This window comes from Phalacrocorax aristotelis, chromosome 16 (assembly GCF_949628215.1).
Source record: "Phalacrocorax aristotelis chromosome 16, bGulAri2.1, whole genome shotgun sequence".
In the NCBI taxonomy this organism is placed as follows: Eukaryota; Metazoa; Chordata; class Aves; order Suliformes; family Phalacrocoracidae; genus Phalacrocorax; species Phalacrocorax aristotelis.
The window spans coordinates 1,672,682-1,960,287 of record NC_134291.1 but is presented as its reverse complement, the minus strand read 5'-3'; the positions used below and the strand labels follow the sequence as shown (position 1 = coordinate 1,960,287).

Sequence of the window (287,606 nt, the reverse complement as noted above, 5' to 3'; positions counted from 1 at the left end):
AACCTCTGGGGCCATGCAATGGCTTTGCCCGGGAGCCTCCATGTTCGGACCATTAATCAGAAATCTGGCACAATGAGTGAGCAATTTCATTATCAGCCCCAGTTAAAATAACCCCATAGACTCATTCCCATGGCTCTGAGGGTGGAGGAAGCACAGCTTGCTGGGGTATAACTAGGGGATGCTGCCTGAACTCGCGCGTGCTGCAGGGGGGCCAGTCCACAGCCCCGTGACACAGCCCTGCACGGTAAGTGAGGTAACTCACAGTCCACCACACCCTCTGTTCTGCTGCGAGGAGGGCTCGCTGGTCTGCGCGCTTTTTGAGACAGCGGTTTGCTTCTCTCTATAATCACTGTGGACAAGGGAACAAAGCCACAGGATCCATTTTTCATCGATCTGCCAGTGCCGGTTTGAATTATGTCCAACAGCCTGTCACCGAGGCTGGCTCAGATACAGCTCTTCTCCCTGCTGGAGTTTGTGGGGATGTCTTGCCTCTCGCAACATGTTTTGGTGCACACTGTGGACATGACGTTCTCTGTTGGTTTTTTTTGTTTGTTTTTCAGACAAGCCGCGAATGAACAACATCCTTACTTCTGCCACTGAACCCTATGACCTGTCCTTCTCCCGGTCCTTCCAGAACCTCTCTCACCTCCCACCATCCTATGAGTCTGCCGTCAAGACAAACCCAAGTAAATATTCTTCTCTGAAGAGACTAAGTAGGTGTCAGCTCATTTCATTTTCTTTGTATCTCATTGGCTTGTAAGCTACAGTGGGCACAATGTGAAGGCAGTAATCTTCTCTCTGTCGTTGTACTGCCCAAGTTGGCACCTCCGGTAATGATTCTTTTGGCTGTTGCTTCCCGTCAAGGAAAAATACAGAGAAAGAGTCATTTCATTCCTGTGAGAGCACGTGTGGTTATTTGCTCACTGACTTCCTTGCTGTGCTCCCTCCCACTACTCCACCTCGTATCTGCTCCTGATAGAGTCATTTGAGACTCCTTCTTCTTTCTGCTGGAGTCAAGATGAGCCAAGCTGGCTGCCTCAGCTCAGCCAAGCTCACCTTGGCATACCCAGGGCAGATATCTCACCATCTGTGTGGGTAGTTGGAACCAGATGACAAACTCAGGCCAACAGAAAGCTGCTGAAATGGGTGGGAGCATCTATTTCAGCAGAGGCACATCTGCCTGCCTTGAGCAGTGCTGCGACCTGCCATGTTTCATGGTGTATGTGGCTGGATCTGGTCCTGATCCATGGTGCACCTCTGGTATTTCAGCATGTTGCTCACTGCCCTGTTCACACTAGTTAGTACCTATTCTTTCTTGCTGTTTTATGTATTGCATTGTTCTGCCAACTTTCCTGTCATGCTCCAGCCCATCACTTCTACTGACGGCAAACTCTTCAGCTTTGGTGGGAATATGAAATAAGTGATATTTGTGTGGGCAAATGCTCTCTCCAGAGTCAGACACTAGGTTGGTTGTATCTTTCCATGAACATATTCTGGATGCGGCCACGTATTCACACTGCCTAAATTAGAGAAATAACTTAGGTGTTTATACTTGCAATAGCTTCACTGAAGGTAGGTGAGGATGAGGAGCAGATACTACTTTCTTAGTCTATATAATATCTGCATTCCCAATTTAGCCAGCTAAGTGAGACATGCAAAATTAAGTGGCAGGGAAGCCTTTGAACTGTCCATAACAAATCTCTGTGTGGAATATTTTCCAGAAGAGAAAATTGAATGGAAATGTAGCACATAAAAATCTCAGCCCACTCCTTGGTGCTTCAGTGTAGGACTTACAGACATGTTTAATATTAAAGCAAATACATTTGATGTGCTTAAAAGCAAGCATGTGCTTAATCATGTTGGAGAACAAAGACGAGGTATTTTGTGATTGAGGCCTGCCATGTTCCCTGTTCGGTGTGCCATGTGCACAATTCTGCTTATGAAATGTGCTTTGTTCCCCAGTAACATTTGGATTTCACTCCCCCAACCACAAGCATTTTTCCCTCGCTGAACCCCAGTGATGAATTGTCCATATTCTTGAGCAGCTTTGATGATACTATCTGATACTGGAAAGCCCTTGAAGTCACAGCATTGTAATATTACTGCTTTAAAATGTCCCCATTTTGAGGTGATGATTTGTTTTAATTTCTCAGCTGAAATGAAAATTTCTCAGCACAAAAAATATATGCCCCTGGATAGCCCCAAAAACTGCTGTGTCATTTGTAATTGATTCTCAGTGCCTGGGATTACCTGAGATACATATTGCCTATTCAGGGTCTGGGAGATCTCTGTCCTGGCATTGAGAACAGGTCAGAGAAGTGCTCACCAGGAACAGCAGCAGTGGCTGCTCCTGTCACGGTGCAGGGGATGGACAGGATCTCTTCCAGCCTGTGGTTCATTTATTGCTTTACATATTGTGCACAGAAGCGCAGTGAAATCCCCTTAAGCTCTATGTTAAAGTTATTGATGTAGCTCACTGAAACATTAAAAAACCACAAATTAATGCTAACGAAACTCCCACCCCTTCCACAGCCAACATTTGGAAATATATGTAAGATTTGAACACCACCCTCTACCTACTCCTACAATACTTACCTGATTCACACTGAGCATAAATTCACTCACACCAAGCAATGCCATCTGTGCGTGAGGCAATATTTATTAAGGGGCGTCTTAGCAGTCTGACCCATCGGGTGGAGAAAATTTTGCTCAGCCGTTAAAGAAAGGACGGCCTCCTCCCTGTCCACCCTGCCCCTCAGTAGACCACAGCAGAAGGGAATAGGTATTGAACTCTAGCACTGCATCTCCTAGATATTTGCCTAAAATGACAAAGATCGGCTCATGTTAAGGTGCCAAGCTTAAAGCTCCTCAAGAATGTCTTAAGCATAGTCAGTCTCCCTCTCTTGAGCTTTTCCTGACTCTCTGCACAGTTAGCGTCCCTGCCCCCATTCAGAGGGTACCTGGCAGTCAACCCGAATGTCAGAACATGACAGTCTTTGGCCTTTGGGAAGAGTGAGGTTCATTCACTCCCTTAACTTTTCAGCAGCATCAACCCTAGAAGGGAATCCCTGCACACTGCAATGGGAATACCAGCTATTTACCCGTTAGTAACAGGTCTAGATACACTTCAGTCATCTTTGCAAGGCACCAACCCACCCTCTTGCAAAGCACCTGACAAATGCCAAACCAGCTGCCTCACACTGTAAGTCTGAGTAACTAAATAAGCAGTTTCAGCTCTAAAAGTGCAAAGTGCTCCATGCTTCCACGGGACTTGCATATATTCAGCACCTCTAGAATCACTGGATCACTTCTTATAGCTGTTCTTCTCTGGAGCCAAAGGAAAATAGGCACCCAGCTCCTAGCCATTCCCTTGTAAAATGCTGGAAATATAATATTCTTATGATATGTGAAGGAGCTAAAGACAACACAGAATCTGGAAAAAGTAATAACTAAATGCTGGACTTTGCAAATGAATTATTGGGTGTTTATTTTTCATATTTAGAATTACTTGTTTCTAATGAATGCCCTGCCATGGTTAAAACAAAAGAAAGTTGTGAAGAGCTCATTAACAAACGTAATATTTCTATTTGAGTAAAACACAAGGTATTAGATACTTTTTAAATCTGTGTTTCAGCTATTTGTCTGGGTTTCTTCAGGCTTGCCAGACAGCTAAAGGTCACTTAGTTTCATGCAGTTAGCAGAGACAAATAGTGAAAGACAGTTCTGCCTAAGAAGATCTTAACTGAATAATCAAGGCACATCCAGGAAGAAAGACTATTTAGTATCTCCTTGCCAGAGATGAGGCATTGCTCAGCAAAGGTATTGTCAGATCCACCTCACCCTACTTTAGCTATCCAGAAATCAGGCATCTTCTCTCTTTGCTTGATTCAGACATCTCTATAATCAGTGAAGAACAGTCATCTCCTTATTATGAGGAACCCTCTGAAGGTCCCAGTCTCTCATTGACACTTGAGTTGCTCTGGCAAGCTACCTAGCTCTTTGCTGGATAACAAGCCCGATCTTTTGATGCCTGGAGCGTAATGGAGTACATCCCACTTTAGGAGACTCATCTAAGTGATTTGTGCAACGAGGAAGAGATGAGCCTGCACCTGTGTGTCCCTGGGGGATGCACCCAGCCTGGGGAGGGGAGATCCTCACCACTGGATTTGCGGGGCAGGCACTCACCTCTGCTGGCATTTGGCTGAGAAAGCAGCACCATGGCTTCTTCTTCCAGAGCAAGAGATTGAAGGCATCCAGGCCTTTTACAGAGGAGCAGGAAACAGGTTGCTGGGTGCATAGAAGCCAGCCAGAACTAGGTCCCAAGCAAGCAGTGAGCTATGTGCTTTCATGGCTATTTACCTCCCCAGCTCTTACTTCATGGCACAGACAACAGGAAACCCACCTGGGGCTGCTGCCCGTGCAGCCAGGTAGGAGGATCCCTGAGGGGCAGGGTACCACCTCTGTGGGAAGCATGTGGAAAGAGGAGTGGTGGGTGTGTGGGAACATGCGGCTGAGCAAGAGCAGCCGTATTAATTCTGACCTGCCCAGCTCTCCAGGGAATTGCTGTTTCCAGCTAAGTGAGAAAGGTCAGTCAGGAAGGAAGCTAATATTTTCAGGCATATTAAACCACTTGGATTTGGCTAAAGAATCATCACAAATGACTAAGAAGCTTGAAAATGTTAAAGCCAATTAAAACAGGAGAGACAAGACCAAAGAGGAAATACACTGGAGCAGCAGAGAAAGAAAAGCAAAGGAATTACATTTAAGAAAAGCAAAGAAATTACTATGATGGCCTTATATACATACACATAGGTACATATTTAACCATGTTAACATACAACCATGGGAAGAAAAAATATCCTTGGCATTTCCACACTATCTTCCCAGAATGCCACAAATGTACCTTGTTTCTCTAATTACAGTGTCAGAGGAGCTGTGCTCTGTCTTTCTGCGATGGCATCTTAGACATGTTGAGGTGAGATGTGTGAGTAAGAGCACTCATTGTGGCTCTCCCTCCAAATGAGAAGGGGAAAAAAAGCTGCCCAAGGGCAAATCAGCTTATCTTAAAGCCAAATGAGATGAAGCACTCAAACATGCCTGAAGTTTGGTGAGACAAGCCCTAGTCAATGTTCCAGAAACTGGCAAAGGAGGAAAGACATGGGGGGAAAAAATCCACCTAGGACACATTTTTAAATTTTCAAGCACATCCTTGAGGGAGGAACCCATTTGATTGTAGTTTTATTTTGGCTAAAATTACAAATGTCAGTTTTCATTTGAACGTCAATGGAAAAATAAGGGGTAGCAGTATCAGAGCCTCACTATCCCAGTGAACTTGCTGGTGTAATGAGGATGAGATTAATCACACTGGAATGCTTCAGGTCCTGGAGACATTTTGATTTTAGCAAACTACGCAACCCGATGTCCACAGTTCCCACCCCACCCACTGGGTGAAGCACCTGGTGCTTCCAATCACAAAAGCCTGGAGATGTATTCGTTTCACTGCTTTCCTCGGGTGCAGAAATGTTGCGGTTACAGAGCTGTGCTGAGCTTCCCCCTCAGCGCAATGGCACGCGTGCAATAAGACATGCTCAGCCTCTCTTCGAACTAAGTTCTCCATGACTGGTTCAGCAAAGCTTGTGAACTGACACCGCCTTTCAGAGGCAACAGCCTGTTAAATGTCTGCCTGGTGTCTGCTTAAACCAGCACGGTGTTCACAGGAAACTGCCGTTTCGGCTTCGATTCCTCTGAGATGGAGATGTGAAGTTTGTCTGCACCTGAAAATACTCCCAGAATAGCTGTGCCAACATCTAAATGTGTCTCTCAGCATCACAGGAGGAGGCAGCCTGTACAAGCTCAGAAACACCTTTGAAATGAAATCAGTTCCCTGAATGGTTTAGTCACTGCCAGCAAAAGACCATGCAGACTCCTACACTGTTTACAGGGATGGGAAGGAAAGGATATTTTTAATGCTCCTAATTGGTGAAACTTTTAAAGTGTAGACCATGTTGTGGTTTTTTATCCAAATTATTAAGGAACAACTTCAAACCACTTTTAGTCAGCTGATTCTGCCACCTCACCAGCAGACTTAGACTGCTGTAAACCTGGCGTAAGCTGGTTTAGCTCCTGCTGGCAATTACCACAACCAGCTGTGAGCATCCAAGCACATCTCTGTTTGGAATGTTCTCTGCTTTAATTACACCTATTTAGCGTATGTCGGGCAAATCCAGTGGAATTTCTTTCATCCGGAGCAGAGGCCAAGTGCCAGAGTGCTAATGGCTTAGCTCCTATTCTGTACCCAGCTTCAAGCAGCGGTATCAAGCCTGTGCACGCTAAGTGTGTGCAAGTCAGTCTATGGCCACATCATAGAACAAAAATCTCTAAAATTACTCAGGCCATGTGGAATTTCCCTAGTCCTTCGCAGGCTTTGTAGAAGGTGATTTTTAGAGACACAAGGGTTCGAGGCCAGGGGAGCTACTGTCTGACATTTGCAACAGGATACTTTTCCAAGAAGATTTTGATTGCAAAAAAAAGACTCAATCCTAAAGTGTACAATCTGGAGAGCAAAGTCCATCAGCAGCAATCATGCCAGTTGAGGAGAGCTCTGGGAAATCTTCACGCTTTGTGGTGTGTAGGCTATAAAGAAGAGGTTGGCAGCAACAGCGGTGCCAACAGGACATGCATTTCAGCACACATGTTCTCAGCTTGTGTTTTTGGACGCTGAGACAGGGGGATCAACCACCCTCCTCACAGATCCACTGGGTTATGTGGACTGTTTGCAGGACCATGAGGAGAAGGGTCCAGGGGGCACGGAAGAGAACGCTGAATGTGTGGGAGAGGAGATGAGGAGATTATTCAGTGAGATCATCCAGTTTACAGCACTCCAGGGTTTGGCTGGGGACCTTAAGGCACCAATGTGTAACTGTTTTCTTGTAAGCAAACTTCTGGGATGTTGTCAGCACCAATCACACATCGTAAGACATTGACATTTCCTCCAAAACCACTCTGCCACATGGGACAGCCAGTCAATTGTCTTAATTTCTCAGCCAATGTGATGCATAAAACCTACAGATTTATGGCTATGCCAGAAGAAATAGGAAATTTCCACACCGTATTTAATTACTAGGTCTGTTGAATGCCTACAGAGACTCTAAGCATCAGAAGTGGGACCAGCTACCTCACCCACCTCATGATTGCCCAGACTGTCCTGCAGCAGAGCTTTGCTCTTTTTATCACTCAAACATCCTCAGAAACTCCATGCATGTGAAATTTTCCTCTTCCACCATCTGATACTTTCCCATCTTACATCACCTACTACCGAATGAAATAGTGGAGCTGAGAAAATCAATTGGGTTCTTCTTTATTATCATTATCATATATCTTCATCGTGCTTGTCTTGTAAGCAAAAGACTTTCTAAAGAAATTTTATGATAGGTTCCAGAAGCTGGCCAGGACATATAGGAGATGATGTCTTTGTCCATCAATGCTTGGTGCAAGACTGGTAGGGAAAATACTTTTTGGGTTGTGTGTGTGACTTCCCAGCTCTGTAGTCTCTATGCCAGGCTGCTCCCATAAAGTTACTTTGCAAGAGACCTTGTTTCCTCTGTAAGGTGGAGAAATTTGCTTTACCTTTGCATGAGGAATGCCCTTCCTGCACACCAGTGGGTGTTGTGCTGTCTTCTCCAAGGATAGGATGGCTGCCTGCCAGGGGTCCCGGATGAGTCTCTCTCTGGGTTCTTCTGAAGTCACTGATGAGCCAGAAAGGATGGGAGATGCTTTTGGATGCATCAAAAAAACCAGGCTCATACAGATGATGAGTGTTGAGCATTAAACATGCTTGCATCTCCTGACACAGGGAGGTGAGCCTTGTGCTCTTCCACTTATGACAGTGTACTCCTGGTAAAGGACTGATGTGCCGTGCTTTTCACCTCTGCAGCCACAGATACACTATGGCAGTTCACAAGCTACACTGGGTTGTAGGCCAAGGACTACTAAACCTCCTTCCAGGTAGGTAATCCCAGTTCCCCAATTTAAGGCATATGAACATCAAAAGGGTTTACCAGAAAGTTTTTGTGTTTCTGTAGGGTCTGTAGGGTTTGTTTGTTTTTTCTTAATCTGAAATAATTGTGGAGTTGCTTCTTCAAAATACAGGTTGGTTGAATCAGTTCATTCCAGATGCTGTAGGATTAAAGTGATATATCAGGGTACATCTGCAGCAGCCAACATCCTCTCTGAGTCTGAAGACTTTGTTGGAAAGGCAAAAAGAGGAGAGTGGATGTGTGTGTGTGCTGAGTTTCTGTGCAACAAAAATATCATTTAAGACATAGAAGAAGCAAACTGAGAAAGAAGCATTCCATGGGATAAATTCTATTATAGCAATCAAGGTGACCGAAAAAATGGAAAATGAAACCTCAGGCAGATGATTCAGTGTCTCAGAGAGAGCATCCCATGCCCACCAAACCTGTCTTGTGATCACGTTTACAAATATTCAAAAACAATGATTAAAAACTGATGAGGGTACTCATGGATTCCAGAACACATCCACATCTGAGGCCAGAAATGAAGTATGAGTTTTCTCAAATGGGGAACTTGCCTGCCTCAGCTCACCGTCCCTGTGCTTTCTTTATAAGTGTATTGTGAAGGCCACATTTGGTAATTTCTCCATAACGTGCTGTTTGTATAAATCATACACTGCCATGGTCTGGGCTCAACAGCATATGGAGTCTGTTGTGTCACGGTGCGAGGAGGTGTGATGCACTGCACAGGGATTTATACCTGTCTGCATGCAATTATAACTCTCTCTCTCTGTCATAAGCCCACGGTGACACAACCCACACAGGGCTGGCGTCTCTCTGACAGGCAGCACCCTGACATGGATGTCCATGCCCAGGTCCAGCTGCTGGTAATGGTCCCTTGGGTCTCACCAGGAGGCTGCTCCAAGGTTGTGTGCTGTAAACATCCTTTTTTCACCCCGTGGGACAACGCTCTGTCATTTCTAACTGTTCCCTTTCCTTTCCCGCAGCTGACAAAGAGGCTGATGAATACTACATGAGGAGGAGACACCTGCCTGACTTGGCAGCCCGCGGCACGCTCCCTATCAACGTCATCAAAATGTCTCAGCAGACCAACCACAGGGACAGGCCTCGCCGTCCCATCAGGGCCATGTCCCAGGACAGAGTGCTCTCTCCTGAGAGGATCATGCCCGAGGAGTTTAGCATGTCCTATGAACGGATCCTCTCAGATGAGCAGCTTCTGTCTGCAGAGCGCCTCCACTCCCAAGACCCCCTGCTCTCCCCAGAGCGGTCGGGGTACCCCGAGCAGTCTATGTCGCGGGCATTGTCACACACAGATGTCTTTGTATCAACACCTGTCTTGGATCGCTACAGGATGACAAAAATGCACTCCCATCCTAGTGCCTCAAATAACTTGTACAATACCTTAGGTATGAACCCAACCTCCGCCAAGCGCCAAGCATTTGCCTCCCGACGGCACAACACGGTAGAACAACTGCATTATATTCCAGGACACCACCATCACTACCGCACAGCGAGCAAAACAGAAGTGACTGTTTGATATGACCTCGTGCATTGTAGATACTCATTAAGAACTGGGGTGGCCACAGCACCCCGTACTGCAGTGGCCTTATAGGCCAAGATAACCTCTAATAACTCAGTGTCTGAAAAGACTTCTCTGACAGTCCCCTCCACCTTGTTGTTTTTAAAGCCACCCTTTCATCAGTGACATAAGAAGAACTCAAGCAAGCGAACAGGCGATAGAGAGGGATAACAGAGGAAATTTCCTGATGTGCATCAGTTTCTGTCAAAGAAAGCCATAGTAGTAGATGGCTCCTTCCAAGGGCTCACCTGCATTATCTCATTGTTTTTATGAATTTAGGACTTCTCAGTTGCTACGAGTAGAAGCAGTCTTATGCAGCCCAAGACAGGGAGGAGGAAATGCAGCACCCCATCCTGGCGGGAAGGGGTCCTGTTCTCAGTCCTCATGTCTGGCCTTTCTGTAGCAAGTAGGTAAGCTTCTGGCTGCTGGGAATCACCTCCAGACTGCACAATGTCAGCCAGCACCCATACATCTGTTCTTCCTCACCCTTGGAGTGAATTCAAGGGCAGACTTTCCTAGGGGACTGGCAGATCTAGGGACAAGAATAGACTGGCTGAGAAATAAAGTTTTAGTTTATATTAAATATACTCATAAGATAAAAATATACTAGTGCCTACAAATCGCCTGCTCTCTCAGTGTAGGAAGTAGTGGGGTTGATGTGTTCAATAAGCACAAATATGCTGAAATGCTTGTTAGACCCTTTTCTCCACTCATTCTAGTATCTTGGTGTCTCCAGCATGTAAATAGGAAGGAGGAATAGGATTTCTCTTCCTCCAGCTTCTTGCCACTGCTGAACCTAAAGCACCATAATTTGTTCAGCTTCGCACTGCTGACCTGTGCTGGGGGAAGTCCTGACTCCACCAAGACTCCTGCAAGGCAAGGCTACCACATATTTCTCTGAGCCTGGATTTCTCCCGTGAAGTTTCTTTTCCTGATAGCATTTTCCACTGGCCCAGTTCCCCTGTTTCTGAACATATTTTCTCCTATCAGTTACAGCCTAGAGCTCCATATGTAGCAGATCTTTTTCTAGCCCTTAGCAGAACCACAAAGCTGAGGGTGTCTGTCTACCGAAAAACAGGTCGGTAATTTTCCATGATTTTCGCTCCATGTAATGGCCCCCAGGAAAACCTCCCAAATTCCAGTTCCACTGAGTACAATCCTAACCATGAAGACAGTTACATTTCACGCATATAAATTATATATCCAACATAATTATAATAAATGGGCATGTTGTATATCTCATATAATGCTAATTAGATACTGTATATTTGTAAAACCTTTAAAATGTAGACTCGTGGGTCCAGAATTTGTGAGAGTTTTATCTTTGGCTTTCTAGCCAGATTGGGCTTTGCCTTGTTTTCTCTTGGTTTTGGTTTGGGTTTTTTTCCCCTTGTATTTCTGTTCCTACCGAATTCTGTAGAACTAACTCACACTAGAACATACTTCTGCAGCCAGGAAAGGGTCTCAGAGGTTTTGAAGGCCAGCTAGACCCAGTGCTGTAACCGTTAGTGCTGGACACTCTCCAGCACTCACTGTCTGTGGTGTGCAGTCAAAGTCCCACCACATGCACACACCCATGCCGTGAATCCGAACAGCAGGCGTGTTCCCTCCTCCAGGTGGAGTGACGACTGACTTCAGGCTGTAAACACGTTCCCATACAGTACTTCTCTCTTCATGGCCTACATTCACGCACTGAGTCTTTTCCTACATGTTTTTTCACTAAACATTTAAATTAGCTCTGCCCTTCTCCCTTTCCTCAAATACCTCCCACCTCCTGGCCTTAATTACGGTTCCAGCTCAACCCGTTGGTCCTGTAGCATGCAATGATTGCAGGTTATTGTGAGCTTGAGTCTTGTATGGAGGCTTACGGTGCAACATCAGTTTTTTCTGGTGCAGGGCAGGCAGGAGGAGCATGCTGTCTTTAAAAGTAGGCCTCAGTGGGGTGGCCGTGTGGCCTTTCTCTTTCCCAGATTGTCCTGGGGCTGCTTGTTCTAGTTCATGAGCTTTCTTCTGCCCCACCTGATGGAGTCTGTGTTCGGAAAGGACTCCATCTGTGAGAAGTGCAGGGGCTTTGTTTGACAGAAACTGAGCTGGCAAGGATGAGACTCTGATTTAGTCTCCATGGTTCAGATGGTCATTACCATGCAGCCTTGGGCAAAATATATCTGGGCAACAACCAGAACTGTCTGTGGATCAGGGTGGCAGTTCATGGCATGGGAGGGATGAGAGAGAAAAGGCTCACACCTCATTTCCTGACCCCTTCCCTTGATGGACACTTGTCTCCCCTGACTACCTCCAAGCACCTCAGCTCAGTCACTGGATCTTTCTTCACAGAAGGCAATCCCTGTGAAACTGTTGCTCTTGCTGGCCTTCCCACAGACTGAAGTTTGCGACCCTTGCAAAGAGAAGAGAAACGCACATGGCTGATGGGGAGGCGGTCCCTGCTGAGGTTCTGGGGCTCTTCCATTCTCTCTTGGCCCAAGCAAAGCCAGGGTCTCCCCTCTACAAGGAGGGAGATGTGAACACTGTGGGAGAGGAGAGTCTACCCTGGAGTCTCCAGGAGTTGAGGTGGCAGAGCTGGAGGAGCAGAGATGACCATGTGAGGCCATGGCTGGGTGAACACTCCTCTCCTTCCACTTCTATAGCTGTATGTCTCAAGCTCTAGTCTTCATCTAAATGTTCCATCATGAATGAAGAAGCTGCTGGACCAGACACAAATATGGAAAATTTTCACTCAAGTAGCCCGTGCAGATGCTGTGCTGTGTTCCAGGCCATTTGACCTCCGAGCCTTCTCTTATTCTGACTGACAAATATCATAGGCCCTCTGCTAAATTGTCATACCTGGGCAATAATCCTCCAAAGAAATCTTAGCCCCATTTCCTCATCTCTTCCATCCATTCAACTGTTTCAAGCAGATGTGTCCCAAAAGAACAATCAAAAAGACTTTCTAGGCCAAATCCCTTCAGGGACTCTGCCACCTCCACAGAAAATTTTCAGCAAATTTCATTGGGAAGGCACCATGCCCTGGATGACCAAAATTTGTCCCTACGCACCGTGTGTTCCCATGACTTGCTTTGTGTGCTGGCATCGGTTGGTAGCTACAGCAATGGCACTTCAGCACACGCAGGTGTTCTTAGGTCATTTTTCCTTATTCCTCAAAGAGTTTGTCCCTGAAAGGTCACTTGGTCCAGGACCGGGTGTCATGATCCACAGCCTGGTCCCCAGCACTTCAGTTCCCTGTGGTCAACATGCGATGATAATAGTAACCCTTTCCTGTTCCACAGAGGCATTATGAGGGTTCATACCATGATGTCTATGAAGTGCTTTGAGACCTTCTCACAAAGACACTGTATAACAGCAAAGCATTTTTATCAATAACATTGTTTTCCATCATTGTCCTGCCACATCACGCCTGATGTGTTGCAATCCAGTGTCTGTCCAGAATGAGAGTGCTGGGGTGGGGGGGATGCAGCTCTCCAGATACCCCATTGCTCTCCATCTGGTCAGGGTCCCCAGCAGGCAGCAGCTCTAAGGGGTGCTGTTACCTGCACTTTGACCTTTCTGCTTTCTTCTCCTCATGTGTAAGTCACAACATTCTGCACTCAGGAGAAAACCAGGAAGCAGTCCCATTCCTCTGTACAGTAAAATATAATCTGCCTTGATTAATCTAATATACTCTGAAGAATTGATCTGTCTTTTTGTCCAACCCACAGGTGGAAACACATCTGTGGAGCATCCAGTTCCCAGAGTGCATGTGCAGGGACTGGGGGAGGGTGATGTAGAAAAGTTTAAATTATGTCCTACAAACTGATAATTATTTGCATTCCCCAAGCAGTGACACATAATAGTGAGCTGCACTGGATTTTATACAACTCTCTCATTAATACAGATACATGTATGTATATGTATATATACATATATATACACACATATATATACACAAACACATATATATACACATACATACTGTAAAATGCAGTCATTAAGTGCTGACTGACCCTGCACTAATCTAAGCTTCCAAACTATATCGAGTCACTCTTTGAAATGTGGAAAACTATTTTTAATGAACCACACAGATCACCACATGGAATGGAGATTTTGTCATAAAAGTCTTCTAATGCCAGTGAATCATGTTTTAAGGAAAAATGAAATATTTTTCAATGTTTTGATGTTCCTTTTATAAATGATGATCTGTTACTTGGGGATGGGTGTGGGTGGGTGGGAAGAAACAGGGGCAGTTACCTGGGAGTAAGCCCTCCTTTCCTGGTCTAGATTTAATTTCTGTCTATGGTTCTGCTAGCCGGGTTGGCTGCAAAGCTGGTCCCATGAACCTGGGCTTCCCGCAAGCATATTTCTGTTCTTGTGTCTACCAGAAGCGTTCCCCCCAGGAATCTGCAAGAGCTTGGCTTCAAGTTTTCGTACGAGATGGGTAGTTCCTTGTAGCTGGGAAAACGTCTTCATCTTCTTCCACCAAAACAAACATAATCATCATCAAACAGGGTATCTTTAATTGTATTTGAAGTGTTCTAATTTGTGATCAATTTGCCCTCTTCGGTTCATGTGATGGAGAAATAGCTTGTCTTAGTTTTGTTTTAGATTTAGTGTATAATCTGGAAGGAGGGACTTGGCTGAAATATGATTAACATATACAGATTTCATGTTCAAGTATATTTCAGACGAGTGGAAAGCTGGGAGGAGAAACATGCGAGAAAGGGGCTTAAATATTTTCATAAAAAGTGTTGTTAGCAATAAGCCTGTGTGGGGGCTGTTTCTTAGAGAACAGCCACATCTGTGTTGTATGTCCATAAGTGGATGGTAGAAGGTATCATTCCCAGCCTCTCTTAGCTGGTTCCTGGCTGTCAAGGGGGTGCCCCCGCCAAGCCCAAAACCCAGGTGGGAAACCCCAACGTACACTTCACCCGCTGGCAGCCTGGGGGCAAGGGGAGAGCTGGATGATCCCGTTCGAGCACGTTAGTGTAAATCTGAAAGAGATCTCTGCTCTCAGCAGCGAGCAAAGCAGCGTCCTACGTCTCCACCATGACCGCACGATGTCCGGGAGGTCTCCATCCCCACCGCCTCCGCTGCAGGGAGACGTGCATCGTGCCGCCTCGACCCTCTGCCCATGTGCTTCGTAACGGCTCCTGACCTTCTGTCTGCAAACCCGTTAGACATTTTTGTAGCAAGAATTTCTTGGCTCTAAGAAAGACACTTCTTACTGTAATATTTTTAGTTTGGGGGACAATATTTCCTAAGAGGGGTTAAGTGGATATTTTTGTGCTTTAGCCCAGTTTATGGATTCCATGTTTATTATACAGTAGTACTGAAAAGAAAGTACATTTGTATCCGTAACTTTGCACAGACTCTTGGTTAACCATTAAACAAGCTTCAAGATGAGCAGTATTTGACTGTTTTTCTCTGTATTATTCTTGTTGTTATACTTAACTGTAAAAGCACATTCTGTATGTACTGTAAACAAAAATATTATCAGTTTAGTAAAATTTAGAGTCTTAAGGATTTTTCCACTTTTGTCAGTAACAAATATTTATGGATTAAAAAATAAAGGCAATTTCAACATATAAATTGTTTCTTTTTTGATATCTATCGGGGAAAAAAGAAGAGCATTTTCTTGGCAGCTTTCCCAATCTTTGTAACCAGCGTTTGAAAGGTAGATGTCTATATTTCTGTGTGTAGTTAAATAGCATCTATTAAAATGAATGCTACAAGGACTGGAAGAGTCATTATTTTTACATATTTATTTACTGCATTTCATCATGATGCCAGAAAATAGCAGGGGGAGAAGTAAGACATTGCTGTTTGCGGTAAAATTTTGTCATGCAAGCCTATAAGATTTTATTTTGAAGTTGCCCTTCTTTAATTTTGCATTCATAACCCATGATTCATTCTCCATCTAGAAAGCTTTGTATTGCAAAGTTGTGACTTCTGAAATGTCCCATAGTGCTGGAGGCTTCAACAGGGGCTTTGCTTTTGCTACTGGCCATACTGTTACACACACAGCAGTTTCCCCATCATTCTTCCAAGATGTGAGAAGTGCCAAGGAGGCCAGAGCGTGTTCCTCACTAAACAGCTCCCACTGCTACCACGGAGGGTGAAACGGCATTTTCATTTCTACCAGCTCTGAGTCTGAGGTTTCTTACTACCAAGTCTAGCTGGGAAACATGGCAGGGTTTTTCTCTTGCGTTTTTGTAGAGGAAATGTCAAATTTTATATCTCCATTTTCATATTGATTTGCCTTGAGCGTTATGCAAATTTGCTTACATTAAAATGTGATGGGCGGTAGTTGGGAAGGATTGCTGGAAATAAAGTTTCTGAGGCGTCAGCAGCATTTCAGAGCACAGTACTGGGAACGGACGAAGGAGGGCAGGTGCCACGGGTGGTGCTTCCCTCCCAGTGTGGAGCTGCCGGCAGCCCGCCCCTGTACTGCAGGGCTTTGGGAGAAGCTCTCCTCATCCACTTGTGCCACGACTCTGCCCCTGCCCCTTCTCTGCCACCTTGCAGCTCTGGCACGGGGTGTCACAGGAGTCCTGCGGAGATAACATCACAGGGCTAACACCCCAGGGATCCTTCCCCACGGCCGGCTTCAGGTGGTGCAGAGGTTGTCACATCACCATCACTCGCCCCGCAAGCCCCTGGCTCTCCTCTAGTCTTTCCTCAAGCATGGCTTTCTGTTGCTTTGCTGCTCAACTTAGGTAGATTAAACAAGCCTGGAGGAGTAACACCCCAGTACCACCAAGAGAAGATAATCATCTTTCAGGGTAGGTCCAGTGAGAAGACAGGCCCTTTTGTAGCCCTTTGGCCAGGTTAGTCCCTCGGGCCTCCTGTCTCCGTAAGAGCAGAGCTCAGAGTCAGCAAGGCATAATCAACACTTCCTAAGAAACACATGAACCCAACAGAGTTAATTAAAATGCATTTTTAAGGGAGAAGTTTCCCTTTGCCTGGCAGTTCTATTCATAATTACCCAATCTTTTCTAGCACTAATAAGTGGGGAGGGATCAATGGGGAATTAGTGAATTTCTCCACTTCCCGTAAAAGCTATTGAAGAGAACAGCAGGATTTATGGTGCTGAGAGCCAATGATGACTGAGATGAAGCTGGAGCCAATTCTTACCTCAAAGGACAATAAATGCCACTGTTTCCAATTCCTGTGATAATTGATTTTAGTACTTTAGTGAAGAGCTTACACTGTTAGCCCGCCTTCATTCAAGCCATCTTCACTGGCCCTACTAAGTGATCTCTGCAGGATCTCTGGTGGTGGCCCAGTGAGGTGTCATGTCCCCAGTGGCCTGGGCAGCCTGGCACCATCCCAGGTGAGGTCCCTGCCAGCCCGCCCCTGCAGTGCGGGGTGCACCTTCACATGTGTGACTGGAGGGACACTTTGGTGGATGTCATGGAAGTGAGTGGGCACCTGGCCCACCCCAGCACAGGCTATCACAGCCAGGATCTCGCCAGCAGGCATCTCCCCAGGAGGTCCCTGCCCTCTGCTGGCACCCACCTAGCCAGGGCATGGCAATAATTCATTATCGCGCTGTCTAGGGGAAGGTGTGGTGATACAGGCCCCACCTCACCACTCTGGGGGATGGTGCCCAGTGCGGAGCTGTTCTGGAGGACCCGTCTGGTGGGACGGGGCAGGCTGAGCAGGTGCCCATCACCCAGCAGATATCCTCACTGAGGATCCAGGGGCAACAAAGCACAGAAAGAGCAAGACCAGCTGTGGGCAGGGGCTCTGTCAAATGAAAGTCTTTATCTGTAAGGACTTGGGGATGGGCATGTGGTATGGGTATGGGGTTACCTGAGGAACAATAGGGCTGGATTTTGCCAGCTGGTTCTTCTGCTTGATGGAGATAGCTTGGTCACAGGTCACTCCTACAGCAGGGTCCTGGCATCACATCCCCGCACCAGTGTTGGCACAGAGCAGAGCCAGAGCTGCAGGGAGGCAAAACATTCAATTAGCAAAGCAGCAGTCCTCCATCTGGGAAGGCTAAGATCCTCACACCTGAAAAAAAAAGCAGGACTGTGCCCACTCCTTGAAAAGCAAACACTAGAAACACTGCTGGGAGACCCCAAAGCTGCTGTTGAAGTCTGAACAAGGAGAGAAGTCCAAGTCGGAGGGGTGGCCACTCCCTCAGTCACATCTTCCCAGCAACTCTCCTGCTGCCCCGGAGCTCCAGCAGAACATATGGGAATTTTCCCAGACCTAAGGATTAGCACTGCTCCCAGTTGCCTTGGAAAGATGTTGAAAAATTATGAAGAATTAAAGGACTGCAGGGTAATTAACACCTGTCAGCATGGGTTTAAGAAAAGCAGATGTTGTCAAACAAACTTGAATTAATTCTCTAATGTTCTTACAATTTGGGCTGGCAAGGATGATGTGTAGATGAAATACATTTAACCTTTTCTACAGTACTGGATCATGTGCTGCTTGACAATCTGATTAAGATTTTTATCACTGCACATCCTTAAGAAAGCTGATGTTAAAGGGATGCAGCAGAGGTGAACTGTCAGATGTCAAAGAGTGGGTTTCAGTGGGTTGTACCCTCTGAAGAGCTGTTGCAAGTTGTATTTGGCAGAACTTAGCACAAGACCACACACTTTTCAACACTGAGCTCAGCAATCCAGGTATAAAGATGAAATTGTTGCTGCTAAAGTTCTAGGAAAGAGAGAGGGTTTGGGATGCAAAGAGCAACAAACGAGGGAAGTTCTGAGTCAGGGGTGGGCTGGGTCCTTTGAACAGAAAGTGCCATAATGCTGCAAACGAAATCAGGCCTGCAGGAACTGGAGCAGGGCTTCGGGGGTGGATATAGATGTCAGTGGAGAAGCAGTCCAACCCAAAGCTGAGCTGGGGAAATGCTTTTCTATGAAGTTTTTACAAAGCTCAGCATTTTAGTTCATAGTGAGATGCTGAGAGGTGACTTGGTCACTAAGTAGAAGCATTTTTAGGGGGTGAAAATTGTAGGGTATTAAAGAGCTCTTTAATCCAGCATCAGAAGAACCAACTGATGAAAGCTGAGGCCAGATAGACTATCACTGGAACAAACTATCAAGGAGACGCTATATGGGTGGTGTTTCTTGCTGTAATAAATGCTGTGTAGCTGCTAATGCCAAGTCTTATTGCCACAGTAATTCTTTGAACAGCTTTTCTCTCAGCTATTTTCATAGACAAAACCTACAATTTGGTGAGCTCTTCTGTAAGTTAAAGCTCCCTTCAAACCTGGAAGAGTTTTCTGCCAATGAAGGAGGGATCTGTTTCCACAAGGCATTTCCTCCCAGGCAGTAACACATTTAAAGGCATTTAATAATTAATGGAGCTTTGCAAGAGCCTTCAGGAGCATTACCATTCCCTGCAGAGCGGGGAGGACATTAGAAGGAGAGACCTTCGGAAGTGACTCACCCCAGTCACAGAGTGAGTCAGGAGCAGACTGGGAATACAACGCAGTCCCCCATCTCTCTTCTTGTCAAAAAGCCAGGTAGAAGCTCTTCTTTTCTGCCTCTGGGTTTGGGAAGCAGTTTGTTTATTTTAATTTGAACTTTGAGCTGCCGACAAAGCTCAGCATCTGCCAAAAGAGCAGTGTGCTTCAGCTCTGCAATAACCACACAGGATTGCTGTGGGACAAGAAGATCTAGTGGAGGGCAGAGGACAAATCTCAAGGGTGGTTTGCAGCATGTGTCCATTTCAGTGTCCAAACATGGCAGGGAAGGTTTTTTGCTCATCTTGCTGTCTATTCTTGCTTCACACGAGACTACATCAGGTCAGAGATCAACTCAGGGCTGACTTAATGGTCTTTCAGAAGATGTAGTGCCAAACTGCTGCCTCAGAACTCCTTAGGAGCTGGATCTGCTCAGGGATTTTGTAGGGTTAAATGTTGAACTAAGGTGTCTGCAGTGATCAAAACTCTGCTTGGCTGCAACAAAGCTCAGGATCCACCTCAGTCCTTTCAGGCCGGGATTCATCTGTCCCTGCTTCGGTAGCTGAAAGTTAGATGTCTCAGTGCAAGCTGAGATAAATGCCTACTACCAGTTGTCCTCTGGGGAGGCCTACAGAGGGACTTTTTTTTCATTGGGTCATCTAATTCTGACATATTTAATAGGTGAATGACAACTGCACTGTTCGAGCTCCCACCAGCAAAGTCACCCAGGCACCATACTTTATAGCTGGATGTGATTACCCAGGCCCTCCAGATACTGAAGGTGTCCCCAGCAAGGGGTGGTTCTCCTACTTCAGTTGTCGGGTCTGCCCCATCCAGCTGCCCTCTTGGCACTGGCCCTTGGGTTACCCAACCCTTACCCATGTTTTCACCTACCTTCTGTGTTAGTGACAGCAGTAGGACACTGAAGGAGCCTGGGAGAAGGGTTGTTGTAAGAATAGCATGGACTTCTATGGCCACCTTTGGTCATTACCGCACCTGCCAGCACAAGCAGTGGTCAAGCACAGGGGAGCATGTGGTTCAGGCAGACCATCGGGATTTGTAGATCTAGCACTGTGCTGGGAAGTCAGGAGGGTCTATGCTGTTGCAGGGTCTGTGCTTCAGGCTCGTCTGCCAGGAGCTGACCTATCTAGCACTGTTTCCTTTGGAGAGTCCTCCAAGGACCGTGAAATATTACAGAGGTTTCTATTCCAAGCTGTAATGGGAAATGGAAGAAGAAAATCTAGGCCATGTCTTTAGGACAGCGAGGGTTGGATCTGCTCACACTAGCATCTAAAAACACGTGAAAGCCTCTTTGACCCTGCCAACCAACCTGCTGGTCCTGTGCTAACCCCTGGGTCACATGCACTGAGCACACCCGTATCACAGACTTAGCCAGGTGGTCTTCTTCTTTGACCGGTTAAGTCCAGTATTTAGGTTTTTCCACCTTGTTATTGGCCGTTAACAAGAAGACGACTACTCTGGTCCACGCAGCTTTCTAGGTCAGCAGGAGGTGTGTCGCTTGCCAAGCTGTGTGACTCAGACACTTTCACAAAGCCCACAAGTCTGGCAGTTGGTTGTTGGCAAATCTTCCACCAGGAAAGTCAAGTGGCAACTCCAATACAAGAGGCAGTCACAACACTGAACTGTGAAAGGGAAAGATGTTCTAGACTTTGCGTCTTGGAACAATCAAGGGGTGATGGCTGCTGTGCAGATGAATAGACTATAAAACCACCAGTCTCCTTCTGTAGTTGTTTGCTTCGAAGCAGCAGAAAGACCCTGGTTAGGAGCAGGGACTTCACAGGATGGCTGCTGGAGGGTAAAGACACTCCATGTATGAATGAGGGGCTGGCAGCAACCCTTCACCTTCAAGCATGTAGCTTGGTTAACTACAGTTGAAAATTCAGGAATAGGTCCAGGAAAAAGTGTTATTGATGTGATAGACTGAGACAGAGACATCCATTCCTTCTCTCTTATTACAGTAAGTCTGTTCTGGGTAGCTTTGTGTACACCTTATGTGTTCATTGCTCCTGCCACAGACTGGCATGGTCGGATGGGCCACAGCCATACCTCAGCTCCATAGCGCCAGTGACTTACCTTGTAGCTGGCTCAGCAGGATGCATCTGTTTTGTAATACTGTCATTGCTGCACAGGTGACACAGCGAGCATTGTCTTGGACGGAAGAGCTCAGATCTGAATTGGCCCCATCCACAATGCTGGAGATGAACATCCAGCCAGGGATGCTGACAGCCATGTGCCTCCTGCTGATGGTATGACCATGTTCCCCGGTGGCTATGGACTTTGATAAATCAAACCATTTGAGGAAAGGGTGCAAAGAACTAAGAGGAGCTGCTTGCAGCACTCCTTTAAATCATCTTTTATGTCTACATTTCGCTGCTCATGTGTAACTTGAGACTGACTTACCCCAACAGGGAGATCATGGCAGAGCATGCAAGCAGGGAACATGCACTACGATGTATGCCGAAGTTGCTTTAGTGGCTGAGAGGCGGGGAGGAACCTGTCTATGCAGGGCAGGGCGGTTGCTGGTCAGATACACAGAGCAGGCATGGGGAGGAGATGCACTGCCAGCAGCCCAGCATCCCTGCAGAAGCACAACAAAGAGCTGCGATGCAGTGATAATAAGCAAGCATTACGACAAGAAGCTACCTGAGAGAAAGCAATAATCCTTTTACTTTTCTGCAGCAAAAAGTATATGAAGCTAGTTGGGAAGAGGCAAAACTGGTCTTTTCTCTGCCATTAAACCCCTGTCAGCATGAAAGAAAGCTTCATTCAAAGACTTTGAAGCTTCTGCTATTGGCTAGAACCCCTTGTGGTCCTGACTGTCCCTCTCGCCCCAATGAGTGCACCGCCGTGTCCATTGGTCAGAGGCACATCTCATAACCTAAATCTGCTGACGGTGACCCTCTTTAACTAAAATAGTGGGTGCTTGTGCCTTCTGAGTAGGGGTCTCTGAGTTCATGCTCGTGCTGTCTCTGAAGTCCTGGGAAAGAAAACCTTTGTTCTGTCCTACCTTATGCCTCAGTTTGTAACGCTCAGGTCCTGTGCCACTTCCTTTCATGGCCAGCCTGAAAGCTCCTCCTCTGGTGAAGCAAATGCCATCTGTTATTGTCCCTAGGCTGCTCGCTGATCAGCCTGGTATTCACAGCAGATGAGAGACAAATTCCTAGTCCTTGTCCCAAGAGAGGGCCTTTTTCACTGTCCACATTTCATACCCCTGCTGGAAAAGGAAAGACTCGTTTCTAAAAGTCTTTTCTGTGGCATTCATCACCAGCATAGATGAGGCTGTATAGAGGAAAGTTTATCTCCAGACACCCAGATGAAGGGCCAGTGTATCCTCTTTGTACAGAAAGAATTGAGTCTTGGGAAGGCAAGAGTAATTGTGTTGGTGCATTATGAGGGCTAGGTTTATAAAAGGAACTAATTATTGTAAGATATGCCATCATACAGCACCTTTGGGGCTTAAAGGAAAAGCTGAGCTGCAGCTCAGCCGCAGCTATGAATTTGGGATATTCCTGCAAATCAGGGGCCACCATAAGCAGAAAATGAGGCACACCATCAGCACTGGTTTTGGCAATGATTATCCAGGCAGCACATGGAGACACACACACTGAACTTCCAGGTGGAATTCTGCCCATGACCCCATCCAACACCAGTCAGCAGCTCTTCCCTGCTCCATGCCTGAAACTGCTTCCAAACCTGAGGTAGGGATCTACAGACAACAGTGTCCCTTCAGAACTCAGCCCTGGATCATCCCTAGAGAAGGTCTGGTTTGAGCAGTAAATGAGATAGGACCACAAGAAAAGTTATTTCTAATCATTAATGGATCCTTGGGCTGCACAGCTGATTCTGTGTTGGTATTTCCTAACTGTTTTAGAGCTGTGTGTAATCCTGTACAATCACTTCAGTTTCGTTCTTTTTAATAAACAGTAAAATACAATCCCAGCTTCATCTTCCAATCCTCCTCTATTTTCCTCATGCCAGCTCCCAGCTTAGATACTGATCAGTTCCCAGTAGCTTTGCCCAGTTCACCCCAGTTCCTCTCCGTCCCACTCTGATCACACCTTTCACGGATTCCCCGCAAGCCATGTTTTAGATGCTGCGCATGCAAAGCAGACCTCTCCCTCCCCCTGCGCTGTGTAAGCTCAGCAGTGGCCCCATGAAACACAGGACAGATAGGAAATCTCTGCTCATTTCTGGCTCCCTTGAGCCATCCAGCCTCGTGGGAGGAAGAGAGGGAAAGCAGATGGTGGTGGGTTGGCCCATGTGTCAGGAGGCTGCAAGGGCAGGCTGGGCAATGGTAAGCCATAATTATTATATTAAGGCTTATAAAGTCAGCTGAATGTGGGTGAATATTCATAAGGATAGAAAATCTGTGGCGCTGGGGCTGTTACTTGGCCACACCTCATGTCCTGTCCCCACTAGCTCCCACCCCCAAAGTTTACACTTCTGAAATTTCTCTAATAGCTTTTGGCCAAATTTAGTCCAATTTTTTTTTTCAGCTTGATACAGAATCTTTCCTGGAAAATGTCATCCTGAGTAAAGTTTGGGAAAATTATAACCAGCCGGTAAGAGGGTCTCTCCATGCAGGACAGACTGAGCAGCCAGAATCACGTCTCCCACCAGCTGCAACAGCCATGACAACACACACACATTTACACGAGTACTGCGCAGACAAAGCAAGCACCAAAAGGAACTGAGGTAGCTTTAAATTCTGGGATATCTCTGCTATGAAACATAATCTAATTAGTAACAAAAAAACCCCACATTACTTACCCAGAAGCCATCCTTCTATCAAGAAGCCGTCACTCCGTTCCAATTACTGTGCTGTCAATTATGGCATCTTCTGCAAGGAGCCTTCCTGTTTTACTTGCCACCTTTGATATGTGGCTGCCCTGCTCCATGTCCTTTGAAGCCCATTATAAATATTAAGATTAATTTAGGATTGTTTGGATCCCTGACTGTAATTCTCTAATACGAAAAATCTCAGGCAGGAGGGCTGGTGTTGCTCTGTTGGGTTGTGCTCAGGTCTGACTTTGGGCCAGGGCTGAAGGCAAATTCAATCCTGGCTTCGCGCTCCAGGGCAGCTAAGCGCTTCAGGAAAAGAGAAATACAGTAGTCACAAAGTTTTAACTGTGTCCTTTTTTGTGTATAGCTGGAGGAAGGAAATGTAGTCCAAGCAGCAGGCTAACTAGAACAGCCAGTTTGGCAGTGCGTCCCCTTGTCTGGTCTGTGAACAAGCATGAATATCCCATATTGTGGTGTGGGATAGGATAGCAGTTTGGGAGAGAACTCCAACTGCTTCCTTCTTGACAAGCTTCTATTTTAGTTTCTTTACCAATGAGTAGTCTTTTTACTTTGGTGGAGCTGTCCTTTAGACCAGCTGAAGATCAAAATGGGAATATCTCTGAAATACACCCAGCGTATGGCTAAAAACCCTGCTCAGCTTATCCCCATACTCACTGCGGGGCTGGAAGTGTTGCAACGCCCCGCCGCCTGTGGGGTTAATGAGAGGATGCCATTCTGGACGTGCAGAGTGACCAGTGAAAGCTCCTCAAATACTCATTAGCAATTCTCCAGGAACCTCTAGGGAACGGGCATGCAAGGGCTTGTCCAAAAGCCTGTGCTTTTGGACAGACAGGACTGCAGAGACTACGAACCTGTTTAAGTCCTGCTGCAGACCTACCCTAGTGATTTGCTGTCAGCGATGCCTGTTTGACCTGAAGCAGCTACAGCTGTCACATCTGCAGGCCACCTGCAGTCAGCGCTATCAGCAGTGCTGTATCTTGATCCCCTTGCCCGCATGATGGGCCACAACTTGTGTGCTTCACTTGCAGTGTCCCTGGGCATGGGCTGGAGGGAAGGAAACACACCTGACTGTGGGCAGCAGTCATCTCGCTTTCCATCTCCAGGTCCTACCTATCCTCAGCCAAGAGGGAAATTCACGGGCAGAAGTTTTGCCTTTGTGAGCAGAAAGAGGTCTCAATATTCCTTGCTGGAGATGTGCCCTGGCCTTTGATCTAAGTGAGAACTGTTTGCCCGTACGGCTTCTCTGCACACCAGGGTGATCCACAGAAACTTTTTAGAATCATAGAATCATTAAGGCTGGAAAAGACCTCTAGGATCATCAAGTCCAACCATCAACCCAACACCCCCAGGCCTCCTAAACCATGTCTCAAAGTGCCACGTCTACATGTCTTTTAAATACCTCCAGGGACAGTGACTTCCCCACCTCTCTGGGCAGCCTGTGCCAGGGCCTGACCACTCTTTCAGTAAAGGAATTGCTCCTCATATCCAATGTACCTTGGATCTTTCATTACACAGTGCTAAGAGACACATGAAGGAGGAGAAAAATCTCAGGGGAGGAAGTCTTGAAATGAAGGGGGACAAATTGCCTGCTCACATGCATGCAAGACCATTGATTTCTCTTGCCACAGAAAAATATCTGCATGAAAGCCTGGGGTTGGCAGCCACTCCCCAAAACCTACTGTCCATCTGTGGAAGCCACCATGAAGGTAACAGCTGCCGATACAGGGTTCCAACTTGTCTCTCTGCCGTATGGCAGCCTGCGCTCACCCACTGCTGCAGCTGCAGCAGCCAACTCGCGTCACTGGTGCTGCAAGCGAAAGCGGCGCCTGTTCACCAGAGGCAAGAAACCCAGCGTCCCCACGCCATGTCCCAGGTTGCTGTGTCAGATCAAACCTTCACTGACCTCTTCCTATATGCTTGTGGCTTTGTCACAGTGTTTGTCAGGAATTGCCTCTGAGCACATCACACGGCTCAGGCTGTTAGCCGGTTACACAAGCTTTCTGTATGCAACTAGTGAGTCCGGAGTAATTGCTATGAGTGATAGCAGGAGAGCGTGTTAATGTTCATTAGAGACAAATTGAGCTGCCTGCTGTGAGCAAAATAAAGAGGCATTTACCCAGGCTTTCTCAGTGGCTGTGTTTACACAGAAACATCCCCCTGTCTATGGGATTGAAGAGCTGCTTTTACCTGCATTTCCAAGGTCTGGGTAGGTAAATGAGGACTGCCTGGGAACGTTGAACAGGGATGGTGTGGTCTATCTGTTCTGCCCATATTTGAGGGAGCTCGGCCTGGGGACATGCATAGCTGGCTTTAAATATGAAAAGACTCAGCCAGCCCTGATGGAAAAGCTTTACCACCAGGGGAATCTGGCAGCTGGCTTGGACTTTGGCTTAATCTCCTCCACTAACTCGCCCCCCTCACACTGTTTACATGCTGGAACCAGTTTACTGCAGCTACGTCACCCATCAGCTGTCTCTGACCCTCCAGACTGGGCTGTTTTCTACAAAATAAAGCCAACTTTGTGCCACCTTTATCTGCAAGTGAGTTAGTAGGAAACCAGCACATCTTTGCTTCAGGTGGAGAGGAAGAGGAACAAAATCATCTTATGTCTGGCTGAGTTCAGCTGCTCGTCAGACTGACTGGTTTCCTCTCTCTGCTCCCAGGGCAGGCTGTCCCTGCAGCCTTGCAAGGTAGAGGCTGGACGCTGTTGCGGGGGGGGGTGTCTTCATTTGCTCTTTTCTGCGCTGCATGCTAGCAGCGGTCCTGCCCCTGCAGCAGCTGGTGCAGTCAGTCCCATCCCAGCACCACCGCCAGAGACCCCAGGATTATTCTTGACACTCAAGTGACTTTGCTGTTGGGGATTCAAACCTGACCCATCAGAGCATCGTCCTCCTGCATCTTCTCTTCTGTCACAGCATCAGAGAACAGCTTTTAACCTGGACAAGACAGTAGAAGACGCTTGCCTGTCAATCATGGGGCAATGCCTGCTGAAACAGAAGAAGGGGGCCAAGTGTTCCAAGCCTCTGCTGGCAGAGGGGTGCTGGCTGTAGATTTGGCTATAGAGTCAGAGAGCTGACTGGCTGGACTGCTGGTTCAGGAGCCCTGCAGGGTGCTGGTCACATATGGCCTGGCTCTCTCCCCAAAGAGTTCTCACTGCAGGGCCTCAGCTCATTCACTACAACCATTTGTCACTGGAAAAGTGTGCGCACTCAGGAATGCCCCTGTTTCCATGAGGCACAGCTTTGTGCTGGCTCCAGCACCAGTAAAGGGTTCATTTTGCCTTCCCACTGGGACAACCCAAGCTGTGAATAACCTTCATCCATGTCCCTGCTCTTGGGCTCCTCCATGACTTTGCTAAGCACAAATTCACTCAGAATATCATAGCCCACCCATATTTACTCATGGCATGTGTGCATGGGAAATCATCACACTTAAAGACCATTTCAGGACTGTGGAAATTTGGGTGTCACCCAGAGCCTGCAGCATGCTCACTGGGACATGGCACCACTGGAGCAACCTTCAGGAGTAACAATCGCTCATCCTTCAGGTATGCCAGGCTGTGTTGCACCTGCTGCCCCTCCTTGTTGGCCCAGCTGTGAGCACTGGAGGTGCTAATTCATGATTTTCACCCATCCTTGTTATGGTTTGAAGATATTTCTCCAAGGCAGCCTGATAGCAGGTAATTGGACAGATCAAAGAGCTCAAGAAACAGATTTAATCAAATGTTGGATTATGTGATCGATCTGCCTTCCACATCACATGTTTTTCACAAGGTAAATTCAAATTAACACCTGTTGGAGAGTCTATTAGTCCATGTCTGGGCTCTGGTGCATTGGAATGTAAAGGTTTTACATGTAACACAAGACAATTTCTCATTGTCTCAAAAGCCAGCAGTCACCTTCTTGGTTTCTAATTAACAAAACCACTCTGAGCCACAACACGTAGCCACCACTTCCGGATGTGTCCCCCCAACCTGAACAGCCTGCCATGCTCTCCAGCACACGATGGCTGCATCTCCCCATCAGCCACATGTACAGTCCAAATAATTGGATCTCAGTCTGGGCATCGCCTCACAGAAGGGCTGTGTTGAAGAGATTAGCCCTAAACCAAAAAATAAAGGATTTCAGCATGGAGATGTAGGGGATACACAGGCGATTGTGATGGTTGTGGGTATGGTCATATTGCCCTCTGGAAGCTCAGGCTGTTAATGAACCTGTGCCAACACAGGCAGGACATATTCCTAACCCCAGGGACATCTGGGCACGGGGCACAGCTGGATCAGGTACAGCTGAGGTCCTCTACAACTGAAGGGGATGGAGCTGTTTTTTTTTGCCCTGGGTGATTAACCCCAAGCTGTGAATCAAATTTCCAGGAGCAATCCAAAGCCTGACTGCCATGAAGGTTTTTAGAGAAGGAAGTTCAGCATCCCCTTGGACAGGGCTCCCTCCAGGGGATGTCCTAGGAGGGACATCACTAGCAGGTTGCAGAACATGGCCTCCTCTGTGTTGGGGGGTGGAGGGGGAGGCACGACCCAGTGCCATGAATGCCCAGGAGATGTGATACCTCCTCAAGGGCACGCAGAGTGCAGAGGCCATGTCCTGCCAGGCTCTTCAACACAGGACAGGGCACTGGGAACTGGGCTGTTCTCCCAAAGTAAAGGAAAGGTCTCCAAGTCTGTGATCATGGGGGCTCCAGCATCCCTGTGGGTACATACGGAGAAGGAGTTCTTTGAAGGAGGTGACTTCACAGCATGTACCCAGTCCTGGCTGCACAAAAAGCTGAAAAACTTCTAGATAAAATTCCTTCACTTTAAACATGTCTATAGAGCACTTGATCTTCCTTGATTCCTGCCAAAAATACTTACTAAAAGACTTGCTGATCGGTTTTGGAAAAAGAGTCTGTGGCACATTCATCTCTGTGGGCACAAAGCCTGCAAGAAAGCAGCAGGGCAGATGTACTGCAGGGTCAATGGTGTTGCAGTTCAGTGATAACCAAGGTAGGACAAAACTATGGGAAAGCCACCTCCTTCCCTCCTTCCAGCCTGCATGCCTCCCTCTCTGCTCGCCTTGCAGAGTCAGGTGCAAAGCCCAGCTCAGGGAATGTCCAGTCAATGGAGCTGGGAAAAACAGGCCAGGGAGGTATCACACGCCGTGTCCCCTGTCCTCTCCTCCTTCCTCCTGCCACTGCAGCACACCAGCCACGTTTGGTTTGAGCTGAGAAGACCTTTTTATCTTCACGTACTGCAAAGAGGAGGCAACTGGGCACTGCGGGGTGGGGTGGTTACTGTGACGAAGGCTGTTGGGGGCTGCATGTCCTCCTGCAGGGTAGTCTGGCAATGGTGACTGCTCTGCCCCTCGCTCAGCTCTGCCGGGAATGGCAGCCACGGCCGCAGGTGAGCGGGCAAACACCTTGCTCTGCAAAACAGAGGGGTGGCAGCAGACTAGAGCAAACCCAAACCAACTGATTTTAAAGCTGATGAGCACAGGCAAGATCCAATTTAGATCTCATACAATTTTTTTCTTTTTTTCTTTGTTTAGTTTTGGGTTTGTTTTTTTTTTTACATATAATTTTATTTTGCTCCCCAGTGTTATTGCAGAGAGGTCTGGCATGGCTTTGCAGCTGACACAGCAGTGACCAAAGCTGATCCCAAAAGCACCAACACTGACCTGGACCTGGATTTAGGGGACAGAGTAGCCCAGCAAACTCAATGTGACTCAGCAGCCAGAAAGCTAACACCATCCTTAGATGAACCAACAGAGAGGGACCAAGGAGGGGAGGTGACTTTGACCTCTAGGGATGACTGTGCTGAGGCCAGCTGCGCACATTAGATGGATGATAAAAATTGAGCTAGTGCAAAAGACATAAAAATGATTTGAGTGTAGGAGAGGACTCTTTGAAGTGAAGGATTTAAAAGCTTGATCTGTTTAGCTAATTAAGGAGATACTTGAAAGGCAATGTGTTCACAACATATAAGTAACTTGGTGTGGAAAAATACCAAGTTCTGAAAGGCTCTTCAATAAACTGGGAAAGACAATAACAGGACGAGTGTTTGGGAGCTGAAGTCAGGCATACTCAGAATGGAAAAAAGGTGTGCCTTTACCAGAAAGGCTGATACAGGAACAAACACCTACAAAATTAATGAACTCTCCCTCTCAATTACTTCAAGGTATCCATTTTGGATAAGATGTGTCCTTGGTCCATTGTGGTTTCACCCATCAAATTGCTCTCTGAAGTAGCCCTAGCTACTTCTTCTGTAGAATCTAAAAGAACTGAGTAACCAGGTGTTTGTGCAGCAATGACCTGGGGAAGCATCAAAATCCTCTTTAGGGCTGTGCACATGGTCTTCACCCACTTTCTCGCAACTCTGCATCCCCCAGAGTCTCTTTTGGTGAACAGGACCCTTCTCCTGGATCTGCCAGCCAACAGAGATCTTGATTCTTTCCAGTACAAATGGGTGTTTGGAAGATATCTTTGTAACCTGCCCTTTTCTTAGAGTCTTGCTGATCCATCTCCCTGAAATCCATGTTGTTCTGCTACAGGTTTAACCAATAAAACAATTTTCTGGGAAGACTGAAAGCATTTGTTTGCTGGATTATTTGAAGATGGATGTGGGCAATGGACTGCCTTGGGCTGTTCTCTTCTGCCAAGGAAGAACTGTATACATCTTGATTCCCAATACAACGTTTTTGGCTGCCATTATGTCTTAGAAATCATACATTATTAAAAATAATTATAAATAATTATTATGTATATGTCATGTGTATAACACAATGGAGGGCTGGAAGGGTTTAGCATAGATTTGAGGATGGGGCCACAAGGAATGTTTGGAGGAATGCTCACTACTTGTCACATTGTGACCAGCTCATCATAAGCCCATGGATAGATGAATAAGCATAGATGGGTGATACATGACGGCCAGGGTGGGGAGGGAGTTCTCTTGATATATCTCACTTAGCAGTCACAGACTATTCTTTAGACACAGATTTAACCTTAAACCAGACAATCTACTATGTGCACGTGGAGACTGAGGGGAAAGAGATGGCTCCTGACAAAGCACTTCACTCATCCCTTGTCAGTGTTAATAGAGCTTTTTTTATTGTTATCTGCATCAGCTTGTACCAATTATTCTATTCTTCTGCCTACTGGCACTGCTCCCAGATGCAGAGGTCATCTGGAGTCAAGTATATCCCAGCCAGCAATCAAATGTCTCATTAATTTGCAGAGATGCCCCTCGTTCCTGTTCCCACACACCATCATCTGCACAGTGAGCCTGACACTTTGCTCCAGAAGTTCTAAGTCACGTACCCCAGGTCCCTGTTTACCCTCTCCCACCAACCTGGCCTGGGCTCATACCAGATGCTGTCATTGACTCATCCCAGATGTTCCTAAACCCAACAAGCCAGGGACAAATAACTCCTAAGAGCCAACAGATAAGGAAGCCAGCCTGGCTGGGACAAAGAAAGGGCAGGATCAAAGGCTTGTGGGCTGGCAAAGCAAACAACTAGGCTTGCTGAACATGAGGTGGTGCTGGCTCCACTGTGAAGTCCAAGTGCTGCCGGGGTTGGTTCTTCTAATTGGCCCTGGAAGCACCTTCCCTGAGGAGCCGATTCACACTTTGGGCTAAAGCCCAGGAGGCAGAGGACTGATTAAAGCACACACAGTCCAGATGGGGATGGTTTCATCTCTGGAAACAGGCCTGTGATGACTTATCTCCAAATATGGGGAGCAGAAGCAAAGACAATTGTTCTACTCTCCTCATGCCTGCAGGGACAAGGAGCTCCCAGCTCTGCGCCCAGGATTACAGCTGGGCTACTAACTAAACACAATGTACTGTAAAGTAGCCCTGGAATCAGGGGTCAGCGCTATCAAAAAAATGAGCTGTTCCCAGGTAACTGCTGGGCTCTGAACACCTTTTTCCAACTCTTCCAGGTAGATGTGTTACCAGCACTGGTCAGATCCCCTTCCACTGTGCGCACATACCAGGACCATGGTCCCTGATGGAGTTCTTCCTCCTAATGTCTGTCAAAGTACCCATCTGCAATCCCTTGCTCTGCATTTTCTGAACTAAAATTTTAGTAGCATATTATGCATTATTAAATGAAATGCCTCCCATGGACTAAATCTATTATGTCTATGCAGTAACCTTTATCAGCCCAACCTGTAATTCCATCATTTGTTTGTTTGACAAGACCCACGTGCTATAAAGCCTCGAAGTCTAGCAATAATTATATTGCTGGCATTTAATTAAGCTTTATGGATTCCATATATCCTTTCATTCATGCTCTCTTCCTAAGCACCTCATCTAGGTTGGTCATGCCAGGTGGCCTTTTCATGATGTTGATATACTCTGGAGCCTTTGGAAATTCCCCAGTACTCGAGGGCAGCTCAAGTGTGAGCAACACTGGGTGAGCAACGTCCTCAGTTCTGCCCTGGGAAAGCCATGAGTGCATTGAGCCCAGAAGATATTAACACCCTTATCTAGCTACACATGATGGGATTCATTCCCCTACTTTAGAAAACCCAAGCAAATGTCTCCCAACATGCAAAATTCGCATCGAAACCACAAGCCTTTGGTGCCCATCTGTCCAAAGCAGGGACTTGACCAGAGCACATGTCATGGCTCCCTGTAGGCTTCCTCCAAAAGAAACGTGAACAGGCAGAAGGAGGTACTTTGTGTCTGTCTTAATCATCCCTGGACACAGGGCCAGGCTGCACTTCCATACCTGAGCCTAGAAATTATACCCAGTGTCATAGTTTGGATAAAGCCTGGGGACAAATCACCCCCGAAGGTGTTTGTGTCTGCACAGTCCAGAGACCAAGTCCATGTCACAAACGGTGAGCAGACGGATGAAGCCTCAGAAGTCAATCTAAGCACAACAGCCTTCATCTTCCTAACTTACTGCTACCCATCTGCATTTCTATTAGAAGTTTTCCCCACTCTTAGACGTGGGACCTGAACCACTGGAAGGAATCCTGTGACTGTTTGTAATTTTGCCTGCTGCAGCTTTCTCCCAGGGTCTTCAGCTTCCCTTAGTAATTTCCCACACCTTACAGTTCCGGTTGGTGAAGCATTTTTTTTTCTCTTTTTCAGTTGTTCTGTATTCAGCATATTTGCAGTTGCTAACACCATCCATTCTCCAGGCTTTTAGTCAGAACTGCCTCTCTGCTTGTGGCTTTTTGCTTTCAAATGTCTGTCTTTAAAGAATTTTTAGGTTTTGACCATTTTCTTTTTCCCATCTACAATTTTCTATTCATAATTATTGTTAATTTAGAGAACTCGGTCCTTTTGACGAACAGATAATTAATTTTCAGGGATGACATCTTTCTCCTCTGAAATCAGCTCCACATCTGTGTTCCCTTGTGCCCCTGTGGTGACTTTTGTGCTAGAAAGTGAGGGCTGGATCTCATGAGGCTTTCAGCTTTCTGCTTGTGGCCTCCAGCCTTCTCCTGGGCTATGGCAGCACCTCTCCTCTCCCCATGCTTTATGCAATCAGCACTGAGAAGTGCTCCCTGGATGGCAGAACCTCACAGGGCAGAGCGTGATGCACAGATTAGTGGCATGAGTGGCAGGAGGGGTGCTGGAGTCTCCCCATTTTGGTAACAAATGGAAGAAATCTGCTAACAATAAGCTCATTTTGTGGTGAATAGCTGGCAGATCTCAAGCTCTCAGCCTGGTCCAATCATGAGCTAAACCTTTTAATGGGTTCAAAGAGGCCACACATTGCTTATCACGAATCCATGTAATGTCACAGAATTGTTAAAGGGAGGTGCAGAGGGAATGCCCAGGCAAAACCAGGCTCCTGAGCCTTGGGGGTCCCCAGCTCCTCCAAAAGCTGAGCTCAGCTGTGCATGGGACAGCCTCTTCCTCTGTAGCACCTCGCCCTGCCATAGCAGAGCTGGCTCCGCATCGTGCGTACACACACATAGGCCCGAGGACAGCTGTGCTGCACGGTCGTCTCAGCCACCTGGTGCCGGGTGTTGCTTTTCATGGGATGATGGTGGTACACGGAGGACTGGAAGAGCAAGATGCTGTAATGCACAGACGTTGGTCAGCGCGGGCCCCAAGCAGCACCGCCCAGGCCAGGGTGTGAGCTTTTTAGCATGCAAGTGTTGCCGCTGCAGCCTGTGCTCAGCAGTCGTCGTGCCTGTGCCCAGCAGCTTTCCATTAAAACTGCAGCCCAGAGCCCAACAGGAGCAGCTCAGGGGCACCCTGCCACATCGGACACCAAAGATAAAACGGGATCATGGGCATCTGGTGTGACCCCCCTACTTAGAGCATCTCTGTTGCTGCCTGTCTCTCATGGATTGGGGGGGGGGGGGCATCCCACAGGGCTCCCCCTCTCCTCTAGTGCTCAGGACATGGTGGTGGGAGATCTGTAGCACTGTAAAGCAGACATGGCCTGTGTGATCTGCCACTGATTTCCCAGCAGAGTGGTGGTAATAGAACCGTATGAGCTGGCTGCAGAGAGCAAAGCCTGCTTCTGGGCCTCAAAAGAAAATTAATGAGCACTCAGTCAGCAGCTTCAGTCATTACTTTAAGGTACCTGAGCCCATCCTTGTCTGAAAGCACCCTCCTGCCATCCTACTGCCAGGCAGCTCCTGAGCCACTGTCCCCGGTCTCTCTGGGTACCCAGGACCTGCAGGGAGAGGGACACGGCTGGGGCAGGTCTCCCTTGCACCCTGAGCCCATGAGACCTTCCTCAATAAGGTTAATCCCCAGCTGAGAAAGGATTTTGGAGGAAGACCCCCTCTGCTTCCAGCTGCACTTCTGCCAGTACAAACCTCAGCTACTTCAGGGGGATTAACGTGAGCAGCGAACTGCTGGCAGCCAGTCCGCTCCCGTCCCTGGGGCCACTGGAGACCTGCAGCGCAGCAGGCAGCATCCTCATTGGTGACACCTGCCCAGGCAGCGCCAGGTCCCTGGGCCTGCGTCCCCACTGATGCTTTGGCAGCTTACACCTCTGCTGCCTCACGTCCCTGCTGACAGCGAGGCATCGCTGCATCTGCTGCCGTGCGAATAGCTGCACACGGGCTGACCCACGCCAAAGCATACACTCCTGCAGGCTCGCCTGCCTTCATGCTGGCCTGCCAAAGGGGGCCCATAACGCATTCACCTCCTAGGTACAACGGGGCACGCTGGGGAGACTGAGGCACGCACAGTGGCTGTAGCATTACACCTTCCCTCCTCCCGGGTTGTAACACAGGTGTGACTGAGGGGCACGCCGTCCTCCAAGGCAGCGTGATCTCCTCTGCCTGGAGCAACGATGTGCCATCCCCATCCCAGCAGGGCGGGGTGTGGGAGGTGGTCCGTCCTCCCACTGCCCTAGGAGAGGAGAAGCCCACCATTCCCCCACAGCTCATCATTAGTGAAAGCCCTCCTCATTCCCCCATGGTCCTTCATTTCCCCATAGACCATGGAGCATTGCCTTCTGCTGCTCTTGCCAGTGCACGTGGGATCTCAAGGCTCAGAGGAGACAGCTCTGAGATCTTCCATCATACTGTCTTTAATGTTTGGGCCTGGGAAGAGGTTTTCCACCCACCCAGCTCCTTGAATGCCAGCCTAGACCAGGTGCTGCCCACAAACTGGGTCTGCCCTTGGAGATGGAGGCAGAGCGGGCAGGCAAGAATGGGCCCGCCAGGATGCATCAAGTCCAACTCCGCCTTCTCATATGCTGCACTGCCCATGCTGCCTCCTTGGAGGGGCTGGTGGTGCAGCCAGTGAGGCGCTGTGGGCTGTGACTCCCAGATGGGACAGAGATGGGAGCTCCTGCCCAGGAGGCTGGTGCGAGAGCACATTCGGGTCTGCGCTAGGAGGACCAGTTCCTGCTTACATGCTGCTCAAGTCATCCCAGCTTCCAGGTAAGTATTCTGATTAAGAAACTAATTACCTCAGCTTGTACCAGCTTCCCTGGGCGGCAGTGTCTCTACATGTTTACCACCAGCATCTTCTCCCAGCCTCAGTCTGAGCAGACCTCCCATCACTCATGGGCAACCACCGCCTCCACCGGTTATTGAATAACTTTCTGAAGAGAGGTAAACCTCTCTGCGTTCAGCAAGACGTCTCAGATAGCAATTTATTTCTCATTATCTCATAATTTTCCTCCTATCTTCTGCTTCTTCCCAATAATATTACAGTAATTAATTGAAGCACTTGTTAGGTAGACAGTGCACAGTCGAAGTGTAGGCAATGCCATAGCAATACAGTTCCATAAAAAGCACCCAGTGATGGCAGATGGGAAGCGGGGCAGGATTTCCAAAGATCATTTTGTTCAGATTTATCCTGTCTCTATTCTGACAAACTGAACAGACACATCTAGCCAACTAATCTTCAAGCCTGCAGCTAACAAAACTCTTATTTAATTTCAACAATTACGCATTCGCTGTGTAATTTTCTAAGGCCCTTTGAACCCTGCCTCTTATAATCATTTCCCCATTTAGGCAGTCCCACATGTACCAGGTGTTTTGATGACTCTCAAGAATGATTCTGCAGTAAAATCCCTGTTGAACAGAGCAGATGATGCATCACATGGCTTGGGTTTGTCTTCAGCAGAAATCCTGGGTGCCCCACAGTGGTCCATAATATCCCTTTGCTTGTCCAGCTCTCTGGGGTAAGTTGGAGCACCCTGTCTGGCAGAGCGTCATCCACTGCTTTCTGATACCAGCAAGGCTGAGTAATGCAGGCGGCTGGAGGTAGGCACTCTGATATTCAGCTCTGTGAGTGCAGAGGAGAACCGCAACCCACGAAAAGGAATATGCAGCTCTTGTCCACAGTAGATTGACGGGCCAGTGCTTTAATGGTCCAGGTTTGACCGTGGGGGTGTGCTCCAGATGCCAAGAGGGATAGGTGCAACGCCCACATAGGACCATTGACTTAGGAAACTGTAACTCATGGTGGGCATAAAGAGTGTGGAATCAGCAACAATAATGGATTTGGTTCTTCCAAGGGCAGCTGGTGTTTTTAACTCTAAGGTTTTGGCCCATCGCCCTTGCTTGTGCCCTGTGCTGGAAGGGAAGGAGGATGCTTCACTGTTTGCCGCTCTGAGACCCTGCAGGCCCCAGCCCTCCCCAGCACTTGTCCAAGACCAGATCAGGTCTCTGGGCTAAAAATAAATTCCTGCATCTTCTGCAGCCCTGAGCAGTGAGTCAGAAAGATGCTGGAGTTTATTCCCATTTTGTTTTTGGATTATGCCAAGACCTTTCCAACATTTTTATGAGAAATGGGAGCAAGAGCTTTGCTGATGCAGTTCCACTGGATGGAGCAGTGCCATGTTGAAGAGTATGCACCTGGCAACAGTGAATCGCTTGGGTTGTTCTCACCAGAGAGATGTCGCCACATGCATTTTCCTCTCCTGACTGTCTACCAGCCTGGTGGTGAGCCCCATGCACCTGGAGATAGTACTCAAATCTTTATTCCAATGCAATGCAAAGTCTGAAGACAGATCCTTATGTGAATACCCTAAATGCAAGGGTCTCCAGGGCTGTGGAGCATATTTGCTGACCTGGACAGAATTTCCATAGTGGACATGAGTCACTTTTCCTTGTGTAGCTTTCATCAAACCTCACACAATACTATAAATATTCTGATTTTTCCAAGGCAGCATTTTCAATAGTGGGACTAGGGTACCTGAAACAGCCTCTCCCAGAAACTGGAGGTGTTGCAGACCCTGGAGCTTTGTCAGCCCACAGCTCCCCCATCCCAGCTCTCTCTGTACTCTTGGAAACATTGAGCCAAGATAATGAATGCAGGCTTGGGGTTCTGCCTCTTGTCTTTTGGCACTAATCAAAATGAATGCTGTGAGGGTGTCCTAAGAGTGAACCTTGAAGTTCACACACAGGTAAGTGGGCTTCAAAACCTCTAGGCAATGTGTTTGTAGCCTCAAACAATCCTTCTGCACTAACAGGCACACTAGTACTCATATTAGAAGGGCTGCTTATAACTCCATGAACGTCTTTTACTATCTAAAAGCTTTTTAAATGAGGTTCACACTATTAACAAAGTAAATATATGTGTAGACTTGTTTGGGCAATTACAGTCATTTAAAAAGCAATGCATAATAACGGACATGAATCTAATAAGCCATTGCTAATTAAATGTACTAATGCCACTTTATAAAATGAATGCATCTAGCTGATAGGTTACAGCTAGTTTTGTTCTGTAAATAATTGAGCAGTGATACATGCAGAATTTGCATCACTGGGCATTGCCAGTGCCCCATAATAGCCACAATAAATTTGCCCCTGTGGAACCAATCTACTGACTACCAACCGGCTTCTCCTTTTATGTGTCTAGTCTACATTTTCCTTTGCTCTGTGAGAAGCAGTTGCAGCAGAATGGAGCTGGTTAACCCCAAAATATGGAACACCATTACAAAGCATTTGTGAAGACTTTACTTTGAAATGTGCTCTTCTGCTGACTATAATCTGCAGCAGGTACAACACTCCCAGGCTATGGAAAACCCATTTCTCTGTCCCAGGAGAGTTCATTCAATTTTAGCTGATATTAACTGTTCAGTAGCACAATTTTCCTTCTTTTACTTTCATCCCTTTGGAAAATGTCACCAGTCTGGAGTTAACTAACTGACCACAGCCCTTTCGAGGAGCCAGGCCCAAAGCAGCCCCACAGGGTGCTGTGAAGTGCCAGCAGCTACAGAGATACACAGAAAGGGTGAGAGCTAGTCTGGGCTCCCCTGGGCATCCAGTACCTGGCCTTGGTGTGAAATCATAGGATGCAGGATCTGGCTGAACTCCTGGGACAGGTCAAACAAGAAGGACACAGGCTTGACCTTAAGTGTAAGCAAGCTCCCCATCTCAGCCCAACCAGGTGACTCCTAGGCCCCGTGTGCAGTTGGCAAAGAGACCCAGGACACTTCAGCAGGTCCTGATCTCACCATGAGGTGACTAAGATGGGTCAAGTGAATCACTCACTATTTAAGCCCATTTCTTCCTGCTGGCTATAAAGTCTGCCCAGAGACTAGTTCAAATGATGACACTTACCTTTCCAGTGCCTAAAGTCAGGGCACACGAATGCAGTGCTGAGCTTCCAGCTGGTGAGCAAGCCCAGTACTCACGGGGTGACCGTCTGCGCTGACTTTCCATTTAGAGTTTCCTGCTGATGTAAAAGAGGCAAAACTGGGACAATGCAAACAAAAAGGACTAGGTTTTAATCTTATTTTTCCTTGGCAAAGACTGAGATGTAATTTCCCCAAACATACTTGGTTTCTAGCAGTAACTCCTTTGCACCTGGAAAATCCCCATTCTGCGCAGCTTTGCACACTGTCTCAGACTTCAGCTGTGCAGGAGACATGGAGGGCTTACACTTGGCTTTGCCCTGCAGGATGCCATGCCCAAGCCCAAGCAAAACACTATTCCTCCAGGCTCTGACCTGCTGCAAGTCCTACCAAGACACACAGCTTCCTTCAACAGGGAGAGTGGCATCACCCCACTCTCTGAAAACACCAGGTCCTGCCGTGCAGGGCTAAATGCTTACCTCCCCGGAGAAAGGGCCAGCCCCCAAGCATAACCACTGGCAGACGACTTAGAGGATGAACTACCTGGGTCCTCAGCCCCACCTTGGCTGGCTCACTGCATGGTTTCTGCTGGCACTCAGCACTTTGCCAAAGGCCAGAAGGCCTTTTTCCTAGATGTTTACGAGGGGCTCATCCTCATTTTTCATGTGGGTGCTCAGGGAGGACACGAGCAACAGCAAACACAGTCTAACTGCTCTGAAAGACAAGTCATTCTGAAAACATATGGCCACTTTTTGTGTAAGGAGCCCTGACTTCTCACTTTCCCCAGCCTCCAGCTAAGTCCCAGGTCCTGCAAGGAGCAATTCCCTAATTGGAGGATGTTGTGTGAACACCAGAGAACTGATTGCCACAGGGGTTCTCCACCTTCAGGAGCAAAACATTGCTTGCAAGAGGCATTTTTTTTGGTTCAGAAACGCTTACCTGCTTTTTCAAATCTTTGTATTTACTTAGTTTGTGGTCACTGTTAAGTTTTTGTGGAGAAGAAAGGGTTGGGGTTGCAGCAGTCTTGTGGAAGCTGGTGTTGAAGCTGGAATGAAGGAGAGGGATTAGGACTGAAGGTGCTGCAGGGCAGGAAAGTAGCCTCAGGGCTGAGCCTGGAGACTGGGCTCATGAGACTTGTTCCTGTGATGGAAAAGTCACTTCACAGGGTGTCCAGCTTTCCCTAAAAATGAGCATCCACATGGGGCCCTGCTGCCAAACTGCTCCTATTGCCCTGCTGCTGCAGCTGCACAGCACTGCTTGACTACCCCAGCTGCAGCCCTGCCAGCCCTGGAGTCTCAGTATCGGGCTGTGCCGGCTTTGGGGACAGGGTTCCTCGCTGCTCGGCCTCTTCCACTCAAATGAGGGCAAAGAGTGGGAAGGAAGGTGAGCCCTGGAGATACCAGGTAGGCAGCCATCTCCAAGAGCTTACGAACAGAAAATGTTCACCTTTAACTAATGCATCGCTCCTAATGAATAGCTGGGCCAGCTGTATTTAATTGCCTGGTTTAGGCAGATATGGCTGGAAAATCTCATGCCTGTCAGACTTTTTCTTCCCCTAAAGCACCAAATTATTCACTATCCTCTTGTAGCATTTTGCAGCCAACTCTTCCCTGTGATGATTTTCAAAGGATGAAGAATGAGCACCCTAGTGACATTTCTAGTATCTATAAATATCTCCCCACTACCCTGCCGGCCCAACTGGTGAATTATGCAGGAAGATATATATAATAAAACAATCGGATCCATTTTGTTGTCAACAGCCCATTCTTCTTCAGCTGGCAAGAGAACAGCCCAGGCTGTTGCTCTGGAAAGAGCAAGCAGTGCCTGGGGAATTACTGAACTTATCCTTTCCTGTAGGTATGGAGGCACGATGGAGGACAACACCAACCAGAGAGAGGCCCTAGTATGCTGGAAAAAGGAAGATGGTTTTGAAAGAGAAGTATGAAGTTTAGGGTAGTAACAGCCTCCAGAATGGCAGGAAATCCCACATACGAAGCACTGAGAAGCTTGTGGTAAAAGAAACATTGAAGGACTAATCCAGCAATGTTATAGAATCATAGAAGCATTAAGGGAGAAATGACCTCTGGGATCATCAAGTCCAACCATCAACCCAACACCCCCAGGCCTCCTAAACCATGCCCTGAAGTGACACGTCTACACGTCTTTTAAATACCTCCAGGGACGGTGACTCCCCCACCTCTCTGGGCAGCCTGTGCCAGGGCCTGATCACTCTTGCAGGGAAGCCATTTCCCCTCATCTCCAACCTAAACCTCCCCTGACGCAGCTTGAGGCTGTTCCCTCTCACCCTGTCACTGGTGACTTGGGAGAAGGCACCAACCCCCCCCTCACTCCAGCCCCTCTCAGGCAGCTGCAGAGAGCGAGAAGGGCTCCCCTCAGCCCCCGCTTCTCCAGACTAAACAACTCCAGTTCCCTTAACCTCAACCTCTCCTCATAAGACCTGCTCTCCAAACCCTTCACCAGTTTTGTTGCCCACCAGCCTTCATTGCGTTGTTAGCTGGAGCACGATGCAGTTACTATAGATTCTGCTCGTGCTTTTATGTTTAATTCAGCAGTGCTCTGTTTATGCAAAATACTTGGAAAGTGAAATACTTGTGAAATACTTGGAAAGTTTAATGCACCTAACTTTGCAAAGCTGTGGGAAGCAACCAGTTTACATTATGTATCTAATTGGCAGATTTTCATTTAAATTGGCAGGGATTTAATTTAATAGCATAGCTTTCTCTAGCTAACAGACCTCTTCTAGCCAGATACTCATTATGTGGGGTACTCTACAGAACCTGTTACCTCATTTATAGGTTAAGAGGCTTTTTAAAATAGGAAGCTTAAGACAGCTCTCTCCCTTGCGTTAGATATTTGCAGATGTCTTTTGCTAAGCCATAACTAGCTTCTTCATTAATTTCTGGGGGCTGTGCCCTGGAGGCACTGCCTGGCAATTAAAGTTCTTACCAGAAAGTTTATCCACCTTACCTTAGTCCAGAAGGTCGTCGTTCCCCAGGACTGCAAAGACAAGGATTTTGCATCTCCTCATTCCTGCAGGAAAACAGCTGCTGTGTTGCTCAGACCAAGAGCGTTACTGTGGATCTGCAAAGCCTGAGGACTTTTACACTCCTACATTAATCTGGGTAAGAGAAAAATGCACTACGGAAAGCTGATATGCTGGACTGGCAGAGAGTTGACCATGTCCCCATCAATGTGTGCTGAGGACACCCATAAAGCTCTTTGGTTTGACATGAGGCTGAAAATCCAAACGCTACCAACAGAAATGCTGCCATGGTTTAACCCTGGTAGGCAGCCAAGCACCGCACCACTTGCTCCCTCCCTCCCAGTGGGATGGGGGGAGAGTCAGAAGGGTAAAAGTGCTAGAACTCATGGGTTGAGATAATGCAGTTCAATAGTTAAAGCAAAAGCCACATGCACAAGCAAAGCAAAACATGGAATTCGTTCACTCCTTCCCACGGGCAGGCGGGTGTTCAGCCACCTCCAGGAAAGCAGGGTTCCATCATGTGTAATGGTGACTTGGGAAGTTAAATGCCAAAACTGCCATGTCCCCGCTTCCTCCAGCCATTATTGCTGAGCACGACATCATATGGTATGGAATAACCCTTGGCTCAGTTTGGGTCACCTGTCCCAGCTGTCCCCTCCTAACTTCCTGTGCCCCCACTCTACTCACCGGCTGGGCAATGTGAGAAGCAGAAAAACCCTTGAAATGGTACAGGCACTATTCAGCAATAATGAAAACATCCCTGTATTATCAAACTGTTTCTATCACAAATCCAAAACATAGCACCATACAAGATACTACAAAGAAAATTAACTGTTCCAGCCAAAACCAGTACAGCTCCACACATCCACCTTTTCTAGGCTCTAATTACATCCTTAACTATAGCAAGACCTTCAAGAGTGGCAGAATGAAAGTGGGAGGGGTTAAAGGAGATCAAAATGTAGAACAGATCCTTGGCAACAAGTTGAATCATCTCTTTCTCCATCTCCCAGCATCAGACTGTCCCCAGGTCTCAGTTTAATAAAAAGCTGGATGAGGGCTTGCAAGCATGCCCCCTTGCCCATGAGTGAATGGCACACCAGGCTGTGCAGCGCTGCCCTGAACACAGGAGACTTTCCCAGCAGGCCAGGGAAGAGTGGTAGCATATGGTATATGGTGACAGAAAATGAGTGACTCTGGGGCTTGCTGGAAGTGTCTTGGGGCATGGGATGCAACACACCCATGCTTCCAGGCACTGCAACATGTGGAGTACAGTACAGCTCAGAGGAAGACATCAGCGCTGTTGCTTCCTGGATTTTGCCTTTCTGTTTGTTAGGGGATTTCATACTTACCTGCCTCTTTAGGATGCCCTGGCTGAGGGAAAAATAGTCTGTTGAAACCTCTGATTTGTAGGCCTCTCTGGAAAGCTTTCTCTGTAGAGCTCTCAAGTGATACTGGTGGGCTCCTGATCACTGAGACACAGCAGTGGGCTTGGCCCAGGTTTTGGAGGGACCTTTCACAGGATTCCCGAAATGCTCTTCAGGGTGGGCTTGGTGACATATGGTGGGTCAGAGTAGGCTCAGTACGATACAGCAGGTAATCCCCGGATACCCTTTGTGGTTTGTACATGAGCCTCTTTCTTACGTTTATTCCTTCCAAGAGCCACTCCACCAGCCCACACACTGCACAAGCACCACAGCTGTGTTTCAGGCCAATAGAGCATCTTGTACTGCTGCTGCTTGTTCCAGGTGCAAACACATTGCTGGGTGACCCCGAAGACATGGTACATGGATGCACTGCCCTTGCCAACCCACTACTCTTTCCTGTGTGGAAGGACTCTCCTAACTCTAAGCCCCAAACTCAGCTGGGAAGCGTAATTTCTAACCTGGAGGTAGATCGTTCTCCCATGGTTGCAGTGGCCATACCACAGGCTGACCAAGCCCAGTCCACCTCATTTAAGAAGTCTAGAAGTTAAATGTCTTGGTCTGAGCTACTCACTCCATTTCTTCACAGTGAGCGCAAGGAGATGAGGGCCATATCTGACCCCTCTTTGATAACCGGTGCAGGATGAGCTGGGAGGACCGAGTCCCTCATGGGGTATCAGGGCAGCTCAAGGTGACTCACTCAGACCTGCTGGTCTCTCCAGACTGTGAAATCCCACCCTATGAACCCCACAGCTGCCTGGAAACAGGATGCTGGAAGTTTCAATGCCACCATGTAGGCAGCAGGAACAGCGTTGGCTGGTGATAAATGATAGAATCATGGAATCATAGAATAATTAAAGTTGGAAAAGACCTCTAGGGTCATCAAGTGCAACCGTCACCATTGTCCAACCCAACACCCCAGGCCTCCTAAACCATGCCCTGAAGTGACACGTCTACACGGTTTCTGATCACCCCCAGTGCTGGTGACTCCCCCACCTCTCTGGGCAGCCTGTGCCAGGGCCTGATCACTCTTGCAGGGAAGCCATTTCCCCTCATATCCAACCTAAACCTCCCCTGACGCAGCCTGAGGCCGTTCCCTCTCGCCCTGTCACTGGTGACTTGGGAGCAGAGACCAGCCCCCCCCTCACTCCAGCCCCTCTCAGGCAGCTGCAGAGAGCGAGAAGGGCTCCCCTCAGCCCCCTCTTCTCCAGGCTAAACCCCCCCAGCTCCCCCAGCCGCCCCCCAGCACACTTGTGCTCCAGACCCTGCCCCAGCCCCGCTGCCCTTCTCTGGACACGCTCCAGCCCCTCAAGGCCCTGCTTGTCCCGAGGGGCCCAAACCTGAGCCCAACATTCAAGGTGGGGCCTCCCCAGGGCCGAGCACAGGGGCCCCATCCCTGCCCAGCTCCTGCTGGCCACACCAGTGTTGTCACAAGCATATTGCTGATCCTGTCCTTTCCCCAGTTGGTGCTAACACCTGAGCCCATTCAGGGCCAATTCTGGCAATGGGGGACCTCTCAGGATGAGGTAGTGTTTGTCAAGGTGCTCATTGACTTTGGGATTCCTCTGAGTAACAGGGTTTGTAGAGTTCCCAAAGGAGGGACACAGTCCATGCTGGGGACCTGAATCTGGCCGTGGGATTGTAACCTGGCATTGGGTTAGGGTTGAAGAGTTTGAGGGTGCTCATCAGTGCTAGTTCCTCTGACACCAAATCCTCTGCACATCTGCCATCTTCCCCTTCTCCTACACAGCCTCCCTGCTGACATATAGGCTGCTACCCGCAGAGAGCTCAAAGATGGCACTGACCATGTGGATGAAAAACCCACGGCTGCTTGGATGATGGGGCGCAGGATACTGTGCACCATATGAGGAAGAGAAATAGCAAATATTAGACAGAGGCAAGGTTCTGTGCTGTGCAACGAAGCACTGCAGATGGCACGGAGAGCACGGCACCACTCCATTTCCCCAGGCAACCCTACTTCTCCCAGCTCCCAAGTGCTCAGCTTCTGTAGTCCAGAGCAGTGCTCTGTGTGTCTGGCTCATTAAGATAATGCACACCCCAGTCATCCCTCTCCGTGCTTTCTGCTCTAGAAACACAGAAGGTCTCACCCACTGCATTCGTAACTATAAGTGCCACTATCCAAAAGGCTGTGTTTGTCCCACCTGGCCCTGCATGCGCTCCCCAAACAGTGACTAAACGTGTGATACAGGCCTCCAGGCAATTTTTAAAGACTAGTGCAGGAATAATGATTTTTATTAGTAGATTTCTATCATTACAAAATATTCTTCTTAAATAATTCCTGTGCTGCATTTTTACTGTTGATTACATTAAACACATTGGATATTAACACTATTTTTAGTGCTTCTAAAATTTACAGGTATATTAGCAAGAAATAGTTCATATCCACAGCAGCTGATGTTCCCTCAACTTTTGACATTACACATATGACAAAGAAACACTCATGTATAGAAAAGAAACAGGCCTAAAGAATTTCACAGGTCGCTGAACTGTCTAAGGATATCGGAGAAAGCCACTGACTTTAAAACTACTTTGAATCACAAAAGAGAAAGAAAATAAACGTTAAATTCAGATTTGAGATTAGCCCTCTCTGGGTAAGGAAGATCTGGATGTGGGTTGGGATCTTCCAGGGCTCCAGTGCAGCAGTGGAGGAATTACAGGACATTGATTTACAGCAGCAAAGGCTCTGGTCCATGCATCTCTCTGCACCTCTGTCTCCTCCTTGCAGCCTCTATTTAGGCCAAGTGACCAGTACTCAGAGAGATGGAGCTTGGCTTCAGTCTCAGGATATTATTTTTTCAGTCGTCTGAGAAACACCTCGTTAGGGATTTGCAGATGAGGTGCTCTGTTGGTGAGCCTAGATCTGTAGCAGCAATGCCACACCAGCAAGCACCCACTTGGAAGGGTTTTCTTTAGTTTTAAGGTTAAAAGTCCACACATAAGTTGGTCCCCTTTGACGTGTTTTGTAGAGAGGGCATGGGTACATACTACGGGTATCTTGTTTGTCAGCAGGAATGGCTCTGATGAAAATGACTGGTATGGCTGGGGTTAGTTCCTTGAGCCTGGCATCTGTGATTATCCCAGTCTACAAAGGAAAGAAGACAAAGTCTGAATTAGATTTCCAAGATATCCTTCAGCTGTACCCCAATACACACGGTCCTCTGGAATATTTAGACCAGCCAGACTTATTGGGTAAGTACAAATGTCTTTCCTGAGGCCAAGGGGGTGGATGAGTCTGAGGTAAGGAGGCTCTGGATCAAACACCTACCCTGTTTCATCAGAAGCCTCCCTCAAGCAGAGCTTATTCCAAGGGGCGCGTAGTGATGCCTGCTCTCACCAGATGCCCACACCCACAGAAACCCAAGCTGGACTTTGCAGGAGAACAATGTTCCTGGCTTTGTGCAGCCACATCATCCTTGTGCTGCTCTTAGTCAAGGTTTTGCAAGGCCAGAACCACCCCATGGGAAGCCCTGCTTGTGCTAGGACCAGTTGTGGACACCTGACCAGGGCTCAGGATGGAGAGCAACGCTCACTTGAGAAGAGTCTAAGAAGTACCAAGTAAGTCTCCCACCACACCACCAAGATTTGAGCATGACTTGGGATACATTTCTCTGTGCAGTGAATGCACTCCATGCTTTGTGTGGCCCCAGAAGGCTTGTTTCCACTCTCAGAGGTGCTCACACCAACAAGGGGATTCAGAAGGACTATTCCTGAGGGAATATTATCATTAAATAACAAGTCCGCATTATCCTCTTCAAAGCGATGCTTTCGCTTAGCAGGCTGCCTGACCCAGAAGGATGGTACGCTGTCAGGACATGAAATCAATGGCTTGTTTCTCTAACCTGGATCTCTCTGGCAACTTCTGTTTCTCTTTCTGACAATAAAATGCCCTACACATCAATCAGTTTCCAGGGAAGCCGGCAAAATTGCTTAATGGAAGCTAGAGAGACCAAATGAAAACAAATATAGAAATGGAAATAAGACTTCTCGGTGCTAAAGAAACTGCCTCTCACTGCAGCTCAGCTTCACATATCATTGTTATTTCAAATGCTCTTAGATCCAACTTGTGGGATGAGATTCAGCCTCTCTAGTAGTTTATTTAGTTCTGCAAACAAGTGAAGAAAAATAATCCCCCTTGCGACACACCTCGATTTAATTGCACTAATGCCATCTGTTATACTAAGCTGTGATAAATCCAACTCTGATTTAGGATTTTATATTTCCAACGTGCTGAACAAACATTAAATAATTCTTATAATATCTTGCAAAGAAGCTATTTATCAAGCATTATTATGCCCTCTTCTTAAATCCACATCTTTCATTTCTGAGGCTGGATTTTGATCAGATCTTTCTGGTTTTTTTAGTGCTGATGATTCTTCAAATCAAATTTCCAAGATGTATGCCACCTATTTCTGGGTTAACAAGTGTTGAAATCTTCCTGAGGTATCTCTGTGGAACATATCATTGTGTTATGTCTGGGCTGATTTGCATTTGCATTTTTTATCGCTCTCATCATCAGAAATTAATTCTACTCTGAAAGCAATTTTCTCTAACTACTGGCACAGCACACCTGGTAAAAAGCCACTGTGTTCTGTGCTCAGACTGCTCAGGCCTTGGATCCCACAGAAGTCTTCACTTCTGCTTGCCCTGGCTTCTCAGCTGGCGATCTGAAGAGCGGACATACTACGCTGGCACGTATCAACGGGTCCAAAGACACAAAACAGCTTCCACAAGCCAGGGGTGCGAATAGATGGGCCCAAATATTTTAGCAATAAGCCAACATCTCCTCCCACTCAACTGCATTTTGAGGTGTTACTGGCACAGATGCACCTGCCCACAGCTAATTTAGGGCCAGTTGGCTTAAGGACCTTCAGCACGGCTTGGCTGTGTTTCAGGGTTGCCTCTGTCTGCAGGAAAGGGGGACTGGTGATCTGACCAGCCGTGTAGCCAGCAGGGAACATCACTCCAAGGTGGTCCAGAGATTGCTGGGGTTAGTGGCTTCAGCTGGACATAGGGGAAAAAGAAAAAGAGCCAGGCATGGAGCACGCAGTGAAGAAGACCTAATGATGTGCTGTCCAGTAAAGCCAAACGAGAGAGGAATTTTTATCACTGAGGAGTTTAAGAGCTGACACGTACAGATGGAAAGGGGTTTGCCAAGATATTAATTTTTCAAAACAACCATAAATAAGAGACTGACTCTTCACAACACACTTTGCAAGTGTCCCCTCCATGGCTGCATTGTAAGTTTATCACTGGAGACCTCAACTTCAGCCACATCCTACTCTTGCTCTTATGACTCACAAATAGGTGGGCATTACTGACAGTTGACATGTGCTGGAACAGGCTCCATCTGACATCCCAGCTCACCCCTCTGGGAAAAATTTCAATCTCTGATGCATGAGATTTGATGCACCTGATGCCTCTGCAGAAGAACAAGGCAAGCTGTGGTGTTTGGGACTGTAGCACCAGAACCAGGCTGTGCCAGCAGTCGTTTTCATCTGCAACCACTGCTGGGAGCATCTCAGATACAAATGAGTGGTGTGCAACTATTCCCAAAGATATTGTGCTACTCAAACCATCAAATAAATGTGACTGTCCCTTGCCACACAGATCTGCCCTTCTAAGCCTCTCTACTGGTTTAAGACTGGTGCTTTACATAGGACTAGCTCTAAAAAGTACACAGAAACTGTAGCTGGCGTGGCTTGAAGGAGCCACAATGCCCTCGGTGTTAAGCCACTGCTCAGCACGCTCTGCACTGACTGCATCTCTTCCAAGGATGAGGTGGTGTGCTGTCTACACCTGGCAAAGCTTCGTGTGGCACATGTGGTGCAAAACCCACCTCTCCCCTTGTCCTGTCATGCTCCAGGACCCGTGGTGAGTAGCAGGGCACATACCTGGCATCAAACTCTCCATTGCCGGGAGCAAGAAAGCCAGGAACTGGTCATCAGTCTCCCATGGCTTGAGATGAAATGCCCCAGTGTCACCAGTCAGTCCGTCTCTCCCTGGGTCCCACTGACATTAACGGTGCTACAGCAACAGATCATTTGGACCCAAAATAACCTGCTTGGTTTCATTTCATCTAATAGCTGCCTGCTGTTTTGTAATGAATGTTTTATAAATTTAAGACACCCAAGGGCAAACATAAATATTTAAATAAATAGAAAAATGTGAGTAGTAGAGCATAGAGGGACTTTTTCCTCTTTTGGAGGCACAATCTAAAAGTGAAATATTCTTTAAAAGTGGAGGTGCTCCCCAGAGGAGTTCTTTTAAACATGACCTGCCATTCTTATCAGAGGATTAATTTGGAAGGCGTATACGACCCAAAAGAACTGTGCACCTTTTTTAAAAATGCTGCATTCATTAATATAGACTGGTGCTCACTGGATTACAGGTAAAATGAATAGTTCCACTAGGTGGAAATGATATTTCAGTGTGAGCAGCAACATACGAAAATATTCTTTTCCTTTCTGAAATAAATTGAGGCATGATACCCAGAGATTATGAATGGTTCTATAAAAGTAATTGCTCAGTATCTTTCAATCACAAGGAAAATGTAACCAGAAAAACACATTCACTAAAGTCTGGATCTGCAGACAAACCTCGTTGCTGAATGCAAGCACCCATACAAGTTATTGGAGGGAAGCAGAGGGGAGAAGCCATGTGTTTCCCAAAAGATTTCTGGCTTTGCATCACCAAAACTTCTCACTCTTCACTTCCATTAACACTTGGGGATGGGTAAAACCTAGGCAGAACTCAGACGTTTTGACCTTTATATTTCTAGTGAGGGTGGTAATGAAGGTAAAGGAAAACATAACAGCAGTCACCGGAATTTGTTCTTAATGGAATATTTGATATGTGAGACCAGGAATTTTTTAAAATGTTCTCTGTACTGCTGTGTCCAACTGATCTGTAACAGCTTAAAATGTCAGCTTTTGAGGGTAACTGAAATCCAGTGCTCCCTGTAGTAAAGGGTTGCCGTCTCCAAGAGCTGCAAGGGGTTTTGCATGGCAGCCACACCAAAGCCTTAGACAACGGAATAGGCAGGGAACTGTAGGACCCAGCCTTGAGAAAGGGACTTGGCTGGTCTCTGTTCTGCTACTGTGTCTTCTGCTATTAGCAGAGCCAAAACCAGCAAGGCAGGAGATCTGAACCAATACCCATGTGAGACCTTTACTGCAACCTTCTGACTGAGCCTTTGCCAATATTCCCGACTGACTGTGGCTTTCCAGACCCAATGCACACATCAACCCATTTCCAGAGAGAAAATGGAGCCTTGATCTTCCCAAGGATTTGTGATAAAATGCACTGGATGCCATCAGTCGGTGAGTTCAAAGCTTTGCCTAATTTCCTGTCCTTCAGGGAGGGGGAGTAGAAAAGTGTGTGCAGAGCATTAGATCTAAATTGCAAGGCCAGGCTGGGATATGGTATATAGCAGGCATGGGCTCTGTCCTCAGCATCCTACCACCAAGCCCCACACAGATACGGGAGGATCTTCAAGGTTAAGACTCTAGAGAGCTGCCTCTGAAATAAAAGTCTCTTTCTGCGAGGGGGTAAACGCGACACAGATAAGCAAGTTCTGGGTGACTCACTTTGATCAGCCTTTGCCCTCTCACAGACCACCGGCAGCAGGGGCACCGCACTGCCTGCCCAGCGTAAAGGCTGCATGAATCACTGTCGTTTAGTCCTCACAGGCAGCACAAATTGGGGGTCATGGTACCACAGACCAGGCAACTCGGAGGACCAAGCCCAGTGGAGAATTGTCAGCCTAATGGCTCTCACTCTGCAGAGTGCAATCCTAACAGCTGACAACTGTCATAAGGAATGACAGGGACAACTGTGTTCCTCTGGGACGCTGCTCTGAGAGGCGCGCTGCAGGAGGGGTGCTGCCAGCGGTGGGCAGGAAATTGCAAGCGTACACATTTCCCTTCGGCTGCCCAGCTGGAGGGTACAGTTCTCACCTTGGCTGTCCTGAGGCTGGCTGTGCTACAGCTGAAAGGTACTGCACTACATCCAGAAGGGGAAAGAATAAGAGCAAGGGCCACCCACTCTGTTTGTCCAGGATCAGCCCACCCCCACCGTGCTGAGTCTTCTCCCCAAGTCTGTGTTGACCACAAGGGTTAGACTTTCGTGCAGGCTTTATTTGCCACCCTAAAGGGATGGCTAAAGGTAGTGATTAATTTTTGCCCGCAAGCTCTGTCTATGCAGATGACATCCTGCAGCACCCAACAGTGGGAGGACAGTGGTCTGGATTTGGCACATCCCACCCATTCAGCTCTGGGGGCATGTAGGAAATCAGAGCCCTCTCCTTTCTCCTCACTGCTGCTAAACAGGTGACAGAGTTATGACAATGCAAAAGTCTGCCGTGTCACTTTTGGAGGCAGCAGCCATGCGAAGGAGCAGGTACAACACGTGCCTGAGGGGACCCCATGTTTTCTATTTGTAGTAACGCCATGAGTACCCACCACAGTTTAGTCCATATACTCCAAGGCTCAGATTCACCTTGTAAAAACTAGATGTATAATTCCAAGTTGGCCACCCTGAACTCCCTTCACAGCCATGAAACAGACAACTGCAAGGGGTGCTTTATCCGAACACCCTGGATATCCACTCTACATTGCAGAGGAGAGGCCCATCTTTCACCGCTTTCCCATTCCTGAAGAGGCAGCTCAAAGGACTATTTTAGATGGGCGCCAGTCTGGGCTGCAAAGTTCCCCAGAGTACAGTACCAAGCCATCAGGGCAGCACATCCATGGCTTCTCTGTCAACACACGAGCCTTGGTGAACTCACCTGTGCATCCCAGCGTGCACCCTCCATGAAAAAACCGTGGACATATGCCCCTTCCCGAGGAGGACTGGCAAAATCTTCTCTGTTCTTTTTTGTCACATCACACTGCAAGGTCATCTTGTCCAAAGGCCATGCATTCTTTCGGGCTGTGGACTGCATGACGGCTGTCAGGAAAGACTGGGGATTGAAGAACCCAGCAAGCCACACCGCAGACGGTAAAGAAAAGTCTCCTGTCCAGGCCTCCAGCTCCTTGATGCGAGTGAGGAGGTCAGCAAACCACGTGCCCAGGCTGGCTGTGGAAGGGTAAGCCCTCTTTATCCAAGACTCAGGCACCGTGTCCAAGAAAAGGGCATTCTGCAAGTTCTCCATGTCACTTGTCATGGTCAGCTCCCCCTGAGTGAGAAAGGATATAATTAGCACTGACAACAGTTTAACCTGAACAAAGCCTGCCTGAAAGCAGAGGCAGAGCTCGGAAGTGTGGAAGAGACCCCCTACACAGTCACAGATGTTCACATACTGCAAATTCTTTCATGAGTTTGGCGTTTTCATGAACACCTTCTAGTGCATATTCCTGCACCCTCAACCTCCCTACTGTAAAAAGACTGCTTGGAGGAAAAGATGTGTAACAGCATGACAGCGAGCATGGGCGTCCCCCAGTTGTCCCAGTGTTATTTCTGTTTTCTCTTGTTGACTGAAGATCTTTATAGGGCAGATTTTCAGAGGTGCAAAGCTCTTCTCACTCATGATGCCAGGGCAGGATACTGGGTCTCTGATGATCTACACCAAAGCTGTCCAAATGTTTGTTACATCAAGCCCTATCCCCCTCCTCTCCACCACCTCCCCTCACTCCTCTCCTCCTTTATTACTTTGCAGTGCAAGTCTTTCTTTTTGACTTCCCATGTTGTCTGCAAATGTAATCACAGTTTCTTTCACAGCAGGGAAACACACAACAAATTAAGATATGATTCAGCCAAGTGAGGCTTAGGGAGAGGGTTGGCTTTACCTTTACTCAGCAATTAATTATTTTTAGAGCTTTTAGAAACCTGTATCAGGTTTGCCCTGGCAGAAGAAGAGCTGGAACATCAGTGTATGGCCAAAAAGGGCTTCTGTATAACCATAACAGCATCCCTCTTGAACTTCTGGTACTCTGCAGAGGGTCCCCAGTGCCTGTTAGACTAAAATGAAGAAAAATCCTGCTGTATCCAGCTGAAATTACATTAACTCTAAGCAAGAGATGCCTGGATGGTACCAATGCTGAAAGGACAGCTAAGAAAAGCCATTAAGAGATGCAGCGGGTTGCACAGAGGGCACACAGGCGGGGCTCACAAGCTCTGCCGAGGGCAGCAGACACTTGCTTAGCAATGGTGGCGACATGCCATGGGGCATTCTCGCCAGCACCAGCTGGAGTAACTGCCCCTGGCACAGCAGAGGCCTCGGCTCAGACCACGCTCCTGCTTGAGGCCGCAGCTCATCACATCTGGGACTGCAGGCAGCACCCGGAGCCCTCAGTGAGCCTGGACTGGGGGGCTGTCTGCCTGTAGGAGGTGTGTGCTGGCGGAGGACCTGTGCCACCCAGGAAAGGGTCTGCAGGAGGAGGCCAGCAAACTGTTTAGCATCAGACATGGTGAGAAAGAAACCAATCGGATGTTCTCTGAGATGCTGCAGATACAAGAGGAGTCTCAGCTCTGAACAATATTGAAGGAAGGGAGGCAGAGTCTGTGTCTATCTGCTTGGGAACGGGAGACTCCCATGATGGAAAAGGCTGGAAGCTTGTGAGTAGCAGCACCAGGAGCAAGGCTTCTGTCCTCCCTGCACACCTGCAGCTGCAGAATGGGTTCAGTGCCCAGGCAGGAGGTGAGGGGTTGGGAACTCTGTCCATCAAAGCATCCATGGATGGAGCCTGAGCCATGCAGCAGCACAGGAGAGATCAGTGAGTGACAGTGGTAGGTGACTCCCTGCTGCAGAGGCCAGAGGCCCCCATCTGCCAACCCACCTTGCTGTCTGGGACTTTTACCGCATGCCGGATCTTGGACCCAGGGCACTGTGGAAAGACCTCTGAAGTTTGTCCTGCCTTCACACTATTACCCCTTACACTCTTCCACAGGGCCACCAATGGTACCCACAGATGGGCATGTTGCCATTCAGAGGGACCTGGACAGGCTGGAGAATTGAGCTGACAGGAACCTCATGAAGTTCAACCAAGTGAAATGCTGAGTCTTGCACCTGAGGAGGAATAACCCCATGCACCAGTACACGCTGGGGACCAACTGCCTGGAAAGCAGTTTCAGGAAAGGACGTGGGAGTCCTGGCGGACAGCAAGCTGGCCATGCGTCAGCAATGTGCCGCTGCAGCAAAGGCGGCCACCGGCGTCCTGGGTTGCGTAAGGAAGAACGCTGCCAGCAGGCTGACGGCAGCACTCTGCTCAGCACTGGTGAGGCCGCATCCAGCGTGCTGGGTCCAGTGCTGGGATTGTTCTGCCTCAGGAAGAGACAGCTCAGGGAGGATCTGTTCAATATAAATAGCTGATGGTAGGAAGTAACGAAGCTGGAGCCAGACTCTTCTCAGTGGTGCCCAGTGACAGGACAAAAGGCAATGGGAACAACTTAAAATACAGGACATTCCATTGAGACACAATTACAAACCCTTTCACTGTGAGGGTGGCTGAACACTGGAACAGGTCACTCGGAGAGGCGGCGGGGTCTCCATCCCTGGAAATTTTCAAAACCCAGGGGGGTGTGCTCCTGAGCAACCTGCTCTACCTGACCCTGCTTTGAGCATGGGGTTGGACTAGATGATCTCTAGAACAACTAATCTGTGATCCTGTGATGCTCAAGCCAAGCAGACTGCAAAGGCAAAAGCTTGCAAATGCAGGCTCAGCTTCTACAGATACATAATGCTCTTCACAGTTTAAATCTTTGCACGCCCTATGCTGCACTAGAGGGGTACAACGCACCACAGCATTTTGGAGACTTGTAGTTAGCGTTGATCACTGGTTTCCATTATAAATACTTATATTTGTCCCCTTACCATTTTGCCAAAATTTATCTGACTTACAATTTCTTTTTGCTTCAGGCTGAGTGTTTTTGGAAAGATTAACTGAAATCTGTTGAGCTGAGAACAAGGGCGAGGGAATTGGGTCAGCCTATCCACATTAAAAAATTCCAACTGTTCTTTCACAGGACTTCAGTACCTCCAGCCACGAGGTCAGCAGAAGTGCCCTATACCAGGGCCACAAAAATCTATGAAGCTTTAGCAAAAGTTGAAAACTCCTTAAAGCAACCCCAACACATGTTCAACAATGCTTGTCAGAGTCCAGCAGTTAAAAATCTTTGCGGTTTATTCCTACGCTGACCTTGCCCTGCTGAGCTCTGGCCTGCAGATCACACAGACAGGCTACAGCGGGCCAGGCTCACAGCTGGACACCCGACCAGGCGCTGGGAGGGCAGAACGAGTGCCCTTGTCCATGGCTCATGCCGCACCTGGCACTAACAAGGGAAGTGGGCTCAGGGCCCGTGATCGCAACGTCGGGCCAACGAGCGTGCCAGTGCTCCTGGGGCAGCAAGCATTTTCTGAAAGGAAGTACCCTGCAAAGAGACCAGAGACTCCCGAGCCTGCAAGGCAACTTGTCATTGGAACGGGGACCCTCTGAGCTAACCCGGCGTTGCAAATGTAACTCCCAGAGCTGCTGGATGACAGCTAAAAGGGCTTGAATGCTCATCTACCCCACACGCTATCTCTTACCAAAGGGAGGAGGGGTATCAGCTGAATTCAGGCGTTATTAAACCTCTACTCCAAAGACGGCTTGTTGAAAGTAGTCTCTGGTAAGGAAATCTAAGTAACTGGTAAGTAAATAAGTAACGGTAAGTCTCTGCCGGTAAATCGTCTCATTATTTCTATTCAATGATTTTACATTTGTAGGTTATCTCAAAAATTATGAGTTACCTGGTAAAAGGTCTTTAAAGTTCTGGGCAATTCCAAGCACAAGGGTAAAACACAAATTAAATATTTCTTATTTTGGTATTTGATATTTGCCATGAAGTGACAAAGAGATGCAAAGGCAGTTCATGCCCCCTGCATTTCCTCTTAGGCACCTGCGCTGTTTCACTGTATCTATAGCACGCTTCTCAGACACCTTACCGACCCACAGTTAAAGCTCACACAACAGAAGAGCATGGCCCTGTCTAACCAGAGGGTCTGGTAGTGAGCTTCACAAGGCTGTCGAAAAGATTTGACCTCGTCACTGGGTCGTTGTCGCGGCTTTGTTATTTAATAACTTCTCTTGGCACCCAAACTCTGAGGTATCACTGTGGTTCCTTCTTCACTGGTATAACATGGGCCGTCATCTCCCATCCCGGGAGAACCCAGGCCCTGAGAGGACCTGATCAACGGGCTGGTCTCTGGTGAAAGCCGTGGCGAGACCATGTGGGAAGAAAAAAAGTGTGCGGGGCAAAGTGCTGCACTGGTCGCAGCAGGACACTGAGAACCACAGGGCCTTCCAATAGCGACACGCAGAAGTATTCTGCACTCCTGGAAAGGTTTTAAAGCAGGTAAAAATATTGCAAAATGTGTGCAAGCAGTCAAACTGATTTAAAGACATAACCCTCATGATCATATATCCTGTCTAGTTTTATTTTCAGGAAACAAATCAATTAGCAAATGTAATTCTCAGGAAGGCTTAAGAAAAGCAATTTTTAAAGCCTGTGCACTCAGGCATACTTGTTGGAATCTCCTGTGGGGGTTCAAAGCATCTATAGCAGCTATCTCGTATAGTTGTCCAAACACAATTATGCATAAATTTGCATTTCAGATGCTGAATACTAAAGTGCATCCAGAATGATTTAAGTTACTTTTTTTTTTTTCTAAAATGCTGGGAGTAATTTTCATTAAAGACACCCTTGAAGGAAATCCTAATCAGCCTCAGACATTCCCTCAGATGAGCAGACTATTGTCACAAATTATTTTCTCAGTTAAGATTATTTTCACTTGATACGGTGAAATACCCAGCTAGCCTTCCAAAACCTGGTCTTACTTTATCCTTTTATAATACTTATTATCCTCATTTTGGAGGTGTATCCTTCACTGAAGCTGCGAAACAGAAAATCTTCTTGCAAAAATTTACACTGGGTACAACATTAACATGCAAGTGTTTCAGCCCAGGCACTGGTCTCACTGAAGTCATCCAGAACAAAGGGCTTTGAAATGCAGCACGCCAGTTATTTTTGATGGCTACCAGTCTATTGCAATTTCTCTTCATTTTAATGGGATGTCTCCTATTTTTGGACCAAACAATCACTTTCCGCTACACAGACACAATGAATTATTCAAAAATTCAAATTAAGCATGACATTTCTAAATCGCTTTCTTTTAGCAGATAGTTAAAAACAATAAGATTTGCTTCCTCTGTGTTTTATTTATTCTCTTCTGAGATCTGTAGTTCCTGTTATGTAAACTCTCCTCCTCTGAATGCTGTCAGTAAAGATACCCAATCCCAGAGATTAACGTGCATTAACAGCTCTCAGAGGAGCTGCTCTCAGAAGGAACAATTAAAGAACGGTTTCTCTCCCAAACCGAGCGTGGGACCTAGCTGTCAAGTCAGGACAGCAGCACTGCCTAGAGAAAGAGCCAACAGCAGGGCCATCCGTCCCCTGGCCCTCACGTGGTAGCCAAGGCATGGGAAGGGCGCGTTGGGGGATGCTGGGAAGCGGTGTGGGTCCTGCGCGATGTCTAACTCAGCTCTGCAGGGACCCACCTGCAACCTCTGCTTACGGGCACAGAAGAATTGCCCACTGGTGCTATCTCAGACCCTACAAATTCCTCTCTTCAGCATACACAAGATGAAGGAATGCCAACACGAACAGATACTGCTGCTCATCGGCCCTTCAGCAGTCCTTAAGCCCTGGCCCAGTGGTGTCTCACAGCGTAGGTACTGGGGGACTGTTGGGACGAACCCATGTAGTCATTAGAGGTGCCTTTTCTGCAGATGCCATCTCACCTCCCTGCCATGATTTGTGGCAGGGTTTTGGGGAGACATTTGCACCCTCTAATATTCCCCCATTTTTGTGGTTTATTCTGCCTGTGGTTTATTTATGCCTGTGCATCCACTCAGTCCCCCTACTAACATTAAATAGCTTATTCTTCTCCACATTAAATCTAATTGCTACACATTGTCCCAGTTACAATTATATCTTGTCTGGTGCTCCAGGATTGAAACATTAAATCACTTCTGTTTACCTGTCTCAGGAAACAGAATTTTCAATTCCACTGCCTTATGCTAGAAAATAAAGGAAATCTGTTTATAATAATTGACTACATAAATACCAGCCTATTTTAAGATGGATTGTGCGTACTGGGCCACCACGAAGTCTCTCTCTTTAATCAAGACAATAAGCATCAGCAGCAAATGCGATGCAGAAACGTCTGAGCCAGCACGGACCGAAGCTGCTGGGTTCGCAGTGTACAGCACAACGCAGCTGGGATTTACAAGCAGCCTGGTCCTATCCCCGCAGAGCTGCAGCTCCCTAAAACCCCAGAGCCGACCCCAGCACCCCTGCGTGCGCGCTGCAGACCTGCCCTTTGATGGTGTCTCTTCAAAGGTGCCCTCAGGAGCGGGCTGGGATTGCTGTTCCGTCTCGAGACAGGTCCTCCTCGCTCGCCTGTCAGCTCTTTCTGCTAACGGGGTCCTACAAAGCAGTTGCAGTTCCTTCGAGCGCGATGGTTCCCCTGCTGTGCAAAGTATTTTTGCGAGCTGAGCGTTTTGGCGAAATGGGATGACAACCTGGCATTCAGGAAACGGTGCACCAGGGAATGCCCAGCAAGTGATGTCCTTAATCGTTACCTCGCACCAGGAAATCATCCAGGGAGCAATTCTGTGTCGATGATGTAGGGAAGGCACTGGGGTAGGGTTGAAGCCACCAGCTTTGTGCTGGAAGATCCAGGCAGCCTTCCTCCGCTACACTTAGGCCTTGCCAGGGGATGTACGGACTTGGCTATGGTGAAGAGCCTTCTGGGATGACAAGGTGAAGGGCAAATCTTGCTACAGGGCACCAGGGCTGGCTAGGCAGGTCATCAGTCACTTGTGTAGTCTGATCTATGCTGGTTTATCCCCTAATGGGCAGTTAATAGCTTTTATATTTCGTCCCACCAGCTACCTGGGAGAGGATTCAGCAGGTGACTTTCCCTACGAGTGGATGCAGCGTTAAAACACAGCCCTCCTGCACATCCTGCTGAACCCAGAAATTTGCGTCCTACCCGGTGTGTCCTGCCAGCCCTGGAGCTCGTCACTGCTCTCCATAAGCTGTGGCCAAAGCCACCACCCGGAGGGACACAGACATTGCCTTCCTAGAGCAGGGTCTAGTTTCTTACCAGGGAGGAGAAGCAACTGTTGGTGGAGCAATCATGGACAGTATCTCCATAGGGAAGGTCTGCTCCTGACCCTCCTTCAGCAGCAAATGATTTGTACTCAGCAAGGGGGATGTATCTCTTCCAAAACTCTTGACTTTTTAGGCTTTTTCTTTTATAGATCTGGACATTTTTTGTCCTTACACATGACCCATCTTTCCTTTGATTTCAGCTCAGCTTGTGCATTTAATGACATTTTGTTAGAAGTTCCCCTCAGTAACTGGGCATTTTGTGAAAAGGTGTGATTTTTTATCTTTAAATAGGCCACGTCTCAATTTCTGAGCGACCTATTGTTGCTGTGCTACACTATTGGATAGACAGAAGTGCTTGGTCTCTGCTCCCAAAACCAGTCATTGCTATGCGTATCTTTAACCCCTCCCAGTGCCTGTGCTCGTGGCCCGCGGACAATGTGCCATTTGAAATCCATCTGTGAACCCTTCCCCACGGACTCAAGTTGGTTTTGCAGTGCTGAATGCAGAGCATGACCCCTTTTATTCCCTGAGCTTGTTTTCCATTCAAGATCTTACAATGCTGTAGTCACAAGCATCCAGAGCTCCTACCTTCAGCCCCAGATCCAGTTCCTTAAGAGAGCGCTTTATTTCACTGGTGAGGATGTTCATGCGCTCACATTCCTGGAAGGCCACCACAATGTACGGCGTCCTCTCCTCCACCTTTGCCATCAGTTCTGCTATGTTAAACTCATCCATCAGTTTCTCTAACATCTCTTCCAGAAGAGCTTTCACCTGTGCGCCGAAGGAAAAGGGGAGAGGGATGTTAGTGCGTGACCGACGGGGCTTCCCCAGCTGACAGCTGCCTGACTGCAGGATGAACGCTCCATCTGCCAGCGGGTGTCTCTGAAAATGGTGCCGGCTGCACCGGGCACGGCACCTTTCAAAGAGCTTGCCCCATCCTATTAAAATTCAAATGCTCACAAAAGTTAATGTCAAATGAGAAGCTTTCAAAATGATGGTTTAAAAATGTCACGGCGACACGTAGCAGTCTCCTTTCTTCCTGGGTCTTAAGCCTGTATTCTTACTCCTCCTAAGGTCAGATTCAACGCAAGAAGATGGATGGGGCTATAGCCTCAGCTGAGCCTCAGGACAACAGAGCTTATGAGCTGGTTTTCTGTGTTATATTGATAGAGAGAGGTAGTTATATGAAATTGAATTTTAAGCTGAAGTTGGCATTCTGAACTAATAGAGCTGTGGAAGAAAAGCATAATGAAACAAAATTATTTTCTGGTCAACATTACAGCTTGATCTGGAAACAGTGCTTTATATCTTTAAATATTAAACAGGGAAAGCTTGAATGCAACAGGATGTTTCTATTGTCTAAAAAATAAATAGACAAAAACTTTTTTGATTGACAATGAGGCACGGAGACCCTCATCTTCATGGCATCAGCTGTATCTCCCAGGTTTACATGGACCATTAGGCAACTTGGTATGGAAGGCTCTCACACAGTGCTTTGCTTTACTTCTGTGCTGGAACCTGAGCAAGACTTCTGCTTCTTGGGGATTTTTCAGGAACACGTAACACACAGTTTCAATTCTGTGATCCGATGTGCAAAACCTGGTGTGCTGGTGCCAGCGGCAGCGGCAGCCCAGGGTAATTTTATTGCCATGACCACTGATGTTCATATTTTGGATGGACTCTGTACTCCAATTTCCGCCCATTGCTGCTCTTCCAAACCCTCCACATTTACGTCAGACATCATGAAGAGGTGATGATCTGTAGGCTGTTATGGCAACCAGCTGGGTGGCTAAAGGTAAAGCTCGGCTGGAAAAGCCTGTCAGCTGCATCTCAGGTGCAGTATAGAAATGTCCTCTATTTTGAAATTCCCCTGCAGATCCCTTTGGCTCTGATTTTTTTCACAACAATTATAGCTCACTTTGTGTAGTGTGGCCTCAGAAATCTGTGGGAGTAACTGGACTTGTCAGAGCCTCAGGAAAATGAGGCTCAAATTTCCCTGCAAACTCTGTAAAACCACCTCAGCTAAACCAGGGGCTGGAAATCCTCAAGTGGAGGAGCTAAGTGACAGCTCACTCTCATTCAAGGACCAAGGGAAAGGGATACAGACAGTGCCAGTTATAGCTCAGATAATGAAAGCAATAATCTCCAGAAGAAAATGAGCTGTGGGAGCATCCCCCCAGCCACAATGCAGTGCAGTGGGGCCACACTCAGCGTGCTCTCACACAGCTTTTCTTAGAGAGATCAGGAAAGCCACAAGGGCTTCTTGACTGTCACCAGGAGTTTGCAGGACAGCCATGCCCTGTGATACCACTGCTGGATCATAATTTTGCTTCTCTGGCCAAGGAGCTTAATTGTATTTCAATAGTGAAAGGACTGGGAGGGGAGAAGAGGCTCACATTTGTTATCTTTGAGCGTCTCTTTTGGCTTTCCTACATCTAGATCATTCCCTTCACCTCAGTTTCCAGTATGAACTGAAAACTGAACATGCCCAGCACTTCTAAGAGCCCCTTAGGCAGAGGCAGTAAGTTCCCCAGCTCCACACCAAGCCAAAGGAAGAATGTATGAAACTACAGACTTCCTATAAGCTATTAGCCATTCATTAATCTGCAGCCTGAAACACAGAGCTGGGACCTTAAGACTGCAGAAATAAAAATCCCAGTGAGTGTCGGCTGGTTTCAGATCCTGTTATGAATTCTCGGGCTAGATTTTAATGAGCTGTGAGATTTGAGAGGAAGGGCTGAGATCAGCCCTGTACACAGGCATAATGAAGCAGTTCAGCTGGAAATAAGAAATTACAAGGCCCCTGGGAGCTTGGGAGCTGGGTGGGACATGGTGGCAGCAGTAAGAGGTGGGCTGAGCTCTGGGTGGCACACTGTAGCTGGCAGAGGGTGCACTTGGGGAGCCCATCGGTATGCCGGTCACAGCATGGCGCACAGGGACCGGTGGCTCAGAGACAGTGGAGGCCACAGAAGGTTTATTTGCAACGTCTTCACAGGATGATAATGAAGGCACTGCAGTTCAGGGGGTAATTAAAAGCCACTGTCCTATTATTGACAATGCTCCAATTACATCTCACCATGGTGATGTTCTGCATAATATGAGGCTAGTGGTTTTAGACACTCGGTTTGTATCCAGCAATGGCAGATCACATTGTAATAAGCAGTTTTGAGACAAACCCGAGCTAGACAGGAATACTTATGAACGACTTACTCGTGTCATGAGACATGAATGATACTTATGAGGTACCAAAATTCAACAGCTCCTTCCTCTACCACTCTCACCGTTTCTTCCCTGGTCGCCACTCCTCCTTCGCCCACGCTGGTGTCCCGGGGCTGCATCTCCAACACGATGCGGAAGAGCTTCTCTGAGCTCTGGGTAAGGAAGCCAATCTCAGCGTTGGGATGGAGGCCATACAGGTAAGGAGACTCCGGAGGCAAGGCATCGTCTATGTACTGTACAGAGAAATTCAGGACCAGGTTAGATACAGAGTCCAGGCCAGTTTGCCTGCGGAGTTCATGGCGCTGGAATTATCACCCACCCTAGCAAGCAAGCCCAGGCTGATATAACTCTGTTTGTGGCTGAAACACCAGTGAACTGATGGGAGGAAGGAGTGTGCGGCTGCTTATAGAACTGCTCTACTCCTGCTGTGAAAATTTAGTAGTTGCTAAAGTTTGGCTTGGCTACATATCTCAGGCCTGGACCTTCTCTGGCAATTTTCCGCTGTGCATTTCAGCATCAATATCCTGAAATCTCTTGTGGGAATTTAGCTTCCAGCAGTTAAGTTTTATGAACAAAACCAGCCTAGTATGCCTATCTCTGCTACCGCATTTGTGTACAAAGAACAGATGAGATCAGTAAGTAGATCAACAAGACCCTTCAGTGTTTCTCATTGAAACTGATGATAAAAGGAGCTTGAAAGGACCATTTTAGCAAACGGTATGTGGATGTAATTTTCCAGGAGCCCCGCTCAAGCCTCAAGAACCAATACAGTTGTTCTATTCATGCATGAACAGAATGAGCCCATGATGAAGTAGCAAATTACCATTAGACTTGGTTCATCCAAGGGAATGCTGAAACATCTACAGAAACAGAACATAATGGGAAATAACAGGAGGTGTGTTGAAATGCTGCAGTCCTATTCACTGCCTCCAAAGACAGATTATAGGGTAGTTACGGAAGACATTACATTTATGTGTATAAATAATGCCAGAAAACAAAGAGCATACCTGATGATATCCATTATAGTCCATGTTCCCGGGGAGGGGGAATCCTGGAGCAAGGAGGAGTTCTCCCTCCAGCATTTCTGGCTTAATAAATTCTTCCAAATAGGTTTTGCAAAGCCGCCTGTCCCAGTCATCTGTAATGTGACCTCCGTACATAATCTCACCAAAGAGGTAACGTAAATCATCATATGGGACCTGAAGAATGAACCAGGAGGGCATGAAGGAGCTCAGAGAGCCAGAGCTCTGCCAGCCACATTGCTGAGCTGCAGGCTACAGAACAAGCACTGATGTGCACAGCGAGTGCTTCCATTTCACTATGTCAGTTTTCTAAGTAAACAAACGTTAGGTAGTAGTTAAATCCTGCCCAAGGAAAACTGGATCACAGCATAGATTTCATGCAATTTCCCACTGAAATGCAAATTTATTCTAAGCTCTGTTAAACCAAAGACCGCTATTTTCAATGAATAAAGACCACAGGCACTATTTGCTATGATTTGTAAGCTGCTACAGATGTGAGTGGCACTGAAGCTTCCTGTCTCACCACAAAGCAGTGGGTATAAGACCAAAGTAACTAAGGAAATGGCGTTTAAGGAGACTCCCCAGGAGTTTCAGCACAAGCCAATCCATCAGTGGTGGTTAAAAGCCACCAAACAGCCCACCTTCGATTCACGCACCTTTGAGCTGGCCTCCAGGTAATTATATAGCACGTTCACGGAGATGGTGAGGTCTCCAGCGTTAAAGGGGTAGGAACGGTTCCAGCCTTGGGGGCCAAACTTGCGCCTTTCTGCCACCAAGGCATGGAAATAGCAGAGGGCAAACAGGATGCTCTTGAACTCATTCTCCCGGGTGCACATCTCCAGGGTATCCTGCAATACAGGCAGAGAGGCAGGGCTGTGTAAGTCCACACTGCCCTTTGCATCAGCGACTCTCAGGGCCTCCCAAATACACCGGACTTTGGACAGGGGTGAACTGATTTGCCCAACAAGTTCATTTCTGTGTAATATACACACTCACTAATTTTCTAAGTTAGTGGCTTTGCATTGTAAATTTATCAGCAAATTATGATGCATATTTCCCCAAATTAATATTTTCTATCCCAACTCAAAGTGGCTTTGCACAGGAACACGTGCTGACAGCCAGGAAAGGAAGGAAGCCTGCACCCACCCAATGCCCCGTCACCTGCACGTGCCTCACATCCCACAGCAGGGAGATGGAGAGAGGCAGCACAGAGCGCAAGCGTGCCAGCACTGCGACTGCGACGGGGCCTTAAGCAAGGCTCCTGCAGAAGGGGGCTGTACCTGGAAGAACTAAAGCCTGTCCTGCTCCTTGAGTACAGAAGTTTTCCCCATGGCAGCCTTTCTCTGCGCTGCAGGGCTGAAGCAGCAGGGGGTTCTCCCAGAAAGGCTGCGCTCCCGCTGCTGTGACCCTCTGCACAAAGCCAGCCCGGCCCCGTGCTGCAGCAGTGCGTTTGCTGACGGCAACGACCTTGCGCAGCACACCAAAGCAGGGATGTGAGAAACAGCTAAAAATCCAAGCTGGGGAGATCAAACACTTGTAAAAAAAAAATCTATGCAGCCCTTTGAAGTCAGTACAGTACGGGTGCTTCCTTTGCCAACTTTCAGGTGATGCTTAAAGTTTTAATATCTACTAACGAGTAGGCAGAATCGTGATGTCGGAGGTGGAGGGGTGGGAGTCTGAGTCATTTAATCAATGAAAATGAACAAAGGGAACTGGTCTCCAAAGAACCCTGAGCAGTGTCGGGAGTTACGTCTCAGCAGGCGGGCACCAAGGGGAAGCCTGGGCAGCCATGCCCGTTCCCAGCAGGGTGAGCATCAATGTTACAGGAGGGCAGAGCAGCAGAAGGGATGAAGGACCGGAGCTGTGCGCACGGCTTGAGGCTGAAGCTCAGCAATCACAGGGGAAGCTGAACCCGCTTTCTGTGGCTGAAGCCAAGCTGAGGCTTGGAGAGCTCTGGCCCTTGCTCTGCGTTGGCAAGAGCGGTGTGGCTGAGCCGCAGAGGCCCTGCCCCATGGCAGGCTCCTGATGGGATCTCCCACGGCCAACAGTACAGAACTCCCCAGATCTGGGAGATGAGCGTGTTGGGTCAGGCTTGCCTGCACCTCCACCCACGCCTCTGCAAACCCTCCCCAGGAAGAGCATCTCCAGGGGACGGGGGCTCTGACCTGCACAGCTGATGAAGTGGCTGAGCAAGGAGGGAGTAGCTACACCAGCCCCTCCATCCTTCCTCCCCAGGTACAGCCCCTTTAAGTACACTCTGTGATGTGACAAAGACTACAAAGGGTAACTGTGTGACCTCCCTTCATTGGCTTTATCTTAAAAAAATACATTATCAGACCTTTAATCAGCTGGGGAGCACAACAGAGCTCAGGGTCTGTGCTGAAAAGGGGGAATCCATTACTCTCAAGTATGCAAAGGTTAACTAACTGCATAAGATGATCAAGAACATCCCAAAATCTGTCTTGCCCGTAACGAGACAGCACTCTAAGCTCCCTTCATTATCAGCAACCTGATGAAGAACTGGTTCAAATATGTGCTGACCACCTTTCTCATTTCAGAAAATGCCCCCGGACTCCAAGGGGAGTTTGCCTGAATGAGCACTGAGTAAGACTCCAGCTCAGTCTCATTCAGCCTCTCTATTTAGTTGTGCATTTTTCTTCAGCTAAAAAGCAGAACAATATTCCTCGCACAGAATAATGGGTCTTCTTTGTGGCTTTCAGCTGAAAGCTAAATTTGAACATCCATTCTGTACAAAGCAGGGAAATGAGGTGTAAAGGGGCCCCACCCACTCGCTCCAGTATTTCTGATAAGAGACGTTTTATAATACTCCGGCAATTTAGAAAATGCTAATTACTCTCTGATTGAAATGGGCAGAGGCAGGATGGAAATGTTACTTGGGGTGAAGGTTCTCCCCTCCCTTGCTCTCCAGGACATTTTGTGGAGTTCGAGATGATGAATGACGGTAGATAAAATTGGAATAATCTTCCCTGACTACTCGCATTAATCCTTGCATGGCGCCTCCCCGCCTCACCTGCTCAGCCACCTTAGCTCCCGCGCTCGAGATTCCCTCCACACCTACGTCTAAGTGCAAAAAGTAGTTGTGAGCTGCCCCCATTTCTCTGCCCCGCGGAGCAGTGCCCGGGGTCCACAATAGGCTGGGGTTGCTCCTGCGTGGTCCCAAACGACAAGAGGCTGTACGGAGAGCGGAGAAAGCAATCCTGCAAGGTTTGCGCTGTGTGTTCCCGGCAGCGTCACCGGCAGAATGGATAGGCCGTAGTAACTTCAGTGCTGGTGACCCAAAAAGGCAGGCAGAGGGGTGAGTGTGCCTTCAGGCCCTTCTGCCTGCTCTAGGTTTAACAGCCAGGGTCTCGCTGTGAGGGCTCGGCATGCCAAGGTGGCGGCGATGTGCGGGTGCAGGTTATGGGCGCTCAGGGCAGCGCAGCGCAATGGTCTGTGTCTCCAGGAAAGGTACCATCATAAACGCAAGTGGTTAGCCCTTAGCCTTTTCTGTCATGCGGAAAATGGGTCAGAGAAGTGTGGGCGCCACCAGCACTGAGACACACCAGGCTCCAGCACGCCTTGACACAGAGGCTGTTCCCTGGGGAGCCGCCGGTGCCGTCGGCCACCTCCTGCCCTGCGGTGCCCAGAGCTGCCGAGGGAGGCCACAAAGCAGGCTTGTTTAATCACCGTGCTATGACAACTCTACCATTGATCCATACCCTCTGCGGCACCAAGGAAAGAGTATTCCCCATCATTTCCGCACGTTTCACTTTTGTGTCCCCTGCACAAGAGACCTGGCTGCAGTCCCAGCAGCAGAGCAGGGCCGGTGGCTGCCATCACAGGAGTGTGTCTATGTGGTCACCGTGCAAGAAAAGCAATAAGCAACCTGCCATTGGCTATTCTTCTTGTGGGCCAGCAATTCTTAAGACGGCCTACTTTACCCTCAGCTGGCAAAGCAAGTCTTCCCTGTGGAGAGATTTCAGCTCTAATTTGCAACACTTCTGATTTCAGCAAGGTTTTGAGCTGAATGGCCTTCGGGCACACGACACCAAGTCCCCCTACGCTGCTCTGAAGAGTGATGTGGGATGTGACTGTATCACAGTTCTGAACCTGGTTAAAGAGAAGGGCAAAAAAGCACGGTTTAACCTGCACGCGTCTCCATGTCTTTGGGTGTTAGATGTAATATGTCACTCACCAGCCCAAAAAGGAGTGCCAAAGATACAGAAATCAAGTTGAAACATGACAGGTGTCCCAAATGCTGCATTCAGAAGCTTGAGACTATAACAAAATAGCTTTTCTAAGGATTATACATCGGTGAGAAAATTATTAAATTGGGCAGAAGTCTGGTATCCTGCGACCTTCTGCAAGCAAGAGGCTGTTCAGGATTACCTGAGTCCCCTCTTGGGAAAATCGGTGCTTGGAAAGAGATCTGTGCCCAGGTCCTGGAGAAGAGAGGAGGGGGTGGTTGGATCCAGAGACTACACGATGCCAAGGGACTCGCGCGTCTGCTGCCTGGGAGCGGCGATGCCCACGCATATCAAGCTCTATGGGGAGCTCCAGCAGCTCCAAGCCGACCCGTCTCCCAGTGACCAGCATGAGCCCTGCTGTGCTCCTACCTGGTTGAAGTTGTCGAGGGCTTTGTGCAGGTTTGCATGCATCCCGGTCGGGGCCTCGTTGGTGATTTTGATGGAGTTCTCCAGGATGCCCTGGGGAATGATGTGGCTGTCAGGGGAGGGTGCTGGCTCTGCACTAATGAAGACACGGAAGTTCTGGTGGCTGCCTTCGCTGTGCTGCTCCAGCTTCTTCTCCAGAGAGCTCAGCCACTTGGCCACCAGGTGGATGTTCTGGCAAGGACAAAGGGGACAAGGCTTCATTAATCCCCCGCCATCCATACCCGCGCTGAGCAGGCACCAGAGCCATCACCCCAGTGAATGGCACCCACCAAGGCTGTGCTCTAGAAGTTGGTACTTGCCCCAGTAGCCCCAAATATTCTGTCACATCAAGCACACCTTTAAACTCAAGATAATCAATATAAATCACCAGCAATAAAGCAAGCCGCTGTTGGGCTGTTTGGGTTCTCGGTGATGATACTCTCCTTGTAACAGTAACACATGGCTGATAAAGTAGAGTTATTTCCCCAAGCTCGAATGAAAATGTTTGTTCATTTTGAAAGGAAAAACAGTGAGGACCCTCAATATCAGTTACTGAGAAAAAAAAATCAAGCAGGTGGTTTTACAAAGACATTTAACATAAAATATTTATTCATGCCACTAATTCAAGATATCTGTCAGAAAATTAAGCAGTACTATGCAGACAAGGTGAAATGGATGAAGACATGCCTCAGCTGTTCAGCTAGAGTCCTATGCAGCGTTGTAGTTTCCAAGCAAGAAAACAACTTTTTTTTACATTAGGAACGGGGCAGGTCACACACAGCAGGGATTTGTGGGCTAAAACTACCCTCGTTTTAAAGTTAGGTGTGTAATCCAAGCTGATGGTGTTAACAGGCACTCTGGAAGGTGATTTATCCCATCCAAAGATAGGACAAGGAACTTGCTAAACTTAAATTAAAAGCAGCTGCCAAAAAGATAAACTGCTTGGAGGCGGCAAGGAAATTACATAAAGGAACCATATTAGAATCTTAGAATAAATATATATCGCCTATAAAAAGGACCAGAAAGGAGCTTGCGTGGTTAAATAGCAGAGTAATGGAGACTATTAGGAGTAAAATTACATTCTTCAGAAAGTGGAAATTGTGTCCAAATGAGAAAACCAGAAAACAGCACAAAATCCAGTCATGGTAAGGCCAGAAAAGGTTTTAAGAAGCAATATTCTGCAAACCATAAAAACTAATAATAAGGCCTTTTCCAGAAGCCAGAAACCTACCAGAGAGCCTATAAAACAAGATGATCAAGGTGTTGTACGGGGAGTGCCCCAGAAAGGCAAGGCCAGCACAAACCAGCCCTTATTTGCAGGAATATTCACTGCAGAGCTTGGGGAGGGTCTCTCTGCTCCAGCCTGGGTTATGTGGTGGTAGCGCTCAAACGCTGCGGCTGGAGACACATCCGGAGACCACCCATGCCACCCTCCTGCTCGAAGCAGGGGCAGCTGGAGCACGTGGCTACCTGTGTCCAGCTGGGCTTTTTGGTATCGCCAAGGCTGAAGCCTCCACGACATGTCTGGGCAACCTGTGTTAGTGTTCAACCACTCTCACAGTAAAAAAATAGAATAGAATAGAATAGAATAGAATAGAATAGAATAGAATAGAATAGAATAATAGAAAATAAAAGATAAGATAAAGTAAAATAAAATAAAATAAAATACAAAAATAAAATAAAATACAATAAAATAAAATAAAATAAAATAAAATAAAATAAAATAAAATAAAATAAAATAAAATAAATGTTTAAGAGAAACTTGCATTTCAGTTCGTGCCCATTGCCTCTTGCTCTTTCACTGGGCTCCACCAAGAAGAGCCTGCCTCCACCTTGTGCTCTCCCCCTGCCAGGAGGCAAACCCCTCTGAGATAAACCCCTCTGAGCCATTGCTTTTGCAGGTTAAATAATCCCAACTCTCTCAGCCTCTCATATGGCAGATGCTCCATTCCCTTAATCATTGGAAAGACTCTTAAAGTGAAGCAGCACATGAAGAGTATTTCTGAAAACCTGATAAACTCCTAATAACGATTTACTAGGAGCAGATGGTACGGCCCTGAAGAACCTCAGCTACGAAGCGCGGCGTTACTCCTCGGCACGCGCTGGGCAAACCGGCGGGGGCTCTAATAACCCACCAATTAACGCACAAGCAGTATGAGTATGAGAAAAGCAGGAATCTAAAATTTCCAACCCATTTTAGATAGCTCGTAGGGGGATACCCAAAGCTGAGCTTGTCACCATAAACTCCTTTTACAGTTGCTAGAAAGGTGAGCTCCGGCGGGCAGCTCACCACGCCAGCTTCAGGCATCGCCCTGCATGATGGAGGAGCTGCCTCCACGGGGCCGGCGTACCTCCCTGCTTGGATTTTCATCAGTATCAGCTGTTTATCTTTCAGTTACCAGTATTAGTGCAGGTAAGACAGAAGGTCACATAGGCTACCAACCAGTTAAGACACATGAATAGGGGTGAGAAGACACTGATGGAAAATTAACCATAATAGAAAGAAATTTCAAGTATTGAAAATAAAACCTGCTGGTAAAGAACTGCAGAAGTACGCCATCGTTCTAAGTGATGGGCAATGATATGGCAGGAGAAATTTGGTGTTGATAGATGCAAAGTAATGCACACAGGAAACAACCCTAGCTACAGATATAAACAATGGTGGGTTCAGAACTAGCTATTTCCATTCGGGGAAGAGACCTCAGAGTCCTTACGGTTATTTCCTGCAAATAACAGTTCCATGCTTAACAACGTGAAAACAATCAAATATCAGCAAAGGGTCAGAGAATAAAACTGCAAACATTATTACCATAGAATCACAGAAAGTCCTGAGCTGGAAGGGACCCACAAGGACCATCGAGCCCAGCTCCTGTCCCTGCACAGGACACCCCAACTTCACACCATGTCTCTGAGGGCCTTGTCCAACTGCTTCTGGAATATGGCCAGGCTGGTGCCGTGATGCCTCCCTGGGGAGCCTGTTCCAGGGCTCCACCACCCTCTGGGGGAAGGACCTTCTCCTAATGCCCAGCCTAACCCTCCCCGGCACATCTCCCTGCCATTCCCTCGGGTCCTAAAATTATGCCACTCCAAAAATCCATGGTAAGCCTTCATCTTGAAATCTATACCCAGTTCTCACTTCTCTATCCCCCAAAAGATAAAGCTGCCACACAAGGTGACACTAAATCAATATGGACTCTGCAGTTTGGAGAGAAGGAGATTGGGGTGGAGTGGGTGAATGAAGAACAAGAATGGAGGGATGAATAGAGCAGGCTGTGAGGTTAAAAAGAATAAGTGGAAGAACATTTTCATACGACACATAACTAACCTGTGAATTCATTGTCTCAGGGTTTTGTGGAAGTTGAGAGAATCACAGAAAGAAACTGAGCTTAGATTCACAGAGAGAAACATCCCTGCACTGTTTATACACCCTTTCCCTCGGATTCTGGATGTGCCTTGTCACAGGCAGGGAACTGGGCTGGCAGCGCTTTGGTCTGCCCCTCTGAGGTGCTTTTATAGACTGATGCCATACAGGAACATCAAGGGAGCTCCCTCGCGAGAACACAGAAACTCTTCTGGCCTTTCTGTTGGAGGTTTCAAGTGCCTCTCGCAAGCTACTTATGGAGAGATCCCAGCCAGGACTGGAGGAGAGGATGAACTGTTGTACAAAAGGAAAAGCTGAGGCCCTTTAGGCATGGGCTGGGACAAAGCAGTGGCTGCTGTCACAGACTATTAGCTGTACGTGCAAATGCGGGAGGGATGGGTCAGGACTCAGAGCTGGACCAAGAAGTGGGAAGGACCAGATGGTGACACATTTCTCCAGAGGAGCTGGGGTGCCTCTGGAGAGAAGAGATGGAAAACTCAGTCAGATCCAGAGACACCCCCCTATGACTGGCCTTGCAGGCTGCCATCTCCTTGCCAAGTCCTGGGTGCGAAAGTCAGTGTCATGTCTTGCTTTTGTAGAGTGATCCTGCTAAGGATTGCTATGCTTACATTCGGTGTCTCAACCATACTTATGTATCTGTAGCTATCACAGCAAAGGCTGACTTCTAGATCCTAATAGTGAGAGAACATATGAAGATCTGAGTCTTGGCTCTGCAAGCAATGCCACCTATCCTCTACAAGCAGCTGGACTAGCAAGGATGCTTACTTCCTTCAGAGAGTAACCCCCCTCCCAAGTGTCACAAAGCCAGAGCTCTAGTCTGCTAGAGCTGGGGAGGAACAACCCCCCGCACCAGCACAGGCTGGGGGGACCTGCTGGAGCGCGGCTCTGCTGAGAAGGCCCTGGGGGTGCTGGGGGGCAGCGAGGTGACCCTGAGCCAGCACCGGGCCCTTGGGGCCGAGGGGGCCAGCGGTGTCCTGGGGTGCATGGAAAGGCATGTGGCCAGCAGGGCGAGGGAGGTTCTCCTGCTCCTCTGCTCTGCCCCAGTGAGGCCACATCTGGGGTGCTGCGTCCAGTTCTGGGCCCCCCAGTTCAGGAAGGGCAGGGAGCTGCTGGAGCAAGGCCAGCGCAGAGCTGCCAAGGGGATCAGGGGCTGGAGCATCTCCCTCGTGAGGAAAGGCTGAGAGACCTGGGCTTGTTCAGCCTGGAGAAGAGAAGGCTGCGGGGGGATTTCATCAGTGCTTATAAATACCTGAAGGGCGGGTGTCAGGGGGATGGGGCCGGGCTCTTTTCAGTGGTGCCCAACGCCAGGCCAAGGGGCCACGGGCACAAGCTGGAACATGGGAAGTTCCAGCTGAACATGGGGGCAAACCCCTTTGCTGTGCGGGTGCCAGAGCAGGGGCACAGGCTGCCCAGAGAGGCTGTGGGGTCCCTTCCCTGGAGACATTCACCCCCCGCCTGGACGCGGCCCTGTGCCCCTGCTCTGGGGGTGCCTGCTCAAGCAGGGGTGGGACGGGGTGAGCTCCAGAGGGCCCTGCCAACCCCCACCAGTCTGGGATTCTGTGATATGGGTATGTCTGAACTCAGATGTCTGCAGCTGAACTAGTCATCCCACCGGAGAGTCATGGAGAAGGTAGGGCATGTTATCGTAAAGCAGATGTGTGCAGTACATCCAATGGATCACTCTGGCAAAGGCGCTCAGCTCTGACCTGGAAAAGGGGCTGTGGTGACTGAGCCAGATGGAGTTGTTTCTATTGCAGGCACCTGAAAGTAAAGGGGATGAGTGGTGCTTTCAGAAGCCTCCTAGTAATACGAGAGATACCTTATTCTCACTGGCCTCAGGAGTATCAGAAAATAACACAGCAAGTGTGCAACTGTGTTTTCAAGAATGCAATGTTTCCTAAAAAGGCACACTTAACTATTTCCATTTTCTTACCCTCTATGGGGCTGGGAACAAAGTGTATCAAGAATTCAGGAAAGGTTCCTGTGCTTCTGCCTCCTTGGTCAAGACCTCTGTGTTTTTGATGTAAATACCACCTTCTCTGCTCCCTGATACCTTCAATATTGCCCCCTTCTGCACAAGATTTTATGGGGCTGTCTTGATACCCTAAGTCAAATAAATTGCTAGACGACTCTTGCCAGGGGTCAACCTCTGTCTCTGAGGCAGCAGCTGCTTCAGAAACATAAATCAAGAGAATTATTGTTAGGGGAAGCCAGGGATGCCTTGCACCCTCAGTCCTGTTGCCCCAAATCTGATCCACGTGACTGGGAACAACATTTTTTATCCAGAACTACATAACTGCAGTCTCCTTTCCTGAAAGGCTTTAGGGTTGTGCTCACATTACATGGATGAAAGGAAGTTTGGGGTGGGGGGAGAGACAAGGAGGAGACGCCTGAGCAGAGGAATGATGTTCCGGGGAAGAGTTGCTCTCTTGTAAACAATGACTGTGTGAAGAGCAGCAGACAAAAGGCAATTATATCTGACTGCTAACAAAATGCAATTATATCTAACTGCTAATGCACCAGTGCTTGCCTGATGTATTCAGGATTTCAAGAGATGAGGTAATCCCCCGGGTGCAGGCAACCAACTCACTCTAAAAACACAAGTCCGATAATAAAGTAGGAGTGGACTGAAACCTGTAACCAAAGTGTTTGAAGCAGCCAGGGATTTAGTAATACAGGGAAACAGCTCAGCGGAATAGCAAAAGAAATATTGTGCTTTAAGTATCAGTTAATCACTGACTAAGTACCTGACCTTAAGTATTTTCATCTTTAATTGGTAGTTTCTTCCTACATCTGCTTTTGTGGTGTTAGACGGCTGAAAAATAATTGCTTTCACTCGTGTTGACACGACACCAGTGATCATTATTTGACAGAATCACTGCCTTCTAACAGCCGACTTAGGGAATATTTCTAATCAAACGATGATGCAGTGCATTTATATACTATCCTTTTGAGAGAGAAGGGACAGAAAAGAGGAATATATGCAGCAAAACGTGGGTTGGTACTAAGAATTTATGACTTGATCAAATGAATATGTCTGCAAAAAATGGATGGAGATGCTGTAGAGGGGATTCACAGGTTTGAAGGAAACTGCAAATTAATTCTCAGCAGTCAGATAACACAACTTGACAGAACATGACGACAACATATGTGGTCACAATAATTGAATGTTATGTCAGTTATCAACAACAACATAACACTGACAGCGCTGCATTAATGCCAGGCGCAGCTGAGCTACGTGTCCATCAAAGACCCACCTTCCGTTGCTTGTTTTGAAGCCTGCCTCCCACCAACTTCACCTGCCACCCTTGGATCTGATTCAGTAGAAAGAGGGGATAATCCAGCCTGTCCGCCTTCCTCTGGCTCAGGGCTTCATGCACTCCCAATACTATCTCCCTAAACCACACTGTGCGGTCTATGCTGCACCAGTTTTATCTCCTCCTCTTTCCATAAGACCCCCTGAAGACACATTTACCCAGGACACAGCAAGGTAATTCCTTGCTTTATTACATTTTTTCTTAGACAGATTTTGAAGTCTGTGAAAGAGCTGCTGTGCAAGGGTGAAAGACAACTCCCTAGCATCTCTGCTTTTCACAGCTCATGTCTAGGTCTGTGCTGCAAGCAGAAATAGGCAATGGTCTCAAATTCATTACTTTGCTTTATGAATAGAGGCTGGGACCAAATCCTGCTAAAAAGCAAGCTGCTGAAAAGAAGGCAAAAAAACCCAGAAACCTGAAACATCTTCCATGCACACCGACCACTACCACAGTAACCTGCCCTGTGTTATTTCCCCACTTTACGTTACGGAGTACGAGTGACTGAGAGCAGGTACCGGAGGACGAAGGTTGGTGGCAAGAGCTGGGCTAGTGCACGTGCAGGAATGTGGGAGCACCGGGGGCTTTTCTTTGGGAATTCAAGCACCTCTGTGTGCTTGTACTTCACAAAGCAGAACATATATCACAGGATGCAAGTGTTGCTATGGTAACCATCAGAAATAGCACCACATATATATAAACCAGCACACACTCCACAATGCCCTCCCTTTGCTGAGAGCGACTGGAGACCCTTCATGTTTCTGAAAGTAGCTCTCTCCTTCACGCCTTATCGCAAATCACCTCCTGGAGCAATCAGAATTAGTCGTTTTTACAAAGTCTCATTTTCTTGCGAGACACTCTCAAAAATAATCATTGCTTTTACAGTAACTCTGAAAGCTAGGCTTTACAGTCTGGAGGCAGCCCAACACTTTCACACTCGCTGCATCGTGGTGGGGTATAAAAAAGGACAGGGAGGGGGCACTGCAGAGAGTCTCTCCCCTTGGGATGCTTACTGTCAATAGCAGTGTGAGGTTTCATCACATGAGAAGATGCCACACACGCTCAGGAACGGCTCCACCCTCCCGCAGCCAGCCCTATTATCATGTGAAAACTTCTGCAGGACTCAGAGACCAAAACGGATAAGCACAGACCCTACCACCAACACCCACTCCGACGTCTAACAGGCCAAGCTATTTCTGAGCAACAGCCTTGCTGCTGCTGGATGTGGAGGCAGTAGCAGAGCTCTGGAAGCACCAGAGGAGTTTCACCCTGTCTCTGGCATGTGTTTTTCCCTAGCTGAGAAATTACGGCGGCCAGCTTACCAAAGGTGCCCCCCTCGGCAGGCAGTGAGGGCTGCGTCACATTCTTACCTATGTGAAGTTCTTGGATTTCAGCAGCAGAACCCTGAGGCTTTTTCAGACCTCACTCCATGGTCACACATGACAAGGAAGAACATATCTGCTCTTTGCAGAGTCAGCACTATCTGGTCCCTCTGTGAAGCCCTTAGCCACACAGGGTCAGAGGAGAGGATTACAGCGCATAACAGCGAGTGCAGTTCATTTGCTGTCCTTCAGTGTCACCTCTGAACATACTGTCTGTTCTTGTGTTGCTGGGACATACGAACTTCCCTATCATCTTACCTGGGCTGGGCCAAACTAAGTAGCTCTGTCACCTACAGAGTCACTCCTCTGCTCACCGCCTTGGCCACGAAGCAATTAAGAACATGATGGCACGACTCTGCCTTTTGCTGCACTAAGAACTACACATCTGTTCCTATTCTCTGTTGGTGGCTGTGTCTCCTCTACAACTGGCAATGCGATTTCACCAACGCAGACACAGAAGCAGCACTGGTCTAGCTTTATAGGTACAGGCAACGCTGAGTCAAGTCAGCACAAGCATCAGAGGGGGATTTACACCTGTTAGCACTCAGGTTTTTGGCTGGGCCACCACTGGCCCCATACTAAAGCTGTGCTGTAGCAACCTTGCTTATCTCAGGATTTGTATATACCCACGGCTGCTGCCATCCCTCCTCCAAAGAAGAACCTGGCCCTCTTCTGCTAGAAGGTTCTACAACCCTTTCACTGGTCAAGGTGCACAGAAGGCAGATGCAAGTGGGGAAAACGAACAGAAGACAAACCCCAAAGAGGGCCAGTCTGAAATCTTCACAGCACTTCCAGGGTATCAGCAAGCATCTGACCTTTTTTTAAAGACAGTTTTTGGAATGAAGTACAATATATTTTGCATGTTCTTTTAGCACAGATGTGCCTTAATGTTGATGACAGTAAATGAAATGTGCCTGGGACTATTGCCCCTTTCTACACTATTGACCTGTTTTACACTCCAAAATGTGACAGGTGATATACGAGATGCCTGTTGGAAATGGTCCTTGGCCTATCCTCACTCCTGAACTGTCAAGGAGAGAGCCAGACCTCTTCATCCAACAGCAGGAGCAGAACCTGTGCTGACAATGAGAAAGGACAGACAGCTGAGGAGCAGCCTCAGAAATGTGTCTTGGCACTGTTTAACTGACAAGTACGGACATCGCCTCAGGATGATGGCAGAGAGGAAGGAAAAAGTCAGGTACAAAGACAAACACAAGAAGAGAGTAAGTGGGGATGGGATGAGCGAATAGAGCACGGTGAGGGTCTAATGAGAGGCTGGTAGGACGTGGGAGAAATAGGTCTGCTGGACTCAGCAGCCCATGGTCAGACAGGAGAGGGCACTCAGGGGAGAGATGATGGCAGGAGGTTGCCTCTTCTGAAGAGGTGCACTGAAACCATTTCTGCAATGGCAACTGCGAGCCTGGGTCTCTCTCTGGCCTCTTCTTTCTTTTGATCAAATACGACAACAGAAAAACAGGCATCACATGGATCCACTTGTATTTATACAAAATCTGACACAGTTTAACCTTAGGAAGGCATTTGAGTTTGTCCTCATTCCTTCTCCAACTTATCCAGTTGAGATCTGGGCCTCAGCCCAAAGGCAGCCATTAGTGGTATGGGAAACTGCTGGGATTTGCCAGGCTGGAGAGCAAATGAACGTGAACTACAGGAAATCTGGACTAACCTGAACTCCTCGGAGTTTTAAAGACAATGCTGAAGCTTGTCTTATCAAATTTCACTTCATAAGATATAAAGATGTAGAGGTAGGTAGAGATGAGCAGGTGAAATGCACAGCAAAAGGGAACTGCTAGAGTAATCTCAAGAAATGGAGGAAAGTAAACTTTATTTTCAGGAGGAGTCCATTACATTTGTGTTTTAACCCAAAATACATCCTGAGACAGAGGTTTCCAGAGCAGTTTTATAACAAAATTGGGACTGCGTAGTTACAAAAGCATTGGAAACCCCCAAAACACTTAATTCCATCCCAGATCAATATTTGAATTAATTGCTGGTCTGTAAGTGGATTTGCAATTGGAAAAACCTGGGAATGGCTGTTGTGACATGAGTCAGGAAGGAAAACAGCTGTCTGAAATCCTATACCTTTCTCCATCAGAGTATTTGTCCAAAAACCATGAAGGAGAACTAGAGGTAGAGTGGGTATTTCTCCTTTTACATATATATCTAGGAATGAAAAGATACTGTGGCTCGAAGGAAACCTAGTTTCTTCTTTACTGAAGCACAGGTTTAGTGCCAAATGCTTATGTGTGCCTTGAATGGACAATATATCTCATACAGGACAATATATCTCTTGCATGTAGCTAGGACTAGTTGTGAAGTGCACAGAAAAAGGCTCCATTGTACTTACAATGCAGTAAGAAGGGCTCTGCCAATGTCTGAATCTCATAGAGTTTTGCTTTAGGAGCTCACTGTTATTCAATTTAGTACATGAACCTGAATCAGTGAAGCAACAACCTATGAAAATGGAAAGATGCTCAAGAATTAAATTAACCTGATCGCAAAGAGAGGGAAGTGACATTTTGGCTAATGGATGAAGACTACAATTAAATTGGCAATATCTAATGTCTGAACTTTTCCCTGCATCAATTCATTCAGACGTGCCTCTGTAAACACGTAAACAAATTTCACTCTTTGCTATTAGGCTGATAAACATCATTTGGTGATTGTAATGGTCACTGCCTTAGCAAAAAGCTTTCAATTAGGCCCAGAGAGGGAAACCAAGCAGACAGAGTTTATGCTAGCTCACAACTTGAGGCTTCCTGATGTGCAAAGCTCTTTCCTCCCTTCACAAGGGAGACCACACGCATCAGAGAAACCATATTCATGGTTAACTTGGCAGTGGGAAAGCAGAGGTCACAGGATCACTGAGATCCCCTTTGGGGATCATCTAGTCCTAACCCTCTGCTCAAAGCACGGTCAGGTAGAGCAGGCTGCCCAGGACCGTGCTCAGCTGAGCAAGGATGGAGACTCCACAGGCTCTCTGAGCAACTTCTTCCAGCATTTGACCACCTGCACAGTAAAAAAGATTGTACTTACATTTAAATTGAATTTCCTGTATTTCAAGTTGTCCCCATCACCCCTTGTCCTATGTGTCACTAGACAGCACTGAGAAGAGTCTAGTCTTTAGTCCCTACTGTCAAGTGCTGATGATTGATAAAATCCCCAAGCTGGCTCTTCTTGAGGCTGAACTGTCCCCAGCACTGGGCCCAGCATGCCAGATATGTCTCACCAGAGCTGAGCAGGGCAAAGGACCACCTCCCTGGCCTGCCAGCAATGCTCCTTCTAATGCAGCCCAGGACTCTGGTGACCTCCTTTGCTGCAAGGGCACAGGAATGTGAGAGAAGACAGGTTCTCCACACAGATACTGTAGACAGGAGATTTTCCCCCCACCAGGTCCATCTGTCAAAACATTTATTGACTCGGTTACCTCTGCTTCCTATCACGTACCTGGAGAGAAGAACAGAAGATCCTTCAGCAGAGACACTTCCTACCTAGGACTAGAGTTGAGATTAATCATTCTTTCTGTACCCACCACTATTCACAGGAACCTAGTTTATAACAGGCACAGCAAATAAATCAGGTTTATTCTGTTCTCACCTTGCCTAAAGTTTGCATGATCTCCCATGAATTCCCACACTGGTATTACCTATTTTCATTCGGTTAAAGCAGCAGACACTATGATACAAAGTGCCTACAAAATCAGGTCAGCAGGAAAGACAGGAAATAAGACATAACATCCATGCCAAGACTTCACCCATAAATCTATTAAACAACCTCTTAAGAACATGGTGGCTTTGCCACCACACCTCTGGGGAGGCTGTGCTGGACCTTCATTGCTCAGCCAGCCAAAGAACTTTCCACTTGACTTCATACTTGCTGCTTTCATTGGAGGAATGTCTCCCATCTGAAGCAGCTTTTTCTCTTTGCTATTAGTCCCGAGCACATGTCCTTACACTGTTCTATTAAATTTCATCCCCTTTCAACAACTCCAGACCTACAGGCTGCTCCAGTCTTCCAGTATCACATTTAGATCTCTAACAACAACACCCCTCTTAATAATGTGTCAGTGCAAAGCCATTAACACATACTAATTTTTTTAAGCCAAGGTCATGTCTAAAGTAAGACTGGCTCCATGACTGTTCCTCAGGTCTGCTAGCAACATTCAGCTTCTGCAGCTTCCCTTATACATTCCTGTGTGGCACCATCTCTGCAGCTCTACCACTGCCCACATCAATTAGAGCTGCTGTATTTCCTCTGAAACATCAGTTCCCTTCACAGTGCAAAGTATCAAATAGATCTGATCCATCTTTAGCAAATTCTTACATTTGATATGTTTACCTGCAATTCTTCACTTATTTTGTCCTTCAAAGTTTGTTCTGAAACACTGGATACTGTTGAGCTAGGACTAATTCATTTGCTCCAATATTTTCCCACTGCTTTAAATACAGATGCTAAAGGATCTGTTAATTGCTAGTCAGATGGCACCCTCTGATTTGACAGATTCATTACAAAGACTCGCAATGCACTTGCAGTTTCTTGCACCAGAGTTTTAATATTCTGGGACACAGGTTATCTGGCCCTCTGAGTTAAGAACATCATGCTCTTTGATCTGATTTTCCTCCTATTTTTTAATAAATCTTGGTTTCAAGAAAAGTTCGTTTGTGTGGGTGTTTCAAACAGCCAGCCCTCAAGGACAGCACATCTTTCAGCCTTGGAAGAGAGCCAGCACCGAGACTCTCACAGCCAAAACATTCCAGGAAGGGACCAGGCAATCACAATGAGCAGCCTGGGGAGCCGCTGTTGCTGGAATGGCACAGCTCTGTGTGCTGGGCCTGCTGGCAGCAGGATTCATCTTCCAGCACAGCTGCACAACAGGAGGTGAGAGATGATTCAACTCTGTGTGGAGGTTTTTACACAAGGTGAAAAGATCATCCTAGGAAGCTTCTATCCAATGTCAGCTGCAGAGGGCAGAGTCCTGCTGCACCCTCAGACCATCTCCTAGCTCTGGTACCTAGCTGCTTCCTACCTCCGAGGCTACAGAGCTTCCCACAGGTAACAAACTGGCAATTAGATCTATCTCCACTTCAAAATTGAATGCCACCCCTTCAAGGGAATGGAAGGCTACGGAGAGGAAGGTGGTGCCCAGTGCCTGCATGAAGCTTTGTGTGAGTGCAATACCAAGATCCTACAGCCCTGTCTTGCCCCACCATCCTGCCCTAGGATAATCCTGGAATCCCAGGTTGGAAGGGACCTCAGGGATCATCTACTCCAGCCTTTCTAGGAAGAGCACAGTCTAAACAAGATGGCCCAGCACCCTGTCCAGACGACTCTTGAAGGTGCCCAACGTGGCCGAGGCAACCCCTTCCCTGGGGAGATTATTCCCACGGTGACTGTCCTCACTGTGAAAAATTTCCCTCTCGTGTCCAGTCGGAATCTCCCCAAGAGCAACCTCTGTCCATCCCCCTTGTCCTCTCCATGGGACTCTGTGTAAAAAGGGAGTCTCCATCTTCTTTGTAGCTGCCCCTTAAGTGCTGGTACATGGGGATGAGATCCCTGCTGAACCTCCTTTGCTCAAGGCTGAACAAACCCAGTTCTCCCAGCCTATCCTCGTATGGCAGCTTTCCAGTCCTGACCAGTGCTGAGTAGAGCGGGATGATGACTTCTTTCTCTCTGCTGGCAATGCCCTTTTGGATGCAACCCAGCATCCTGTTGGCCTTCTTGGCCGCAGCAGCCACTGTTCGCTCATGTTGAGCTTTCTGTCCACCAGGACCCCCAGGTCCCTTCCCACTGAGCTGCTCTCCTGGTTTGTACAACTTCTCCATGAGTCCAGCCCCAAAGAGACAGCTGGGGATGTGGGCAACACAGCGGAACCAGCAGAAGGCCCAAGAGGTGATGGCTGTCCACCCTGGAGAGCCCCAGGAGGTGCTGCTGCAGTGCTGTGATGCTGGCATCACACAACAGAATGATTTAGTTGGGATCTGCACAGATCATGCTTCTATTGTGGGGTCACGCTGCTGCAGCTGCTGGGCACCCCTCACGTATATCTGAGAAACCCAAGAGATAGAACAGGCTTTAAAGACATGTTCAGCCCAACGGCCAAATCTCCTCCCGCTTGAATATCCCTTTTGTTTAATGGCCAGGATCTCCAGGTTTCTGCACTTAAGCTACTAGAGGTGCTCCTTGTAAGAAGGCCAGTGCTGTGCTCGGCCCACCCACCTCTCAGGAAAGTGCCTGTGTGAACCTACAGAACGTGAAGTGCCTTCCATTCCCTGCCAGAGCTGGTTATTCCCTTCCAAATGAGATACCACAAGCCTTTAGCCTCTGTCTAATCAACCAAATACTCAAATGTAATTCCATCTCACATCTTGAAAAAAAAAGGAAGTTTGTTTGGTCGGTGGAAAAGGAATATATAGCATTTGAAAACTCTTGAAAAGGATATCTGTTTTCTGATTTAATGACCCAAAGAGCATCCCACAGCTTGTGACTAGACAGAACCTGCATTTCTGCCAACATTGTCCATGAGAATAAAGAATGTATTAAATGTTTTCTTCTAACCTGAGGTAAATATTACGGGGGGAGGGGGGGCTACTAACATGTGCATTTGGTATTTGTCCCATTTGCATTTTTTCTGATTTTTTTTGTGGCTTTTCAGAGTGCCAAAGCAGTGGGATTGCATATTTGACAAAATCTGCTATAAAAGAAACTTCTGGTTCTCCTCTTTGTCTCAATTTCTTTCTCATGGAAATGAAAACCATTTGAACTGTTGTTAACAGCCAGAGACCAAACCTTTGCAGGCTACTGCCTGCTGGGGACCAGCTCTGAGCTATGGCCCATGTAGAGCACAATAAAGCTGGCCAGGAGGTTTCTAGCACATCTTTTCTTAGACAGAAGGTATCAATTTGTCAAAGCTGAAACCTCCATGCCAAGGGCTGGCTTCTGTAATTTCTTTTTTTTTTTTTTCCAGTTTCCATTTTCTTTTCTTTAAGGCATTCTGGAACAGTCAAACACCCTGCAATGATATTTGCAGCATAAAAAAAAATTGCTGTTTTCCCCTCAAACAACCTTTTTTCTAAGTGGAAACTAATGAGGGCAAAAATATAGGCTCAAAGAACAAATATGAAAAAGCAGCAAAAGACAAGAAACACCGACGGGTGCAGAAGAGGGCAACTGTTCATGTAGGAGCTGTGATTTCTGGAGATGTTTCATGCACCAGACCCGCAGGCATTGGACTTAAACACTTTCAGGGCTGGGGTCTGTCATCAGCCATGCACCTTCCTCAGACTCCCTCGCGCCTCAGCCCTCCCAGACGCTCGTACAGCCATGACTGCTGTCACCCAGTCTGAATGCAGAAGTAAAACCCGCTCTCGTAGCTTCAGCATCCTCTTCTTCTGCTGCTTTGCTCTTGTAATGAGCAACCAACCAGTTAACCAGGTTTGGTGTAGCAGCTTCACAGCCCCTCCGATCAGTCCTACAGGGAAACGTGGTGCTGAGGGTCACCGGAGGAACGAGCCTTTGATTTGGCTGGCTCTGTAATCCACACTACAGCTACCGCCACGCGTTTGTGCAGCCTTTTCGTTACATCTCCTACAGGCTGTGGCCAACATCGTTACAAAATGGGCTTACCTCAAAGGCAGCTCCAAACCCACCTGGCAACAAAAAGGGTCTTGAGAAAAATGTGATCTTGTGACAGTATAAAAATCTAAACCTATGTAAAACTTCCTTCAGTCTTCCGAGACATTGTTTCATTGTTGTCCTACCTCCACAGCAGGCCCTTTTCCACCAGTTGTTACTAACGCTTCAAACTACATTTGACAGATGACTTTGGAAGCTTGATGCCAAGTGGTTAGATGGTGAACCCACCTAAAGTAAAAGCATCAGATCCAAACTCTGTGCCCTTATTATGGCCAGAAAAAAAAAATCTGTTTTAAAACCCTCCAAACCTATGAACTGTTTCTAAGGAGGCCCAGAGGCTGAACCCGATATCAAACACATTTTTGTGGAGCTCAGAGATCAGCCTCAGTTCTTCAATGCCCACAATTTAGAAAAGATCAGCTGCTGGGCTTGTGCTGGGGTCTGTCTGTGCATCCCTCAAGTAACAAGTTCTCCTTCAGACAACCACTTTTGCCATAGGGGGCTCCTACTTTGCAGTTAGACCATTTGTATTTGTAGAGGATAATTTTATCCATGGGCTTCATTCTCTCATCATCTGTGTCATCCCATAGGACCAGTGTGGGCACTGTGATGGCAAGGGGTAGGAGCTCAGCAAAGCTGAAGCTGCAAGACAGGTACACTGCTGATGCTAGAGCAGCAGGCAGCGGCACTGCTCAGGCTCCGCTCTTTCCATGGGAATGAAGGACTGGGGGGCTTTCTGCTGTTCTCCCCTATAAAAATAGTCATTCAAGAAAACTTCCGCTGTTAGAGTGAGTTGAAAAACTTTCAGGTTTCCAGGGGAGGCAGTTTTTTTTGTTTTGCCTCCTACGATGTCAGAAGGCAACACCTGCTGGTCAAAACAACCAAGAAAGGGTTGGTCCCGGGACAGCAGCCCTTCCCAACACAACAGTGATCCTGCTCCTCTAATCCAATAAGGACTTCCCAGCTGTTTCAATATCCCTTAACAACCAATTCCCACAAACCTAATTCCCCGACTCGTTATTGCTCAAAGTACTTGACTATCATTACTTCTGGTTCCAATCAAGGACCAGTAATGAACTACATGTGTAAAAGCCACCTAGGTGATCATATCAAGCGTTTGTCTTGGAGAACGTGTGTATAGGTTGATATCAGACAGCAAATCCAGCGGCTGGAAGGGGAGCTCTACTCCACATGAGCTGAGGAGCCGTTCGGTGGATAGCAAAACACTGAAGTCAACCTAACAGTTACTTTTTGTCTGCTCAAAAACAAATGGGAACCCTGAGTATAACTGTCCTGTGGGTGGGATACAGCCTCCACCTAATGAGTTTGATTAACCTGGGTAAAATTACCCTGACTGCCTTTTGAGATCTGCTCTGTCCTCTCTTATTACTAATGCAACGATCCACAAATCCCAGGACGCTTCTGTAAATTGAGTTGTCTGTGCCATTCCAAACCCTGTGCAACTGATCTACAAAACCTCCTGAAAAAGTTTGCAAGGTATTTGTCATCAGAAGGCTTGCAGGAAAGATCCTGCCAGATGAACTACCATATGGCAAATATTTGCTATGATCCCCCCATGACTGAAATGGCAGGAGGACCCTCCGTGGGACTCTTACCCACTGACTCCTGCTGTGAGGAGTTTGGATACTGATTCTACCAGTATCTGGAGTGGTCAGAGTTTCAGCCTTGTGAAAAGGGTTTGTCCAACCTTGCAAAAAATGGTTTGCCCAGAGGGTGATTTCATTTCAGCTGGGTGTCTGCTGACCATAAAAGAGTATTGTTTGACTAAGGGAGTCTTGCCTGTCAATGTAGGGGACACGTGTCTGGCCCCTCGGGCTGCTCGCCCTCTTTCTCATTTTACATGAAGCTCCAGCCCTTGGAAGGAGACGGGAGCATGTAGTGGGTTACAGAAACAGCTTCTGGAGCTGAGCAGCTTGGCCGATCTGGGTGACAATTAAGTCCCATTGCTCTGTTGTCACTCCCTGAGCCTAACCAGATGCAGAAACTGGAGAGAAGCGGTACAGCCTGCCTCAGACTCCTGCTGGACGGCTCCAAGTCTGTCCCGAGAGTGAAGTGCCACCAAGGCACGGCTCCCGCTCCTCCAGTGGGGGCCTGGATTGCTCAGAAGGTCTATGACTATAAAAGCAAAGAAAGAAAAAGCTCTGATCTCTGTGTTGAATCAGTCTTGCCTATGTTGCTTTATTCCAAACCAAGCAAAACACGGAACTAGAATATTTACATGTACAAAGCTTTATCTGTTTTGTGACCACACCAGAGAAAAACCCTAAGGAGACCCAACACTGGCACCAGGCAGGCTGTCCTAATGGCCACCGCCGGGACCGCTGAGTTCGCCCATGCAGTTTGCATCAAAACCTGCTGGCGACCAGCTGGTTTAAGCCTCTCTCTAAGCTCACAGGGGAACCTGTCTGCTTTGTGCCACCAGAGACGGTCACACTTGGCAGGTGTCGCTGGAAAATCTGTTATCCTGACCATCAAAATTGTTCTTTCATATAAATCTGATTTCTGCAGCTCTTCTGATTTAACCTTCAGTGTCTGCTAAGACTTCTTACTGATTGCTCTGACTACCAGAGAAGATGTGAATGGATGAAATAAAAATACTTCAGGCCTACAGGGCTCACCTGCTAGCACTGAAGCGACAGACGTGGAAGCTGACATTGCTAACAGATCCTTTACAGGTTCCTTACAGAATCTTTACAGGTTACAACCATCATCATAAAAAAGAACCCTTCACTTCGCATTACTGAGTGCAATATGTCTCAGAAAGCTGAATATTTTCATCTTCACCATCTCAAAGGCAGATGCCAGTATTGCAGCCATCTGTATTAAAAGCCCTTGAAAAGCTCAGCATCGTCTACCTTAGAGGGAGCTTGCAAAAATAGCAAAAATTAAGATAAAAATATCAATGGCATTCAATTTAAATCCAAAATCAGGCATGTAGGCTGAGATCAGGACTCAAAGGTTTGTCTTAATCTAATTTTATCCAAACAATTCAGTGATAATAAACATTTATAAAATTCCCATCAAGGAAATCAGGGGAGTTCCCAAGACCTGTAGTGAGAGCTGGCATCACTGACTGCATATCAGCAAACCCAAGCACTCACTGAATAAGTGGCTCCAGAGAGCACTTGACAGAGACAGAGCTTATTCGCACCCTAAAAGGCTCGGAAACATTGTGCCGAGTTGCGATAAGAGCTTCAAACATTTACCTGTTTGGGGACGCATAAAGGAATCGGCACCACTGCAGACAGCCTCTGCTTCTCCTGCGGCGGTGTGCGTGTTCTCATTGCTCATTTAAATACACTGCAGGTTTTGAGCAGTAGTAAGAGAACTAGTCTAACAGCTCTTAAGAACAAAGCTCTTTATTTATTCATGAAGCAAATAAAAGCATGGGAAAGAGTAGCACAATCTTCCCTCAGAGGCCTCCTTACAACTACACACCCTACAGAAGGCTCAAAGAGCAAGAAAACCGAAATGACGATGCCCAATAAAAGCAACAGATAGCAACAAGAAACAGTTAGAAGGCGGCTGCTTTGGACACACAGAGACACTTTGTCCTGTCTCCCCCCAGATCAGAACGGCAGACTGCCCTTGATACGGTGATCAGCGTCAGGTAACGGGGAGACCGGCAGGACCGTCCCAAAGACACTCTACCTGAAGGATGACCCAGTGACCCTCCTTCGCAGCCAGATCTAGAGCTTGTTCAGCAACTACCTCTTGGCCTTGTCCAAGGGAAACATTGTGGAAATTCTTGTTGTTAAATGTATAACCAAGTTTCTTCCCTAAAAGAAAAGAAAAAAAGCAATGTTCAGCACTTTTACCTGGAAGAGCTCGCGGCACAGGCGAGCTCACACAGCAGCGGCAAGGCAGAGTTCAGTCTTATCAAAAACCACCCTCACAGAAGAGCTATCGCACCTCTTATAATAGTTATCTTGTCTCTCACACACTCTTTGTCAAAGCACTGAAAACAGCAGTGGCTTCTTCCAAACCACTTTTTATTACATAGCAGCATCAACACAAAGGTACATTATTACAAAGTGCCTCTTGTTTAAAGAACATTATTCCCCTGCAACCTTGTGTAAAAACATATTTTTACAGTGATAGGAAATTAAAATAATTTCCTGCTGATTAAACAGGCTTTGAACAAGACATCGTGCAGTGGGGAAATGCATCCTGCAACGCATGCTAGAACCAGCAGCAAGTTTAGGAACCCAAAGCTGCTGAAACAAAATCCGTGTGAGCTTCCTGTGGCCTCAGCCAAGGCCTCCCAAGCTTCTTGGATCAAGAGATCAGTCAGTGCTCCAGATTTCTCATGGATCATCATGGCCTTTGGCAGGTGTGGAGTTGCCCCTGCGCGCACCACGATGTGTGTGGGGAGGCCCACGGTCAGTGGACTGCAGCAGCGCCCATGGAAGGGGTGCTCCAGGAACCACTGCAGACCACCTCCTACAGCCCCTTCTACATCCCTCTCTGCACGCTGCAGCATGGGAACCCCAAAACCCATGTCATTTACCACCCTGCTCTGAAGGAAGGATTTAGAGTTTCTTCATTTAGTCTGTGATATCCCTTCGGACTCCCCTGATTTCTCTGCAGCACCCCAGTGCCTCAGATCCTTTAAGTGATCATGGCTAAAGACCTCCTGATTAGTTTTCTGAATCTGTCTGTCATCTGAAGATGGGGGACCCCGGTTGCTCCTTGCCTCACAGGAGGAGCAACTGCCTGGAGGGAGCTTGCTCTGCTGCATGCTCCTCAGGAGACGAGCAGCAGCCCGTGCTGCCAGAGGGAAGCCGTCCGACAGACGCCCACACTGGCTCCACGCATCGTAGCAGGACGCATTCGGCTCAGCCAGGGAGTCAGTACACACGTCCCCACGTGCTGATCCCTTGGGATTGCCTACACTTATCTCTGCATGCAGATCTGCCTTCATGCAGATGGTGCGCACTTAATTCATGATTTCTGCTAGAAGCGGGCAAGTTTTATAGTAAAACAAGGAAAAGATTTGTCTTGCAAGACTTAGGATTCAGCACTTGGTACAAGACTGGAAACAGATGGCCATAAGTAAAACAAACATCCAAACTCTTCCAGGAGCTCGAGCGCTGTTAGCCTTACTACAGCGACCCCCTGGGATATAGCTCTCCCCATATTTGACAGTTTCCAGTTTTCTTTCTCACCATCTCTGGTGGCTGCCAACACTGAGAACTGCTAATCTCCTCCTCTGCCTTCAAGACCGACCCTCCCAAGAAGGGATGGGGCAAATTTACAGAAGGCTGGGTGCTACCCCAAACCACGTGATCAACAATAAAATGAATATAAGCTGTTATTTCCACTTCATAGATAGGAACAGAGGGATACACAGTGAGCCTGCGCTGGCTGCCTCACCAAAGACGATGCCAGCCTTCCTTCTTCCTTGCTGGTTTGGGGAGGGAAGGGGACGGTGCAGGCGGGCTGCCCCAGGGAGGTGGGGGAGCTTTCTGAGCCCAGAAGTGCGTGCTGCAGGGTCCTCCCCGTGTTGCCAAGGCAAGGCCCCATGAATGGGCAGCATCTGGAAGAAGCTGTCTTCCATTCACAGGAATTATCTAGCTACACTTGCACTTTAATAAAACCTAATGAAGGGCAGAAAAAATATCAAATAACGAATCCAAACCAAACCGCAGCAAGGCTGGCTTTAAGGCCAGTGCAGCTGCACTGAAGCAATGGTTTTATTTCATTAGATCTTTTTTCACTTTTACTTACTGTAACTTTTCTGGCTGACTAACTCCAGGTGCTCAGCTACACTTATCTTTACAATTTCAATTAAACCATTCATGGTTGGGTTTTAGTGCTTCATTTCCCATGTAAGAAAATAACACAGCGAGAGACAGGATCACCGGCGTGCCTCCAAAGGGAAGCCAGGCACAGGATAGGACCTCCCTCAGGAGGGTCCCCTTCAATTCATAGTAATGAGACCCGGTATCAGGCCAGAAAGAGCATGAAACACAACACAAAGCCCAGGAACTCCCCACGCCCGAGAACTGCGATCTGGCCTATGGCTCCGGCTGCACTGGCCTTTAACACCTCTGAAAGCTGCTTGTGGGAATGTAGGTAAAGACTGACTCGGACATGATTTTGGGATGATCCAGAAGATGCATCATAGAGAGGAAAAGAAACCCACAGGTCAACGTTCTTCCACCACTTGCCAGGACGATGGCTTAGTTCAGTGTTACTGGTTTCTTTGCTGGGGCTGCCAGCTTTGCTGATGTTTACTGGAGACCTGCTTGCTCAAAACCAGCCAGCAGTTTTCTACTATGGTAGTCTGATATGTAATTCAGACAGTTTAAATACACTATACTCCACACTGCTGTGAGGACTGGGGCTTGACCACAAGTCATGGTCTTGGAGATATGTGAGGCACATTGCTGGAGAAGGAGAAAAGACATCTGATGAGCAAAATGGCAATCTGGAGCAGCCTAAAGCAGTACCTGGAGGCATCTGACCCCCCTGCTCTGGAGAGATGGAGCCCCTCTGCTCTAACAGTCTCTAAAGAAGTGCCCGCGGTTGCCTCTGTTCAAGAGTCAGCAGTGACCCCATTTCCAGACCTGCTGTAATTGCCATGTTCAGGCTGAAAATGGTAATTCTTCCATAGCGGAGCTGAGACCCAGAGAAAACTCTGCACGCTGGCTGCGTTAGAGCACAGGCAGTGACTACAGCGGTCGCCGCACAACGGAAATCACTGCCTTCTCAAATAAGGCACCTTAGAGAAACCCCTTTGGCTTTGAAGCCAGCCGACAGCACAACATGTGACCATTCGCACCAAAATCAACTCAGGAAGGATGGGATTAAAAACTGGAACCTCTGCCACTAATCAGCAGACCATTGCAGGGAGCTGTTGCTTATTTTTATTTATCTGACAGCGTATTAGATACCTCTGATGTAAATTATAGGTTGTGTACAAGACTAACTCAGAAATCGTTACAGTGTGAACCACACTGGGAATCCAGGCAATGCAGAAAAGAGACAAGTTTAATTTAAACTTTAAATAAAAATCCAAAAACCTTTAAGAAAAAAAAAAGAAAAAAAAAAAAACAAAACAACAATCACATCCTCTCACAATTATCTATTTTTAACAGATTACTCCATTATCTACAAAGAGATGAGGAAAAAAAAGAACAAAACAAGAACGTCATGCCAAGATAATTTGCAGAAGATAAAAAGCAATGCTGTGGTATGCTTAGAGCCATGATTTATTTACCTTGTTTCTCCACATCCTTCAGTGGGTCGACCCCTGGCGACAGGATAAAAAACATTGGGGTTGCAGGTCCTGATTCCTCAAAGGTTGTTGCAAAATCCAGGGATCTCCCTACCACATACTTACTGCCAAGCTTTTCTTCTACAAAATCTCTGCCAGAAAGAAAAAAGTTTTGCCAGTCTACCATCATTCAGAAAAGACAGATTCCCCTGCAAACAATCAATTAATTAGTTTTGGTTTTGCCAATTTAAAGAAATTAGAAACTAAATGAAAAAAAAAAATGGACATGAAATAATTTTAGAGAGCATCGGCAGGCTGGGCCTCTGGAGTTATCACTCAGCAGCGACGTTTGGCACTTTTTACAGGGGTAAGATGACACACGGCACACCAACATCCGACAAACCACAGGAAGTGAGAAGGGAAAACAGTGGGACCTGCCAGTCCAGCGCTGTTCCGAAGTTCAATACAAGTACTGGCTTGATTCTGACAAAGGTATCTCAGGAGATAAGAAACAGTTAATGTATAGAAAACGGCTGTGTACTTTGTAATCCATACAGCCTTTGAGAGGAAACAGCATTCCTTTAGATTTATCACCAAAAGTCACAAAAAGTCCAGATGATTTACAAAATTACTTTGTTCTGAAAAGATGAAAGGGAAGAGCTCTAAGAATATCTAGCGTGTGTAGCTTAGCCTCTGCAGGAGAGTCGCAAGGAAAAATACAACTGAGCGAACAGGAGAAAATTCAGCTCCACAGCAGCTGCCTGCACAGAATACAGCACGTGGAGACCGACCATCCAGGCTGAATTTCCCCAGGGTGAGCTTCCAAACTCACTGCTTTAGAAAAAGAAGAAACAGTGAATGCTGATTCAGAGGTAGGAATGTTCTATTCAAACCCCGGGAATGAGCAGTTACTCCTCTAGCGTAGCTGCACGACTCAGGCCTTTTGAAAACCTCAGTACCACGGGGAAGAAAAACATCAGCCCTTTTTCACCTGGTAGATGATACCAGAATGAGGCAGCCAAATTTTTCTAAGAGCGCTGAGAGTATCCTTTAAGGACTAGTGAGAGACAGTTGGAATAGAAATGCCTAAAGGACTGCAAAAAGAAAAAGCTTCCACATTGTTTGGTACCTCGTTCAAGTAGATTTTTCTGTTCTGGGTCAGATTGGCCAAATTGCTGCTGGAAAGCTTCAGTCCACAAAATTTTAAGAAGTCCATCAGTTACGAGGTCACTACATTCTTGTTTTACATCAAGTCTCAGCTCTATGGAATGATGCCTTGGTGATTCAGAAACACAACTGATGTGACTTGGAGACTTTGAAATGGACCACACGTGCAGGAAAGGAAGGCCTGTCCTCAGAGACAGGACTGGAAGAGTGCCGACGCTTGGTGTCTTTCAGACAAGGAATTCCTAGGGGTGGTTCATGGTATAAACAGTAGGATTTGAGAAATGGTGCCAAAACAAAAAACAAAAACACCCTGCAAGACAAATGACTGGCTTACAGCTTTTCAAGGTTATATGAAGCTACAGCTGCTTAAGATCCTTTATCTGAAGAGTCCATACAAGTGTCATAAGCACAGCTGGAGGTGCCAGCTACCAGATTCTTTAGTCCTTCTGCATCATCTCAGAGGTCTATCCCTCAAGGCAGAAGTACCAGTGCTTTTGGAAAGACTTCACCATGACTGAGGAATACCTTGCTAGTAGCTGCTGGACTGATCTGACCTCATCGTGGATGTGGAAGCACGGGAGCACAAGGTGTTGCAAGAAGCTCCTTGCTAGTGTTTTTCAATAAGATTGAAGGATGAAATAGGTATTTATTTACATTGGGAAATCTCTCTTGAGGAAATGATGGCTCTTGGTGATGGACACTAGAGCACTGTTCCCACGGAGGCTTTATGGAGTGAGTCAGGGTAAGAGTGGTTTCACCTGATGGCTCCTTAGGCCTAGGCAGTAAAACAACCTGTGCAAATATCCCCAGGGATCTGCTATGAAGGGTGGCTCAAAAACCTAACTTCCAAGACAGGGAAATGCAAGAAGCCTGTACAGGGGTGGATCATTTCAGATACCAAAGAGCTTCCTAGACCATCTTCATGGAGCTGGCACATATGACATGGAACATAAAGCATCTTGCATCTTTCTGAACAACAGCTGGAAATGAAGTAGGGATATTCCAGGGCATCTAAAACACCCCTAGTCACCCGTGTTTAGGCTACCAAGTTACTCCTTGACTCTCAAAATGCACTCAAGTACTTGTCAAGACTGTCAGAGAGACGGGAAGGTTAGGACTAGCAGCGATGTCCAGTGATCATCAGTACGGTACTTAATGTTAGCAGATTTAACTGATATGCAGAAGGAAAAGATCTGCAAGTTGAGCACTGCAAAACAACTTGTGGATCCAATGACACTGCAGGTATCTAAAGCTCAATGAGTTTGTTCATATGTACATGATCTTGAAACACTGCTGGCTAAAGTAGGGATGTTGAGGCTGAAGTCCGCATGATCAGAGTATGCAGCTCCCCAGGGCTCTACAAGATCCCCTACTTTTTGAAGGGTCACAGACACAAACAGCTTTGACACTGCTTAGGAAATCGAGACATCGGATGACCACGGCAGAGCCTTCTGTGTGGTGGCTGTCAGGAATGTTGACTGTATTAAGCTCAATCCAAAGACCACTTTTCCTTCCTACATCAGCATATTGGACTTCACTGACTGACATGAGAAGGACAGATGAACAGACCCATATTTTCCAGAGAGGTGGATCTCTTAGGAACAGCAACTTTCTTCACTAAGGGAACAGTATCTGTCTTAGCCAGACTGCAGGCTGAAGAAAGGTTTAAGGAGTGACCATGGTATTATCATGAACCAGGAACCAGGAGGTCAAACACATTTTGGCTGTCATTGTTACGACTAATAATTTTACGTTTGCTTTTGGGGCATGAGATCTCCCTAAACTAAAGCTCTTCTTAAGCCTTTTGGGCCTAGTGTCTGACTGTCCTGTATTTCAAGAAGAATTTTAGTCACAAACCTGCACAAAGTCTTGGAGAAGGCACTGTGAACTATTACTCTTTGCATATGTTTATGTTCTAACCTACTTCTAGTTAAGAAATAAAACAACAAAACATTTAAAGGCTCTTGTGGAAATGGAAAAGCTTTACATGCCCAGATCCTAAAAATATCCAGCCAAACTTTTGAACTTGGATTCCCTTACCTTTTCGTAAAAGGGGAATATGAAAGGTGTTGAAACTTTATGTTCTAGTTATTTCTGAGCTATGTGAGTACACCATTTTGACTGAAGTAAATTAATTAAACTTGCTTAAATTAAATATACACTTAAAGGGTCAGAAAGACAAGAGCTTAGTTTACTCAAACTAACAACAACAGGAAAAACTATCTTTTCAGCTGACAGAACACATGGAGAATCCAGCCCTAGAAGAATAAGAAATTAAAAAGATGGTTTAGAATAGTATGATTATGATAAATTATAGTATTTAATTTAATCAAACATAATAACATTGACCATAGGGAGGCTTCACTCACTCTTGCCTGCATTTTTCGGAAGAATTTTAAAGCACAGCAGAAATCTAGTTCATACGCTGAGCAATACAATCTGCTACATTCACCCATATACACATGCATGCCAGATGGTGGAGCAATATAAACTATTTGAGAGGCAGTATTATCATAGGCACTGCAGAAATGTCAAATCATAGAGTACTAGGACAGAGAAGGAAAAAACAAGCCCTAATGGAGTGAAAGACCTTTAGCTTCTCCTGGAACAAGCATTTTGCTTTTGCGTAGCTTCATAAGGTTTAGACTTGCCTCATTACCTTCACTACATAATTTACAACTACAGCTTTCAGAAGTAGCATGACATAGATTTTGCATTTTAGGGGTGGGGGGGGAAAGATAAAACCTCTGTAAGACTCCTTTACTTCTACACTTTATCCCTGCGCCTAAGGAACAGCCATAACTGATCTATTAACTACAATCGGCCGTAAAGGACTCTAGAAGTTGTACTGATCATTAAAAGACTCAAGCAGATATATAACACCTGCACGATGATGCTCATTTCTGACTTGGCATGTCCGCTCCTCCCCCAGTGTTAGTTATAGTGCTCCATCACTGTTGGTGGTATTGGGGTTAGATCTCCCAAAGCAAGAAATTCCAGTTAAATGACATGTGTTGACTATCTTGCAGAGTCCAGAGATGACTCATTCAGCAGCCTCTTTATAGGAAACGATTCTGCAGAGCTCACATTCTGTAATAAAAAAATCTAAACATATTCCTGAATTACTCCTGTTCCCTAGAAAACACAGACCCAAAGCTGCCTGCATGTAAAAGCATCACAGAGTCAGTAAAGAAGTGCTGCTACCTGACAGCGTAGGTCATGCGGTCGGGTCGGATGGCTCTCATTATGCACAGGCGCTGCAGAGCTGACTTGTTCTTCCATTCCTGAGGGAACTTCTCCTTTTCAGGACACTCAGATTCAACAAATTTTTTCCACCGTTTTGCAGACCCCTCAATATCCCGATCCAGGTTTCTGAATTCCTCCATAGATGAGAGAGCCTGGAAAAATTCAAGGAGGGTCTTCAGAAGAACCACCCTACATGCCTCTGAACCATTTTTCTAACATTACTGACTGCTCATGCTTTGCTCCACCAAAAAGGTCACAGCGGGAGCCTGGGAACCACAGCCAGAAACCCACCAGGATCAGACTCTGTGCATTCTCCTTTCCCCAGCTCTGTCGTCACCACATTGCCACGGGAACAGGAATCAACAGGGCCCATTTGCAAGGCCGCAGGAAAGCGAGGCTGAGGAGCGCATCACACTTGTGGAAGGTCTTCTCAACTGAAATGTGTCGCAAGGCTGCCCACAGAACGTCAGCTCTAACACCTGCACCTAACAGAGCCTTCCCTGAGGCTCTCGCCCACGTCACCGCAGCGCCCTTCCCCAGGCAGTGAAGCCACACGCGGTGTCCAGGCCCTCCCCCCAGCAACACAGCTGCTGAGACATGGGAGTTTGGAAGTGATGGTGTGGGAAAGGATGAAAGAGTTTGGCAATATCCACAATGAAGTTCTCCATAACCCAAAGCGAGAAGAAATCTGCACTCCTGTTTTGAAACCAGAACTGAGAAATCTCAGGTGACAAAGCACTTGCTACTGTCAGTTATCCCAGAAATGCCAGATTTGGATGGGAGCTGGAAATTTTGAGCCCATGTCTGACAGAAGAGCACGCTGCTGTCATTCCCATGAGCTGCAAGTCTGCAAACAATCTCCTTACGGCTTCAACAGACGCAAAGAGAATTGTGCAGCAAAAATCACAACTGATGGAAAAATGTGCTTTTGTGTCCAGTGTCCAAAGCTAAACAGAGACTCAGGCACGCCAAGCTCACCAAAACTGGCTTTTTAAGGAATTTCATAGTTGGAATATTAATTGTCTTCATCTTATTCACATTATTTTTCTCTCCTTGTTCCCCCATGCATACACCTCTCTATCTGCATAGTCTGGTGCACACACTGTGAAACCATGACACTGAGACTTCACCATGCAGTTGTGGTGACCAGGGAGCCACAAATCTCAATAAACAGAGTTGCAAACTCTATATGGGTGGGTGCTTTCTTTGTACAGGCGTGCAGACCACACTGCGCCCTTGTAAAAATCCAGTCACTCAGGTTTATACTCGCCAAACGCACACGAAGATTACCTTCTCAGTGCTACAAGTCTGTAGCAGAAACAGGTAGCTGAAGAATGCCCCAAAGAACAGCTGAGCAAGGCAGTAAATAAATGATAATTACAATGAAAATGTAGCTGGATTTTGTAGCTAGAAAGTGGCAACTATAAATGTTATGCAGAGACATAAAGAATCCAAATTACCGTTCATACAAGTGGTGGCAAAACATATTGCACAGCTTGTAAGGTTCTCCTGGATTTCAAGCAAAATTCTCGCTGAAACAAACATCTTCAGAGTGTTTTGCATAATCTGAAGCTGTAAGCAGTTGAACATGAAGTGGAAAAGACAAGTGAAGTATAAAAGACAGTGAATGAGCTATTTTCTATAGAAACAGAAGGGCACACTCAGAGCGAGGCAGAAGCTTCTTGATGGGCAGAGGTGTTCTGCCCCATTAATGCTCCAGCTCACATCCCGTACAGCTCCACTACGGAGAGCAACTGAGAAAGCTTCTTGAAAAATGCTGGTGTCACACCTTGTTCAGATCAACTGAAAAAATAGGCGCTTGTCAAAGGGCTCTGAAAGTCATGCAAATGCCCTGACAGGAGCGCTGAGCGATTGCCTGGGATACCGCGCTGGTGCAAATGAGGCAGAAGGCACCGAAGGCCACTCTGCTCTAAAAACTGCAGGAAAGCCAAACTTTCCCTCTGGAAAGGCTTCCCAATGAGGAGACAAGAGAGTGTAAAACTTTTGTCTTTCTCATGGACTGAATTTAGTTAGAAGCCGTACTTCAACACAGAGAGCAAACAAAGAGGAGGAAGGCATCAGAAAAAGGGGCTTCTTATAACAAATGAGGTCACATTTTTAGCAGCGGTAATGCCTGTAGATGACAGAAAGAAAGAGGCTGTGAAGCTGTTCGCTGTGGGTGCCACTGACCCAGGACATTTGTTGAAGATACACCACAGAAGCAATGGTTGGAAGAAACCTCTGGAAGTGTCTAGTCCAACCTCGTGCTCAGGCTAGGACTACAGCCAGCACTGGATCAGGTCAGCCATGGCTTGTCTACCAAAATGCTGATCTCTAAAACAAAGCCCTCCCAGCCTCTCTGGGTGCCCTGTTGTAGGGGTGCGCTATCCTTCTGGTAAAGAAGACTTTTTTTTCGCTATGTTCAGGCTGAACCTCCCAACCCACAATTTGTAATGGTTGATCCTTATTACATTCACTGCCAAGAACAAGGCGACTTTGGCTCTGTCATCCCGTAGCTGGACAAATCCCTCCACCTTTCGTCACAGGTCATGTGCGCTAGGGCCAGAATTAGAGCTACAAGCAGACAAGTGCTTGTAGATATTACTATGAATGCTTCTGCAACAAATCACACCTTGCCCGAAGCCCCAATTCCATCAATACCTCCACAAAAGGCACGGGTAACATCATACAGCTTGTAATACCACTTGAGAGCTACAGCACGGACTGACTCAATCCGGCGCTGACCGTCTCCGTGCCAAACAGCCAGGGACCCTGAGAATGCCGTGAAGGAGAGAGTGAGCAAAGTAGTGACTCAACAGATGTTGTCTCCATGTGTGGATTAGCACTAACAAAGGGAAATGTCAGCGACAGAAGTACTTGCTCCAAATTCAATGCCATATCTCGCTTTCTGTGGAAAACTAGAAACCAGGGCACAGAACACGAGAAACTGAAAATCACAGCAACAACGCCATATATTCGGCTCTGTCAAAACCTTGTCCTTGCAGCAATACATGGATTTGATGCACCTCTCGTAGCTGAACACAGCACAATGGCAAATGTTAAATTCAGTGGATTCATCAGTGCAAGTGCTTACATAAAACATCTTAACAATGTTGACTTTTGAAGTGACTTACTTAAAGTACCACTTCAGAACTTTGGCTGCTGCTGCTTCAAGAAGTTTCTTGGTTGATGTTAACAAGGGAGGCTCTGAAAAATTGCTTTCTTCTTACTGAATGACAGACATGTAATCAGAGATGATAGTCTCTCTCTCCCTGAACAACATGTTGCAGAATCAAGAAAGCTCTAATTGCAACTATAGAGTCTGTATTATCTAAATTAACACTAAAATTTTCATTAGTCAACAATTTTAATTGCATTTATTAGGAGTGATGGTATTAATAAGAGATGCTGCTATTTAAAAGCTGGTGCAGTGAAAGCTATCTCAGTCAGTAATCTTTCTGTGAATATTAATTGCCTTTCAATACCTCTGCTGTGAAATTTTCCAAGAAACTTAGACCAACAATAAAATATCAGTGTTTCCAAGCAGGACGAGTAAAAGCAGGAATGGTGCATTGGGATAGCAGATGGGTACCACACATCAACCTGTGTAACGTGGCTATTTTTGTCAACATAATGAAGAATACATTTGCCAGTTAGAGTTGTCATGGAAATTGAGAGAGACAACAAACACTGATCAAAATAAAATATGAACAAAAGGGCTGGAGGACTCGATTTCCCATCTTTGCAACCCACACTATAATCATCTCCGATGGCTGCAAAAAGGAGGGCCTTGAGTTTATATCTCAAAATGAGACTTTGCCAGCAAAACAGGTCTGTTCACACCATGTCAAGGCAAAGATCATTGTTTATTCAGAGAAAATGATTTTTCACTCACTGAATCACAGACAACTTGCTTTATCACTTTGGTTTTCTCTGACAGTTTCTCGTCTAAGTCAGAACCAGCTTTTAACTGGAGCTGATATGTCAGCAGATCTGTGAATTTCACACATTCACAAATGCAAAGTACTCTCCCCCCACAGCTGTAGGAAATACAACGTGTATCAGCCATTGCCTTTGAGACAGAAATCCTCGTTGCCGTTGCAGAGCAGCCGCCGGTGCGCTTACACAGTGTCCTTAACACCTTCAGCGAGCCAACGAAGGGTAGAGGGACAGGGGATCTCTGCAAGGAGGCAATGTCTCGGGGACAGGGAGAAGTCCCAGGCAGGCGGTGATACGCTTGCTTCCTCCTCACTGCTTGCCACCTGCAGAGGTTGGGCTGAGTCTTTAGTGAAAAGAACAACCTCAAAGGTCTGGCGTCATTGATACTCTTGTAATTTATCTCCTAGTCCCAGATACACTACAACAAGCTTTTGTAAATATGTTAGCGAAAACACTTGCTCTTAACACTGAAGGCAGTTATTCTAAGGATGCCATCTGGGCAAAACTGCCCCCAAGTTTAGGCATTGCTTCATAGGTTTTTATAACATCTGAAAAAAAAAAATCTCCATGTTTTCTTCCCCTTAGCACTAATGGAAATTATTCTTAAAAAAACCAGATTGTTTTGTATTTTAAACTATTTCCATAATGTAAAATGCCCTGCCCCAGAGCCATCTGACCTGAGAACAGCTCTGGGGCAAGGGAAGTCAAAAAAGGTCCTCATCACCATGCTCCGCACTGGCATAAATAGTGTGGAAAATAATACAGTGCAAGTAAAACCAGTGCTGCCAGAGCGAGCTTCCAACACCTATTTACCAAGCCCCCCAGAAGCCGTGAGACTGGCTTCTAAAAAGATACAATAAAGTTATAAACAACAAGTGAGGTTTTTTTTTCTAAAGCTGGCCTTACTTTTTGAGTCTTCAGGTTACATCTGAGTCACAGGGTTAGTCTTAGCTCCTTACATATCTTAGTTTTTTTAAAAAGAACCCTCTATTTAAAATAAATTAGGTCTATAAGGAACACACTGAACAGCAAATGTCTTTTTATAAAAATCACACAAGTTGACAACACTGGAAAGAAATTATATTTAATATTCTCACAGTTTTAATAATCTGTGAGATTATTAAATCCTAACAATTAGTCACAATTTCACTTGCAAAATTAAAGAGCTGTGTTTTTTATGAACTACGTTACACAATTTTTAAGCAAAGCAGGTTCCACAAATAAAAGGTTCACAGTGCTCAGCAGTTGTGCAGCTCATCCTGACACCCTCTGCTTTTGGAAAGGCAGCAGTCTGACAACGTTACTTGCTGAAGCTGCAAGGGCTTTGGTGAGCAGGAGCCGTGCCCAAAGGTGGTGTGCAGGTCCTTGGGAAAGACTGGCTTTTAGCCAGCCAAGCCCGTAGGCTCATGACAGCTGAAGGGGAATCACTTTCAGATGTCAAGTGACACGTGCAGCAAAGCTATCCCAGTTCAACTCAATGGTTTCAATACCAGCACCAGGATTAGATTCAAAGTTTAAAAACACCTGGCAGCTCGTGGCTTGGATGGGTGGACTCTTCACTGGGTAAAAACTGGCTGGCCGAGCCCAGAGAGTTGTGGTGATCGGAGCTAAATCCAGTTGGCAGCCGGTCACGAGCCGGGTTCCCCAGGGCTCACTGTTGGGGACAGTCTTGTTTGATTTCTTTATCAATGATCTGGAGGAGGGGATCAGGTGCACCCTCAGTGAGTTTGCAGGTGACACCAAGCTGGGCGGGAGTGTCAATGTGCTCGAGGGCAGGAAGGCTCTGCAGAGGGACCTGGACAGGCTGGATCGATGGGCCAAGGCCAGTTGTGTGAGGTTTAATAAGGCCCAGTGCCGGGTCCTGCCCTTGGGTCACACCAACCCCAGGCAACGCCCCAGGCCTGGGGCAGAGGGGCTGGGAAGTGCCCGGCGGAGAAGGCCCTGGGGGTGCTGGCTGACAGCCGGCTGGGCATGAGCCAGCAGTGCCCGGGTGGCCAAGCAGGCCACCAGCCCCCGGGCTTGTGTCAGCACTGGTGTGGCCAGCAGGAGCCGGGCAGGGATGGGGCCCCTGTGCTCAGCACTGGGGAGGCCCCACCTCGAATACTGGGCTCAGGTTTGGGCCCCTCAGGACAAGGAGGCCCTTGAGGGGCTGGAGCGTGTCCAGAGAAGGGCAGCGGGGCTGGGGCAGGGTCTGGAGCACAAGTGTGCTGGGGGGAGGCTGGGGGAGCTGGGGGGGTTTAGCCTGGAGAAGAGGGGGCTGAGGGGAGCCCTTCTCGCTCTCTGCAGCTGCCTGAGAGGGGCTGGAGTGAGGGGGGGGCTGGTCTCTGCTCCCAAGTCACCAGTGACAGGACGAGAGGGAACGGCCTCAAGCTGCGTCAGGGGAGGTTTAGGTTGGATATGAGGGAAAATGCCTTCACTGCAAGAGCGGTCAGGCCCTGGCACAGGCTGCCCAGAGAGGTGGGGGAGTCACCGTCCCTGGAGGTATTTAAAAGACATGTAGACGTGTCACTTTAGGGCATGGCTTTAGGAGGCCTGGGGGTGTTGGGTTGACGGTTAGACTTGATGATCTGAGTGGTCTTTACCAACCTTAATGCTTCTATGATTCTATTATTTCAGCTGCATAGCTGTCACCATCTCTTGGCTGCATGTTTTGGAGCTGTGCTTCACCAACCCAAGGGACGCAGGTTCCCAGGGAGGTATGGGAAAATCCCACCACAACTCAGCTTCCCAGCTGTCTATCTGCATGGGGGCTTGTAGGGTTTGAAGCAGCTTGTGGGTGAACTTTTGCAACAGGGTTAAAGCAGAGCAGCCGTACAAACACCTCATGCTTGGGAACCACCTCACACATCTTCAAAACACCTTCTGAAAGTCTTACACTGATGGTGTGCACTGAGAGTTCTGCTTATGTAGCTTTCTGCAAATATTCATGATTTCTTCCCTTCATTTTCTGCAGGCGGCCCAAATCTCATTAGGAAAACCAGCATCCCCACAGTGGGAGAAAGACAGCTCCTGGAAAATGGTGGTCAAACCTGCACTTGGCTTGAATTGATAGATTGGATCATTCAAGAAGCAGACATATAAGCAGATGAATTACTCCATTTGAATACTACTGTTAACTAGAAGGATTAATGTAGAAAATGATGGATTATTTGCCATCTTTCCCACACTAGGTGTTGGCCTGTATTATTCATTCACTGAAGGTGTCATTTTGTGTTTAGCTGCGCTACCTGAATTATTCAACTCAAAAGAAAAATCTCTACCAAAGGTAAAAATAAAGACATGGTGGGTTTGCTAAATTTCAATCACCTCTCAACATAAAAATTTTATTTTAATCCTCCTTATTTATTTCATAAAAGCTGTCTGACAAGCTCACTGCACTGTGTGCCCCGTCTTCGTTCAAACTCCTCCTTGCCTTTTCCCCACATCTAAATTATACTGGGGTTAAAAAGTGTGTAGTGCCATGACATGACACTGTATAAAAAATCCTTCTGTTCATCTGCAGCATCCTTCCTAGAGCATCACTAAAATGCAGATGCCTTGCAGTTGGATGACAGAAGTGGTCTGAGGAGTGATGGGTTGGATCTCACTCCCTTTTCTTGGAAAATTCCCAGTGAAACCTGTCACATGACTCAGAAATGAACGGCTGCAGCACTCAGGTCTTTCCTAGTAGCACATTCTTACAGACAGCTCCACTGGGTAGGAAACATCAGCAGCAGAAATGAAATTTAGTCACAGTCTTTTTATTCTAGCTGCTTATAACCACTCACCAAATTTTATGAATTTCCCCTGAGACATTTCACAGCTCGGTTCCTATCAGCATTTTCCCTGCATTTCCTGCAAAGGTTGTTCAGGTTGTTTTGAGAATGGGCCTTGCAAAGTCAGGCTATCCTGCCAAGCCACAGACTCTGTCTTTCCTCTTCTCTCTTTGGTGCAAACTGTGGGGACACAGCCAGCACCAGAAGCTGGCCATGGATCCCTGATGACAGCTGAAAGGTGGTATTTGTGTATTTCTGAAAAGTTCCCTGGATTCGGCTGTTACAAATGACAGATGGGCCATGACCATGCACCAAAGCACAGCAAAACTTAAAGAGAAAATATGTCTCATGGACTGGAAGGGCTCAGCTGAAGCATCCATTCCAGGTTGCACCTGCTGGAAGGCTCTCAAGGTCCATGGTTCTATGTCCTGATATACATAGCTATACACATCCATACGGACCCATCCCCTGAGGAGGCTTCTCACAGCTCTTTTCACAGTGATGTTCTGATCCAAGGTTTCATGGTGGCACCTTAGCAGAGCTGGCCTTGAGAACAGGTAACCAGAGTAAAGAAGCTGACATAATCCTCATACCCATGTGCCGTGACCTGCTTGAACAACCTTAGTAATGGAAACTGCAGGCCACCTATGCCAGTCCTTCAGTAGCCTCTATCACAAAGATTTTCCAGATGTCTGGTGTGAATGCTTCTTGCACTTCTTTGAGATGCACTTTGCTTTACCGTTTACTGATACAGAAAAATGATTGCTCTTTCCCCTTCACAGGACACTTTTTGAAGGTCATACCTTCCTGTGTCCTCAGTCTTGATGACCTCAGACATAATCCTTCCCCTTCCCCCCCTCCTCAATCTCTTCTCACAGTCATGTTTTCAGGTATCTGACACTTCGCACTGCTCTTCTCTACCCTGCCTCCAGAAAGTCCACATTTTTCCTAAAATGCAATGCTGAAAGATCAAACCAGACTCCAGCAGAGGCTTGGCCAAATCTGGGTGAAGTGAAAAGCTTGTCCCCATGGCTCTGTCAGACTATATTCATTGCACAAGGATGCTTCGGTTCAGGCATTGGCGATACCGTGCTCACACTGTGGGGATGATACACAGATCGTGAGTACCTCCACAAAAGGCCATCTCACGTGCCTCAACACAGGTAAACTCTTGGCATTACCGTCAGGGTTCCAGAGGTCGTTCCCAGTCAAAATTTAGCTGAGCACTTAATCTGTGGTCTTCACAGCTGTTCAGCTGAACCAACACTGCCATGCAAAGGAAACGTTTATGGGCTCTCCCATGTTGCAGAAATAAGGAGCTCCCACAGGTCCTTTATGGCAGATCTGGCTTATAAAGAAGAACTAATAAAGAGGAGCCAGATCCAAGCCATTTGCCTTCATTGCCTTTCCAAAAGCGTCTTACACACCGAGGTACAACGTATCATGTCCAAAATGGGATGACTGCTCGCATGCCCTTAGCTGCTAGCAGAGCTCAGCCATCAGACCTCTCCGCAGTCGCTTCTTTTCAGGTGTGCATTGCAACTGATTTTTTTTTTCTGTTTTTTTAAGCAAAGCAATAGGACATCAAAAGATATACATTGTCTAAAAAAGATACATTTGATATCTAAAAGATATATCTGATGAAGCAATTACTTCCCCTTTTTTCCATTTAGAGGAGGAAAGAACTTTTACATTCAAAATGACCAGCTGACAGCAGGCTTTGTGTCATGGGTAGATTGAGAGTGAAGGATGGAGGCTGACAGTGCTGTAGAGGCATCCAGAAAAATTCAATTTCCACTCTGCAATCAAACCAATAAAGTACATCTTTAAATATTTGATGTGATCAAAATCTCTGCTGTATTTCAGATAAACATCAGACCGTTAGCCAGCAGGTTAAAAAAGAAAAAGAAAAAAAAAGGTAAAAAGTTCTCAAGTAGTATTTCTGTGAGACATTGGCAACATTCCTCTGAGACTTGAGTGCTGGTGAGGACAGATGAATGTCCTTAGGAAACTTCCAGATGAGAGCAGATAAATGCACATCTAAGTGTCATAATCAATGTTTTCTATCAAAGATGCACTAAAAGGCTGTACATCTGAAGAACTGAGTTAATGGAAGAGATTTAATTAAGACTATTATTTTCTGGCATAATAATAATTCTGAATGTACATGGAAAGCCGTGAGCTGCAAGCCTTCCATATCTGACCAGCCTGATCAAAGGACCTTGCTTATGAACAAAGAACACAGTCTAGGCAGCAGATTGCACCACAATGAATCTTTGACAAAGAATGAAAAATTTCAGTGTCTAAAAAGTACAGAAAGTGGAAGTTGGAAGGGAAATTTCTGTTCTTCTGTCAAACCCCCCCCCCCCCCCAGCTTTCTTAAATGTAAAATATATGATTTGGTATTTTATCTCATAAGGCACCCACACAATCTTATCATCTGCGTTCTGCAAAATTATAAATATGGAGTTAATATACTACTTTGTCTATGGCTGTTCTCCTCCTCGAAAGCTGAATTCAGTATTTAGAGCTCATTATTCAACAGCACATTTATTAAACAATGCCCTTTCAGTAGCGTTTTCATATCTACATAATGAAAATTCTTCCTCTTCAGAAAAAGATGAGGGAAATGACTGGGATGAAGAAGTAATCCAAGTTTTCCAGGTGTATTCTTGCTGTATATTAACTAGCTTCACTTATCCCATGGGACACATCTGCATTCAGCAATAAAGGGGCACTGCAGAAAATATCACAAAGAAAATCAGACCTGGGAAATGCGTATCTGTGCACAGGAGCTGCGGAGCTGCCTGTGTCCAGCCGGTGGGAACAAGCTGCTTTGGGGAGAGCCTGATGCACGCACGGTTGATGAGGGACCGCAGTTCCGCAGGAGGCACAAGGCCCCGAGGCAACGTGGACACAGCTCCCCAGGAAGGGCATGGCCTGGAGGGAGTCGGAGCATGGGAGAATTTCACAGCAGAGCTGGCCAGGGCCACAGGGAAATCCATTCACCCAACCTTCAGCTCATCTCAGTGGCCTCAGAACCACCCCCATTTTCTGAAAAGGGTTGGTTTGACAAAGACAACCATGAAAATGCATACCATGAGAGCATGAGCACTGGCTTCAGTGGTGCAGCTCGGGAAGCGCCCAGCTTGACTCTGGGGACATTCATATGATCTTTTCTAGGCAAGTACAGACTGCTCTGCTGAACCCTTAAGAAACACATGCATGGTCTTTTGGCACCAGGTGCTGAACAGAAGATGCATAACTATGCCTTGTGTGAGGCTTTGCCTGAGCTAATAAGCTCTACTGATGGGCAGATTGTACTAACTCAGGACTAAAACCACAGTCATGCATTACTAAAGGTGTTCCAGAGTAAGACTGTCTCAGACTACAGGGAGAGGGGTTTATCGGCCCATCTCAGACCCGGGCGTACCTATACAATGAGGAGAAGACACATGCTTTTTCCTTGCCTGCTGATCTGCTCCTGAGTCCGTGGCTGCAGAATAGGTCCAGGCACAAGTCTATCATGAGCCACACAGTTTGCTAGTGTGTTGCTGGCTCATGTTTGACTTTGGCAGACTCGTTTGCTCTCAGAAAATGCCTGGACATATCCCAGGGGGTAAGACACTCCAGGGACCATCCACAATATATGAGGTGTCTCTGGTTTGGGAGCCAAGGGGAATTTCACAGTAGGGGTTCACACCGTGCCATCTCACATGCTGCCAGGACCAGAAAATAGCTGCTGGCCATTTTACTTGTTAATCTAGACATAGTCTGGAAGACCCAACAACCATAAAACCCAATTCAATTCAGAAAATATTCACCTCCCATCCAGGGATCAACACCTTCATCTTACGACACTGGAGACCTTCCAATGAAAGAAAGAAGAAAAAAATTGGGGAAAAACCCTAGCGAGGATAACCTTTACACTGATTCTATGTTAAGCTGAATCTTGAAACAAGAACATCAAAACGGTCATTTGCACATGGCTGTGGCCTGATATCCTGTGCAGTTCAAGCAGTAGCGTCATTGTACCTTTGTTGTCTAAGGGGTGTCACACACATTTATTGGTAAGGCAACCAACAGCCAGGTTGGGAGAAATGGACAACCTTGCATGCACACAACAACCTTTTCAGAAGTACCAACCAAAATGAAAGCTTTCAAGCTAAGTACTGGGAACATAGAGGGTGAGGAAAGTATAACATACGGTAATGAAGGAAACGGAAAAAAGACAGAAAACCTCATTAAGAGTAAAAGAATACTTTTGATTTCTCAAGAGATCACTATATGTACCTGCAAAAGACAGGCCTTAGAACCCAGACGACCAACTCTATTGAACACCAGAGCCAGGGACTCAGCAAAGGCACTACTTTCATTAAATGGTACAATTTTCTCCCCTTCCTGCTTTTAACTAACCCTTCAATGACCCAGAGGCTGTATTTGCACTGAGGCTAATGACTATGTGCTTTGCTAGCATCTCTCCTTGCTCCAGAGCTCACTAACATGCCTCTCCACAGGGCTGCACAGGTACTACTTTTTCTCCCACACAGGTTGATGAACAGAATTAAGTCAAGCTCAGAGCAGTATTTCTTGACCTGTACTTAGTTTGAATTCAACTCCTGTTTCAGGCCTAAAGAAGCATGCGTTAAAAAGCCAGAAACTTACTTATTTTTTCCAAGTCTATCAGCAGGTATAATAAAAGATATTACCCTTCCCTACACACCATGCCCTTCTGGACAGGTGCAGGGGTTTCTTCATTCGATGGTAAATATTGAGCTTCTCCAGCACACACATTACAGCAAAAAGCTCTGTGAAAATTTTACTGAACTTTTTTACTGAAAGAAGCTGGAAAACGGAATCATAACTGTGTGTCAGATGCTCTAGCATCACAAGCTGCACAACTGCAAAGGACTATTAGCCTATATATTATATTAATGAAACCACAACAATAAATAATAAGCCAAGTCACACTGGGATATTTGCATGCCCAGGGTCCTCAACATTTAATGAGCTTTCCTTTGAAGATAATGTGCCCAAAATGGGAGGCACAGAATGGGCCACAAATATCAATATTGATTTCTTTTGGCATTTCTATCTTGGTCTGATACCCCTGGAAAGAGGACCACTTTGCACAGGAGCATTTTCAATGTTTCTGTGAAAAATTAGCAGATTGCTAAATTCCACTTCGAATTTGAAATATGAATCTGAAATGTACTTTGCTCAAGCTTTGTTGAAGAAACAATTTATTACAGCACTTAATCTTCCTGATGAAAGAAAAGGAGATTTCAGCCTGCTAATAAGCTGTATAGAAGCCATGACTAATTAACCTAATTATAGCAGCCTGTGACAAAATGCGATTGTACTAAAACCATGCCTCAAGTAACCGGAGTTGCCAAAAACCCAAAGGCTAATAAACCAACACAGATTAATAGAACATAAACACTAATAAAGTTGACACCAGCCATACTATTTATAGTAAAATCAATACTACAATCATCACAAAAAATAACCTAAAGAGTATTCGTTACCTGATAATACAGAATTCACTATCTGAAAATCCTGAAATGCTTAAAATTAACGCAGATTATTGACCAGTGACTGCAGCTCTTTGAGATGTGCAGTTCATGGGGACAGCAGACGCACGCTGAGGCTGAAGACACCTGACACGTGCAGCACACTTGGACACGTTTCCATCCTGCCATCTCACAGCTCAGCAAAAGGGAGTGCAGAGCAGCATCTTCTTGCACTCACATAGTTTCCATCTCAAGCGAAAACCCCGAGAGAGCAAGCTGAGTGGGAAGGGCTCACCTCAAAGAGAACCAGTTATTGCAAGGCAACTTCAGGTGACGGTACACTCTCAATTCCTGCCTACCTTCAGATAAGTCTCCAGCTACTCCACCCACACAAGAACTACATGATAAATACCCAACACTGCATCAGTTTTGGATGGCTGAGTGCAGGCTGCTGGTGGGGATGAAGCTGGGGCACGTAGTTGAGGAAGGGGCAAAGACCTTGTTCAGTGATGCCGCTGACACTGTTTGAGCTATGATGAGTAGAAGTTCCTTACTGCTGGTCTCAAAGCAGGTTCTGACATGTATGCTGTGTATTTTGACACTCTATGCACATAAAAGCCTGTTCTCCTGGGTATGTCAAATAGTGATGCAAGTCTGAAGAATGAATGACTGGGAGTTGATGTTCCTTCTGGTGTTTATGACCCTGAGCTGGCAACTGTACCAACTTCATCATAGTAGTAATGGAGTTGCAACAATCATGATGAAGCACATGGAAAACATGAAAGGCCATTTCACACACATTGAATTGTAACTGGCCAGGACAGAAGGGATCAAAGAATCCCAGACTGGCGGGGTTGGAAGGGCCCTCAGGAGCTCATCCCATCCCACCCCCCTGCGTGAGCAGGCACACCCAGAGCAGGGGCACAGGGCCGTGTCCAGGCGGGGGGTGAATGTCTCCAGGGAAGGGACCCCACAGCCTCGCTGGGCAGCCTGTGCCCCTGCTCTGGCACCCGCACAGGGAAGGGTTTTCTCCTCATGTTCAGGGGGAACTTCCCGTGTTCCAGCTTGTGCCCGTTGCCCCTGGGCCTGGCGTTGGGCACCGCTGAAAAGAGTCCGGCCCCATCCTCTTGACCCTTCAGATATTTATAAGCATTGATGAGATCCCCCCTCAGCCTTCTCTTCTCCAGGCTGAAGAAGCCCAGGTCTCTCAGCCTTTCCTCACGAGGGAGATGCTCCAGGCCCTGATCACCTTGGCAGCTCTGCCCTGGCCTTGCTCCAGCAGTTCCCTGCCCTTCTTGAACTGGGGGGCCCAGAACTGGACGCAGCACCCCAGGTGTGGCCTCACTGGGGCATCATTTCACAGAGAAGAAAACTCACTGCAAACTTAGAAGGTGTCTGGAGAATGTACCACCTGCAGGCAGGACTAGCAAAGGCATCCTTGGGTACTCCAAGAGGAATACATTTCCTAAGAATCAGAGCCCGAAACCTCTGAAACCTGTGGTGGAAGGAAGTTCACCTTCCAGAGAAAATTTAGAGGACTGAAGTAGAATCCTAGAATCACAGAATCATTAGGGTTGGGAAAGACCTCTAGGATCATCAAGTCCAGCCACCAACGAAACACCCCCAGGCCTCCTAAACCATGCCCTGAAGTGCCACGTCTACACATCCTTTAAATACCCCCAGGGACGGTGACTCCCCCACCTCTCTGGGCAGCCTGTGCCAAGGCCTGACCACACTTTCAGTGAAGACATTTTTCCTAATATTCAACCTAAGTAGAAAGAAGCTTTCAGTGCAGCACACTCCCCAGTAGTGAAGAATCCAACCCAGAAGGACTCCAGAGGAACTGAAATGCACCATTCACCCTGCATACCCCCATGCCGAACATGGGCAGGGACAGAGCAGAGCTGGAAAACCCTGAGATTTCAAGCAAGAATATGTATGTACATCTACAATCCATACAGACTGCACGGCCCGAAGACAGAATATGCTGTTACAAAGCACGTATTTCATAGGCTTGGTGGCTGAGTTCCCCTGATTATGTGTGTTGACCCTAAGTGTCCACTTAATTTGTCTTCAACTGAGAAACAAAAATAAAGCTGCGGCTGTCTGAACAGCGAAACACCAGCGCTGAGCAGAAGATGATTAAAGAAAAGCTGTAGAATTTTTTTTTAATTCCTCCATTATTATGGAAATATGCCTTTTAGAGGAAGAACAGGGCTGATTTAGTGAGAAGTTCTAAGCTTATTTTATAGCTGAAAATGGGATTGTGACATTTTCAACATAAGCTTGGCCGCGTGCATGCGCAGAATGAGGCAGAGGCCCCATCCTCACTGCCAGTGAAGAGGCGGAGGTGGCAACTCCTGGTCAGGGCAGACGCATCTGGCATGAACTGTTCCGTGCTGCCACTTGAAATCACTACAGGTGACCTGGGTTAGAAACATCAGCTTCATTTGACTGCGGAACTGCAGCTCCAGCTCTGTGCTACCTTGAAAGACAGTGTTTGCCGAGTGGAGCACGGCCTAGCACGTGCTTGCCTGGAAAGGTATGTGGCACCATGAGCCAGGGCTCCTGCAAAACCCTGGAAATCTCCACAAAACAATACAAACAGGAAAAGAATATAAAGAATATCAGAGATGTCTTGGGCCTGCATGAAGATATTCTGTCTGGTCCCCCTCCAGGAATGAAGCACATTGTCTGTGCAGCACGGTGGAAGGGAGAGAAGGGGACAACCCAGTGTCCCGATGAAAATATAAGAAGTATCCCAATGAAACCAGGATGTCTCCCCTCCCTACTTCACAGCACCAGAGAAATGTCCCATGAAAGCAGCATGTTATAAATAAAACTGATCCTTAAACGCAGCAGGTGCCAGGGCCTGATCAGAAGCCACAATAAAGCAAAAGTTACAATCTCGGGTCCAGCAAGGGGTGAATGAGCCTGCTTCATTTGAAGAACATTTTGGCCCCTTCCAGAAAACAAATCATACCCTGCTGAACCAGGTTCAAATCCAGCACAATTCGCATTTGTTGACAAATGGGAGCAAAGACGGGATAACTCACATCTCTTTGGGACGCTCTTCCTCCCCTCTCGCTCCAAACACATGGCGGCTGCTAGACCTCCTTGCGGCCATTACCGTACTATTTTGTGGGAGGTCTGTCAGCTGTCACTACTCTGTCCCCAGCACACCTCGGCACGTGGTGATATCTACCTTAAATTCCCACCTCCTCCCAAACACAGTGAAGATCTCCATGTCCTTTACAATCTATAATCACAAAGAACAGAGGAAATACTTATTTGTCTCTTACAGAGAGAGAAGCCTAAATCTCAGAGAGAAAAATCACCTTCTTGGGGACACACAGATCATGAAGTCATGAAAAGCCCACAAAGTCGGCCTTGTACCTACAGAACTCTCCATTTCTGTGGCATTTTTATGCTACTTCTCATGTATGGTCAGAACTTTGTCCACCAAATGCTGGAAGGACCAACCTGAGGGCTGCTGAAAGGCTTTTAGAGGAGACAAGGGATGCTGATATCACACAGTTCAAGTGAAACAGGTACCTTGATTCCTCCCCAGGATTGATTAGACAGGAAGTCCACAGGGCTTGTGACCCTGGTCTGTGCTGGGTATCTTAGTAGGAAATCCAGTTCTACTGCGTTGATTTCTTTATTCATCAGAAGTATCTGTAATTCCAAACAAACAAAATATCCTTGAGCAGCCGGGATACAGAGCAGCAATATACTCTAGTAGATTAATTATTCAGCTCATGTAGCTGCCAAAGTGCGGCTAAAAATTACAGAGTGCCCCGTGTTGGAGGGGTGTGATGAAATGTACCATGTGGGTGCTTTGGGTCTCCCCGAAAGAGAACCAGGAAGGAGTATGGAGACTGGCAATGCGAGAGGACCAAAGTTTGGGAAAGCTTTGGGAAAAGTTTGGGCTGTGATCCAGGTTCATAGGTAGCACGCTGAGGAGAAGCCCCTGCCAGCAGACACAGGCTGCAGGGTGTGCTGCAGGTCCCTGTGCTTGATATCGGCAGCTAGAGAACAGATAACTTTCTTGAAAGGGACAAGAGCGTGCACCCCTAGGGCATGCTGCCAAGGCCTCAGCCATTGCTCACTCCCTTGTTTGATTTTGAAAGTAAGTGGAGACACACTTAGAGTGTTTTGAAAAACAAACAACAGCAACAATAAAACCCAAACCAACCAACCAACAAGCCCCTTATGGCACATGCACCAAGAGAATAAGCAGGTCCCTGAGGTCTCAAACACTGCAGAGCACCCGGGATGTTCAGCTACTACCAGCGTTTTACCACTACTGGTGGCTTTTTGGGAATACACGGAGGAAGACCGCCAGAGCAAGGTTTGAGGTAGTTCTGGAAAGCCATACATGTTCATGAGCCGAGCTGGGGCCCTGCTCCAAGCGCGCTGCCTGACTTCTGCAATCTCAGGGACAAACTTCACAACCCTGAACACCAATTCTGGGTGGAAAAAGAGCAGTGCTGGAGCAGTGAGTTTGTTGTTTCCCTGTCACAGATCCTCAATCTCATTATTGCCTAGGGGCAATGGCATCTGCAGTGTGCCGGGCACCCCTTCCACCACTGATGGTAACGAGGTGCTCCGTCCAAGAGCCAACTGCTTCTTTGTATGGGAGAATCCTGTGCCTCATCACCCAGCTGCCTCCACACACTGAAATTGTGCACGCTGGTTTTCTCGACAGCTTAAAATGACCCATTAACTATTTTTAATGCTTAGTGTAGTTACAAGCACAGTGTGTGCTACTAAAATACTTTATTTAGAGGGATATATTAGAAAATGTAGGTGTCCTTTGGGTCAGGATTTAGGCTGACATTGCAAAATACAAGCCGACTTTTTATACACAGGCAATTTATTAACTAAAGATATATCGTTACAGTCCATTTTTAATATATGTATGTGTGTGTGTGTCTATGTACTTACTTTCACTTTTTACACATAGTATTTTGTTATGTAGAATTTAAAAAAAAAAATGGCAATCACTGGATCAAGGTTAACTAGACCTGCACAGTGTTCCAGCAGTTCAGACTTGGTTCCTATTTGCATTCTACACATCAGGCCATTTACACAGTCATTCACTGCACAAACTTAACAACAACTTCACACTTCATGCCAAGTGCTACTTATTGATTGAATCTAATTTCAGAATAGGGATATACAACAGTCTCCTTGCTCAAATCATAGGCTAAAAATTATACTAACATACTAGACAAAAGACAGCAGCTATGTAGCAAGTGTTTCTTTTGGATAAGACCAATAAGCCTTCAAGACCAGCTTACTTTGCCCTTTTTTTCCGGTCCTGCAAGCAGGTATTACTCTCTCAGGCAATCATTTGTCAGCATAATGCAAATCTAACACAGTGTCTGTGACTGTTATCAGCAAGAGAGGCAGAGAAGAAAATCGGTTCCCCAACCCTTGTATTTGCTGCTGTGATGCTGAAGGCCACAGCTGTGACAGTTTGCGCTTTCTCGGCATGCCAATATCTTTGCCTGTAAAATAAATCATTGCATACAAATTGCATGAAATGGTGATGTTTACCTGGAAGGTAACTTGAGCGGTGTAGGTCAATTTATCGCACTCAAACAGCCCCCGGGTTGTGTACTGGAACACAGAGAAGGTAATGCTGTCAATGAGGTTCAGCACGCGCACAGCGAGGCTCTCATCGGGAGGTGCCCTCTCAATGGCTTTCTGAAACACGATGCTGAACGCCTACATGGGGAGGCACAGAAGGACACCAGTGGGTTCTAGATGGTTTTTGCATGTCTGGGTATCGCCTGAAGTGCTGTAATAAGTGAAGCCAACCCAGATACTGCATCCCTGGGGCCACAAACGAAGCATCCCCATCTGCCCAGCAATGTGGCCCACCAGCTCCAGGAGGCAGGGGAGCACTTCTAGACACCAGACCCTCTGCCTGCCGTTAGCTGCTTTCTCAGGAACGTACAGCCAGGCAGGGATGACATCCCCTGTGACACTGCTCTCTCTTGAGCTTGAGAAAGTAGTGCAGAGACAGGCTGACTGAACTGAGACACAATGGATATAGGAAACATTTCTCTGACCACATGCGTGCTCTCACAGGCATTACACAGTCCACTTTCTCTGCAAATGTTGAGTCAAAATATAGCAGCATTCCCAGAGGGAAGCACACCTCCCATTCCACAGATGTTTCAACCTAGAAAAAAGCAATTCCCCTAAATAATAATAATAATAATTTAAAAAAAGGCCCACGGGTATTTTACTGTCTGGATTCAGCAAAGGACTAGATGAGAAGGGCAGGTAGGGCTTCATCTTGTGGAAGTGGGATTAACCGGTCAGTAGAGTCCCTTCGGGGACGGGCGCGTGCATCGAGAGCGATGCTGTTATATAAGATACCGAGGATTCTTGTAACCCCATTTTTGATCTAAATGAGAGAAGACAAAAAACGTTCAGAGCTGTCCAAAGAAAACCCATTAGCAAATTATCAAACACAACTGGAAAAGATAAAAAAAGCCTAAGTCCTGATTAGCAATGCAAAGGCTCCAGACACCAGGTCCCAGCTCATAGGAAATAACCAGGCCGATGCAAATTAATAACACCAACTGGGCAAGTCATGACTGTGTTGGCAGCATTGTTTTTAGGGTTCTACAAAGGAAAAATGATGCCTCAACAAATTAAAGTAACTTTGATACCTAATGCATTATTGAATAATAACAGAATGCATTTTCCTGCTTAACATTTCTTTAAATTGTGTTGAAACATGCTGCAGAGTAGGATATAAACTTTGTGTGCTCTAAATTATAATGGGCTTCTAGCTGTGGGGTAAGTATTTTAAAATCATCTCTGTGCATCTTTACACTATGTTTTATGATCTGTCATCAAAATTTATTAGATAAAAACATTTCACCCAATAATTTTCTATGTATTTATACACATTGCTAATATTAACTGGAAAATATAAAACAAACAAAATACAGAAGACATAGATTAAAGGTGAAACCTCAGAAACTCCTGTATCTATTATGTATGTGTAAGGAATGAATCAAAGGGCACCCTTGCGCAAAAGATACTCTGTACATTTTCCTGGTAAAATTATTTCAACATAGGAGTCGTAGATATCAAAAAGAAAACTTCTTTGTGGATGAGGCTCAACATACTGAATTTTCTTCTCAGTTACTTTTTCCAGGTCACTTGTCAAGGTAAGAAATAATTCGGAAGAACTTCTAGACTAGGATGCCATGTCATTTAATCCTCCAACCCCCAAAATACCTTCCTCCTATGATAAAAAAAATGGTCTTCCACTTATTAAAACATTAAAACTGGAACTCTTCGATAAATACCCTGAAAGGCCCTTGGTCTCCACTGGCCAGACCTATTGAGACTACTCTGCCAAGGCAATGATTGTCTGCACTTTCACTGTTACTGCAGCAGGTCCTTAGAAGCTCCTCAGGGACCGAAACTTCTCCAGTGCGTTGGGCAGCACATACAGGGCACAAAAAGAGGGGACGCCTGCCTAAACAGTTTCAAAGATAGAGGGGTTGGCTTGAAAGAAACCTCTCTTCCCACCAATCAAGGAACAGAAAACAACTGATTAAGTGATGCCCAAACATGAAGCCAAGACATGAAATACAAATTTACCACTGGTCATATATTTCATTCTAAAGATCTAGCTCCTCCTGGCAAGTGGAATCTCAGCCTATTCACGGCTGCCACAAAGAGAAGCGCTGGTGTCCTGAAGATAGTCGAGAAACTCGGAAAACATTACCATGCTCTCATTCCCACAAAAGCTCCTGGCTTCCCACTGGGCTCTGCTGCCACATGCCAAGTGGGACAGTTCAGCCCCATCACTATGAGTAGTGACAATTACATTGAGCTCAACCTGTCATTTTGGAAACGTTCTCCAAGTGTCCTGGTGAGAACAGCTCCAGGTGGGAATGTTCTGTAAAGGAGGGACTTCATTCGAAGTTCTCCATGTAACACGGCCATGTACTACAGCACTACACTTGCTGTGCAGGAAAGGGCGGTCTATTTAGATAAGAGAAGTAGCGAGGCCTTTGGAGCGCAGCCCCTTCGGCTATGTCTCTTCTACATTTAAGAGCACAGGGCAAGAAGTAGCCGCTCTCCCAGCATGCTCCCATTGGGGTGATCACACCAGCACCATGAGCGTGCCTGTAGCCGAGACTGCCAGCGGCCACACTGCAACACACCCATGAATCCCTTCTGGACTTCTAGTCTAAGGACATTTCAGGCTGTAGGCTTGCCTGGCTGTCTGATGGCCACACACCACTGCGAGAAGAGCAGAAGCGCAGCCCTCCAGAGGACTCTTCCAGACCGCAGGTAAGTTTGTGTGCGGGCCCATACCAAAAGGCGCTGAATGTTCAAGTCGTGCACATACTGCCTGTTCCTTCACACCAACCATACACCGACACTAACCCGAAGTTACATTTCACACCATGCTGCTGACCACCTGAAAGGCTTTTGGAACTGCGATGTAGGAAGCATCCAAGCTCCTGACAGCCCAGCTGCTTGGGACCCTTCTTGCATTGTAGAGCTGGACGTAGGAATGACTTGCCTTTTGTACAGAAGGTGGCAAGCAACCCCTGGTGATGTGGTCTCGGTGGGACAGGGCTGTGTTTAGGGAGTGATGCAGTGTTTTAATATTGCGTCATTTGGAGTTCAGGACTGTTTAAACTTCAAGGCCTTGGGTAATTGTTAAGGGCTGCGGCAATTCCTGTTAACTGATGAAATATCTGCACAGGCATTATGACCCTGGTGACATCACAGATACAGAACCAACGTAAATATAAAGAAAAGATTAACTGATGGAGCAAGTGACTCCAAATGAGGTGCAAAATCTCTGTGCATAAATATATAAAATGCATAGAAAAAAGTACTTTTTGGCTCTTTCCCCATATGATATCCTTTAAATCCATTGCTCATCTTGTTCTGCCAGGCCAAGGCTGCGAATATGGAAGACAGAACAAATGGCTTGTAAGGTTCTTCTTTGCAAAGCAACTTCCCGGATTTTTAGTATTAAAGGGTGCTAATGCATCGCTAAGTCAGACTGTCTTTCCACAAGACTTCAACTGCTTAGAAAGAAACAAAGCAAAGGAAAGAAAAACTAATTAAGGCCCCAATCCGACCACCTGCGGTATGCCGACTGGCAAATTCAGAGCCGAGTAGTGACCCTGGCCCATGCTCAGTACTCAACACGGAGGGACCTTTTCTTTTGGCATTCAGACCATTCCTCACCAGGTCTCTGCAGGTGCTGCTGAAACTGCTTCCTCCACCGAGGGCAGCAATGAACACGCTCTGCTCAGCGTTTGCAGCGAGTTTCGGACAAATCTTTCCCAACAAGCACTAAACACTACTGCAACAGAAGGTAAGAGTATGGTACGTAGACATATAAAGAAATAAATTACAGGAAACTTCCATAAAACCATGTCAGCGGAATGGTTTAGGTTAGATCTCCTTTTTGTCTGGGAGTGCAAATATCCCCGAGAGGCCCAATATGATGACTTCAAACCTGAGTAAGAGAGAAGCAGCGGCACTACCTCCCGCAGCCCTGCCATGGCCCACGGCTCATGGGGACAGTACCTTCAGGGAGAACTGGTACATGGGATGGATGGCATGGAGGTCGTTCATGGTGAAGTACAGCAGAGAGCCCCGCGCAGCAGCAGGCCTGTAGTGTTCTCTGGCCTCATTAATCTTGGCTTCTGTCACCTTAGACTGCTGGACCTGGGAGGAAAACGCAGAACAAAATTACTGTGAGAACATCTCTGTGAACTGAGTACACAGCCCAGGGGAGGGTCGACATCTGCCACAGAGATGTCAGGCAAAGCAGTGGGCAACCCACATGTGACCACCGCAGGGACCAGCCCCTGCTCACCGAACCAGGGTGCAGCCAGGCTTGAGCCACCCACTCCCAGCATCCTCCTTCCTCTGGCATATTCCCCATTTAACTGCATTTACCACCCCATTGCCCAATCCTTTTGTTTTCCCAAGCCCCCTCCAGGCATCTCACTAGGATCCCTGCTCTTTACTAACTGGAATTGTTTTTCTCATCAATGAGTTTCTCCTGTTAATTGCCCCCCTTCTGTGCAGGTCATTAATAACACAGGGCTGAACAGACTTAGTGCTGCGCTCAAGATGGCTTCCCCCAAGGCTGAGAACTCCTAATTTATAAAGGTTATTTGCTGCCTTTCCTCACCAGCATTTAACGCACCCCTCTTTTGCCAGCCAGGTGTCTGCATAGCTGCTGCGATGGACATGGTGAAAATCCGTTTGGCAGGTACATCACCCCATTATCGTCTCAGTCCTGTTCATTCTTTCATTCCACTTAAGCAGCATAAAGTGACATTCTCAAGCCTCTCGGGATTATTTTAGGCTTTGGCTATGTACAGTCGTAAGTGTCTCGCAACACAGCCACATGCTGCCGAGCCAGTGCGGATCCAGCTGCTCAGCAAACCATGCAATGGGGATGTGGCGGAAAAGGGCTCAGCACACATTGTACAAGCCAGCAGGGCATGACGGCTCCCACCGACACGCCCACCACTGGGTCTCCCTCTGCCGTGACTGAGCTGGTGTGAGCACTGCTGGCTGGGACACATCTAACCTTCCCAACGAACCATGGTCTGAGCCTTAACCTGTTGTGTGCGACCAACATGTGTTGGGATCTGTGGGATTAGCCTGTCTGCATGTCCCCATGAGCAGTGATGGACTGTAATATCTGAGTCCCCCAAAGAGCAGCTTCAACATCTACTGCAGAAACAATCGTCTCCACTGGCCATGAATCACCTGTCTCCATCAGATGAGTCCCCCTTCTGGCAGTACCCATGTCTCTCCACTGATTATAAAGGGAGCCCAGAGTCTAGCTTAGACTTAGGCAACTAACTTTTAGATGTCCCATCCCCAAAATGATTAATAAATCTAGTAAAATAAAAGCCAGAAGTGGGGAAGGCAGTTGCTTTCCATAAATAGAACAGGGAGGACTTCCATAGGAAGGGAAGATGTTGGCTGAACACTTTTCTGTGGGTAGACAGCTCAAGACCAGAGTAAGGGTAAGAGACACAGACCTCTAAGGGGGCCCTGAGACAGCTTTCTGGGTATGAAGCTCACAAAAACCATGTGCAAACACCAAAACTCATCCCTGTTGCCACAGAGCTGGCAGTGACCAGCTTTAGAATCACAACTTGTTTAGAAAATGAAGCACTTCAAGAACACCTACTTCAAGAAGGAGATGCCAAGCTTGCCAGGTCAAAACATCCCTTCAACATCCCCTTTGGGGGTTCAAGTAAACCCTTCTTAGGGAGCTGAATGTGCCTGATGTACCATGAATAGCTAGCAGAAATAATTCCTATTTTTAATGTGGAGGATCACGTAGCTCCTTGGTCATTGGGGCTACAGCGCTGGGAAGTGAGAGGCAGCTCCAGCCTGACCCCAGCACGTGGGTAATTTATCCAGGTTTCATGGGCCAGTGGGCTGGAGGAGGACAAGTGTGGGCTGTGAAGATGGGACAACTGCAGAGGGAAGCAGTTGAGAACGGCCATAAAGGAGTCCTATCGCAATCCTGGCATGGCAACCACACTTCCCAAGTTTCCTCAGTGGGAGGGGAAAACCACTGTGGATTTAACCAACCCCATCTAGCCAGCAAGGTGAACTGGGTAGGTGGCAATGCTGACACTGCACGGCTAATACAAACATTGATTTATACTCTAAGGAATGGAAGGATATGAAATACCCACGTTCTTGCAGATTTACTCGAGATCGCAAACTCGACAGATTCCAGTCCCTGGTCAGTACTAAAATCCAGTTTAATTGAGGAAGTCTGATGTATTTAGGATTATGCTGGAACAGTTTAAAGCTGCCTTGATACAGTGTGTAAATTTTATTGTCTTTACATCAGGCACTCACGTTTTCTCTTGGTCTTAAATAGGCCATTTAACATACAAAAGCTCCAAAGAACTCAATAGCCTGAAGCTGTCCAGAATGGAGAGCACTTCTATTTATACCACTTTCTATTCTCTTCTCAGCAGAAGAGGCAGAGAGAGGCAGAATAAAGAAGTTATGTTCCACCCTGAATTCCTTAAAGGTAACATCACACACACGCTTTTCTCTAGGCTATCGCTGGTTTTGTACCTTCTCTTCAATTTCTGCAGCTGTCTGTTTGGTGATCTCCAAGTTCTCCACCAACGTTGTGTCTCCCAGGAAGTTTCCAGATGCTGATGACAACCGAGAGAGCAAGTTGTCCTCTAATGTTTTCAAGGTGATTTTGAATCCATTCTGTTGCTTTGTGAGATCTGACTGCAAATAATAAATCCAAAAAGTTATAGCTACAAACCACGTGGTAAAGTAAGGATTAAGCACCTTCACATGGGCACAGGCTTTGAACTGATAACTGCCAAAGTCCAACATTGCTTACTCCTGCTCTCTGCGACTCTGGGGCATGGGCAGAGCTCTGGGGATCACTCCATGTCCAACAAGCCATCAACTCAGAGAAACCTTGAACAGCACAGAAAGTACCACGAGAACTGAGCCCTTTCACTAGGAATGTATTAAAAGGGTTGAAACAAATCAGGAGGAAAAGTCCTTCATCTCCCACCTCAAACATACAAACTGCATCTCTGCCTTAGAATCACAGAATCATTAAGGTTGGAAACGACCTCTCGGATCATCGAGTCCAACCACCAACCCATCACTACCATGTCTCCTAAACCATGTCCTGAAGTGCCATGTCTAAAGGGTTTTTGATCACCCCCAGGGATGGTGACTCCCCCACCTCTCAGGGCAGCCTGTGTCGGTGCCTGACCGCTCTTGCAGTGAAGAAATTTTTCCTAATATCCAATCTAAACCTCTCCTGATGCATACTGATGTCTTAGAAATACGTGTCTGTTTACTGGGCTCAAGTCAGCCTGGATAGTCCCTGCTGCTTCTCACCACTCCTGGGGAACTCTGCACTTGCCACTACACACCAACCCCAGTCACACCAGCAATGAGGGCCACGGGGTTAAAAACTGATGGTAAAAACAACAGGAAGGTCACTTAGGTCCAGAGATGAGCACAACACATCTCAGGCAACGTCTCAGCCTCACCTGATTGCTGCTCCTGTTTGTATTCTGGCCTCGAGATCTCGCTGGACAAGTGTCTTACTGCGCTGGAAGCTGTACATGCAAAGACATAGCCCGCCTGCCAAAGGATTTGCAAGCTCAGCAAAAAGGTGGCTAAGCAGATACAGACCAGTAACAACCACCTCTTGCCTCAGGGGCAGATATTCTGAACTACGGTGCAAATTCTTCCAAATTCTGCAAAATTCCCCCTCTGTTCTCCCCAGACACTTGTTCCATTTCTCTCTCTTCTGCAGAAATACCCGGTCATTAATGCTGTTCAGTGTAGAAACAAAGACTCTCATCCAGCTCCTTTTTGAACTGATCCTCCAGAATAGGCTTTCTCTCATGAAAAGTGATTGCCCTATTCTATGTGTTTGCTCAAGGAAATGTCATCTTTCCTGGATTTCAGGCATATCACGTTCTTCCACTATGTGGTCCTATCGCAAACGTGTATTTTTAGTGTTATCGCAGAAAACACCCTGTAGGAAAACTGTGCATCTGATTTGGATGCTGCTATTTATCAGACATATATAAAATTATACATGTTCTTTTCCTGGATTAAGTATAGGTGGCCTGTCCACCTCAGTGAAAACCAGCGATTACTCTTTTGCAGGATAGGGGAGACATGATAGACGTAAGCCTGGTGACTAGTCTCTACATAGATTAAGCCAATCACTGACACCCTGGTACGTAAAATACTACTGTGTGACACAGAGCTTTAAGTCCTCAGACTGTAGTCAAGTGACAAACCCATGAAATTTGACTAACTTACAAAAGAGCGTTTCGCAGCCCTGCAAAAAATAACCAGCTCCGTGGAGTAGCTGGTTCACCTGGAATTGAGACAAGTTCTGGGGCACGGTGATGGGCACATGACAAGTTCAGTGTCATAACCCAAGTGGTTTAATGATCCAAAGGCAGTTTTTGGAAAACATACCCACACCTTCCAACCGCCTACAGGGTCTGAAAGAGCCCCAGAAATGAGAGATGTGACCCTATGTCTCTTCCTGTCCCACAACACATAAGGGAGCCAGCAGTATTTGCTCCGTTGTCAGAGATTTTCGAACAGATTAACTAACTCTTTCATTAATAAGTCTTTCAACATTTGGGCTGAAATTTCATACACTTGCTGCACACACATTCATACCATGTTAATGTCAACCCAAGTGTTCAGCAGAGTGTGCACCGAAGCATGCCTTTCATTGGTATTTCAGCTATACGTGGCTGTTTTTAAAGGCCTGTTCTGTAGGCATTACGCACAGCAATTTGCCCATGGTGGTAAATATTTTACAAGTCTTGAAACAGAAAACTAACATGGCTCATTTTGTGCGTTCCTGTCATTCAAGCATAGCATGCCCTGAAAAATGACATTTTGCAAGCGATTATTCCAGACCATGGACTGTAAGCCCTGGAGTAATTAATGAGGATGTATGGGATTTTTGCTCCAATAGCCTGTAATCACCACGCAATTTCTGAAACGCACCCTTAGAAGTGCGTACAATGCCGTACTCTCTGCAACAGCCTGCATCTGTTGCAGCTTTATCATGCTATTGTTTTCCGCAGTAGCAAGGTCATCATTTCTTATTTCTGCAGTGGAGCTCATTATCTGTTATTTCACAGTTGATATATAACAGCACTACTTCTGGGAAACAGGTTGCTCTGAGAGCCTTCGAAATTTCATTCCTTAAAAAAAAAAGAAAGTTCACCAGATCTACAGGGCAGTTTTGCAGGATTCACTACCAACCCCTTCATAGCTCAGCCACAGCAGCCACCTGTCTCTCCTTGTCCTTTCTCCTGGTTTTATTGTACTATTTTGACATCACAAACCAGAGGAAAAAAAAAATCCCTGCATTTTCAGTCCACTTCTGCAGAAGACCTTCCTTCCTGAAGTACCACGTCAACACATCACGGCCTAAAAGTGCAGGGACTTTCACTTCACCTACTGAATCAGCAAGGCAGAACCCTAATTCATGGCTTATCCACCTACAACTTGCAATGCAGCTGCCAAAGTATTCTTCTTAAGGCTGTTCTCAGCACTAAACGGATGATGAATTTGAAGCAAATGCCATTTGAGACAAGTCAGTGCAGACAGTGAAGTCTGGTGAAGGAGGGAGATACTTGAAACCAGCCTTGGTAAGACTACGTGGACCAGAGGCAGCGCCACCAACACATGGACCAGTCACCTTGCAAAAGGAAACTGTGAAGACTAGTTAAAGGCCAGAGGGTTTGTACTGACTTGGGAGGGAAGGTCTCAGGACTTGGCTTTGCTTGTCTTGTCCTGAACTGGTTTCAGCTTCTCTGAGCTGTGACTGTCTCACAGGTAGGTCACTACTGCCTTAACCCATTTTAGCCTGGCCTTAATTTAGAGCTGGAGCACGTAGTTGTTCTGAACAGACCTATCTCTCTCTAGAACCAAAATATAGTAGAGCGCAACTGTGGGGTCAGGTTCTGAACACCCGTTGAAAGAGGGGTGCCACCCTGTGAGTCATATAAGGATAGCTTCAAAGATGGGAAGGAACAGAAAGACCAAATAACTGGGAAACAATGAAGAAAAAGATTATGGAAACGGCCTGTGTTGAGAAAACATTTTAAAAATGTTAGTGTTATCGTAATTGGATTTATAATAGCTGCTTGATGAATTTTGATTAGGCTATTAATGATAAATTCTGGGTTACACTTATAAGGTGTGCTCCATCTTTGCCCATAACAGGATTTTGAGCTCTGTAAGTGCTGTGCGGTGCTGTAGGCGTCACCTCCACATGCCCGCAGGCAGAGCCCTAAACCTCCCCCAGACGCCAAATGCCTGTGCCTTTTGTCCCAGGGTAGAGAAGGTAGATTAAAGCACACCTAGAGAAGGGACCTCTTCTTTGGGGAACCCAAAGATTCAAACCTGTGTTTTCCAAGAGCTCCCCCCAGCTATCAGACAACACCCTAGTGGGTTTTTTCACCGCAGTGAATAGACTCAGGGCAGAAGAAGGTAGTGAGCCCCGGGCCAGCACTCACCCGCAGCGGTCAGTGCACCTGCAGCCATTGCCCGCGCCCTTCACCGCATCGAAGGAGACAAAAGTCTCTGCTTTTATCCCAGCAGGGGTGAGATTTTTTTGATTGACTGACCATTCCCCATCCAGCAGAACACCTTGAATACCAGGCTGGTTTTCTCCTCCCTGGTATATGCTGGGGCATCAGGACTTCAGCAGCGGGGAAGCAGATGAGAAGGAAAGGAAGGATAGTGGGCTCTGGTATTATCTTGCTGTGACAATATAGAGAAAAAGGTCTTAAATATTCTTAAAGAAAAAGAAAATTACATCCCACACCAACCTGAATCTGCTTAGTGCTTTCTGAAGTGAGATTACAGCCCCACATCCCCACAGCTGGGGGCATAGCTGGCACCTGGGGATGCATTTCACAGAATCCCAGACTGGTGGGGCTGGCAGGGCCCTCGGGAGCTCATCCCATCCCACCCCTGTGTGAGCAGGCACACCCAGAGCAGAGGCACAGGGCCGCGTCCAGGCGGGGGGTGAATGTCTCCAGGGAAGGGACCCCACAGCCTCTCTGGGCAGCCTGTGCCCCTGCTCTGGCACCCGCACAGGGAAGGGGTTTGTCCTCATGTTCAGGTGGAACTTCCCGTGTTCCAGCTTGTGCCCGTGGCCCCTTGGCCTGGCGTTGGGCACCGCTGAAAAGAGCCCGGCCCCATCCCCCTGACACCCGCCCTTCAGATATTTATAGGTATTGATGAGATCCCCCCTCAGGCTTCTCTTCCCCAGGCTGAACAAACCCAGGTTTCCCAGCCTTTCCTCATCAGGGAGATGCTCCAGCCCCTGATCCCCTTGGCAGCTCTGCGCTGGCCTTGCTCCAGCAGTTCCCTGCCCTTCTTGAACTGGGGGGCCTGTGCCCAACCTCCTTCTTCCGCAACACGCACGCCCTGAAAAAGTGGGCACTTCAAAAGATGCAATCCCTAATTCACATCATTCTCACTGTTTTCTGATACACAGTTCTTTTACAGCATGTGAGGGAAGCGTTGCTGATGTCGAGTTACTAATATTCAGAGCCTAAGGGCGGATGTGTTGACTGGACATGATACTGAATTTGTTGTTCTTATTGAGACAGCAACCATCAACAGCGATGCTGCAGAGGCTAAGAGGAGCAGTCCTTGACATAAGGGCAGTTAACAACACCCCCGTGCCAGCCACGGTCACCCCCAGCCCCCTCCAGTTCAGGTCAGCAAAGGAAAGCGGCTGTTTGTAGCATTTGCAGCCCGGCGCTGAGCGTGCGCGTCGGGTGCCTGAGGAAGAGGCTCTGGGTCTCTCGCTGGGACCATGAGACAGCCACGGCTTACACATTAAATTGGTTTGTTATGTATTTTTGATGCCATCTTTTGGCTCATTAGCACACGAGCCTGGTTAAAGCTAAATGCATCACTAAGGCTGCACAGCCAACATCCTTTAGAACCTCATTAAATGAAAAGTTTATCACAAAACTGTCCTGGCCTGACAGAACATGTGCAGTAAATTTATTCCCACTCTTAGTAAATATTTAGTATTATACATATTGGTTGCCTTCTTAAATGTGCCATTAGAACAAAGGATTTTCTTAAAAAAGTTATTTTGAAAATGAAGCCATACTTATTAAGAGCCAGAGAACATTTTGACCTGTTATAAACGAGTGGGAGGAAAAGCCAGAACAGAAGAATTTCATTACCAGCCTCACAATATTTTCAGTGAAAATCCTATACCATAAATGCCTGAAATTAAGTGAGATTAATCCTACCTCCAAAATTATACCTAAGTCCAGAAAAATCTGATGTAATGAGAATCTCAGTTTCCATTTCCAAGAGGAGTAGGAAGAGTTTCTTACCCATTTTTTTTGAGAAAAAATTTGATGTAGCAGTTTCAGTATTCCCAAAATACCAAGAAAACAACAGCCTGAAGAAAAATATTCCCCAATGTTTGTCATTCAAGGGAAATCTCATTATTTTACGATGAACTCGGCAATCTCTGCCACCTTGCACACAAAATGCTATTTTTTAAAATTACAATAATAAATTATATTATCAATAATGTTGTTGTTATTATTATTTATACTTGCTCCCAGTGTAAATTCCCAGATACTGACCTTAAGCTCTTCCAAGTCAGGCCTCTCCATGTTGACCACGGCCGCGAGAAGTTGGTCCTCCAAGCCGTCTCGTGTGACGGTGAAGTTGATGAGGGTGCACTGCGCCTGCAGCTCAGGTTGGAAATGGGGGTTTGCCAGCTTTGTGTGGAGGATGAGACGGAAAGCAGGGTTGAAGACACACTCCTTGTCCCCAATCTTAATGTACCTGAAATTAGAGCAAAAGGAGCATGAGCGCCCATCTCTTCCAGTACGTTTCACCCAAAGACAAATGGTGGTATGAGTCAATGGTATCTACCAGCATGGGACTTTGTGCCCTCCACGCAGAAATCACTATTAAAGCAAAACGTATTTAAAGTTGGACACACCTGAATCACTTCTGATTTAGGATACAAACCCCAGACCGTTGCCCCTGAATTTTGGATCCTATTTGAGAAGGCTCTCATTTACCAGCAGTGGGATGGGCAGTTCAGCCATGAACCCTCCTTGCTTTTTACAGAGGCAGTGTTCTACCTGAAGGTGGAGTTACATGGAGGAAAAGCCTCTCAGCACTGAGATTTTAATTAGCCACAGCTAAAATTGCCTAATCTGTTGGTTGAGACCTGGCCGACTTTGGTCGCACTGAGCTTGAGCAGTGGTGCCAGGTTAGGAGAGCAGACGGTTGCCGTTCCTGGGAGGTAACATCACTCAGGAATCCCCAGCCTTCTCCTGTTCTGCATTTCTGACATCAAGTCTAAAACTTACAGAGACCCCAGGAATCGACATACTCTGAACCCAAGTTTAACAAAGCCCATGGGAACTAGAGGAAAAAAAGAAACTGGAAATGCCTGCAGGGATGCAGCTGGACTGTTATGGGAACAGCGGTGTTATCACAGGAATTTGAATACACTTCCCAGTCAAATATCAGCTCACTAGGTGCCCTCTTGGCCACCTCGATTGCTTTTACAGCTGTGACCGTGAGGCTGAGAGAAATCACACAGTACGCACAACTCACAGCGCACCCAGAAACAGTGCTGAGAACCCTGACTCCAAAAACCCTTCTTGCTCTGGGACCACTGGCATCTATATGTGGGGTCTGGGCTCATGTCCTGGAAAACACGAAACCCACAGACCTTTTATTTGATTTATGACTTATTTTCTCTTTCTTAGGAAACACATGATCTCACAGGGAGTTTGGAGAGCAGAGACATACAGTCCCAAAAGCGGGTGACTGTGTTTTTCACTCTAGGGGACTCAGGAGTCCCACCATCTCTGCTGCACGCCCGTCTCCGTGTTCTAACGTTTCAATCCCCTTCACTGGGACCATCATTCCCTCTGAAACGATCCTTCCCCTCCAGCCTGCACCTGACCCCACAACCAACCACCCTGCTCATTATGTTTTCCCCTGCAAACTTTCCAGACAGTTTGCCTTTCCCAGCAGTTTACATCATCCTAGGATATTTTAGGCAAGTAAGTAAATGATCCTCAAAGAACTTAAGGAACGTGAAAGGCAAAGCTTAAAAGACTTTTTGTTATTTACTGCCCAAAGGCAAGCGCAGGGCCGCGCTGCGAGGCACTGCAGCAGGCACAGAGGTCAGCCCGTGCCGGGCTCCCGCGAGCAGCAAAGCTGCCGCCAGCAGAGACTTTGAAAAGCCCAAACGACACGCATCCTTCTAAAGGCAGACAACTCCACTCGGCGAAAGTCAGCGAAACGACATCAAAAGAGTCCCTGAATCAAGTTCAGCTCTGAGCACGAGGTTTTATTTGATGCCATTATTTGAGCACACGATAAATATGTGCTTATTTTACTTTACGTATAGAAAGAAGGGAGAAGTGAACTCCCTCACCACCCTTCCCACTGACCTCCTCTCAGCTGGAGGGTGACCAGCAGCTGCCATGAAGAACTTGACCTCATTAAGAAATACTTATATATTCTTAATGCTTAAACCTGTAGCTGTATTCCCAAGTGGTGCGCAGTGTTTGCTAAAATTCAAGGTTACTTTTTCTTCACAACAGCAATAGCTATTTTGGTAATGATTCAGTGTCAGAATAGCCAATTACAGACACCAAGGTCACTGTACAAAGGGAGAATTACAGGTCTGTCTTTTACATGAGGTTTGAATGACACTGTCCAACAAAATGAAAAACCTAGGTTTATTTCAAAGCTCTCCTATGACTTAATTACCTGTAATTGCCTGATTTAAAATGCTGTCACTTCTGAAGGCAGGGTGGTAGTGCTGCTGTATACGAACACCCACAATCTGAGGTCAGGAACAGAAAGCACAAGAGCACAAAGAACCCAGTCCCACATGTCATTAAGCCTCCCCGAAGCTCACCTTCCTTTCTTGATTGTTTCTCGCCCCAGTAACGGCCCCAACACTGGATCCACAGATTCCTCCAGGTTTTCAATCAAAACCAGTTCTCCCGCAGCCAGGGCTTGTTCCATTGTGTCCAAATACCTGTGGAAAACAGCATTGGTACGTGCCGCTGCGAGGCTGGGTGTGATGCTCTGCAGCAAGGAGGAGGCGAGGGGGACAGAGGGGTGCTCCACACCGCGATGGCAGCCACGTGCACGTGCCAGCAGTCGGGAGACAGATAGAGGGGTAAGATGGTGCACAAAGTGGCACTGGCAGAGTCTCGGCTGACCAACAAGGAGAATCAGGTCTCAGACATCCCAAGGGCAAGTGATAATAACGGTGCCTTCTTTCCCAGGAAAAGAGCATGGGCATCAGTAAACAAAGATGGGACAGCTTGGAGGTATTTCTAGCAAATACTTTGTTTCCCCAAAACTCCCCTGGTACAGTTAATCTTTCGTAAAAGCAAGGACCAAGAGCAGGTTTCAGCTCAGTTTTGCCCAGCATTTGGGATCACGTTTAGGACGGCTCCTTTCCTCACGAGGGTATTGGGCCCTTTTGCCCAGTGCCTACATGTGAAATGGGGATGTTCTGCACTGGGATGTTTTGTGTCAGAAGGGCAGGGTCAAGCGCTTGTGCCCTCTCCTTCGGGGCTGCTCTGCACTCCCCACAACTCTCTGCAAAGAGGAGAGAAGGGCCTTGGGCGGGCGGTGAGGATGCTCCAGGTGCAGTTACACCGTCCCTGTTGAGCTGAATCACTCCAACTAACCCCACTGGTTAAAATCCAGGCTCTTGGTCTAAGCTAGAGAGTTTGGGATGTCAAGGTGTGATAGAAAGATCTAAGACAAGAAGCTCAGAGTGACCTTTAGGCCCAACCTTTCCTAAAGGAAATTGTTGACAAAACGCAAACCCCATCCTCGATCAGCAGCCCCCATTTTTCTGAGTCCAGAAATATTTTATATGAAGAAACAGAGAGAATGACAGCAGCTGACCCAAAGCTGCTCAAATGGCCCTTTCCTGAAGGAGAGAGGGGTGTGGGTTTAAACCTCTTAAAGCAGTTGAAAGCAAAGAAGCACCATTTCCCAGGTGATGGCACACTGACTTATTTACTGTAACGGGGAAGTGAATGATGCTTTTAGCCAATGGCCTGAGACATCACAGCACTAAACTCCCCTCTTAGGTACGCGCCAGACTGGTGTGTGGCCAGGGAGGGAGGTGGAGATGCCGTCTTTGCACAGCAAGCTGTAATGGCAGCATATGAATGTTACAGGGTCTATTCTTCTTGTTCCGTCCTGGAGGTCTGTATTTAGGTGCCTCCTTTGGGATCCTTACTTTTCCACGGACTGCCTTGAATAACTACAAGGCACGATGACCAAGCTGGCCAGGAAACAGAAATTTGCTGTAATGCAAAATGATCTGTATTTTCATCCCACACAAGATCAAATCTAATAACTTCTTGTCATTTTCTATGAGGAAAGCAGAGGAGGCACTAGCAAAACAACCTGGGCAAGACCAAGTCACCTCTCCAAATCTACAGGAATTTGCAAGCACCAAGCTTGGGTCACTCTCGCCTGTTGCCAATGCTTTGCTCTGTATTAAAAAATTTAAAATAACCTCAGCATTCATACTTAAGCAGGGATTTGACTTTGGGTCTGCTCCATCCCAGATGGCACTCCTATCCAGTGGGCAGAAATAGGTGCAAACCGAGATTGGAGAAGATCAGCCTGTGTGCTGACTGGAGATAAAATCCAGGAGCACAAAAGCCTTCCCAGAAAAGACTTAGCCAGATCAACGCAGGGGTGCCACAATGAGAACATCCTAGGTGGTGCCAGCATGGGAGCGGAGTTAGCCCAGCTGGTCTTCAGGGCATGGTGACCCTCATGGCAGCTTCTGCCCTCCACGACCAGGCCCTCTCTCCTCTCCCAAGCTGTAGGAAGCCCTGCTCACCCTCCTGGGTGAAACTGAGTCAGGACACGCCACGTAAGACAAGCCCAGCAGAGGATGCCATAGTCCTACGCGTAGCTCAGCCTCCAGCACGGAGCTCTCTCCATTCTCAGCTTCGGAGGACTTTTTATGGTAACTGAGCCAAGCACTAAACAGACCCTCTATTTAATGGAAAATCTCTATCATTTTGGTAATGAATAAGCAGCTAATGCACAAATACATTTAAGGGGTTTTCTCCATGTAATTGGCTCAGATAGTTGCAGTTAAATATACGCTGTTCATCACATACGATAGGCAGATAACCAATAAAAGGTATTATTATGTGATAAGGCTGATGTTTACCCCTTCTGCCCAACTCGGATCACTCGCAGGTCTTCGCCATACTTTGTTTTGATCCATTTGATAACCTGCAGCTGGGGATCCACCACGAGGGGCCAGCGCTCACAGTTGGTGAGGATGGTGGCATTTTCAGTGGACATCCGATCAGCTGGCAGGCCCTCATTCTGCCAAGCCGCTACATCAGCGTCATCTGTCAGCAGGGTCAGAGGATCGAGGGATGGAGTTACAGGGATTGGCACCTGGGAGGAAAGGAGAAGTGCTTCCCAGCGTGTGCAGTGAGTGCAACTTGCAACACATTCCAGAGATGAGCAAGGAAAATATTCCAAGAAAAGTTAGCTTAATTAAAGACTGACAAGTCACATTTATCAGTCGCTTCCCATTCTACAGGATAGTTTTGATTATTATTAAGTGTTTCCCAATCCTGTTGTGAGTGAACATGAATTATGCAAGCAACCCAAAGAATTTTTGCCTGCAGAGCACTAAGCATCCCGAAGGGCCACAGCCCAGCCGAGCAGGCTCGGGTCACACTGGAAGAATATAACTAATGCCCTTGTAGGCCTGCTGTTGTGTTGCAAAACAGTATTAGCAGTTCCAGAAATGCTTCTCTGACGTGGGAGGCCATTTCTGGCTATGACAACCAGAAAGTTATCTGTGCCAGTCACCTGAGCAGGATGGGCCTTCGTTTTTCCATTAGATATACATGAGCTTCCTTGAAATTTCTAAGCACAGAGTCAGGTAATTTTTGGAATAATATTGCCTTTCTTAACTAAATGTTTGGCTTAGTATTAAGAAATGCAGAATGAAGTCCTTCCTCTCTTGACCTAAGGAACTTGCCGATTTTCTCAGCTTTTTAATTTGGGCATCACTGGCCCATTGCAACCTTGTTTAAAAGCTTCTTGGAATTTCCCCAAGATTTATAACATCCAGTTACTGTTCTGACATGCAAAAGCTCATCCTGCAGGAGACCGTGCACTCGCATTTACTGATGTATGAGAAGACCTTTTAAAAATTAGTGAAATATTAAACAAGTTTGAAGCACAACAGTCTCCATCTGGTCCAAACAGCAAGACATGGGTAAAACCAGCTGAGAGACCTGGCCAGCATGAGCAGAGCTTGGGCCCAGCATGAAGAACCATCTGGAGTTTTGCAAAGCCTGCTAGAGACCTGGCAGTGAGCTCTGCCCGCTCCAAGCAATTCTGTCTCTGTACCACCTCCCTCCTTCTAGGCCATCCCTGACACCGGGTTAAACCTGCACAGCATTGGTGCTGGGCTCCATGTTTGGGTTCCTGCATCGGGGATTTTCCTCAGTACATGGAGGAATTGGGTCACTTGCATGGAGCAAGGACACCACAGCGCCTTCCCCAGAGAGGAGTAAATCAAGTGTTGCCATGTCCTGCTCCTCCGTCCGTCTCGGCGGGGACACAGGGATGCCTCTCATTTGCAGGATCCCCTCACTTGGGGGATCCCCTGTGGACAACAGGATTCATGGCCCTGTTAATTCCAGTAACAACAGCTTTTCGGAGAAATCTGAGCTTACTTTGAGCTGGTGCAAATACGGCTTCCAGATTCCATCCAGGAGGTCTTGTCGGTATTTCTTGGTGAAGTAGCCCAGATAGGAGACGAAGGCCGTAATCAGCAAGACATCTCCACACAAGGTACTCTGTCGCTGTTTGAACTCCTTCACAGCTTCAGCCCATCTCACGTTCTCAGAAGCAAGTCCCCCAACCTACAATTTCCCAAGTCAAATTGATCATCACAGTGGTTCTTTAAGCAATACCTCAGGATCTGGCCACGTCCATACCTTGTTCCTGATATCAGGTGTCATTTGCTAAAGTTTAAAACCTGAGGATGGGAAATATTCGACAGTTACTTTGCTAACCTCCCCGTCCCATTCCATGAAAGACTAGTCCTGCTGCAAATCTCAGATGTCTGCTCCACAACTCCTCTAAAATCATCAAGGAAGGAGCCGTCACGTCCCCAGCAGGAATTCACATAAAGATATCTGCATAAGGGTTTCTGAGGCACCCATTGGCTGTTAATTGCCTTAATGCTACAGATTCACACCTGGTTACACCCTCTCTCACACAGAGCACTCCTCTCCAACAGCCACAACCCATGCACACAATTTAGTATTACCCCAGGTAGATGGAATTTTGATCACAGACCCCTTCAGTCCACATTTTCCTTTCCCTTAAGGCTCTGTCCTTAAGGAAAGCACTTCCTCATGGACATTTTTCATGAGCATCCAATGTACAAACAGGCCAACGGGGGGCTTACCAGCTTTGAAAAGGGTACAGCATCTCCTTATAAAATAAGATATCTCTACATCTCAACTTCTTTGGCCATTGGTACTGGTCCCTCACCCCTGAAGTCTTGTGGTTAAAAGAGATATCCTAAACAGTTTTAAGCTGGCCTCATGGATTTGAGATCGAGAATGCCAAACCTCATGGTTAAACTCACCATCACTCTGCTGTTGTTACGGTGCCCTAGAAAAATCCACGTAAGGCACAGATCCCCTCTCCTCACTCCTCTGTTACCGGGGCCAACCAGCACTTTCTATTTTAATTCTTCAGCATACAGTCCACATAAACTTAAAGTTATTTCTCATACTTCCCATTCTCATTAGAAGTTCCTCTCTATCCTTCTCTTTTGCGAACCTCCCCAAATAAGGGGTGCTGCAAGTGTGACTAATATGACACTGTCTCCTTGCAGGTCACTGTTAAATGTTGAATAGCAGGAGCCCTGACACAAGTCCCTGTGGTAAGTCTTATGAACACCTTGAATATCTCGTGCCCCTAACCTGGGTTATTTTGCCATCTTAAGCTGATACGTGGAACGCAGGTCCCAGGATGGGAAGGTGGCACCTTCACATCCTCACTGAACTCCACCATCACACATTCCAATTTGACCAAGTCCTGGTTTTGGCAGGATCCTGCTGCCATCTGAGGGTGAGGAGCCACCTTCTGATGTCCAGCACAGACTTACTGCTGGCCTGTTTATGCCATCGCTTCTCACGCAGAAGCTGTCCTCCAGCTCAAAGAGCTCTCCTTTCACCCTCTCGTACACCTCCAGATCCTTTCACCCTCACATGCACCTCCAGAGCCTTTCGCCCTCACGTACACCTCCAGAGCCTTTCGCCCTCACGTGCACCTCCAGAGCCTTTCGCCCTCACGTGCACCTCCAGAGCCTTTCGCCCTCACATGCACCTCCAGAGCCTTTCACCCTCACATGCACCTCCAGAGCCTTTCGCCCTCACGTGCACCTCCAGAGCCTTTCGCCCTCACGTGCACCTCCAGAGCCTTTCACCCTCACATGCACCTCCAGAGCCTTTCGCCCTCACGTGCACCTCCAGATGCTTTTTATAAACAGCCAGTATTTTCAAGGGAATGTTCTCTGCTTGGCCAAGCAAAAGCAGCTGCTCTAGCTCCCCTCGGAAACACACAACCACAGAACAGCTCTACCGGCCAGACCCGAGGTCCCCCTCCTTCAGCACCCTGTCCGCTGGCAGCAGCCCTTAGTGGATGACTTGGGAAGACTACACAAATGAGCACCTGATAATAGTTGCTGACATAATGTCAGCTTCCCACGACTGGAGGTTTAAGGACCTTCAGAAACAGAGCGTATTTCTTTGTCCTTAATAGCCATTGATGACTTTTTCCTTCGTGATTGAGTCTAAGCTGCCGCGGATACCAACCAACCTTTCGGCATCTACAGCATCCTGCGGCCAGGAGATACACAGCTTAGCTATGCTTTCTGTCAAAAAAGTACATCCTTTGATGTGCTGCCTGACCTTTTCAATTGCTAAAACCTGTTTGCACAGTGGAAAAATAGCGAACAATCCTGCTCATGTCACCTTCTCCATACCGCTCATGATTTCAAGCCCTTGATACCCCCTCTGCTGTCTCCTTTTGAGGTTGAAGAGCTTTAGTCTATTCAATAATTCCTCAAGCAGAAGCCTTTTGATTGTCCTTGCAATCTTTATTTTTACCGAGTGATGTAATCGTTATTATCCGGTTTCTTTTTATTGTTACCTTCTCCGCACCATTTCTCATTCTACATCCTTTGAGGTACAGCAGAGGGGGTGGAGGTACAGCTGCACACTCAAGATTTATTTAGAATGTATATAGTGAGATTGGGATTTTTCTCTGGTTTGTTCTCTCTCCTTTTCCTAACAAACCCTAGCATTCATTTTCAGCTGGGGTTTTCAGTTTGTTGAGGGTTTTTCTTTTTGCCTCTGGGAGCACAGAGCTCACATACTCACAGAACTCTTCACTCCATCATTTCATTCCTGAGTGATAATAACTACCTCAGCATCACTTACAGGGCATGTAAAGTAAAAACTAATTTTTCCAATATATATTATTTTACATTTATCTACCTGCCATTTCCTACCCCCATCACTTGGAATCATTTTTACAATTCCTTACAGGCGGTGTCCATCATCACTGTACTCGTATGACTGAGAAGCTGTACGACCTGCTTGCACACCATCTCATCCGGATAGCTTCTGGTTATTCTGATGAACAAAAGAACTAACAGACACCTGAAATAAAACCCCTGATGGCCTTTCTGCCTTGTCAAATCTGCCCCTTTAAATCACTGAAATCTGGCTCTGGACAGCCCGATTCCTCCCGGGAGCAGAAGGAGAGGCCACAGATTGTTCTTTGCCCCATTCAGCCTCAGAGCTGTCCCTAAACCTGTTTCAGCCCAGTTACTTTTTCATGAACATGAACCACCATCCTTCTCACCAAGCTGCAGAGATTCCCACAGTGCCTTTTGCTGATATTCCCTTAGCCTTGCTAGAAAGCCTGCTCTTGATTTGGGTAGGACCACTTCTGCCTTTCTCGGGGCTACACAACATGCAGGGCAAAGCCTGAACAAATAGATTCAAGAGGTCTTCACTGGTTGCTGGCAATACGTGCCTGGTTTAGAGACAAACAATCTGATATAAATCCACAGTTGCAGGTCTGCATCTTGTATTACAGAATTTTACCCCATTCCTGTGGTTCCCATATCCAGACCATCCAGTTATTTCAACCACAGTCATGTTTCCTCTTTTCCCTGTAGGAATTCCTATTTCTATGTTCTCAGACTGATGAGGTCTGTCTCATCACGTATACCTACATTCATTAAAGTGGAGCCTACGGAGGCTGGAAAATATGAGAGATCTGGCAGTGTGGGATATAGCTGCCCTGTTTCTCCTCTGTTCTGGAAATTTGCTGGAGTCCAGCTGCAACTGGACAGACCCTGGTCTCAGCCCACGTATTTGTTCTTACATAATCCTACTTGTTGAAAAACAAGCAAAGCGCTACTTTTAAATTATCAGTTATTTTTAAGGCCCATACATAAATTATCCTTAATCTCAACTCCAGTAACAGTGCAGAGAAGTCCACTTCTGCCATCCTTCTTTGTAGCTTTTACACATTCAGTACCTACAGGTCTTTCCTCCAGCCTCCTTCAGGTCAATTCTCATACTACTCCCATAGCCTCTAAGAGCACGAGTCTTTATTGATCTGACTTTCCTAATACTTGTAGACTCTCTAAATATTCCTAATTAATTTATTGAGGTGAGTTTTTTTATCCACTTAGGTCCTGAGGGTCTTTTCTTCAACTTTGCCTGGGTCACACGCTACTGCCAGTTTTAGTATCTTAGAGAAATCCCAGGTGTCTTCCAGCTCAGACCCTAGAAGGCATTGGAATTCTTTTTGTTTAGCAAGTAGCAAGTTGAAAGCCATCTCATTTGATTACCTGTAGCTCTTTGATAATGAGGGTTAGTGAGCAATCATTCCCTATTCACCTTCTCCATACTAGTCATGATTTTATAGGCTCTGTCACATCTATCTCTACACTATCCCTTTTCCGAAATGAAGAGTCCTAATGTATTTCCTCTTTTCACCTATGGAAGATGTTGCATGCATCTTTGTACCTTTTCTAGGTCACCTACAGCCTTCTGGGATGGGGTGACCCGACTGTTCAGCATGCGAGATGTAGGCACACCACAGCTCTGGGATGGCACGACAACTGTTTAACTTCTGCTTCCTGATTTTTTCTTACCCATTCATAATATTCAATTTGCCTTTCTTCCTCTAGTTGAGTACCACCCTGCTGTTCCTGAGAACTCTCTGCAACAACTCCAAGAGCTCTTCTGTGAGTGATAATAGTGCAATTAGGACCTATCAATGTAAATGCATGATTACAGTTCGTTTTTCCTGCATGCATTATTTTGCATTTGTCATCACTAAATCTCATCTGCCACATTAGCGCACATCCACTCACAAATACCAACATCAGCCAGCCTCCCTTTTCTGGTGCACAGGTCCCTAGACACTCCCTGCTCCCTGTCCCTTGCATCCTGGAGCACCTTCCCTAGATCACCTAAGATTCACAAGATGCCAAACTAAAATTAAGGCACTGCAAAATTTCTGCTTGCCTTCGTCCCCTTGTTTCATTTTTCAATCCAGACACCACCACCTGTGTTTAGTTAGGTGTATTCTTCATACGACCCCAAATATGCTTACTTCAAAGTCTGGGAACTTATTTCTGCCCACAGTCATATAGTGACGCATCTTGGATGTCACATAAATGGCACATCAGAAGGACTGTCAGGATTTATTCCTAGATGACACAGGAGACGGTTTGCATTGCACAGCAGTAAGTTGGGATGCAAGTAGTTCCTTGCATACACTACAGAAGCGATCCATTTTTGACAGCAGTAATAGCAAGCTGTTCTTTCTAACCAGGCCTTTAAAAACAGCTAGTGGAACTGGCACTGACATAACTTGTTCTTGTCTGCATTTACGGCTGGCTGTGTCCAGTGCTCCCTCAGCTATGCCGCCTGCCAGCCGCTCCTCACAGCAGCAGCTCTGTCCTGCAACCAGCCAAGGCACACAGTGCTTGAAGGAACCCAACGGAGTCTCAATTCAAGCTGCTCCTAGGCCATGGGGTGGGGAGGAGGTGTAACCAACATGGCCTGGGACGCAGCGTCCCCGCTCCTCTGGCATTCCTCTCCATCTTATGGCAAACATGATAAGATTTCACCTCTAAATAAAAACTCTAAGTGAACAGATTCCCTGTTAAACCATAAAATAAAAGCTGCCGCTTGTATCCCAGCTGCAGGCAGAGGCCGCTGATCTCCCAGGGACTGAGTGCCTCTCTCCTCATCTCCCAACAAGTTGCACTGAACTGTAATAATTTCCACCCGCAGGAATAACCCTGGCCTTGCCCAGGCTTTTAAATCATCCCTGACCCTAATCATATTATTCTTCCACTGTCTTCTGTATGATCCACAGTAAGCAGAGACCCCTAATAATCATGCATCCCCCTGGTGCTGCAACATCTTGGCAGCATGAGAAGCCAGAGCTACCTTTCTCTCTTTGCAACTGGGCTGGCAAGAGCCGTACTCTCCCCCACTGAAGCTCCAAACAGGAGCCCAAGGGGCATTCATCCAGGGATTTCGGTTCCAGACACGAGTTTGAGCAGACAGCCTGTGCTCGTCTCCACTTGAAATGAGAGACAGAGCTTCTGGATTTAGTCTGGATGACTTTGCCCATCAGTGGCTAATGCTGCCTGCAGGTCCTGGGGCTTTATTGGCTCCAGGAGCAGGACGGCACACACCTGCAGTCATCTGTGCAATGCATTTCTGGCTCCATCGCAGAAAGTTCCACGCAAGTGGGAAGTTGGAGCCGTCAGTGTGGCAGCAAGAGTTGAAACCCTTCCAGCCAACTAATCACCGCTCGACCCTCAGGCTGGAAAGCTGAAGGTGATAATCCCGTCATCTGCACGCCAGTCCCAAGACGTCACCCATGGAGGGTCTCTGTGGGAAGTGCTGTCTGGGTGACTCAGGCACTACTAAGGGGGCTGCTCTGCCCTTCCATCTTTTCCAGGGTTTTCCTGTCACAGTTAGGTAGGATAAAGAGGGATGGGAGGGAGGAAGCAGCAGAAAGATAATTTATGAGCCTATTTGCAGCATTAGGAGAGCTCCAAGCATCACTCTTTCAAAATCTTTGATTTGGAGACGTGGCAGCAGGCACTGAATGGGACGGATATCTGTTTTTCTTGCCTTGTTTGCTGCTGGACACTTTTTTAGGCGGTACACTGTTTGGAGCAACAGGAGACTCTCAGCAGTGTTTTGGGTGTTTGTGTATACATGTGTATTCATCTCTCAGCAAGCCACAGACAAAACCAGGATGCAAACAATCCCACTCCATCCTTCCTTGCTTTATAAAAGCCCAGGGCTGACACTGGCTTCCCCAAGCTGTCAGCCTCTTATCTGTTACCAACGCTTGTGACTATCAGGCTGAAAAATTCACCCAGCGCAAGTGAGGCAGATGGTGTTTGCCAGCTAGAGATCAATAAAAAACAAGCTGCTTTTTTCTAGCAGAATCCAGGGCCCTGCCCAGTACTAATCTTCTTCACCACTGCAAAGACTGTAGCAGTCATGTGATGCTTCAGTTTTGTGCGATCCTAGACGCAGGAGTAGAGATTTACTTCCACCTGGCTCTGCTTTTTCTCTAATGATGAAAGGAAAGGGTGCTTCAACCTAGGGCAGAGCGCGTCCTGGCAGCAGCCAGGGGGTAGATGACAACAACATTGGCAGATTACGGAGAAAACTATGTTTAGCCTGTTGCACATATGCACATAGACAGGCACAGCTTGGGGAAGCTCTCCATGCTTTCGAATGCAGAGCAAAACCGCTTTCCAGCCTCCCCAGGCATCACCTCTGCGAGCACAGGGAGACGTGACTGATCGTGGTCCCCACTATGGCAACGCGCCGTACCTCAGCAGACGTCCAAATTCAATCTAAATGAAAATGGCTTATAAACCTCAGCAAGGACTGGCAGGGCTGAAAAATAACAACTGCACACAAAGTAGAAAGCCTAAAGCTGAGCGATGTCCTTTATCTGCCCCAAATCTAAGCCTCTTCCAGCCGGTCCTCCGGATGCACAGACCAGGCTGCACCCTAACACGTCCCCCTTTTGCCTGTTACCATTTTCAGTTTGTTTCAGCGAGAGACTTGAAACCTGGTTGCCTCAACATTCTCATTTGAAGTATATATAAGTATATACAAGAGAAATAACTACAGGACTGGCCAACATGACCCACTGGTGACCAGGCAGAGCCACAGTGGTTTCCCCTGTTGGCACAACATCAGTAAGAGCTGGGTGGGAGAAGCAGTTTGTGCATAACCGCTTCCTAATTGCTTTAATGGTTTCAGGATTTCTGAGTTTGCTGCTGTGGTTCTCCTGAAGCCTGGACAGGGACAAAACTGGTCTCCAGTGTGTGCTGGTTTTGGCTGAGAAGGGGTTAATTCTCCTCACCGTGGGGGTCGGCTGCCTTTCCGGCTTCCCGTGCTCTGCCGCGTGGCATGGCAGGGGGGGCTGGGAGGGGCAGGGCCATGGTGGGGGCGGCTGACCCCGACTGGCCAATGGCAGGTTCATTCCATACCATGTGACACCATGACCAGTATATTGGGGGGGGGCAGTGGCAGCGCGGAGGCGGCGCGGCGTCGGGTCGGCGAGCGGCGAGCGGCTGCGGCGCGTGCGGTTTGTTCCGGCGGTTCGTTCCCCCTCTCCCCTCCCTTCCCCCTCCCCCGGGGCTTTGCGCCTCTCGTTGTTCTCCTTTACATTGCATTTCTACTGTTGTTTCTTTTAATTTTAATTATTAAACTGTTCTTATCCCAACCCACGAGCGTTACCCTTCTGATTCTCTCCCCCATCTACCGGTGGGGAGTGAGCGAGTGGCTGTGTGGGGCTGAGCTGCCGCTAAACCACAACAGTCTTTTAGGCGCCCAACGTGGGGCTCAAGGGTTGGAGATAACAACAGCTGCTGGTCCCAGCACCATGTTGTCCTTTTTGCAGTTGGTGTTAAAAATCGGTGTTGGTTGTTTGAGTCTGCTGTGTTCTGCTGTGATTAGTAATGTTTTGCCTACAAGATTTGTTATACAAACACTCGTTTTCAGCTTTATCTGGTATTTGGGGTTTTTGCTGAAACCGTTACTGTACTTACTTCGGATACCACCTTGTTGAGGCAATTAGCAATTATACCTCCTCCTCTGAGAGATTTTATATGGAGGAAATACAGAATAGTACCTTTGCAACTTTGTTCTATGATGTCTGTGCCTTTGTTACAACAACGTTTTTGTATCTTGAACATCCTTGGGTAGTTAAGGTGCACTTATTGTTAGTTTTTGGGCATGTTGTTTTGGTTTTGACTAAGCAACTTCAGAATATCACCCAGAAATCTGCCCCGAGGCTTGATAGTTACGAGTGGCAGGGCATGTGGGATAGCATGGGCAAATACCTAGGGCAGTGGGCACCCCCAGTGTTTTGGAGTTTCACCCCTGAACAAGTGCAGAATCCTAAAAAACTAGTAGAATATTTGGAGAAAGTATGTTGTTACGCTGGGAACTCCAGAGAGACACAGATAACTGCAACACGCTGGGGTCTGGCCCATGCATACCGAGCCCTGCTCAACAGTATTCAGTGCTCCCAAGGGGAAGAGAAGGTCTCTGGATTGAAATGCAAAGTGACTGGCACTGTAGACAATCCAGCCCTGACAACAGGCACTGCAGCCGCTCAAACCCCCACAACAAGTACCGGAGCTAGCTCAGAAAATAAACCCGTACCAGTATCAGTTGCCCCCATACACAAGACGAAATATTGGAAGCGGACATCAACTCGTTTAGAACAGGATGATGAAGAACCAGGGCCATCGCGGGGAGAGGAGGGAGAAGTAATAAATGAAATAGAGACCACCCGATCCCTGTCCTTAAGCGAGTGCGAGATATGCGAAAAGATTATAGCCGTCGTTCAGGTGAGCACATTGTCACCTGGCTGCTCCGATGCTGGGATAATGGGGCCAGTAGCCTGGAACTAGAGGGAAAAGAAGCCAAACAATTGGGATCCCTTTCTGGGGAAGGGGGCGTTGACAAAGCAATTGGAAAAAAACCACAAGCCCTCAGCCTCTGGAGGCGACTCCTGTCTGGAGTGAAGGAAAGGTATCCCTTTAAAGAAGATGTTACATATCACCCAGGAAAATGGACAACTATGGAGAAAGGCATCCAGTATCTAAGGGAATTAGCTGTGTTTGAGGTGATTTATGGTGACCTGGACGATCAACGGTCATCCAAAGATCCAGATGAAGCCGAGTGCACACGACCCATGTGGTGGAAGTTTGTACGGAGCGCACCATCTTCGCATGCAAACTCATTGGCAGTGATGTCCTGGAAAGATGACGAGACACTAACGGTGGCAGAGGTGATAGATAGACTCCGGGATTAAGACACAAATCTCTCTTCCTCGCTCGTCTCTGCTGTGGAGAAACTATCCCAAGAGGTCCAGCAACTCAAAGAAGATCTGTCCTACTCCCCACCTCGACAGAGCAGTGTCTCAGCTGTTAGGAATAAGCGTCCTTTGGCTCAAAGAAGGGGATACACACCACGGGCCACCCTATGGTTCTACCTGCGTGACCACGGAGGGGACATGATGAGGTGGGATGGCAAGCCTACTTCGACCCTACAGGCACGAGTACATGAACTGCAAGGAAGAACAGTCACTCAGGGAGGCTCTTCCAGGAGAGCTGCTGCTCCAGTTTCCAGCGAGCAAGTCCCCAGACAGAGGAGTAGAAGCGCAGATTTTATTTCTAAGTGTAATAGAGGGACTCCTGATTCACGTTTACAGGAAGTGAGTTGTGACTGCCATGATCAGGACTAGAGGGGCCCTGCCTCCAGCTGGGTGGAGGAAAGGGATAACCAGGCTTACTGGACTGTGTGGATCCGATGGCCTGGCATGTCCGACCCACAGGAGTATAAAGCTTTAGTGGACACTGGCGCACAGTGCACCTTAATGCCATCAAACTATATAGGGGCAGAACCCATCAGCATTGCTGGAGTGACAGGGGGATCCCAAGAGCTAACTGTACTGGAGGCCGAAGTGAGCCTCACTGGGAATGAGTGGCAGAAGCACCCCATTGTGACTGGCCCAGAGGCTCCGTGCATCCTTGGCATAGACTACCTCAGGAGAGGGTATTTCAAGGACCCAAAAGGTTACAAGTGGGCTTTTGGTGTAGCTGCCTTGGAGACGGAAGAAACTGAACAGCTGTCTACCTTGCCCGGTCTCTCAAAAGACCCTTCTGTGGTGGGGTTGCTGAAGGTCAAAGAACAACAGGTGCCAATCGCCACCACAGCAGTGCACCGGCGGCAATATCGCACCAACAGAGACTCTCTGATCCCCATCCATAAATTCATTCACCAACTGAGGAGCCAAGGAGTCATCAGTAAGACCCACTCACCCTTTAACAGTCCCATATGGCCAGTCCGGAAGTCTAACGGAGAGTGGAGGCTAACAGCAGACTACCGTGGCCTGAATGAAGTCACTCCACCGTTGAGTGCTGCTGTGCCAGACATGCTAGAACTTCAATACGAGCTGGAGTCCAAGGCAGCCAAGTGGTATGCCACAATTGATATTGCTAATGCATTCTTCTCAATCCCTCTGGCAGCAGAGTGCAGGCCACAGTTTGCTTTCACATGGAGGGGCGTCCAGTACACCTGGAATCGACTGCCCCAGGGGTGGAAACACAGTCCTACCATTTGCCATGGACTGATTCAGACTGTACTGGAACAGGGAGAAGCTCCAGAACACCTACAATACATTGATGACATCATTGTGTGGGGCAACACAGCGGAAGAAGTTTTTGAGAAAGGAAAGGAAATAGTCCAAATCCTCCTGAAAGCTGGTTTTGCCATAAAACAAAGTAAGGTGAAGGGACCTGCACGAGAAATCCAGTTCTTAGGAATCAAATGGCAAGATGGTCGTCGTCAGATTCCAATGGATGTGATCAACAAAATAGCAGCCATGTCTCCACCAACTAGCAAAAGGAAACACAAGCTTTCTTGGGCGTTGTGGGTTTTTGGAGAATGCATATTCCAAATTACAGTCTGATCGTGAGCCCTCTCTGTCAAGTGACCTGGAAGAAGAACAGTTTCAAATGGGGCCCTGAGCAATGACAAGCCTTTGAACAGATTAAACGAGAAATAGTCCATGCAGTAGCTCTTCGGCCAGTCCAGGCAGGACAAGATGTAGAAAATGTGCTCTACACCGCAGCCGGGGAGAATGGCCCTACCTGGAGCCTCTGGCAGACAGCGCCAGGGGAAGACCCGGGGTCGACCCCTGGGGTTTTGGAGTCGGGGATACAGAGGGTCTGAAGCCCGCTATACTCCAACTGAAAAAGAGATATTGGCAGCATATGAAGGGGTTCGAGCTGCTTCAGAAGTGGTTGGTACTGAGGCACAGCTGCTCCTGGCACCCCGACTGCCAGTGCTGGGCTGAATGTTCAGAGGGAACGTCCCCTCTACACACCATGCAACTGATGCTACGTGGAGTAAATGGGTTGCACTGATCACCCAGCGGGCTCGAGTAGGAAACCCCAGTCGCCCAGGAATCTTGGAAGTGATCATGGACTGGCCAGAAGGCAAAGATTTTGGATTATCACCAGAGGAGGAGGTGACACGTGCTGAAGAGGCCCCACTGTATAACAAACTGCCAGAAGATGAGAAGCAATACACCCTGCTCACTGATGGGTCCTGTCGCCTTGTGGGAAAGCACCGGAGATGGAAGGCTGCTATATGGAGTCCTACACGACATGTAGCAGAACCTGCTGAAGGAGAAGGTGAATCGAGCCAGTTTGCAGAGGTAAAGGCCATCCAGCTGGCCTTAGACATCGCTGAACGGGAAAAGTGGCCAGTGCTCTATCTCTATACTGACTCCTGGATGGTGGCAAATGCCCTGTGGGGCTGGCTGCAGCAATGGAAGCAAAGCAACTGGCAGCGCAGAGGCAAACCCATCTGGGCTGCCACATTGTGGCAAGATATTGCTGCCCGGGTAGAGAAACTGGTTGTAAAGGTACGGCATGTGGATGCTCACGTCCCCAAGAGTCGGGCCACTGAAGAACATCGAAACAACCAGCAGGTAGATCGGGCTGCCAAGATTGAAGTGGCTGAGGTGGATCTGGACTGGCAGCATAAGGGTGAACTATTTCTAGCTCGGTGGGCCCATGACACCTCAGGCCATCAAGGGAGAGATGCAACATACAGGTGGGCTCGTGATCGAGGGGTGGACTGGACCATGGATGTTATTGCACAGGTTATCCACGAATGTGACACATGCGCTGCAATCAAGCAAGCGAAGCGGGTAAAGTCTCTGTGGTGTGGGGGACGATGGCTGAAATACAAATATGGGGAGGCCTGGCACATTGACTATATCACACTCCCACAGACCCGCCAAGGCAAGCGCCATGTGCTTACAATGGTAGAAACATTGACTGACTGGCTGGAAACATCTCCTGTCCCCCACGCCACTGCCCGGAACACTATCCTGGGTCTTGAGAAACAAGTCCTGTGGCAACATGGCACCCCAGAGAGAACTGAGTCAGACAACGGGACTCATTTCCGAAATAGCCTCATAGACACCTGGGCCAAAGAGCACGGCATTGAGTGGGTGTATCACACCCCCTGTCACGCACCAGCCTCTGGGAAAATGGAGCGGTACAATGGACTGTTAAAAACTACGCTGAGAGCAAGGGGGGGTGGGACATTCAAGCACTGGGATACACATTTAGCAAAAGCCACGTGGTTAGTCAACACGAGGGGATCTGCCAGGCGAGCTGGCCCTGCCCAGTCAGAAATCCTACATACTGTGGAAGGGGATGGAGTCCCTGTAGTGCACGCAAAAAGTACGCTGGGCAAAACAGTCTGGGTTCTTCCTGCCTCCGGCAAAGGCAAAGCCATTCGTGGGATTGCTTTTGCTCGAGGACCTGGGTGCACTTGGTGGGTGATGCGGGAGGATGGAGAAATCCGATGTGTGCCTCAAGGGGGTTTGATTTTGGGTGAAAACAGTCAATGAACTGAATGGCACAATGTGAACTGCTATATAATACTGTGTGTCACCTCTGTGTCGTATCAACGATATCAGAGTACGAGCCTCCCAACCCATGGAAGATCAACTATGAAACAAGCCGTGCAGCAGTGATGGAACGATGACTGACTCGGTATGCAGCCGCCCAACGCCACACACCATCTCTCCCACCCGGAAAGACTGATACAACAGATGGAGCCCAGAGTCATGGACTGGGTGAACTCAATGGACATTTTAATGGACATTTTACAGGGAAGATCCATGAACTAAGGGAATGATGTCTGTGTATTATGTTAAAGGATGGGAAGGGGAGGGGTGGTGGTTGGTACGGTTGTATTGCATCGTATGGGACCTGGGCATGGTGTAAATGGTATGGAATAAGGGGTGGAGAATGTGCTGGTTTTGGCTGAGAAGGGGTTAATTCTCCTCACTGTGGGGGTCGGCTACCTTTCCAGCTTCCCGCGCTCTGCCGCGTGGCATGGCAGGGGGGGCTGGGAGGGGCAGGGCCATGGTGGGGGCGGCTGACCCCGACTGGCCAATGGCAGGTTCATTCCATACCACGTGACACCATGGCCAATATATTGAGGGGGGGCAGTGGCAGCGCGGGGGCGGCGCGGCGTCGGGTCGGCGGGCGGTGAGCGGCTGTGGCGCGGGCGGTTTGTTTCGGCGGTTCGTTCCCCCTCTCCCCTCCCTTCCTTCTCCTCCGGGGCTTTGCGCCTCTTGTTGTTCTCCTTTACATTGCATTTCTACTGTTGTTTCTTTTAATTTTAATTATTAAACTGTTCTTATCCCAACCCACGAGCGTTACCCTTCTGATTCTCTCCCCCATCTACCGGTGGGGAGTGAGCGAGTGGCTGTGTGGGGCTGAGCTGCTGCTAAACCACAACACAGTGCATCCAAAGCATTTCAAGAGCAAAGAAACGGGAAGGCTTTGAAGGCAAGGTAGCTAAACTGGTGTCCAAAGTAAATCATCAATACTGTGCCTAAACAATGAAGAACACGCTAAGGAATTTAGCAGTTAAGTACATAGTCCAGCACCAGCAAATAACATGAACAAGTACTGCTTTCAAGCAGGTGCTGACCTGGAGCCTGCGGGCAGTCCCAGTTAATGAGGAAGGTAAAGAACACACTTAAAAGCAAACATATTCCTGCTGCTTCACTGAGATTCTACTGCCCATGGCACAAACTCGGTGCTATCGGACCACGGACAGATGGGTACATCATCGCAAAAACCTCAGCTGCAACCAAAGAAAGTTTTTCTATAACTTGATTCCAATGTCTTATCTGGATTTCAGAATGAAAATACTTTCTTTTAAAGGAAATTATTAAACTTTAAAAATCACGTAGGAACATACGTCACAGGTGGTAATCTATATTGGGGGTTTTTGTTGTTTTACAAGGACGTTCTTGTTAATATAGCTAAGCCAAAAAAAAAAAAACCAAACCCCAAAATCCCACAGTTTTTCCTTATCACAGTATCAGAGTTGTACCTGAATGAAGAGCTAGGCTTTAAGCCAAGAATTCACATGCTAAACGTGCATCTTTAAGAAATCACGTTCTGTTTGTTACAGTGGTACTAACTGAGGCGAAACTAAGCTATAATCAGTAAAACATACACTCACACACACACACACACACGTTTATATTGAAAGAACTGAAATCATCATTTCTATGTTTCTTTTTCATGAAACATTTTCGCCTTGTATTTTGTGTTTACTGACTCCGAGGTGACTCAGAGCCACGATCTACTTCCACATCACGTGTTAAACAGGACTTTGTTAGGCTGTGGAAAGATGCAGGGAAATACTCATCCTGCAAAATCTCCCCAGAAATATAAACGGCTCTTTCAAATGAAAAAGCTACTTTCCTGGTTTAATTAAAGGTTTTGGAAACATTCGGTGTTTAACTTGAAGACATGAAAGCATAAAACTCCTACGGTGGTGGCATAAAACAGATTGAAATCAGTATAGAAAGGGACGTATCTGCTGTTTGTCTTTGACCTCTTACATCTGAGTATATCACAGCCCTGCCTGCGTTTGGCTGCAAAGCAGCTGCCTGTGCTACAGCAGTGCCGCACTCCTGTTTTCCAAAGCAGGCACACAGAGATTAAAGATGTTCATTTTTTAGAAGTTTCCCAGTACCTGAACAGGCAGCAAGTGAACCGTGCAGTTTTGGGGAGCACTTTGATGCCCCGCTAAATGCAACCTTTTTCATGCGCCCACAAAGACCCACTTGAAATCTAAACAGCTCTGAAAATCCAGGCTAAAGCAATTTACTGAAGGTCACCAAAGAAGGTTTGAGAGTATGACATGGAGAATTGAACACAACTCTCCACGTCCAAAGGAAAAAGCTTAACCATTTGGCTATCTTTTTATCTTTATCGCTGCACGCTATATTGGAATACATATAGACACTTTACATACAAATTACAGCCCAACACAGCCATGAGGTCGTAAAACGAGCAGAGAAACCTGCATCCAGCATCACTTCTAGAAATAACCTTTGGATTCTGACTTAGCTGCCACCAGCCCCACCAGCAGAGGCAGCTTCAACAAGACAGACTGAGACCACCTTCCGTCCGTGGGGACCGAGCAGGGCGCTCTCCTGGGGCTACAGGTACAGCCTCTTGGAAGGGAGCGTGGCTTGAACTCAACATCGCCACTGCTCCTGGGAGGAAGGGCAGCACAGCAGCCTTCCTTTCAGTGCTGCTACAAAATCAGGCGGCACGGCCGCAAGGTAGGGGCCATGCGTTTCAGTGAGCTTTGCCAGGTCTCAGGCAGGAGCCGTGTGCCGAGCTGCGCACACATCCCCCACCCAAAACAGGGCAAGGCAGGCACTTCACACGCCAACAGCTGCAGCAGAAGCAGTGCTGGAGTGCGCTGCCTAAATCTGCACCCGTGGAAGTCTGGACCCCTACTTGCACCTTCCCTGCAGGTCAAAAGAGTCAGATGTTCTAAAAGCATAAAAAAATTGGGGTTCTCCACCGAGGTGATGTCAATGCTGCCTTCATATGCTAGAGGGTGAGCTTGAGTCAGCAGAGCCAGCTGCTAGAACCAGCTCCAGCCCCACCGCCTGCCAGGACAGAGCTCAAGCACAGGATGGTCTCCTGCAGCCGTGGTTCCTTGCTTGCAGGGAGAACTGGCTCGCTCCAAGCTAAGAGCCAACGCAGGAGCCAAAACACAAAGCCTTAAGGGCAATTGCAGCACTGGATGTGAGCTGGGGCTCCAGCTGACAGGGCAGTGTGACAGAAGCCATTAACTCTCAGTTTCTTATCTGTGAAGCCGTGACAAGAGCATTGCCCCCACAGAGGACCAAGAGGCTGCATATTTTGAAGGTAGGACAGCCTGCAACGCATACCAATGAGCTGATAACAGGGACATGCCCCAGTTTTTTAAAGCTTTTCACTATTATGTTTTTGTCATTTCAAAACCTGCAAAGCTACTGGCATGTTCCGTATTTCTTTTTACAACACGATTTTTGAGGCACATGGTTTTGGCCCAGCGGTACTTGATCATGCATTTAAGTAACAAAAAGGAGACAAAAGCTGTGAAGAGCCAGTCTCTTTAAATACAAGCAGTGCCTACCCTGATGTGTGAAATCAGCCAATGCAAATTCATTTTCATTACTGAATCTTGCTGCAGTGCAGGAAATGTGTTTCAAAAAAATTAGGGGATGTGCACATGGTTTGCATCTCAGCAGCACCTGACACCTCCCATTCATGCCATTAGAGTTGCATCTGCTGACACTCACCAGCCGATTTGCAAGAGCGATGGTACACGCTGTAGCTTCAGCTTCTTGCTGACATTTGAGTTTGTCTGAAGTGGCCTTCTCAAACTTGGCAGTGAGCTTTCCCAGGTTCTCATTGAGGCGCTGCACATGAACAAAACAAAATAAAAAAGAAGAAAATAACAGCACAGTTTTAAGGAAAACCCTCCCCCAGAGGTGATTCTTGCTGTGGGTAGGGCTGGCCAAGCTCCACCACAACTCACGCTGCCCAGGCTGGCACCCAGGGTGCAGCCCCTAAGAGTGCCGTGGCATCAGGAGCCAGCGCAGGGCAACGATGGGCTGTGCTATTTTACATGCTTGAACTCACATCCTCAGCACAGGGCAGAGGCAAAGAACCCACAGAACCAATTTATTTGGGGCTCTGCCCTGGTGTGAATTGAAACTAGGAAAGGGAGTCCTTACGGCCAAATACCGATGACTGGTGCTATGGCTGAGCAATGAGCAAGGCAGCTAAGAAAACCAAATTTTATACTTCCTGATGCTGCAGCCCCCTTGGTCTCAGTCCAGTCCTTGAGACTGCTGTTTCACCAAGTTGTGCTCAAGTCCCCAAGGGGCTCCTTGAGCAGCTGGAGGTATGCCTGAACTGTCTCCAAGCCATACCCCCTGCACCCTGTTTCTGGGAGGGGATATGACAAATACGTCAGTAAAGTTGTTCTGCTCCTAAAGCTGCCTGAGCATGTGCCGGGGGGAACTCCTGCAGCGGAGCCCGACCGGCACTAGGTGAGAGCATCTCACGAGAAGGTCAGCTGCAAAGTGCTTTGGGGCTGGAAGGGGCAGAAAGGGCCCAAACCACCTGGTCTAAAACAAATCAATGGCTCCCACAAATACTTGGAGCATTATACTTCTGATAAGAGAAATAGAAGTAATAATTGATTTTTATCTGCACCTGATGCAAACTGCTAAGGCTAAATTGCTTGTAAATCACTTTAACACCATTTGACCTACGTACTACAAACAAACCCGAAAATGAAAAAGGATTATATTAGGGATATCTGCAGCTCTCCAGGATACTGGAAAACACAAAGCAGACTCTCCTCACCTGCCTTGGAATTAATAAGACAAAAAGCTTCTGTTTCTGCGTGCGTGTGACTGTACGTGCACTCATAGATACAAAATGCCATTACACAAGCACGGTCTGATAAGTGAGGATCTATGAGCTACAAAGAGCAGCCCACCCCTGCAGCACCCCACCAGACACTCTGCAGGAGCACGCAAACATATCTGTGTGCAGCGGTGAGTACTGTGCTTCTATGCCTACCCTCCCCAGAGCAGCAGCAACCTTATTTCCCAGGCAGGCAAAGGAAAGGGGAAGGTACTTACGTATTCTGACAATCAGAATAATCTCATTTATTACTAAATATGGGTATGTGACAGCTCGGGGCCTGGCTGTGAACAGGTATGGATCAGCCTCACATCAGTGAAGCTATCTGAGATATACCAGCTTGATTAGCAAGGATATACCTCCACATCCACCCCCACGCTGAGTGTTGTATCGTTACCCACCTGCAGAGGGAAAAACTTGCCTAAAAAAGATTTGCAAGCACATGCCAGTGGAGTACCACTAATCCCCCTAAAGATTGCCATTTTCTTTAACAAAATCCCACTTCTTAAAAAGAAAAGAAAAGAAAAAAGAAAAGAAAAGCTCAGGCATTAAAAGCTTTGGAAACGAGCAACATAAAGGGATAAAAAAAGGTCCCCAGCACTGTATTTCACATCTGAGATGGGAGAATTAGAGGCTAAAGATCTCTAAATCCATCCCTGCCTCAGGTGCCGTGCCCACCCTCCTTTCATCAGCAGTGGGAAGGGGCTACTGGAGAGCTCTGGAGACCTTTTTTATATTTTTAGTCAAGAAGTATAGTCAGCATTTGAAGACCAATAAGCCCAATAGGAGTGAAAAGAGTTAGGTATTTTCTAACAAGAAGATATGCTGGTGGAAGAGAGGAGTACTTGGACAAGCTTGGCTGGGAGGACTGCAACGCTCCAGGCCTGGGGCAGAGGGGCTGGGAAGTGCCCGGCGGAGAAGGCCCTGGGGGTGCTGGCTGACAGCCGGCTGGGCATGAGCCAGCAGTGCCCAGGTGGCCAAGGAGGCCACCAGCCCCCGGGCTTGTGTCAGCACTGGTGTGGCCAGCAGGAGCCGGGCAGGGATGGGGCCCCTGTGCTCGGCCCTGGGGAGGCCCCACCTCGAATGCTGGGCTCAGGTTCGGGCCCCTCGGGACAAGGAGGCCCTTGAGGGGCTGGAGCGTGTCCAGAGAAGGGCAGCGGGGCTGGGGCAGGGTCTGGAGCACAAGTGTGCTGGGGGGCGGCTGAGGGGGCTGGGGGGGTTTAGCCTGGAGAAGGGGAGGCTGAGGGGAGCCCTTCTCGCTCTCTGCAGCTGCCTGAGAGGGGCTGGAGTGAGGGGGGGGCTGGTCTCTGCTCCCAAGTCACCAGTGACAGGACGAGAGGGAACGGCCTCAAGCTGCGTCAGGGGAGGTTTAGGTTGGATATGAGGGAAAATTTCTTTCCTGAAGGAGTGGTCAGGGATTGGCACAGGCTGCCCAGAGAGGTGGGGGAGTCACGATCCCTGCAGGGGTTCAAATACCGTGTAGACATGGCACAGTTTAGGAGACATGGTAGTGTTGAGTTGATGGTTGGACTTAATGATCCGAGAGGTCTTTTCCAACCTAAATGATTCTATGACTGTGCTGCCCCTCTCCAGGTGTGTATCTCAAAGTCACTTACTTAAAGACAAACCTGTCAGCCCAGCTGACAGCACACCTTTGGTTGTTAACGGGGATTTTACATGAACTGTGGTGTCAGTACACGAGCACAGCCCTCCTGAAGAGGGACCCCAGATCCACAGCACCTTAAAAAAGGGCAGGTTTTGGAGCATGAGCGGTGGCTGCCTGCAGCGGGAGGGACCTGGAGAACAGTGAGCGATGGGGTGCTGCGTTGCCGTCTGAGGGACGGGCTGCTGAGGTCCCCACGGGGCTGGTTTCCACACTTTGGCCAGGGAGGGAGGCAGGGAGAAAAGCAGTATTTCCTTTAGCATAGAGGTAATTTTTCAAAGGAAAAGGAGAAAGGCTAGAAGATACTCGCTGTAAAAATGCGCTTTTAATCACACGGTAATTTCTTCTATTAACTGATTTTTAACTTTTTTTTTTTAAGTAGCAAAAATCTAACTAAGGATGGTGAACAAGATATGCTGACAGGGAGCCGTGCCGTGACAAATTATCAGACCCCTACTAGAGCAGTCTTCATCCTGCAAAACATGCCCATCACCAGGGAGTGAGCGGAGGGAACCAGCCTGGCACAGCACTGCGCTACCAGAGCTCTGAATCAGCCTCCGGTTCCTCTTCCCTGCCCCTGCGCAGCACACCGGGAACATACTGGTTTGAGATAATGAGTTTTCTGAGGACCCATGAGTAGAGGTAAATTTTGTTTTAAAAATTAGATAGGAATAATAAGAATTAATAATCAGCCTTCCTCTTTAGGTGTAAAGAAGACTGGAGAAGAACAGATGAAATGTAGAAAGCAGCAATAAAAGGGATAGAAAAGACTACTGTCTATTGAATCTTTGGATTCCCACCCTGCCCTTAAAAATACATGAGTGTAGAGAAGCAGCTTTCTCCAAAGCGGAGGGTTTTCCCCCAAGCAGTGACTGGTGTGGTGGGTCCCACCGAAAGGCGAGCACTTACGGCAATTTTGGCCTTGATGCTGGCCAGTTTGTCCTGGGCAGCCGCCAGCTCAGCGTTGGCTTTGCTCAGAGCCTGCCGCTTCGGCTCCACGTCGCAGTACACCTCGTGGAAGCGCACGATGTTTACCACCCAGGAGCAGAGGCCAGCCGCAGCGTAGGACTTGGTGGTCACAAATTCAGGTTTAAACTTGGGATCTTGTAAATAAGGCTGAAGGGCTTTGAGGCAGTTCTCGTGGATGTTCTCCTTATCGAACTTGATCAAGGAGTCCAGGAAGCCATCCACCCTGGACATGGCGGCTTTTGCTGCTTTCCAGCTCCTGTCCTTGGGAATTCTTCCTCCCGGGGCCGTCAGCACCATCACGGCCGCGGTGACGTTGCTGACGGCTGAAGGCGGTGACCCAAAGGACCTCAGCTCTGTCAGGTTCTTCTGAAAAGGGGAAAACAAGGTTGTTAGACAAAAATGAATGGGCTTGCTTTTTACTTTGCCGCTAATAGAGTCAGGCTCCCAAGCTATCAATCTGATAAATTGGGTTTCTCTTGGCCTGAACATCACTGTCTTTAAATCACCTCTGTTCATGTTTACAGCACCTGTGCCCAATTCCCTGCATCCAGCTCCTTATATCCCACCTGGGACCAGCACAGCAGCACAGGTTCCTCCCCAGACTCCCACCTCTCCCTGTTGCCAGCACTCCTGCCTGCGGGAGCAGGAGGTTTTCTGCCCTCTCAGAAGACCAGAATAAAGGAAACCTTTCCAAATAATAACCTCTATATTTATAGAGCCCCCATCCCCTCTAAAACTGCCTTGCAGAGCTTCCCTTCATGCTGAACTACTCCCTGTGCCAGAGGCATCCATGTATTAAGGTCTTGTTGAATTATTTGTGTGCACCCGTGTTTCCACAGGGCCATCATCCAGCCCAAACATAGGCACCTTAACCAAGCACCTTCATCAGGAGAGTGATCATTGGGTACCGGCAGTCCCCCCACGAGAATCAGCTATCTCTGGGGACGTCCTTGTCCAAGGGGGAGTTCCCGTCTCCTCCACTACCAATGAGGTGGTTTTAGTGATTCCCTAATATTAAGTAGGATGAATCTTAACCTAAGCAAAAAAAGCTGAATTGTGGAGACACTTGCAGTAACACACTTGCAGCTGCAACAACACGATGCTGAAGGTTTCATCTGCTGACACCTAAAATCCTCTCTCTATGCTCACAGGCGTTAGCTTTTACACAGGAAAAGCAGCGCAGGTTAATCAGCTGTTCTCAGGTGACACGCTGTTGTGAAAACAGGGGTAAGGGCTGTTCAACATCAGTTTAAGAAAAATCTATGAGCTTCTCAGTTCCTTTTTCTAGCAGTTTTGAATAGTTTTTAAGCTATATTGTCTGATATTCTGTGTGATATTTCTGTTTCTGTCCATGGAAGCAAGGTGGGGTAGTCTGGCACTTTTGAGCATCCATTGTTTGGATAAAGGTATCTGCTATGAATCTCTTCCTAAATGTGCCTTTGCTTGCTTTTAGCTTTTGTTAATAATTGAGCTGATAGAGACAGACCCTTGGGAGCTGTGTGCATTTCCAGTGTAAAATGCCTTTAATTATCATGCTTAATGACACGGAGATATCTACAAGCACAGATGAGGGCTCCAACATGCCCTCCTCCGTCCCGAGGGCCCTGCTCAGCTCAGCCAGGAGCAGCGTGTATGGCATGGCTTCTCCCCAGCCCCACACGTGCCAGGGTCTGGTGCTCAGGGGGGCCGTGTTTAAGTCTGCATCGCAGCAGGAATGGGATGCTGAGCTGGTGCTTTTTTCCTAGGAGGTGAGCACTTCTATGACATGACAGAAACAGTGACACTGCTACCCTGAATGGGAGGGATGATGGTGCTGTCCCAGCCAGAAGATCGAGGAAGACCGGGGCAGCACGGGGTAGCCGGTTTCCTTCCTTACTGTGAGAGTCTCTGGCCCCATGGGAAGAGGACAAGCCAGGTCCGCAGTGAGTGCCGTGCTGCTGAACTTGGGTACCAGGTAAAAGTAGCTCTGCCCTTTTCCTTGATGGCATCAATCAGTTCATTTTAACAAATCAGTCTGAATTATTCCTCTGCACACCAGAGTATCCCTGGGATGGAAACCGGACAGGACGCTGACACTGAGTGCCACCTGCCTCAGGAACACTGGCTGCTGTGGCATCCTTGAATGCCTCTGGACCATATCCAGGGGACAGTCCTTTGCACAGGATTTTGTTGCTTTTGATATTGTCACTCTCTTCTGCTCCCTGTAACCTGTGCAGAGACTAAGCAGCAGAGGCCAAGCACCATCCTCCTTACCAAGGGGGCACAGACCACCCAGCTCCTGTCTCCACAGCATGGCTGCTACCTCCTCTTGGGAAGTGCTTTGTGCCAAGCAGAGACCCACTGGCAGGGGAGGGCAGTGCCAGAGCCCGTGTGCCATGATCTCCCTGTTCTCACTCCCCCAAAAAGTACATGAGGATGCTGAAACATCACAGAATCATTAAGGTTGGAAACGACCTCTGGGATCATCAAGTCCAACCACCAATCCAACACCCCCAGGCCTCGTAAACCATGCCCTGAAGTGACACGTCTACACGGTATTTGAACCCCTGCAGGGATCGTGACTCCCCCACCTCTCCGGGCAGCCTGTGCCAATCCCTGACCACTCCTTCAGGAAAGAAATTTTTCCTAATCTCCAACCTAAACCTCCCCTGAGACAGCTTGAGGCCGTTCCCTCTCGCCCTGTCACTGGTGACTTGGGAGCAGAGACCAGCCCCCCCCTCACTCCAGCCCCTCTCAGGCAGCTGCAGAGAGCGAGAAGGGCTCCCCTCAGCCTCCTCTTCCACAGACTAAATACCCCAGGCTCCCTCAGCTGCTCCTTGTAAGACTTGTTTCTATGAGCTCAGATCCTCTGAGCCCCACGTCCCACAGTCCTTCGGGCCCAGGGGATGGGGGTGCTGAGAAGGTGCCCAGACACAGCCAGGGGTGAGCAGACAAACTGTGCTGTAGAAGGTAAAATGGCATTTTGTCTCTAAAATCTGATTTTCTGGGTTTGCATTTTTATTTTGCAAGTATTCTGTGCTGGCTCTACCATAACCCATGTGCCGTTCATCATGGTCCAGATAATAATTACCTCATATATGCATATAATTATTGCTTTTTAACATCTTAAATAGCCTCTCAATTTGCTACAGGCATTCGCACTGGCGCCAAACCCTGCAAAAGGCATTAACGCTACAGCAGGGGACACAAGTCGCTGCAGCAGCTTCCTCTGGTGGAGCCACTGCCCAGCCGGAGCCGGGCTGAGCCAGCCTGCCATCACGCTTGGCTCAAATGGCCTAAAGGAAAAGGAAAGTTTAAATTGTGAGGAACGCACAGAGAGCTAAATCCTGCTGAAGGCCAGCTGAGCTGGGCCACCCCCTCCAGAGAGCAGCATGGCTGCGGAGGGTTTTGAAGGCACCAAAGAGGATTTTTTTAAAGCACCAGAAAGAGAATCCCCCTCCACAAAAAAAGGAGCAAAAATCAAGTTGGCTTTAAGTTGTGCCCGATGAGAAGATGACTCATGTGGTGTGGCCCCCTTCAGTTGTTTTCAGTATTTTCAGTTTTGCTGGAATAATTCACATCAAAAAGAAACCCCACATACCTGTTACTTATAACTACCACTGCTTGGGAAGTGTCCTGGGAAGTGTGCCAGCCCCACACCCATCAGCCCCGGTCTGCAGGGCTCACATGAGACCTGCTGTGCAACGGTCTCAGCACCAGCTCTAGCGCAGGGGAGTCAGGCTCACGGAGTAGCTGGGTGTAAAATCTGCCTTGTTGGTATTTTGGAGTGTTCTCAGCTCCCGCTGTGCTCATTGTGTGCTTGCACAGAAATACCCCAAGCAAACAGCATTGATGCTGTCTCTCACTGAAATGAAGGGGTGCTTGGGCTTCCCCCCGCCTGTCCTTCAACACCTCCTGCACCTCTGCTGTGACCAGCACAGTGCTGTTTGCCACAGGGCCCTCAGTACAGCTGACAACCGGTCATCCTGTGAGCACTGGCAGCCTCTCCTGCCTCCCCTCCTGCAGCTTTATTCCCTGCAGCTCAGGGGTAGCAGCCTCAGAAGAGACTGGAGCAAGATCTGGCTGGTGCCCCTGCCCCGGAGCCCAGCCAACAATGGAGAAGAGGTACAAACAAAGCGCCCACCTCCAGTTCCTCCTGCTTTCCATGGCCATGAGTAAAGGGTAACCTGGTGCAGCCTCATGGCTGCTCTCACTTACACCAGGGACTAAGCACCAGCTGGGAAGAAGGTGGAGGAGGGTCAATGCAATGCCCCAAAACTTGGGCCATCAGATGACGCTGTCCACCCCCAGTGCAGAGGGGTGATACTGGATTCTCACAGGAATCTTCACCCTACCTTGTTGAGGGTGTTCAGAGCAGCCTGGGCAGCTGCCAGGGCAGGCTCAGCTTTGGCCAGGTCCTCCTCGCAGTCCTTCTGTTTCTGCTCAACCTCCTGGGTGATAAGTGCCACTTTCTGCTCCTCCTCATCAGCGACTGCCTTTTCCCTGCTCACTTTCTCTGTCTCCACCCCTACCACCTGGATCAGCTTGTCAGCATCATCATTCTTCTGCTTCAGCTCCACTTCTTGGGCTGCCAGCTTGGCCTTCAGCTCATCCACCTAGAGGGGAGAAACACATGCAGGAGTACGGACACTCACCAACCTGCTCCCCGCCCTGCCCAGCAGCACGGACTCCTGCTCAAGTGGTGTTGAGAGGTATCGCAAAGCATGGAGGGCCTGTGTGTGAAGCAAGCAGTGCCCTGGCAGCACAGAAAATCAGCATTCCTAGCTGTTAGCAGGACACTGCTGCGCTCCTGTGCTCATGGTTGCTTGGGTCACGGTTGGAGACCCATGTGTGCGGTCCACACACCGGAGGAGCGTGCTAGCTGCGAGGAGCACAGCAGGGGAGATGCCAGCACCAGCAGGATGAGCTGCTAAGGAGGTTGTCCCACCCCTGCTCACTGCCTTTGCTCGGAAACTGGGCAGAGGTGCCAGGGCAACGCGAGCACTGCTTTGAGCAGGATCCAATGGGAAGCAGGTGGAAACCTTAATTTCAGTACTCCTGGGATTACTTTTGAACAGCCCAGGAACCTCACCATGGACCAGGCATTTGCAGGAAGCGTCTCTCATTACAAAGCCAAACACATCCAGCTTCAAACACGAGACCTGATGCTACATCACATCTCTGGTAAAGGTATGCGCGCGCTGTGCACGTGTTTTGCGCTGGAGATGACACGCTACAATGCAGCTACACTTCCTTTCGCTTCTCAACCTCGACACCAGCAGAACAGAGCACATGGTATTTTGCTGCGTGCAGGTTTTGAGGAGGACCTGTGCGCCAGGAACGAGCACTCCCGGAGCTGCCTGCCCACCCAGGTCCACCCCCCCACCCGCCCACCCCTCTGTCCTGCCCCACACACACCAGGCAGAGGCAGCACCCCACCAGTTCCCTCGCAACCCCCAGGTCCTGCGGACTTGTGGTGGGAAGGGCATTTTTCACACCAGAAAGGTTACGATTGATATCTGCTGACAGGTACAGCCCTTGTCAGAGGTCCAGGGCTCGACAGGCTTTAAAATGTGATGTCAAAGGAGCTTGAGAAGGGGTCTCCCATTCAGCCGGTAGCCAAGAGGCGTGGTGGTGGTGGCAGGTCCTCACACGCTGCTCCACCGAGCAGCTGCTCACAGCCGGCAGGGCAGGAGCCCTCTCCGGCAGCAGGCTGAAGCATCTGCACGGTGGGGGAGCTCGCACCAGCTCCCACTTGAAGACAGCAAATCTCTTTCTAAAAGCACCCGTTTCAAAGAATTTACACAGGCTCTGCGCAGACCACAGAGTTTTTCACTGTCCTGCCATCAGGCTCAGAAAAGATTGCTTAGAGCTCCTGGAGTATGTCTTTACCTATATAAAACTACTTACTAGAAGGGAAGTCAGACACTCGCTTTTGTTGATAATTCCATTTTTATACTGGAGGAGAGAGCACAACTTCCAGCCTTATAAACCAAAACTATCGGTGTTCAGCATCAGCCTCAAGCGGAGAGCGGTTCCGTAGGGGTCTCTCTGTGCACGTCACCCACTGCCATCTCCTGCTGCCTGGCGCTACAATGCTGTTTTCACCAGGACAAAGGTGCGACTGTAAATCCAAACAAGTCTGGGCTCACAGAGGCACATAATCCCTTCAGTCGGCAAACTCAGCAGCAGCTTCTTGTTCAGCTCCACATCTTCAGGGACTGCAGAAAATTGAAGTGGGAGGCTTCTCTGGTGGCAGATATGGCTTGTGACCTTCTGCCCAAAAATCAGCAATCGTGCTGGATACTTATACGAATGGGAGCTTTAGGGGTTTACATGACCATGACAAAACAAGCAAGGGATTAAAGCCCACTAGCACTCAAGAGTGCTACAGAACGAGCAGTTATAAACTCAGCCCCTAGAGCAGCCCGTGAGAACAGAAAATGCCCTGACCAAACCTGCTTTCAGCCAAGCACATGCACCAACGGAAGGGTAAATGACTTGCTATAACATTGTCAGGATTTTAAAAAAAGCAAGAAATTCAATTAGGGCTTTGCCTGAAAGAAACATTTGGAAGGCCAGAAGTATGTGTTCCTGTGAAGGCCCCTGCCCAGCTGGACTTGGGTTACGTGTTCAGTTCCCAGTGGAAATGAAGCCGGTTGGAGCTGTGACGTGTATCCTGAGGCTCTGCTGGGCCCTCTGCCAATAGATCACACCACATCTAGGGGAAAAACGGTGACCTCCAGCCTCCCTTACTTAAAGCAGCATTTTGGAACATGAAAGGAAGCAGTCGTGTGTCCCCAGTGAGGCTAAAGCTCAAATGCAGTTGAGCAGGGACAATTTAATAGTGTTTGTGCAGAAAGAGCGAAACAGGAGCTACGCCTAAATAACCAAACTCACTGTCTTTGGTGAGGCCCTGGGGGTGGCACAGGGAATGTGCATTTATGAACTTCACGCCTCCAGTTTCACCCCCTCAGCACAGCAAACAGCTTTCCCTTAATGCCATACTCGCATCCACAGCAAAAACTGTCTGTCACATCCATTCCTCCTCCCTTCCCACACATCCTAACGCCCAGACACAAAAATGCCTGATGAGACACCAGTGAGCAGGGGGGCCTCACGCCGCTGCCTTTGGGAAGGCACAAGCACAGCAGAAACCTTAACTGTGCTCCCATCAGTGGCCTGTGGAGCCATCCCTGGCAGAGCAACGTTAGGGATAAAGGCATGAAAAGTTCTCCTCTTTCTACAAATGTCCCAGTAACAGAAGGTACTCAAACTTCCCCTCTCTCACATCAAAAAGGACCTTCCATCCAAAACGGATGGCAGCTTGTACACAGAGCTATTTTCTGTTTCTTTGGAAAACCCAGATGCTTGTCGTATTTCCAGCCATTAAACTACACTTCCAAAACCCAGAGGTGGACAAGACCAACCACCACTAACTTGTATTATCCCAGGGTGTGCGGAAAACCCTCCCAGCACAGCTACCATCTCTTGTCCTCTCACAGCCCAGAAATCCTCCAACAATCACACACAGTCTCCCTCCTTGCAGTGACACCCCCCGTACTCCCAGTCCACCCTGTGAAAACCAGCAGTGTTATAACCCATTCAGACCAGGAGCACAGCCATCCGCCATCCTTTGAGAGTATTTCCAGGCTGCTCTTTCCCTGGCCATTCTTGGGTCAGCTCTGCAGCACTCCTGGTCGGGGCTACCAACAAAATCCCAAGTAATACCATGATGCAACAACATCATGTGCAAGACACCATGATGGAAGGACACCATTTTCACCATGAGAACAGCACAGAAAATATTATCATGTCATGCAATGCCTGTTCTTTGGAGCTGCTGCTCAGATGGAGAGGATGAAGACTGATGGAGGCAAATAAGAGGTGATGACATTCTGGAGACTGATGCTGGGAAGCCCTATTGATCTGGCCTCATGTATTGGGGTTGTGTGGCAAGGTTTTGGTGGCAGGGGGATGGCAGGGGTGGCTTCTGCGAGAAGATGCCAGAAGCTTCCCCTATGTCCAACAGAGCCAGTGCCAGCAGGCTCCAAGATGGACCTGCCACTGGCCAAGGCCAAGCCCATCAGCCACAGCAGTAGTGCCTCTTGGTTAACATATTTAAGAAGGGTCAAAAACTGCTGCACAACAGCAGCTGGAAGAGAGGAGTGAGATGATGTGAGAGAAACAACTCTGCAGACACCAAGGTCAAGGAATAAGGAGGAGGCAGCGCTTCAGGTGCAGGAGCAGAGGCTCCCCTGCAGCCTGTGGTGAAGACCACTGTGAGCAGGCTGTGCCCCTGCAGGCCAGGGAGGTCCGTGATGGAGCAGGTGTCCACCTGCAGCCCATGGAGGAGCCCACGCCAGAGCAGGTGGGTGCCCAAAGGAGATTGTGGTCCCTGGGAAGCCCATGCTGGAGCAGGCTCCTGGCAAGACCTGTGGCCCCATGGAGAGAGGAGCCCATGCTGGAGCAGGTTTGCTGGTGGGAATTGTGACCCCATGGGGGACCCACGCTGGAGCAGTCTGTTCCTGAAGGGCTGCACCCCATGGAAGGACACATGGAAAGGACCCATGCTGGAGCAGTTCATGAAGAACTGCAGCCCAAGGGAAGGACTTACATTGGAGAAGTTAATGGAGGACTGTCCCCTGTAGGAGGAACCCCATGCTGGAGCAGGGGAAGAGCGTGAGGAGGAAGGAGCAGCAGAGACAATGTGTGTTGAACTGACTGCAACCCCCATTCCCCATCCCCCTGTACCACTCGGGGAGGAGGTAGAGAAATCAGGAGTGAAGCTGAGCCCAGGAATAAGGAAGGGGTGGTGGGAAGGTGTATAAAGATTTTATTTTATTTCTCATTACCCTACTCTGATTTAATTGGCAATTAATTAAATTAATTTCCCTGAGTCATGTCTGTTTTGCCCGTGACGGTAACTGGTGAGCATTCTTCCTGTCCTTGTCTTGACCCACAAGTTCTTTTCCATCTTATCTTCTCCCCACTCTGTCCTGCTGAGAAGGGGGAGTGACAGAATGGCTTGGTGGGCACCTGGTGTCCATCCAGGGTCAACCCATCACACCTCACTGCAAAGGAAAGCAGGAACACTCAATGTGAGGGAAAGGTTGAATACCAGAAACCCACCGGCCTGCAAGACAGAGCTCAGGAAGGCACTAAGAGGCACAGGGCATGCGCGTATGCAGCACGGGCACCTGACATGCGGACAAGGGCAGGGGCAACGGGGCCACCTGGGCCACAGGGAGTTGCTAAAAAAGATAAAGAGAAGCAGCTCCACATGGAGGGGCAGGAAGAGCCTGTTTTATGTCCAAAACAGAGCACGGGACAGGGGATTCACATGTCTTCAAAGACCTGAGCTCTCACAGCTAACGGTGCAGTTCAGGGTGCTGCGGTGATCTGCCCTGCTTGGTTCTTGCCAGCACATTGGACCCTGCCGTACTGTGGAGCTGCCACAGACACATGTTTTATAAATTACCATCCGGACACACCATGGAAGAATCATTACCTCATCCAGAGGAGGTGAGAAAAACACCACTGACTTTTCCAGTGTCTGCAAACACTGGTGAAAGCAGGAGATGCCTTTTGGGTAACACGTAGCTGGTAAGCAGAAGGAAGCAAGAAGTACAAGAGAATAACAGCACAAAGAGAGACTGAGGTGGCATGGAAAATCACAGCAGACTGTCATGCCAAAGAGAAGAGGGAATGCTCTTAACCTTCCCATAGGCAACACCAGGATAATAACCAGATCAAGGTGTGAGCAGACAGAGCGCTTTGGCACATGGAGCGTCACTACTGGCCACAGAAGGGTCAGTGCTCGGTCCCAAACAGTGCTAAGAAATGTTAAAAAACGGCGAGCCGCTTCCTGAGTCCAGGACAATCTGATAAGCAATTAGTAATGTGAGGTAGAAAGGAAAAGAGCAAAGCAAACGAGAGATTCAAGGGTAATGTACTGTGAATATAACAGGGAGGGAAGAAATGCTTGTCTACCGCCACGACAAAATAAGAAGAATTATTGAAGAATAGAAAACCTGGAGGGCAGGCTCCCAGAAGACTCATTTTATCTGATTGTCCCTGCCTTGTTTCAAGAACACAAAATACATCACAAAGGTCAGCGATTAATTGATAGAGCAAGCAAGACTTGAATCTGAAATCCATTGATGCAATATTAACCAAAGTCATCCTAAAAATTACTCAGCAACGGGCTCTGAACAGAGCGCTGACCTCTCCAGAGCGAACATCACTCTGAAAAACAAATGACTCATCCCACACATCTTCCCAAGTCTATTACGTCCTAATAACTGGAAGCTGGCTTCTGCTTTTCTGAGTACCGAGGAAGCCACTGTCTTCTGAGAAAGATGGTTCAGCATGTAAGCTAATGGAAAACATTTATTTAGAAGAAAAGTTTGTCAATGGCATCAAGATGTCCAAATCTCAAAAGAAAAAAAAAAGAGCGGGTGGCAGGGAGAAGAGCAAAGGGAGGGGGAGAGGTTATTTTGAAACTGGAGCAGCTAGGTTCAAAAGTACCCTGCAACTACTTGCACAACAGCCCCCTCACGCTGAAGCCACGCTGAACAGTCTACGGAAAGACATAAAACTCATAATTAAGTTGTCACAGCATCCAAGCAGCAGGAATCTGGGGAATGCTGATGATGGGAGCACTAGTCCTCAGACCTAGGGCACAACCAGGTCATACCCAGGTATCAAAAACCTCCTCCTTTGCTTTGGAAATAAAAACCCCACAGTGTATCACTTCCAAGCACCATGAACGCAACCTGGAGATGACACACCTGAGTGAGGCAGAAGACTTGCCACTTCCTCAGCACCAGGACCAACCATTTCCATGGATGAATTAAAGTTCAAGCTTTCAAATCCATATTAAAGATTGAATGTTCTGGTATGATTTCCAGTACCACTAAATATCCACACTCTGGTTTCAAATCAACAGCAGTTTTGACTATTGCGCACATCTGATCATTTAGGTGTTTAATTTGAGGCACCCAGTGCTAATTTTAGACTCAAATTTGACATATTTGTCCTCACTGCTCTGCATCTTAATCAACTTCACAAGCAGGCACTTCTCACCCCAGCCTTACTCCAAGCAGACACAAACTTTGCATTCCTTTACCCTTCTTGCAATAGCAAACCTACAAGACCCACAGGTGCTGTGGCTTCCCACCTCCTCCCCAGTCCTCCACCGCTGCTCAGCACCTGTTTTGGGGCTCATCAGAGAACCCTTGCCAACGTAGCACCCATATGATGATATGCCTGAAGGATACAGAAGGGTCCCTGTGTTTGGCCGACTCTACCGGGACTTGTTTCGTCTTAAAAAGTTAGTTTCATATTAGCTGCTCCCAATAAAAAAATGGACCTACCCCACCTTGTCCGTTACTGGGGCATCATCAAAAACAGCAGCCCCCCCACAGGTCAGCAAATTATTTGCCTCCGTAGGTAAGGTAGAAGTAAGGTCTGCTTTGCAGTGAGGGCACGTACCTATCGCCCTGGTTGGCATCACTGCTTGGGATGGGCACGCTCTGCTACTGGCTGTTCAACCTCAGCTGCATCCTTGCAAAGGAGATGCTAAACCTTGCAAAGGAGATGCTAAACCTTGCAAAGGAGATGCTAAACCCTGCAAAGGGCCGTGAAACATGCCCACTCCCCTCCTGTCTCCTCAGAGACCTGTCCTGCACCAGGAAGAAAGCAACTGTTTGAAGTGAGATGTAGACTATAAGAGTTGAGAGGCGCTAATAAAGCCCATACATCACCCTCCGGTAAAGCATGTACCCTATTGAGCGTAACAGACATGATTTATGCCACCAGCATCATCCAGATTATATATATGGAAGGGGTTGAACATGCTAGTCCTTCATTCACATCAGCCCCCTGCATTTCTTTGGAGCACCTTCAGGAGAGGCCCATTTGCCACATCAGAAGCTTGTAAGTGAACATTTGGAAGAGTTAATAGAATATGAAATGGAGAGAAAAATGGGAGTTTAGCAACAGATGTAGCCAGCAAAGCTCTGAAAGGCAGTTTGAGTCACTACAGCGAGGTTTGTGAAATACTCAGAACAGCACCTAGTCATCACCACAGAAGAGTGCCAGTGCTGCTCTTTAGCAGGGTGATTCTGGGACGGCTGATCTACATTTCAAACATGCATTAGTTTTCCTTAAAGATGGATGGCATAATGCAAGGAAAATGAGCATCAACTGTATTTGAAAAGGATGCTCTATTTAGTTTGAAAGACAAGATTCTTGTCGTTAGTTATTGTCGATTTCCTGGATGCAACTCCAAAAATCACTGATCTTCCTGTATTTTAGAACCTATTTTGTCACTTTAAAATATGTACCAGCTAACTGACTCCCTCTCTCATTTTACTTACTGTGATCCTTCATTTGGGATTGGCACCACCTAAACAGCAGAGACTGGACACACATCTCTTCCCTTCCGCTTTCCAGTACAGTATATAACTTCTGCTCCTCCAGGAACCCAGTTCAAGCCAGACTAGAGCCGGATCTAGCACAAATTTTACACCCTGCACAGTGTAAAGGTCTCCTTCGAACCAGGATGCAGAGATGTCTCTAACAGAGACACAAGGAAAACATCAGCCTTTAACCCCAGAGGGTTTGCTTACCTGTGCAGACGTGCTGTTGAGCTTCTCCAGGCCATTCTCCAGTCGCTCCATTTTTGCTTTCAAATCCTTGCGCTTTTTCAAAAGCAAATTCTGGTAGAGTTTGATTTGCTCAAGGAACGATTTCGGAGTGGTGTAGTTATATCGTCGCTCATTGCTCAGATACAGTCGGGATATCTCGTTGACGCTTGCGTGGACGTAAGCCATGAATTTGCTTATTGAATCTTTCACTGAATCCTAAAAGTAAGAGGAGAAGACAAGGAGAAAATATTTTAAACAGAACAACTATATATAGCACAGACCTGTGCTGTATATAAAGGAATTTATTAACTTCTTATTCTGCTGCAGCAAAATCCAGGATGTAACATCTAAGTTGATCCCTTTTCATTTGTTATCTCTGAAATAACTTTCTCTGTTCATGTACTTCACACCTCTTTTTTTATCTTTTTATCTCATACTTCATCTTATTCCAAGCAATTTTTCTGGCATTCAGCTCTATAAAGCAAGAGTCTTTTAAATATAAATTTGGGCTTTTCTTCTGTACATATGGGGAAGGTGCACACTCATAAAAAGAAACATTGTAGACTTTATTCTTTCAAAATCCTGCCCAGAAAAGCCAAATAAAGAGAACTGAATCTCTTTTAGTCCCCTAGCAGGTTGTCATCAATGCGAGCTTGGCATATTTTTGCCCTTGAGAATTAGAGACGCTCAGACACGTGTGTGGGGAGAGAAGCCTATGTTCCCTGCAGTAATGATAAGCATTAGGTTATTTTCTGCACCGACGTGTAAGCTGCCTCTCTTGCCAGCAAAGCAGTCATTTCACTGGCAGGACTACCCGTGTCCGAACACACATGAGCGTGGTGCCCATGGCCATGCTTCTTCTGAGGTCTGTGCCCCTCTCCAAAGACGTGGACTATATTTCAAGCACGGTTCGATTAAGTTCAATGCACCACAGTGCGACCAGCAATTCCTCTCCAAACAGTCACCCAGATGCCCTGGGTAAGTTCTGGAGGGCAATAAAGGTGAGCAAACCCTCCCTGCAATACTGTCCTCACTGCGGGAGGCATTGCTTGCCCCGAACGGAGGGACGAGGTCACACCTGAGCGCCACCAGCACTGTGTGGTGGGGGGGGGCCAGCACCTGCACCCCACGCAGGAACTCAAACCCAGGCACGGCTCGGGCACCCCCGACGCCAGTGGGTGAGGTGCTCACCTCCACGGTCTCTGTTCCTTGCAGAAAGCGGAGGCTGACGGACTCGAGGGCCTCCCGCGGCCACTCCTGGAACCAGTCGATGGCCGTGCAGCTGATGATGGCGGGGAACCTCCTGCTGCGCACGCGCAGCTTGCTACCGACCGGCGAAAAACACAGCGCGACCTGCGGAGCCCGAGGAAGGGGAAGGTGAGAAGGCACGGCTGGGAGCAGGCACCAGGCTCCAGCTGCACAGCCCAGCCTGGGCTCTTCCAGCCACTTCCAAAGGAAAATCTTGCCACCAGCTCGCAATTGAGGCACAGCAACCTCAGTGCTGGAGCTCTTGAAGTTCAGGTCAGCAAGCCTGGCCTGGAAAAGGCACAATCTAGCAGTAAACACATTTTTTTCTCTGCAATACAGAGAAGCAGTGGTGTTAAGCATTGCTACAGTGAAAAGAAGAAGCCTGGCACACTTTCAAGGCTGCAACCGGGGTTTACTATAATGACTCTTCCCTGCTTTAACAGTGACACAAAGGTTCTGGCAGGGAACTGGCATCTAGATTCAAGTGGTGCAACCAGGAATTAACGTGAATGGATCTAAACTCTCCTGGCAGTCCCACAGGCCCACCTGGATTGTTTCCCCAAAAGCCAGCATTGAAAAGGGATGAGGTGGCTCAAACTCAAAATCTGCTTTCATCAGAATGAGAAATTTTTTAAAATAAAGAAATCTCACAACAAAGCAGAATGGAAATAAAAGCATTTGTGAATGCGTTTTCCCTGCTTATTGCATTTTTGTGCAGCAGGTCCTTTGCTTTACAGGCTTTTATTTCAGTCTAACAGCTACTAAAAGTTTCTCAGTAACAGCAAATTGTGCAGTGTTCATGGGTCCCTGGGAAATCTCTCTTTGCATTACTCTGGGACCTGGTCGAGGGGCTGTTACTCCCCTGCTCAACATCCTCCCAGCCCTGCAGCATTTCTGCTTCCTCCAGTCTTCAGCACCCTTCCCTCGACCACCTGCCTTTCCCTGCAGGCTGGGAGCCGCCTTCCCCCCACAGCCAGCCTGCTCAGCTCCTCTCTGGAAGGCACAAGCTCTTCCTTTTCCAGAAGGAAACTCCTTGCACAGGGTTTAAGGTAAACAAGGCAAAGTACCTTGCCTCTTTGCTGCCCCACCACCAGCTTTGACCGCAAAATAAGACCCAAGGACCAAAACCTGCCACCGCCATTCATCGCAGTCCTTCTCCTGCAAGCCCACTGCGGCTGGGTTTTTGATATCTGCTAATCAGGCACAAAGGAGGACATGGACAAGTCACCACCGTGCAATGGAGTCACAATATCTGAGCAAGGGCTGGTTTGGGAAGCAGCATATCTCAATGCACCATCCCTCTCCCGCTTGTTCACCCTGGCTGGTACCTGCAGAGCCCTGCAAGAGCCATGGGGCAGGCGTCTGCCAGCTCAGACATCTCGATAAGGTGTCACCACCTCCACCATGAGCTAAGATCTGGTTTTCAGAAGCTGCGGAAGGCAGCCTGTAACAAAGCCACTTTCGTTTCCATTTCAGAAGAGGCAGCTGAACTCAGAGCTTCTGCTCCTCTGACATGGGCACCGCATGCTCACACTCGGGGCAGACATGTAGAGATCCTTCTTATACCTTCAAGCATAAGCCTCAGACACCTTGATGTTGCTCTCAGGGCCAGGCAAGCTTCAGGAAGCTATCCATGTACAAAAGCCCTCTTCTGCACCTACACTACCCTCTCTCCAGACCCGAGGCAGAAGGTGTGCTGGTGCCCATGCTCTGTTCGGCCAAGCCCCACTCCTGTGCTGCTCCCAGAGGTCCAGCATGCCCTGGACCAGCACCAGATCGATCAGCTTTCTGCACAGCGCATGATGCTGTCACAAAACACTGGGGAGAATAAACAACGCTTCCTGGCTGACCCCATCCATCTCCTCTAGCGCACCATTAAGGAGAAGGGCAGACAAGGGAAAGTAAATCACATTCATGCTGCCCTTCCAGCGAACCTCAATAGCTAACAGGAATATATCTAGGGAGTGACACCAGGCAGAAGACAACCAAGGTGCTAGAAGAGCTACAAAACAGCATCTGCGCTCATCAGAAATTCCCCTCTACACTGGGAGAGGGAGAGAGAGGAGGACTGGGTTTCCTCTCCTTGGGCATCTATACTGTGGCATGGTTCTCAAATTTTCCCTCAAAAATCAACTCTCCAGCTGTTCTACATTCTAAACACGTACCTACCTGCATCTAAAAGGGAACAGGCCACCCTACCTCAGTGAACATGTCCCACCAACACAAACCAAGCAGTGAATAAGAAGATGCCTATGCTTTCATTACGCAAAGATCAAGTCTTCACTCATTGCCCACCCTAACCCCTGCTCCGGGACTGCAGATGTGCAGTCCTGCAGTTGGGCAAATACCTTCTGCAATAGTCGAATTCCTCCTTGCACTGCACTTCCTCCGTGTGCACGCTTGGGAAGTCCTGAAACCAGTTTGGGACCTTAGGACATATTTATAAGGCCTTTCTATGCTGGAATATGGGCTGCAGTGGAAGAAACCCTGTAACCATGTTGTGTCCCTCTCAGGTCCCAGCACTCTGTTTTTAAGATAACAGTTTTTTAATTCTTAGGGCTATGGATATCCGACAACATGAAGCCTGACTCCCTGTGCAGCTTTTCCAAGCAGAAAGACCTAGTCCTGATGCACCCCAGTTAAATCCCTGTGCATGGCTTTGAAAATGGAAAGGCTGGTCCTGCTCAGCTCTTGAAAGAGAAAATTTTCATCTCCCATAGTGCTTTCTGAGGCCCAAGAAGTGATGACAACACAGAGCATTCCCTATGCTTTAGTACCGCTTGCTGAGAGAACCACAGTTTATACCACAAACAGGCAGAGAAGCCTTTCAGGCTGCAGCCTGACCTTCCTGCCAGGTAGCCCAAAGCACCTCCACCCTGTGCCCCCTGCCCCAGGGGCGACGGTGAGGACCCAAACTCCCCCAGCCTCTGCCTCACCTTCAGCTGTCGTCGAACACGCTCTATAAAAAACTTCCAGCAAGTCTCCCTGGAGTCCACCAGACCCCGGCCTTTGACTTCATTCCTCACGCTGTTGATGATGTTTTCCACTTCATCGTCGGGGAAGAGATCAGGGATTTCACCTAAGAGAAGAGGGTGCCTTTTGGTTTACTGGTCTTCTGGATTTTGTTGCAGTCTTAGAGCAAATTGAAGCAGCTGCCTCCCTCCTCAGGGGCTCAGGGAAGCCCCTTCCTTAAGAAAAATCATTGCACCACGTGCCCACAGGCCCCAGAGGCAGAAAAGTGGCACAGAAGGTCATTCTGCTAAAAAATGAACACCTGTGAGAGCAAACTTTATAAAAAGCACAAGGCGAATAAACATAGAGTAGAGTTAAAGTCAATTTTTTTCCAGGTCTACAGTGCTAATTAGATTACCAAAAAAACCCCCCAAATACCTAATACGCTATATACGATAATGAAATCATTTTAGTTTTGCAAACGAATTAGTTCCATGTACAATTTCTGCAGCTGTTCAATGCCATTTCCAGCAGTGGCCAAATAAATCCCAGATCACCAAAATGTTTTAAAAGTTAGAAATCTTTTTAAAACATTTTAAAGTGAATAGTTATGCAACTGATATTGCCAAAAATGTACCCAACCAAATATTTTTTTAGCATTTCCTTATTTTATCACCCATTCACTTCCTTTCTGGCTTCTGATTTGATTGAAATCATCATTATTGAGTGAGATACTGTCAATATGAGCACTAATCACTGAGGAAAATACACTAATCAGAAATCTGCTCATTTTTAAGAAAGACTAAAATACATACTTTGTTCTAGCTTCTTAGGTGATGAGAAGAAGTAAAACAAATAAGAAAAACAAGCATGCAGAGAGCAGCCAGACCCGTCAGTCAGCACCCGCTGGGCGGCACCAGCTCACGTCATGGGAAGTCACGGTCCCTGCAGGGTCCCCTCCTCAGCCCGGCTGCGACTCCACCCGGCCTCCCTGGACCCACAGGGGGGACCCTCTCTTCTGTCCCCACTTCCCCACCGAGCAACCCCAGCGAAACACAGTGCCTTTCGAGGCCACCGTAACAGGACCTGGCCGTCCCAAAGCCAGGCTGCTCGGCCTGCCCCGCACTGCAGGACGCTGCAGAGCTTCACCTTGAGCCATGAGGATACTCGCGTTGCCCACACCACACATAGAGGTGGTGGGAGCTACTCCCCACCCTCCACAACAACCCCTGTCCTTACTCCTGGTTATAAATCCATCACAGGCAGGGCTTGTTTGCTGCTGAAACCATCTGGCCAATTTATAGCCACATATATCAACGTTGGAGTTACTCACAAATTATCGCTCCACTGTGGTGTCAACTCTCCACCCCTCACCATCCGTGGAGGTCACCCAAACCAGCTGGTACCTTCCCACTCCTGACTCATAAATAAGGCCATGCAGTTAGGAGCAGAGTCTGGGGAATACGCCCACTCTGGGTTACCTAGTGCGGTCACGGCGACACCGCCGCACGCTCCCAGGGGCACTGGAGCTCAGCCACACATACGTGTGCTGCGTTCTGTGGGGAAACGGAGCGCTGGTGTGTGGACTGACTGTTCTGCAATTGTTTTGGCAAGCAACAACACAAAAACCTAAATGCATCTGGAAAAGCAAAGAGGAAAATGACTGGAATGGGATAAGCAGCTAGCTGACACACACAGACTTGGTCGTCTGGTGGCCTGGCATCATCCACCAACTCACAGATACTCCAGCCAAATATTCTACCCAGCAACAGCCTTATTTTATTAGGCAACTAGGGCGTGGATGCATGGGATCCATAGGCCAAACTCCTCATCTGGTGATACATTCCTCCGGCTCTGTCTTCAAGTGCAATATCACAGCAGACACGTCACCCAGCTACCACACGCAGGATACCATGAAGCATGGAAACGCTGGGTACAAGACATCAGAGAACGAAAGAATTCTGCCAGATGGAATGTGTCCTCACCAAGGAGACCTTAGCACTGCTTTTACTCTAGAGCTTATCCCACGTACCTTCTAGCTTACTTCATCCACTGCCTTGTCTATTCTAGAGCTACAGGTGCTACCATGAGCAAAGCTACATTGAAAAGGGGGAGCGGAGAAATCAAAGCAACAAAAGCCGTACCTGATGCTAAGAAGTCGTTCACCAGCACGAGGAACTGCTCGTCTGCCACTTGCGCGTCGGTCATCAGGAACACGGTGCCGATGTTCTTCACGCCGGCTTTCAGGTACTGGTTTGCCAGGTCTGCCTGGAGATTGAAAAGCAAGTGGACTTAGGGGCTGTGCCTACATTCTGCAAAGCACAGGCTAGGTACCGCACCTACAAGCGGGATATTTCAGAATCTTCCCATTAACTGAGAACAAAGCAATTGCAATTAATTAGCATGAAACTGCACTTTGGCCACTCTCCATCCTCATGGCTGAGCCTTCCAGGCTATATGGGAGAGTCTATGGCTATCATCATTGTAAGACATTACCAAGCAAGACTTGACATTACGCCCAGGTCTGTATAAGACAAAAATGAGAAGAAAGCCTTGGCCGGCACCGCTGAACAAAGGGAAATGCCTGTGGCTGGAACACCTGGAGGTCAATGGATGTGGATGAAGACATCAGTGCAATCCCTGGTTGTGGAGACTGCAAGGGGAGTTCATAAAGCCTCGTTCTGCTCCGGGCTGTGGTTACAGTAAGTCACATACAGAGGGAGGCTAAAGCACCACAGGGACTGGCAGAGAGCGCAGTGCCTGGAAATGCTGGTCCTTGGCATCCCCATGCTGTAGATTTCTCTGGTTACACAAGTAAACACGAAGACTTTTTTTTTTTGCTGAGGTGCCGCAACACATTATTTTTGTTTGTGAGGAAGGGAGGAGGACACCTTGTGCAAACACGGGTTGTTTCATTTGTGTATTTCTTCCTTCCCTTCCAGAGTCCAAGCAGGAACTCACCCTTCAGCCTCCCACTCAGTGCAGTGATGCTGACAGAGAGCCTGCTCACATGGAAAAGCTGTTTCATTTCAAAGGGGACAGTGTCCTTTTAATGAGGGACACCATCTTTTTGAAATCCAAGGTGTTCATGAGATGGGAAGAACACCATCATCCACCTCAAACTCCATCCTCTCCTTCCTGCCCCTCCGAGCAGGATACAGGACACGCAGGGGACCCCGAAGGAACACACTGGCCAACGTTTCAGAAACTCCCTTAGAAATTCAGCAAATGCACACGCTTCTTCCGAAAGAGTCATTTGTTACTTTCACCACGGGGAATTTAGATTAGATCTTTCATGACGGTGGGAAGGGCCAATGGCAAACTGGGTACTCTGTCACCATCTTGCTCTTCCATATCTGAGGAAAAAAATTCTCCATATTTCATAAATTCTTTGAAAGTGAATACAGAGTGAAGGGCACATCAAAGTATCTTCCACCTCCACAGACAGAGAAGCAAAGAGATGTCACAAAAACAAGTTTATTAGCGTTGGTATCGAGATACATTCCTAGATGCGAGCGCAGGCTTACTCAATAAATAAGCAGGTAGGAGCTGGAAAATCCCACAAGTGGGACTGAAAACCACAGAGGAGAGATGAAAATACCCAAGGGGTGGCAGGACAGCTTGTGTGACACGATGAAACCAACTCGTACACAACCACAGGCCATGCGGTCGTGCCGCTGACGGGGGAGGAACCTGGGGTTCCTCGGCCATCATGTCTGCCAGGCGGAACGGAGTGAAGTTACCGTGATTGTGATTTTTACAACATTTTTAATGAGAATCATTTTGCCAGCAGATAAAATGCTTTAAAACCATTTCAGTGAGGTTTTAAAATGTTGATTTATAATTCCTAAGTTCACTAGCCTGTGCATAAACATAGGCACAGGCACACGATGTCTATAGTGAACCATCCACCGTCCACTCAGTCCCTCCCTTATACAAGACACCAGAGGAAGAACTGGGTACGATTTGGGAACTCTCCTCCTGCTCCTTTTCTACCTCCAAATCTCTCCACACCATACACCTCACAGATGAGCTCATTACCACATCTCGGTTTAATTAGAAATAATTATAAAGTAAAACTTTTCCGGTCCTTTATGGTTTCTTGAACAAGCACGAAGGGGATGTCCACACCGCCGGGTTCGCTAGCCCAGAGGACTGGCAGAGGACAGGGGCTCTGCCTGCACCCCTGTGCAGACACGCTTCAGTGAGGTACTGCGAGGAGCACCGCTCCCCTCTGCAGTCCGACACCAGGTCTGAGGCTTTTTAGTATCTTCACAAGGGTGTCGCTCAATATGCAACAAGACAAAGTTTTCAGGGCAAGTTCTGCTTTTTATTTCCTTCCTCCCCACCTCAGCCTTAAAAAATGACCTACCTTCAGGTCAGGGATCCCATACCCCTTCCTCAAAGTGATCTGGAAAACCTCCAGAGAGCTGATGAAGGCTGCCAGTCTGGTGAGGCTCTGCTTGCCGCTTCCGCCCACACCGACCAGGAGAGCGTTTCCTCTGGGGGACTCCAGGATACGGTTGATGCGGCAACTAAATCAAAGCGTACAAAATGAAAAATAAGAGTATTTTTTTTATTTCTCTGCCCGGTTCTTTTCAATACATATTTTGTTCACTAAGAAATTGTATTCTGAATGGGTTGAAAAATGTCAATCTGAGAGACGTGTCAGCAATCAATCCCCATCTCTTCTGAGACCTATGCAAAGGACATCGCTGATGATAAAAACAGTTTGGTGGCAATTCAGTCCAACTTTTTTTCCACCTGCCAAGTCATGCTGGACAGAACTAGTTTAAAGTGAAGGCCTGGACAGCTTTGCAGGGAGGACAAGGGAAAAAGCACATTACATCGACATGCAAAAACTGAGAACAAAACCCAAGGCTCCGACACACCTCCCCAGAAAAGGTTTCTCTTCAAAAAGCATTTGGGGTTCATGGTCAGGTGCAGAGCCATGCTGTGCATTGAAGCATTTTCAGGTATTTCTAGAAGAGCATAAAAATGTGCCTGGAAAACACAGTCCATGTTTCTTATTTATCCAAACCACCACGACCTAAAAGGGAGATTTTTCTCACTATTAAAAATTAACGTGCTATTATTTCCCAGGTCTGTTCACTTGACCCATCTGAGAGTCGCATCGTGAACTCCGCCTGCCTCCAATTCATTCTTTTTAAGCAATTGCTGATATCCCCATGTGTTAAGACCCCAAGTGAGGGGGGTTTAGAGGATCCTACCTGTGAAAACCTCACTGTCCTGTGTCTTACATGCAAGCACCATTCCCCTCTTCACATTGTTGCCTTTATTCAGCTCACTTAACTCAGCATTTCCCTAGACTAATCTAATTAATTTTTCAAATAAGACTGTGAGAAATACTGTAGTGATTTATTACAACTCAAGCATCTTATGATCTATGCGCAGACTTCCACCGATCGTGAAATTATACCCAGAAAAGCAGTCCAGTTTGCATGGAGACCTTCAGTGTCCCTGGTGTCAATTCTCCAGGCTAGCTCTCCCCAAAGATGACAATGCGTGCTCTCCGGGGCTGCGCGCTTTGTGAACGTGCATGACGAGCCCTGGATGACGAGGTGACTCACAGGTATCTCCCACTTCCCGACATAAATTGAGTCCTTAGCATTTCCCTTTTTTTTAAATTTTTGGGTTTTTTTCCCGATCTGAAAATTTCCAGCAAATTCAAGCTGACACTCATAAGCTGTTTGAGATGGAATAAGTTCTGTATGTCAGCAAAATGCGATTTCCAAATGCAATGAGTGGAATTCACCCAGCTCCCATGAAAATCATGCTGAATACTCAAAATTCCCTTTCCTGATTATTCACAATATTAACTGGAGGGGTAGCACCAGGTTTTGTCGCAAATCCCAACTTATATAACATGCAAAAGGAGCATAAGGTTAACATTACTGTCATCTTCCTGCAAGCAGTGCAAGCAGAAGCACCTGTGGGCATCAGGTTGCATGTGGCTTATTAATACAAAGGAGTGAAAAATACTGTAAGGGAAAACACGCCCCAGCGCAGCCGGCACACCACGCTGCAAAAGTAACTGGTTGTTGAGCTCTCAGAACAGAAACAGTTAAACACCTCATTAAAAGGAGTAGCACTTTGTATGTTTTTTAAAATTGCATAAGACTGACTGCATTGGGCTGCCTGGTCCAGCGAGAACTGAAATCGCACACCCTGGTGCGCAGCAGGACAGCGGCTTCCTCCTAGCTTAGAGTCACAGATCTGCACCTCTTGGCAAAATGTTTTCATACAAGATCAGTTAAAAATGATTTACAAGGCAGGTCCATCTTCTGAAGTGATCTAAGGCCAGATCTGCATTTCAGCAGCCAGAAATGAGTCCGTCTCTGCTAGGATTCCCAACAGAGGGTCCGCCTCGCTGTCTACACCACAGAGATGTAAATAGCCTCACAACTATGAACGGGAGGCTCACTATTTTCATACACTCCCGCATGTCCAGTTTCCAAAGGGAATCCATCTGGACCTCCAGGCATCTAAACGCAAGCAGGATTTTCAAAGGATCACAGCAGTTTAAACGCCTCAATCCATTTAAACCAGTAGCCTGAATGCATATAATCTCATTTATGTACATGCAAAAATCCCTCTAAGAACCTGTGGAAAGATGGCTCTAAACCAGCTGTGAAAGCATTTAGGGAAATCACAGTATAGCTAGGTCTGTAGCTGGCTGTCAAGCGAAGACAACAAAGCACTTGAACATCGTCATGTACCATAAACGTTCGTGCCATATGCAGAGCATTGAGGGCCAAAGATATCGTAACAGCAACCAGACTTGAAGCTAACCACCAGCACGCAACCCCTCCGTCTGACAGCCCCCGGCACCCTCGCTGTTTCAGAAGTGCCCCCCAGACACCAGGTAGGGAAGCAGTGCAGTGTTTGTGCTGCACACGCCGCACGGGCAGATGAAGCTCCTGCACACCTCCACTCCAGCAGCTGTAACTACAGACACCTACATCCTCCAGGAATCTCCATGGAAGCAACCTGCGCAGGTAAATGCTATGATGAGACCATAAAGCCAGAAAATCCCCTTACATGTGGCACATGGCATCCTCAAACAGTACCAGGTTCATGGCAGCATTGACCTCATTGTAGCTGTCCAAGGCCTCCACAAGGATCTGGTTCAACTCCTCCCAGGTTGGAACCGGCCTATAGCTGGGTTCACCGATGCCTTTAGCAAAATGGCAATAAACATTCATTCGCTTGGTCTGCTCTAAAGTTTCTTCAATGTCCTGTCAAAGAAAAACAAAAATATATGTATATAACAAGGATAGGAAAAAACACCGCAGCTCTGTGCCATCCAAGTGTGGCGTTCCAGCAAATGTGTTTTTATGTCCTTCTAGTTGCACCTGCATGTTGGAAAAGGGGGAAGAGGGAGATGACGGAAAGAGGGCGAAAGGAAAAAGCTCCAGTACTGACTTCCTTTGCTCTGACAACTTCTTGCAAACCACAAAAACTCATTACCATCAGCGAATGTGGCCACAAGAAAAGCCCCGCAGCAACAGCCATTACATTAGGCTGTTGCGCAGACAACGAAAGTATGCGGAGGAAAAAGCGCTGCCTGCACTGCCTGTCGCTTCAGTGATACTTGTGAGACTCGTACGGCAGCACTGCTGGGTGATGCCAGCCTGAAGGAAAGCAGGTCCGGGGATTTCGTTTGAAAGGGATTTTGGAAAAAGGGAAAGCACTAAGGGTTTGCGCTGCATTTAACTGTGCTCCATCGCGACCGGGGATCTGACCCTTCTCCTGCTTTTGCCACTTGAGACTCAAAGCACTTAAAGGAATTTAATTAATTCTCAGAGCCCAGACCTCCTCTCCCCAGTGGCCTTATGGAGGGCAGCATTTACCCATATCGCAACACCGGCAGTCCAGAACACGGATGACAGAGACTTTGCTCCTGGGCTCCCACCAAGAGCATTGCCCTCCAGGCAAGTAAGAGATGGGCACACCTTGGGTCAAACCTGGCTTTCCCAAGGAGCCTTTTTCCTGTGAGCATGTACATTATTATCACAGTTATGAACCTCAACACTTACATCATAGAATTTTTTCACCATCTCCAGCTGGATTTTATCAAAAGTACTATAATCCTTTTCTTCAACCATCTTATCGCGGTACACCCGGTTTGACTCGTGCAGGTAGAGCTTCACTAGGTCTTGGGGTTGCTTCACACATTCAGGGGTCGAGAATAGAAGGCCCTGTGGAAAGCCGAGACAGTCAGAAAACCCCACCTTGACCCTAAGAGACTAACCTCACCCCCAGCACCCAGGCTGTCACACCAGAATGGGGCTGAATCACTAAATGCAGAGTTATTATAACAAACTGCAACAGAGCTTCTGAATAAGCCCCTACTCGACAGCGCCTGGAGAACGTGCCCTTTGCCACCCCCAATCTCCCAAAGCAGTTTATATTCATTACACTCATTTCGATGCCGCACACAGCATCTCCGACGCAGCCCAGCTGGGCTGGTGCTCCTGATCCCAGCAGCAAAGAGCACGCAGAGCCAGGCGCTAGCCGAGATGTGCAGCTTTTTGCACCCCCACGCTACACCGTGGGTGCTTTGTCAAGAAGAAAAAATAGTTTGGAAATTTTAGTGGCAATGATTTTTTTTTTTAAATCAATTAATTTTAATTAGGTGCATTCTGCCCGCAGGAAATGCTAGTTGCTGTCTGCTTATCACAGTATGTTTACCATGAACTCTATTAAAATGCATAGAAGAATTATATTTCAAAGAGGTGTCACCTATAACTAGGCCTATTAATGGCACACAGGGTTTTCAATGGCATGAATTAAATAGACAGCTTTTATTCCTACCATCTAATTATTTATACATAAAATATAAAATGTATTAAAAGTAATGTAAAGCAGTTCCTCTCAGCTCACTGGCTCATGGCTCAAATCGTTTGTGTTTCGTATTTGTCATTACAGCTGCCAAATTGCTATTTTATTTATCTCAGAAAAAAAAAATCAGCGAGAAGAGAGCTGACAACTCGAAGAGAGAAAAGTGGCACCCATCAGGCCCTAAACTGATTTAAAAAAAAATTAAAACAATCACTCAGTCACTTTAAAGACACCCCAAGCCACAAAAGTTGTCGCGTTCTCGGTGCTAGCACAGGTAAGGCTACCTCAGAGGAAAGCAAATCCACGCTTCGCAAATCTGTAGTCAGTTTATTAACTTAACAGCTGAACACTTTGCAAACCTGACCCTCCTCACTCCTCTCAGCAGAGCTACCGGGCTCTTCCATGAACACAACCACGAACACAACAGTCTCCACGTGTGAGACCGAGCTTCCAGGGGATGCCGTATTGTCCACAGCCGGGATGCATAAAGGATGCACGGTCATGGGTCCCTGCATCTGTGATGGATGTGGTGCCAGCACGTAAAAAAATCCCTCCAGAAAATGGATAATCCCCTGCCCTTTGCCATGTCAATGCAACTTTTATCCATCTGGCTGTTGAGTCTTCGGTTGTATTTCAGCCAAATATTGTATTTCAGCTTCCCCTCCTCACCAGAAAGGCCCGGAGCTGGTTAGGAAGCCCTCCCCACCACCCCACGGCTTCTCTAGGCAGCTATATCAAATGTCACGACATTGGCAGTAAACGTGGGCGAGGGGAGCACCACTGCCCCGCCGAGGAGCGTGGAGCCGGGCTGCGGGGGAACCACCACCCTCCGGCCCAGACTCATCAGGTCAGGATTTATTACCAGGTGATTCTGAGTGACAGGCTCCTCAGCAGCTTAATGACCCCCTTGAGACGATGGGTATTTGGCACAGAAATGGGGAATATGCTAATCATCCCAGCTAGACCTGTCTGCCGCGTTGTCGTCGTGCATCAACGTGCCGGCAGTGACGGGCTGTCACAGCTCTGACGAGGCAGGACCTGACCTCACCAGTCGCTTGGTTTTGTCCCCACGATCTCCGTGAAAAGGCGGAGAGTGACAAGCACCCATGACCCTGTCAGCCTGCCAGGGAGTGTGTCCCCTCCCAGCAGGGCCTCACGTGCTCTGCACCCACCACAGCTGTGCCGAGGGACGTCCAGGAGACATTTCTGCTGCCCATCAGAGCTCTGCAGTGATGAGGATCGGTCAGCTTGCACTTTACAACGTCAGCACATCCGGGCCATTAGCGGCCCTGGTCTGGGGCAGGACAACTCCCACCATGGCTCCATTAATGGGTCCTGGCCCACAGCGTTACCTCAAATACTGCATTATCACTCTCCTCTGACCAGGAATGGTCTCCAAAGACCACCCAGCACAGCCACACGCTCCAGCCAGCACTCTTGGGTTGTTCCCCCCGCACGAGCATTGGTTTCCCCCGACACCTCAGAAGCCTCCATGCAAGACCGGCTCCCATGCAATACCATTTGCTTCGTCTACGAGTTCAGGTGCTCTCGATTTAATCCAAAGCCACTCCCACATAAAAGGATCACACATTTCTCTACAGTGAGATGCACAGCTCTGGTCCTGCCCACACTACTGAGAAGTCCTACACACAGCTGAACGAGTTCTGGTAATAAAGCAGCTCTTCAGAGAAGATATTCAAAGTCAGACGGTCCAGTGGAGAGAGGCAGTTACATTTTTCTTTCTCTTTGCACCCTAACATGCTCTCAGGGGCACGCGTGGAGGAGATGCATGCTTCATCTTTACATGGAAATACATTGCACATAGATAGGCGATAGAAACAGAAAAGGCCTACATGTAGTGGGAAGCTGAATGTTTGGGTTTAAAATAAAATAAAATAAAATAAAAAGCACGAGAAACATTCAAGCCATTCTGGCAAAACCTGCAAAACTCTAACACATGTCCAGAAATCAGGGTCTGAAGCAACACAATGCGAGTTCTGGACACTAGGCTTGCTAAGGTGATAATTACTGCCGGTCCTTAAGCTTTGCATCCTGCAAGGCTCCCTGGCGGCAGGCTGGCCGCCTGCTAGTGCTGCTGCTGGCAGCCCAGGGAGGGGAGGGCAGCGCCAGGACGCACAGCACAGCTTGCCCTGCCCGCCGGGCTGGGAGGGAAAGCGCACACGTGAATGTGAAGAGCGCGCGAGCACGCTTCCACAGACGGGGTGAGCAGGAGGTGACAGAGCACAAAGTCTCCCAGGCATAAAAAGTAAGAAAAATAAATTACTACTTCTCTCTGCAGTTGAAATAACATTTAAAATAATAATAACTTGTGCAGCATAGTGACCTCTTTCCAGACATCCTGCACTGTTGGTCTAAGCACCCTGCTCACCTCTTTCCCGATGTTGCTCTTGGGGCCACTGGGGCGGCCTCAGCTCTTTGAGGACAGCGATGACACGAAAGCAATGACAAACACAGCATTACTATTAACAGCATTCGGGCCATGAACACAGAGTGCTAGTTAAAGATATTGTACCAATTTCAAAACATGCTAATCAGGGTGGATCAACGAGGGGCTCCAGCCACCCCGTTGGCACCGCATACTGCTGTGGCTGCTGTGTGTGATGGAGCAGTCCGTAACCAGCCGCTGTAAGGAAGAGAAACAGCAGAGAGGGGAAGACAGAAGGAGGGGGAAACTGAAACCCGACTGGCTCAGGTAACCAGATCCCAACCAAGCCCAAGGCGAAGTCATGCCAACCAATTGCGCCAGACCAAGGAACAAAACGAAGGAGCTGCTGACCCTGCACCAGTCTTGCAGCCAGTCCACAAGGTGCATTTTGGTGTTTGCAAGCCTCAGGTTTGCAGGGTTCTTTAGCAAGTTCAGTCACGGGTAAATATTAAAATCCCTCCCCACGCAAAGGACCACGGAAGTCTACAGGCTGCTAAAGCCTGCGTGGAGGCAAAGCTCAGCTGGAGCGAGGCATGCCGGAGCCACTGCTATCATCTTGCTGTCAGGAAGAGGGAGAGGTCGTTCCTCCTCAACTGCTGCAGACCTTAATGTGACATGCTACTTGAAAATCTTGTTAGAAATGGGAATAAAAAGCAAAATACATCCCTGCTGAGTCTATGATTATTATTTTACAGAGATGACAGATATAATTTAGAGCATAATACCATGGTAACCCTTTCAGATGGAAAGAAAGACATCAACAGGGCTTGCTCTGGTGTGAGCCAGCAGGGAATATATTTTTAAAAAGCATAATCCACAACTCTGTCACTGCAGAGACCTGTCTTCTTTAATCAAGGGTAAATTGCCTGGAGCATACCAATCAATTTAACTCTGCCGTGCATGGTGGGACCCAGAGGCACGAAAAGGTGCCACAGAAATGCAAGGCAAAGTAGTGTTGGACTTTAACAACAGACAGGACCTGCTACAGAGGGAAAGTAACGGGCAACACCTTCAGATGAGCCCAAAAGGTTATAAAGGGCTGAAGGCTGACCTTGCCCCTGCAACGATAACATCAGTAACAGTGATATAAGCCAAGGCCAAGGAACCAGGGCTGCCGCTTCTGCAGATCTTGCCTAATCCTACTCCAGCCCCCTCCTGCCCATCATCCTGGACCGTGGTTTCCAGCCTCTCCTCACCCTCAACATTTCCAGCAATATGTGACAACAGATTTAAGCTGTGTGTTACAGACAGGTTTTACAGTACTTGCTGAGCCTTTTCTAACCATTCAAAACCAGCCCATGAGCCCAGGCAGGCAAAGATGATAATGGATTTTGAGGGTTCCTGTTACTCTTTTTCAAAATCAGAGGCGAACATCCTTCAATCCAGACTCTAGTGGGTTTCCCAGCCAGCAGTGACCTGAATGTGTTCCTGTGTTCATCAGAGAAACCACACCCAGGGCTGGCTTCCTTCTCCCCCTGGTTCCCCTTCTTCACCCACAGCCCTTCTGCCAGTCCCTACCTCCCCAGAGGCTCTTGTTCCCCTCTGGGGAGCCAGCCCCACCATGGTGGGCATACACACATTACCCCCGTGCCAGACAGGAGAGACCGGCTTATATCTATGTGAGACCCTGAACCAAAGTTTCACCTTATGGCTCTCAGCCAGCTGATGCCTGAGAAGCAGTGGCACTGCTGAGTACACTGCTGAGGAATTTAGGGTTGTCCTGCTGAAGGGGAAGTCCAGAGACAAAAATCAAGTGAGGACAGTGGATAAAATCATTGCTGTGTAGGAATATATGGGGTTTCATAGAATCATTAAGGTTGGAAAAGACCTCTCGGATCATCAGCTCCAACCATCAACCCAACTCTACCATGTCTCTTAAACCATGCCCTGAAGTGACACGTCTACACGGTATTTGAACCCCCGCAGGGACGGTGACTCCCCCACCTCTCTGGGCAGCCTGTGCCAAGGCCTGACCGCTCTTGCAGGGAAGACATTTTCCCTCACATCCACCCTAAACCTGCCCTGATGCAGCTTGAGGCCGTTTCCTCTCGTCCCATCACTGGTGACTTGGGAGAAGGCACCAACCCCCCCCTCACTCCAGCCCCTCTCAGGCAGCTACAGGGAGCGAGAAGGGCTCCCCTCAGCCTCCTCTTCTCCAGGCTAAACCCCCCCAGCTCCCTCAGCCGCCCCCCAGCACACTTGTGCTCCAGACCCTGCCCCAGCGCCGCTGCCCGATTCCCATTTCCCATGACCTTTCCAAGCCAACACAACTAGATGGTTCATCTTAGGGGACACCTACTCTACAGCCAAGGGAGCCTCGAAAGCAACACAGCTGAAGCAGTTCAGACAAGACACCCACACGGGGCAGGTAAATACAACACAGGAAGGCACCTGTGTCCTTGTACAGCTGCTGGAGCCCAGGCGGGATGTCCTGACATGTTTCAAAAAGCTCTAGACACCCACACTTGGGCAACAGAGTGAAACCGCACCTGTGCCCCTGGCAGGGGGAGCTGGGCAGCCTTCTGCCCTCCCCAGCCTTGGATGAACCTTGATTTCCTCACACACCTGAATCTGAGTAGCTTAATCTGGAGCCAAATCCCACCTTAGACCTGCAAAGGGCTGATATCTGACAACAGGAGAGTCATCTCAGGCTCCTTTCTCCTCCAGTCAACGGGGTGCTTCAGAAACACAGTTTCACTGAGCTCTTCTCCGTTTTTCCACGAGGATGAGCTGAACTTGAACTACACACAGAAATGCCTGTTTTCCTCTGCTGAGAGAAAGGGTATGACTAACCAGGCAAAAAGGAATCCCACTAAAGATGCTCAGATCCCCAGAGATAATCATTCCAATTAGTCAGGGCAAACAAGAACAGCGCTTGACAAAGTCAGCCCACTGCTGCCAGTTGAGCCTTCAACCCCTGGATTTATAGGCTGCTCTTTCTCCCTTTGGTTTCACCGATGCCTTTATTTGTCTAGACAAATCTCTCTGGTGTTTTGCCATCATTTGAACACCTTCTGGAGTCACCTTCGGCTGTACCCTCGCACCAAGCAACACAGACATCAGCCTGATCAGCTCAGGCCACGTTGCAGTGGGCGGCGGGTGCAGAAGGACAAACAAAAGCAATAAGCTCCCATATCTGCCTGCTGAAAAGAATCACTGCTGACTTGCTGTGGAGCAGTATTCCTTGTTCTGCGCAACACTCGCATGCATACCAGGTCCAAACTCCTTCACTCTTTATTAGCTGAATCAATTAAGGTGCAGGTTCTGGGAGTATTTTGTAGTGAGACAATTAGCACAGGACTCCTCGTCATAAGAGCTGTCAGGAAGTTTTGACAAAGGGAATCAAGCTGGGCTTGTAAGGCCCTACACTTAAATGTTTAGGGACAGCACTGATATATAAGATGGTGCGATAACGCCAGAGCCACTGGACAGGTTGCAAATGGAGCTACTGTTAACGGCCTGTGCCGAGCCAGCAGTATCCCAGCACAGAGGCAGCGAGCCCAGGGGCTGACTCCTCCACAGCTGCAATTTGCATACGGTTTATGTCTTTAACAGGTATCGTTGGTTGCAGATCTAATTACAGAATAGCTGGTAGAACAGCAATCCCCAAATGCCTTTTATATATGCAGCTATTACGCACTCAGTGTTTGATTGTTTGTCTGGGATTAAAAGGACTTTGAAAAAGGCATTATGCACCGACCTACAGGTCTTATATCCACCAATTCTCCATCATCTTACAGGCCCTGCCAACCCAGATGGCCCTGCTTTTTTAGGGGGGTGGGGGGAGTTTTGGTTTGATTTGTTTTCCTCTTTTTTTTTTTTTTAAATTCTTTTCCCTGATGCCATCAAGCATCTTAAAAGAACATGGACCAGATGGATGGACTGCCTGATGGGCGGAGAACTGGCTGGACCACAAGGGTCAGAGTTCTAACTGGAAGCCAACTACCTACCCGCAGTCTTCCTCAGGGGTTGGTACCCGGCAGTCTTGTTTAACGCCTCCCTCCATGACCCGAGCAGTGCACTCTCAGTGGGTCTGCGGACGATGCTGACCAAGCAGAGAGGTTATTACACCAAAGGGAAGGACCTTGACAGGCTGGAGAAAAGCTGTGTGAGGCTCAACCCAGTTTTGGGTCTGCCAGTAGAAGAAAGACATTGACATACAGGAGCAAGTTCAATGGAGGCCACCCAGACTGTAAAATGGTGGAGCACAGGACATGCAAGGAAAGGCTGAGAGGAACGGCTTTGTTCAGCCTGGGGAAAATGGGAAGGGGAATCCTACTGCTGTCTAAAATTACCTAATGGGGAGTTTTAGAGAAGAACAAACCAATATTTTTTTTTTGGAGGTGCGTAGCAAAAAGACAAGAGACAACAAACACTAATTGCAGCAAGGGAAATTTCTATTTAAATAAAAATATATAAACTTCATCATAGAGTGGATTTAGCAGTGCAGCGAGGGCCAGGAAGGCTACAGGAATGCCAGCCTTGGAACCATTTGAAACTTGTCAGATCAGCCTGACCTAACTTGGAAGTTGGGCCTGCTCGAGCAGGGGGTTGGACAAGAGAGCTTGAACTAAATTATGAATACATGAAGATGTAACAAATGCAAACACGGAAATTCATTGCCAGAGTCCAGAGCTGCTTTCACGCTCCATTTCAGGAAAAAAATTGTGTTTCAGCAGAGCTAAAGAGGAAATCAGGAGATCTCAAAAACCGAAGGATATTTAAGCTAAGGAATAATCAAGAATGAATAGCAAAAGGCAAGGAAGGGTTTCAAGAAAAATTGAACCACAGTTTAAACAAACGTTATGAGCCCAAGGAGCCAGAGGCCCCCACTCCTGCAGCCATGTGATAAACAAAAAGCCGTCTGAGCTCTTGTTGCCTCTCATACCCTCTGGCCCAGCATCCAGATCTGGCAGGATATTTTCTAATATCCCATAACCTTAGAACCTTCCAAGGAGGCTACAGTTCAAATTAAGGGTTCCCACTGAAATGCTTCTTTTCTCTCTTTCTGCCTTTCAAAGCACAGATTAACTAGAAGCCAGGATTTAACATGACCCACATCTATCGTCAAAGGCTGCTGATGTTTAGCTGAGCACAAGTGACAGGTCTGATTCCTTCCTGACACAATGGAGTTATTAACTTTTCCAAGGTCCTGTTCTTGGATTTCCCATTGCTGTCATTACTTCAGCTCCCATCTGATGGACCAGACCACAAGGCACTGAACTTTCAATACCTACATTATAAAACAGACATTAATACGGACACGAACAGATTACAAACTGAGGTTTTACAACAGGTTATGGTATTTCAAACCTCTTGATTTGGCTGCTGAGAACTTTCTCAAACTTTATTAATCAGCCTTAAACTCTGAAAGGTGCCTTGAGCAGTAATACCTACTGCTTCAAAGCATGTGATTTCTGGCAAAAAAAAATCTCCACTGTTGGAAGAAAACATTTCTAAAGCTGAATGACTTCCCCTTGGTACAAAACTGGCTCCAGTGGTAATTCAGCAACTAAGTCAAAGCTGGTTTTGATTTGTTTATCAGCACTTTAAATGCCATCCTTCATGCACATGCGGGGTACCTGACCATGAAGAAGCTAAAAGGATGTGCCAGTATAGGCCAACAGGCTGTACTGGCTCTGTGCAAAGCAGCTGAACTAGTTCCTGCTCTCCCTTCTCCAGGGTCAGCAGCCCACTAACTATCCACCACCTGCTTCAGTGCAATAAAGGAATTTCCCTGTGTGGTGGAGCAGTGCCATTAATGCCCACATTTACTCATGTGGAACTAAGGCTCACAAAGACAAACCCAGCTCCATCACACTCACGAAGAGTCACAGAATCATTAAGGTTGGAAAAGACCTCCAGGATCATCAACTCCAACCATCAACCCAACACTACCATGTCTCCTAAACCATGTCCCAGAGTGCCACGACTACATGGTTTTTGAACCCCCCCCGGGATGGTGACTACCCCACCTCTCTGGGCAGCCTGTGCCAATCCCTGACCACTCCTTCAGGAAAGAAATTTTTCCTAATCTCCAACCTAAACCTCCCCTGATGCAGCTTGGGGCCGGTTCCTCTCGCCCTGTCACTGGTGACTTGGGAGAAGAGACCAACCCCCCCCTCACTCCAGCCCCTCTCAGGCAGCTGCAGAGAGCGAGAAGGGCTCCCCTCAGCCTCCCCTTCTCCAGGCTAAACCCCCCCAGCCCCCTCAGCCTCCCCCCAGCACACTTGTGCTCCAGACCCTGCCCCAGCCCCGCTGCCCTTCTCTGGACACGCTCCAGCCCCTCAAGGCCCTTCTTGTCCCGAGGGGCCCAAACCTGAGCCCAGCATTCGAGGTGGGGCCTCCCCAGGGCCGAGCACAGGGGCCCCATCCCTGCCCGGCTCCTGCTGGCCACACCAGTGCTGACACAAGCCCGGGGGCTGGTGGCCTCCTTGGCCACCCGGGCACTGCTGGCTCATGCCCAGCCGGCTGTCAGCCAGCCCCCCCAGGGCCTTCTCCGCCGGGCACTTTCCAGCCCCTCTGCCCCAGGCCTGGAGCGTTGCCTGGGGTTGGTGTGACCCAAGGGCAGGACCCGGCACTTGGCCTTATTAAACCTCACACAACTGGCCTTGGCCCATCGATCCAGCCTGGCCAGGTCCCTCTGCAGAGCCTTCCTGCCCTCGAGCACATTGACACTCCCGCCCAGCTTGGTGTCACCTGCAAACTCACTGAGGGTGCACCTGATCCCCTCCTCCAGATCATTGATAAAGAAATCAAACAAGACTGTCCCCAACAGTGACCCCTGGGGAACCCGGCTCGTGACCGGCTGCCAACTGGATTTAGCTCCGATCACCACAACTCTCTGGGCTCGGCCAGCCAGCCAGTTTTTCACCCAGCAAAGAGTGCACCTGTCCAAGCCATGAGCTGCCAGCTTCTCTAGTCCTGCTGTGGGAGAGTGTCAAAGGCTTTGCTAAAGTCCAGGTATACACATCTACAGCCTTTCCCTCATCCACCAGGCAGGTCACCCTGTCATTGAGGGAGATCTGGTTGGTCAGGCAGGACCTGCCTTTCATGAAGCCGTGCTGACTGGTCCCCTGGTTGTCCTGCACTTGCCTGGTGAGCGCGCTCAAGATGAACTGCTCCGTAATCTTCCCCAGTACCGAGGTCAGGCTGACTGGCCTGTAGTTCCCTGGATACAGGTTAATGAAGCTCAGTCACTTAATTAAGTGCTGAAGGCAGGAGCCCAAAGCTCCATTCAGTTGGTCCCTTTACAGAGGGCATTTCAATCCACCCAAAACCTACACCTCCTTCTGGAGCTATTCATCTCTCCCCATTGACCACAGGAGGCTGGAAAGCTTCTGATATTCCTCAAGGCCATGAGTGATGGCTCTGGAATCCATCCAAAGCCAGTCAGAATTAGGGAATGGCCCGATGTCACCCCCTTTACTCAGGGGACACACATGCTGTGTCACTGCTAGGCCAAAGACTCTGTTTTGCTCACTAAGGCTAGCTGGATCAGGGGAACCTGTCCACAGCCTCCTGTGTCCTAGGAACAAGCTCCAAGTGCAACAAGACAGCAACTGCACTTACTTGGAAGATATTGGAGAAGTCTCTCAGGTTGAAAACGTAGTGGAACTTGATAGCCGTTGGCAGGAAAGTAACAGCTACTTTCTGATGCAGTCCCAGGGCCAGGGCAATCAGCTGCTGTGCTGATTTTTGTACAGCCCCTGAGAAATTCCCACTCATCAGGTGCTGCGTTAAAACTGTGCTGTAGATCCTGGACAAGGCACCCTGACCAGGGATGGAGAGAGCGAAGACGCAGAAGTGACGCTGAGGAAGACAAGACATGGAAAGATCAGTGAGACGGGCAACCACCTTTCAAGCAAAATGCTCTTGGGGACTCGATGCGATTGGACACAGTGCCAGATAATCTCATCTATGCTGCCTTTCCCATGAAAGGTTGGACCAGATGATCTTTTGAGGTCCCTTCCAACCTGGGATGCTCTACGGTTCTATGATTTGCAGACCACCTGAAAAAGGTTATTTCCTTCTTCTAATTTCCCCGCAGAGGACAGTTGGCAAGTGACATCATTCTGGTCACTAAACAAGGGATTTTCAACTGCATTTTACAGCTGCTATGCTGGAAGTTCAGTCCATTGAAAGGCTGAAGAGCTCTGAAGGTCCCACTGACCTCTGATGCAGCCCAATCGCTGTCTCTGTTAGGAATGGACCCTGGAAGATGCCATGTGCCGTAAGACCCCTTTATCAATTTGGAACTTGCAAACACAGAGGAGTTGCCCATTTCCAGCCATGGGACACTTCTTTTTAAGACAACAGAGTCCCTTGTTAAAAAGTACCCAGGGCCTGGGCTGACACCTGACATGAAGTTTCTCCATGAGGGAATCAGTTTTGCTCTCTGTTATCCAGGCTCCCCAATGGCAGTGCTACAAGCAGGACCTGTCCCCGTGGCGCTACGAGCAGGACATGTCCCCGCAGGGCTACGAGCAGGATCTTTCCCCGCAGGGCTACGAGCAGGACCTGCCCCTGCAGCAGCTACCCCACTGAGTTACGGCTGCTTTTGCATGGGTACCCGTCTCTCGGGGTATATCTCCACCGCTGCTCACAAGCTGCCAAGCTTGTCGTCCTACGGCATGGCAAACACCCGCCACACAGCTGGGAAGGGCACCGGTCCCTCTGGCTGCCAGCTGTCCCCCTCAGATGCCAACAGGACTTGCTCAGGGGTTTTAATCTGCAGGCACAGGGAACAGCCTCCTACCAGGCTCTGCCACTCCTCGTGGCTTGGAGGAAAGGGTGAGTAACCTCAGAGCTGATAATAACCAGCTCTGTGACCCACATCAGGCCTCGCAGCTCCCAGAATTCAAGCCCTGAGGCTTAAGTTCTCTTCACATTCTAGACGCAAATGGGAGCTAAATGAAGGCAAAACCCGTCTGCATGAACCAGAAGACTGTCCTGAAAGCAGGTGTTAAGCTGGCTGGCAACTTGTGAATTCTCCCTCTGACTGAGCAGCAGAATGTGAGGAAAAATGAACAAGGGAATAAGGGAGCAAGTCTGCTCCTTTGCCATTAGGAGTTACAGTCACTCAACAGATTCATGCCATTCCTACTGATAAAATGACAGCAGGATCTGCCCGGGGTTCTCCTCTGGCCTCTGCTTAAATAATCCACCCCAAAATAAAACCAGCGATGTGCCTGCATTGCGCAGAGCTTTACCTGCAGACGTGGGTTGATGGTGAAACTCCCTGCAGTTGGGTTCATGCATGACACGTACTGCACATTCGTGACCTCCTTCAGCGACAGCTTGGTCCTGTCGTACCTTTGGGCAAAACAAAAGCAGTGGGTCGGTGGCCGCAGCCCGCGAGCAACCACTGCTGCCTCCCCCAGCACGTCTGCGGGGCACCAGCCTCCCGTTGTCATCAGTGGGGTCAGATTCTGCGTCTCACCAAGGCCGGGCCCAGGCTCGCCTGCCTGCCTGTACCCCCCCGGGCACACGAGTCCTGCTCTTGCTGCAAATTTTTCAGCTTCAGCAACCTGTAGCTAATATTTCTATAAGCTAGTAGCAAACACCGAGCAAAGCCCAGAAGTTGTGCCAGTCACTTGCATGGAAATTGTAGAAAATCACAGGTGTGCATCTGGTTGGAGCCAGCTGGGACAGGGGCAAGCAAGCTGCCTGCTGCCAGACGCGGCTGCGCCCCCGCTGCCTGCATGGGAAGGATGGGGAGCCTGCCGACAGAGCCGGGGGGCAACCCCAGGAGCAGCCCCGCAGGGTTACTGCCAGGGCCAGGGCAGCCCAAGGATTGCAGCGAGCTTTGCTCATCTCACTCCTTGCCATCCCTGGAGCGAGCTGCAGCCCCACCGGGCTGAGAGAGGGGATGCTGAGCGTGCAAAACCCCGGCAGGCACTGCCGAGAGCACGGGCAGAAAGCCCGGCCGTGCCTGGGAGGGGACACGCGGCATGCTGCGTTCCCCTGTGCCTCCAATGCCCCACGCAATCCACAGAGCCCTCTTTCTGCCCAACTTCCCAACACCCACAGCCCAAAATGCCTGCCTCCCCTCCATTGTCTCCATACTTGTGAAGCTTTTGGCCAAGCTCAGGCATGCATGCAGCTGAGGAGAACGGAAATGGCTGTGAGTCCCTGCCCTGTGCTCCCCATGGGGCGAGCTGCAGGTATTGCTGTCCCACCAGTGTTGCTGGCTACGGTGTAAAATGCACCAACCCCCTTCCAAAACATTGTAGCTCTTTTTCCATCAAATTACCTCTGCCTAGAAAATACTTGTTTGCTGCTGCCTGACTGAAAACAACATTAGGTGCTCACAGCAGGGGCGGTTCATCCCAAATGAGGCCAAATCCATGGCATCACGCTCGCCTTGCAGGCTTTGCGCTGGGACCACAGGCACAAGCCGCAGGAGGGGCGGAGCGGAGCTCCTCTCAACCAGGCTATGGGCGAGTGAGTTTGTTTGCTGGGCACCGGGGAAACTCCCGAGGGTGCACAACGCTTGGCTCACCCAGAGCCAGCTCCAGTCCAGCCCAGGCGGATGCGATGGCAGACACGGGATGGGAAGGAGGAACTGTGCTTTGACCTCTCAAACCCCATCCCCAACACTAGAGCTGAAAAAAAGGTCTCAGACGACCGAGCCCGAGCAGCCTCCTACCAGTGGCCGTAGTCCAGGTGCTGCCTGATCAGCGTATGGGGCTGCACGGTGCCGTAGGCATCCACTTCAGGCATGTTCAGATCATCAATAAAGTAGATAAGCTTCTTGGTACCCGGAGGGCCATAATTTCTGCCAGCCTTTTTATCCAGAGGCTTCTCAAGCATACCTGTATGGAGGCAGAGGTGTAAAGCTCAGCTACTGGGGCAGGGGTCATTGCTGCAAAATAAAAATGATTTCTCAGCCCAGCCCGATGCCGTGCTGTGCGTAGCTACAGCAGCCCCCAGCGGAGCTGAGCTGTACACGGGACAGGCAGGGCTCATCTTGCAGCACAGGGGGAAGCCCCCAGCCCCCTCCAGCTGGCATCTGGGCTGTTTCTTGCTTTCGGGGAGGAAGAGTTGGACTCAGCACAGGATGCTGCTCACCAGCAGCGGGGCTGTGGCTATAGAGCAGCGGGGAGCCCTGCCTGGGTCTGGCAGGGACCCTTGGGCAGCTCTTCGGTCTGACTCGACCCAAATCAGAAAGCTCTCAGTTCCTCCTTTCAAACAAAATACAGCAAAAGTAAGTCTACAAAATGGGTCTACTTCAGACCAAACAAAAGATTTTCACATGAGATAAAGCCTTTGGAATCCCTTCTGTGTAATTTTAAAAATGAAATCTTGCTTGCTGAAGTTATTCTGATCCACACAACAGAGCAGGAGCATCCTCTGCCACCTGTCCCAGCTAAACACCGACCGTGCCCTTAACAGGGGCAGCAGTGCCTGGGTACCAGGAAGAAAAAAAGGAGATGCTGTAGGCAGAGAAGCCCATGAGCAAAGACGATTTTGTGAGCATAGGTGCATCTTTTTACCCCCATTAGAGAGAAGTAATAAATGATTTTGGGGCCTAATTCCTGGACATCTTCAGGACAAACAAAATAATATTTTTCCTTTAAATGCACCAAATACCCACAAGTTCCCTGATCCCCTCCCAGCATTACCCAAAACTCCAGGTAATGTGACAAGACTCATTTCCAACATGAGCTGCCAAATTACCACCTAGTTTTAAGTAGGGTCCTACATAAGCAAGGGAAAGCACAGAGTGAAGAATTTCTCATTTCAAAGCGTTGGAAGATTTTAATTTGTTTCAGCAGAAGGCTGATCTTACGTGTTGCTCTAGATTATAAAATGTGGGGAATATTTATAATGCTGGGCTGATATTTAATAAAAATCACCCCGCGTTGCTGCACATAATGTTTTATAGGGTATTGATTCCTTTGATTGCAGCCTGAGCAACCTTTACTGACTCAGTAAGTGGAAAAGCAAACAGAAGCAGCTCTCCTCTGCCTGGGATGGGGTTTCTGCCATGTGCTCTCCTGGAGAGCATCCTCGCTCTCGGGGGCTCACTGCTCGCCCGAAGATGGAGGCAGAATTTGGTTCATTTACACCGGTTTGGGTTGTCAGCAGACCTATAAGGTGCTGTAGAGCAGGATGGTAAGTAGCAATTCTTTGTAATTAGGGAAGACTGGCAAATGAAATGGGACTGGGAATTTTTAGAAAAACCTCCTTGTGAAAATGCACACTTAAGCCATTTATTATCGTGCGCAGAAATTATTATGGAAGATTTATATTCCATTTTTTTCAGACCACAGATCTTTTAACGCATCATTTTTTTTACTGCTTCGGTGCATTGCAGACAGCTTGGCTTTCCCACTACTCAAAATTCAGCTGATTTCTTGTCATAGACAGTTGCTGCACAAAGGAATGAATTGTGCTAAGAAAAATGATTAATCTTTCCTCAGTGGAGTCTCTCTCCCTCTTCAATAAAACCATAATATTTGAAGTTTCTGGTAGCAAGTTAAATTAAGTGTTTCAAATAAGCATTTAATTTAAATTTAATTAGTCCTTAATTAACATATAAAATCAGCTTTTTTTGAGGTTAAACAAGTATGCAGGAGATTCATCACACTGAAATGCGGTTACTGGGGATCAAGTGACATGTTTGTGAAAGTTGCATTTTAATTCAAAGCCGTGTCTCACAATAATGACAAAGGGCCCATGTCCCTGCCTCTGAGATCCTGACACACTCCCATTAGCACCTGCAAGAAACAGTCACTGCAAACGAGGCTCAGCAAGTGCGACTCCTCTTGCCTGCTGGCTGGGGACCAGAGAGCAGGGCAATGGGCTGAGAGAGCAACAAGCGCCACAGGGGGACCCTCAGCCACAACACACCAAAGGAAACCCGAAACTGGCCCCAGGTTTGGGCAGAGAGGGTGTCTGGCTCCTTTCAGTCCCTATGCACATGGCACCCTGTAAGCCACAGGGCCTGGGAGGGTGGTTTGAACGACATAGCTGTTCTTCCCATGAAGAGCGCAGGCTCTGCCCCGCTCTGTGAGACCCCCTGCAGTGCTGTGTCCAGCTCAGGGCCCTCAGCACAAGGACACGGGGCTGTTGGAGCGGGGCCGGGGGGGCACAGAAATGCTCCGGGGGCTGGAGCCCCTCTGCTGCGAGGCCGGGTTGGGAGAGCTGGGGTTGTGCAGCCTGGGGAGGAGAAGGCTGCGGGGAGACCTTATTGCAGCCTTTCAGTCCCTAAAGGGGGGCTGTAGGAAGGGTGGGGGCAACCTCTTTAGCAAGGCCTGCTGTGACAGGCCAAGGGGGGATGGTTTTAAACTAAAGGAGGGGAGATTTAGGCTGGATATAAGGAAATTTTTTTTTACTTATGAGGGTGGTGAGACCCTGGCCCAGGTTGCCCAGAGAGGTGGCCGATGTCCCATCCCTGGAAACATTTGAGGCCAGGCTGGACGGGGCTCTGAGTGACCTGCTGTGGTTGGGGATGTCCCTGCTCACTGCAGGGGGTTGGACTAGATGGGCTCTAAAGGTCCCTCCCAACCCAACCCATTCTATGATTCTGTGATTCTATGCTCTGCACCTTATAAATCTCTGCACCAACAGGCACCTTGTCTAAGAAATTACTGGCTTTCAGGCTTTTAAGTAAAAAAAAAAAAACCTCCAAAACTGCTTTGTATCCATGTTTTACAAATTTAAAGAGATGCCTGCTGAGGGGGAAAAAAAAAAGGAACCAACTGACAAACTACACAAAAAGGGACAAATTAACTCTAAAAAATGAGCAGTAGGGAACCGGACCAAGCAGTATAAATCATGCTTCCCAATGCAAATCTCACAGCCACATCTTCATCCCCACACAAGATGACTTGCTTCCCTCTGCAGAGGAAGAAAATCGCTGTCTCAGCCCATAGCTCATGGCCAGAGTAAATAGGGACGTGCTGCCAGGTCTGCCTGAATAAATTTCAACACCTGCACACACTCGCCCCGTCCAGATGGAGATAAATGAGCGTGCATTCGCCCACCCAGGCAGCTGGGTGGACAGACAGGGCGCTCAGCCCATTTACCAGCTCAAGGGCATTTTACAAAGGCCCCACACAGGGAAAGAAGTACCTGGGAGGGGGAAAGGGAGTCTCTAACCATCACACCCCTCAGGGCTGCAAGACTGGCCAAAAGGTGAGATTTTACCCATTTTTTTTTGCTTGAAGGACATGTCACCCAAGTCATTTACATTCACACTGTGGGCAGAGGCACAGACACCATCCCGTGGGGCTGGTCGGCGCAGGCAGGAGAGCCTGGGAGGGTGGGCACCAGCGGGCCAGAAACTCTGCAAATCTGCCCCCAAAAGCTCTGACACTGGCCCTATGACACAGCTGAGCCTGTGCTCTCACTGCTCTGCAAGGGAATCAGTCCCGGCTCCAACAGACTGTTTGCGGGGTTGGGAGCCTGGCAGAGCACAGGCAAAGCCCCAGACACTGACTGCCTTCGGCATCGAACTGGGCTGTGGGCATTTCCCCACCTGGCACCGCCTGGCCAGGAGCAACCCAGACAGTGGAGGTTAAATCCTCGGTCTCACCAGCGCTTCATGGATGGTGAAGGGCTGTATTGGGCTGGGGGAACAAAAAGATCTCAGGCCATTTGGGTCAAACCAAGCTATATAAAGGAAGCATTTTGCTTTACGGTGACCCACAGCTGTTATTCAACTCAAAACAAACCCTGTTGTTTCATTTCTGGTTAATAAATACATGTAAAAAGTTATTTTATCTCTCTTTATGTCAACTCAAAGTGAAAACATCATTCCAAAATGAGAAATTTTTCAAGGATTCTCTCCTTTTTCTTTGCCTCTGAAGAGACTACAGCGCAAAACTGACTCCATCTTGGTCTCAAACTTGCGTTTTTCACTGACGTGCCAAAACCGTCACCAGCAATGTTCCTATGGGCTTCCCCAGCTCCAGCAGTTCCCTGGGGCCCTGAGAGCCCCAAGGTCAGCAAGGCCTGTGCCCCTGGGGAGGTGGGGTGCGGGACCTGCTCCGTGGGAGCACATCAGGCCGCAGCAGGCCGTGAAGGACAGCACCAGGAACCGGCAGCCCTAGCTTACAGCCTGCACACGCCCATTAGCACCATCCTCACTGCTAACCGGGATGCAATTCCCATCACTGCACCCTGAACAGTTTGGATCCTAGCCAAGAAACCCATCCTATTCAGCATGGGCTTTAAATTCAAGCATATTAAAGACACACCTCAAATCAAGTACAAGCTATGGTACAAAATAGCAGCAGATTTAAGCGTGTGCTTTGGCACAGCCCAGAACCAGAGTCGTGTTGTTCAGAATTCAAATCCTCATGGTGGAAAATATCCTCTTCCACAAAACCAGGGGTCTGCTGAGCTGAGATTTTCACGATGGGATTTAAGAGTCCACAGGTGTCAGTGCAGTGCCCACAAACGACACAGGCAGGGCACCCACAGGTCTTCCCCGGAGCGCCACAGTGCACGTCCCACTCCAATCCTCGCTGGATGCCCTGGGAATTTGGTAACCTGCCAGCCAGAGGTCCCGTGGCTCAGCCGTTGCCTTACCTTGCAGCATGGCAGAGGTGGTGTAGTAGTTAAATGGGACCTTCTTCACCACATACGCATCCGTGTCCAGTGAGGAGAGCTTGTCCCCCACCAGCACAGACTTCCCCGTGCCGGCGTTGCCCACCAGCATCACCGGGCGCTGGCGCTCCAGGAGCCTGTCCATGAAGTACCGCACGCGGACCGTCTCAGTGGTGGGCACCAGGCAAGCCTGAGAGGGGCAGAACGAGCAGGTGAGAGTCCCCATCCTTGCCACGACCCCACAGCCATGTTCTGGGAGAAGTAAAATTGGGAGAGCCAGGAATGAGTGGGGTGACCCCAGTTTCTAGATTGCACTAGGAAAGGAATGATACGCCGCTGCTAGCCGTTAAAATCAAACTGTGTGTACAGATGAAATCTTGACAGACAGATGCTGGGAGCAGCATCTGGATCTCCCCCAAAACACACATTTTGCTAAAACGGTAACAATTTTTACAAGTGATCTACCCACTGTGGCACTTTAAAAGGAAAGAAAAGTGTAGCTGGCAAATGCAATCCACTACCTGCAAAAACTCATTTTTTTGTCCAAATCATAAAAACATCTCTATTTTCAGCCAGGCACAGGATGACGACATGGTGTCTCAGGGGCTTTGTCACCACCTTGTCTCACATCCTGCAGGCTGCGCTCCTTGGCCAAAGGTTCCCCCCATCACGCACCTCCCATCCTGCACCCTGGGCACAACAGCTCCTGCTTGCCGGGGGGTGGCTCTGAACCCGCCCCCCACGGCCATCACTCATATTTGGAAGATGGATGGAGGATGCATCTTCACAGTCAAAGCACAGTAAAGAAAGATGGGTACTTAAGCTGTACCTCAAAAAGATGCCATCTTTATTAGGAAGTGCTTGACCTTTAATGAGACTTCACTGAAATGCCCACATTCAGGCACCAAAATGCATGTATTCCTCCCAGACAAAAAGCATGCAAGGTTCACATACCTGTAATGGAATTTCTGGATCAAATTCAAACTGAGGAACAAGTTTAGACCAAGGCTCAAATTTCTTTGTTTCTGGATCAATGTAAAAGTCAAAGACCGTGCCCTGAGAGGGAAACTTGATAGTCTTGAATTCTGCCACCCACCACTTGCTGAAGTTCACTCTGTAGTCCACAAGCTGCAAGACAAAAAGTGGAGAAAATATGCTCGTCTGGAGAAATTCATTAGTGATGGAGAATGCTATCTGTCCCAGTCCACCAGAGTGGGGCTGGTCTTTAAAATATATTGCACAGCACAACAAACATCCTTTTTTTCCCTGTTATTAAGGCTATTTTTTTATTTTCTTAATTTCTTTTCATCACTCCTATTTGTTCGCCTAAATAATTCATCCTCTGCGTTGATCACCCTCGGGATGTCTGAGATTAGATAGATGGATCAATTTGAAAAAGAGAAATATGTGACTATGACTAAACAGGCTGCTTGATTGATTCTTGGTGCCTACGTCTTCCAACAGACAAGGACACAACATCTGTCTACATCTGTGGACATGGTTTGTTAAAGCATGCATACTAAAGCCTTTCCCCATAAATCACACCACTCTATTAATACTTAGTTCTTGTCATCTGGCCTCTTTTCAAGCCACAATGTTTTGGAGAAGCAGGATTACAGAGACTGGTGTACAAAAGCACCAGAGAGGGACCCAGCAGGGTTGGGGACTGTCCCCCTGTGCTCGGCCCTGGGGAGGCCCCACCTCGAATGCTGGGCTCAGGTTTGGGCCCCTCGGGACAAGAAGGGCCTTGAGGGGCTGGAGCGTGTCCAGGGAAGGGCAGCGGGGCTGGGGCAGGGTCTGGAGCACAAGTGTGCTGGGGGGCGGCTGGGGGAGCTGGGGGGGTTTAGCCTAGAGAAGAGGAGGCTGAGGGGAGCCCTTCTCGCTCTCTGCAGCTGCCTGAGAGGGGCTGGAGTGAGGGGGGGGCTGGTCCCTTCTCCCAAGTTGCCAGCGATGGGACGAGAGGAAACGGCCTCAAGCTGCATCAGGGGAGGTTTAGGTTGGAGATTAGGGAAAATTTCATCACCAAAAGGGTTGCCAGGCTCTGGCACAGGCTGCCCAGGGAAGTGGTTGAGTCACCATCCCTGGATGTATTTAAAAGACCTGTAGACGTGGCACTTGGGGACGTGGTTTAGCGGTGGCCTTGGCAGTGTTAGGTTAATGGTTGGACTTGATGATCTTAAAGAACTTTCCCAGTGTAAATGATTCTATCATTCTATGACCATGCCCCTTTGGCTCTGCCATATCACCCTGGGAGCACCCACTTTCTTGTCTTTCCCCATTATATCTTCCTATGCATGAAGATTTTTGAGCATCTTAATTTTTTTCAAGAGCTGGGGTGACAGTTTTGCTTTAGATGCTTGGTCAGGACTTGCAAAATGTGCTTAGTCCCCTCCCCTGCCCCAGGTCTCCTGTATGACATTGGGCAGGTCACTCCACCCGAACAGCTTCCAGACAATGGGGACTACAGCCTTCTGCCCCGGGGAGAAGTGGGTGGGGGAAGGAGGGGGAAAGTGCCACTAAAAAGTTGTCGGTGAAATACTGGGTGAATAAATTAGGCAGTCTTAACAGTACAGTTTCTTCGTGGGTCATCTGTGTGTCTCTCCTCCCCATAGCCATTCAACGTGCTTTCCCAGGCCAGAAGTCCAGGTGGGACCGCCAAGACATTGCCCACAGACTGCTAAGCCTCCATCAGGAAACCTGGGTCTGCAGCTGAACTGAACCAAGTGTCCTCTGTAAAGTTTCCCAAGCCACCATCCATCCAAAGACCAGAGGATTTGAAAAACACATTGTTAGTATCTGTGATTTTGCAGTCTCGTGCTATTCAGGGAGGCAGAATAACTGTAATTCTCCATTCTCCTGTTGTTATAACTCCTCGGCGCTGGCAGCAGAGTAGCCTGCAGTGGAGAGGGACGTGCATCACTGCTAAAAGCTTTCTCACAAGGGTGCCTTTACCCCTGCGCGGGCAAACGGCCTGCAGCTGCATTGTGATGGGCTGCCCGCCCTCCCTAGCTGAGCAGATAAGTGCAGCTGCTCCAGCCCCAGCTCTATTGCCAGAGCGGTGTCGAACTCAAACTGCTTCCTTAATAAAAACCCCACATGGATTTCCACTAATTTCAGAGCCTGGAAATGGCAAATCTATCATCCGTTTTTATAAAGGGGCCCCGCTCTCCACCAACAAGTGCGGAGTAGCGGGAAGCCTTCCAGACTCTTTCTCCTGACATTTCGACAGCAAAAGGTCAGCACGAAGGGCACCTTCGATGGAGAGCAATAAACAGATTTTATATTGGATCATTTTTCATCAGGCTCCCCTTCGCTCGGACTGCTGTATCCGCTCACTCCCAGCTCTGACATTTACAGAGCATCACAAGCAGCAACGCACAGTCCAGCCTCAAAGTCAAACCTCCCAGAGGGTTGCTGTGCCCGCGCAGCACAGCCTCTCCTGCGACCCGCGCAGCAGCAAGAGCACGCCGCGCCGAGGCCACCGCCCCCGGGGAGCCAGGCAGGCAGCAAAGCCTGCGATGCCAGCACTGGCTCTGCTACGGCGTGGGGAACGCAGTGCCCATCCGCCATGCGACCGCGCTCCAGCCGACTTGCTCACGGAGATATAAGCTCCTATAATTAGGCAGCAGCTTGTACTGCTGAAGCAATGGCAAGCAGCGCTTCCCAGGATTTGTTGCACTGGTTTTTTTTTTAAGTCACCCTGCGCTGACAACACTAGGGCTGAGTATTCCCCAGCTGGCACATAAGAAACGGAGGGCCAAGTCCTCCACAAGGACCAAGAAAGCTGGTCTCGCACAGGCCATTCAGTGGTCGCGAGGCACAATGGCACCAAGTGAGCACCAAGCTGAGATTGACCGGTGCTTTTTATCACTTCCTGAAACATCTGCTCCTTGGCATGAAGCAAAGGTGAAGAGTCCAGTAGATGTTTTTGGTCTAGCATTGAGGCACATGGAAAAAACACGAAGAGACACAGTGAGCACTTAGGCAGCCCCTGAGAACGGCAGTACCTCCACCCAAGCCAGGGAAGGCTCTCTGCTGTCAGGTCCGTGGAGACCAGACAAAACAGAGCTTGCCACAAGCCCACTAGAGACCAGGTATGGGTCTCTGAGCCCTCGACAGCACTGTCCTGTCACTGGGCAGACCACACCTCAGGGTGACACTCTTCAGACCTGGGGACGAGGTATCCTCTGACCAAGAGGTGCAACTATCCGACAGGTTCCCAGCAGGGATCGGGCAGAACCAGAGCGAGCAGTCCCAGGAGATGCCACGTGTACTTCCACCCACAGGCTTTGAAGCTACTCACACGGCTCCCTGTCCTACTTGCTGTAAACCCGGTACTCAAAACCTAGGTCTTCAGGTGCCACAAGCTCTCTTAGTCCCCTCTACAAGTGCCTCAGGTTTCTCCTGCCTGCCCCTCAACCAGTCACATCAAAATTATCTTTTTTTGTGTTTTTTTTTTGTTTGTTTGTTTTCATTTGAGGCATAGCCATCAATCTGGAAACAGCAAAGACAACAGAGGGTGGAAAGCCGTCCTGCAAGCATGGGCACAAAACCGTGGAACGGAGCCAAGGGTGGCCCCAATGTCGGCAGCGGTGGCAGCAGGGCTCTGACACACAGCCCGCTGTCTTCTTGTTCATTATTACTGTTAACAGTTGGAAGTTGTAAAACAGCAGCAGCTTTTCCATTTACTTGGAAATCAAGAGACAGACCTACTGTGCCAAGCCACGTGGCCAGGAAATGGGGCAGAAAGGGGCACGGGGGCGAAAGGAAATGCACGTTTCTCCACTCCTGCACACAAGACGTTGGGGAGTGATAGAGAACAGGGAGGTCAGAGGCAGCAGCATGACCCTGCCTCCCCCAGGCAAGTCTGGAGGAGATCTTTCCCAAGATTCCTGTTGTTCACATGCTACAGCTCCTGCCAAAGGAGCTGTTTGAGCCCAGCTAGAAATGTCTGTGCTTCTCCCATGTTTTAAGGGCCAAGACCTGAAAGGGGCCTGAAAATGTGCAGTGTCGAATGCTGACCTTGAGAAAACTGTGTTATAATAATACCACCCTGCAAGAGATCACACCCACCTTGTCTAATGCAAGCTGATGGATTCAGAGGCTGACAGCTGCAATTAATCTGTAGAAGAGATGCTCTGTGGGAAGCCGCATGGAGAGTAGTGCCCTGCCTTCCTCTGCCTCTTGGACATGAGCATACTTCAAATGTCAGACACCCCAGTAGTGAACCATGGCCTGATTAATCCTCCTGGCCCAAGAAGATCTTGGTCTCAGGATTGTGCTCTCCAGCACTACAGTCTTGGGTGTGGACATCCATCCCCCAACAGCCTGACCAAGCCCAGCAGCTCATGCCAGACCACCCAACAGCTGGCTGCCTGGAGGGGAGTTCAAGCTGAGTGCCTAGAACCATCACCCTCCACCTCATCAGCACGCTCCCAGCAAAGAGCAGAGCCACTGTCTACTTCTACTTACGTGGAAGTACATAACCCCCAAAGCCCGTCCTGCCCTGCTGACCACCACTTTTGCTTATGTACTTCTATCAGAAATGGAGGACAGCCAATTCTTGACATTCACCTATGTTTAATAAAATTCAGTGGTGACAGAGCACCGGCTGGTTTGTGTTATATAGCACAACATCTACCCGCACGGCCGGATGGCTGAAAGGCTGCTCCACTGCTCTATTCATCTGGTAAGTCAGTCTTAATTTCATCACATTATGCACATCCACAGGCCTCTATGAATTAACCTAATGTTTCTCTCCAGCGAAATGCATCTGCCTAAGCAAACATCCCTCCACCTTTATCCCTTGACCCCTCAGCCGTTCTCCTCTGCTGTTGCACCCTGGGTAACGAGGGCTTTCGCAAAACGAGTTGTTGCGTTCAAGTTTCTAGTTTATTATCACCTGTCTGAGAGCCCCGGGATAACAGTGTTACTGATACAGCACTGGGTTTTGGAAAGTATTAAAAAAAAAAAAAGGTCTGTGTAAAAGATGCTGAAGTGGCATCTTCCTTCTTACCTGGTCTTGAAACATTGATCCACCAAAGGCCCAGACAGCAGCAAAGACAAAGTAAAGTTCATAAAGCTCCTTGGGACAGTCAGGAGGTGTGTTCTCCTCCGTCAGGAGGCACTCAAGGAGATAGCACAGCATCTGAACCATACTCTGCTCAGGAATGGGAATAATCTTCTTAAATCTAAGAGATGGGAGTTGAAATCACGGGAATTATAATTGGGTCCAGCACCACAGTCACTTACAACCCAGGAAGGCAAGGCTAGAAATGCTTTTTCAGAATATTAGCATTTTACTTGTCAGCAGTGCATGTCATATTCCTGGGTACAGGAATAAAGAGAACTCCCATTCTCTCCCTTGGACATGCCGGCACTGGCACATATACAAGTAATAACAGTAATCAGAAGTTTCAAGCATTTTAAAACTTTGATCCTCTTGAAAGAAGTAAAATGGAAGACTCGCTAAAGGCAATGATTTCCTGTGAACACAATGAGTTCAAAAGTGGTCAAATAGAGGAGTAATAAAATAAACCCTTTCATCTTGCCATTTTACATTCATTTAAGCTACACTTACAGAATTCCAAACTAAGATTGTAGCAGCACTGAAGTCCTCCATAAAGTAATTATAGCTATTTGAAAGGTTGGTTCTACAATTTCTGAATTAAGCAAGCTACCAAAATACTCAGCTCAGGGCTGCCTGCAGCTAATCCTGTGGATTTCACGGTCTGCTGCAATGCTCAGCAAATAGAGTGGGAAATGTCCGATGCACTTTACTGCCAACGGCTATAACCACCTCGGTCAGCCAGGGAGCAGCTCCCTAGTAAAATGTCTAACTCCTACTTGCAATGACCACTGCTTTCACTAATACAGCCCCTTCCGACACATCTCCTTTGTGGCTGACAACTCCCATGCTCAATTGTACACCGATTTTCTTTTTGTAATTTTTTTAAATTAAGGTGCAACTATGGGAAGAAGCAGAGGATGGGAGAAGCTTCCTACTCAAGTTTGCTGGGACTCTATTTTGGCCAGTCACCACCACAGTATGAGTAAAAGAGAGCTGTCTCTCGTGATGATAAGCAAGACCATACGACTTCTCTGCGGGCACCGCTTTGAAGCCATCTCAAGCCAAGGAACACCAGGGCCCTCCCAAATATGCAAGTTCTTCATGTTCATTGGATTGGTCTCCAACCATGAAACATGCCCAGGCTGGGTGCCCACACAGACTGACCTCATTTTGTCCAAATACATCAGGAAGGAAATTAAAGAGAGAATTGCTTGTAGAGCAATCCCACCCTCTCCCACGATCACCAACTTCCTTCTCATCACCAAGGGGCAGGAAGAGAAGTGGGGAGAGGATAAAAGAGGATCTGTTCTCTCCACCTTCCACACCACATACTGAAAACATTCCTTCGTCAGTGGTCTGACATCTGCTTTACTGAAAAATAACTTGTGGAGTGAACTGAGGTCTAGCCTGACACATCAGAAGACCAAAAAGTCTTTCTCTTTAGAATCTTCTCGATTTACTTTCCAAGAAATACAGAACTGGTACAAGAAGTACAGGAATAATAAAATCAAAATCTGATGAAAACCAGATGAAAACTAGGTCTGACCAACAAAGGATGGGCTCCCCCACCTCACCCTGCTCTTTTGTTGAGCTTAAGCCAACGATGCTCAGAGGTCTCGGCAGCAAGGAGGAAACCAGCCACCCCACCACATGCAGCACAACCCCGGCACGCCATGGCTGTTGGAAAGCTGCAGGTGTCCCCCTGCCCTCGCCAGCACAAACACAATCACTCTTCAGACGGTACCTTGTTCTAAGGGTGTCCAGGCAAGTCGGCAAATACTTATCAAACAAAATGGTCAGGTTGGCTCTTTCAGACTGGATCTCTCGCCTGTCAATCCAGCTGCTCACGGGGGGATTCCAGCCCAGATCTGACGGGTTGATGTACAGGATCCCTTCAGGCCCAGGGTAAGAGAGGACATATAGTAAGGACACAGCAGAGACTATTCCTTTCCTCCAGCAGATTTACTCAGCTACTTTCACACAACGAAAACTCTGTCACATATGCCTGGGTGCCCCAGGACACCTTTCATGACCCTGTCCCAAATTCAGAACGTGGTCATGTTACTGCTCTGGGCCCCATTTCCTGATGTGCAAAACTAGGGGACACCTTCATTCCCTTCTCCCATACTTCATGCACTTTTCCAGAAGATCAGGATGTCTTTGGGATAGAGACTGTCCATCTCCTCATCAAGCCCATACAGGACTTTGTACAACCCGGGCACTCTCTTGGCAGTGCAGAAGCCACGATCACCCACCAACAGTCAGAGATCTCTGGGTACATCTCTAAGATGACGACAGCTTCCTGTATGGATTTGGGGTCAGGATCCTCAGTTTGTCCATGTGCTTTAGGAGCCTACCCTGTCCACCAAAGGTAGCTGTGATCCCAGGTTGGGAACTTTCAAGAGGGACCAAGCTGGCCAACAAAAGACTGGTTAATGGCACTATATCCTGCTTGGTGCGTGCCAAATGCCAGTGTGAAACTCAGGCCAGGACTCACCCGCTCTGGACACGGTCGCTGGGGTGGCTGTGTGCAGGTGGCTGATCTCAAAGACGAGCCGCATCGTTGGGTTCAGAGGGATTCTCTCATTGCTTGCCAGGGTCAACACCTGCATGTGGCAGACAGACAGACAGACTAACGCATCCCCCAGGGACAGGAATGAAAAGCATTCAGCACTTTGTACTAAAAAGCTTCATGGCTGTCAGCCCAGTTTCTTGAGCAAAGCAGCTGGTTTCTAACAGGTAGTAGAATGATCCTTCTCTCTTCCATGACCCAGAATCAACAGCACTCCCTTAGCGTAGGGAAAAAAGGTGTAGGATTATGACCCCACTCTATTTTTAAAGGGCCTGAAGTTGTGATCAAGACATCTGTGGTTACTCATGAGCCCAACTCTCCAGAAAAGGGAAATTCCAAAGTAAACATTATTGGAGCTATTTCCCTCACGCACCATTTCCTTTGTGCAGTATTGTTCGGTATATCTGAAGAAACACAGTTACATTATTGTAGGAGGTGCTATTTCAGCGTCTGCATTTCTCCTAGGCTGAATCACACCACACAGTCAAGGAACACCTGCTTCTTTAACTCATATTCATTACCTTATTATCATCCATCACAGTATTAAGAGATTCAATCCACATCGGATCAATATCTCCATCTAGTACCATCCACTTGGGACCGTCATGTGTGATGTTGGCCAGCTCTCGCATGATTGATGAAAACAGTCCTGGGAGGGTGACAGGAATGTGTTGATGAACACTGAAGATGCTACCTGCTCTAACAGTTTTGTTTAGCAACTTATTAAAAATTACCCTAATTAATTATCTCCTCTTAAGTATTCAAAACTCTGTGTGTCTGTACATAAATTTTACTATATCACAATAAGGGTCTCGTCTGCTTTGAAGAAAAAAAAACCATTACCAGTTACCACCACTGAAAATGACTGCAGACCTACACACGACTTCATTCCCACTGAGAATCACAAGGGATAAGAAAAGTGAAGGGCAGATACTCAGAAGCAAAAGAAGGCATGAATTACACCATGCAGAGAAAACCATCCGAATATGCCTTGGAAATTCTTACAAATGTTTTTTGAGGCTCAAAGTATATCAGAGAAATCAAGATGCATTAAACGCTGGGTCATGGCTTTAGTGAGATTGAGAGGAGAACAAGCACAGAATGACATTGAATGACAGAACAAAATGTCAGTAAAATCAAGGAGACAGAGAGGATACAGTGTCTCGGGGGAAGTAAATAATGAATGTTAAGAAGAGCAAAAAGGCTGGGAATAGAGCAGCAGTGCTGCAGAGCAAATGGAAACTCCACAAAACTATCGCTCTCCTCTACACGTGAAAATACCTAGGGAGAGACAGGTCTTCATGAAAAAACATCAGGCAAACATTAAAAAAAAGCCTCTCTTCTGGTGAATTGTGACAAGCACCCTTTTTTTTTTCCTCCAGAACAAGCTATTTCTCCGTGATCCAGGTCAGGAACAGCTGGTGGCATTGTATGACCGAAGACAAAGCCTGTGCACAGCAAATGCAGCACAGCTCACCTGAAACAGGTATTCAATTCTGAGATTGGGTCAGAAAAATAGCATTTCACTGGCTCTGCTGACTCGGTTCCTCACACGCTGGACACATGCCTTGGAAACCGCTCCAATGTCCTTAGTATCAGAAAGAGCTGTTGTCTCAGCTGTCTCAGAGCATCAGTGCTTCCCTCAGATACATCACGACAGCAGAGGAGAGAAAAGGGCCTCTCTCCTAACCTTGTGCACCTTGTGCACAGCGCGGTCTTGGGATTTGAAAGAAGAGTTTGGTTCTACAAAAAGCACTTTTAGGATTCATTTTGGAACCTTTTACCGCCTAACAAGGATCACCTGTTCAACTCCTGATAATGAAAGGAGTGACAGGATGAAAACGGGAAGAGAAAAAGAAGGGGCTGGTCCGTAAAGGAACACATCATCTCTTGTTCAGCTGTGACAACAAGAAACAAAATTTTCAGGAATGGTTAATGCAGAAAACATCTGCCTTCGAACCTCAGGGAGGAGTCCTGTAAGCTCCCCTGAAACGTTACAGGCTAGAAACCATGGGACAGCCACCTGGAAAAGGTCCCTCCTGCTGTCCAGTGCCACCCGCAGCCCTCGATCTGTGGTCACTGCTGCAGCCAGTCTACAGAGGTCAGGCTGTATCCTGCACACCCCTCTGGCACTTTGATTTAGGGTCCCTAATTACAATTAAAAACAAATTAACCCTGGCACTGGAACAAAGCAGGGGTTCAGGAGAGGTCCGTGGTGGGGGCCAGGGGAGGTGGGTGGCAGCTCGTCTCCTGGCAGACTTCTGGCCAAGGATGATTTATGGCAATGTCTTCCCTTACCTCCCCCACACCTCCCAAACCAGCAACATGCGTAAATCAAAGCTGCCTTTACATATCAGTCACAACCAAACATTTTCACTCCAGATTTCTGTAATATTTCAGCAAGTTCTAAATGCACATCTTTTCCTCAGGAGCAATCAGGATCAACAGACTGGCAAATGCTGGTGTATTACAGAGGGCGGGCAGCAACATAAAGTGGAAAACCACCATTTAAGGCTGCTGCCTGTGTGCTATCAGCTATGGAAACCTTGGGATGGTACATTTGGGGGGGGCCCAGTGCACATCATAGGGTAGGTGGGAACTCTCTTCCATCACCAATCCACCCAACCCCAAAAAACTGCCTGCCCCATTTAGGAACTGGTAAATGTTGGTATTAATGGACATGATAATTATTCTGGCACTAGGATAAAGCAGGTTTATCCTATATTTCCCATTTGAAGATCAAAAAGTTAAAACATCCTAGGTATCTTTTCATCAACAAACTCTCACATGGCTGTGAAGCAGCAGACAAGCGCCTGGGCTTTCAGACCTCCATACAAAGAACCAGTCATCCTGCTGCTGCTCAGGAAGTTCATTAAAAATATCCTTCTTTATCTACAGATTCAGGTATGAAAAGACATTTACCATCTTTCCATTCTCTTGTTGCTGGGTTAATGATGCCAAAAAGCTCATCATTGGTGACTGCCTTGGGGTTGAGGTCTGTCCAGACAGGACGTCGCTTCATTATCTGGTAAGTCTTGTTCAGGGATCTCATCACCTGAGACTTGCCAGTGCCTGCGTTACCCACCACGAAGACAGAGTGCCGGACTGTCAGCAGCTCCTCCAGCTGCACCACCTGAGAAAAAACACTCCCAAATTTTAGACAAAGATGCCAAACTGAAATTCAGGTCTACAAAATAGCTCCCATTTGGCCTCTTTAGAAAGACGTGATCCAGAGACACAAACGGATTTGATACCAAGTTTGGTCTAGCCCCTCTAATCACAGTGGGTGAAATCCTCAGCCTGCAGACAAACCTCCAGTGCTATTTACATCTGCTATCAGCCGATGAGGCTCTGCTCTCCAGGGGCCGTGCTTTCATGAGCCTACAAGAGTTAGTCCCCTTGTAAACTCAGGGACAAAGCCCGTGCTGGCTTTAGGCGCAGGTGCAACTGCATCAGACTCAGCCTAGCTGACTCTGTCCTCCATCACGGTCTGCCTGCAAGGGGAATATTCTGCAGAGCCCTCTTTTGTAGAAGCAAAGGTGATTGAGAAGACCCAAATGATTTAATAGTGGTGTAGGTACAGCAGAAGATTACTTGGTCTTACTTTGAGCACAAAGTTGTCCTCAGCCTGCAACCGGAGGTCCAGCACAGCCTGCCTCACAAACGACTCAAAATTCAGGTCTCGCTTCCGAGGCACATCCAGCGCAGGGAAAAGATCCCCGATCAGCCCCATAAACACCGGCACATCATCGGTCACAATCTTGGGGATGTTAAAGTCACGAAGTGAGCGCATCAGAATCTGGTCTTCGGGTCGCTCCGGGTCATCTCGTTTGAGGGAGCCGGCGACAACTAGCACCGACTTGATTGCACGCAAGCCCCAGTCGTAGTGATCCTACGTGGGGAGGGAAAAAAAAGCAGAAAGGAGGGATGAGTTTGTGCTCAGACAGTACAGCACCATGCAGGGGTAAGGACAAGCAGCTCCAAACTGCCAGAGAAGCCAGCAGTGGAAATACAGCTAAATCTGATATTTTCATTGTGGCCAGAGACTTCCACCAGCCCGAGTTACCTGATTTCCATTTCAGCAGGTGAGATTCCTGTCAGGGACAGTATTAAAGAGTCAGTTCAATTCAGCTGTTCATACCATCACGCAGGCTCAGAGTTGGCACTAAGGCAGCAGAAAGACTTGCACTCTGGAGACCTAAGCAATTTGTTTCACCTAAATCATAAAGCAGCTAAAGCAAGGCCAGCCAGAGCCCTGGATCTGCAGGAGCTACCAAGGTGAAAGATTTGCTAGTCCATTATAAGGCTCCAAATACCCAGGTTTCTCCGTCCTGCCCATCACAAGATTACCAGGCACATTTGGTCCCAGAGGCAGTGCACCAAGCAGGGGCCAATAAGGACATTGTTAAAAAAGAACCACAAAGAGGAACTCTTAAGCCAACAAGCAACCCTTTATATTTCTGCTCTGTTAAGAGCCTCCAGAGCGCAGCTCGGCAGCTGGCTGATTTATGTGAGGGGCCACGGCTTCCAGCAAGACCTCTAAGACACAGCACAAAGTTTCTGTGACAAGGCATCTCCCACCCAGCCTCATGCTGGCACAGCCAAGATAAGGTTTTCCCTCTGGAGTCCTGATTCAACTCTTCTCTGGACCCAGCTTTGATCTATGCAAATGACGACAAGGAAAAATCTGAGTAATTAGAGCTTTACACTGGAATTGACCCTACTTGGTCAATACCTGACACAACAAGGAACTGTTAGGCTGAGCTCAGAGAGGGACAGACATCATAAACCCATTGCAGGCAGGGGAATCAATAGGAACTAAGAGACTGGAAAGCAAAGGGTCACTGAATAATTCCCCAAACATGGTATCGTTTGAGCCCATTGAAAAACCTCTCTCATTAATGCACCTGGTCAAATGCTTTGGACCCTGCAGATTCTCCAGCAAAGCAGTTCAAAAATTTCATTGCTCTGATAATCACAAACCTTTTCTTCTCCTGGCAGCTAGTGCAAATGCGGTCATTAAATAAAAGCTTTGAAGCTTCAGCCGTGGAGGTGAGTGGCAGAGTGCCATGTTCCTGCTGATTTTGGAGACCAGAGGGCTTCATTGTACCATCCAACCACAGTATTGGGCTCACCTGCTTGGACAGGAGCTCTTTGCAGAGTTGGTACAGAGTAATGAACTTCCTGGCTAACGCCCGGGCCTCAATGAATCCCTCGGCCACCAACATAATTTCACAGATCAGCTCAAAGTCTGGCACAACCATCGCACATGGCCTAAAAAGACAGGCAAGAAAAGATTGCAGAACAAGTATTTCCTGACTACAGGTCTTAGGGGCAGTGGATTTGCAGCTTTATCTTCCAGGTCGTCTCCAGTGAGCCAGATCACACACTGCCTTCTGCATCGCAAGGGCCAGAGCTCCTTTGCCCTGCCTGTGCAAACCCAGACCCAGGGTTGGGTCTGTTGCACAAGGCTGAAACTATCTGTGAATCCCCAGCGCAAGTGGATTCCCCAAGGAAATGAAGTCAAGCTGGATGTTCCAAAAGACAATTTCTGCCAGTCTTATAATACAGGTCACAAACCGTGACCGGGACTCACCTGAAGAGAGCTTTTAAATTCTCAGGTAGCTCGGTTCGCCCTGCATAACCAGGGTTCATGGTGATGAAAATGCCTACTGAGGGAACTAAGTTAATCTCTTCTCCAAGAAAATTGAAAGATTTCTTCTTCTCCCGTATTGCATCCTGCAAACTCTTCACCTAGGGACAGGACAGTGTCATAGTATTGGCATTCAGTTATGCTCAGCACACCAGGCGACAGTGCTGCCTTCCTTCCACTTGGCCCCATGATGGCTGGGGCTTATCACTCTTCTGTTTTGGTATTTTACCGACCATATAAAGCTTTATACACTGTTTGGAGTAAATCTATGTGGCAACGTCAATCTCCTATGACAGCCAAACTCTGACAAAGCAGAAAAGAGAGCTGAAGAGACCAGCAGTCAAACTGTGAAGGAGTTGCAAGAATTTGCACCATTGTGCAAAAAAGTAAGTAAAAAAAAAAGTAAGACAATGAGGGACACAGGTGAGGAAGAGCAGCTCAGGAGAAGGAAACGCCTCCAAAGCTGCCTGCATCTCACCTTGGCTTTTAGCATCACCTGTGGGACACTTCTCAGCACATCCCACAGCAAAAACACTACCAAAGGCTAATTCACCTCTTTCAACTTCTCCACCTAGCAGGGGGCCAGGCGCCTGAATGAGACGCAGGGCTGCCCAGGCACCCACAACAGAGCCAACGCCCAAATGCGGTCCCAAGAGTCTGACACAATACCGGCCCCTGATTCCCTCCACCCATCTTCACCTCTCCCCACACTCCACTGCTCTTCATGACAGCCCAAAAACCTCCTGCCCCTGCTCTGTTCCTTGGCTAGGCTCAGAAGAGGAGCATTATTTCCCAGTAAACTTGGCCTCAGCTCAATTGCAAACTGATCACTTGGTATTGCTTTTAAAGATTTTAGGACATCAGATACTTAATTTAAAATCAAAACCACACGGCAGAAGCCAAAAGACCTCCCCTGACACCTTCCCTCACTAATATTGTATTGTCTTTTATATTTCCCTGATTGCAGCTTTGTTCTTCTCATTCCTCACCTTCCAAAGAGAGCAAGCTTATTAAAGCTAGATCACCTTCTTGCAAACAGCACTTCAGCAAGGGAGAAATCTCACTATTCTCTCTACTCTAACCCTACTGCTGTTTGCCATCTTAAAGTTAAGCAATTAATTGAATTTTTCTCTGTAAGGAACCATATCGACATTAGCTGCATGACTAAGACAGCCAATTAAACATCGCCATGGTTACACTCCTAACAGCAGCCAGGAGACACAGTGATGGAACGACAGCCATGCTGCTTTCTTCAGATGCCGCGCTCCAGCCAGAAGCGAGGGAATCATTAGCAGTTGAGTCATATCTGGGCTTCTTTTGTTCAACTTCCCTTTTTATTTTAAGATCCTCAAAGACTTTCTTCAATGACAACTTTGAACTAGAACTTGATGGAAGAGAAATTGAGAGGGAACAATACATAAACTCCTGTATCTGCCTGGGCCTTCTTTGGGATATCATGTAAGGTACCAGTTATGAGTGAGCGAGAGATGAGGAGAGCGAGGAGTTCATGGAGGGGCTCAGATCGTCTTTGACCGAAACATTTACAGAAGTGTAGAAACTTCTGGGGTCTAGATCTTTCTTTCTGCAATACCAAGCCCAAGAGGGGTCTAGGAAGAATTCAGCACCTCAGTCAGACACTGGGGTCCTAAAACCTGCACTCAGCTGACACTTGGGTCTGCCCCAGACACCACCCTTCCCCTCCATGAAAATTATTCCCTACATGGCAGGCTGGGTAGCCATAACTCAAGGCAGCTCTCCTCCCTAAAATGATACGCTGCAATTATCTTGCAGCATATTAATTATACGAGTGTCTTCCTCAGGAGGAACATCTACAGAGCCACAGTGTACACTGCTCTGGGGAAAGATGCTGTAAATAATTGCCTCAATACAAATACTGTAACTGGGGGAAGAAAAGAAGTGACAAAAACATTTGCAGCACATCACTGCTACATTTTGTCAGTGCTGTGATATTCATGTGATTAATCTTGGGATATAATCCCTCACCTGCCTACACGTGGAACTATAACTGGCAACGTTCACTCTCCATATTTACCCCCACTCCAAAGGCTGCAGCATGGCTCTGCCTTGTTTGTGTTTATTTACAAGCATTTCTCCGCTTACCTGTACAGCAACGACAGAAAGGACCTCAACTGAGATCCTGTTAAATTCATCAAAACAGCCCCAGGCTCCTGTCTGGGAAAGGCCTTTGTAAATATTCCCACAAGACTGGAAAAAAAAAAATTACAAGAGTGAAATCACAAATGGAATCAACTCCAGCAAAAAATGAACTTTATTTCCCAGCCCGTTTATTTATAGCAATTTACAGTCTATTGTGGGTATTTAGAAAAGTGCATGGAAACAGCAGGCATAACTCAATTATAATATTTATAGCTCTGCACAGTTTGCCACTTGGTTTGCTAATTGCGCTTTCTCAATATATCTGTGCACTAGTTTTATTTAAAGGTCACCTGTGCTGAATTACTGATGGCCCCACTTCCTGGGAGAGCCCATAAGCTGAATAAAATATGATCTGAGGCCACCAAAAGCGCTGTACCATGCTAGACCAGTGAAGAGCAAGACTCAGCCTAACGAGTCCGCATTCTGCAGCGGCTGAAGGTTCAGCACATTTTGGCCTTATTCTGGGAGAGGATCCTGAGAAAACCAGGACAGGTCCCTTCCCATGCCAGGGCCTGTCAGCCTGCAAGCTCACCAAGAAGAAACGACCAAGGTCGAAGTATCAGCAGAGCCTCAGTCTCAACTGAACAGGCCAAAATTTTTGAAGCATTTCACATGGAATCTAACTGCGGAGGGGAAGGGAAAGGCGTAACGAGACAGAGAGCACATTTCAGGTCTCTGCCTCCTGACGAACCTTGGGCAAGTCTTAGAGAAGAAAAAGGAGGAGGCAAAAAAGGTGTCCAGCAGAAAGGGACATAGCAGGGATTTGAGGACAGGTGATGGATCAAAGCAATCTCAGCTGGATTACTCTCATCCTTCAGGTTTCATTGGGCCTTGAGCATCCCCAGCCCGATGTGGCGGCCGAGGTGGGAGCAGTACCTTGTAGTCCATCTGCTCGGAGCAGTTAAACACATACACCATGATGCCCAGGGCTCGCCCCAGATCTTTCGTAGTCTCTGTCTTGCCCGTGCCTGCAGGGCCCGCAGGTGCTCCGCTCATGGTCAGGTGCAGTGACTGGGTCAAGGTGATGTAACATCTTTCACAGTGAAGGATGAAGGAAAAAAAGAAAGAGACTGAGACTTGGTCCAACAGGTCACTGTTGGGCTGCAGAGAAATGGCACTAGGGCAGCGCACTCAGGAGAGCCTTTCTTCTGAAAAGCTGTACAGGAGCAGGGGACATGTCTAAGCCAAAAGTCCTCTTGGGCATTGATTACCACCTCTGCGCAACTGTGTTTTCTCCAAGAGATACTCATCCTCCACCAGGGTCTGCCCAGCCTCTTCACATCCGGGTTGTGCTTTCTTTGGATCCTCACACCCCTCACTGACATTGGGCATGTCCCAGATAGTATGAGAAGAAGCCAGCTTTTCTGAAAGACCTTCCTCTTGTTTCCCAGTGCTCTTCATCCCAAAGGATCCCATTCCCCATCACTGACAGAAACCTGCTCAGATGGCATATGAATGATCCCACTCAATGCCTCAGCAAGCCCCAAAGCTTCTCCATCATGCCCATGATGGACACCAGGGAGGTGCCCACATGTGGGTGTCCATACTCCCTGTATAACCCACGGAGCTGTAGTCAATATGGACAACAAAACCTGATAATACATGGACACTTGGTTCAGCTGACTAACGGGTGACTAGAGCCACCTGAGATGCTCCTGGCTACTGAAATGTCACATAGGGTGGAAAGATACGACAAGAGGTCCGCAGGAGATTTGCACACTTCTATATTGGCAGCTGGAAGCCAGGTGGGACAACGCAGAGCATCTCAAGTCACCCTAGGTGTCCGCATTGAGGCAACTGAATCAAGTGGTAGATGTCTACTTCAAGATGGGATGAAAGCTTTCTAGACTCACCAGTTCTATGGGGCATGGGCATCCTGTGCACAGGCAGACACCCACAACTGAGCATCTTAATCTGTGAGCTGAATCCCATCCCGGGATCTGAGGCAGAGATATCCCGGAGGGTAGCACCATCAAATCACAGACCAGGTGAGAGTTAGAGCTCTGCCACCAGATTGCTGGGACATGGAGGAAGAACATGAGGAATGCCTGTGTCCAAACTAAATCAGCAGCTCTTTCTTTAACTGCGTGGCAGAGCCTACCTATGATGGTGTTTCCCAGGGACTTACCTGTCGGTCAGTGGAGTGATCACCAGACGAGGGGTGTTGCCAAGGTATTCATAAGAGTACAGGAACTGGGCATCACAGATGTTGGCAAAGCAGTGCCGCTCCTCATCCGACCATCTGTGCCGGAGCTGCGACAGCCAAGTGAACGCCTGGGCATTGTCCACCTGCAACGCACCCACAAGCACCGTCACGGGGAGGCCAGGGCTGCCAGGCACACACAGCTCAGATGCCAAAATGGTGACTGCAATGAGCTTTTCATCGGGGACCTGATCCTTACTGTGAAGGCAGGTGTGGTGAGAAACATCACCTCCCTGTCTCCCATCAACTGAGGGTAGAAGCAAAGTTAGTAACCACACTGATGGGATAGGAAAAAATGAATATCCAAGAGAAAGAGGAGCACAAAAACACTCCTGAAGAGGAGATTTAAGAAGCAGCAGGCTGTGAAAAGACTCTTATAATGCCAACAGAGTGAGAGAAGGAGCAGAGGCTGTCTAGCAGGGAAGGGGCCACAGACAGCACCAGGGAACCGGGCTGGGGACAGGGGAACAAGGACAGCCAAGGACAGCGCTCTCTGTGCAACCAGCGGGCCCAGCAAATGAACTGCTTCACCACAAACTGGGCCAAGGCACCACCAAGCCCAGCTGCACCTGGAAGTCAGAAACCCTGTGAGCAGCCTGGCTGCCTCCGAGAGGACACGGATGAGGGTAAAGGCACAACCCAGCACACTCAGGGCACCTTCCTACCCACCTGCAGGGCTGGAAACCTCGCACAGTGTCGAGGACAGGGGAGTGGTGTGGGAAAGGTGTGCAAGACAAGAGAGTCCCAAAGGAGTCCCTGTGGCCCCACAACCAGACCAAGGAGGCTTCAGAAAGAAAAGCCTGAATGCTTTTTCTTACTTTCTCTAACGACATAACCGAGACTGCATCCAGCAGCCTCCCAACACAGCGCCATCATCCACCAACAGGTGCCTTGGCAACAGGACACAGGGCCTCACTCTCTCTCCTGGTGGGAACGTGGCAAGTACAACAAGGCCGTTGGTGTTGCATGGCCATAACACAGAACAGCACTGCAGGCTTACAACGGCTTTCTGCCTCCTCACTGCAAACATTGTAGAAGTAAATTTAGTCACATATCTCCCACTGAGACAGGCAGTGATCTGAATGGCCTGTGGTTTTTCTATCACTCCTGTATCACTCCAATGCCCAACACAGGACCATGCTGAGCTGCAAACACAAACCTTCTGCGCTATCATCTTCGCCACCACATCCCGAGCGTGTACATCAATGGTGCATATGGTCATGATTTTCTGCCTGTCACCCTTGGAGAGCTGCCCAATCAGCATGGTAACAAGGGTGTTCAGCTGGGTCACTTGCTTCTTGTGATATTCCTTCATCGCATTCTCGTAGCCTTCCTCCACCCTGGCAAAGGCAATCCCAACCTCAGTTGTCCACCAGATCTGGGTGCAGGAAAGAGCCACCTAGGGAAAAGGGCTGGCTCAGTATCAGGGAAAACACCGGAGCTTCCTTACGTTCAAGAGTGTCTGACCCACAGACAGATCAAGGATGAAGTACCCACGACATGAATTTAAGTATTTTTTGTACAGTAGTCACAGCAGACAGGACAACAGGAATCTGCCCTGTGACATTCATTTAAAACATCATATCAGTGGCAGACACATTTAGCAGCTACTTATTAGTAAATCAGCACCTTTCACATGCCTGACATAGCAGAGGAGGAAGAGCTGGAGACCATGAGGCTGTCAGAGGTGCATCTGAGGGGCTCTTTTCTCTCATTAAGCATCACCACTCTGTTTTTCTGCTGCACCTCTTGCTCCTCTGGGTGTATAAGACTTCCTGTGACCTGCACGATGCAGCAGGCACTGCCCAAACCCCGGAGCTCTGTAACCCAGCCAAGAGCATATCCTCCCTGAAGCCCCAATCAGAGCATGGAGCTCAGCCTGGGAACCCCATCCTTCCTCCCTCCCTCCCTCCCTCCCAGACAGCGCAGTGGAGGCCAGAAATATCCCCATCCATAGGTAGGGGCCATTACTAGACAAAGGGAAGGGCAGGACTGAAGGGGGAGCCAAGTGCCACCCTTCCCATGCACCAGCCTGAGTGGAGTTGAGGAGCAGTGGCAGATACCTGGGCAGGGTAGTCAAAGAGCCACTGTTCCCTCGGCTTCTCCTCGTAAGCCATGACAGCTTCTGTCATCTCATCTCTCACAGTAGCCCTCATGCTGTCTAGGACGTGATTCAGCCAGACCTCAACCTGGAGAAGAGATGAAATCACAGTAACACATTTGCTCTTCTTAAGCGCCTTTGGTAATTAATGAAGGTAGGGAGTGGGACAAGCATCTCAACTCTCGAGTTAAACAAGCCTCAGTCTCCTTCAGACTGGGTGGATTTAGCCAATTCTGGTACTGCAGGATTAGCATCTATTTCCAGACACCAAGAATGCAAGGCAGATTTTTCTTGATCTCCAGCTACAGGAGAAACCAGAATGAACTCCACCGACGAGTAATTTAGTTCAGCGCATTCCACCTCCAGGCCATGACAGAATCACTCATGGGACTTGGGCACAATCTGCCAGCAGCAGGAGAAAGCTGCTGCCAAACTTGGGAACACAATTCCTGCTGAACTTAATATTTCACAGGCAAAGCCCTCACTGAGAAGATAGTTTAAATGCAGCAAGCTCCATCACTGGGTTGCTCAGTAGCTTGGTATTACATACTTCCTATAATAGTCCATGGAGAAAGGCGCAACTACAGGGAAAGATAAGATGAGCAGTACTTTGTTTCTTAAATTTTGTGCTTTAACTCATCCTATGAAGGAAGGAACATTTGAAAAACAGGGCAAAAAGCCTTCTCTTTCAAAAGATAGGCATGCAGAGGTACTATGGAATAGCTTGGTCTATTTTCAACAAGCTGTGAGACTAACCTTCAAAACTTCTTGGAAAAAATCAAATAGAAAAACCTAGTTAGAAAAAGGCCACAGCCCTTTCTCTCACTGTGCACAGTAGCACCTATGCCCCACCTTAGTGACCTATCCAGAGCAGGGCCAAGACCTGTGGCATAAGGAGGAATTAAATTACACACCACCTCTTCCAGCCTTTCTCACGCATAAAGCAAGAGCAGTGAAGCTCTATGTCCTGGCAACAGCTGCCCACACAAGGGGCAGGAGAGCAGACTCCGCTGGACAGTTTTGATAGACAAGGTCTTCCCTCTCACCGGCCCGCTGCAGTCACAGGGTTCACTGAAGCTGACATATTCCTCCTCTCTACTGTACATTCCCAGGCCAATCTTGGTTGCCTTTTCCTCAGAGTCCAGCTGGAACTTCATCTTGGCCAAGTTGTCAAAGAGTTTGGAAAGATGACGTTGCACCTGTGAAAGGAATTGTATAAATAAAGCGACTGAGACAGGAAAAGTGGAATGGACACTTGTCATGGATACATGTCATAGGCACAATCATGTTCACAAAGCATGACCTTGGACATCTTGGGAGCACCACATCTTCTCATGTGTGGCCAGGATACAGCCAACACAAGCCTCTTGCTGTCTCTTCCAATACTTCCACCTATTTCCACATTATTTAGAGAACAGATATGCCTCAATAAATCTTATTTCCCCCTTGGGAAATATCTCATGCAGGGCAAAAGCACAGAAAACATTCAAACATTGCATGACCTCCCATCCCCGATTTCATGAGAGGTCTCTAGCCATTGCTTCGCCTCATCTAATTCTCAGCACACTGCAGAGTTTTCTTCACTATGAATATTTCTGGTTTTTTCTCTACTAGAAACCAGTTTTGTGCCAATGAAGAGTCCTGAATTCTCCTCCATGGAAAAGAAAGACCTTCGTTTCTACCCAAGACCCATGATAAACAGCTCAACAACCCAGACCTTCTACAAAACCCTCATCTTGACCAAAAGCACTCTTCCAGCAGGAAAAGAATAATTCAGTCCCATCCTGTCCACACCCGGATGAGTTAGAAAAGCCAAGAGGGAGATGCTAGCATCGCTGCTGCAGGCTCTCAACATCGGCACCTGCCTGCTGGTTGCTGAGCAGGTCACCAACTCTTCTTCTAGATCGCTGTGTAACACAAAACGAAATCACTCTGTGTGTCGTGTGTCACGTGCCACTGCCAGCAAAGGCAGGCTTCTCCCAGGACTGAGGTTCTCATGGCCAGAATCAGCTCACAAAGCTGTCCCAGACAGGAGCTGCCTCTCTCAACCACAGCCAGAGGCAGGGAGATGGACGGACTGTCATGGGTGGGATGACAAATGAGAACAGCCCATGATACATGGCGCTCTAATGCTTTCAGAGAAAGACGGGTGGACGTGTCTAATTCTTACTCACTGACTCACAAAGGATTGCAGCACTCCTCACAAGCTGTCCTGCGGGTGGACGTAGCTCAGAGGTCTTCTCATGCAAGTTCAAGCAAGGCCAAATCCTGGAAGGTGCTAGGCACCTCTCAGAAGCTTCCCCCAATAAGCATATCTCCTTTCAAATCTTAGGTAAACCATAGAAACCTTTTCTTACATTTAGAAGTTTCTGCTCACAAATCCCCTCTGTCTGTTCCCAGACCCTGGCCAGTCTGGGGGGCTTCGGATGGACTCCAGTACTTGGGGCAATGCTGCCACTGGAGCCCTGAATACCCCCGAATGCTGTACAAGTTCAGCACCCAGTTTAAGAGAATAATATCATTGTGTACCTAATCCTCCTTTACGAATTATCAGACTTTGAAACTACAATGGGAAGTCTGAGAGTGTATCCATCTATGATCCTACTTGACATTTACTTCGATTTTACCGCTAATAGTTTTGAATAACAGAAAACGCCAGGAACAACTTCTTACTCCATGGAACATTTCAACACAATATCTTTTCTTTGCTTCCTGTGTTTCTTTTCTCTCCAGTTTAAGTATCAATCTCCTATGTACTTATGATACTCTGCGGGCTGAAATCACCCACCAGCACAAACAGATAGAAGCGGTGTTAAAGGTCAATGGCAAAAACCAGCCTTTCCAAACGTGCGTGCAAGCCTGCTCCATTCACGTGCTTACACGAATGCTGAAAATGATGAAAAGCTTAAAGAAGGTGAGATTACTCGCTACTGAAAAATGGAATAAGGAATTCATTCCTTATCTGACAGTCTCCATTTGCTGTGAACGTTTTTATTTGTTTTACATTCCAACCTCAGGATAAATGATGCACCCCAAACGAGGCCAGCCAGAGCACAGCATTGCCAGGCAAAGCGGCCGAGGTTACCTGACAGCAACTACTGCAGCACTAATAATCACCCCTAATGCTGCTCTGGTCTGTATGGAAAAACATCTGCAGGACTGAATCCTCTAAACTCTGCCCACTGGGGGACAGGAGGTGTCTGTGCTCCTCTGGGGAACGGCGGGGAGAACACAGTGAAGCTGTTTCCTAAAACAGGAAGGTTATTTCTTTACTGAGAGAGTGATCAGGCCCTGGCACAGGCTGCCCAGAGAGGTGGGGGAGTCACCGTCCCTGGGGGTATTTAAAAGACGTGTAGACGTGGCACTTCAGGACATGGTTTAGGAGGCCTGGGGGTGTGGGGTTGGGGGTTGGACTTGACGATCTGAGAGGTCTTTTCCAACCTTAAGGATTCTATGATTCTACTACAAGTTCCTCCACAGGGTGATCCAGAAATCCACCAAAGTCAACAGGAGGAATTTGGAGTGACTTCCGCACACCTGGCATTCAGGCACCATCCCCAGAAACCCAGCCTGGAGAGGAGAAGCTTCCTCAGTCAGATGATGCAGAAGCCCAGTGCAGGAGGTCAGATAGCCAACATGGCCCTGAGCTGCGCTGGGGTGGATGGCAACCCAAGAGATCTACTAGCTTGCCTTGGCCATAGCCACTGTCTGACCACCAGTTCTCTTACCTCTTTCAGGTTGTGTTCTTCTCTCCCCCTATAATCAGAACATCTCAAAGGCCTTTGTGTGGGGGAAGGAAGGAGTGGCTGACTAGCAAATGCCCCTGCTAGCTAAAAAAAGGGAAGTCTCCAAGCCACCAGTTGTCAGCACTTCCACGTCTGAATGCTCGGTCTGTGGCTCTTTAAACAGCAGGTGCTCTTTGGTGGCATCCCAGGTCAGGGATTCAAGGTCAGCAACAAGTTTTGGCTGACATCCTCAAGAAAGATGATTTTCTCTAACCTCATTGTATCCCAGCAGAAGCAAACTACTGTTTTTATGGCGTCAGAAACATAGCTCTACTCTGCAACGCTTTCAGAACCATCTGCAAGCATCACCAGGGTTAGATCAGACAACATACAGTGCACATGTTGCCTTTCAAAGATGACAGATGAAGGCCAGCTGTGAAAGAATGGTTATTAATCCAAGTGAGGGTGGGAGAAAAAGAACTCGAGAAAGGATAAGCTACAGAAGAGTCCCAAGACAGCATCTTCCACCATGACATTACTGACAGCTGGAAAATGCAAAGGTGATGCAGTACAAGGCTTACCAGCTGTGGGTTGGTGCCATTGGAAAGAATATCCAATAAATCTGCAGAAGAAATGAAGTAAAATCTGGGAAAGGCCAACCTCTTCATGTCCAAATACTCAGCCAAAGCCTTCTCACACAGGGACAACCTGGGGAGACAAAGCAGATGAACAGAGCCCAGGGCAGGTGGCTGAATATCCTTTCATGTTTCACGCTACAGTTTGGGTTATCAAGCAGATTTTCGCCTTCCATGGGGAAATGCCAGACATGAGCTGAGCCCGTAGGCTGGTCCTCCACAGCCTTTTCCAAGCAGATCAACATAGCACATAGTGACTTACAGACATCTCTCTACTCCCGGGGTCAAACAGCCTAGGAGTCAGAGAAGCCTCATAAAAAAGCAGAAACACAGGTGGAAGAAGCTAAAAGGGTTTGCAGCCTGACCTACTGTTTTAGACTAGCTCATAACTGCCATAGGTGATTTCACACTGGGATGAAAGTTTCCATTACTGCTTTTATTCTAATAACCCACATTTTAAAGTCTGATTCAGACCTACTCAGCTTTTTGCGGTTGCAAAGCCTGAAAAGAAACTTGTTTGCTCTGATCTGAAATGAATCTTTCAGTGTTTACATGCTAAACTGCTGCTGAGCTTACCAAGTTCATAAATAACATGCAGCTAGTCCTCTGTGAGGAACATTGGCCTTATCTGATTAAAAAAATAAAATAAATCTTTCTTTTAAATGGAGAGTTATTACTGACACGACAACTATCATTAACTTTTAAGTGTGTTCCAGGTAGATGAGCTCATACGTTAAGTGAGGAGTGTCTCCATCTCATGACACTAAGGCCTTTCGCAGAGAGTCTAGTTACACCATGTGTCAAGGGTATACACACAGAGATAATTTCATATATTAAATAACATGGGCTCAGCTCTGCTGCAGATATGCCTGTTTGGACTGCTAAATAGATACTTAAGACGTCGTATTTAGGGTGGCATTGAGGCCATGTGTTATTAAAACCAGCTGAACGCCTAGCTTTGTACGTATGCAAATCAATATTCAGGGTGAGAATTTGCACTTACACAAAGCCAGACTCACTTTGGGGGCTTGAGGGTGATGGATCACAAATAAAAAGACTCAGGAAAGGTCAGAAATGCTGCGACTTGTGAATGCAAGGAACGCACAGTCTAGGAAGAGATCCTTGGAGCACAGGTTAAATAAACTTATTAGAACTGATCCCCATCTCTGCAAAATCCTGGGATTTTTGAAGTTCTACTTACCTACTCTGAATATCCTCCAGCTGCTGGGACAGACCTGATTTATTGGTGGCCTGAACTACATTTGGGGTTTTCTGAGCTTCATAAGCCAGTTCTTTAAAATCCACATCAATCCCTTCAAAGCGTTTGGAGTCCTAAAAAACAATACAAGGAACACATTCAGGGTAAAACACTAATTTTGTGCTAAGAGATCCCATCCTCTGGGTTCTGCCTTTGGGTTGAGGGGAAAGACTCTCTGCAAAGAGCCTCCTGTCCAGTGCAGAGGGGCCTCTCCACCATTTCAGAAGGGCTCTTCCAGCCATGTGCCCAAAACATGCCTCCAGTCGGGCACTCGCTGCCTTCTCACTGTACCCACAGGGGTCATGGATAAAGCAATCCATGCAGAAGCCAATGCCTAGGACCAGCCACTTTCATGGGATTTAATTCCCCTTTGAATGTCTCCTCATAACTCTTCCTCTCCCTTGCCCATATGAAATACCAAGTTTCCCCAGCCACAGCAGCAGGAGATGCTCCCATATAGGGGAAAGGCTACCGACTCCGTCTGAGTCCACTCTTCCCCTCTTGCTACAGTGTAGGAGCCTCAGTGCCCACCCCTGGTATGGGTGAGATGCCACTTGCAGAGAACAGCCCTTCCTTGCCTTGAGTAAGGCCACGGAAACCCCTTGTTGGCAGCAGAGGAGCATGCTAACAGTTATGCTCTGCACCTAGCGGGGACCCTGAATTTCTGGAGTTAACAGTGAAGAATAAATAAAGCTATGTTCAAAATGCCTCTGCTCCTCCCTTCTTCCCAAGCCAGGCCTCCCGAGTGAGCCAGGACACTGGATAAAAGTGCTCCAAGCCTTCCTGGTAACAATTCCACATTAAGCTGTGCTCTGTCCTGGTAGCCAGGCTCTGGCTGGAGAGTTGAGCCCTCCCTGCACGCGAGCCATGTAGCCAGCTTCAGATGGGCACCGCACGCCCTGCTGGCACATCCTCCCCCAGCCCTGGATGCATCCTGAGGACGTCCAGCCTCCAGAGGCTTTAAGCTTCATCTTTTCTTCTAGGGAAGGGAAGAGGCTGCTGATTCTTGCCTCCTGCCAGACGGGTACTGAGATGCAGACAGCTGCCCAGTAGGATGCAGATTTAAATCATGATGTGATTTCCTACGTGCCATTAGATAGCTGCTGGATATTAACAGCTTGCTGGCCCATGGTGCAGCCTGCAGGGTGCTGGTTATTAGCACCTGTATATACTGCCCAGCAAGCGAGGTGTGCCCAGAGCTCTCCAAAGCAGATGGAGGAAGAGTCCAAGCAGAGCAGAGGGAAGGGATGGAGACAGGGTGGCTGTCGTCCGGGCGGCGCTGGGCTGTGCACACCCGCCTGGGCTGTCAGTGCCCCGCAGTGCTGTCAGCGGCGCGGCATGCGGAGGGGGACAGCAGCGGCAGTCAACTGCAGTTCTCTCATGAGTGAAGGGCAGGTTCCTCAGCATGGCCGCGAGTGGCCCAGCAGGGCAAGGAACCAGCCTGGAAGATTTTCTTAATAATTGTCATGGTTTTAGCTAGGATAGAGTTAATTTTCTTCACTGCAGCTGGTGCAGTGCTGTGCTTTGGACTTAGTATGAAAACAATGTTGACAACACACTGATGTTTAGTTGTTGCTAAGTAGCGCTTACACTAGTCAAGGACTTTTCCAGCTCCCCATGCTCTGCTGGGGGCACAGCCAAGAGAGTGGATTCAAACTGGCCAAAGGGATATTCCATGTCATATGACGTCATGCCCAGTAGGTTAACTGGGGGGACTTGGCCGGGGGAAGCAGCAATCACGGCTCAGGGATGGGCAGCATCGGTCGGCTGGTGGTGAGCGGTTGTATAGCTTGTGGGGTTTTTTTCCCTTTTTTTTTTCCCCCTCCAGGCTTCATTTATCTCTCTTGTTATTTTCATTTTATTATATCATTATTAATATAATCATAATAATTATTATTATTATCAGTACTATTATTGTTATTTTAATAATTAAACTGTTCGTATCTCAACACACAAGTTTTCTTGCCTTTGCTCTTCCAATTCTCTCCCCCATCCCACGGGGCGGGGGGAGTGAGCGAGCGGCTGCGGGGTGTTTAGTTGCTGACTGGGGCTAAACCAAGACAATAATCAAGAGAATCTAGAATAAAACTGGAAGCTGGACTCACACTCCTGAGGAGGTCACCAGTGACAACTGTGTTCCATTTCCCAAAGCAGGAGTAGCAGAGCAGCTGCTCTCCCCCTGCACCAGCACTGAAGGCAGAGAAGGGAATGCTGCCAAAGCTGCCTGGTCGGGCTCTAGTTTGATGTTTTGCAATGCCTGAGAATTATCCTGGTCCTCTCCCCTCCAAGGAAAGAGGGCACATGCCCGCAGCACAGAAGGGAGCTATTAGCCTCCCACTCCGTCTCCAGGAACTCTGTATTTGCTGTGCAGCAGTGGAGGGAAGAAAATCAGCTTCTCAGCATGGCTCACACACAACCTACAGCACAAAAACATCCTGGGGCAGCACTAGGGAAACTACCAAGGGAGCCTCCAAAAAAGCAAGGCAGCAGGAAAAAAGCCTTGCTTGGGGGAAAGTGGCATTAGAGATAACCCTATTCCATGTAACGGAGGCTCTTCAACAATTTCCAAACAGGAAGAATAGGATTTTGGGTTTCATACCTCGGGAAGCTGTGCCCGTATGTCTTCTGAGCCTATGAATATGCTCTCCAAATGAGACCATGTATGCTGCACTTCGAACCAGAGAGAAATGACAGAGTCCGCGGTGGACAGCTTCCTCTGCCAGGCAGAGACTTCCTCCAAGAAGAAAGAAATATATTTGGATGTCATTAAATTCTGCAGCTGCACCTGGTTGTCTTCTAAAGTTTCAATGAGTTCCTCATCTGACTTCAGCAATGGGATGCTCGTCCGGGGGTGAGGCTCATACTGAAACTCCATGGTGCTCCAAGTCATTTTTAGCTCCTTCAGGACTTTCTCCATACTCATCTCTCGCACTGCTTTGTCCACAATGCCACGAACTTCATCCTCAAAATTATGCAGGTTGAGCTTCAGGAGGTCAGCCAGTGTGGTGTCCGAGTCCATCGCAAACCTCACACCCGTCACCTGCATCAGTTGATTCCAGTGTCTTTCTCTAATGGCAGGATTTTGAAGTTCTGCCACAGCTTTCAGGGCTGTCAGCATGTTCTTCACCTTGCTGTCCAGCCCAGTGAAAGCATCCCATGCCCTCATTTCCTTATCCAAATTCCGAATCTCTTTTGCAAACTTTTTACACTCCAGATCCATGTTTTCCACATTAATATCCACCCATTTGGTAGTCTGCCAGTCATCAAGGCTAGCGTTCACAAGGGATATCATATCCCAGAGCTCTTTGAGAAGACACAGCTCCTTCCTGCACTGCTTCAGTTGTTTATAATCTGGCACCATGACTTCAAACAGACCAGCTGATTCATAAATCGAGGTCATGGCTGACTCCATTTGTTTAATCTCAATGTGCTTTGCATCCAGCAGTTGATAAGGCTTTTCAGTGTCAAACCTAGAAAGAAATGTTTATTCTTCATAAGTGATATTATAACAACTTCTAAAGAAAACATAAAACAAACAGTGCCTCTAAGAGACAAAGCAGAGATGAAGCGTCTATAAGTACACATTGATGGTACAGCCACATGGTGCTACTGACGCCACTTCAAAGCGATATTGCGCACTCAGCATCCAAATTCAATCTCTTGCTAACACTGGCCAGCGTTCCCAGGGACAAAAACCCCAGCCATAACAGATACAACACTGTGAGGACGTAGGAAATGTATGCAAGGGCTCAAGCATATGCCCTCAGGACATGCAGAGATGATCCCATAACGCTTTTTTATCCCTCGGGGCTTCTCCGAGTCTACAATTTGCTCATACCTGAAAGGTGCTTCTTTCCGGAATCGCTCTCTGAACCTGTGCTGCTCAACATCAAATGCTGCACAGCTCTTGCGCAGAGCTGTCATTTCATTTGCCTGCAGAGGAGCCACATGCTGTTTCACAGCTATTGCCAGCTTCTTTATATTGTTCCATTTTTCTGGCAGCTCCTGCAAGCAAAATTTAAATGCTGGTAGGCAGTGTTTGATATCCAATATAAGATGCAGCTGATATGTTTATGGATAATCACAGGACAGAAAAGGCAAAAGATTCCAGGTCTAAAACTGTAAGGAAGTTTTGTTGTGATGCAAAGGCTAAACACTCAATTTGGGATAAAACTTAAGAGTTATTCACAATTTTGAAGAATAATGAAGACCGAGACCTTATAACTGGCTGCTCTGATTGTAAAAACATGCTCAGTAACTTCAGAAGGGTCCCAGACCAGCTCCTGGGCTCCCAGAGTGGTCCAATGCTCGAGAGAGAACACTGATCCTAACACCAAGCCCAGCGGGACGTGGAGCCTGCTGGGAGGGCTGAAGGCAGGAGGATGGGCTGTGGATGCAAGCTCGTCAGATCGCCTGGCTTCCCAGAACTAATTATAAAATATAGCTGGGAAATTTCCTGCCAGGACTTAGAGCAGAAGGTGTTATACCTGAAGGACTTCTGGAGAGCTCTCAGGGGCAAATCCCTCCAGCCTGTGTATATAAGATTAGTACTAAATAAGATTGGTTTCTTTCTCAGGTCTGCATCCAAGTTGCAAATGCGCAGCACTGCTGACAATCCCCCCTCTGTACCTGGGATTTTGTTCAGAAAGGGATTTTATTTCTTCTCCCTAGGCTTCTTGGCCATATCCTCAGCCCAGACACTGACACCAGCCAAGGGCTCTGCTGTCCTCAGGTCCTAGTGCTTTGCTCTCGGGCAGCCCACTTCCCATGTTATGTGCCCACAGGAAAGACTTTGGGTTTCTTTTCATCCCAGTTCCCATAGTTGAGGGGATAAATGGAAACCCAGCAACACTATGGAAAGAAGGGAAATAACCTGGGGGCAGCAGAGATAGCCAGAGCAGGGCCAGTGCCTCCCGAGAGGTCTCTTTCTGGCACTTCATGTTTCAGTCTCAGTAGAAATCCCTATCAATGACCACATCAGGGCACATATGGAGATGCTTCCTTGTCCTTCTCATACAAACTACCGACTCCAGCCCATCCACCTCCGTGGCCATGGAGGGAGCGGTACCTAGAGGAACTTATGTCTGGTTTTCCAGTATCCAGCAGTGAATGAATCATTCAACTACGTGTTGCTGTCACTTGCCAGAAAGAACAAATCTGGTTTGTTATCTCCTGCATCTGAATGGCTGCCCCACATCCCTCATTTCTTCTATCAGAAAAATAAATCAGTTGTTTGAATGTACTTGCACAAACAGGCACCAAACAAGCAGCTTTTGGGCAGAGGAATTAGCAGAGCTGGATTTCCTGCAGCACCATGTTTTATGCAGGACTGAAGCTGTTGCAGAAGCCAGAGCATCCATGCAATGCAGTTCTCCTGGTTTTCAGAGAGTCTGTAGGAATCCAGGTGTCTTTAGGACCCTTAACTATTCCAGATTTGGTGGCCCAAGCACCCAGGGATCACGGTTGCACTAGCAGAAAACCAGGGGATTGCTAAACCCTACTCAGCCCACCCAAGCCTGCAGAAGAGAACTGGAGCCTTTGCTGCACAGGTGCATAAGGCAGGAACATCTCCCCAAAAGGTCCTGCTTTAAACCTTGTGTCCTACACAGACCCCTCTGCCCACAGCGCCCCACGACCATGGGGTATCCATCAGCACGTAGCCACAAGCTTCGCCACTGTAACATCTCAGCTGTTGCCAGCGCTTGTCTCCTGCTCCCCAGGGCTGGCTGGGCACCTCGCAGCCTCTTCTAACCTCCATCTCATGGTCCCCTTTCCAGAAACGGAAGGAATGCCTAAACAAAAACTGATTCATCAGAGCCAGATGTGGAAAGGTGCCAAAATACTTTCATAACCTGCTCCCAGGGATGTCCTCTGGGTCAAGCAGATTTGGCGTTACAGACCCAGTGGAAGACTGAATTCCTATGAGAAGGCAACTCCTCTGCCAGCGCTATATCCTTCCCATCTTCACAGTTGCCAAGAACTGGCTTATTTTAAAATAATTATAATTCAACCTAATTAACAGATGTATTTGAAAATGCATTAATTTTTTTTTCAAGAGTAATCGCTGGGAGTTGGAGCAGGCAATTCTATGTTTTTCATACATAACAAAAGGCTTAATCTCTGCTTTAAAAGAAAAATCTCAATATAACTCCAAAATTTAGAGCTATTAAGGCACATGGCACAATAGCAAAATACTATCCACTGAGGCCCTCTAATGACAGGGAGCGGGGTCTTAAACATCCCTGCACACACTCTGTCTGCTACTCGGCAAACTGGCGTGACCACCACAAGTTTTCACCCACCTCCAGTTGCTTATAGACTTCCTCCGGCAGCTCTTGCTCATATATTTTCAGCAGCTCAATGGTTTGCTTCAATGGCTCAAACATGGCATCAGTGACACCGTGCCTTTCTTTAACAGCCAGGAGATGACCCATAATCTCCACCAAGCCATCGTAATCGCCTTTTTCAACCTTTTTGCTCAACCCTTTATCGGCGGTTTTTATGAACTCGTCAAGGTCAGCCAAGCTATGTAACACAAAGCAGGAAAGCACAAAATGAGCACGGTTCCTATTGAAATAGTCATCAGCCTTAGGCCAGGCAGCTGGACTGGCCCGCACGGGGGAAAGGCCCGGCTAACCCTGCCTATTACACGGCAACATGCTGAGGGCATCAGAACCACAATTCATGCTCAAAGGGATCCATAGACGTGGTACAGCTTCCTGCAAGGAACAGAGAAATGGGTTGGGACTTCTCCAGCTGGAGAAAAGGTATCTGAGGAGGAGTATGACTGAGACCTGCGAGCTCAGAAGTGGTCCGGAGAGAGTGAGTTTGAAAGGACAGTTTTAATCTTGTCTTTTCCAATACAAGAATTCAAGATCCCCAAATGAACCTGACATGTTGCAAAGCTACAACAAACAGGGATTCTTCTTCCCATACTGCCTCATTTCACAGGGTAACTCCCCGCTGCAGGAGTATGTGGAAGATAAAAAGTCACAGCAATTAAGAAAAACAATCAAACATTTGTGGGAGGAAAAAAAACATCCAGGTCTCTAAATACAAAGGCATGACCCCTGTCTCTCAAAGTCCTTGAGCTATAAATCGTTAGAGACAAGGAGAGTATCTGGAGAAGTTTCCCTACCTGCTTACCCTGTTCTTAATCTCACCAGGTACTGGGCACCGTTGGCAGAGGCATGAAACCTCCTGGATCTCTGCTCCTTTCCAGCACAACCATTCTCCTCTTCTCAAAACACTTATTTTTTAAGTGCCCACTTAAATTCTGTGGATGCTGCTGAGCCAAAATATATCCTTAAATACTTCACCTAACAAAGACTAAACTGCTGAGTCAGACACTCTTAATAAGAACTCCTAAATGCCTGTTCTAAACTACATAAAAACCTCTTTGCACAGAAATTACCTTACAGAACTATGGTGCTGAAGAGAACACAAGCGATCATATAATCCACCACACGCAGCAGCCTTCACTACTACCTATGCCTGTAAATATTTCTTTGTAAGTGTCCAAGGCTTATGACAGCCTTTAGTTGCCACTACTCAAATAAATCACCTGACGCATCATCCTGCACAGGCCTGGCGACTGAGCAGTCTTTCAGAGCAGGGAACACATGTTAATTCAAAACTTACATCTAAAACTCCTCCTTTCTGTAACCTTGAAACTGCCTCCCCATGACTGCTCATGCCAGGCAACCCAAATTACGTTTTTTACACAGAGTGCATTCAAAAGAGCAATGCATTTCAAAATAGAGCAAGTATCTCATGGCATTAATGCAGTTTTACTGATGGCTAATTTCAAATTCAACGAAGTAAGCACAGAGCCCTAGCAGAGATTAGTTTAGTTGGATCAGGATGAATGGGCAAACCGACATCCTATCTAACACCGCACAGCAGGTCCCAGGAGCATCGGCTCGTGGGACGTCAACGGTACCAAGTCCATATAGCTGTTTCCACTTTACACACTCAGCTGTACCAGTTCCCAGGAGAGACCAGGGGATGGAAGATAGAGGGGCTGTAATGGAGATGGCATGCAGTGTGGATGCCCTTCTCCTGCTCCTATATTAGCCTATCAGTGTGAAACGATAAAGCCAAGACAAGAGAAACCCGCTTTGGTCAGCACAGGCCCCAGGGAGAGGAGGCAGGAACAGCTCTTACCTGTGCGTAACGTGGTCCATGAGATGCTGCTTGAACACCAAGCTCCACCTTTTAATCACATTCAGCAGGGATGCCTTGAAAGGCCGAGCATCGACTTTCATCCAGCTCTGGAAGATGCTGATGGGTTCGATGTGATTCACCTCTTCATAGATCTTCTCGTAGGAATCAATCTGGTCTCTGAACTGCTGCAGCGTGGGAGGTGTCTCAGGGACCCCATCCTCTGCATGTGCCTCAATCTCTGCAGCGGTGAGGATGTGCCCGTAGAGAAGGAACTGGCGGCAGAACTCCTTTCTGTCGTCGCTGTAGAGGTAGGAGTAGCGGTCGAAGGTACTGCGGTAATCGCAGCAGGCCGCCATCACGGCTTGCACACGTCCCATCAGCTCATGGCGCATATCAGCCAGGTCAGCCATGTCCTCCATGTCCGCCTAGGAGAGGAGAGGAGATCACAGTGATGCGGGAGCAGCGTGGTACCTCCTCAGTGCCGCACAGCGCAAGGGAGCTCCACAGCCACGGACCTGGTAGTGGGGGAAGCCGCTGTGCTCAGCCACCCTGGGCACCAGTGATGAGATCCGGTAGATATCATTGAGAAGACTTTCCACCATGTCATAGAAGCCATCGTTAGTGCCGGGGTCCAGGGAGGGATGGAATATCAAATCTGGGATCACCAAATCCAGCTGCACCTCAAACAGGGGGGCGAGCCCTGCCTTGGAATCTGGTAGGGAAGAACAGAGATGCCAGGATCTTTTTCAAGGGGAGAAAGGGATCTTGAGTCACCACTAACATCCCACCACAAGACACACACAAGCACCACAGGGGCACCAGGCAGGTGTGATCACAGGCACCCACTCGCTGGGTGCAGTGACATTATGTCTGCATACAACACAGAGGAGATGCTGACAAATTAGCTGATGTTCTCGTACCCACAGGAGATACTGGAGAACAGATGAGACACAAGTGATTGAAGGACCGGAAAAAATGCTGTGGAGGAAAGCCTTAAAGAGACCAAGCTCTTTAGCTAATCAAAAGGGAATCTGAGAGCTGAACAATTACAGCGCCTAAGTACTTGCAGAGGAGAAAAACAATGGGAACCAAGAGGCTCTTTAATTTAGTGGAGAAAGGCATGAAAAAATCCCAGCAACTGGAAAATGAAACCAAACACAGACATGAAATTATGTGCATGTTTTTAACAAGATGGTGAAGAACTGGATTTGGTTCTCCAACTCAGTGTGCCTCCACATCCAGGAGGGAAGCATTCCTGGAGACATGCTTTAGCTGGACACAAGCTGCTCTCAGCAGAGTGAGTGAACCTTCACAGTGGCTTTAGGCAAGAGGTCTGATTTAGTGACTCCATCTCATCTCTTCACTGCTTTACTGCTCAGGGACTGAGGTTTTCCCTTCATGCCTTTCAGCAGCAGAACTGGCTTTTCAGACTCTCCACAAATGAAGGTTGGTATCACCCTGATGCTTCATGGAAGGGCAGTAGACAGCTGGTGCCCAAGGACAGACTTGGGATGACACCTCAATTTTGTCTGCCCATTAATCGTGCAAATCGTGCATCGACCTCTCCACACCCCACACACCCCCACCCTAAGCAACGCTTTGCCCCAGTGACGGAGAGACGGAGTCGCCCACCCTGTCTGGAGGCTCCCCCAGCACTTGGTGCAGGCAGTGCAAGAGGCACAGCAGAAAGCCAGGAAGAAGACAGCAAATCTTAGGCATGAGGGAGAGCACAAAACAGAAACCTTCCTTTGGTGAGGCTAAAGCAGCCATCGCGACCAGGGGAGAGGAACCAGCAGTCACCTGTGTTTTCCAGGAGGTACTTGAGCGAGCACTCAATGGTAGTGAAGAATCCATCCAGGACTATCTCATCCACATAATCCACATAGGCCTTCCAGATGTCAGATGTTAGGTCTGCAAGTAAGAGGCTCTGGTTTTCCTGGAAGAAAAAGAAGATGCCTTCAGATACAGCGGGGCTGAGTCTGTCCTCTGAGAGCTGCCCAAGCTAAGGTCTGATGTCAGTGAGCACATGGGTACCAGCCTCATGGAGCGATGGGAAACCAGACAGATGTTGCTGCTGGTGGCATGGACATGATTTGCCCCTTCTGTTAAGGGCTGCTTTGTCATCTGAAATGACTCAAAATAACTGCAAGGTAAAAATGGAGGGCAAAAGAGGCTTAGCAGCTCTGCAACGTTCTCCTCCCTCTTCTCCAAGGCCACAGGGCTCAAGGCTGCTTTGCACACCTGGGGCGGGGAGCACTCAAGGGTCTCAGAGGCTCATCCCAATGCATGAAGACCCAACCCTGGTGGTGCATATAATGTTACCTTAAGTGCATGAGGCCTTCAAGGACTGCTTACACCTCTGCCCTACAAATGATCATCCCAGGACCAGAGAACTTTTACATTCAAGAAAGATTTTAAATAAACCACACAAAACCAGATAAAGGTTGGGATCAGAAAACAAAGGCTTTGCTAATAACCTCCCTCCTCAGCTTATCCTGTTCCCTTCCTCAGGGGAAGCTCCCAGTCAGGAAATTCAGAGCTTTTTGGATCACAGCGGAGACCCATCCTTCTTCAGTTTCCTCTTCCCATCCCTCCACAGCCAGGTTGTGTCCCCGCTCCCTGCACCTCCCAGCAGCCTTCCGTGCTCCGCTGGGATCCTGCCCCCTGCGCTGCCGTGTCGTCTGAACACTCCAAACCTAAGCCTGCCAGGGGCTTTCAACAGAGGCACAGCCTCAAAAAAATGAGGTCCAGCTTGCAGTGAGCACAAATCACCACACACTGCCTGTGGCCAGGGGGGCGATGTTGGCAGCATTTCATGTACAGGGGCAGAGGAGAGGGTGCCACTCCCAGCGCTGACATGGCAGCTTGGCACACAGGGGATAACGTAGCCTTGCCAGTTGGGCTTGAGCCAACCCCAGAGTTGCTGCTCCCCAACTTGACACATCATTCATAGCTGGGTGCTTGGACTCTCAATGGAGCAAGCCAAAGCTCTGACCCCTTGCAGACTCATCCTGGCCACGTTGAGCTGACGCATGAGGAAGGGGAACTTCACAGGAATTAACTTTGTGGGAATGCCCTTCTGATAGCACCACCCTCCCTTCACCATTCCCTGGGCTTGTATTTGGTAACGTCCCCTTGTTACTGGTGTTTTACTGAGCCTTTACTCCAGAGGCCTCTTCCTGGTGAAAGAAGGGCAATGGGACAGGCTGTCCTGCCTTTGCCTGTTGGTGCATATACCCAAACCCACACTGTGCTTCTCTCAGCATCCTCAAGACTCACCTGCCCCCAGGAACACTTGAACAACCAGGGGAAGGCCAGCAGACCAGATCTCAGTCCCTCTGCCACTGCCCCTCTAGGCAGGGCCAGCACAAGCAGGACAGAGGCATGGGGACACGCAGTTTTGGGCCACGGTGCCTTTCCGTCCCCAGGACCTTCGTCCTGCCCCTGTGAGCAGCATTGGCAGTGCCACCACACCAGTGGTGCCAGCCCTCCTGCCAAAACCACACCCCCACATTCTCCTTGGCCAGTCTAGGAGTGCCCAGGTCTTTTGGGTGGTAGCTGGAGGTGGCTGAGCCTTTACAGCTGAGGCAGCAGAACAACAGGGGCACAATAAAGCCCTCACCACAGGTTCAGTGTGCAGAGAAGGGGGTTAGAGGGGTCCAGAGCTGACTGCAGACAGCAAGGCAAGGTGAGCAACAAGAGCTCAGTGTCCTGGAGAGGGTCAGCTGGTTCTCTCCAGAGTCTGAGGCCAGATGGTGACCCTCAGGAGAGGGCTGGATCTAAAATTTATCTCCCTCCAGACCAAGGTGCTGTTCCTGTCATGCACAGCACCTCACTCTGAGCAGGTGAGGAGCAGAGCTTTGGGCTTTCTCCTGGCCTGCAAAGAGGACTCTCAGTCCTGGAAAAGCCACTGGAAAACAAGGAGGTTTCGGACAGCAGCTTTTCTCCTGTCACTCAGCTTCTCCCGGACGGTCACTGTCACCTCCTGCTCCTGCAGGGGCACAACAAGTCTGAAACTGAAAGGTCAGCCGCAGCCAGCTGCCTCTATTTTCAGGTAAACATTTTGGAGGGGGATTTTTCCTCTGAGCAGGACCCCAGAGCCTGATGCACGACTCCCCTCTAGTGGCTCCACAACAGCCAGAACTGCTGGAGCCAGGCTCCTTGGCTGGGCTGCGGCTGCTCCCATTCCTGCCCCAAACTGTGCCCCCAGCAGTGCCCAGACAGCAGCTCCACACCACACAGCCATACCAGCTCACTCATCAAAGCTGCTGTTAATTAACACTGGGTAAGATTTTCAAATGAGTTGAAACAGCCCTGGACATTTTCAACATAACTGGGAAACACACAGAGCCTATGAAAAGCCAACAAACCCTTGGAGAAGGTCTCTCCTCACCTTCACCAGCGAATGAATCCTCTGCCCTGACTCTCTGACAAGGCTGTAATGCCTTTCCAGACGGTCCTGGCAGTCCTCTAGGCTTAGCAGCGATTCCCTTTTACCATTTTTCCTCTCGAATATGGGTGACACCCACGATCGCACAGTCGTCTGGATCTCCTCAACATTATTTTTGGCTTTCTGTATCCTCCACTCAAGGTCATGGACGCTGTCCATCACCATGGAGATGTGATGCCCGATACCTGGTAAAAAATGAGATGACTGACTACATGTTTTCAGAGCTGCTGGGCCATGTCTTGTGCACCCTTACCACCAGTCTCTGAGTTTTTCCCCTTGGTCTCATGAATTTCTCCACCCACCATTAACACAAGAGACTTTACATCTCAACCAACAGAGCCACTTCTAGCTCCCTCTTTCCCCAACAAGCCATGGGTCAGAGAGCCGCAGCCTCTGCTTTCTGCCAGGAGTACCAGCACCGTGGGGATATCTGACAGTTCCTGCTTCACTCTACCCACATTTCATCTCCCGCACTCTGCTGCTGAGAGAGCAGCACGGGGAGGGTGAGGACCACAGGCTGAGTGTCCCTGCCACCAGCACCAGAGCAGGGACCTCACACCCACAGCACTAACACGTGGGTTGTGCCAACCCCAGGTACCAGTGAGGGCTGCGTTTAGATGTAGGGAACTTCGGGTTCATCTGCAGGAAAATCCCTTCATCTTTACTGTGCAATGGAGAAAGAGTGGTTCAGCGTAAGGAATTCTGCTTTGCATGTGCCCACGGGAGGACATTTGTTCCTGTTCATACCACAGGCCAGATGACAGAAATATATATTCCACCTGTAAGCAGTTTGCCTTCACCAAGGGGAAACAAATTGTTTTCCTCCACTCTGCTTTGCAGTTAAAACTGATCAAGCAAGAACGCTGGTTAAATCATCCCAAAGTCACGGTGCGCACAAAACCCACCTCTAGCTGCCGTATTCCCTCCTTCTGGAAGAAATAACGAGGTGGCCCTGCCTCTCACGGGGACAAGTCCATGCCAGTGCCAGATGGCTGGGCCAGGGGTTCCCACTCTCTGGATGAATGGGTGAGAAAGCAGTGCCTCGGGAACACGGGCATGTGGCCACACAAGGGGTCACTTGGGCTGTCACAAGGGGGCCAGCACAGGCAGTGAGCAGATGCTTCAACCCCAGCCTTGCCAGCTCTTGCAAACCCAAATCTTGCATCTCCTTGGCGGCACTGCTTACAGAGTAGCCCCTCCTCCCTAAAAGCCCAGGCTGAACCTGAAGGGAGCCTGATCCTGTCTGCAACCCCAGCAGATGAAGGGAATGTGGAAAGGAGCTGGGAAGCTGGGGGCTGCCCTTCATCTCCACAGTGCTGGCTCTGGTGGAGAGTCACATGCCCTGCTGGGAACTGCAGTTGGGAACCAGGTGATGGAGGCTGGGCACAGGGGGCATCTGATGAGACCCAAGCGCTCTTTCCCCCTAACAAAGCTAGCTCACCCTCCATCTTCCAGTTCAGAGTTTCTTCTGCCTCTTTCAGCTTCAAGTCAATATCCCGCAGCTGCCCTTGTATTAGAGGGTATTCGACCTCCAGAACTGTCTTCAGGACCTTGTTGTATCTGTTCACCATCAGCTCCAAGCTGGCCACCATCTGCCGGTATGATTCCTTGGAGGAATAGATTTCTGCTGCTGTCGGTGGGATGGCTCCCATCGGGCTGCTAGACAGGTACCTCACCTCCCTCAGCACTGAAACCAGCTGGAGAAACAAGGCAGAGAGCTGAACAGGGGGCAACCCTCCCCATTTGCCAGGCAGACACTCTCCAATCAATTTGGAGCATCTTAGGGGTTTCCTGCTGGCTTTTTTGCAAAGCAGCACGCTCTGAAAGGGCCTGGACACCTCCTAGTCTGTACCATCCGTCTGCCGTTGATCTTTGCCTCTGGTTTTCTTCCCAACCAAAGACACACAGCTCTGTTAATTACCCAGCCAGCAAACTCTATGCATCCTCTAAAAGCCATGATGATCTCTAGTCCTCTCATCTATCCTCATCAAGAGAGTCTTTCAGGAATATCGTGCCTGCAAGCGGAACTTAGCGGTTATCCAAGTGAAAGATAGGATGGCTCCAGTTCTGTTGGTTTGCTGGGCTGACTGGCAATAAGAAAAAAAAACCCAAACAAACAAACAAACAAACAAAAACCCTAAACAAAACAAACTAAACAACAACAACAAAAAAACACGGCCCCAAACCCAGTGACTCAAATCCTCCTGTGGCTACCTTCCACCAAAGACGTCTGCTGGAGGCTCCTCCCAGCCCAACCAAAAGCCCTCAGTGCCACTGTATGTTTGAGTTGTGATGGGACCAGAACGAGGAGCATTATTATATTATAAACCCAAGTATAAATGAGTCCCTGCAACAGACTTAGCAGTGAGGTCTTCAAGTGCAATACATCACTTCTAAACTAAAAATCTTTGCTCAGTTTAGTGGCTAGTGAGAAGTAAAATGCTCCTGGAACTGCGCACATTGGCAGGGTGACAGAAATTTGGTACGTTGTGTGGGCAATGGCAGGGGTGAGGCCCCTCCTGGCTGCGTCCAAGCTTGGGGAGCAGTTCCCTAAAAATCACCTTTCCCTTAGGTTGGCAGATTGTATCATCCCTTCCTGTGAAGACGTGGGGAAGAAATCTCTCTCTGATCCCATCCAGTTCATGCCCTCTGGTCCTAGTCCCCTGCCCCTACTTTCAGTAAGAAAACTGGAAAGCTGCAGGTACAAACAGAAGCAGGTGGAGCCACAAGCACAAGGACGGCATGGCCAGGAGCCTTTGTCACTGCCCTGGGTGGCAGTTACGGAAACCTCTCCACCGCTGCCTGACGTCAGCCAAAAGCCACCGTGCAGCAGAACGGGCCAAGGCACACGGGAAGCACGCTCCCTTTGAAGGGCCGGCAAGGGGGAAACAGGCAGTGCAAGTCAGGAGGTAAATCGTGACACGCTGAGTATGTACAGTACTAAAGTGGCGATGGACATGATGACAAGAGAAGGAAAGAAAGAAGGGCTGAAGAAGGGTGCAGGGGGCATCCTGGAAAGGTGGATGAAGCAGGATGGGGTGGGAGGAAAGCAAAAACCAGGGGACTGAGGGAGGAAGAGCGCAAGTGAGATAGAACCAAACTCCCCTCCCTTCTTTGCACTGCAATGTCTGGGACATCCCCAGCATGGGGTCAAGGGGGTTTTCCCCTCTTTCCCTCTCCTCCATGGAAGGTGAGCTCTGGAAGACTCTTTCATGTTGAAGAGTTGCAAATACATCCTCCCTCTAGGCAAAATGAGGGGCTCCTCCATTCTGGAGGGCATGAAAGGGTTGCTAAGCAGGCACTGGTCATCAGGCAGTCCTCAGTGTGGAAACCTGGGAGGAGCAGTGCAGAAGCACTCAAAGACTGGTATAAGAGCTGAGAACAGGCATGCTCAGCACATCACAGGGTCCAGACCCTATCACCAGGGTGAAGGGTGGAAAACATCCCCTGGGGCTATTTGGCTCACGCCTTAGCAAGGAGCTTCTGAGGAGATGGACAAGTCCTTTGACTGAGGGCCAAGCTTGAATGACCTCTAAAACCTGAATGCTTTCCTTTAACAGGGAACGGGGCAAGTTTTTTATGCCAACATTTCCCGGGCCCCTGAGATTCAGCGCCTCCCCAGCAAATGGCATTTTTACAGTTGACAAACCCTGGCTCCCACCAGGCCCCAGAAGCTTTCAGTCCATCTATGCACACCGCTGGCTTCGACCCCTGCTTCTGCTTTGGGCAAGGTGGACGGTCAGTCCTCCCTGTGCTGGAGACAGGCTTTAGGGGAGCTTCAGGGGACAGAGAAAAGATCTTAAATCTATCGTAAGCTTCACGCACTGCAATAAAGGAAATCCAACAGCCACAACATTGGAGTAACCAAAAAACCTTTCAGGAAGCTCCGACTTCAGGTACACATGACATGAACCCACCTCTGCAGATGATGCCCCAACACTCCCCACACCAGTATCAAATCCGGTCTGGAGATGCTGACACCAGTCAAACACCTGGCTACTCAGCGACTCTCTGCCACTGGCTTTAACTAGAATTTGCTCTGCTTAAACTGTAATCCTGCCATTTTACCAGGAGGTAGGGCCCACAAAGAGGATGGTAAATTCATGTTACCCATCACAGAAGGGGTTCCACAGACCCCAGCAGAACAGATCTGGTACCAGTCCCACCAGAGCTCCCCCGCACGGCGAGCGCAGCTTGAAGACATGCCTGCAGGCAGGGAAGAAAGCTAACAGGCAGTGATTTTTACCTGGGGATCAAAATTGACCGAAATCAGTTTGGTTTCTGGATCTCGCTGGATGAGTGGTTGAGTGAGGTTGTAGTGTGATTTTTCAGAGACTGTCTGGGACCAGCCTACGTAGAGCTTCTCCTGATACCTGCCCCAAAAAAAAAAAACCAAACAAACAACAAACAAAACATCCACCATGTAGCTACCAAGCCAGCAGACCAAGACACATAACCTGATGAAAGCCAAGTCCGCTTCTGAGGACTGAAAAACAAAAAGGAATATTAAAAACCCATCTATGCCATTTCCATAAACAATGTGGCTTCAAAGAGAAACACCCGAAAACCAGTGACAGTGTCAAGTCAGGAGGGCAAAGATCTCTCAAGAACTATTTTTAGCAGATCATTCAGATTTGAGAAAGCCTTTCAAAAGAATTTAGGCTAAAGTAATAGATAAGCAGCTAGCGGGCATTTCCAAAGCAGGACAGGTGCCTAAACCTGCGCAAATGCCGGTGGTGGATGCAGCTGCCCTCACTTGTCTCAGAATCACTGCAGAGGGACCCTCAGCCTCGGGGAAATTCAGGTCTCTGAGAGCTCAGTGACACTACTGGGGATGGAAACACAGGGCCGAGCAGGGCTCCTGGTACCTCACGTCATGCCCAGCCCAGCCACCAAGCAACAAGGTCTCTTCTGGGTCAGGTTGTCACCTGAGCGCTTTGGGAAACGTCACCCAGAACACGCAACCGCTGTTGCAGACACCCAGGATCCCCTGTTGGTCTGCTCCCTTCTGAAAGGCTGTACCATAATTATTAAGCCCTTGTTTTGGTAACTGGGTGTGGGGCTCCCTCCAACCGCCCTGCGGTACGCGTCGCAGCTCCCTTCATTGCTGGGGGAGAGCAGGCCCTGCAGAGACACCTCCTTCCTTCGGAGGCGGCTCTTCCCAAGGGAAAGCCCGGAATGAACAGTTCAGGTTCAACATCAGATATTAAGATATTAAGTCAGGGGCAATGAATCCCCCTCCGAGTTGCGGAATACACACTTACAGCCACTCCATGAACGGGCACAAGTGGATTGAGACTTCTGGCCAGCCCAGGTTTTCCATGACAGCAGCTTCTACAGCAGAAGCTTATTCCAGCATCCCAACATTGCCAGGCCCTGAGCTGGGAAATGCGCTGGAAGGTGGCTTAGAAGAGGAGAACATTTTTTCATATAGTTACAGCCTTGGCTGAGCCATCACTTACCCGTCGAGCAGCTGGACCAAATCTTCATACTTCTCTATCACCCTTTTTCCTTCAGCGGAGTCCAAGCAGCTGGTAGCACAACAGAGAAGCTCAGCATTACATTCAGCTCTGGGAAGCTGTAGTCTGTGTTTGCCCCTTCCCAAGATCACCCACCAGTTTGCAGGCAGCCTCTAACTGACTGCGGACCTTGGATTTCACCCCTGCCACATCACCAAAAATCATTTCACTGCACAAAGGCTTTCCAAGCCCCCGTGCGCCCTTTCTCAGGTGTTTGCACGGCAACCTGCAGTATGGAAACCACAGACGAGGGGGTAGAAGGACGCAGTGCTGCTGGAGGGAGTTTCACGCTCCGTATCTGCACGGAGCAAGGCCACCTCCGCTTACCTGCCATCACTTCCTGAGGTCAAAGAGGCTCAGAAGGAAGCAGCACGTGGCTCCTGCTAGAGGCAGTTCTTTGCGATGCCAGATTTGTGCCCCTCACACTGTAGGGGCAGGGAAGAGCAAAGGCACCCTGGAGCATGGGAGGCAGAGCCCTGGCCACGCTGCACAACTGCCTCTGAACCCAGGGAAACAGCTGGCCACGGTAATTCTTGTAAGGCCGTCTCTTCCCCACAGTTTCATCTACAATATCCAAGCTTTCCTGAAAATGGTTGTTGATTTTGGAGGATATTTTGACAAAATCCGAATTAACCTAAACAAAACCTAGCAAAGGAGAGTGCCTGAGCAGACACCACTGGGCAAGCACTTATCAAACCTTCTGGAAGCAAACAAGACCCCTAAGCAAACACCAGCTAAACCATCTTCATTTCTCCTTTTTAATCCCCTTTCCCTTTCAAGTTGCACGTAGGAAACAGCATCACATCACCCCTACTGCAGGGCATGTTACTAACTGCTCTAAACAGAGCAAAGAAAATCAATGCAAAATGCAGATCTGGGTCCTTCTTCATGGTTACAAAATTTGCCATTCAGATTCAAACCAGACACAATAACTTGGGCTCTGCATTGGGGACGGCCCAAGAGCCTGTTTCATTGCACTGATATCTTTAAGTGCAGTTATTCTGCAGCAGTTAAGACACTTGTTTAATGGCAATACACACTTAGAGAAGGCTACAAATCCTGCACAGTGATGGAAATGGCTCATTGTGGTCAAGCACATAAAAAAAAGTGGGTCCATTTACTCAGAATCCTGTTCAGCACAAGTAAAGCTATTCCTGCAAGCAACAAGGTGCACTCCCTGGAGCACCTTCAGTTGTCCTTTGCTTTGCTTAAAGGGCTTTTAAATGCTGTCTCATACAATGCCATGAGATGCGACAGCTGCGAGCGTGGGGACACATTTCTCCAAGACCACCCATAATAACAAACATTCAGGTGATAAGTATTCCTGCACTAGCTTCTTTCCTTGATCTTGGGAGATTGCTCCTTCGTTTAATGCTGAGCAAGTTGTCTTCTGCCAGTGCCCAGCCAAGCCCACATTTGTTCGCCAACCTGGAAACTCAGCTCCATCAGTCCATCGTAGACGAGTCCACTCCAGCCCCTTCCTGCCCTTCACGGATGATGCCAGGACCAGGGCTGGCAGCCGAGGCCCAGGCTGCTCCCAGGGAGGCCCTGGAGCACATGCTGAGTGGGATGGCAGCAGGAACGGTTCCGATACCTCTTTCAACTGCAAACTAAGGCTATGTCTGAAAACTGAGTAGCCCAAGTACTATCCCACTGTGCCTCTTAACCACTTGAAAACAAATCCAATTAATAAGTTTCTTAAAAAAAAATTATCACAAGGAAGCTGAAAAGCACCAGTGCAATTGCTTCACACCTCTTTGACTAAGAATTATTTCAGCTATAACCATTGGATAATGTTCAACACAGAAAGAAAATCAGATTTATTAGAGAAAAGAAATCAAGATGGTCATAAAGCAACTTAGCTGGAACAGATACGCACAGATGTGTGATATGCCTGACGCGACCAAATGGCACCTGGATGCGTGCTCGCAGCTCCTGAGCCCAGCCCAGCGCTCCAGCTACTGGTGGCATGTTCTTGTGCACAGGGGGGGATCCTGGGGAGGGCACAGTGAAACTGCATTTGACTGAGCACTGCACTTGTCATCCCAAAACACACCCACAGAAACTTATCTGTGCAAAACTGCTCTGATTTCCCAGCTTCCTTCCTTAAATCCAAGCATCTGCTACACTGATGTAGGTCCGTGGCCAGGGCAAGTCTCCTAGTGCCTCTGGACCTTGAGTAAGGACCTGAGATCAAAAGGAGAAGCCTGGGATATGTTAGAACAGAGCTGATACAGAGGCATCCTTCCCCCGGGATGCATTCCCTGCTACCCCCAAACACTGAGGTAGGGATTTCTGACCAGGAGCTGGTTCTGACCATCTTATCCAACACCCACAGAACAACACTCCCCACATTCACAGCAAATGATGGGCTTGTCTTCCATCAACCTCTCCCTTCGTTAACCTGCACTGGCTCCAGCAGTGTTGCCTCTTCTGGACTTGCCTGGTTCCAGCACAATCTTTCTGAGGCAAGTAAACAGGTTGCTGTTGGAAAAGTCACACTCTAATCCTCATAATCTGATAGGAGCCTGCTCATCCCCTCCTGTGCCAACATCCATGGGAAATAATAAACCCGGAAAAGGCTAATTAAATGCTTGGTTACAAAGTTTCACTCTCATACTTTGCATTTAAAGCATTACAAGGGAAATGTAATCAATTCATATTCGGGAGCCCATGAGTGGGTTTGCAAGTCCCATGGGGTGTTCAAGGCAGTACACAAGCGTGAAGAGAAACCTCTTGTTGCAGCCTTGCTGGGAAAGCTCAGCATGTGTCTTCATTCCCAGTCACATACCATGTATATAATTTTTAAAAAAGGATGTTTTTCCCACCAACAGATTATTTGCTTTAACTCTAAGAACAAAGCTTTCCCAGGCACTTCCATTCCCACTAGGAGCTTTAGACACTGAAATCATTTGCAATTTGGGAATCTCGGTTTCCTTAGAAAAAGAAAATTCTTTCCCCCGCTAAATTAATCTAAATCCAATTTCCTGTGAAATTAATTTTACTTAGCACTTGTCACCCACCGAGCTCCAGCTCTGCCTGGATGTGCCTGGAGTAGATCAGCCTAGCATGGTCCAGGGCACGGCTGAACATGCTGATGAGGACAGAGTATTTGTCAGCAGCATCTGCAGCAATCACTGGTCGCTCCAAAAGGCTCCCGAACATGTCCAGCAACTGTGGAGGGAAAAAAAGCAAGGAAAGAAAGGGGAAAAAATTCACAACCCCAACTTCTGCAGAGACACCCACTGGGATTTTCCTTAATGGCCCAGAAGTCTGCACCAACAGGCACTTTAGAAAAGGGAATTTTCTTTTCTTTGTCCTGCTTTTCCACGCAGTCCCTCCCTTTGTTACAGAGATCCGCAGACTTCCTCTGTGGGTGAACCATATTCCAACTGGCATACCTCAGATGCTTCAAAATTTGCTATTTTTTCAAAAACCTTAGAAAGATAAATACTATCACTTTCTGTAGTCTTCTCCTACAAACATTTGTATTGAAGTTTTTCAGAAAATACCATTTGCTTTTTCTGCAGGATAGATTAATTGGTAAACAAAACAGCCTTGTTTCTAGAAAGCCTCAGCTCCCAAAACTGAGATACATCCATGTATTAACAATATTAACAAATTGATATTAACTATAATCACTTGGTTTTTAATAGTGGTTTTCACGAGGAAATCCTAGAAAAAGCATAGTTTCCTCCAACTCACAGTCAGAGACACAAAACAACTGGCATCCAAAAGCCTGATTTGAGTAATTTCTTTCACTACTCTTTCTAAAACTGAACAAAGGTCTATTCTGTTTGTCTCTTGATGGGAAGAGCAGAAATACTCCCAAAGCTTTCAGCTAGCACACTGCTGCCAGCTCCATGGCTTAATGACTTTTGAGGAACCCACGAGCCTTAGCATCACTGTTATTCAACATCTTTAAAAGCGATCTGGGTAACAGGATCAAGTGTAGCCTGATGAAGTTTGCTGATGACACCAAACTGAGTGGGAAGTAGACACTCCAGAAGGGAGAGCTGCTCTGCAGGGAGATCTGGATAGGCTGGAAGAGTGGGCCAACAGGAACCTTATGGAGTTCAACAAGGAGAAGTGTAAGATCTTGCACCTGGGAAAACATATTCCAGGAGTGCAGCACAGACTGGGATCCACCTGGCTGGAGAGCAGCAATGTAGGAAGGGACCTGGGAGTCCTGGTGGGCAGAAAGCTCAACATGAGCCAACAGTGGCTGGTGCAGCCAAGAAGGCCAACAGGATGCTGGGTTGCATCAAAAAAGACATTGCCAGCAGAGAGAAAGAAGACATCATCCCACTCTACTCAGCACTGGTCAGGCCACACCTGGAGTGCTGTGTCCAGTTCTGGTCCCCGCTGTACAAAAAGGATGTGGCCAGGCTGGAAGGGGCCCAGAGAAGGGCCACCAGGATGATCACAGGACTGGGAAGCTGCCATACGAGGATAGGCTGGGAGAGCTGGGTTTGTTCAGCCTTGAGAAAAGGAGGCTCAGAGGGGATCTCATCACCGTGTACCAGTACTTAAGGGGTAGCTACAAAGAAGATGGAGACTCCCTTTTTACACGGAGTCCCATGGAGAGGACAAGGGGGATGGACACAAGTTGCTCTTGGGGAGATTCCGAGTGGACACCAGAGGGAAACTTTTCACAGTGAGGACAGTCACCACTGGAATAATCTCCCCAGGGAAGTGGTTGACTCGGCCATGTTGGACACCTTCAAGAGTCGGCTGGACAGGGTGCTGGGCCATCTTGTCTAGCCTGTGCTCTTCCTAGAAAGGTTGGACTAGATGATCCCTGAGGTCCCTTCCAACCTGGGATTCTGGGACTCCATGATCATTAACCACAACCAGCCCAAAAGCTACAAGGCTCATTGTCCCACTGCCCATTCCCATCGGCAAACACCAGCCCTGTGTGCCTGTAGCTACGGCACTGCCTGGCCTCCTCTGTGTGATTCTCACTGGCGCAAAACTGCAGGAGCCCTGATTTCCCTTCTACAAAAGGAAAGGTGACAGACAAACCTTGAAGGCATGCTCCAAGTCCGAGGCATCATCGAAAGCCTGGATGAAAACAGTGCCCAGCCTCCGGTCAATGTCTTGTACTTTCTGCTGGAAATCAAAGACGTCTTGCTCAAACTCCTGTGGGAAGGCAAAACAGCAAGCCGTGAGGCTGCCGGATGGCACCGGGAAAGTACCTGTAAACCTCCTGATCCAGAGACCTCTCCCCTATTCTTATTCAACATGAATTAAACCGCTCCTCTGGCCAACCTTCAGCCATTGCAACGTGGCAAAGCCCCCCAGAGCCTGAGAGCGTTTCTGTACTGTCCCATGGCTGAGATCATGGCCCTCTCTCTGCGGTGCACCCTTTGGTCCCGAGGGCTTTCCACAGTCCACTAAGCACTAACCTCAACCTAGAGGCAAGATGGATTATTTCCCCACCCTTTCCACACTGACTTGGCCTGACAACTACACCATCATCTAGAAAACCCACAGGTGCACCTTCTGAGTTCCAAATCCAATCTGCTTTCAAGCCAAAACAAACCTGTGCTGTTGATCGCAAGTGGGGCAACAAAAAAGTCAGTTTTGAAACACTGGCACAGCTTGCCCAGAGAGGCTGTGGAGTTTACAGCCTTGGAGATATTTAACCTGACTGGTCACAGTCCTGTTCTAGCTGAGCCCGCTTTGAGCAGGGGAGATGGACTAGGTGATCTCCAGACATCTTTTCCAACCTCAACAGTCTGTGTTTCTGTATTTTCCACCATCTGACGGCACTGCTTTTCTTGCTCCAATTGTAATAAATCCTTTGAAGTTTGAGGGTAAAGTCTAGGTTTATTTTTCTGCAGGTAAAAGAGCCCAAATCAAAGATTGAACTTGACAAACTGGAAAACTTCAGTCCTTCTATCCTAGCTTGGACAAAGCCACTAAAAATGAGGCCATGTGTCTCTTATCTGAAAGGACAAAGCCTAAGGAAACAGCTTTTACTCTTGTCACTGCTGAGCTGCAGCAGGACCAGACACAATGTGTTAGCTAAAATAGAGGCTCTAGACAGCAACAAATGGTGCAAAACTCAAACACTGAAAGAACGAGCATGACTCAGAGTCACACAAAAGGCCATGGGGTCACCAAAACCAAGCCAGCTCCTGCAGGACCAACTTCACCACTCTTTCTGTGCCCTCCCTCTTTAAGAAATCAAAGATCCTGAGATCAGACACAACCATGGGACACAGGTCCCTTCAGAAATGCCATTCCCATCCTTCATTCATAGCTCACCCAGGCTACACTGCTCTTGTGTCAGAGCCAAGAGCAGGAGTTTCTGAATAGAGGGTAAGGAGGCCCAGAGCACATCTGCTTTGTCCTGTTTGTACAACACGTGCTGATGTGAGCATCTGTGATCCGGATGGCCACTGAGCCATGACCCAGAGGGCTGGGAATATTCCTTTAGTTAAAGCACTACTGATAATAAAACAGTGTCCTTGAATTCTGAGAGCACCAGATGCCATGCGTTCATCTAGACAAGAGCAAACACATCCCCAGAGGTTACCTGAGCTGGCCCTCACCAGGCAGGCTAGGCACCGAGAGCAGGAAGGCAAAGAGACGTGGATGTTGGTACAGCTCGTACACCCCAGCAAGCACCACATACAGGGAAAGCTTATGTAAAAGGCATGGTAATCCCGGTTTCCCAGCTGCACTGGTCTAAGGTCCTGAACTAGCAAGATATGCTAGATACAGACCAGCAAGAACTCCCAAATCTTTGCAGGAAAGGCCAGCGGCTCCCTGTTCCCTACGGTGACAGATTAGATCATAATGAAAGGAGGGAGGAGCTGGGAAGAAGTCTTGGACTTTTCTGGGAAGATGGACTGCACATGAGCCAGGGCTCCACCACAGAGGAACCCGCTGCTTTGGAAACACGCACACGGTGCCGGCATTCCCGCAAGCTGGTCCCACTTACCATGTTGGTCAGCTTAAGACAGTCGTAGGTTCGCTCTGCAAACACCTTGTATGCCTCCTGGAATTCCTCGTACATGTCCAGGACCTGCCGGCCCAGGGCCTTCCCTTTAATCCCGCTGAACTCAATCTTCTCCAGCTTCATCAGGTCCAAGGCGGTTGCCAGGAGATCCTTCAAAGCCAATGGAGGCACACACAGGTTACACGTTCACAAAAAAAGATGACAACAGTTGTCATGACAGTGAGCTGCGCTCAGTGCCGGGCCGAGGGGCCTCCCCAGGCACACCACAGGTGCTCATGCTGTGGCACAAATGGTAAGGGGGAAGCCAGATCCTGCCCGTCCTGGGCATCAACAGCTGCTCATAACAAGACCCTCCCTAGTGGGAGCTGCTGCTGCCACTGGAAATACCACACTAACTGTAAAACTCCTTTTAAGGGCACATAGGGGACTATCAAAGCAACACATGACACCTTGATGTGTCATCCAGCATAGCTAAGAATCCCGATTTTAAGGTATTAACCAAAAGGAGATGTCTAATATTTACAGGTACCAGAACTGTCCAAAAGCTCCTGCTCAGTAAAACTTCTGTGTGTCCAAGGGGGTGTTACTGAGCCTGCCCAGCTGGCCCTCTCTGCTGAGATGGGGACACAGTCCTTCCCCTCCCATTCTGCGCAGCCTGGCAGGGCCTGATCCCATAGTGCCACCTCTCAGGAGAACGCCCCCCTCACCAGGCTGTGGCAGCAGCGCCGGGCAGCCCTGCCGCCACCCCACCCCATCCATCCCTTTGGCAGGGCTAAGCAGGGGCTGGCTGAACGTCCATTGTCTCAGAGGACCAGGAGAAACACGCTAATCTCAAGCACAGCAACGTACCGGTGGCTGTCCTCGCTCTGAGCTCAGGGACAAGCCCGAATGCAGAGCAAAGCGGGTACGGAGCTTCACCCCGAAATGGGCAGCACCCAGCCTCTCTGACGGGGTCGTTGAACGTGTCACAGCGCAGGACACAGCCCATGGCCCAGAGCCACCCACGCTACGCCGAGGCATCACCAGGCGCCGCCCCAGGATGCTCCAGGGAGAGCGGGGAGATGCTGCGCACTTACAGCTCCTGACACGGCTGGGCTTATTGGGAACAGCCTCTAGCCAAGGGAGCAGCTGCTCGCAGGTCCCTGACAGCTGAACAGTCGCTGCTTTGAGACCCCTCCCATGTTTCTGAGAGAACAGGGTGCAAGCAGAGAGCCGACCCAGGCGGCAGGTTTTACAACAGAGGTGCAATGCAAAACAGTGAGGTGAACCAGGGGAACCTTCTCTCTCCACGTGTTCATGGGCTACTCGTGCACCAGCGTAACTGCAGCTTTTATGAAATTTTTCAAACAAATGCACACACGCTATTTAGTAAGAGCTCATTCACTTTAACAAATGCTTTGTAAGGCAAAAATAACACAGAAATAGTAGCTGCCCCTTGCTTTGTCTTACAAGGTCGCTTGAAAGGAAGAGCTGGGGGGAAATAGAGGTGGAGAGACAGAAGCTTTCCCCACTGACAGGCGGGTGTGTGCTACACTTTTAATTATTATTTTACAGCTCACTCCACAGGCCCTCCCTCTGACTGCATATACTGCAGCCTTTTACTGTCCCTGGAGGTGTGGGACAGCCAGGGCAGGAGGACATGAGCACTGGCCAAAAATCACAGTGCTCTGCCACCACGGCAGTGCATGTGCAGCTCAAAACATCCTGATTTTTTTTTTTTCCTGTAGTCCATATCCATAGCATCCAAGCAATGAGCAGTCAGTGCCCAGAGCCTTTGCAGAGTGACAGTGCATAATTAGCTACACATATTGCTCTCACAACGACCTGCAGTTATTCCTCCGTACACTGGCCAGCATAATTTGGTTACTGCACATCAGATGCTACTGGAAACCATCATCATGAATGTTTTAAAAGACATAAGTCATGATGGTTTTCAACACAGTTAATTAAAGAATGCATAAAAATATACAGCGTGTTTAAACCAGTAAAACCTCCTGTCCCACTGCAAAGAACAACAGAGGGAGAAAAACAACCCAGACCTTCCTTTGAATAGGCAAATGCCGGCAGCTTGTTTGCTGTACATCCGATCCTACACGCCGGGAACATGGCAACGACAAACAAAGAGATTCACTTCGGAAGTGTGTGGACAGCAGATGAATGTGTCCTGTAACTGCTTATACAGCGTCCGCACAGCAGGTGTGCACCGTGCCCGTATGCCTGTGGTCTCCAGACACAGCCGCCCAACAAGGAGAGCACGGAGAGCGCTTGTTTGCACGGGGCTTCCCTGGCACGTTCAGACCTGCTCTCTGCTAAATAACATCCCAGCCAGCACAAGGAGCCCTCGGCCATGCTGGGAGCTGAGGGGTAACACCAGACATCCCTGCCTCAGGTGAGCACCTCATAGTGACAAGCCTTGGCAAACAGGGACACCCCTGAGCCACAGCCCCCAGCTGGACAGACCATCAGGATGTGAAGGGATGACCTGGCAAGGAACACGTCCCTGCCCATGTGGCACAGTCACGCGGTGCCCAGCCTCAAGGGGAGCATGTGCCCTCTCTGAGTCAGTCCAGACCCCGCTGTAGGGTGTCTCTGGTGGCAACTGGAGGACTGGGAGACTGCACTGCTTTATTTGGAGGCTGTGCAAACCACAACCCCCAGTAACCCCATTCTCTTGCCCCAACAGGAGCAAGGAGTCCAACAGGACTCTTGGAAACAAAAGACACACCTACGAACCTGACCAGAAGGACACACCTGCGTAGCTTGCACACACACTGAGCAGGACATAGTAAAACAAGGCCCTAGCCTCGCTGTAACAGGAGATCTAACAGCAAAGAGAGCGGCCCCATCCCCTGGCATCAGGTGAAGGCACAGGAAGGGAAGATGCCAGCAAGTGAGCTCACGGCTACAGAGTTCTCCTGAAGGTTTGTGATGCTTTTCAGGATAAGAGTCTTACCTCCACCATCTCCAGTCTCCTCAGGAAGCTGTCCAGCCTTGCAAACACCATTGTGGCATGGAATTCCCACTCCCTCACTTCTTGGCCTGGTTCGTAATACGTGTGCAGTTCTTCCCTTCTCTCCTCAAACATCCCTTTGAATGAGTTCAGGATGCTGAGGACCATTTGTACCTTGCCCAGGCTCTCTTCCATCTCCCCTTTCAGAAGGTCCTCTGGAGACAGGTACACGAGTGCCTGGAAGAGCAGAATCACACCTGAGAGGTCACTTATGCCGTCACAGAAAACGGTGACTTCTTGCACTGAACATGTTTGAACCTGCCTCTCAAGTTAAACATCACCTAAAGAATCACTTTGCCAGGGAAAGGTGGGGGAAAGGAGGAGAGGGGGGACTTCCATTAAAAAACTTCCCTTGGCAAAGACAGGCATCACGGCCACATACCTGCTGAATGAGAAGGTTGCAGATTTCCTGGAGCAGCACAACAATCCGCACAGGCACGTTGTAGTGCTTGGAGGTGACCCAGATCAAACACACCACATGGAGCAGAGGCACCAGGAAAGGCTTCACCTCGCTGAACTCAACCCTCTCTATGTCCTCCAAGTGGCGCTTGAGTGGCATCAGGTGCAGGTCAATGTCCCGAGCTTCCGTCAAAGCTGCGTTAAGAGACAGGAGAGGAGGTAAGACCCACCGAGCCGTGGTGCGCTGGGTTATGAGTGGGATGCTGGCCCCACCTCGCGAGATGGAAAGGTGCCTGGGAAGAGAGAGTCCTGACAAGCACAAAGCACGCTCTAACTGTGTGCTGAAGATTGCTCAGCCCTGAACATTGCTCACCTACGGCAGGAACCCGAACAGGAAATAAACTGAGGCGATGGCGAGGGGCAGGGAGCCGGGACAGGGCTCTGTGCAGAGCCGAGTCCGCGGCTGCGAAGGGAGTCATGGGGAACGGGCCCAGCAGCACTGAAAGTACAGGAGCAGGCTACAGGCCTTGCTATAGAGCACCACAGGCCACACAGCGCCCCAGGTCTTGGCCTGAGCTCATTTGAGCCCGGGTTTGGCTCTAGTAGCCCCTTGCCCAGTGGGCAGATGACCACGGTCCCACTTGTCCTGACTGTAACAGCAAACCTGTCAACAGCAACCTAACTAATGTCCAATGAGTTGAACACTTTAGCTTAGCTTTGTACAGCTGTGTGGAAGAATTATTCCAGAGTGCAAGCGTTAATAAACCCAGGTGATTGTTGTGCAATTAAACCCGTGGACCAGCAAAAAGAGAAGTGATGGAAATACTTGAATGCCTATAAAAATAACCCCCAAAACCCAACACCATGGAAGAAGAAACTGCCACTATCAGCGTTGCCTTCCCAGCAGAGGCGACAGACAACAGCCTCACCACCACGTCAGCAGGGAGGGCACAACACCAAGGGGCAGAGACTTAAATGCAGGTGCACACAAATCTGAACTGTGTTGTAATGGAAATTAAGAATTATAGTCCAAGTTATCCAATTAGGGTTAGTATTGCTGTAATCAGATTGAAACCAAATATATGTTGTATTTTATTAGACTCTTAAAGCGTTAATTAGTCTGACTCTTGGCTCCTTATTTAAGGGGTGTTTCTCCAGCCCATATAAATTGCACAGTGTGGACTGAGACACAGATCCTTAATAGATGAAATGTTTCCACATGAAGGGGTGAAGAACAGTGTTGTCTGTCAGCACACGCATAGCTAGCAAAGCCCGAATGGTTTCGTCTAGCCAGAGAGCAGCTTGGTTGAAGGCTTGGCTATGTTGGCCTACAGGGGATGGAGCAGCAGGACGACACTGGTTTTCACTACAGAGGGGATTTGCGGTGTTCCCTTTGGCTGAACTGAACTCCCCTACGCAAAGCTCACCAGAAAAAAGATGATGCTTGATTCAAGAAAGCTGCATTTGTTAAGGTAGAATTTTGATTCACCTACAGGCAAAAAAACCCAAATCCTTCCTTCCTTCCTTATAAGTCTTCTCATGAATGAAAAGGAATAAAATAAAAAAAACTGAAAAGGGCTTTAATTCCCTAAACTGGGTAATGCAGTCCTTTCCTTTTTCTCCTCAAAGCTCTCTTGTCTTACTGAATTGTGCCAGACTGGCAAAATAAAGGAAAGGAGACTGCAGATCTGCTGCAGCACACCACCACCTACAGGTCACACAGCCCACCGCAATCCTTGCAACAGTCTCACTGCCGAGGTGGCCAGGGGAGCCGTGGGCTGGGCAGACCTTGCAGCCCTGGGAGGATGGGGATGCGGACAGACACATGGGACGGGAGGCTGTGCCCCCCGCGCATCCCCCCACCCCCCACGTTACCCTCGCAGGTAACGGAGCTCCCCACCACACTGCTATGGCACAAGATGGAGAGCCCTGCCCCTGCCCAGCTCTGCCCGGATTTGTGTGCAGCTGCAGGGACCCTGCTTTATTCTTGTGTGACACAGGTGACAGCGCTTGCCTGCTTTCATCAGAGGCCTTGAAATCCTCGTGCCCAAAGGGCCCCATCCTAAAGTGTAAACTGCTGTTCCTTTGGCAAGGAGGTTCTGGCTGCAGTGGCCAAAGCCTGGGAAATAGGAGTCTAACAAAGTCCTGGGTTGTTTCAGTTGGCTACGAGATCTGTCCTGTTACCCTGAAGCCCCATTCCTGCAGACTGACACCACAGGAGCTGGTAAAGGTTGGGTTGAGTCCTGCTGAATTAATGTGAATTCTTTATTACAGCAGGGTGAATTCCCAGATCCACAGCACCTTTGGGAAGGGGCTGGCTCAATAGACCAGTGGTGAAGATTGTTCCAGCCTGGAAACAAAAGCATTGGATGAAGAACAAGCAGACCAGTTTTACTCCACAAACCAGAGAGACGACCTGTGACGTGGTTGCGGACCCCACAGTCACAGCAAACTCCGAATGACCAGTGCCACTACAGCCACACTGGGCTTGAAACCAGTAACACCACGCTATGAACAAAGGCCAGAATTCATCACATCGATGTGGTGAAGTTGCCCAAGTGTCTCACCTGCCTCAACATCCATGAGCATAGATTTGAAGGCCGGAACGTAGCTGCTCTCCACTCTCTCCAGCACCTCCATCATGTTCCTGACCTTCCTTGTTCTCAGCTGACTGTAAATGCACTCCAGGTCATCACACCTGCAGCAACCAAGGCACGTTACAAGCCCACGCTGGGGAGCATCAGCTGTCCCGTCACACCACTCACTTCCCCTGGGCCTGATCCAGGATTTCCTCCAGCTACACATGGACTGAGTCCCATCAGTGAAAGTAAATGGGGGGAAGCTCCTGCAGGAGGCACGGACAAACCCTACAGGACAGACAGTCAGCGCTGGGTTTCACCACAACAGCGGCTCTGCTGCCAGCAGGACACTGCTGAAAGAAGCCATCGGGTGTTTCTGCAGGCATTAGCAACAGCTCTCCAGCAGGCAGGGCTTTGCCCCGAGTCAGCCTGTCCCAACGTGGCACAAAGGTTTTCAAAGGGCAGGAGGTACTTCCAGTCCCTGGCTCTTGAGCCTCTAAACCCTTCTGGGCATCAATAGATGAACAGCAGCCAGCCGAGCTGCACCATTTCCAGAAGGCCCTACAAGAAGTTGTCCATCAGCTCTTACTCCTGTGGCTGCTTCCTAGTGAACAGTGATGGAAAGGGTATTTCCAAAAAAGTTCCCTCAAGGCGTAGACCCTGGGCTGAGGCTAGGTTAAACCACAGCTGGCTGCCCAGTGACCTCCCAGACACTTTGCAGATCATGATTATTTTATGTGCAGGAACAATTTTCCTTAGCTCAAGTCTTTACAAGAACCTGAGGCAGGCAGCTCTTCTCATCTCGTAGCCATAGCTCTACCTGCCACCAGCACTCTCCCTCTACCCAAAACAAGCACCAGTGCCCCCCATGCCCTGGCCAGGCTGCCCAGGGTACCTGTTCTTCCAAAACTCCAGTTCCACCTTTGGGTTGGGGTTGCTGCCCTGCAGGAGCAGCTCTGAGGACTCTTTCTTCAGTGCTCCCTGGATCTGGTAGCTCCAGTCTATGATGGCCGACTCAGTGGCATGTACAAGAGATTTATCTATCAGCTCCAGGCTGCAGAAAACAGACCACGCAGTTAACATTGCTTTCCACTTATTCATGTACATTGCTCAGCTGTGCCTGTGTAAAATGACCCCATGGGCAGCTGGATTTTACAGATTATGTCTAGCTTTGGGCTGGTCTATGCCAGCTCTTCAGGTTGATCTAGATACACATTTCAAAACCACAAAACCATCAAATCATGTAAGAGCTTGCTTGCTGTTGTTTTAATACAGGAATTACACCCTAGAGAAAACGATGCAGCTCTGCAGCAGTGTAGGCAACAACACATCGTTCATAAAATGAATGGTGGAAATGAAGAGCCTGTTGGCACCTCTCTGCACAGCTGGTCACAGATGTACCAGTTCCCTTTGTGTTCAGGGTCTGACCTGAGGAGCCATACCTCCAGCAAGATTATCTCTCCCAGTGCTCACCTCCCTAAATCTAATATATCTCCCCACAGTCATTAACTCACTTAATTCAGAGAGAAACAGCACAAAGTGGGCTGGCATGTTTAGGACAGGTCACCCCACCACCGTGGAAGCAGAAACTTCCTGCACAATCCCACCCACTGTCCCAGGCGTGATTAATCCCACTGCGCTCACTAACACATCTCCTGAGGTCCCATAGATTCATAGAATCACAGAATCATTAAGGTTGGAAAAGACCTCTCAGATCGTCAAGTCCAACCACCAACCCAACACCCCCAGGCCTCCTAAACCACGTCCTGAGGTGCCACGTCTACACATCTTCTAAATACCTCCAGGGACGGTGACTCCCCACCTCTCTGGGCAGCCTGTGCCAGGGCCTGACCACTCTCGCAGGGAAGACATTTTCCCTAATACCCAACCTAAACCTCCCCTGACGCAGCTTGAGGCCGTTCCCTCTCGCCCTGTCACTGGTGACCTGGGAGCAGAGACCAGCCCCCCCCTCACTCCAGCCCCTCTCAGGCAGCTGCAGAGAGCGAGAAGGGCTCCCCTCAGCCCCCTCTTCTCCAGGCTAAACCCCCCCAGCTCCCTCAGCCGCCCCCCAGCACACTTGTGCTCCAGACCCTGCCCCAGCCCCGCTGCCCTTCTCTGGACACGCTCCAGCCCCTCCAGGGCCTTCTTGTCCCGAGGGGCCCAACCCTGAGCCCAGCACTCGAGGTAGGGCCTCCCCAGGGCTGAGCACAGGGGCCCCATCCCTGGCCGGCTCCTGCTGGCCACACCAGTGCTGACACAAGCCCGGGGGCTGGTGGCCTCCTTGGCCACCCGGGCACTGCTGGCTCATGCCCAGCCGGCTGTCAGCCAGCACCCCCAGGGCCTTCTCCGCCAGGAACCTTTCCGGCAAGCATGCAGCCCAGACGTGACAACCACACAATGTGGAAACACATCTGCCTCTAGGGACCTTCCAGACTCAGTTATCCTGGCCTGTGCCAGGCTGTAGCACTACAACAGTCAAACTTCTTCCACTCCCAGTTCTGGACACCTCCCTGGTTTCTTGGGAGGACCAGGGTGGAAGTTCTCCCAGCTGCCATGCAAGCACCCTGCCAGATGTATCAGCTAGCAAGGGATGGGGATTCCTCAGCTGCTGAAGATTTTGCAGGACAAGGACCAGCTGCACATGGGGCCCAGCCTCCCATGGATGTCCCAACTAGCCAGAAAGTTTGGGGTGGCTTTCCTGGGGATTGCCCCTCTAGGACTGGAAGTGAACTTCAGAATCATGACAGCTTCCAGGGAGGTCTAACTATGGATGGAGAGAACCAAAGTTATCAAAGTTGTCCATTTGCTTCTTGAAGAGAAACACAAGGAGATGCAGTGAGTGTCTGGGAAGCCACGCTGCTTCTCCAGAAGGACAGATACAACAGGTTCCAAATTTCTCTATGGGACCATGAACAGCTCAGAAACTTCCAGGATGTTGTGGGTGGTTTTCCCAGTACTTTTGCACCATAAATCCAGTTTTAAAGGGAGCCAGAACAGTCTTGACCAAGCAGGCAGCATGAATCACTAACACGTGAGTCATTTAACTTCTAAACAGAGCATTTTGGGGGTGTGCTTTGGCAGACAGAAGCCAGAAAAAGAGAGAATCCTGCCTTCCCATTCAGTGGCGTCAGGAAAACAGGAGAGGTTTTGCCCACAGGGTTTGGGGTTTTTCCCCAATAGCCCAAGCAGTTGATTGCTTCTCTGTGCACCCACGTGCCTTTGCACTTTCTGAGCTTTTCCTGCCTGTACTGTTTGCACAGCCCCCAAAGACAGAGCCCATAAACTAGAGAGCAGGGAGAAAAAAATGCACCCATCTTGACAGTGTGGATGAGCAGCAGGTGACAGGGAGCAAGAAGAGTCACGATGATTGGGTGAGAAAACCCCACAAGACACAGCACACGCATGAGCAGGAGAAAACCCAGTGGAGAGCAAGGGGTGGTACTCACAATTTCTCATTTTCCAGGTCAAGATCCTCGATTCCCTCTGAGCCAGCTGGAAGAGGCAGCAAGGTCTTGCCATTTACTTGGCCAACAACCATGAAAACAGTACTTTTTAGGCTGTGGACGTGACGCATAATGTCTTGTGACACCACTTGTGGCCAGCCCTCATGGTTCCTCTGGTTTGTCAGGATGGGCACAATCACCTGTAGCAGGAACCACGAAAGAACAATGGAGAAAATAGTGCTGCATGAGATGGACAGGCCACGGGGCTCTGAGGTCCTTGCTTGGCTGAACCTGGAGACCCAAACTGATTGCTGTCCCAAGCAGTTCCCTGCGTGTGCAAAACAAGGGCAGGTGACGATGGACAGGCTTCTCCACAGCCCCCTTTGCGTACTAGTACACCCTCATCCCCAAATCCAAGCAGCTGAGAAGGGTGGAAACCAGCAAAGTGAGCAGCCCTGTCCTTGGGCTCTCCCAGCCTCTCAAACTGGTAACTGGCGACAGCCTCATGGGCTCGTGTCCCCTCGCCCTCACACCTCCAGGTGTTTGTTCCCTGTTTCACTGCCAGCAGCGGGGAGGCAGGCAGGGACACAGGCTTCAGGCAACCTTTCAAGACTGGCAGGGCTGGGTAGAACCCACAGGCTGTCCTGTGATGGCAATCCGCAGCGTGCTGAAAGGGAAGGTCCTCTGGTACTTCTTGAGACCTTCTGTTGATGAGGGTCATCTAGGACCCCATCCCAGCTGTACTGCAGGTCTTGAGCACAGGCACTTTTTAGGTTATTTTCCAAAGCTGCAGCCCACTAAATATCATTTTGCCATTATCAATGAAAGTCCCCATGGCTTGTGCTGACCGGAGAGTGTGGGGTCTCAAGGCTGGGCTGGACTTGCCTGGACCTGAGCTGCTTTGGCTTGTCTGGGCTGTGATAGCAACGCAGTGACTGTCACCTACCCAGCGCTGGCTCTGCTCAGGGACCAGCCTTTGGCAACAGCCTGACAAAGCCAGGTTGTCCCTGGCGACAAACAACAGCCCTTTGTGTCACCAGGCTCTGGGAATGCTGCTGGGAGCAGCTCTAGCTGGGCTGTGAGGTGGGAGCAGGCTGTGATACAAAAAGGTATGAAAATAGCTACAAAGAGACACAAAATTGAGAAGGAATAAAGCAGCCCAGCACCACCACGGTGCACCCCAGGACGCTGATGGCTCTTTGTAACCACGACTGGCACCGTGACCTGGGTAAAACCAGCCTCAGCAACCTTTGTGCCCAGGGAGCCGTGGGGAGGGGGAGCACAACCCCAGGGAACACAGGCACATACCGCTCAGTTCAGATTCCACAGTTCTAGCTGCATTATTAGCAAGATTTTTCTCTATTGCATAAATCATGCAGACTACTAGTACTAGCCATGTTGTAACTGGTCTAATGGTAACTTTGTTTTCTTATTAGTTTATTGAAATGCTAATTGGACCCACGACAAACCACCAGCTCCACACAGCAGAGGTGTGTTCCCTTCAGCCACCGCAAGAGTTTAAAACGCGACAAGTAGACATGGTCGTCCTGGCCGCGATCTGCAGCTCAGCTGCATTTCCTCACTGAATAAAGGCACAGTTTCAGTGTGTCTATTCCCGATGTCCCAAATAACCCACGGAGAGTTTGACACAAACTGTTTCTTTAACTGGTCAAATTCTTCTAAGATTGTCCTAAAAACCACTCATAAAAGACTCTTTGCAAGGAGTGCTCGCGCAGCGGGCAGGGCAGCGCAGGTCCCCAGCCTCAGGCGATTCGGGACCCTTTTCACCTTCACGCAGACCCACCTCCTGGCCCAGCACCACCACCCCGTTTTCCTCCAAGTGATGTTTGAGAGGAAAGTGGGACCGAACGCAGGCACGACCTGCTGCCTGCGGAAGCGCGGCATCTGCCTGCGCAGGCTGCAGGGAGAGGAGAGCCTGCAAACACGCAGTCAGGATGCACAACCCCAGCTGCTGAAGGTGGCCAGAGAACAGGATCTAACAGGATCTGCTAAAGTGTTCCTACCCCAACATCTCTGTGGAGTGGGTGGTGTTTACAATGTCCATCATACGCTGCCTGCCATCGGTTACAAACAAAACGGCGACGCAAAAACCACTGTTTGTGCAGCCTCACCAAGGCCACGGGGCTCATCAAACATCTCAGAACAAAAGCTCCCTGCGTTCATAACGTGTTACCCCACAGTCCCAAGATAGCCAGCTGGGCAGCCTGCTCTTGGGAGTCCAACCCATCGCTCACCGTCTTAATATACCAACAGCATCTCCAGAGCTTCTTAAATCAAGCAGGTCCCCTGCTTTCCCATTACAGCCTTGCTGCAGGGACTTCTGCAGGTCAGAGGCTGTCAGGAATGAATGGAGACAACACTGTGTGCCTTAGGCTACTAATGCGGGACAGGGAGAGCACTGGGACCTCTTGAAGATGCCTTTGGGAAAACATCAGCCCACCTGAGGTAACCAGGTGCTGAGCTACAGGAGGCTCCTTCTGAACACTGGGAAACACCTTTTCACTGTGAGGGTGACTGAGAACTCAGGGAGTTGCTTAGGGGGACTGTGGAGTCTCCATCCTTGGAGATACTTAGAGCACTCTGGACACAGTCCTGGGCAACCAGTGCTGGGCGGCCCTGCTCGACCAGGGAGCTGGGCAGGGTGACCCGCAGAGGTCCCTTCCAGCCCCGACACCTCTGCGACACAGATCAGTCCCACAGGACACCCTGTTAGACAGGCCCAGAGCTGATCCGATGGGGATTTGGGATGTTTAAACGAGTTCTAAAGACCCCCGTGGGCCCGGGGGTGCTGTGAAGGGCAGAGTTAAGGGTATGGGCACATCAGCAGAGACGGGAGGGGGGCCGAGGAGCCCGGTGGCGAGGACCCACATCCTCCCCGGGACCAGTGCGGGGGGCAGCGCCCGGCCCGGGGGCGGCCGCCGCCTCGGGGGCTGCCCGGGCCTTACCTCCTCCACCAGGGCGGCGAAGTGCCGCAGGGCATCGGCCGGCAGGTCCCCGCAGAGCAGCTCCCCGGGGCTGGCGCCGGGCGGCCGGAGGAAGAAGACGGCCTTGGGGCGGGCGGCGGCGGGCGGCGGGAGCGGCCCCAGCACCGGCTCCCCGGCAGGGCCGCGCCAGGCCAGGAGCGCCCGCCCCGCCGCCCCCGCCAGGAAGTCCCGCAGCGGCGGCCCCGCCGCCCAGCGCTCCCAGCGCTCCCAGTGCCCCGCCGGCACCCCCAGCGCCCGCGCCGCGCTCCGCCCCAGCCGCCCGCCGCCCCGCTCCGGCTCCGCCATCCGCGCCGGCCCGTGTTTGCGGGGAGGAGCCGCCGTCGCCCCGGGGACGCCGAGGGGCCGCCCCCGGGCTCCCGCCGGGAAGGCGAGGGCGGGCCCCGGCTCGGCGGGGAGCGGCGGCCGCCCCGCACCGGCCGCGGGCCGGGTTGTGCCTCGCGCCGGCGCCGCTCGGCGCCCCGGGAGCGGGTTCCCCGCCCCGGCTCAGGCAGCGCGGGTCCCCTGGGCACCGGGCCGGGCCCCTTCCCCGCACCGGGCACGGGCGAGCGCCTGGGAGCTGGAGCCTGTGCGCTACGGCCTCCCTGCGCGGCGGTGTTCGCACCTTATCGACGCCTGTGTGCGCAGAGGCGGTCATCGTTTTCTAACTAAAAGACCCTTCTTTACTTCTGTGAAATGACAGATTTGCTTCTCCGACAAGGGCTCCTGTGCAGGCCAGGGGCCGCCGGCCTCACCCCAGCCATAGCCATGCCCTCCCTGGAGGGCATATTCACACCTGCACCATAACACACACTTGCTCCATCTTCCCTCAGGTCCCCAGCTCTCCTTAGAAGCCCAGCTGTGTCCACAGCCCAGCTTCCTCTTCAGACAAGCATCATATTAAAGCACAGCTAATCAAAAAGATGCTTTGCTGCTAGTTTGTGTTTTCATTTTCCATCACCTTAAAATGAAGCCTTAAGTTGTTTCTAGGTGCTGGTATCATTGCAGAGCGGCGCTTGGGGGCCCAGTGCCTTCAAGTTGCCTCTGAAACCAAGCTCCTTATTTTAAACAGGGCAAAGCTCCCCCTCCTGCTTACCAACCCCCTCAGTAACTGCACGGGTCGAGAAGGAAGCAAAGCCGACCCACAGCCAGCCGCAAAAATGCTTCTTCCCTTAACCACAGACCTGCTGCGCCAGCTTTCCCATCCCCCCCAACCATGACTGGTGACAGAGGGTGCCAGAGCAGCGGCACAGGCTGCCCAGAGGGGCTGTGGGGTCCCTTCCCTGGAGACATTCACACCCCGCCTGGACGCAGCCCTGTGCCCCTGCTCTGGGGGTGCCTGTTCCAGCAGGGGGTGGGATGGGATGAGCTCCCGAGGGCCCTGCCAACCCCCACCCTTCTGGGATTCTGCAATTCTGTGAAATGGATGCCCAGGTGCCACCTATGCCCCTGGCTGTGGGGATGTGGGATGTAATCTCACTTCAGAAAGCACTAAGCAGATTCAGATTAAGAATATTTAAGACCCTGCCTTCTGTGATTTTGTGACTGGGATCTTCCAGAGGACATGCTGTTATCTGTTCTGGAGCCATTCAACAGCCCCCTCCAGCTGGTACCAGCTCAAACTGACAGAAGCAAAGCTCCTGCATGTCAGGTAGCAGAGGCAGACATAGTTTTGCTGGCACAAAACACAACCAGAACAGGCACGAGGATCCGGCACCGGGGTGAGATCTTGGTCTTTACACCAATGCTGTAAAGCTGCAGCAGCAGCCAACCGAGGTCATTCTCCAGCAATTCAGCTATTTGTCCTAAGTCCTCATTAGGAATCTAGACAAAACACAGCCTCTAGGACAATGCTGAGTGGTTTATTCAGATTCTAAATAAAGGCTTTGGAAAACTCATCTTATGGGGGGAAAAAAAAGCTGAGAAACCCAAAATAAAATGGGAACAGAGCAGCATTCATATCCCTAAATTAATCGGGTCCCATTTTATTGTGAAATTTCCTCCTATGAGCTGGCTTCTGATACCTCCTTACATTCCTCATAACCCAGAGACCTTATTCGCATTATTCTGGTGAATCCACAGCCCCTCGAGGGCTTCTCAAGCCAGATCTCCTGCAAAGGTCGCAATTGATAATGTAACAGCAGCAATAGATTCTAGGATAAAACCAAACATTAAAACAGTTCAGCAAGAAGAACTTTTGGCTAAAAGAGAAAAATGACACACGGACTGGCGAGGCCCGGGAACAGGAACTGGATGGGCAGGTAGTGTCGCCGCAAGGACTCGTGCTGCTAACAGCAGGCTTGGTGGCGTCACCCCATGGAGACCCACCGATGACCAAGCAAACCCAGACACTGACCAGCCCCTTTTTCCATGGTGCCTGCGGGCAGCCCTTGGCCCTGCACGCTCCCAAGGCCTGCGGAGAGCAAGGCACCTCTTACGGAGCAGAGCATTCCCAACCTTGTTTCTTTCAGTTTACTGTTTTAAGCTTCTTGTTTGGTAGTTCCTGATGGTTCTTGGCTTGTTTCCGTTTCTGGTACGGCGCTTCCTTGTTCTCGCCGTCAGCCAGGCTGTCCAAGGCTATAGCAGTCTCCTTCAGAAGGCGCATCTCCCGTTTCTCCTTCCGCTCCTCCATTTCTACTATGTCATCCGCAAACAAAGCCTTCAGAGGCGGGATCAGCTTGGGGATGGTTGGAAAGTCACCAAAACGTACCTGAAATACATCAGGTACAGGAACACCTGCATGAGAATTGCTTTCTGTTTTCCTTCTCCCCCATCTTTTGCCCGTTCAGAGGGCAGGGCACCACCTCTGCCTCTGTGCAGCCCCAGCACAGAGAAGCCCTGACCTCGCTGACGATTGTCAGCTGCATTTACACTAGCAGGCAGGTCATCATTTCTAACCCTACAGCAGCCAGCTCACAGATCCCATAGGCCAAGTTATTTACATTTTCTTTACATTGACAAGAAACAATGTGAACGCTCTGTAAGTTTTGACTGATTAGTGAGCTCTTCTCACTGCTACGACCTTGTTCAATCTACAGCAGCAGCTTTTGGTGCCTGGATGCCTTCTGCAGCACACCAATTGAGAAGGGAGTGGGAACAGAAGCAAAATCAGGTCTTCAGCTGGGAGTAGCACGCACAGAATAGAGGTGACACAAGGTAAGTACCCAGCGTGTTGAGACCTCTTTTCTCAAGAGCCATCAGCACCTGTCTCACTCTGTGCCACCCATCCTCCCCCACGCTGGTCATGTCTGCTGCCAGCAGCAAAAGGAGCTGGTGCAGAGAAGATTACTCTTCAGAAGGAGCTGGGGTATTGATACAACATTACAAGTGGAGAATAATTCATGAGCAGCCATCCCAAAGTAACACTGAAACCTTTCCCGCAGTCTGGCTCAAAGCTCCCGACTTACCCTCATGTGATCAAATGCAATGCCAACCTTCTCGCTGAAGTCTTCACTGAACAGCGGGATCTTGGCATATCTCTGACTGAAGTGATTGAGCATGATGAACTCTGCGTTCATCTTCATCCCAGTCTGAATCGCCTGGGAAGTCGTGCTGCAACAGGAACAGGGCACCACGTACCCCGGTCACACGCAGGCTGGCTAGCACTGCCCCTCTGATGGGGCAGGGCAGGCTGCTTTGCACCTAAGCACCTGAGGTCGCACCACACCAACAGCCAATGCTAGATACTAACGCTGGCTGGGCACTCGGCATTCCTGCTGCTTCAGGCACGCCCAGGCATCTCCTCCTCTGGCAACCTGCACTGGTGGTAAGTCTCTGACTTCCAAATGACTCAGAGGGCAGGGAAGCGCCTGTACTTTCTTGGAGCTCTACAGCTAAGACCTCCACAAACTGGGGACAGGGACTCAAATACTTGTCCCAGGGGTGCCAGCAAGTCCAGCTCTCTTGCACTGTAACTCACATGTCATTCTGAGAAGCTGCTCTCGGGTCTCTCCACTTTTGCTGGGGGCAGCGCTCAGCATCACTGGCTGCACACACAGTTTGAATTATGCAGTTAGCTGGTGGAGGGAGGGAATGACGACTCTTCTACCTCCTAAGCTTAGTCCTGAAAGGTCACCCAGCAGAGGACCTTCCCTTTGGGCTAGTCTATTTGTAGAGTTACTACTGTCCATTTAAAAAGCTTTCCCCATATCTCTCAGGGGACACCCAGAGGAGCTGTGAGAGTTACACAGCTGGTGCAGTGACACCATTTTTAGTGCTGAAGAGTTCTATGTGCGTCAGAACCATCTACAGGACTTGGGTCTTTCTCTACCAAGGACAAAGCCCAGCTCCGCATCTTCACCTTCCTAACAGCGAGAGGCAGCAGAACAAAGCCCACCTGTGCGTCTTCTCTATTGCTTCTTTTTCCATGCCATCTTCCAGCGTTGCTTCATGGATCAGCAGGGTAGCATTTTTCCCTGTGTAAATAATAATGTATTTAACCTTCAGTTGAATATAGACTAGTTCAGCTGCCTACAAGAACTCTCATTTCCCCCTTAGCCCCTCATTGTGTCGCAGGCATAGCACCAATAGTTTGGGGGAGCCCGCTTCAGATACCAACAGTTCGAGACCTTTGCCCAAGAGATTCTTCAAGCAGAGGGTTTTTGTCACCTACCCATTTGTACTAAGGCCATGCAGGGCATTGTGTCACCAGAATAGACTACTTTCCAGCCAGATTTGTGGATCATTGAACATGCAAAAGCATTTTTACAGTGCTGGACTTCACAAGTCTGAAACTAAACAAGGATACAAGCGTTAGACGTCACGTCCCCTCTTGACCCTCATAGCAACTGGACCTGCCAGCTCGTGAGCTTACCTCAGCCAAGTCGTAGTTCTCTAACAGAGAACTGACAAACCATTTGGCTTTAGGTTTGATGTTCTCACAGCCTTTCACAAGAGACTGGGAAGCAATCATTCTGTGAGGGAGGGGAGAAGAGAGAACTAAGGACAGCTGCAAAGTAAAACCTGATCTTATCTTTAAGCCGCCTATTTCTCCTATTCCCAGTTCAGCACCTTAAGACATTTTTGCGCACCCATCTGTTTCTCCCCCTGCTTTCACTATCCAGTGCCCCGTAACTCATCCAACCACTTCTTCCCCACTGTGAAATATTCTCTCTTCCAGGAATCTTTCTTCACTTGCCCAACTCCCCTCTCCTGAATTTGCTTAGAAAACTTACATGCAGGGAAGCCACATGTAAGCCTCTGTTAAGTAGCACAACCGAGTAACAAACCCGATCCTCCCCTTGGCAAACTGCACATCCTAATTCTGCACACAGTGGAAGGAGTCAGTCACCTTCAACAAAGGGGTGTGGGGAACAGATGACAGTAGTTTACCTTGAGTAAGGACCCAGCAAGGACATTTCTCCACATACCACACAGATGGTACTCACTTGATGTCTCCAAGAATCGATTCGCAGTGGTTGTGATACTCATGTAGCCAAGGCATGATCTGCTCAGGAGCTATCAGAAACAGAGGGCTGAAAGCCTGACCAAGGGCTGCCTGAAAAAGCAAAGGGGCGTGTGCGGGAAAAGTCAGTACTGGGTATACACCAGATCAGAAAGAAGAAATACCTAGGGAAATAACAGTGCTTTCCCACTACTCAGAAGTTCCCCTCCCCTCACTCTAAGGCAAGCTCAGGAGCAGTGAAACAACAACGCTACTTACAAAAGCTCTCCGCCTCTCCATCAGGATGTTCAACAAGCCCTGCCAAGGAAATATACAAGACAGCAAGCTGTAGTCAGAGATATCTGGGGTGTGAGTGGCAACAGTGCTACTGCAGCTCGCTGAGCTGCAGTTTTTGGAAAACCTACAGTCAGAAATCACTCATTACTGCTTTAGCAGTAACCGCAATGCACTGAGCCGCTGCAACTGCAACATGCTGCTTACACCCCCAAGCCGGTGGCCAGCAGCCCACAAGCCCCTCAGCCCTTCCCAGTGCTGCTGTGTCTGCTCCCAAAAAGGTAGAGAGCAGAAGGTCTCTGCCCAACATCTCAGACCCAGTGTGGTTTCCAGACACGACTGCAGACCAGCAAACAGCCTGCCCTGATCAGGCCCAGGCTAGAAGGGACCCACTGGTCCTTCTGCGACTCTTTATTGCAAAGCACTGAAGGAAGCTGGGTTGGACACTGCTTAAAAATTTCAACACTGGACGGTTCCAGCAAGTCTGCAGGAACCCCTAATGGGAAGGAAGAGGGGATTAGAAACACAGAAAGATTCGGTAGTGCCTGGGGAATGCACAGGGGAAGTGCAGCCCTAACAGCATGGCAGCCTACATTCATCAGCTGCAGCTACCTCTGAATCACACAGAGCAGAGCATGCCTGCACAGAACCCCTGCTCCTTCCAACACACCCAACCTACCGAGTGATGATCAGTGTGCATGTGAGACACAAACACAGCTACTATGTTACACAGCACTTGGTCAACTTGCTCTCCATAGTGGCGACAGAGCTGTCCAAATGTTCCTTCTCCACAATCCAAGAGCAGGGATCGGGTAGAGCTGGCAAGACAAGTGACAAAGACATTTAGCAGCTGCTGTATGAGCTCTGACCAGGCCCCATCAGGGAAAGGATCTTACAGGTTGGAAGGCAGAAAGCTCTCAGTGCTCTACACCTCTAAATGCTACTCCAGTCCTACTAGCCAAGGCTTTAGAAAGACTGTTGTGTTTGCATAGCTCTTTCTGGTCTTGTGTTGATGCTGAACACACCCTTGGGGCAGATGGTAAAATGAATTAAGACATTAAATGTTTGGCTTTACAAGTGGCTCTCAAGTCTTCCCTACCTACAGAGAGACAGGGGCCTGAAAGCAAAGTCCTACAGACTCCCCAACAGGGGCACTCTCCCTGTGTCATCAACACACTGGTCAAAACAGCCCTTGGGGAACACCCTCCTGAAACACCGGGCCTCTCCAAGCAGAAGCATGACGCTGGGATTTACCTGGTATTTACCAGCGTGGAACTGACATTTCGGATTTTCATTGGAATTGCAGATCCTGTTCCCAAGAACACAATTTCGGGATAAGCACTCACATTTCCTGGAGAAGACAGACATCAAGAATTTGTGTTATCCACATACTGCCCAGACAGACACCATTTAGTTCAACAGCCCAGTAACTCCAGAGTCTACATGTCCAGCCTGTTCATTTTTGCCTCCCTCAGCCTCTGGCTTTCCTACAGCAGCAAAGTTTCCAAGGGAAGACAGAAGACAGAACAAGCGCCACCAGGAAAACACCTCACAATGCATAACTGCATCTCCAAAGGCAGGCAGACAAGAACTCTGCTTATTGCCCACGACAGAGCTGGCCGTCCAACAGGGACGCGACTCCTGTTCTACAGGTGCCCCGACTCTCCCCAGAATCAGGATCCAAACAGTGAACGAGCAGTGCTGTGTTGTACCATGAAAGCCTCACCGCCAACGGGACAACCGAATTCAGAGGAAAGTGCACCACAGGGAGCCGGTTCTAGAGCAAGGCTGCTCCCAGACGCAGGACTTGCACTGTGGCTGCTATGCCAGCATTCAACACAAGCAGAGCTCTGGTCGGCTCAGAGAAACATCACATGAGTGCTTCGTCTCTAACTGCCCCCAACAGCGCTCAAACCCCAAACCCAGAAGATTTAGAAAACCAGAAGCACAGGACCACATAAATCCAACTGAAGTGAGCTAATCCAGTTTGTGCTAAGCCTGCCCTCTGCACAGCTCCGGGAGGACTTAAGACCACCTCTAAAGCAGCAGGAAAATTGCACATTCACAGCTTTGTCTGGGCTCTAAAGCAGTGGGTCACTGTGACCTCCTACTTCCCATTACACCGATCCAAGACGAGTTGCTGATCCTTACCTGGTACAGCAGACAGGCTTTCTTTGCACTCCTTCACACGAGTCTGGAAGTCTGGGAGATCCAAGGCTTCACTAACAAATGCATTGTAATCGCAAACAGTCACAGCATCTCTGAAAGAACAGGCCATGTATCAGGACGGGGCAGAGCCGGAACTGAAAAAAACAGCACTTTTCAGAGCAAAGTGCCAAATTAGTGTACCCAAACAGCCTTAGAACAAAGGGTCAAACACCCGTTCCAGGTTCCATTTTGAGGGGTGGGGGAAGATACATCCATGAGTGTGGTGCGTGCCAAAACGGCCTGGTTGGCCTGAGCCACGTCACAGAAATAATCATTCCACCAAACTGGAGAAGCTCCTGGAATAGCACTATGCTCCCCTGCGCTGACTGGATCCAGAGAGCTGCCAGACACTAGAGGGCACTGCAAGGCAGCGTGGAGTCTCCTGGAGAGGCAACGCCACCCAAAAGGGCTCCAGGCACCACTCCAAAGCATAAGGGACCTGTGTCCTGGTCCTGCATCAGAGCATGTGCAGTAAGTACTACAGGCCTTCAGACACCTTAAGCAGAGAAACTTAAACTCTTCCTGGCAGCTGGGTCCTCCTATTGTGCTCAACAGAGCCAGAAATCTGAGCCATGGTAGCCGGCATCCACTTGCACCACAGGGTCCCCTCCCCGTTGAGCAGCTTCACCTACCTGCCCACAAAGCAAGCACCATGGAGAAGCCTGCAACTGTTTAACCACCTGGGGCTTTCAGCGCTGATACCAGCTGAAGACCCAGAAAGCCTGATAAGACTTTTACCGGGCCCCCAGAAAGTCTCTCCCTGCCACAGCCACAGCCGGGTGCACAGCGTATGAGGTCAAAGCAGAGGACAGAGGAGCACATGAGGCTACAAGAGGGAGGGACAGAAACAACACTCCAAACCTATGGGCAGGTGGTGTTCTCAGTGGTTTGCTCACGCGTGTCCTACACCTTGTCTGAGATTTTCAGGGACAGGAACACACCCATCAAGCCACAGCTGACAGCTTGGCAGCTACCCCTTCGTGGCTGCCAGTAGGAATATGCAGAGGATGCCGACACACCGTCCTCCCTCAGCACAGACTCACACTGAGAAGCTGCTTCAAGCCAACACCCAAAAAACCAATAAGTCACAAATCCCCACCAACCTCTGCCACTCCTGTTGTGGTCTGAAGTGGTATTTCAAGAGGCACTCTCCTCGCACGATGGGCACGCTACACACAGCCTCTTCTTCCTACAGGGAGAAGAGTGACATTAAACATGTTCTTTGCTCAGGGGCATGAGGTACACAGGCAAGCAGGGCCTGGCCTACCTTGCTCTGGTAGGTGGTGAGCAGAGGGAAGATCTCTGGGTGGATGAGGTTCAGCTGAGTTTGGATCTTGTAGCTGCGTGGGTTGTGCACAGCAGAGGAGTTTTCATTGAGCACCAAGTGCTGAGTTCCAGGTCCAAATCTGTGAAAAGGACAATAAAATACACACCAGCTTCAGCCCCATGTTAGAGTTGGGCGTATGAGCACACCTGAGCCACTAGCTGAAATCTCACCTGAGCCAGCAGAGCCCTGCTGCCAGCCAACAGCTACTTCTAATCTGGGAAAAACATTTGTACCATAAGAACATGCTGCCCTCCAACAGCGACATGAAACCAAGTAATCAGATGATCACATACCTTTCCAGCCATTGCTGGTAGCGGCTGTCTTTAAGCACTGGCTCCGGAGTCATGTGAATAACCAAGGCCACCTGGTTCTCAGGAAGTCCCTCCTGGTACCTGGGGCACATTTAAATACAGAAAGAATACCTGTGCTTCTGTCCTCCATCACCTTGGCATCCCCTCCCCTCTCCCATTTGGTGCTACCGGAGATGCCCCGCCTGAGGCAGGCAGAGCACAGATCTTAAGAGCGCAGCCCAGGAGCTCCAGGCTCCACATCGTGGTCAGTACAAGGCTCAAGCTCATCATCTGCTGACACCTATGCTCTCCCCACCAGGGCAGTTCCTCTCCTTGAAGAGCAACCAACATCTGCAGGGTCTTTCAGAAGCCTAACGTGCTTCTGCACAAGCCCTACAGAGAGGTTACGTGCAGTCCAGGCTTCCACCGCACAGGGAAGCGGCAGTCTCTGCATCGCTCCCCGCAAGACACCAGTGCACATTTCCTTCTCTGGAGGTGCCTGAGGGAAGACAGGCCTGTCACAGTCACAGAACTCACATGCCCTACACAGGCCTGCCTTTCCTAAAAGGCCAAAAATAGCACCACCAGTCCTTTCCTGCATCTCTAGCTCTTTAACAGTGCCAAACAGCCCAGATCTCAGCCACAAGAACCAACACATCTAGAATAGAACAGGAGCTGCTCTTTGGCAAAGCTCAGCACAGATGTCTTCCCCAAAGACTCCAGGGGTTACCCAGCCCCGCTACCTTCGGAAGGTCTCGTTTTCACAGACAGCATCCACAAAGCCCTCGTGAGGGCACTCCAGCACAATGAACACTGGGCCAGGATCAGCAGGGGTGCACAGTTCTTCAGGAAAGAGCTGCAGGCAGATACACAAAGATCACACCACAATCAGGCTATACACGCAGTCCTTCTCGCACCTTTATGTCCGACTCTTTCAGTGGCTGTTCTACCAGCCAGCCCCAGCAGGCAGCTCCAAGCGGGCTGTCTCAGCAAACCCAGGCACTGCAGTTCTTGTTCCCTTTCTGCTCTCGTTACTCAGGTTTGCATTTTGCTGTTGTCATGCTTTTAGCTGGGATAGAGTTAATTTTCTTCACTGCAGTTGGCCCAGTGCTGTGCTTTGGACTTGGTATGAAAACAATGTTGACAACACACTGATGGTTTAGTTGTTGCTGGGCAGTGCTTGTACTAGCCAAGGGCTTTTCCAGCTTCCCGTGCTCTGCCAGGGGCACAAGCAGCCAGGAGGGGAGGGGGCACAGCCAAGAGAGCGGATTCAAACTGGCCAAAGGGATATTCCATATCATGTAACGTCATGCCCAGTATGTTACCTGGGAGGGGCTGGCCGGGGGAGGGAGGCAGCAATCGTGGCTCGGGTGCGGGCAGCATCGGTCGGCAGGTGATGAACAGTTGTGTCGTTTGTGTTTGGTTTTTTCCCCTTTTCATTATATTATCATTATTGTTATTATTATCATAATCATTATTATTATTTTATGTTAATTATTTAAACTGTTCTTATCTCAACCCACAAGTTTTTTTGTGCTTTTGCTCTTCCAATTCTCTCCCCCGTCCCACAGGTGTGGGGGCAGTGAGCGAGCGGCTGCGGGGTCCCGAGTTGCTGACTGGGGCTGAACCACGACAGCTATGTAACAACAAATCCTGGTCTCAAAGCAAAGCACAACCTAATGTAAGGAAGGGAATTTTAGCAGCTTCTAGGTTCCCACAGCAGATTCAGATGGTAGCAAAAGCGTGGCTAAGAAAATAAAGGCTTTGGGAAATTCTTATGACAAAGATAATTCTACCTCCCAGGTTAGGATCCTCAATTACAGGTCATCTGGACATGGCCAGAGCTGGCTCTGCCTCTCATTTCAGACTAGTGTTTGAGAGATTAAGACCCTGCCCACAGGAATCATTGAACTTCTTTTGTCTAAGAGGTGCAAGTAGAGCAAGAAGGGTAAGGAGGGTAAGGAACAGTAAGCTACACAGCCATTCAAACCCCAGATATAAAGCATGCAGGGATTAATTCCACTGGCTCACTCCTAGACCTGTAGCAGCTTTGGGAAGGGGAGATGAAGAAGCCTTGACAAATAGCAGACATACAGCCATACTCACAGATCAATTCACTTCAGGGCCTACTTCCCTAATCATACCCCTGCAACAGCCCCAGACATACTCCAAATAGGAGCCACATCCAGCAACAAGCTGAGGCTGGAACAGTGACCAGTCACCAACCAAAAGTAGACACTCAAAGCTCAAAAACAGCAAAACCCATGCCAACCTCTTAGCAGGGATGAGAGAGAACAGGCAGGCGCCCATCACCTACCCTTGCCTCAAGAATGGGTGTTAAAAAAGAACAGAAAAAAACACGTGTCCCAACACCTGTTGGCAGGCAAAACGTTCTGCACAAAATGACTGTCACCCTGGGAGCCCAGTAAAGGAGGGAGGATGGCAAAGCCACAGCAGAAAGCACAGATACCGTCTTACCTCTCTGCCTTCAAAAGTGATGCTCTCCCCATTTTTGAGAGCTGTAATTATGGGAAGAATGGCTGGAGTTCCCCTGAAAACAAGGCCGTAGAAATATTTAGCTTGCCAACACCAGCATGCCTGGTGTTGCCCATTCCCCAGGCTGGGATCTTGTACTCACACTGGCAGGCCCATCTCCTGAGCTTTAGCTGCTAGGAATTTTCCCTTCTTTGGGTGAATCTGAAAAGAGTTAAATAAAACAGAATTACCAGCCAAATAAAGAGGGCCAGGAAACAAGATCCACATACTTCCCGTTCAAGCATTTCCCCACAAGCCAAGGGATTTTTTTCTTTTCTTTTCAGTTCCACAGCCACTAGTTTAATCCACTCCCAAAAACCTTTTACTAGACTTTCTGGTTTCCAATATCACATTGTTGCTGCTGCTTCTTGCTCCCTTCTTTATCCAAGTAAGGACAGACTTCCCTACTGTAACCATTAAGAACAGAACCTCTATACTCTCAATTGCCTGCTCTGTAAAAAACACTTCTAAAAAAAGTCTCTAGTTTTTACACATTCCTACTCATGCTACAGTTACTCTGACCTTTGAAAAGTAGAATCACAAAATAGCTTCAAAGTCCTGCTTGAACATGCTATCTCCAATTAAATCTATTTAGAGAAATGAAATGTCCTAATGCCATTAGGAAGCATTTCTTTACCGAGAGGGCAGTCAGACGCTGGAATGAGTTTCCTAGAGAGGTGGTCGATGCCCCAAGCCTGTCAGTATTTAAGAGGCATTCAGACAATGACCTTAACAGCATGCTTTAACCTTTGGTCAGCCCTGAAGCAGTCTGGCAGTTGGTCTAGGTGGTCGTTGTAGGTCCTGCCCAGCTGAAATACTCTTATATTTTATTCTACATTGATTTAGACATGTTTGCGTCCAAGCTTACTTTACAAAGGAAAGCCATCACCAGATCGGGATGCCTGCCTGCACGCTTCTGTTCGTCACCTGTAGAAGAAAACAAAACCACTCAGAATCATCACAGACTCATTTTTCCTAAAGCCCAAATGTGTCAATGTTTGCTAAAGCATTAACAGGAACATCATCCTCCAGCCAGCGTGGAGCCTAGCAGCAAAATGTTACAAGCATCAGAGCAGTAGTTTCAGCTACAAGCAGCCAAGATAAAGCCCAAGACTGAAAAATAGTCAACCCTAATATCCACTCCTAATTAAATTACAAAGGCTGGAGCAGCCACTGCAGCCAGGGCAAACTACTACAGGGCCTAATCACACCCCAAGAAGGAATCACGTTCAATTTCTAGGCCTTATTAGAACTGCATCAACCTCCAAAGTACCAGAACTCATTCTGCTCCATGTAATCCTTCAGCTGAGCTTCTCTACAGACCTCACTTCCAGAGAGCAAAAGGCTCAGAGGACTAGTGAAATAAAGCCAAATTAAGGATATGCATTTAAGTTAAAAAGATCATTCCATTTTTTTCACCTGTTCTCTTTGGGCTTTCTTTTTCCTTGCCCTCCTCCAAGCTTTGCTGCGCAGCTCTTGGGGATCCAGGCCCTGTGTCCTTTTTAGGGCTGTTTCCACCTCGGGCTGATGCTCCAGGACTCTGAGGCAATGCATCTCCAGCAACTAGTGGCTTTCCTGTCCCAAATCCAATAAAACCAGACCAAGATCACTCAATCAAAAAGGACAGATAAGAAAAGCACGAGCAGCATTCCCTCTTCCATGACAGTCATGGTTAAATTGCACCAGAATCAGAACTCTTCCCCCGAGTCTGGCTTGCGCTTGCATACTCTAGTCACCCATTTCAGGAGCCACCTGTCACCCAAGTCCTTCGGATTCTCTCACAACTGCTAAACTCTGTCAAGTCTGTGCCTGTACTCTAACCATCACAGTTTCCAGCAGTAAGAAAACTCAGTCGGCTAAGAAAGCCGAATCCAGTCATGTTTCACTTGTCATTCTATACACCCACACCTAAAGAAACAAACCAAGGCCCTGACTCAGCAGATGTTGTTTCTTTGAAAGAGATTATTCTCCTGAGAAACACATGCAAATTAATAAACCTCTCCTTACTCAGGCTTGCAAAGAGAAGCTGCTCCTTTAACCACCTAAAGTGTGGTTACTGAACAAGTGCTCCTGCTGTCTGACTACAGTGTCACATGCTCACCTGTAAGAGGTATTTGGTAGACTGTCATCGTCTCATCCTTGTACTCAGGCTCTGTGTGCAACTGCACAGCTAGGAAGAAATCAGAAATCAGCATTAATATGTTCATAAGAAGAGATTCACACTCTACAAAAATTTAAATCAGGAAAATATATTTTCCCTTTCTTAAACAAAACCTGCTGAACGTCCTCCTTCCCTTTCTCTGCCCAACTGCAAAGATCAATGAATAATTAAAGTTCTTAAAAGCCCAGCACCCACAAACAGTAGCCCATGGTACCACAGTAAGCAAGGTGACAAGCCTCTACGGTGGTTTAAAACCGAACACTGTGTTGCAGCCAGGCAGCCGCCCACCAGGAACAGAGCTGGTAACACTGTTTTTCTTCCAGGCCGCTCTTGGGGTGGAGTTGAACAGCGTATCAGATCAAAACAAATGTTTAACACTTTCTCTGAGTGGAGCAAAACCGGAGGCATTTATTCTGAAGGTGTTACCATTCAATGCAACCTTGGCTACAGCTGAAACAAAAAGTTACAAGTCCACGTAAGCCACAGGTCACTGAACTACATACCTAAATCCATCCTTTTTAGGGGCCCAGGGAAGAGTCGAATTGCTTTCAAGTAGTTTTGCTGGAAGAGAGACAGCGTGTCAGGAGGGCACGCCCCAGCAGTGCAGCTACAAGCACTGCTTTCAGTGGAGTGGAAGGCTCAACGCCCAGGGGCAAACACTGGCAGCCACAGCCCGCCGGGAAGCACTGGGCCTGTGTCCCACCTCCCGTGGGCGTTACTCACTTAGAGAGAGGAAAATAAAGAACCGCTCTCCCCATCCCTTCCATCAATATAATTAGTCAGCAGATATTGCAAGGAAATACAATAATGCTGAGGACTGGAAATTTTCAGCCTAGACACCTCATTAGGCTGGCAAGAACCACGTTAAAGCAGATCAGAAATCAAGTTTCTATTAAAAGAAAATGGGGAGTGAGCAGACAGGAGAACAACGGATGACCTTCTTCCAAAACATAATTTACCAGAATATTAGCTGACAAGACAGTTTTAAGCAGCTGTCTGACGCTGTCCTGTGTGTAACTGGAGAGATCTGCTTTTTAAAGCCAGCCCTTCCAGCAGAACCTTGGGGCTAGCATTAACTCAGACCAGCATTTTATACCTGTACGAGGATTCACTCCTTTGACACCAGCTCCCCCAATTCCAAGGTAAGCTTTAACACTTGAAGGGTTCCCTCCCCCTTCAGCAAGCTTCCCCTACTTACCAGCTTTGGCGGCCCTAGGAAAACACATCTTTGAAGTCCCATGGCCTTTAATGTGAGAATCATACCTAAAAGAAAGCAGAGAAACAGCTTTATCACAGCCCCACTGACTGCTGGCAGGTCACATGAGGAAGATCCCTCTCAGCACCGAGGAGCACTGGGCCTCTCCAGGAAGGCCAGAGCTGAACTTGGATCCAAATTCCATTTTGCCTCAGCTTTGTGGCAGTTTCAACAAGGCACTTATCTCCACAGATAAAAAACAGACTGTTAATATCCTCCTTTCTTGGAGATTTCCAGAATTTTAATGGACAAGTTCCCAAGCGATCTGTTCTAATCTCATCCCCCTTTGAGGGCAGGGGTGTGCCACAAACCTCTGCAGGTCCCTTTGAACTCAAATTATTCTGACACATGAACACCTCCCTGCTGGCAACACAACGCTGGTTAACACTGGTAATGCCTTCTACTCTAGAAGATTTCAGGAGGACAAAGCCATGCGGGCTGGGAGGCAGTGCCTCTCCCGCCACGTGCTCGCATGCATCGTCGCAGAGACCACATTGCAGCTGGAAGCACCGCAGAGCCCCAGGTGCACCCCAGGAGCTCCAACAGCGCTTCTCGTCTCCCGAGAGCCGAGACCCCACGCTCCACCCGCCGGGCACCCTGCAAAGCGGCCACCTCTGGGACCGCTGCTGCCTGCGGCCAGGCCGGCGAGAGGACCCGGCTGCAGCGGGGCGCCGGCCGCCCCCCACTCACCTGGCAGCCCGCCGACGTTGGCCCAGGCCACCCGGCTGAGGAAGATGCTGTCCAGGTGGGAGATCTTCAGCCTGAGGGGCGAGACGGGGGCGGCCGAGAGTGAGCAGGGCCGGGCACAGCCCCGGGGCTGCCCCCCTCGCCCCGGCTGCCCCCACTTACTTGTGCTCCTGCATGGCGCGCTGCGTGCCCTCGCCGCAGTTGAAGAGATACCTGAGGGGGAACGGGCGTCACGGCAGGCCCGGCGGGGCGCACCGGCACGGCCCCATCCCACGACCCCAGAACAGCCCAAATCCCTGTCCCCCGGCCCCAGCACAGCGCAAACGCCGACCCCCCGGCCCCGACCCTCGCCCCGGCCTCACCGGTTGAACTCAGAGAACACGTAGACGGCGGCGCCCGCGTCGCGGCCCCCGGCCGCCACCACCTGCACGTACACGGTGTTGGGCCCCGCCAGGCCCGTGCCCGCGCTCCGCCGCCGCTCGCGCGCCCACACGTGCCGCGGCACATCCTTGGGGCGCCGCGCGGGCCGCACCGCCGCGGAGCGATCGGACATGGCGGCGGCCACCGTCCCGGGGCCGGCCCTGCCCGCCAGGAGCCGCCGCGCGAGACCGAGCGCTGCCGGCAGCGCCCGCGCCGAGGCCCACATCCGCGCACCTCCCCCGCCCGCCCCCGGCGACGCCCGGCCAATAGGCACGCAGCGGCTTCAGCGGCTCCCCTCGCCATGTGATGCGGGAGAGCCAATGAGAAACGAGAAGACGCGCCAGCCCACCCGGCCTTGAGGGGCCGTTCCCGGACCCTGCTCGGCCACCGTCCTCTATTCACGTGACCATCTTTACCCAATCGGAACTTCTCTGCCTCTCAGTACGCTAAGGGGCGGGGCTTGACGGCGCCTCGTGGGAGGCTGCCAACGCGGGGCATGACAACCGGACTGCCTAGCAACGGGGGCGCCTGGCAACGGGGGAGGCTGGCAATCCGGTAGCCTACAATGCGGGTGCCTGGCAATGCACGAGCCTGGCAACGCGGGAAAATACAATGCGGGAGCTTGGCAACGTGGGGGCCTGGCAACGGGAGTGCCTGGCAACACAGGATCCTAGCAACAGAGGTGCCTAGCAAGGCGCAAGCCTACAACGCGGTTGCCTGGCAATGGCCGTACCCGGCAACGCAGGTTCCCAGCAACGTGGGTGCCTATAAAGGGGGAGCCTGGCAATGCGTGAGCCTACAACGCGGGTGCCTGGTGACACCGGAGCCTGGCACCCCCCGCCCCAGCGGCCTCACCGTGCCCTCCCGCGGTGCTGGCGCAGCCCCAGGGCCGCGCCGGGGCCTGGCCTGACCCCGCTGCAGCTCGTACGGCGCCGGCTGCCGTGCCGGGGCCTGCCGGGCGCAGCCGGGGCCTGCGGGGCTGGGCCAGGCCGGGCTGGGGGCCGGGTGAGGCGCGGTGGGTGCGCTGCGCGTGCGAGGAGGCGGAGGCTGTGGAGCAGCCGGGGCCGGGCCCGGCGCGGGGCGTCGGGCGGCGCCCGCGGGCGGGGGGACGCGGGGGGCGGCGCTGGGCAGGCACCCGGCGGGGCCGTGCGGTCCCGCCCCTCGGCGGTTGTCCGGGGCGGGCCGGATAGCACCCTCAGCAGCCTGCCTTGCCCTCGGAGCTTTGAGCAGGAGGTTGGCCCTGCCGAGGTCCCTCCGCACCCAGATCACCCCGGGGCTCTCCGGTCCCCTCTTCACCGTTTCCCCGTTGCTCACAAGCTCGCCGTCCATACGAGCCTTGTTCAGGGCCTGTTTACAAATACTAGATTCTCCAGGCCACAGCTCTGTTTATTTTTGAGCCCTCTAAATCCACTCTGAGTTCTCTTGGGCTTTCTGTTTGCTTCAAAAAGAACCACTAAATTTTACTGTAACCAGAGCACCCCAACATAAACAAACCTAATCATCAATATCCCTTTTCTTCCTTACTTCCGAAGGCAAACCTTATCTTTTTCAGCTCTGTGCTCTCCAAACACTGTCTGCCTTTATTCTTAGTGCCAATGCTCTTCCCTTTCTTTTCCAGTGATCCAAGCAAGCACTTTGAGCGGGGACCTGTCCAAACCTCCAGATCTTGCCACAGCTGTTTACAGTTGTTATGTCAGTATTTCTTCAAATCCATAGCTCCCCCACGGTCTCTCCTACTGACTCTCATCTCTTCACACAATCGCTCAAATTAGCGTGGCATTTTCCCCCTGGTTTTCCCCACCTCCGCATGAAAATAAAAGGTTTGTTCCTTTGAATGGCAAACTCTTTGTTCACACACATTTTACACGTTACAGTCCCACGCTCACAGCGCTTGGCTCTGCTTCTTGTAGCCACACAGGAAGGGAAACGTTAGTTTGGAACTTAAATTGCTTCCCAATAAATGTTGAAGTTTCCTAAAGGTGAGTGCTCTATCTGTGCATGCCTGCCCCGCTGCTGTGTCGTTTCTTCCTGTGTCGATGATATTCTGCTCAGGTGAATAATTAGAAAGTATAAAAATACCTTTTCTTGTGCTTAATGCATTTTTTATACACCTTTAGGAGCACAAAAGCTATTTTAGGGCTCTGACCAGCTGGCATGGGGTTTCCAGCCAATGTTTCTTTAGCTGATGAAATAACTGAGGTGGTGCGTGGTATTTTTCATCAGATGAATCCTGGCGATTTTATGCAACCTTGCTGGCTTGGTTTTGTGTGCACAGGCCAGTATTCAGAGCTGTGACTTCACTAAAATGTGACTTCACTAAAGTGTCAAAATTGCCTGTAATATCTCAATATTCTTAGGAAGATTTCACAGGAAGTAAATACAAAACTCTGAATCTGATCTGAGGTTCATACTAATGAAAGCGCAGGACTGTCCTTTGCCGTTTCAGCTGTGGTGTTGTCTGGGCAGATCACATTCTGGGGAGGAATTTCAAAGACTGGTCCATGGTTCAGGAGGAAAAGTCTTTTATTTTACAGTTTTGGTCCCTGTTTTGGATGAGAGGTCCTAGCCTAACAGGTTTGCTGGTGGAGAAGTAGGGACATCCCAGAGTGTAGTCCCTCTGGTACTTATGAAGTGAATGACTCACACATTTTGTCAGCTTAATTCTTGCTGTGATTCAGATTTTCTTGGAAAACTATCTTTTTTTCTCATAGATAGGGTGCTTTGATCTTGGTTTCAAGTTTTCAGCACGTCCTTGTAGGAGTTTGGAGTAGTTCTCTTTCTCAGAAATTCTGGATGTTAAAGTCATCTGGAGTAACAGTTGTGGTCTGTTGGTGCACATTTTGGGAGCACAGAGGCAGTGAGCTTTGCCTGGGTTGTGACAAGGAATCGCCCAGAGGCGTTGATGCTGCAGACAACACCCCTGTATTTCTCAAAACCACTTCTGTAGTGCTACCGGCACTGGCTGAAAGTGGCTCATGTCCCTTGCATGCAGGAGGTCCTGTTCTGAAACAGGGCTCGGGTCCCTGCAAGGCAGGCTGCCTGGCAGTGCTGGTGTGCGCTGGCTGCGGAGGGCGTCAGGAGCACATCCAGCAGCACGCTGCTGTTTGACACCGCTGTAGGGACGAGCGGCATCCATCAGAGGTGCCTGGTAAGGGGGCAAGGGCTTGCTCTGTGCTCTAACTGAGGCTACAGAGATCAAAACCTGCCCCCTGACCAGGGAAAGCCCAAGGTGGTTTGCAGCCTCCTCTCTGTGTGTTCTTTCGGCACTCCTCATGCCCGTGTGCTCTGCACAAGGCATGTGGCCTGTCCCCATGTCGTCCTTAACCCCCTCCTGCGTGCAGTGCCGGCGCTGATACAGGCTGCCTGCAAGCGACTGCTGGTGAGCTGGGAAGCCGCGGTCAGTCTGAACTCCTGCCAGCCCGGGGAGGGGTGTGAAGCAGCCTACTGCTCCGGGAGCAAGTGGGGCTCCTGGAACAGGTCTCCCAACCCTTTGATAATAAATGCTAAATTACAGTCTAATTTCCCCCAAATGCCTCATCTTTCCAGCTTGCGAAGTTCACATGCAGTAATCAGCCCCAGCTTGAAGAGTCATTATAAAATCAGTGCTGCCTCAGGGCTGCAAGGAAATGCACCCCATCTGGCCCATTAATACTTAAATAACACACAGTAATGCAGAGTTTGGTTAACTAATTCGGCTGGAGCGATAACATCAGCCACGCCACAAGAGAGATTTAAAAGTAATATCCCGGCAGATACCATGAACAGACAAGGGAGCATGTTTATCTCTGAGACTTTCCCCAAGATGATACTGATGCTTCAGTTTGTTTGCTAACAGAGACTGTATATTACACTGATTATCCATTATCCCCTATAGTCCGGAGTTTCATTAGAAGAGCAGGTTTATATGTAGATTAAAGACGGCACAGGACAATATGAAGAATTTAGGTAGGTCAGTGGCCCTGAGTAGGCTTCTTGTGAAATTTGTTCCTTGTAAAGATAACCTGTCTGGCCAAGATAAGAAGCAAAGTTAGTGGAAAATAGAAGACCTTGAGGGCAAAGCAATAACCACGATGTAATGGTCTCAGGCAAGGAGATCCTCCCAGAGACTCCAGGGAGCAGAGAGGGCACTCTGAGGGACAGGTCTGTCCTGCGTCACGAAGCTGTGACTGCAAGAGCCTGCTCATGGCTGCCCAGAGATGGAGATGTCACCCCGCAGCAGGAGGCACTGGGAGATGAGGGGTGCTGTTGAGCACGCAGCTGGAAGGGTTCGTAGCCAGGGCTCAGCACATATGCCCTCTGTACTGAACTGGTATCACGTTGCAGAGCACATTCAGGTCCCAGTCTTTGCCCTTCAGGTGCTTCAAGGCCTGGCCCAGGACAGGAGAGGACTCTGCTGCTCAGGACTGAAAACGATGGTCAGGAGCATCACATCAACAGCGCGATGGACTTCCCTGCAGGGCACAGCATTACCTTCGGCATTGGCACTCCAGGATGAGGCTGTCCCAGATCCCCTTTGCCACTGCCCTTTGGGCCAGCCACCCTCCTGCCCACCCTGCCAGCACCTCAGAGGCAAGTCCAGCTCTTGTAAACTGCACAAAATCAAATCCCAAATGGATTGGTGTCTGGAACACAAGCTGAAGGCACGGCAGGGGTGATCTGCTCCACAGCTGAGTGGAGTCTGACACAGCTGGTGTAGACTGGGGTAGAATCTCCTTGGCAGGCCGTAGAGTTAGGGTCAAAAGCTGAGGCCATTCTGGGTTCAGATGGAGGCTTTTTCACTAGTGATGCTCCAGTGAGTTTATCTTATATGCCTTCTGCCCCAGTCAGTGCAGAAGTCAGCATGGGTCTGACACTCCTGAGATGGCTGTGGGCCAAGCAGGGTGTTTGCTCTAAACGTTGCATTTCTTCTTCTGCACTGGATGTTGGATTAATGTTAATGAGAGCTTGGGGATGGGCTGGTGTTTCGCAGCACCGGATTACAAAGAAATGTTTTCTTCTTTCTCTGTGGAGTCCGGTTCAGATGAGCAGGAGACTCAGTGAAAGGCATCCAGAGCTTGTTCAGCTCCTGCTGCTCCTTGGCTGACTCCACAGCAGCAAATGCATGGCCATGGCTGAGCTCAACCCTACTGAGCCACGGAGCAGATGATGCACAAAAAGGCAGTGTCAGCAGGGAGCCCAGGACACACCTGTGCGAGCAGGGGGTGCACACAGGCGTTGGTTTGGCTGGCCAGTACTCTAAGCCCTCTTGGATATCTTGTTACTTCATCCCATTCCCCTTCCCTCCTCTGTCACTACACAAACTGTCCAGCCATCCATTACCCACATCACTGCATTCAGCCTTCTGTTTCACTGCAGAGCTTGTAGCTGTTCAGCAACTTATGTTTTCACACCAGCCCAGCATGTCCTTGGAACATGTAAAACATCATCATGTCCTACAAAACTGGCATAATTTCCTCATCTAGAATGCAAGCAAGGGAGTCCAGAGTGACATTCACCTTCTTGCCAGTTTGGATCATAAAATTACTATTACTTTTTAAAAAGGATGTGATTTTTCCCCTAGAATAGCCTTAGGTAGCCCAAGGTGAGCCTGCAGTTTTACCTCCTATTTGTCTCCACACATTAGTTACCCACAGGTAAAGGAGCTCTCCTTTTTCAGCAGTGAAAGCCATGCTGTAGGAGCCTGTAACTTACATGGATGAGGAGCTTTGCCACCTGTCAAGACTGCAGTGGCGCTGGCCAGGAAAATGGGGTGCTTGAGCCAGAAACTGCAGAAGCCTGTGGCTTGATATCGGTGAGTGAGCCAGGATGCAGTGCTGCGGCGAGCGTGTCGTGTGCCCAGCACATGGGAAGGCCGGCTGTGCCAAGCAGAGGCTTCCCTGATGCACCAGGGCTGGGACCACGCTTGCCTGGTGTCATGAGCACTGGTGCGTGGATGATGCTGATGGGAGAGCAATGGAGGAAACTGGAAATGCACCAGGAGCTCATGCTTATGTCCCTAAGCCTTTCCTGCTGTTACAGGGTCCATGCTTGTATTTGATGAGACAACTGTCTGGTCTGGGGACCTTGTTTGGTGTCTTACTTCTCAGGGTCTGCCCTCCAGACGGGTGATCCAGTAATCCGTCTGCTCTCTCCTAGCTGGCATCCACCCTCCAGTCCCCAGCGTGCACCTTGGAGGGGCATTCAAAGCGCCGAGATCATTCCCCAGGGTTGTTCCATGTTCACACTGCTGATAGCAGAAGTGTGGACACAAGGTTCCTCATCCTCTCTGCTTTTCCCATGCCCTTGCCCTCACCACCATGGGCAAGACCTCACCTGCAAGGCAGTTGCAAAGCAGAAGCATTCTCAGTGCTCCGTGATCTGTGCTACCCACCTGTGTGCTGCGTTCACGTCTTGCACACATAGAGACGCAGCCGAAAGGCCAGCGTGCCTCATCCAGGTCTTACCAAAATTAAGATCAAGAAGCAACTTGATTTTTTGCATGCGTATCTTCGGAGAGAGAAGAACCCAAGTACTAATGGGCCTTTAATGTGGTATGCGTAGCATTAGCCACTACCCAGCAGAGAGCAGGAGCATCTAGCTGCTTCTATCCAAATAGTTATAAATAAAACCTGGAGCACGGGGGATGCAGGGAAACCAGCCATGGTACAGAGGCCTCTAGGCACTAGCTGCACTCTCTGACTGTGCCAACACAGGGATGCATGGAGCCTGAGCTCGATTTAGCTCTTCCCCCGCTGCTCTGGGGTAGAAGCAGCACTGCACTGCAGGGTATTAGTTTGCTGATGATGCCCAGTATGGCTCTTCAGCCAACAGCAAACTCTGCCTGGGCTATAACCAGGGGACTACAGAAGTATTTGCAAAAGGGAAAAAAATCCACAGAGAAAAGGCACAGACCAAGACACGTGCGCTTGGTGCAGTTAATGACCCATGGACTGCCACATCTGGGTGGCAGCAGCAGCCTGCCTTGTGTTTGCTTTCCACAGGGAAGCCCGCCCTGGTTATCCCTGGCACCTTGTGATACAGACAAGGCTGGAGCCTCCCCAGAGAAATGCTCTTCTCTGCCTACATCCTGAGAAAGTGCCGATGCGCCATGAAGAGACTTTCCACGTGATAGTGAACAGAAAAGGGATGACACTAGAGTTGCTAACACCATCCTTAGAGCAAACTGTCTGCTCACACAATTTCATCTGGCTCCCAGAAGGGGCTGATATTATTCAATTATGCCTAAATCTTCTCCTTGGACAACCCTTGACAGGGAATTACATGTGAGCAAAGGTTCCTGAGTGATCCTTGCTCCCTGTAGGACTCCCTTCCAAACAGTGAGAGTAAAAATCCCCAAATCACATGAGGTGCGTTGTGGTGAGCCTGCAAAATGTGTTGCACAGGGTGATGGGGCAGCAGGGTCCCACAAAGGGTCCCCTCTTGCTCGGCGTTGCAACACACAGGATCAAAAGCTCAGAGGGTTTCTTTTAAATCCTGCTGAATTTGGCTTTGCAGAACCACAGAGGTGGGTTTTACCAGCAGGCCTGTTGTCTCTGAGTGATATAGTAAGTGCAGTTATCAAGGACATCAAGTAATCAAGAACAGACTTCCAACGAATCCAGGAGAAATCAATTTGACAATGCTCATTTTGCCATAAATATGGTATTTGAATGGAGGTAATTGGTAGGATTACCCCAGGAAGTGAACTTCCAGGTGGTTTATCCCTCAGATTAGCGGCATTTCACTGAAAAAGTCTTGTTTCTCACCAACAACTAACGACAATACTTGCTAGAGGAGTGGGGAGATTCTCACAAGGTGGCACAGGACATCACAGGGACTGCCTTAGTGGTAAAACCTTCAAAAAGTCAGAAAATAAAAAGGCAAAAGTACAGGCGACTGATGGGGAAAGAGAAACAAATTCCTTGGGCTACAGAAATACTTGAATTTAGAACAATTCCAGGGAGCGAACAGCAAGGTGTAACCTGGGGAACTTCATTAACAAAAAGAGTTTACGTTTCTTATTTGTAATCTCACCCAGACCCGCAGGTCCTATTTCTGCCAGAAGAGCAGCTGTGTGGGTATGTCTGACCCCCTGCAGAGGCAAATCTCTCTCCCAGTCGCCCTGTCGGGGGGATATTACTTTCTGCTCTTTCAATAAGAGGAAAGCAATCACTCCGCACACAGCTGCAGGGGCGCTTGATTATTTTTAGTTCTGGCTGTCAAAGTATAAATTAAATCAGTTCCTGTTGTTTTGAGAAGGAACAGGGTCCTTCTCCCTGTAATTTACTCTTTGTCCTCTGCCCATGGCAGATGAAAACCCAGCCAGCATCATATAGCTGAATTTGTCACTGGTTTTAGGTGAGTTAAATAAGCAGGAATACAAACGGCTTCCCCTTCTGCAGTGGGAGATGGGGCAGTTGAGATGTATAAATGGCCTCAGCCTTGGCCTCACTGGACCCTCCTCCTCTCTCCTCCTTGCTCCTTGCAGACTTTGGGCCTGATTTGTACCAGCCTTGGTAGCCATAGAGCCCCTTGCTGTGCAGCCCATCACTCTTGGGCTGCTCTTGGGCTCCACGTGCCCAGATCCAGCCGTTCCTTCATTAGCTTTTCCCCTGACAGCTGCAGGATGTGGCAAATTGCAAGCACGCAGAGAACAGCCTGTGCGTCCGATTTAGGAGGATTTATTCCTGTGTCCTGCTTTTCTTTCCCAGGACATGTCTGTACTTCTTACTGCCTGACCCAGGAGGTTGCTATTGCCCCACAATAGCAGTCATCTGGTGACCACACTGTGCACAGCCAGCACTGTGCCTACGTGGCTAGCTTCCAGCCCCACGACCAATCCTTGGCAAAGCGAAGCCAATCTGAGGGGTCCCTCAGGGCCAAGTTTCAAGCAGCCAGTAAGGCTCAGGGTGCTTCTGAGACCAAAGGAGAGCTGGAGGTGGTGTGGAGAAACCTCCCACCCTCGTGGGCAGGGGGACTGCCTGATCCGCCCAAGGACGGCCAGAAGGCTTCACGCACAGCATGGTCTCACAGACCAGACTGATGGCCGGCCACAGCACTGCCATCGCCACCGGTGTGATGATGGGAACAGGCTACTCGCTGTTTTGGGAGACTGTCTTAAGACTCGATCTGTGTGCTCTTAAATGCCAAGAGTCAGGAAAGCCCAGGCTGCGCTCCCAGAGCTTTCTGCAACATCCAGGCGCTTCTGCCTCCAAGGGCCAGGTCAAACCTGGAGCACTGGGACTTC

The 287,606-nt window shown here is 48.6% G+C and overlaps 5 protein-coding genes across 6 annotated transcripts in view; 1 reads left to right on the top strand and 4 right to left on the bottom strand.

The window, feature by feature from the left end:
• Positions 1-13,812, top strand: part of SHISA6 (shisa family member 6) — a 264,872-nt gene extending 251,060 nt beyond the window's left edge. For both annotated transcript variants that reach the window (XM_075111244.1, XM_075111243.1), the window contains 2 exons: positions 561-713; positions 9,020-13,812. In XM_075111244.1, coding sequence (XP_074967345.1) covers positions 561-713; positions 9,020-9,570 — 704 coding nt within the window. In that variant the 3' untranslated portion in view covers positions 9,571-13,812. The remainder of the gene's footprint in view (positions 1-560; positions 714-9,019) is intronic.
• A 31,704-nt stretch (positions 13,813-45,516) lies between these two features.
• LOC142065228 (dynein axonemal heavy chain 9-like) lies at positions 45,517-190,156 on the bottom strand. The gene is made up of 29 exons (XM_075111178.1): positions 189,920-190,156; positions 179,097-179,258; positions 178,099-178,295; positions 175,409-175,571; positions 173,181-173,304; positions 171,021-171,163; positions 168,028-168,189; positions 166,819-167,052; positions 158,539-158,799; positions 154,145-154,570; positions 150,435-150,554; positions 133,313-133,501; positions 131,779-132,014; positions 129,475-129,597; positions 127,163-127,367; positions 121,086-121,250; positions 118,545-118,685; positions 114,513-114,683; positions 112,503-112,625; positions 95,699-95,892; positions 91,331-91,479; positions 87,757-87,884; positions 68,321-68,548; positions 64,361-64,552; positions 63,690-63,881; positions 62,745-62,915; positions 60,052-60,234; positions 52,097-52,486; positions 45,517-46,393 (listed from the first exon to the last, which is right to left on the bottom strand). Exons 1-29 carry the CDS (start codon positions 190,073-190,075, stop codon positions 46,166-46,168), a joined length of 5,556 nt encoding a protein of 1,851 aa, XP_074967279.1. The 5' UTR covers positions 190,076-190,156; the 3' UTR covers positions 45,517-46,165.
• Positions 190,157-197,723: 7,567 nt separating this feature from the next.
• Positions 197,724-206,580, bottom strand: LOC142065480 (dynein axonemal heavy chain 9-like). The gene is made up of 5 exons (XM_075111675.1): positions 206,476-206,580; positions 205,723-205,870; positions 203,925-204,099; positions 198,863-199,036; positions 197,724-198,098 (listed from the first exon to the last, which is right to left on the bottom strand). The coding sequence occupies exons 1-5, from the start codon at positions 206,537-206,539 to the stop codon at positions 197,724-197,726; spliced, it is 936 nt and encodes a 311-aa protein (XP_074967776.1). The 5' UTR covers positions 206,540-206,580.
• A 335-nt stretch (positions 206,581-206,915) lies between these two features.
• On the bottom strand, positions 206,916-262,115 carry DNAH9 (dynein axonemal heavy chain 9). Its single transcript, XM_075111673.1, has 34 exons — positions 261,806-262,115; positions 258,843-259,039; positions 256,292-256,450; positions 255,385-255,515; positions 252,801-253,012; positions 252,362-252,595; positions 249,391-249,558; positions 247,464-247,580; positions 245,462-245,612; positions 244,318-244,432; positions 242,382-242,450; positions 241,166-241,292; positions 238,361-238,616; positions 236,863-237,104; positions 234,270-234,405; positions 232,985-233,181; positions 232,470-232,894; positions 230,606-230,828; positions 228,142-228,308; positions 226,903-227,773; positions 224,247-224,377; positions 222,992-223,118; positions 219,732-219,884; positions 218,648-218,773; positions 217,744-217,983; positions 216,510-216,670; positions 215,258-215,414; positions 214,325-214,429; positions 212,147-212,304; positions 211,686-211,824; positions 210,155-210,442; positions 209,473-209,683; positions 207,072-207,199; positions 206,916-206,954 (listed from the first exon to the last, which is right to left on the bottom strand). The coding sequence occupies exons 2-34, from the start codon at positions 258,968-258,970 to the stop codon at positions 206,916-206,918; spliced, it is 6,291 nt and encodes a 2,096-aa protein (XP_074967774.1). The 5' UTR covers positions 258,971-259,039; positions 261,806-262,115.
• A 1,546-nt stretch (positions 262,116-263,661) lies between these two features.
• ELAC2 (elaC ribonuclease Z 2) lies at positions 263,662-278,629 on the bottom strand. The gene is made up of 24 exons (XM_075111016.1): positions 278,323-278,629; positions 278,123-278,173; positions 277,964-278,034; positions 277,217-277,281; positions 276,522-276,579; positions 275,959-276,027; positions 275,277-275,432; positions 274,726-274,784; positions 273,961-274,019; positions 273,801-273,873; positions 272,066-272,178; positions 271,326-271,424; positions 270,973-271,111; positions 270,809-270,894; positions 269,649-269,758; positions 268,752-268,848; positions 268,177-268,315; positions 267,483-267,521; positions 267,208-267,317; positions 266,634-266,733; positions 266,433-266,553; positions 266,157-266,235; positions 265,228-265,372; positions 263,662-264,530 (listed from the first exon to the last, which is right to left on the bottom strand). Exons 1-24 carry the CDS (start codon positions 278,604-278,606, stop codon positions 264,288-264,290), a joined length of 2,565 nt encoding a protein of 854 aa, XP_074967117.1. The 5' UTR covers positions 278,607-278,629; the 3' UTR covers positions 263,662-264,287.
• Positions 278,630-287,606: the final 8,977 nt, after the last annotated feature.

Excerpts from the sequence above, each read along its gene's own strand:
- LOC142065228 (XM_075111178.1), bottom strand. The coding sequence starts at position 190,075 with ATGAGTGGGAATTTCTCAGGGGCTGTACAAAAATCAGCACAGCAGCTG. Across the intron at positions 133,502-150,434 it reads TCGCTCTTGCAAATCGGCTG|GTTGGGGGACTTGCTTCTGA; the intron begins GTGAGTGTCAGC and ends GGGAAATTGTAG. Across the intron at positions 114,684-118,544 it reads TGTACCAGTTCTCCCTGAAG|GCGTTCAGCATCGTGTTTCA; the intron begins GTACTGTCCCCA and ends CTCCCCATGTAG.
- LOC142065480 (XM_075111675.1), bottom strand. The coding sequence starts at position 206,539 with ATGCGGCTCGTCTTTGAGATCAGCCACCTGCACACAGCCACCCCAGCG. Across the intron at positions 199,037-203,924 it reads GATCAATGTTTCAAGACCAG|CTTGTGGACTACAGAGTGAA; the intron begins GTAAGAAGGAAG and ends TTTGTCTTGCAG. Across the intron at positions 198,099-198,862 it reads ATCCAGAAATTCCATTACAG|GCTTGCCTGGTGCCCACCAC; the intron begins GTATGTGAACCT and ends TGCCCCTCTCAG.
- DNAH9 (XM_075111673.1), bottom strand. The coding sequence starts at position 258,970 with ATGCGTCACGTCCACAGCCTAAAAAGTACTGTTTTCATGGTTGTTGGC. Across the intron at positions 249,559-252,361 it reads GGAGACTGGAGATGGTGGAG|GATCTCCTGGCAACCGCCTT; the intron begins GTAAGACTCTTA and ends TTGGCTTTGAAG. Across the intron at positions 230,829-232,469 it reads ATGGACCACGTTACGCACAG|CTTGGCTGACCTTGACGAGT; the intron begins GTAAGAGCTGTT and ends TGTGTTACATAG.
- ELAC2 (XM_075111016.1), bottom strand. The coding sequence starts at position 278,606 with ATGTGGGCCTCGGCGCGGGCGCTGCCGGCAGCGCTCGGTCTCGCGCGG. Across the intron at positions 266,734-267,207 it reads TCGATTCTTGGAGACATCAA|AATGATTGCTTCCCAGTCTC; the intron begins GTGAGTACCATC and ends CCTCCCTCACAG. Across the intron at positions 265,373-266,156 it reads GCAATAGAGAAGACGCACAG|CACGACTTCCCAGGCGATTC; the intron begins GTGGGCTTTGTT and ends TTCCTGTTGCAG.